This window comes from Chionomys nivalis, chromosome 8 (assembly GCF_950005125.1).
Source record: "Chionomys nivalis chromosome 8, mChiNiv1.1, whole genome shotgun sequence".
NCBI classification, from domain to species: domain Eukaryota; kingdom Metazoa; phylum Chordata; class Mammalia; order Rodentia; family Cricetidae; genus Chionomys; species Chionomys nivalis.
In genome coordinates, this window is record NC_080093.1 from 78,704,169 (window position 1) to 78,992,526 (window position 288,358).

Consider the following 288,358-nt stretch of genomic DNA (forward strand, 5'->3'; position numbering starts at 1 on the left):
GATTTACACTTCCATATCACTGTTTATCACTGAAGGACAGAAACTCAAATAAGGGCAGGAACCTGGAAGCAGAAGCTGATGCAGAGGCCTTAGAGAAGGGTGCTGCTCACTGTCTTGCTCATCATGGCTTGCTCAGACTGTTTTCTTACTTTCTTCTGTTTTTGTTTGTTGTTATTGTTGTTTGAGACAGGGTTTCTCTGTGTAGCCCTGGCTGTACTGGAACTTGCTCTGTAGATCAATCTGGACTCAAACTCAGAGATCTGCCTGCCTCTGACTCCTGAGTGCTGGAATTAAAGGACTGTACCACCACCGCCCAGCTCCAGTCTGCTTTCTTATAGAACTCAGGACCACAGCCCAGGGGTGGCACCACCCACAAATGGACTGGACCCTCCCCCATCGATTACTAATTAAGAAAATGCTCTTCAGGCTTGCCCACAGCCTGATCTTATGGAGGCATTTTCTCAATAGAGGTTTCCTCCTCTCAGATGACTATACTTTGTGTTAAATTGACATACATCTGGCCAACACAGGAGTGGTGATACCTCTAGCATTGTCTTTATTATGTTAAAATATGCCCTTTGTATCCCAATCCCTCCAGGACTTTTACCATGAAAAGGTGCTGGATTTTGTTAAAGACATTTTCTGCTTCTTTATTATTCAGGATTGTTTCAGCTATTCTGCTTTGTGTGTGTGTGTGTGTGTGTGTGTGTGTGTGTGTGTGTTATATGTGTGTGTATGGGTGGGTGTATTTCCATATGAAGATGAAAATTGTCCTACTTGTTCATGGTGGATGATCTTTTATTGTATTCTTTGATTTGGATTGCAAATATTTTATTGAAAATTTTTACATCCATGTTCATGAGGATAATTGATCTGTAATTCTCATTCTTTGTTGGGTCTTTATGTGATTTAGGTAGTAGGGTATCTGAGTCCTCATAAAAAGAATTAGGCAATCCTCCTTCTGTTTCTATTTTGTGAAATAATTTGAGGAGTATTGGTTTTAATTTTTCTTTGAAAGTCTGGTAGAGGCCAGGTGGTGGTGGCGCACGCCTTTAATCCCAGCACTCAGGAGGCAGAGGCAGGCGGATCTCTTTGAGTTCGAGGCCAGCCTGGTCTACAAGAGCTAGCTTCAGGACAGGCTTCAAAGCTATAGAGAAACCCCGTCTCGACCCCCCCCCCCAAAAAAAAAAGTCTGGTAGAATTCTGAGAGCTTAAAATTCTGGCTCTGGGCTCTTTTTGGTTGGAGATTTTTAATTACTGTTTTTTTTGAAGAGGGGGATTGAGACAGGGTTTCTTTGTGTAACAGCTCTAGCTGTCCCAGAACTTGCTTTGTAGACCAGGCTGGCCTTGAACTCACAGAGATCTGCCTGTCTTTGCCTCCCAAATGCTGGGAGTCAATATGTGATTTATATTATAAACTTGGGTGCCTTTGTGCATAGATATTTAGAATTGCAATATCCTCTTCGTGGATTTTTCTTTTGATGATTAATAGTGTCGTTTCTAATTAGTTTTGAAGTCTATTTTATCATATATTAAAATGGCTACCCTGGTTTACTTCTTGTGTCTGCTTGCTTTTTTCATCCTTTTACTCTGGGGGATGTCTACCCTTGATGTCATGTTGTATTTCTTAGATGCAGCAGAAGGATAGATCCTGCTTTCAAATCCAGCCTATTAGTGTCTTTTTATTGGGGGATTAATATCATTGATATTGAGAATTATCTATGAGCTGTGTTTGTTGTTGATTCTTGTTATTTCATTATGATGTGGGGTTTTCACCCTCTTTAGATTTGCTGATCTGAGCTCATTCTTTGTGTTTTGGGGTGTGGTTAAACTCTCCAGGTTGAAGTTCTTTCTAGCACCTTCTATAGAGCTGGGCTTGCAGACAGATCCTGCATAAGTTTGGTTTTATAGTGGAAAATTTTTCTTTCACCATCTATTGTGACTGGAAGTTTTGCTGGGTATAATAGTCTGGGTTAGCATTTGTGGTCTCTTAGAGTTTGTAGAACATCCATCTAGCCCTTCTGGTTTTCAGAGTATCCATTGAGAAGTAAGGGGTAATTCTAATAGGTCTGCCTTTACACGTTACTTGGTCTTTTCCTCTTGCAGCTTTTAATAGTCTTTGCTTATATATGCTTAGTGTTTTCATTATTCTTTGTTATGGGGAATTTATTTTCTGGTTTCTCTGTGTAACAGCCCTGGCCATCCTGGAACTTACTCTGTAGACCAAGCTGGCCTTGAACTGACAGAGCTCTCCCTGCCTCTGCCTCCTGAGTTCTGGGATTACAGGCGTGCACCACCACTGCCTGGCCAACAAATAATCTCTTTTAAAGAATCTTGTATTTATGTGTTTTATGTATGAGTGCCCTATTTGCATGTATACCTGCATGCCAGCAGAGGGTGTCAGATCCCACTATAGATGGTTGTGAGCACCATGTGGGTGCTGGGAATTGAACTCAGGGATTCTGGAAGAACAGCCAGTTCTCTTAACAGCTGAGCCTTCTCTCCAGCCTACAAATCTTTTTTTTTTTTTTTGAAGTTGAAATAAAGTTTATTTTTAGTATGACCTCATAGAGAAGATAATTCTGCCTAGAGACCTCCTAGGTAAACTGCCTAGGTGATACTGAGAATAGCACAGGTAGTGGGGGTCAGAGATGTGCACATTTGATTGATTTGGTCAGTGTGAGAATGTTGGATCATTATCTCAGATCTGGATACCTGAGGAAGATGACTGCAGGCAAGGGTGCTGTATCTGAACTAAATAAAATGGAAAGGAAAAGCTGACCAACGTGGCTGGGCTTTGACACTATTCCTGTGGTCTAGATCAGGACACTGACAGTAGTAGTGGTTGATAAATTAGTGATTACAATGTTCATCCACATTTCAAAAATTTCTTATCCTTATTTTAATGGTAGGAGAAGGACAAGGTAGGTTTATTATAAATTGTCATTTTTCTTCCTGTTTTTATTTTTATTATTATTATTATTATTATTTTTTAATTAAAATTTCCACCTGCTCCTGTTTCCCATTTCCCTCCCCCTCCTCCCACATATTGTCCCCTCCCCCCACTCCCCTCCCCCTATCCCCACTTCTCTTCTCCTCCCCCCACTCCATTCCCCCTTCCTCTCGATACTGAAGAGCAGTCCAAATTCCCTGCCCTGCGTGAAGACCAAAGTCCTCCCACTTCTATCTAGGTCCAGGAAGGTGAGCATCCAAACAGGCTAAGCTCCCACAAAGCCAGTTCATGTATTAGGATCGAAACCTAGTGCCATTGTCCTTGGCTTCTCATCAGCCTTCATTGTCCGCCATGTTCAGAGAGTCCAGTTTCAACCCATGTTTATTCAGTCCCAGTCCAGCTGGCCTTGGTGGGCTCCCAATAGATCAGTTCCACTGTCACAGTGGGTGGGTGCACCCCTCGTGGTCCTGACTTCCTTGCTCATGTTCTCCCTCCTTCTGCTCCTCATTTGGACCTTAAGAGCTCAGACCGTTGCTCCAAATTGAGTCTCTGTCTCTATCTCGATCCATCGCCAGATGAAGGTTCTAAGGTGATAAGCAAGATATTCATCAGTATAGGATAGGGTCATTTCAGGTTCCCTCTCCTCAGTTGCCCAAGGTACCAGCTGGGGACATCTCCCTGGACACCTGCGAGCCCCTCTAGAGTCAAGTCTGGGAATTGAACTCGGGGATTCTGGAAGCCAGTTCTCTTAACAGCTGAGCCTTCTCTCTAGCCTACAAATCTAAAAAAAAAAAAAACCAAAAAAAACTTAGTGTAGAAAATCCCTTGTCAATACTCCCCAGGTGATTGTAGCTGGCATCAAACTGACAATTAAAACTAACAATCACATTGACCTTTCCAGAAAAAGAACCCCTGTACTCTACCCAGAGTACCAGAAATTGCCAGATTGTGTGTGCAGTCTCAAACCCAGGGTACCTGACTGCCAGGTTCTCCCACCATCCCTGAGTCCCAACCTATTAGAAGGTGTGACTGGCATATTCCACTCCCTACTTCAAATCTCTTCAGCCCAGCCATTGGGCTGCCCTTCCCACTGCTGCCTTTTCCTAAGGAATTCAGTCATTTTAGTTACCCAGTCCTTCTTTTTGTCTGTGCTTTACTCTCTGGGCTCCTGGCTCTCCCCTTTCCCCTCCCCCATCTCCTCACAGGGCCAGGCTCAGGGGCCTGTCCACCCTGGACTCTCTCAGAAGTCCCTGCCTCCGGCTATGCTCTCCCTCACATCTACAATAAACTTTCTCCTCCTCCCTACCTAGGAGCAGTCATGTCCTCCCTCCCTCCCTCCCTCCCTTCTCTCTCCTCTCTCTCTCTCTCTCCCTCCCTCCCTCCCTCCCTCCCTCCCTCCCTCCCTCCCTCCCTCCCTCCCTCCCTCTCTCTCTCTCTCTCTCTCTCTCTCTCTCTCTTCATCCAGTGTGTAGTCAGTAGGTCTGAATGCAAAGGGAAATGTGGATCTCATGTTTCAGTTGTAAATAAGTTTTTCAAGATGGAGTTAGCAGCACAGCACACCAGAGTTCAGGTCCTTTTAAAGGATCAAATGGGATCACACAGGCCACTCCCCTGGCGACAGACACAAGTGCGCTGATCAACTGCACATTGAGTGAACACAGATGCTTTGGGTGCTGTGGCTGCAGTTACTGATTTAGTGGTCCGTGTTCACCCCAGTGACTGCTCATCTATTTTATATATCTTACCGCCTCCACTTCCAACAGTCTTCTCTTTCTTTCTCTCTTTCTCCCCACCCCCCTTCTTTCCTTTTGGTGCTGCCGAGCAAAGAGGGCCTCATGGAGGGGAGCATGTAAGCACTCTTCCAGGGCCACCCAGTCCCTCTTCTGTTTTGTAGCAGTGTTTATTATCTTTGCCATCTGCTACACAGCAGGTGTGCAGTCTGATTCTTGGCGGCTGCTCTCCTTTGCTCTCCTATTGCTGTGATAAAACACCAAGACCAAACAAAACTTGGGGAGGAAAGGGTTTATTTGGCTTTAGGTTATAGTTCATCCTGGATGAAAGTCAGGGCAGGAACTAAAGCCAGAGACTGTGAAGGAATGCTGCTCACTGGCTGGCTTTCCATGGCTTGCCCAGTCTGCTTTGATATACACCGCAGACCACCTGCCGCAGGGTGGACTGGCTGACAGTGGACTGAAACCACCCATACCAATCATCAGTAATGCCCCATGCCTTTAATCCCAGCACTGGGGGGCAGGATTGGGGGAGGCAAAGGCAGGCAGATCTCTGTGAGTTAGAGGCCAGCCTAGTCTACAGAGTGAGTTTGTGAGTTCCAGGACAGCCAGGGCTACACAGTGAGATCCTGTATTGAAAAACCAAAGAAAAGAAAATGCCCCATAGGCTTGCCCACAGGCCTTTGAATAAAGGCAATTCCTCAACTGAGGTTCTCTCTTCCAAGATGACCCTGGTTTGTGACAAGGTGACAAAGCACAAGCTAATACAATTTTCTTTAGAGTTTTGTTATTATGTTATATTCTTTTTCTTAATTTTTGTTTTGTTTAAAAAAATTTTGTGGGTTTTTATTTTGGGGGCAGTTGGGGTTTTCAAGACACGGTTTCTTTGTGTAGTCCTGGCTGTCCTGGAACTCACTCTGTAGACCAAGCTGGCCTCAAACTCAGAGATCCACCCGCCTCTGCCTCCTGTGTGCTTGAATTAAAGACCTGCGTCATCACTGTCTGGCTCAATTATTTTTTTCTCTTTTCTTTCTTTTTTTTCTTTTTTGACACAGGGTTTCTCTGTGTAACATCCTTGACTGTCCTGGAACTCCCTCTATAGAACATGCTGGCCTCAAACTCACAGGGATTCGCCTGCCTCTGCCTCCCAAATGCTGGGATTAAAGGTCTGTGCCACCACCACCCGGCTCGATTTTTTTTCTAACTATGTGTAATGTGGGAGGGGAGGGGCAAGTTGTATGCTTGTGGAGATCAGAAGGCGTTGGATCCCCTGGAGTTGGAGGTGGTTGTAAGTCACCTCACTTGGGTTCTGGAGACTGACTGAACCCAAGTCCTCTTTGTGAGCAGCAAGTATTCTTAACCTCTGAGCCATCTCCCTAGCCCCTTTGTTTGTGCATTTGTCTGGGTCTTCCTATGCAGTTCAGACAGCTTTGAACACTGACCATCCTGTCTTAGTCTCCTAAGTGCTGAGTGGATTTGTGTACTTTGCCCCCATGCGTGTATACTGCACATATATGGACCCACACACACACACACACACACACACACATCTATGTTTACTTTACCTCCACCCTCTGTGCAGACACAGAGAGTTAACACTTTCTTTCTGTGGTGACTAAGGCCAGGTCCTGATATTACCTTGACAACACCGTGAAGTACAAAGGGAATCCCTTGGCACTCCAAAACTCCAGTTCCCCAGGGTAAGAATAGGAGTTTCCACTGCAGGATGTTCTCAGTTCTGCAAAGCCGCCAGCTCCAACAATCACAGAGCAGAGCAGATGGGAGAAACAGGGCCAGGGCTGACTAGTCAAAGTCTTTGCTCTGTGACCAGAGAGCCAATGAGAAGGACAGTTCAGGGCTGGGAGTTCACCTTAGTCTGTGAAAGGCCCTGTGTTTAATCCCAAGCACCAAATAAGTATGTAAATATAAATATGAGGTTAACGATTCATACCTCTTGAGACCAGCAGTTCTGGTAGCCTGTGGTTAGGAGCTGTCGTTGGAACATTAAAAATGCAGACAAATAGTTTGTGAAAATGTTGGTCCAAGGGCCTGAGACATCGCAGAAGTGAAGCCTTGAGCACAGAGACAAACTTACCCTACCAGAAACTCATGGCATCTAAGCAATAGTGGAGAGGGTACCTAAAAATACCATTCCCCAGTAATCAAATTGATGACGACCTTAATTGTCATCATAGAATCTTCATCCAGTAACTTATGGAAGCAGATGCAGAGATCCACAGCTAAGCACTGGGCCTAACTCCTAGAGTCCAGTAATAAAGAGGGAGGAGTGATATTATGAGCAAAGGGGCCAAGACCATGATGTGAAAACCCACAGAAATAGCTTACTCGAGCTAGTGGGACTGACAGCTGGGGAACCTGTATAAGACTGAACTAGGTCATCTGAATGTGGGTGACAGTTGTGTGGCTTGGGCGGTTTGTGGGGCCACTAGCCCAGGAACCAGTATTTATCCCTAGTGAATGAACTGACTCTTTGGAGCTCATTCCCTATAGAGGGATTCCTTGTTCAACCTAGATACAGAGGGAGAGCTTTGGTCCTGCCTCAAATGATGTACAGACTTTGTTGACTCCCCATGGGAGGCCTTGCCCTGGGATGGGGGGAGAAGATGGGGGGGGGAATACCATGACACGACAGACTGGGATTGGTATATAAAAGAAGATTGTTTTAAAAATGAAATAAAATCAGAACAAAAAAATAGAAACATGAAAAAAAAACTTAAAACAAATGACTAACTGTGAAGCCTAAAATCATGCCATTGCAAGTGGTTCTCAACCTGTGGGTCGTGACCCCTTTTGGATTGCACCTGACAATAGTGAAATTACAGTTATGAAGTAGCAACAAAATAATTTTATGGGCCGGGCGGGGGTGGCGCACGCCTTTAATCCCAGCACTTGGGAGGCAGAGGCAGGCGGATCTCTGTGAGTTCAAGGCCAGCCTGGTCTACAAGAGCTAGTTCCAGGAGAGGCTCCAAAGCTACAGAGAAACCCTGTCTTGAAAAACCAAAATAATAATAATGATGATGATAATGTTATGGTTGGGGGTCACCAAAAATGAGAAACTATATTAAACTATATTAAAGGGTCACAGCATTAGGAAGGCTCAGAAGCACTGCCCTAGCACATGCTGGTCTCCAGGATCACTCAGTACCTATGGCTCCTCTGCGCTCTAAGGGGTTCTGTGAACTACAGAGGCTCCTCCAGGTTGGGCAGGGCAATCGACTTTACTCAGCTTACTATTCAAATGTTAGTTTCACCCAGAACTACCCACAGATCCGCTAAAATCCTGTTTTACCAAATATCCGGGTCTCCTGTGGCCTAGTAAAGTTGACCCATGGAACCAACAGTGGTGGTACTGTCCTCAGCCTCTCCTCCAGCTGTGTAAGTACAGAAGCACACCCAGGTGCTGACTTTGGCAGCACGTACAGGAGACTAGAGACACAGCTGTGCAGCTGTTTGTTTTGCAGAAATGTCATGCTGCAGCTAAGTGTTCTGCACCCCAAAACAATTTCCCTGCCCCATTCTTATGTCTTTTATTGGGAGGGTTAGCACACGTACCATTTGGCTTGTGTAAAAGTCAGAGGACAGCTCACAGATTGTTTCCTTTCACTGTGCGGGTCCCCAGGATGGAACTCAGGTCATCAGGCTTGGTGACAAACTCCTTTACCCTTGGAACCATCTCACCAGCTCCAAATTACCTTTCTTTTATTTATTGCTTATTTATTTTTGGTTTTTCAGGATAGGGTTTCTCTGTCTAACAGTCTTGGCTGTCCTGAAACTCACTCTGTAGACCAGGCTGGCCTTTTCTCCTGAGTGTTGGGATTAAAGGCATGTACCACCACTGCCTGGTCTTTCTTTTATTTTTTTAACTAAAAAAATTGTTCATATTTATTTTATGTGTATGAATGTTTTGCCTACATCTATATATGTGCACCGCATGTCTGTCTGGTGTTCACAGAGGTCAGAGGAAAGGTCAAATCTCCTGGAACTGGAGTTATAGATGGTTATGAGCTACCATGTGTGTGCTGAGAATTGAACCTGGGTCCTTTGCAATAGCAGCAGCCATTCTGAATCCGAACCTCTCAGCCACCTCTCCAGTCCCCTATATACCTTAAGCAAGACTATTTTTCCAACTATCAGGCATAGATCTTTTCCAAACTTTGACCCCTCAAAGGTAATTATAATCTCCCATTCCCCATCCTCCTTTTGAGATAGGGTCTCACTCTGTAGCCCTAGCTGGCCTGGAGCTCACTATGTCTATAGAGAGATCTGCCCACCTTTGCCTCCCAAGTGCTGGGATTAAAGGTGTATGCCATTATTATACTATTTTTTTTCTTCTTTCCCCCTCCTCTTCCTCTTTCCTCTTCTCCTTCTTTTTGTTTTTTTTGTTTGTTTTGTTTTGTTTTTTTTTTTTTTTTTTCGAGACAGGGTTTCTCTGTGGTTTTGGAGCCTGTCCTGGAACTAGCTCTTGTAGACCAGGCTGGTCTCGAACTCACAGAGATCCGCCTGCCTCTGCCTCCCGAGTGCTGGGATTAAAGGCGTGCGCCACCGCCGCCCGGCTTCCTCTTCTCCTTCTTGCAGTGCTCGGGCAGCGCCCATAATTTCACACATGCCACAAGGACTTTACCACTGTATGACACCCCAGCTTACCACTGATTCTTTCGTTCAGCGATTAGAGTAGGTGACTGTGATACAGTCAGTGGAAGAGCACATACCTAACATGCAGCCAAGTGCTTTCCCTCCCAACAGAGAAAGAATTATTCTTCATATACCCTTTAGAAGGTTTTTAAGCAAGGTGTTTAAGTACAGTAACTCAGGATTCCCTCACTCACTAGCTGTGTGACTGGACCAAGCTACTCAAGTTTCTGAGGGCAATTTATTCCTATATAAAAATGGGAAATTGATAATATTTAACTCCAGTGAGAAATCAATGATAACAGTTTGCAGTAGGTGGCCCTTGTTGTTTTAATAAAATGTCACGAAACAAAATCTTCTGAGTAAATTGGGAGCATGGGGACCTTAGGGAAGGGTTGGATGGGGGAGGAGAGAGTCAGGGAGGGGAGCAGAGAAAAATGTAGAGCTCAATAAAAATCAATAAAAAAAAGAATAAATAAATAAAATGTCACAAAGGGTAGTGCCTGTTTTCAAAGCAGTAGCAGAGGGTCAGCCTGTCACTAGCGTACCTGCTGTCCTGGCGTTTGCCAGGAGCCAATGCTTCCCTAGTGCTTGCTCTCCTCAGAGACTGGATCGTCCTTTCTCTACAATTCTATTATTTTCATATTCCTACTTCTCTTCCCCAAGGTGATGTAATACCCGGCCATCTGCTGCTCCCTCATCTAAAAGCCACTGCAAACCAGGCTTTTCTGCAAATCTCTTCCAGGACCCTGCAGGAAGCATCCCCTGAGAGGCAGCATGCTGGGCACAGTCCAAATGCCATGCTCAGCAATCTGACCTTCAAATCATTCCACACAAAAGACTTTACAGGACAAGCTCTCATTTGACTCGGGAATCATTTTAGTTATGGCACACATAGCCATCCAATAGAGAGGCTAACTGGTTCCAGTCCAGCAAGAAGCCTTCAGGAGATGTATTTACTCTTTCCTGACTTAAGTGAGCTTGATTGACAAAGATTGGTAAAGAGTTCGGCTCTGACATCTGATTTCTGTTAAGAACACAGGCTACTCAGACAATAGATTGATTCTGGGGTAAAATAAACAATGCGGAGGCAGCTCACTGGGAAGAGTGCTTGCCTAGCATGCACCAAGATTTGGGTTTGATCTCCTACACTGAATAAAAGCTGGCATGGAGGTTCACAAGCAGGCACGGGGGCTCACACTTGCAGTCCAAGGACCCAGGAGGTAGAAGCAGGGGGGGGGGGCGTAGTTCAAGGTCATCCTTAGCTACCCAGCCAGTTGAGCACAGCCTGGGCTAAGCGAGAAACTATCTCAATTTTTAAATTGATTTTATTTATTTATTTGTTTGTTTGTTTATGAGTCAGGGTTTTACTCTGTAGCCTTGACTATACTGGAACTTGATTTGTAGACTAGGCTGGCGTTGGATTCACAGAGATCCACCTGCCTCTGCCTCCCTAGCGTTGGGATTAAAGGCATGGGTCATTATGCCCGGCTCAATTTTAAAAAATAAACAAAATTAAATAAATTAAAGAAAGAATAAATAACAGGGAAGATATTTGATTTAGATCTAGCTATCACCCAGGGGAGTCTTGCCCTCTGTAAGCTTCTACCCAGTCAGAAGTAGGAATAAAAAGAGCAACTGACTTTCTGTGGTCACTTTGAGGAGTCGGCAGACAATCAACTGTGTACAAAGCTCATGATAGCCGGGCAGTAGTGGCGCACGCCTTTAATCCCAGCACTCGGGAGGCAGAGGCAGGTGGATCTCTGTGAGTTCGAGACCAGCCTGGTCTACAAGAGCTAGTTCCAGGACAGGCTCCAAAACCACAGAGAAACCCTGTCTCAAAAAACGAAAAAAAAAAAAAACAAAAAACAAAGCTCATGATAACTCACCGGTACGTAGCTAATTCTGGTAAATGTTAACAGTGTCATTGTCTCCTCTACCACCCTCTACTTCCTTTTTTTTTTTTTTAACTTCTCACTACTTCTACACTTTCTTTCTCTTCTGTATACTCTGACCTTAGCAAGTTGCTTTCGAGGGCTGCAGCCGGCGAGGACAAGGCACCTGGAGACAGACAGGTCAGACAACCTGAGTTCAGACCCACGTGTGGAAGGAGAAAAGTGACTGCCTCAAGTTGTCCTCTGACCTCTCCCACACCCTCGTCAGAAACAAAAGTTCCATGACTTGTACAGCCTTGGGTTCAAGCTGGGGAAGAAACTGAACACACTTGCAACATATGAGATAAAGAGGAACGCAGCAGGGTACCTTCTAAAATCTTTGTGTAAGTGCTGAGCAGTGGTGGCGCATGCCTTTAATCCCCATGCTCAGGGAGGCAGAGGCAGGCAGATTTTTCTGAGTTTGCTGCCAGTCTGGTCTACAGAGTGAGTTCCAGGAGAGGCTCCTGTCTTGAAAAACCGACCAAGCAAACAAACAAGGAAAACATTGTGTGATGGCTGTATGAACAGTAAATGGGAGCGACTTGCCTAAAGAACTTAGTTATATAATTTACATTTCCAAGTATGTATACACACACACACACACACATTTTTTTTTTTTTTGAGACAGGGTTTCTTTGTAGCTTTGGGGTCTGTCCTGGAACTTGTTCTATATACTAGGCTGGCCTTGAACTCACAGAGAGCCACCTGCCTCTGCCTCCCGAGTGCTGGGATAAAGGCTTGTGCCACCATCGCCTGACTTATACATATTGGTTTTACAAGTCAGGGCTTCTCTGTGTAACAGCTCTGGCTGTCCTGGAACTTGTTTTGTAGACCAGGATGGCCTTGAACTCACAGAGATCTGTCTACCTCTGCCTCCTGAGTGCTGGGATTAAAGGCATTCACCACCACTGCCCTGCTACATAGATCTTGATACTGGTTTAACAATGGGAAGACAGGAGCTAATTCATTAGTGTTTAAACCTGGGTATAGTAGTGTATGCCTATGAAGTCTAGCACTTGGGAGGCTGAGATGAGATGGCCAGATTCAAGGTCAGCTTGGGCTATGTAGGAAGAACTCTCTCAGAAAGGAGAGGTGGGAGGAGGAAGAGGAGAGGAGGAGGATCTTCGGGTAACTAAGAGCAGCCAGGGGAAATCTCCACCTCTCCTCCACAGCTTGTGTTCTCCGCTTTATAAGTTGCACACAGTGTCACATGAGTGAGTGTCCTCTTGTGTCTTACTGTTTGGAGAGCACAAAGGTGACCAGCCACGGCACGTCTTGTGCTCTGATTCACGGGAACTTGGCCCCCACCGCATGCTGAGGAGGCCTGGGTGGAGGTTTCAAATGTGCCATGAGGTTTCCCAGCCAAATTCCTCGTGTGGCAACTTGAAAACTCACTATAAAAATAGCCCCGACTGAGGCAGCCTGACCTGTGACAAAGGCTGCCTAGCTCGGACCAGGGAAAAGAAAGCTGCTGCTGTGTTTCCATCCCCCCCCACCCCCCCCCCACCCCCGCTTACCTTCACACTTCCTTGGATGACATGGGTTTGTTTTAATATCGTGTTTTAAAATCACCCTTTAAAATTCAAGTCATCACCCTTAGGATTGAGTCTCCTCTTTGGGAATGAATTTTCTCAGTTCTTGGTGTGTAGTAGGGGCTCATCTTGGGCCAGGAGTAAGGTTTAAAACAGCAAAAGTGGGGGGGGGGAGGCTTTATGTTTTGCTCACACAGCAGCTGGATTTGGGTTTCCTGGTCAGGTGGTTGGCAGACCTCCAGCAAAGTCATGATGCTTAAGGGAGTTGGGGTTGGTTTGTGTTCAAGTCCTGACTTGGGGCTTTCCAAGAGTTAAGGAAAGATCTGGAAACTGTTTTTAAGGTTCCAAGTATCTTAAATTTTAAGGAATTTTTGTAGGTTTTTAAAAAGGATTAAAAAAATAAAGGGCTAGGTTTTATCTTAGTGTTAGAGTCTTAATATTCATGAGTCCTTGGATTCCATCCCCAGCTCAATCAACCAACCAATAGATTTAAGAAAGAGTAAATAGGCCAGCAAGATGGCTTCTCAGGTAAAGGTGCTCGCTGCCAAGCCTGAAGACCTGAATTCCATCCCTAAGTTCTACGTGTCAGAAGAGAAGAGCCAACTCCAGAAAGTTGCTCCTCAACCTTCACACGTGTGCCCCCGACACATACACAATATAATAAATGAATGTAATTTAAAAACTAAAAAAAATAGCTAATAGCATAGATTTTTTGCAAACTATATATTTATGTCATATATATTATATCTGTAGGATTTGTGTGTGTGTGTGTGTGTATGTGTGTGTGTGTGTGTGTTAGGGCTGGAACCCAGGGTTTCATACATGAAAGGCAAGCTCTCTGCTGTTGAGTTACATTCCTGGTTCCTTTGCTGTATTTTAAGTCTCTGTTCATTGGACAGTTTTAACTTAAGTTTAACTATAACACAATGGACTTATCTATTTGCCAGGCAGTGATTTACTTTATTATGAGGTGTGACTAGATGTCCCTCACAGGTGTGTGGGCGGACCAGCGATGGGATACAACTTTAAACTCCAGACTTTCTTCTTGTTCTGTGCCTTTAGGGCTCAGTGTATACACTCATTTTGCAATGCCAATCTGAGGCTGGGACCAAATGTGCCCGCTGTCTCTGTCTCTGCCCTTGTCTGCCTGGCTCTGTCTGCTCCGGTTGGGTGAGCTTGAGCAAGCAGTTAGGTTTCTCGTGGTACCACAGTCCTCATTGGTACCCACCTCACAGTGTGGTTTAGACAACTCCCATAGTATTATTCATTTGGCTCAGGGAGAGGCATAGTAAGTGTTCAATAAATATTAGTGTATGCCAGTTGCTATTATTAGAGCTAAGGCTCATCGCCTTGGCCAAGGTCCACTCAATTGGTCTGTGTGGCTTACTGCCCCACCCTAAGAGTGTTCATTCTTTGTTTAGTTAACACACACAGAGTTTCTCTGTTGGCTGTCCAGGGCCTCAAAATCACTGAGATCCACCTGCCTCTACCTTCTGAGTGCTGGGATAAAAGGTGTGCGCTACCACTTCCTGTCGGCTCATTCATATAGAAGAATTAGTTGGTTCTCTCCTGTCATGTAGATTCTAGGAATGGTACTTAGGTCATCGGGCTTTGTGGCAAACATCTTTACCCTCTGATTTTACTAGACTTTTTTCCTACTTCTGTAACTAGCAAGAGCCAATGGAAAAATAAGGCATACATAACCTACCTAACTTTAGCACTTTAGTATTGGGTAAATATATCATCATATTTGCTATTTGCTATTAAATACTGAGCTGAGTAGTGGTGGTGCAGGCCTTTGATCCCACCACTCAGGAGGCAGAGGCAGGTGAGTCTCTGATTGCCAGCCTGGTCTACATAGTGAGTTTTAGAACAACCGGGACTATACAGAGATTGTGTCTTGAAAAACAAAAACAAAAAGCAAAGCAAAGCAAAACAAAAACAAAAAATAGAGAAAAAAGAAGAAATACTGATTAATCCAGCACTCGAGAGACAGAGGCATGTTGATCTCTGTGAGTTTGAGGTCAGCTTGGTTTATATAATGACAGGATAGCCAGAGCTAATAGAGAAACCCCATCACAAAACAAAATAAACAAAAACAAAAGAGGTCAGGGATGGTAGTACATGCCTGTAACCACAGCATCTGTGAAGTGGTAGCTGGAGGATCAGAAATTCAAGGCCATCCTTGCATCTTTGACACAAATGGTAAGTTTAAGATCAGGCCTGCCTGGGCTAAATGAGACTCTTTTTCAAAGACAGAGGAAGGGAGAGAGAGAAAGAGAATCAAGCTGAAGTTTTCCTTAACTTATATTATTTATTTATTTATTTATTTATTTATTTATTTATTTATTTATTTGGATTTTCGAGACAGGGTTTCTCCGTAGCTTTTTGGTTCCTGTCCTGGAACTAGCTCTTGTAGACCAGGCTAGCCTCGAACTCACAGAGATCCGCCTGCCTCTGCCTCCCGAGTGCTGGGATTAAAGACATGAGCCACCACCGCCCGGCTCTTAACTTATATTATTCTGTCTATCTTTTGCTTCTGGTTTTTCCTGTTCTCTTCTGTAAATTTTACTCTTACTCTGTGGATTGCTGTGTGGTGGCTGATCCCTGACACTCTCCTCTTCCTCCTTCTCTTTATATTTTCTTTCTGCCTGCTCCATCTATCCTTGCTCCTGCCTTGCTATTGGCCATTCAGTGCTTTATTAAACCATCAGGTGTTTTAGATAGGCCAAATAAATAAATAAATAAATAAATAAATCACAGCTTCACAGAGTTAAACAAATACAGCATAAACAAAAGTCACACACATTAAAATAATATTCCCCAACAAGAGAGTTCCAGGCCAGGGACCCCAAATATCAAATAACAAGAAACAAAAAATTTAAAGTGACATTTATACTTTCCTTTTTTTCTTTTGAGATTACTTAGGTAGCTCAAGCTGGCCTGGAGTAGCCTGTGTAGCTAAGGCTGGCCTCCAATCTGCAGTTCTTGCCTCAACCTGCTGAGTCTTTAGGTTAGAGACATGTATCACCTCATCCTACTGCAAATGAATATTTAATTATGAATTGTAGTTATTGTCAGTGTGTATATATATGCTGTGTGTGTGCAGTCATTGGGCAAAGGACATGATGTTCATGTTTGTTCGCGCAAACCTCTGTGGATCTGGTTTTCTCCACCAATCTTTATGTGGTTTATGTGGGTTCCAGGTTCAAACCCTGTCATCTGGCTTATATGGCTTTGACCTGTTGAGCCGTGGTGCCTGCCCTTCAGATGAGTATCTGTGAACCATCTTGCTCCACATCTTAGATAATTTCCATTTCCCTCCCCATTTCTTGAGTGTTTTTGCTGGGGGCCAGAGACAGATGGGGTCGTGGCTTTACAAAGCAGCATCCTAGGGGGTAAGCGGATGATGCATGTGCCAAGAAAACGAACACTTGCAGATGGGGACAAGGACTACCAGGGAAGGAAGCAGGGAGATGACAGCACCGCTAAGCTTTTTGGAGGGGCACAGAGATCAGAATAAAACTCTGCTCCCTGAAGAAATAGCATGGGCTTTCTAGGGCAGGGGCCAGACAAAAGCAAAGGAAGTGTTTAGGGCCTCAAGTGGAAGAATGATTCCACTCCTGAGCTTGTGCAACATGCAAGGCTTTCCCTAGTTACATTTCTCACCTTAAGCTCCGTAGTCACTTGACTACTGGTTCTGTTCCCAAAAGGCACTGAGTGCAGGGAGGGCATTCCAGGCAGAGGGAGCATCAGGTTTTATGCCTGGAGGCTGTGTGGCACGTTAAAATCCTAGCCCGTAGGGAGGCAGAAGCAGTAGGATCACAATTTCAGGAAAGGCTTGACTGAACTGCAATGTGAGTTTGAGGCCAGCTTGGGCAATTTAGTGATGAAAGCCTCAAGTGTTCTTCTTTAAAGATTCACTTTTCTTTTTTAATGATATATATATATGTGTGTGTGTGTGTGTGTGTGTGCGCGCGTGCGCGTGTGTGTCTATATGGAGGTTTGTTCATGGGAGAGGGCACATGTTCTTGGAGTCCAGAAGAAATGTCTTGCATCTCCTTGAACTTAAGTTATAGGCTCCTGGAGCCATCTGACATGGACTCTAAGAACAGAACATGAGTCCACTAGAAGAGCAGGAAGCTCTTAACCACGGAGCCATTTCTCTAGCCCCTGCCTCAACATTAAAAACATAAAAATAAAGCTGGTGGCACACACTTTTAGTCTCAGTACTTGGGAGGCAGAGGCAGGCTGATCTTTGATCTTTGAGTTTGACACCAGCCTTGTCTACTAGGACAGCCAGGGCTAGCTACCCAGAGAAATCCTATCTCAGGAAGAAAAAATGAAAGAAAGAAAGAAAGAAAGAAAGAAAGAAAGAAAGAAAGAAAGAAAGAAAGAAAGAAAGAAAGAAAGAAAGAAAGGAAGAAAATTAAGGAAGAAAGAGAGAGAGAAGCTTGGGGATTTAGATCAGTGGTGGTAGAGTGCCTGCTTAGCATGTGAGAAACTTTGGGTTCAGTCCTCAGTACTGGAAAAAAACAAACAAGACCAACTGATGACAGTCAGTGTTTGAGGATCAGAAATCCCATCCTTAAAACAAGAATGGACTATAAAAATGCTAGTAGAGCCAGGGATGGAGAACTACCAAAAGAAATGAAAGTGAACCCTTGATAGCCTTATGTACATTCATATTTGACATAGATTGATGATAATATCCAACCAGTAGTCAGAGCAAGGCTCCTAGGGCTGGAGTGCTCAGAGGTGTGCTGGTTGGTTTTGGTCAACTTGACACAAACCTAGACATATCTGGGAAGAAGGAATCTTAGTTGAGAAATTACCTTCATAATATTGACCTGTAGGGAAGCCTGTAGAACATTTTCTTGATGAATCATTGATGTGGAAGGGCCCAGTTTATGGTGGGCAGTGCTATTCCTAGGCAGGTAGTCCTGGATGATAGAAGAAACTTGACGACCAAGGCATGTGAAGTAAGCCAGTAAGCACAACTCCTCCGTGACTTCTGCTTCTTTCCCATCTCCATGTTCTTGGCTTGACTTTTTTCCATGATGGATTGTGATGTTTAAGTGAAATAAAACTTTTTCTTCCCAAGTTGCTGGGTTTTTTTTTTGTTTGTTTGTTTGTTTTGTTTTCTGAGACAGGCTATTCGAACTGTAGTAACAGTTCTGGCTGTCCTGGACTCTGTAGACCAGGCTGGCCTTGAACTCACCAAGATCTGCCTGCCTCTGTCTCTCCAGCCCTGTCCCAAGTTTCTTTTGATCTTGGTATTTTATTACAGCATTAGAAAGCAACTAAGACCAGAGGTTGCGAGCTTATACTGCTGCTGCAGAGGACCAAAGTTTGGTTCCTTTCATCCCCCGTTGGGAGGCGTACAAGGTTCCATAATTGTAGCTCCATGGGAATCCAATGCCTCTGGTTTCAGAGAGCACCCGAACTCATGTACACATACTTGGCCTCCAGCACATACACATAAATAAAACAAAATAAACCTTAAAAAAAACCCCAAAGAACAAGACTCTCAGTCTCCATTCTCCTATCCCCTAGTGGTTTATATTTGTCTTTATAATTCACAATGTTGGGAGGGAGGTGGGGTTGAGAGGAACTGAGAACTGCTTCACCACTCAGGGACCTCTCAAGAGATGGTCCTCAATGCTGGGTACCCACGAGAATGCCCTGGGGGAGGGGGCCCCAAGGAGATGGCTCAGTGGGTAAGAGCACTTGCTCTGAAAAGCTTGATCTGAGTTCAAACACCTGGCACTCACATTAAAAGCTAGGCATGGCTTTGCAGTGCCTGTGACCTCAGCATGGGGGCATGTAAAACAGGTGGGTCCTGAGAGCTTGCTGATTAGCTAGCCCGGCCAGCCAAAGCAAAAGGCAATAAAGCAGAGAGTGAGTCTGGGCTCTGATTGCATGCGTGAGCATCCACACTTGAATACTTCCATGCATACACCATGTGCTAGCACATGTCTGCACGCAAAGAATTCCCTGGGGAAGTGTAATGACTGAATTCTGGGGCTTACATTCAGGACTTCTGATCAATGAGTTGAAAATGAGGCTATTTAAAAAAAAAAAAACCACCATAATTTAGTGTGTAGAGGTCAGAGAACAGCTTATGGGAGTTCGTTCTCTCCTTCTGCCTTTATGTGGATCATGGGCACTGAACTCAGGTTGTCAGGTTTTCACAATGAGTGCCAGCCCAGCAAGTTCCTTTACTGTAGGTTCCCACAGTGGCGTTAATGGGGAAAGAACATTAACTGTTTTGGAAGCAAACAGTTAAAAGTGTTTTCTAGGAAAGTTCTGCCAAGTGATACTCTCACACATGCCCTAGACTCACACTGCCCTTTGCTGCACTGTTTCTGAGGGTTAATTATTTCTATGGAAAAGCATCATGCATGCTCAGGGACTCTCACACACAAGACAGATAAATAAGAATTGATCAACAGGATACAATTTCTGAATGCCATCTTTTTAAAGACCCCTTCCAATTGTCAAATAGCTATATATTTCAGGAAAACTGTAGATTTAATTTTTGTTTGTTTGTTTTTGTTTTTCGAGACAGGGTTTCTCTGTGGCTTTGGAGCCTGTCCTAGAACTAGATCTTGTAGACCAGGCTGGCCTCGAACTCACAGAGATCTACCTACCTCTGCCTCCCGAGTGCTGGGATTAAAGGTGTGCTATACCACCACCCAGCTAGATTTAATTTTTGAAAATATATTTCCTTTATTTATTTACGGTGTGTGTTCACACATCCCATGGCACATGTGGAGGTCAGAGGACAACTTGCAGGTATTGGTGTTCTCCTACCACCAAGTGGGTCCCAGGGATCAAACTCAGCTCTTCAGTCTTGACAGGAAGTATTGTTCCTTGCTGAGTCATCTCAGTGGTCCACATATCTGATTTTTACTCAAGGGTTTCTGATTTTAGTTCTATGGATTCTCTTAAAGTCCCCAAGAAGCCAGTACAATTAATGTCTCCATTTTACAGTAAAAGTCAAAAGTTTGTCAATACTCCCTCCTCTTATTTGAGTCAAAATTTGAACTTGGAGCCTTTCTTTGAATTGCTTTGATGACATTTTGTGACTTGGAGAGGTTAAAAAAGGATATTTGTGAAATTTTTCTCAAAAATCTAAGGTCCTGGTTATTCTACTGCTAATCGATTTGGGAGTCTACTAATTGGCATTGGGTAAAAGGCATCTGCAGCCAGACTGAGAGCCAGGTTAAGCAGGGTGGGAGAGGAGGCATGATCAAATATAAGTATTTCAGCCAATTCTTGGAAAGGTCCAGCCACTTAGTGCCTTCTCCCTAAGCTTCTCAAAGGCTGGGTTTTGAAGGTTGTTCTGTTGTCAAATTCTTGGTTAGTAGGTGCTCCATCAATTTTGCTGAATGTTGAATAAAAGAACAAATCGTTATTTGATAATATATGAGAATGTACTGGGGCTGGAGAGATGACTTAGCAGTTAAGAAAATGTACTGTTCTTTCTTTCTTTCTTTATTTGATTTTTCAAGATAGGATTTCTCTGTGTAACAGTCCTAGCTATCCTGGAACTCACTTTGAAGACCAGACCAGGCTGGCCTCAAACTCACAGAGTTATGACTGCCTCTGCCTCCCAAGTGCTGGGACTAAAGACATGTGCCAACACCGCCTGGCCTTCTCTTTCTACTTTTCATATTTTTTGATATATATGGTCTTATATGTAGTCCTGGCTGGCCTGGAACTCTCTGCATAGGTTAGGTTGGCTTTGAACTCACAGAGATCTCCCTGCATCTGCCTCTAAATGTTAGACTTAAAGGCAGGGCTCAAGAACATGTACTGTTCTTACAGAGGACCTGAGTTCAGTTCCCAGCATCCATACCAGGTGGCTCAGCACTGCCTGTATCTCCAGCTCCAGGAGATCTGCTATCCCAGCTCTCCCGAGGCTGATGTAGGAGAAGTGCGAGTTGGAACCTAGCTGTGCTCTTTAATTTAAGCACCTGGCCGAACCCTTCTTTGTACTCCTTCTTCAATGAGAAGGAAATGGGCATTTGTGAAGGTTTCCAGAGCAATTTCAGTACGAAATGTGTGTACGTGGGATGCATCTGTTCTGATGAAACCATCTTATTGAAGTAATTATCATTATTATTTTGCAGTGCTGGGGATTGAACCCTGGGCCTCAGACATGGCAGCTGTGTAAAATGCTCTAACACTGAATATCTCAGCTCCACTAAATTGTTTTTTTTCAGTAGGTTGGTGACCAGGCTTGGGGCTTGCCAATTCCTTGTGGGGATTTCTGTGTTGAGTCAAAGATCATCTTTTCAGAAGACTCCCCCACCTTTTGCAATGATAGGCCACGTGGTTGGCAGAGGAAGGAAGAGGGAGGGGAAGAAAATTCTGTTGGAAGGATCCTCCTCTAGTGAGGGGTTTATAGGCATGCTGGAGAACCAGAAGGTGGGAAGATGGAAGGGACATACACAAAGGGAGCTATATCCTCATAATTAAGTACTTTTAGTAATAATTTTCTTTTGGGGGGCGTGGGAGTGGTTAGGGTCTCGTGTAGCTCGGGTTGGCCTGGAACTTGTTATGTAGCCGAGGGTGATCCCGAACAACTTCTGGTTTCCTTTCCTGCGTGCTGGGGTTACAGACAGGTCATCACGCAGCGTTCATGGGGTGCTGGCGACAGGGCTTCGTGCATGGTGCTTCGTGAATTTTACCTACTGTACCACTGGTAACAAATTTCAATTACATAAATAATGTATACCTCTCCTTGTAATGCAAATGATGGCCTAAAACTTCATGCGGAAAAAGGTTTAAATACTTGCTTGATGCGCATCTTGATCACTTTTTAAAATGGGCCTGGGGCTGGGGATATAACTCCATCATTGACGTGCTTGCCTTGCAAACAGGAAACCCACCAGAAAAAGCCAGATATGGTGCCACCGCTTGCTTGTAATACTAGCGTAGAGGAAGCCAACAGGCAGCTCCTCGGGGCTCTCTGCCAGTCAAGGCGAGATCCTGTCGCAAAATACGAGGTAGCTGGAGGCTTGGGAGCAACACCTGAGGTTGTCCTCTGAACTCCACGTGTTTAGACACGTACACAAAGAAGTACACTGTGTTCATACAATGTGCCCAATACTTCAGCGAATTCTTTCTGGAGTGTGTAGGTAACTAGTCTCTTTCCATTGGAAGGAACCAGAGGATTACAAAGCAGTTCATGTGGCAGGAAGCAGGGGTTGGTGGTCTTGGTTTTCACATTTGGAAAAAGGAAGAAGATATCAGGACACCATGACATTTCAGGTGAGGGCTGAAAAGGTGTCGATTTGGCTTCCTCTTCCTCTATTTTACGATTCTCATTTTTATTCTCTAGGAGGATGGTAGGCAAGTGGGCGCATGTGAGCGCCAAGGGCATGACTGTGGGGGCGGCGAGCGCGCGGCGCACAAGGGCACGCCCCACTTCCAGTCCTCCATTGGACGTCTTTTCACACCTGACTGTCGGTCCTCCGAGTGTACGGCCGAGGGAGTGTGGACCGGGGATGAAGAGTCCTCTCTCCCGTGATGCCCCGCGGCGGAGCCACACAACTCTCCACTAGCCGCAGTCCTAGCCGCAGCCCAAGACGCCCAGGGAGGTCGCTTACGTCCCGCCCCGCACGCAGTCCTCTCCCAGTCTCCAAAGCCCCACCCCTTTCGGCTACGGGAGCAAAGCCTCGCCCTGACTTCGAGGTTCCCATAGCTCTGGCACCTCTCTATCAAGTCCCGCCTTCCGTCTTCGCCCCTCCCCTCTCTTGGTTTATCACAGACTCCGCCCCCAGAAGCTCCGCCCTTTCCCCCAGGCTATGGGCGCGCCGGCACCGCCCCTCGTAGGTGACCCTGCTCTCGTCTCAAGCCCCGCCCCCTCCATAGTTGGCGAGCAATGGCCACGCCCCTCACCCCCGTGCCCCGCCCCAAGTCCAGACTCCAAGGGCGTCGGCACCGCCCCTCGATCCCAGCATGCCGTGCGGCAGCGGCGGCGCGGCGGGCGGAGCCGGGAGGCGGGGAAGCCGTGGCCGTGTGAGCGTGAGGAGCCGCCGCCACCGCCTCCTCGCTGTCCTCGTCCTCCTGGGCCCCAGCGTCGCGGGTCGCGCGCTGCCCTGGAAGAGACGTCGCCTCGCCTGCCTCCGCCTCCCTTTCGCCGCTCCGCTCCCGCCTCCTGCTCCTGCGTTGCGGGCTCCAGCGGAACCCGGAACGGCCGTCCGCCTCCCCCGCCCTCCGCCGCCCCCTCCGCGGCTTCCTCCTCAGCCCCGGGCCAGAGCGCAGTGTCGGCTGCGGCCGGTTCAGGCGGCGACTCGCGCTTCTTCGGGCGGCGGCGCTTGGCCATGTCGTGTCGGGGAAGGTAATGAGCCGCAGAGCCCCGGGGTCTCGGCTGAGCAGCGGCGGCGGCGGCGGCACCAAGTACCCGCGGAGCTGGAATGACTGGCAACCCAGGTGGGTGACCGCGTCGAGCCTCGCCTGGAGCTGGCCGAGGCCTAGGCCCGTGGGACTGGGAGGCGCGGCCTAGGCCCGCCGCCCCTGGAGCCGGGCGCGGCTTCCTGGGTGTCCTCCGGGCCTGGCCGGGCAGGAATGCCGCGGCTAGCCCGGGCCTCTGTGCCCGGCTGCCTGCCTCGCTCAACCCGAGGGCTGGGCAGTGGCTCCGAGCTTGGGTCGGGGAGGGTGGAGGAGGACGTCCCGCTGCCATCTCTCCGTTTTGAGGTTTGAGGTCCAGGAACTCTCCCTGTTACCCATTAACTTCCTCGGCTTCTCCTCGTCCAGTCCCCGCGCGAAAAGACCACCTTAGCTCCCTTCTGCACTCGCACGTGTTAATTAATGTCTTTTAAAAGCCCTGAACTCCAGCCGAGGCCTTCCTCTGAATTTAGGAAGGACGTTAGTCAGCCAAAAGATGTGATTGTGGGACTTGTGAATGGAATCGACCCAACCTGGCATTAGGGAATTTTAAGTTTTCCCTAACTGCAGAAACAGTTATTTTGGCGAACAGCAATATGCCTAGACACTTGGGAGTGAGTTTGGACACGGGAGTAGGGAAATATTCTGTTGCATGGAAGAGTTGGGGTCTGGCTGGATTTGAAAATATTAGAAGCATTAACTCGAAAGAAAAGTTATATCCAGTCAGGTTTTTCTGATTATGGACCGGTTGTGCTTAATTTAGCTTTCTATTCTTTGCTGAGTAAATGCTTCAAGTATTCAGTGACTACTTGAGCTTTAAAACAGTACTTGGGACTAACTCAGTGTTTAAGCCTCTATTTCAGTGGTAGCTGATGTATTCTTTGAAGTACACTCCATTGTAATTGTTCAGAAATTGACCACGTGAATGGAGAGCACACAAATTTTGGGGTTTGGTCTTGCTTTTTAGAACGATTTGGACGTAAAGGATTTTATGAGGGGTTAGACTGTAGTATTTTAAGAATTGGTAGAGAAATTAAAAAGATCTGTTAATAGGAGTACACTTAGTTTTGACTGATGTTATTTCCTAAACATTATGTCTGTTGAGAACTGATGTTTGTGACCAAATACGATTTAAAAAATGAATGCTTGAGGCCGGGCGGTGGTGGCGCACGCCTTTAATCCCAGCACTTGGGAGGCAGAGGCAGGCGGATCTCTGTGAGTTCGAGACCAGCCTGGTCTACAAAAGCTAGTTCCAGGACAGGCTCCAAAACCACAGAGAAACCCTGTCTCGAAAAACCAAAAAAAAAAAAAAAAAAAAAAAGAATGCTTGAGTCTAGAATTGAGATATTAAGCAATTAAAGTGTTTGCAGAATCGTAACTTTGTCTTGCCCTGTATGAGGATTTGTGTAGTGTTAAACAAAACAAGTTGACTGATTATTTACATTAACGTTCTTTGTTATTTTTACTTTTATTGACATGTTTGAGATTTGATTTTAAGCAGCTAACATATTAAATGATAAATTAACTTTAATTTGACTTTTGATAGAGCTCTCATTTAAAAATGGATTCTACAGCCAGACTAGGTGCCACACACTTTTAATCTCTGCTACTGGGAGATAGAAACAGGTGAATCTCTTGAGTTTTGAGGCTGGTCTGGTCTACAAGAGTTCAGGACAGCCAAGGCTGTTCCACAGAGAAACCCTGTCTAGGAAAAACAAAGAAACAAAAAATGGGTTCTACTACTTTTCTGCATTATGATTTGTATATTTAAGAGAACTTAATAATCTTTAGAAGACTAAAATACCCTTCTCAAGTATAGCTTTTGGAAAATAATAGCTTATAGTTCTAAAGAAATAAGTAGGAGAGTTGTAGCCACATGCTGGGGTCACCTGACTTCTTAGCTTGACAGATACAGGGCAGAATCGTTTATACAGCTAAAATATGTACATAGGTTGTTAATAAATGTTGACAGTGTTTTAGGTGCTTTTTTTTTTTTTTGGCTGAGTAAGAGTGTATGGGGAAAGGATGAAAATTTCTTATGAGCTCTGATTGCGTAGGGGGTACTTTGAGATACATGCTTGATTCTATGGAATAACAGTTTACAAGGCTGGAAATACTTGCTTTTTTATTTTATTTATTTATTTTCTTTTTGAAGACGGTTTCTCTGTGTAGCCCTGACTTTACTAGAACTTTCTCTGTGGACCAGGCTGGCCTTGAACTCACAGATCTGCTTGCTTCCCCGAGTACTAGGATTAAAAGTGTGCTGTCGCCTTGCCCAGATGGGTTTTTTTTTTTTTTTTTTTTGGCTGTTGTTATGGAGGAAACAGGAATATAGGCATACTCCCTAACAGAACTTGATTTCTTAGTAAGGTGGCCATGATTGATTTGCTAAATAACCAGTGAAAAACTCATGTTTGTAGTTCATATTTTTTGTAGTAAAATTAGAAACCATCCCCTTTCCTTTACTCAGATTATGCAGCTGCTAATGGCACAGCGGAGGTTATCTTCCCACATGGCCAAGTGGGAGATACTTAACTTTTACTATATATTTTCAAGTGCGGAAAGACTGTATAGTTCATTTAAATCTTTTTTTTTTTAATGTTTATTTGTGTGGGCATTTCGGTGAGCAACGAGTAGTAGATCAGAAGGCTATTCTTTCTATCTTATGGATTCTATCTATTTAACTCAGGTCATCAGGGTTGGCAGCAAGTGCCTTTATTTGGGGAGCCATCTTGCTGGCTCTCAAATCGTAAAAAAATTATTTATTTTATGTATTTATGTATGTCTGTAGTATATGTATGTGCACCTTGAGATCCAGGAGAAGTCAGATTAGATCCTCTGGACTGAAGTTACAGGCAAGTTATGAATCATCATGTGGGTGCTGGGAACCAAACTCTGGTGCTTAGAAAGATCAGCAAATGCTCATAGCTGCTGAGTTCTGTCCCACCCCCCATTAAAAAGGGTCTTGATTGTGCTTCCACTTTCTAGGTTCCCATATATATAAGAGTGTTATTGCCAGGTGTATTTTCATTCAAATAATTTTTATTTTTCTGTTAAGCCCCCCCCCCCCCCGTATTTATGGAGGGGCAGGTGAGGAGGGTTCAGGCAGTTGAAAAATCAATTCTTGGATGAGAATGTGGGAAGCAACCCTGGGTTTGATCCCCAGCTCCGGAACCAGGATGTAATAGCGCACACCAGTAATTCCAGCAGTTGGAAATTCAAGGTCAGCCAGGTAGTGGTGACACAGCCTTTAATCCCAGCACTGGGGAGGCAGAGGCAGGCTAGTCTGTAAGAGCTAGTTCCAGTTCCAGGGCAGGCTCCAAAGCTACAGAGAAACCCTGTCTCAAAAAACAAGGAAATTTAAGGTCATCCTCTGGTACATAGTGAGTTCCAGGCCAGTCTGAGCTACACATACCCTGCCTCAAAACAGCAGAAAAAGAGCAATTTTTGTCAGCTTCTTTTAGAATTAGTTTGCCAGTTTGTTGTGTCAGTCATAGTAAAAGAAATCCCTCACACATATCCACAGGAAATGTCTCTGGTGGCTGAATAGACTACTATGGTAAGGCAATAGAGCAAGTTTACCAACCACTAGAAAGAACTTTAAGATAAGTGTTTAAGGAGCATTGACCTTGTAGTCCTTCCATGGTCCCCCACACCATGTAGTTTTAGCTGTCCTGGAACTTGCTCTGTAGACCAGGGTGGACTTGAAATCAGAGATTTGCCTGCCTCTGCCTCCCTGGAGACTCACAGCTATCTGTGTGAATCTGTCTCCACAGGATCTGAACATATATATAGAAACACACACAGAGAGTAAATAAATATAAATATTGGGAGAAAAGAATGCATCCAATAGATTTTATTCTTGTACTTAGGAGTCTTAATTTATTTAACACATGTATATTGTTGTACATTAGGTATATGTGGTGCCCAAGCTTTTCCTGCCCAGGACCCCCCCCCTTTTTTTTTCTGTTTTGAGATGGGGTGGTATTACCTCTATATAGCTCAAGCTGATCTCAAATTTCAGGTTCTCCTCCCTCAGCCTTGAGTGGTTGGAGTTACTGGTATGTGTCATAGGGCTTTTTTTTTTTTTTTTTTTGGCTGCTTCTGTTTTTGTTTTTTTCGAGGCAGGGTTTTTCTGTAGCTTTGGAGCCGGTCCTGGAACTAGCTCTTGTAGACCAGGCTGGCCTCCAACTCACAGAGATACCCCTGCCTCTGCCTCCCAAGTGCTGGGATTAAAGGCATGCGCCACCACCGCCTGGCTATTTTTAGGCTTCTAAATGGATGATACAGTATTAGGATTAGTAACCATTTTCAGTAGGCAGATCAAAATTCTCAGGGGTACAAAGCGCCATGTGAAAGATCAAAAGATAGTGTTGTGAAATTAGAGTTAGATATTTATGTCTGATAACGAAAAGTTGGGTTTTAAGATGGGCAGTGGTGGCACATGCCTTTAATCTCAGCACTTGGGAATCAGAGACAGGCAGATCTCTGTGAATTTGAGGCCAGTTTGTTCTACAGAGCTACTTCTAGGACAGCCAGGGCTATACAAAAACTATCAAAAAAAAGGGGGTGGTGGTGGTTTACTTTGGAGACAGGGGTCTCACTATTATTGCCCAGGGTGGCCTTTTTTTTTTTTTCTTTTCCTCCTTCTCCCAAGACAGGTTTCTTTGTGTAGGTAGCCCTGGCTATCCTGTAACTCACTCTGTAGACTAGGTTGGCCTTGGACTCACTCTGCCTTCTGTGCTGGGATTAAAGATGTGCTCCACTACTGCCACCACCACCACCTGGCCATCCAGGCTGGTTTTAATGCTTTTGGAGTGCTAGGATTACAATATAGGCTGTATAGATCCTGCTGGCTTGGAAATGCATTTGTAGAATATACTAACTTGGAATTATGCCTGCCTCTGCCTCCTGAGTGCTGGGATTAAAGGCATGTGACTGACATTGGAATTTTGAGATCAGAGTTGTTTTTTCTATTTTTTATGAATATGTACTAAGTCTGGTGTTCACAGATATATAATAATATACTGAAAAAAATGATAAAATTGAACAGAGCTAAATATCTCATTGCTGTGAATGGGACTTTAAGTAGAATTTAATGAATATGTATGAACTTTTGTCTGTATTGTTCACTGGGCTCAAGTTTTTGTTTTGTCTGTATTGTCTGCTGGACTTAAGTGATTCTTCTGCCTTGGTCTCACAGTATTAGGAAACACAGCTGCAGGCCACTATACCCCACTGATGATCATTTTTACCTGTTCTGTATTACAGATTGTTTAGTACATTGGGAGTTTTCAACTAACGGTATATGAGTGCTTTTTCAACGGAAGTTAATTTTTTATTATCAAAACCTTTATAAAAAAAACCTTGACAGTTATAACAACTGTATAAGAGTGCTTTTTCAATGAAGGTTAATATTTTTGTTATCAAATAAAACCTTTATAAAAAACACTTGTCAGGCAGTGTGGTGCGTGCCATTAATCCCAGCAGTGGTAGTTGGATCTCTAAGTTCAAGGTCAGCCTGGTCTAAGGAGTGAGTTCCGGGACAAATTACACAGAGAAACCCTGTCTCTTACCCAAAAAACCAAAAAACAACAATAACAACAAAAAAACAAAAACCAAACACTTGACAATTAGAACTCCAGTCATCAGGCTTGTAGGTAGCAAATACCTTAACTCATTGAGCGTCTTGCTGGTCCTTTGTTTCTTTTTTAAAATTGGAACATGATTGAACATTAGTATTACATAGGGTTTCTCTATGTAGCCTTGGCAGTCCTCAAACTTCCATAGACCAGGCTGGCCTTGAACTCAGAGACCTGCCTGCTTTTACCTACCAAGTGCTGGGGTTAAAGGTGTGCACCACCACCACTGCCTGGCTTAGTATTCAAACTTTTTAAATTTTTGTTAAAAAATGTGTATGGGTGTTTTGCATGTCTAGGATACATGTGCAGGCATTGTCCTCACAGGCCAGAAGAGGATATTGGATCCCCTGGGACCAGAGTCAGATACCCACATATTGGAGGGGGCTGCTTGTTTGTCCTGGCCTCCCAGAACTGAAATAATCACACAGAAACTGTATTAATTAAATCACCTCTTGGCCCATTAATTCTAACTTCTTATTGGCTAACTCTTACATATTAATTTAACCCATTTCTATTAATTTATAAACCATGTGGCTGCTGCTTACCGGCTTTATAAAGTTCCACCATTCGTTTCTGGCCGGGCTATAGAGCTTTTCCCTGACTCCGCCTCCCTTCTCCCAGCATTCAGTTTAGTTTTCCCCGCCTAGCTTTGTTTCCTTATAGCTCTGCTATAGGCACAAAGCAGTTTTTTATTCATTAACTAATAAAGGTAACACACAGAAGGACCTTCCACACCACCCATACATAGATAATTGTGGGCACTAGGAATTGAATGTGAGCCCTCTGCAAGAGCAGTCTTAATTGTTGAACCATCTCTCTAATTCCTATTTTAAATTTAAGAGATAATAAAATAGTTTTAACTATGAAAATATTATTACCAGTACATATTGATGCTTTTTGGGGATATTTTTGATTTGTAAGTGAGAAATCAGACTTTAAAATGGCAGCGCATACTGTATCATAGGCCTTATCTACATGGGTTTGGTCATAGAAAGTACTGAATTGTTCTCTAATAAAAAAATGGCAGAGCATATGGATTGTGTATTATAGTATTGATGTATCTATTTTTGTATTTGATTAGTGGAGTTTCAGATTTGGGAACTTAAAGAGAGGAGGAAAGGCTATATAGTTGAGTGGAACATTCTGGTCTCTGACACTGCATGCACGAGTAGTGTGATGAAATTGGTCTATACAGTTTTCGTGGTAAGCTTGGAGAAAATCTGAATCCGTCAGAATGGCTGCTGTAATATAAGCTCTTCCTGATAAATTCTCTCAGTTTAGTTAGAAGCAGGATGCTTGTGAAGAATAAGTAAATGATGAAGCTAAAGAGCTGGACTGGAGCTGTACTGTTGACTTTTGTCATAGTTCAAGTGTAATTAGAATGGGTTGAGCCATTGAAATTTAAAACACCAGAGTGCCTTCGTTTAGGAAGATTCAATCTGTTGTTTCTTGAAGGGTGTGTATCTGTAAGCCCAGTTGGAAAGGCCAGACAAAAGGCTGCTGAGGACCTAAATCATGTATTCCTTCTGTGTTTTGTTTATAGTGCATGATTGAAGCTCAGACAAAAACTTCCCAATATGTGGGAACTTGGGCTAGCAGAAGCCTTTCACTTACTTGTTTGTTAGTTAAGGGTGATCACTTAGGTAAGTGAGTCTTTCCCCTTGTTCATACTTGTTACCTTAGTAAACAAGACATGCTACTCTTCTAAAACAGATGTGACCACAGTACCTTTTAAGGAACATTGAATTCTCACATCAGTAGGGTTTCCTGCTTTCCCTATCCTAATTACCAAAACCAGATCTGTTGGAGTTCCTGTCATTGAACTGTCCTTGGAGGAGTCACACAAGCTGTCTATTTCAGGTCATTTCATAGTATCATTATTTTGATTACCTGAAATTGGTGTCACTTTCTCAGAGCTTGTATTTTTGGAACTACAGAGAAAAATAGACTTTCTCTGTATAAAGACCTAAAAGCAGAGTTTGTAGAAAATTTGTGATTTAATTCCTATACACAATAGGCCATCATACTATATTTTGTTTTCTGTTTCTTTAGAGTGTTACCAACTTGCTTACTCAGAACTGTTTTGTCTTAGAAAGTTAGTTCTCCCTCTTCTCTTTGTTTATTGAGTGAACTCCATTGTGTATGTGTGGTTCTCTTCTGTTGTTGTTGTTGTTATTTTTCAAGACAGGGCTTCTCTGTGTAATAGTCCTGACTGTCCTGGATCTTGCTTAGCAGACCAGGCTGGGCTTGAACTCAGAGATCCACCTGCCTCTGCCTCCTAAGTGCTAGGATTATAAACATGTGTCACCATACCCAACTATGGTTCATTCTTCAGTAATTTTTTTTTTAACCTGGATGTGTATACCTCTGTAGCCCCGATTCCCAACAACAGACTTTTTTTTCAGTTGAGTTACCACCTTCACTACCACCCCACCCTGCCAGCAGCAGCATATTATTGAGAGCATGCATTGACTTTTTTTTAAACATTTTTTTTATTTGTGTGTATGTGGTGGCGGGGCGGGGGTGCACAGGTCATCCTATTTGTGGAAGTCAATAAACCATCTTACAGGCAGTCAGATGTGGCATTAAGTATCTTTACCAAATGAGTATCTTGCTGGCCCTACTTTGAAATCTTTTGTAGAGGGACGTCTTTATATATTGTCAGGATTTATTATCAGTTTAGTCTCATTAGATTTTTGAATCTTACTGTCTTCAATGTATTTCTATTAACTATCGCTATTTACCTTGCTTGCTAACTTGGAGTATCTGAAGTATTGAAAAGTTTCAGATGGTAGACCCATTTTTTGGTATCTGGAGTGCTGGAATGTATAGGAGGTCCTCATCTGGCTAGACTAATTCTAGGAGCTACGGATTCTTGGCCTTCTATCCACACTCTTCTTTTTTTACTTTTTTTTTTTTTTCTGCTTTGATTCCTAACCCAGATCCTTCTGCCTTTCCAAAGTTTGTAGCTAATATTGATGAATGCTTATCACATCACTTACCCATTTTGTTACCCCAACTAGTGTTTAGGTTGAAGAGAACAGATCCAGTCATTTTCTCTCCCTTTGTGTGTGTCTGTCTGTCTTGTTCGCTCTGAGGCACTTCCTCATCACAGCTTCTTGCTGCTGTGTGCTATTTGCAGTTCTTGCTACAAAGTGATAGCTGCAACTGTTGTGAAGTTTTTCCTTCTCAGAGTGTTCAGCCTGGCTGTTCTTACACTGTTAAGAGGGACACAGACTTTTAAATACCATATCCTGGGTTTTCTTCATACTACTTAACCATCACCCTCAAATCTTCATGTTTGCATTTCTCTATTAAGCACAGTGTGTGTGGATCTTCTTCTCTTCTTCTTCTTCTTTTTTTTTTTTTTTGGCTTTTTGAGACAGGGGGGTTTCGATGTAGTTTTAAAGCCTGTCCTGGAACTAGTTGATAGAGGTATTTGGAGTCTGCACGTTTCTGATTTTACATAGTACCTGAGTTTATAAACCTGTTAGCCTAGGCAGCATTTGGAGAGGACTTGTTCTGCTTACAGCAGGCCCAGTTAGCCTGAGGCCCCAAATTATACAGCTATTCAAGAAGCTTTAAGGAATCATTGTTTTAATGATCTTTGGTAGCCAGCTCTTAAATAGAAGGAAGGATAAGGTAATTAAGATTAATAGGTCTTATTAATCTTGAAAAACACTGCTTATATTTTGAAATTCTTTAACACATTGGCCTCTTACCCCACATCTGTTGTATCTACACGTATTAGTTATGTAAACTAGTCCATTCACTAAAATATTAAGTACTGGATTGAAGTTGCTGATGTCCCTTTAGAATGCCTGGGGCAGTTAGTTCTGCACTTGATTGGAGGAATGAAACCCTGCTTTTCCAGAGCCAACAGTTTCTGAAACAGTGTATGGCTGCATTTATTTTAATGTTTGTTTCCTTTCAAAAAGTGAAATTGTATTCTGGTTAAAAATGACTTCTAGTATCACAGAATCAATATCAATATTTAGTTTAAAAGAAAGCATCTTAAAATTTGTTGTAAAAAAATCAATTGCGTTTCTTGCTTGTCTTTACTGTTTTTAGGGTACCTGAGGAAAAATGGAAACTGAATAGGTTCTCAGTGTCATAAGGGCCATGGAACTTGAGACAGAGTCGTTATTCAGAAGCTGAGTTTAAAAGGACCCACAGATGTATTCTACTAAAAATGATTATGTCATTGTTTGGAATATTAGCAGCACTCTAAATGCAGTATTGTGTTCCATTTTGAGGATAACCAAAGTTATGAATGAACTTACGGGTAATAATTAAGGTTATGTGTAGTATTCTCACTGGCTGTAAAACCAAGTTTTTTTTAAAAAAACTTGTACTTGTATGTGCATTCAAGTGCATATATTGCAAACATGAGTCAGACCAATTTTGTGGAATTTGTTCTTCCACTTTTTACAAGGATCTCAGGATCAAATTCAGGTCATCAGGTTTATATGGCAAGTGCCTTTATTTATTGAGACAGCTTGCCAGCCCTAAAAACAAGTTTTCTAAGAGAAATACAGTATTTAAGTGGCTTTACATAGTTATTATATTGCATGTTACCTTTATTTTATTGTAAGTTATTGAGGACACAAAATTGCACTATAACTATCGTTCTTGTGTTTTGAAAGGTTTTTGTGTGTGTGCGTGTGTCTGTCTGAGGATTGAATGCAGGGCCAAGGACTTGCTAGGCAAGTGTTCACTATTGAGCTATATGCCACCCAGCCCCTTGTTTTTTTCTTTGAGACAGGTCTATGTAACCCTGGTTGGCCTCGAACTTGTTAGGTAGACCAGAATGGCCTTGTTGAACTCACAGAGACACACCAGCCTTTGCTCTTCCCCAAGCTGCTGCTTCTCCTTACTTACTTATTTATTTATTTTGAAATAATGTTTCATTATGTAGCACTGGCTGACCTGGAACTCAGTTTGTAGATCATACTGGCCTTAGATTCACCTGCCTCTGCCTCCCAGGTTCTGGGATTAAAGACGTGTGCCACCACTGACAGTTGTCTGCTTTATTTTTAACAGACACAGTTGTGCATCTGTATTGGGTACAAACTGAAGTTTAGGTAAATGTACATAGTGCATATAATGTTGATGGATTAAATCAAGCCGATTTTCTTAACTTTTTTTTTTTGGATGGTAGGAGAGCTATTTAAAATGTACTTTGTTTTGTTTTTATATTTTTCATGATTTTATTATTTTTGGATGTAGGGCTCTCACTCTGTAGCTTTTGGCTGACTTCAAATCTGAAATCTTCCAGCCTTAGCTTCCTACTTGATGGTATTACAGGTTTGCATCCACATACCTATTTTTGAAATGCACTCTTTGGAGTAATTCGAAGTACAAAGCACATTGTTTCTGTCAATAGTCATTCTGTTATGGCAGATTATCTGGAAACATTTTTCCATTTGAGAGTTTGTATTCTTTGACCAGAAACTTCCCTTTCTTCCCCATTCTTCTGGTCCATTTAAAAATCCACTGTAGTTGACTGCCATTTCAGGTACACTGGAGGCTGAGGTAGAAGGATGGTTAAAGGCCGGGCGGTGGTGGCGCACGCCTTTAATCCCAGCACTCCGGAGGCAGAGGCAGGCGGACCTCTGGGAGTTCGAGGCCAGCCTGGTCTACAAGAGCTAGTTCCGGGACGGGCACCAAAGCTACAGAGAAACCCTGTGTCGAAAAACAAAAAAAAAAAAAGGAAGGATGGTTAAAGGCTTGTCTGGGCAACTTAGTGAGACCCTCTCTCAGAATAAGAGAGTAGAAGGATGGGAGATGAGTGGTGGCATATTGGCTTACTATGCATGATTCCTCAGGTTTGATCCACAGGCAACTCTAAGACCTTGCTATCGAGTACTGGGCATGGTGGCACAAGCTTTTAGTCTTAATACTCAGGATACAGAGGAGGTCAAATCTGTATGATTTCTAACCTGTCCTATTCTACATAGGGAGTTTAGGCCAGCCAAGGGCTACATGGTGAGACGCTATCTCAGAAATAACAATAAGCAAAACAAAACGAAAGAACTGACTACTAGTTGAAAATATAAGCCAGGGAGAATAATCTATTTCTTTCTTTCTTTTTGGTTTTTCGAGACAGGGTTTCTCTGTAGCTTTGGAGTCTGTCCTGGAACTAGCTCTTGTAGACCAGGCTGGATTTGAACTCACAGAGATCCACCTGCCTCTGCCTCCCGAATGCTGAGATTAAAGGCGTGCACCACCACTGCCTGGCTATTTTTAACTAAATGTGATTAAATGTGTTAGGTATAAAATATAATAAAAATGGAGTTTGTAGACTTTGTAGGTTTGAAATAACTTAGGTGGTTTTAGGTTGTTTTCTACCTTTCTTAAATTCATGCTAAATATATGTCAGTAATTCTGACGCCAGCTGAGCAGAGCTGGGGCCATGCCTTGGCTCTGCTGCTGCTGCCTGGGTTTTAGTAAAGTGCTGGGCAAACTCTATAGTTAATGAGTATTTCTGTGGTAGAATAGTGTGATTATTTTGTGTCTTTCCTTTATAATTGATTTATGACATTATGCCTTCTGAGATTCACGAGACATTTTTTAATTAAAAAGGAGTTTTAAAAATGTTTGTTTTGTTTGTGTACTACAGTAAGTATATGAGGATCAGTGAGAGGTGCTGCTTTTCCTTTACCAAGTGTGTCCTGAGAGGGGCATTGAACTTAGTTCATCAGGTTTTCTTTCTCTCTCTCTCTCTCTCTCTCTCTCTCTCTCTCTCTCTCTCTCTCTCTCTCTCTTTCTTTTCTTTCATGGTTATTTTTTAGAAATTATTTTATGTGTATGGGTGTTTTGCTTGCGTGTGTGTGTGTACCACATTCATGCAATGCCTTCAGAAACCAGAAGAAGGCATTGGATCCCCTGGAACTGGAGTTACAAATGGTATGAGCTATTGTAGGAGGGGGGTGTTGGAAATTGAAGCCAGGTCCTCTGGAAGAACACAGAGCCCATCTCTCCAGTCTTGGCATCAGATTTTTTTTTTTTTTTTTTTTTTTTTTTTAACCAGCACTGGTCCTGTGGGTGTTACTAGAGATGCTGAATCAGTCTGTTTAAAGATTCACTTACTGAGCTGGGCAGTGGTGTAAGCCTGTAATCCCAACACTTTGGGGAGGCAGAAGCAGGTAGATCTCAGTGAATTTGAGGCCAGCCTGGTCAAAAAAGCGAGTTTCAGGACAGCCAGGAGTGTTATACAGAGAAACCTTGTCTTGAAAACCAGAAAACAAGAAATACTGTCTTTCTTTATTGGTAAAGTTAGAAAGAACATTAAGATGTATTTATGTATAAATTGAAAACTGCCTCTCTAGATGTTTTTGGCAGGCTTTCTCTGTAGAGAACCACTAGTGTGGATTTTAAACTTAATGCCTTTTCTTGTTTGTGTTAACATTTATATATGTTGCAAGTTAAGCTGTATCAGGTAGTTGCTTAGAAGGGTAGGTGCTCTTGACTTGTGGACTCTCATGGACATACTACTTTGAGTTCTTAATAGAGTTCTCTTGGGACTGGAGAAATGGCTTAGAGATTAAGAGCACTGGCTGCTTTTCCAGAGATTCTGTCTCTTATAATAAGGAAAATTACTATCTTTTACATAGTATTTATTTTTTTGTTTGTTAAAAAGACAGAAACTCACCATGTAAATCTGGTGTTGCTTTATTTATCACTGCTTAAATTTTTAATTCTGCATTACCTTTTATTGGTTTGTTAATGAGAATTTAGTGAGAATTTTCAGTTGTCAAAATAGACAATAGATTAGAAACTTATTATGTAATTATTATAATAAATATTTTAAATTAAGTGCCCTGTGGACTATTCAGAAATTTCTCAGGCATTGGCAACGGCAAGGCTGCTGTTGTACTAGAAGTTTAGAACTGTTGATTGTTGGTGTCAGTGGCAGCTGCCTGTTACTAGTCCAAGTTGGGTGTCTTGGCCAGATGGAGTTTTTAGCTCCAGTTCTTCCTATGGATTATTTTCCAGGTCAGCAACTTGTTTAACTGAAGTGTAGTGACATTAAGCCAGTGGTATAGCTCTATTTTTTCTTGTAAAATGGCTAACCATGGTGGGTGGTAAAAGACATGGTATGTTGAGTTATTCAAAACAAGTCCTGCCTTCTACTTTGATGCCCTTACCATAAGAAAGTTGTTGAACCTGGGGCTTTATGTGTGTCAAGAGAGTGCTCTACCATTGAGCTTCTGCCCTAGTCTAAGTGTAAATATTGGGGAAAAAATTGAAGTGCCCTTTATGGAAATGATGCTGTGTAGTTCTTTCAGTTTTGACAAATGAATGAAGTAGTGTAACTACCACAACCAGGTTCTAATCATTCCTCCCAGAAGCCCCTGTGTTCTTTTATAGTTTCTGAACCTAGCCAGTGTCTCTTCATGGTTTAGAATGTCAGAAACAAGGATATGGTTGGTTTTAAAAGGGTGATAAAATGCACATAAAATGTACCGTTCGTTGGCATCAAGGATGTTATGTAGTCATTGAACATTTCTATTTAGTTTTGGAATTTTCTCCATTATTGCAAGAAGGAAAGCCCTATATCCATCCAACAGTCACTGCACATTCTTTCATCCAGCCCCTGGCAACCACAGTCCTGCCATGTCAATCTGTCCAGTCATATGAATAGAATTGTGTGTTTCCTTTTCTGTCTAGCTCACGTTACTTAGTTTGATTTTCACATTCACCCAAGGTTTTAATATGTCAGTGCTTCATTCCTTCTTACTGCTGGATTATACTCTGTTGTGTAGATGCCTGCATCTCTAGTCCTTTGTCTACCAGTAGACATGTAGATGTCTACCTCTAGACCAGTGCAACTTTGTGTAATACGTTATTGCCACATAGAGTTTCAATTTTGGGCATATACCTTAAGAGTGATTTCTGAAGTGGCTGAAACATTTTCATTCCCACGGCAATGCAGAAAAGGGCTCTAATTCCTCCACACCCTCATAAAACCCTGTTTTCTGTTTCTATTTTCAGATTGTAAATTCTGATTATTATAGTTATAATAAATTTTCCTTGTGGTCTTGATTTGCTTTTCCCAGTTACTGATGCTATTGAACGTTGTTTTCATGTGCTCCCTGACCCTTTGTCTTTGTTCTCTTTCTTCCCTCTATTTATTTTTTTGCTCTTGAGTGAGGTTTGAGCATAGCCTGGGCTTCCTGCATCTTGAGATCTTCCTGGTTCTCCTGCTGCAGCCTCCTGAGCACATGCTCCATACCTAGCGTAGTTAGGTCTTTAAAGGACAAAACTTAGTCATGTTAGATTTCTAGTCACCACTATCTTCTAAACTTCTCCCATTCTTTCTTCTGCCCTCTTTTTTCCATGTAGCAACTACTGCATTTACTCTCCTTTCTGGAAGAATGTGTGGTTTAAGATAGTGCCTCCTTCCTTCAGTGGTAACATCTCAAGTGAACAACTGAAACCAGCCTATAGCTAACTACTTCTTTGAGTGTGTGAGACTTTGAAGAAGGAGCTAATGTTGGGATTTCTTCTGAAATTACAGAGCACTTTTATATTCTGTCTTAGTTACTGTTCTATTGCTATGAAGAGACATCATGACCAAGGCAACTCCTATTAGAAAATATTTAATGGAAGACTTGATTACACTTTCAGAACTTTATTCTATTATCATCGTGGTGAGGAATATGATGGCATGTAGGCAGGCATAGTACTAACTAGAAAAATAGTTGAGCGCTACATCCTGATCCATAGTCAAGAGAGTGAACTTGGTATGGGCTTTTGAAACTTCATAGGCCACATCCAGAGATTCGCTTCTTCCAACAAGGCCACACCCACTCCAACTAGGCCATCCTTCCTAATCTTTCTAATCCTTTTAACAGTTTCACTCCCTGGTGTGAGGTGACTAAGCATTCAAATATAAGCGTATGGGGCCTTTCTTATTTAAACCACCACAACATTCAGATTATGCAAACAATTTAAGTAGGCTTTTTTTTTTAGGTTTTATTTTATTCATTTTTTAAAACACGGTCTTTCTAGGTAGCTCTAGCAGGCCTGGAAATTAGACACCTTCTGCTTCCTGAGTGCTAGAACTAAAGGCAGTGTGCCACCATGCCTATCTAGATTGCGAATTCTTAGGTGAGTTGGAATTGTCTTTTGTTTTAAAGATGTGTGTGAGTTCTTGAGTGCTGTTGGGGTATGCACCTGGAGGTTAGAAGACAATTTGTAGGAATTGGTTTTCTCCTTCTGTCAAGTGCTTCTGAGGTCAGTTATTGAACTCAGGTCTTCAGGCTTGACTACAAGTGACTGTATCCACTGAGTCATCTCCCAGCCCTCTTTTATAATCTTTAGTCTCAGCGAGCGCTTTTTGTAGTAAATGGTCCAAGAAAATGTTGCTATTCTTTTTTCCCCATTTTGTTTGGAACTTGGGGACTGAACCCAGGTTCTTATGCATTCTGTGAAGTGCTTTATTACTGAGTTATATCCTCAGGCCAGAAATGTTGATGATTTTACTGGAAGGGCTTCCGGAGGAAGTTTAGGTTGCAGCTGAATTGCAAAGTTGAATAAAGCACTTCAATGACATAATTTAATCAACAGGATTTTTTTATGCCAACCAGGCAAAGTGATAACCTAATAGGCCTCTGCCTTTTTGGTGTTTATGTTCTCTTTGTAGAGTATAGTTAGTAAGAGCAGAGGGAAGAACCATTAGGCCTTCAGAAGTGTACAAATAGTGGTGGCTCCTGATGAGACTTGGTTATCTGAAATTTGACAAAGGAAAGTTGAGCGAGGCTTGGGAAGATAAAGGGAAAGACTGAGTGAGGGAGCAAGGGCTAAGGCCAAAGCTGTTTAGGCAGGGACTGAATTCTCTCTAGACACTGAAGAAAAGTTAAAACTTGAGATACCAAAAGATTTAATTTGAAAGGAATGTGTAGTGGATGAGAAGGACTGAGGGTGTGACATTAGGGTTATTTTTGTTTTTTATTTTTATTTTTATGAGACAGGATTTCTCTGTGTAATAGTCCTGACTGGGAACTCACTTTGTAGACCATGCTGGCCTTGAACTCAGAGATCTGCCTACTTTTGCCTTCCAAGTGCTGGGATTAAAGGCGTGTGCTACCACAGTTAGGCTTTTTTTGTTTTGTTTTGTTTTGTTTTGTTTTGTTTTTTTCTCCTAGAGTTCTGCCTGCCTCTGTCTCTCAAGTCCTGGGATTAATTAAAGGTGTGAGCCACCACTGCCCGGTGGGAGCAACATTAGTTTTGTGACTTCAAATTATTTTTGAAGGGGCTGGAGAGATGGCTCAGTGGTTAAGAGCATCGCCTGCTCTTCCAAAGGTCCTGAGTTCAATTCCCAGCAACCACATGGTGGCTCACAACCATCTGTAATGAGGTCTGGTGCCCTCTTCTGACCTGCAGACATACACACAGATAGAATATTGTATACATAATAAATAAATAAATAAATAAATAAATAAATAATTATTTTTGAAGATGGGGGTGAAAATGAGTTTTGGAGGTGAGATATATAATCTCATAGATCAAATAGTGCCTTTGGTCATAAAACACCTAAAAAATATGATCCTTATTCTATGAGGATACTGGTAAGAGGAGTCAGTCAGTTGTGTTTGAGATGTTAGAACATTGAGGGTTTTTTGTTTGTAGGGAGCAGAATATGTGGTAGAGGGGCATGTAGGCTTGATGGAAATTTTTCCTTTGTGTTTACTTTTTTTTTTTTAAATAAAAAGACTGTTTACTTGTGTTTACTATATTTTAGCAAGAGATGTTAAATTAGAAAACTTCACACTTAAGAAAATTTAGCTGTATTGGAAAGAGATTCTATTTGAGCAAGTATCTGTGAAAAGCTCAGAAGAGATGAAGGATTGAGTGCAGATACGGTACTCTATCAAGGAGGCCACTAGTTAGTTCCGGCCCCCCAGAACCAAAATAATCACACAGAAACTATATTATTTAAAACACTGCTTGGCCCATTAGCTTTAGCTTCTTATTGGCTAAATCTTACATATTAATTTAACCCAATTCTATTAATCTGTATTTTGCCATGTTGCAGTGGCTTACCGGGTAAAAGTTCTGTCCGGCTCTGGCAGGGCTTACATGGCTTCTCTCTGACTCTGCCTCCTGTCTCCCAGCATTCAGCTCGTTTTCCCCACCTACCTCTATTCCCTGCACAGGCCCAAGACAGTTTCTTTATTAATTAATCAGTTGTATTCACAGCATATAGAGGGAAATCCCACATCACGTTACTGTCTTTGTTTTCTTGTCAAAGGTTAGAATCTGTGGGCTTGGTGTTAAGATGTTTTGGAATCAGAAGAGAATGGGGAGGTCTGGGTAGTTGGTTGTCAGTGTTATGCTTCCAAGTGAGTAGTTGATCATTGAATTTATTTGGGGTTGGGGTTTTGGCAACTTGGTGTGAAGAAAATCTAAGCAAGATTAAGGGCTTGGCAAGGCTGTTACTGTCACAGTCTAAGCTGGTTTTGGGAGGAAGTGAGTAAAGGGGTTATGTGGAAGTACAGAGCCATTGCAACACTTTGAAGAATTCAAACCAGACACCAGATAGAGCAGCAATGAGAATGAACATTTGGAAACTGAAAAATGAATGTGGGGCTTTAGCTGTAAGAGTGGAGTGAAGCCACGTGGTGGTGGCACACACCTTAAGTCCCAGCATTTGGGAGGCAAAGGCAGGCGAATCTTTGAGTTTGAGGCCAGCCTGGTCTACAGAGTGAGTTCCAGGACAGCCAGGGGTATACAAAGTGTCCAATAGTGGAGGAGTTAAGTCAGGCATGGTGGTACATGTCTTTAATTTTAGCACTTGGGAGGCAGTGGCATGCGATCTCTGAGCCAGGCTGGTCTACATAGTAAGTTCCAGAACAGCATGGGCTGCAGAAGGATCCTGTCTTTATGGGTGAGAGGAAGGGTGAAGGGTGTAGGGAAAAAAGGAAAAGAAAAGAAAAAAGTGCATTAAAAGGCACTCTTACTGGGCAGAAATAGGTGGGTGATGTGCTGAAGGTCGGGTGAAGGTTTCCATGGAAAAGTAAGTGGAGCTAAAGGTGGAGTTTTGAGGGACTTGTCTGTGAAGATTCTGGACAACTTATTGGGATGGGGTGTACAAGACGGGGTGTCATGTGGCTCAGTCTGGTCTCCAAATTGCTGTGTAGCTGAGACTGTCCTTCAGTTCTTGATCCTCTTATCTCTACCTCTTGAGAGCCAGGATTTTATGTGTGTGCCTGACTAGATTTTTAAAAGGAAAGGAATTCAATTATTTGTACAGGAGTGTTGTTGGAGTGCTTTTGCAGGTGATGTAATGAACAGTGGTGAAGTGGGAGAGTTCGTGTGTGGTCTACAGAAGGTAAAGGTGCTTGGGAGACAGGTGAAACTCGGGGTCCAGATGACTTCTCTAGGGAGGAGCTTTACTTGTTGTCTAATGACGATGGAAAAAGGCTATATGTGCAGATGGAGGTGAATTTGGATTTATGGGGAGAAAGTTTGTAGTCATTAGTAAAACTGAGAAGTTTTGGGTCAGTTAGGGAATCTCAGTTATCCTACCTATATAATGGAATTAATGAGGTTATGGTAAAGATGCAGTGAGATGGTAGATGTTTTTTTACTTGCTGCTGTGATAAAGTACTTGACAAAAGCAGCTCAAGGGAAGAAGGATTTACTTTTGTCCGTGGTTTCAGAATGTCTCAGCCCATCATAGTAGGACAGGCATGGTGGCCAAAGTAGAGAGTGTGACAGGAAGGAGCCAGGGATAATATATTCCCTGCCTTAGTGACCACTTCCTCTAGTGAGGTTCCACCTTGTGAAGCAGTGATTTTTCAACCTCCCTAATACTGAGACCCTTAATACAGTTCTTCTTGTTGTGACCCCCACCATAAAATTATTTCATTGCTACTTCATAACTGTGATTTTGCTACTGTTAGGATCTGGAATGTAAATATCGGTGTTTCCCAATGGTTTTAGATAACCCTGGCAAAAGGGCTGTTTGACCCCCAAAGGGGTCGTGGCCCACATGCCGAGAACCATTGTTCTAAAGGCTCTGTAATCTCCCAGATTTGGTCTACAAGTTGGGGACAATGCATGATCGTGTGGGGGCATTTCGGATTTGAACCTTTAGGTTTGCTGTTCTTCGTAGGAGCTCATGGTGTTAACTCATAGAATGTACTGTAAACCTGAGTAGTGTCGAAGGTCTTGTTATATATTACAGCAGCTTAAAGGAGTCTGAACTGTTGGGAGGGAGTTCACTAGGCTTTTCTCTGAAGAAGTTATTCTCATGAAACAAAGGTTGAAATCTAAAATAATTTCCTCTGAAGTGATTACCTTTGTTTGCACCTTCTGTTTAATAGGACTAGAGGTCAATAGGCAGGGTATTTGAAGTTCCTTGAAAGTCACACTACATTTGGTAAAGATGCTACTAAAATTATACTTTTACCAAGAAATTGTATTAACTACATTTTTAATACTGCAAAATTGATGCGGATTTATTTATAATTTTGAAATTAAATGATAACATTGTGTTTTAGTAAAAATAAAAGTTTTTAGAAGAGTTTTGTGAATTTTTGGGTGAGAGTATATTTAGTGATTTTTTTTTTAATGTAGGTACAGATAGAGGGAGTATAGTCCCTAATACCAACCTTAGTTCTAATGCTAATTGCAAATGAAGTCCTTATATCAGGCTCGTAGTATATTGCCACCGAAGTGTTCATATTAACAATAGCAAAGGACATGTAGGACAGAGGGAGTCCAGAAAGGTTCTAGGCATGGAGCTTGCAATTGTTCTTTTCTTGAAGAATTACAGATGGTATGACTTCCTGTTGGTATCTATTTTAACAGTGCCCAACCAGGATGCTTGCTCCTGTCTATGTGAGAGTTTTTATTGAGGCTCTGTAGCTAATTGCTTACATAACTATTTTAGTCTCCGGCCCTTTGGAGTTTGATTTATGTATCTCAAAGGTTCTACTGTATGTCACACTGTTCCACAGAGTCCCCAGGTGAACAAAAAGAGCCTTCCTAGGCATGACATTCTAGGATTTTAGAGATTACTGTCTAGAATCCACAGCTAACGGCCACAGCTTCTTTTGGGTAAGGTAAAAATCTTTGTAGTTTCACATTTGTTAAATATATTTTGTTTTTCATAAGTCTACAGTTTGATTTATAATAAAATAGGTAACAGAACTTTAAATAATTAAAATTTGGTATAATAGTCACTTAGTCCTTAGATAGCTAAGGAACACTTACCAAGAAATTGTATTAACCACATTTTTAATATTGCAAAATTGATGCAAAATTGTATAAATAAGTCTCCGAAGGGGCGGTTGAGATGGCTAAGCGATGAAGAGTACTGGTTACTCTTGCAGAGGACCCGGGTTCGATTCCCAGCACTTACATGGCGGCTCCCAGTCGTCTGTATAGCTCCCTTTCCAGGGAATCTTACACCCTCTTCTGGCTTCTGCAGGCACCAGGTATGCACGGGGTGTATATTCATATATGCAGGCTAAACGTTCATACACATAGAATAAAAATAAAAAGTATCTGAGCCTCCCAAATAAATCTTTCATTCCTAGACTTGCTCTTAGGACCATTATTTCTATTGTGAAAGTGATATTCTTGAAGCCCCAGACTTTTTGTCCTTTCTTCTGCATGAAAGCATGTTTGAATCCAGGTGAGTAAGACTGCCCTGGTTAGTATTTGGTCAACTTAATACAAACTAGAGTCATTCGGGAAAAGGGAATCTCAATTGAGAAAATGCTCACATCAGATTGACCTGTAGGACATTTTCTTTAAGGACTCAGGTCGCTGTGGGCAGTGCCACCCCTGGGCAGGTGGTCCTGATTGTCTAAGCTGCTAAATTGGAGGTTGAGGAAGCCATGGGAAACAGTCAAGGTCTCTCTTTCAGTTCTTGCCTTGGGTTCTTATCCTGACTTCTCTCAGTGATGGAATGTGATCTGAGAGTTGTAAGATGAAATAACCCCTTTCTTACTCAGATTGTTTGGATCACAGCAATAAAAAGAAACTGTAAGACAGAAACATTATGGGAATAGTACTGGGTTTAAGTTTAAAAGGTACATCATTTTTAAGCAACATGAGAGCTCTGTCATCTTATGTAGCTGCTTTTTGAGTACCAGTGTTGCATTGTTCCTACCTCATTGCCTTAAGGGCAAATCTCATTTCCTGGTTTATACCCGTTATGAATGTTACGAATTAGGTCTAACTATGGGGGTGAAATCTCCAGTCCAGGTTTAAAACAGCTTAAAGTGATGATGTTTTTCCAGCGGCACCATTAGGTGTGTTGTTTGCATCAAGTCATTTTAGGGTCCTTTATGGAAATGCTTCTTCATAGGAAATTTTCGTAACTTTATACTTTCTAGAGGTGGATTTTTGGGGAAAGGGGAGTTGTTCTATGTAGTGCTTATAGGTGCCGGACCACAAGACTATCCATCCAGGAGATACTGCCCTTTAACTAGTGATAGATGTATGAGGGCTGAAGATTTGAGTCACCTGAAGTGAATAAATAACCTCCTAGATTTATTACATTTTCTCGATTTTGAATATAGGTAAATAAAATAACTGTATTCACATGGGATCTGTATGTTACGGTTAACATTTAAATTCTCTTATGTACTCACTTTTTTTTTTTTTTGATTGCCACTTAAAGACTCTTTGTCCTCAAAGGCAGAGTGGCTTTCCATTCGTGATTTTTGCTTCAGTATTTGAAACTACAGTGGCCATAGTTAAAGAAAAAGCACCTAACTCATGAGTGAGATTTGTTTCATGTTTGAACAAATGTTTTAACCCGCTGTCTTCACTAATACTGTAACTGCTGTCTTACAGATTGACTTGATGCAAAACACCACAAAGGCTCCATATTACACAGTATGCGATTTTTGAGGTATGAGCTTTAGAAACTTACCTCTCATGTGGCATGTACATCAGGCTTAACTTCAGTTGGATCATTTTGGGGAAACTTATGCATTTCTTCTTTTTTTCTTCTCCACATTTTTAGAGTATTAAAGGGACTGTGGAAGTATTTTTGAATCCTTACTAGGATTCTTAGTTTAACAGATAAATTTTCTTTTTCCACTAAATTGAAACACTAATTTTAGTAGATAACTTTTTCAGCCTTTCTAACTAGCTTGCTTAACACTGATGCCTGCCTCCTGGAGTTGAAATCTGTAGTTTCTGTTTTGTGCTTTGCTTCATCTATAGTGCTTACTTCTGTTCTTAACAGTTTATTTTCTGGACTGGGGTGGTCTTATCTTGTTGGTGCTAACAACCTAATATAGTTTCTGAGACATAAGCAGTTTAGATATTGTAAAAGTAGCTGTTTCATATAAATGCTCAGCTTTTTTGTGCATTTTGCTTCAAAGTACATGTATTTAATGCTGGCTGGAAATACAAGTTTGCATTCCAAGTGCCTAACTCGGAGAACATTTGATACGGCTCTGATGCAGTGGTTCTGGCCTACTGAATTGTTACTACATTTTTTTCAAACCTAATTTTGTGATGAAAAAATTTCAGTGTTCATAACTCTTGGGAGTTAAAAACCTGTGTTTCTAATGAATTAGGAAATCACTCGTGGTTTTGTAAACATAATGTGAAATCAGATGAACCTAGTTAGTTAGAAATTTGTTGATAGCAATAAACTGCTTAATTTCTTTGTTGATGAACGTAAACTGCTTTATAGTTAGTGTAAAAACTTTTGATTGCGTTTATATGCTCATGGACTGCTTATATGCTTTTAGCTTGGAAAACTGGAATTCATTTTGAGTTATGGCCATAATAACTCTTAAGTACCATGCAAGCTATGTATTTAAGTATTTTTTTCCTTACGTGAGCCTCACAACAGCCTTGTATGTTAGATAGGTATCAATCTGTATTTTATACAAGAGAAACAAAGGCCTGGAAATCAAAGAACTGTGTGTCTTTACTGCACTGGGGCTATGGTTGCTGGGAATTGAACTCAGAACCTTTAGACAAGCAAGCAGTGCTCTTAACCACTGAGCCATCTCTCCAGCCCAGCTCAGATGCTTTTAACTTGCATGATCTGAGTCTCATGTTACTGCTTTTTCACCAGAAAGTGCTACAGTTAGTATAGTTTGGGCAACATGTGAGCTTAATAATTGGAAATGCCAGCATGTGTAAACATCATCAGTAGGTGAGTTTTGCATATCAGACTTAGTCATGTGTTTATCTGATTTGTGCATTTACTAAGTTATTTTTTTTTCCAGGTTGAATTAGGTGAACGCTCTCCTCTCCTACTCCTATTCCCCCCCGCCCCCCTCCCGCATGGAAGCCCATAAACTCCTTTCCTTCAGTATTTTCTTGAAACCATTATAATGCATTTATAATGCATTTGTTGATTATAGGTGCACATTTAATAGTACTATTCCCCCCAAGGTATTTTAGTGCATGGTTTTTATTTCTCTGCATTAGAAGAATTGTCTTTGTCTGTAAGGACACAAACTGCATGCTTTAAGAAGACATTTCACCCTTAGCAGTTTTAGGATGTTAGGTTATGGCATTGACTCAGATTTTCTAGTTACGGTTTCAAGTTTAATTGGACCTTTTCTGCTTTCTGTATCATCAGGAATTGCAGAAAATAAAGACCAAGATGTCCAGTTGGTGGGGGCAAGAACAGTATTAATAAAGTATAAAAAAGGAGCATATGTGCAAAAATCCTGCTGCCTTTTCTCATATAAGAGAGGAACATAGGCTCATTCTATTTTTGTCAATGCCCTAAGGCTTTCTGAAATGATCATGAGTTTGGGTAGTTTGTTTGTTCTGTGTTACTGATTACTAAACCTAGAACTTTGTTTGTAGTACGCAAGGAGCTCTAAACTGCCCTTCCCTATCCATCAGATTTTTATGAGGCAGGATGTCACTAAATTGTCTAGGGTTGACTTTGACTTGTGATTTCAACCTCTGAGTAGCTGAGATTGAAGGCCTTCATCACCGGTCTAGCTCAGAAGACATTTGTAATGAATATAGAAATTGCTGCTATTCATTCATTACTGCTGTTATTTTTTTAATGAATTTCTTTTTTTCTTAGGGGAAAATCAAGAAAACAACAGTTACTTTTATTTTTCATATGCTATGATATTTGATTTCCTTAACAGTTTATGATTGATAACTAGAAGAATAAGATTCATAAAAATCTTGTAGCTTGCTTTGGTTTTTTTTATTTCACTGAGGACATTGAGGCATAGTGCTAATTGGAGCTGATAGTTGGATAAGATACTGCTTTTGTCTTGTGCTTCACTACTTGTTTGTTAATACCCAAGTGTCAGGTATTATTCTGACAGTATTTACATTACTGGCCCCAGCCTTCAGATTCAGCATGACTGGAATTCCGAGACTTTGCCTTTTCTCTTAATTTTGTTTGCTGGGCTGGTGAGTTGACTTATTGTGTAAGTGCTCTTGTTGCCAAGCCTGATACCTCAGTTCTGTCCTTAGGAACTGCATGGTGGAAGGTGAGAGCTGACTGCCATAAATGGTCATTTTTAACTTTTATATGTTTGCTGTGGTACTTGTGGACATATACACACACCCCTACTGAGAGATACACTTACAATAAATAGTTAAATGTAATATTTAACTTTAATCCTTCCTTTTCAACTAAGTTTAATTGGCATTCTTTTCAGTGAAGGCATTAAAATATAGCCAAGCATAAACATGATCTTCCTTTTAGTTGGTATGTTCTTATAACCTACTTGCTTTTCAAATACCAGTGTGTATTTTCTTGCCAGATATTAGAGGACTAAGTTGAGAGAGTTCAGTAGACATTGCCATGAGGTACTAAGTTTACAAGGAATTTTGGAATTCCAGTCTCTTTGATATGCTGACAGTAAAGTCCTAGGACTGGGGAGATGGCTCAGTCCATAAAATGCTTGAATTGAACCCCCAGCACCCATATAAAAACAAACAAACAAACAAAAAACTAGGAGTAGTAGCTGTGTTTGTAATACCAGCTGAGGAAAAACAGGGATAGGCAGATTCATGGAGCGTCCTCCCCTATCCAGCCAGCTTGATTGATTGATGTACCTGAGGTCCCAGCAAAGCAGAGCTTGACCTAGACCTGTTAGTCTCCATACATGCGCACATATCTTGCATGCATACTCTCTTCTCCAAAAAAGTAAATTAACTAAATGAGCAAATTAACATGAGTTGTTCACTGTAATACAAGTGGCTCTTCAGTAGGAGAGCATGAACAGCAGGGAGCTCATCTCTTAGCAGTTTCTTCGTAGTTGAAAGACTTACTAGACAGTGGAGTGCTTGATAGAGTTGTGACTGAACATAAAGGTTAGAGGAGAGAGACGCTGTGTAGCTTTGGCTATTAAGACATTTGCTTAAACCTCTAATATTTTTCTTTTTTTTCTTCTCTTTTTTTCCCCCCAGAACTGATAGTGCATCAGCCGACCCAGATACTTTAAAATACTCCTCTTCCAGAGATAGGGGTGTTTCTTCCTCTTATGGACTGCAACCTTCAAATTCAGCTGTGGTGTCTCGGCAAAGGCACGATGATACCAGAGGCCATGTCGACATACAGAATGACGAAAAGGGTATACATGCTACATACATACATACAGATAGATAGATAGATAGATAGATAGATAGATAGATAGATAGATAGATAGATAGATTGATTTATTTTCTATTGCTGGAGCATGTTATTGTTTTCGATGGGCTTCTCTGTTTTTGTTGGTCTCTGTCACTTTTCTCTCCCTCTCTCTCTTTCTCTCTTCCCCCTTCCTTCTCTCTATTCATTTTCTAATGTATTGAAAAGATAGGTATCAGATACAGTATTTTTGAAAACTTCAAAAGTTTGTCCATTTTACATTTATTTATTTATTTAGGTTTTTCAAGACAGGGTATCTCTGTGTATGTTTGGTTGTCCTGGAACTCACTCTGTAGACCAGACTGGCTTCAAAACTCCCAGAGATCCACCTGCCTCTGCCTCCCCAGTGCTGAGATCAAAGATGTACGTCACCATATAGTTTAAATGCATTGTCCACTTGTAACACTTGAGGTTCCCCAGGCTACTATCTCTTGTTTACTCATCCAAAATGTGTGTAAGCAGAGTGTAAAATTTGCCTGAATTTAACTTTTGTTTCTCTTTTTAACTTCCAATGAAAGAATCAAAATGATTTGGAGTCGAGTAGCATAGGGAAGATAGGGGAGAAGCCTAGGCTGTATGTAAATGGGTAAGATCCTGAACTGTTAGTTGAGGGAGTGAAAAAAGGACCCTGTTAAGATAATGTAAACATTTACTTTTTTTCAGGTGGCTACAGTGTCAATGGAGGATCTGGGGAAAATACTTATGGTCGGAAGTCGTTGGGGCAAGAGCTGAGGGTTAACAATGTGACCAGCCCTGAGTTTACCAGTGTTCAGCATGGCAGTCGTGCGTTAGCCACCAAAGACATGAGGAAATCACAGGGTAAGAAAGACTTGAAACCAATGTTGACCACATTCACTTCTCGTGGTCATGAGCAGATAAGTGCAGTTGTAAAGCATACAGGTGGCTGCATTTTATACTATTTCCCCTGAATTGCTAGCTTATAAAAAATGTTACAAGTTTGAGTAAGATGTTAAAGGGTTTCTGAATGTATAGTAGATATGCTAAGTCCTGTATACATATTGGACCTTTTCTTAAAGTTAAATATAACTGCACTTTGTCTTCTGTTGCAGATTTTCCAGTGTACAAGTGGAAAATCATTCAGGGTAGTAAAGATAATGTGTATTCCAGCCAGGTGTAGTGGTACATCCCTTTAATCCCAGCACTCAGGAGGTATAGAGGCAGGTGTAGCTCTGAGTTCAAGTCCAGTCTGGTCTACATAGTGAATTCCAGGACAACCAGAGCTATATATAATAGAGAAACCCTGCCTCAAAACAGACTAAACAAAACAAATCCAAAAACCTAAAAAATAATGTGTATTTCTTTTATTAAAGGGAAGTAAAATTTTATTGATAAAGCTGTGTACAAAGTTGAGGTTTCTAATATAAATGGTTTATATAATTGCTTTTTGCACAGTGTAGTTTGTTTTATATGTACCTTGGTGAACATTTTGTGTGTATCATAAACATACCAAACTTTTAGAAAATGCATTTAACAGACTGGGTGGTTGTGGTGCGTGCCTTACTTAATCCCAGCATATGGGAGGCAGAGGTAGGCAGAACTCTTAGTTCCAAGCCAGCTTGGTCTAAAGAGCTATTTCCAGGACAGCCAAGGTTACACAGTAAAACCCTGTCTCGAAAAACAAAACAGCAACAACATAAACTTAACTTTTAACTTTTCAAAAACTGCTTTCTTGGTCTGGAGGATGATGCAATAAAATTAGGAGCACTTGTTGCTTTTATATCTGGGTTTGATTTCTAATATCTGCAGGGTGGTTCACAATCATCCATAATTCCATCACCAGGAGATTTGGGGTCTCTTCTGACTTCTGTGGGCACCAAGAACATATATAACGCACATGTATACATGCAGATAAAATAAATAAATCTCTCTTTCTCTCTCTCACACACAAACTGATTATTTTTTTTTTGATGAAATTTCAGAGTTAGAATGGCTAAGTTAAAGGTTCTGCTACTGCCTCAAAGTGTTTGCAGTTTCAAGACTTAAGATTATAGAAGATAGGAGGTGACTCTAACATTTATTTCATCTAGTTCCCTTCTTCATATACTCTTGAGTTGTGAGAATTTTTGCTTTTGGTTGAAGAAATTAGAGCACAGGTGATATAATGGTATTTTCCCTTTCCGTCTTTATTGACCTACCTTGTGGGTTATGGGTTTGTTAAAAAAAAAATCTTTTCCCTTCTTCCAGACATAGTAGTTTCTTAAATGTTCATTTTGAGACTTGAGAAATGAAACTCACTGTTATATAGTGAGAATTCTAATTGATCTTTTTTTTTTAATATTTATTTATTATATATACAATATTCTGTCTGTGTGTATGTATGCAGGCCAGAAGAGGGCACCAGAGCTCATTACAGATGGTTGTGAGCCACCATGTGGTTGCCGGGAATTGAACTCAGGACCTTTGGAAGAGCAGGCAATGCTCTTAACCACTGAGCCATCTCTCCAGCCCTCTAATTGATCTTAATAATAAAAACCCAGAGTCAGATATCGAGGTAAATGCTGAAAGATCAGAGAAGTAAAGGAGCCAGCCACTTTTTACTTCTACCAAATCCTCAGACCGAAGGGGACAAGATCCTGTCTCCATGAATCCTCAGCCTGAGCTCCTGTCTCCTCCTGCCTTCTTCTTTCCGCCCAGCCATATCCCTTTCTGTCTCCACCTGAGTGCTGGGATTAAAGGCATGTGACTCCCAAGTACTGGAATTAAAGGTGTGAGTCACCACTGCCTGACTTGGTTTCACTTTTAGACTGGACTCTTGTAGCCCAGGGTGGCCTTGAACTCACAGAGATCTGCCTCTGCTGGGATTAAAGGTGTGTGCCGTCACTGCCTGGTTCGTCTCTATGGCTAGCTAGTAACTTAGCTCTGCACTCTGATCTTAAAGCAAGTTTTATTTACTAGATCACAAACAAATATAACCACACTGTTAAGTGTGGTTTGTTGTTTACACACTCAATGGCTAGCTAAAATCACTTTGTTTATATTTACGGTCCTGGGGGCTAGAGTGGTGGCTCAGTAGTTAAGATCACTTGCTGTTTTTGCAGAGGACCCAGTTTTAATTCCCAGCACCCACTTGATGCCTCGTAACCACTTATAAGTCCAGTTTGAGGGAATCTGGCGCCCTATTTGGGCTCCTGTGGGTACCAGGGATATACACAGTGTACTTGCATACACATAGGTAAAATACCTTTATTCTAAAATAAATATAGAATGCAGCCTTCATATTTAGAATGTCAGAAGTGTTAAGCACTGATGGTGTGTTTGTGCTCTGCTTGCAACTAGAAAAAGAAGAAAGGTCTGGGACTACTTTAATGGTGATGCCATGGTGTTCACACTGCAAGTGGTAGTTAGATGTTGATCAAATTGAATGTGTAATTTCAGTTTGCCTGAACTTTGTGCTAGAGAAATGGTAATACTATGAAGAAGAGGTTTCCTGCAGGGGCCTCTCTTCAGTTAGAAATAGAAGCATGACCCTTTCTTACTATAGAGACATCACCCTGGGCTTGTCGTTATTGCCTATTCCCACTTTCTTTCTTGGTTTTTGTGTTTTGTTTTTCTTGGGATGACTTCTTTGTTTTGCTCAGGTTAATCTAAAAAACTTGTAGACTCAGAATTGTTAGGAGTGGTTGGGACTGCAAGTATTTGCCATCCTCCCCCCGCTTTTTTTTAACCTAGATACTGAAAACAGCTCAGAATGGAACTGAAAAAAAAGTTCTATGCCTTTCTTTTTTTCTTCCTCATCTGTCTTCTTCAATGGGGTGCTTACTTTGCTGAGTGTTTTTCATTCATTTTATTTTTGATAAGGGTTTTTTGGAGTTTGTGGAACTGTGTCCAGGCATTCTTCTATAGATACAAAGAGAGCTTAACAGAAGAGAAATCAGTACACTGGGTTTTGATAATACTTCAGAATGCCTGAACTATATGCTTCATATTTTTAGTCTATTAGGCGGCCATGAAATGTTTATCTTCACAGAGCGATCGATGTCGTACTCGGATGAGTCTCGACTGTCGAATCTTCTTCGGAGGATCACCCGGGAAGATGACAGAGACCGAAGACTGGCTACTGTAAAGCAGCTGAAGGAGTTTATTCAGCAGCCAGAAAATAAACTGGTGAGTAAACATGCTTGGAGTTGCTGAGGATCTTAGTGTTCTTAGAGTACATAAGGTGATTCTGTGTTGGGAGGTTTCGACAAGAAATGGTTTGCTTCTAGGAAAAAAAAGTTTCCTTAGCTCTGTACTTGACTTATGTTAGGGTGCTAATGTTTTGCTCCTAATGTATCATTTATCTATGATGGCTATTGTTGGAGTCACTTTGGCATCTTTTTTCATAAAGTGCATTTTAAAAAACATAATTTAGCTTGTGGATAACCCTGTTGTCCGTAGACGTTTTCTTTGACAGGACAACATATTTCTATGTTTTTATACATAAAATAGAAGTATGGGGTACATGTTTTATGCATGTAAGTCTGGTCTAGTGATCAGGGCTAAAGAAATGGAAAAACTGGGGCTGTAGAGACGGCACTGAGATTAAGGGTGTCTACTGCTCTTACAGAGGTATTGAGTTGGTTCCCAGCTCACAATTGCCTATAACATCAGCTCCAGGTGATTGGACACTTCTGGTCTCTAAGAGTACTTGTGCATAGTACACATATCATTTTAATAATGGAAAAATGGAAAAGCTCTTTAAAAGACATTTTTTAGAGGCAGTTAGAAAATATTTCTTTCTGGGTGGTGATGGCGCCTGCCTTTTATCCCGGCACTTGGGAGGCAGAAGTAGGTGGATCTCTGTGAGTTTGAGACCAACCTTGTCTACAAAGTGAGTTCCAGAACAGCCAGAGCTATACAGAGAAACCCTGTCTCACTAAGAGGAAAAAAACTATTACTTTACTCATAAGTAATTTTTTTGATGTTAAAAGCTTGATACAGGAGAAAATTAGTAAGAATGGCATGTAGTAAGGCAGAAAGCAAGCTCATCCCCTCAAAATTTATTATAAAAGACTTTGATATACAGCAAGTAGAAAGATGTACCGTGAAGCTCGTGCTTCCACCCCTAGATTCTGTCATTGGTATGTCACTGTATTCTTTTAATACCTCTCCATCCCCTTATCATTCCATTTTAATTTTCATTTAAAATGAGCTTGACTATACTTTGCTGATGATTACAACTCTTGTTTCCTGTGAGTTTCTTTTATAGCTTGAAGGGACATATGCCCTCCTCATGTGATTGATGACTGGCAATAACAGCAGACTGAGATGCTGAATAATCATATCTAAATAGAAAAATAAAGTATACAGTGCTGCTTTTAAATAGGAATCTGAAGTTTTTATAATTTTTTTAAGGTACTAGTTAAACAGTTGGATAATATCTTGGCTGCTGTCCATGATGTGCTTAATGAAAGGTAAGTAACTAATAATGGTCACATATAGGTGACCTTGAAAGTAATTGTAGAAATTATTAAAATATGCATGATGTACCCTGGGCCTTATTTATGAATATCATTAAGTCTTCATACTATTCTTAACCTGTTATTTATTCATTAATTTTTGTTGAGTACAAATGGAATCTACTTGGAAGAGAATTCTTCTTTCTTAAGCATTGGCCTGAAAAAAGACATGAACTGATGCCAGCTAGCGTGCATGAAAGTTACTGTTTCAGGGAGTTTAAAATGCTTAAGAGAGGAGAGGAAAAGGTGAACTTCATATTTTAAATCATCTTTAGGCTTCTTAAAGATGTTCAGTGATTCCAAAGAACAGCAGTATTGGAAGCAGGTCACTGATGGTTTTACTTAATTTCTTGATGCTATACTTAGTACTGGCTGTTATCCCTTTAAGTTTGTGTGGTTTATCTACTAAACATTTCCTACTTCACAGTCATTACATGTTGGGTGTTATTACAAATGTAGTGCATTTTCTAATATTTTCTTGCTACCTCTTTCTGTGAATCAGAAGTGGAACTTAGCCTGAATTTTAGCACTTCATAGCCTTAAAAAAAAAGAGATTTATTTATTTATTTATTTATTTATTTATTTATTTATTTATTTATTATGTATACAGCATTCTGCCTCCATGTCTGCTGCAGGCCAGAAGAGGGCACCAGATCTCTTTACAGGTGGCTGTGAGCCACCATGTGGTTGCTGGGAATTGAACTCAGGACCTCTGGAAGAGTAGTCAGTGCTCTTAACCCTTAAGCCATCTCTCCAGCCCACTTTATAGCTTTTTTAGTGTTTCTTTGTAAATGATTTTGTAAAGAAATCTAATGTCTGACAGAGGGGCTTTTGAACATTAGAGAATACAGAGGATACGTATGCAGAATGGGTTAAATTCTACCTTTTTATTTAGTTTGAGCTTTGAAAAGTCATTTAGGAATTCTTTAATACATAGGAGACATTCTTTTGTAAAAAGTGTCATACTTAAAAAAAAAAAAAGGTGGGAGGTTGTTGAGCACACCTTTAATCCCAGCACTCGGGATGCAGAGGCAGGCGGATCTTTGTGAGTTTGAGTCCAGCCTGGTCTACAGAGCTAGTGCCAGGACAGCCAAGGCTACACAGAGAAACCCTGCCTGGAGGGGGAAAAGGTGTCCTATTTTCATCCTTGAAAACTAATGCCTTTTGTGTGTGTTTTGTTTGTATTAAAATAAACACAGTAGCAAGTTGCTTCAGGAGTTGAGGCAGGAGGGAGCTTGCTGTCTTGGACTTCTCTGTGCTTCTCTGAGCTATGAGGCTGAGAAGATCTTCAAATGGATTTTTAGCAAATTTAGCTCTTCTGCTAAAGATGAAGTGAAGCTGCTCTACCTGTGCGCCACTTACAGAGCGTTGGAGACTGTTGGGGAGAAGAAAGCCTTTTCTTCCGTGATGCAGGTGAGAGCCAGGGACCCATAATGGAGTGGAGTGAGGTGGGGGACAAAGTGGAAGATGGGGCTTACCTGTCTACTGTTGGACACAACACTGGGCAAATGAAATGCAGTTTGAGTAAAGTTAGGTTTAAAGTAATTTAATTTTAAGCATTTTTGTCTGTTTGTGTTTTAGAAGCTTTTCTTTGCAGTTAGTTACTTAATACTAGAGTGACTTGCAAATTTAAAGTAGGAACTAGGCTCAAAGAGTTGGGCTGGAGGGGCCCTCACAGTTTTTGAAAGAGAAAAAAGCTAAACATCACAACTAATTTCTAGATCTTTTTTCCTCTCCTCCCCGTCACACTTCCCTAAGTTTTAGGTTTGCTAAGTCAAAAATTATTTATCTAAATAATGCAAACACTAATTTATGAATGTATTCCATTCTGTTTCACTTCTGAATGTCTGGGTATATGGAAAAGCTCATTCCCAAGTTAGGGTTTTGTTTTGTTAGGGCTTTTTTTAAAAAAAAATATTTATTATTATGTATACAATATTCTGTCATGTATACAATATTCTGTCTGTGTATGTCTGCAAGGCCAGAAGAGGGCACCAGACCTCATTACAGATGGTTGTAAGCCACCATGTGGTTGCTGGGAATTGAACTCAGGACCTTTGAAAGAGCAGGCATTGCTCTTAACCACTGAGCCATCTCTCCATGTTAGGGCTTTTTGAGATAGGCTCTTACTGTGTTGCATAAACTGTCCTCCAGTGTCTCACCTTTCTGAATGCCAGGACTATATGTACTGTATCTGATTTTCCAGTTTAATAAGAGTAACATTTATGTCATATTTTTGTCGTGGAAATGTAAACTAAACAGCATAGCAGCAAATTGGTCTGATTTTACACATTTTTATATAATTGATTCCTGACTGTAGTTCAAAGATTTCAAATCCACGGGAAGATGTATAGATGCAGTTTGATAAGATCCCTGCTTAATCACATTTTGCTGACAGCTGTTTTATTTATTTTTTACAAATGTTCACTTCTCCTAGTTTTTTTTTTTAAAGATTTATATATTTATTATGTATCCTGTGTTCTGCTTGCATGCATGACTGCACACCAAAAGATGGCACCAGGTTTCATTATAGATGGTTGTGAGCCACTATATGGTTGCTGGGAATTAATTCAGGACTTCTGGAAGAGCAACCAGTGCTTTTAACCTCTGAGCCGTCTCTCCAGCCCCACTTTTTGTTTTGTAAGTCAGGATCTCACTCTGTTGTCCAAATTGGCATGAAACTCATGATGATCCTTTTGAGTCAGCTTTCCAAATGCGGGAAGAACAAGGGTGTACTTACTATATCCAGCTTATAGGTTTCTTTATCATTTTTGGTAGTCAAAGTATGTGTGGTATGCACATGTGGAGACTAGAGGTAAGTATTGGGTGTTTTCTTCTATTGCTTTCCATTTTAGTTTTTTGAGACAGAGTTTCTCACTGCCTGGTCAGCAAACTCCAGAAACCTGTCTGTCTCAGTTTTTCTCCCCTCATAGTGCTTGAGTTACAGACATGTGTCAACACATCTGGCCTTTATTGGGTGCTGGTGATTGAACCCAGGTCTTCATGCTGTATGACAGGCACTTCACCAACTGAACCATCTCCCCGTCCCTTACAGTTGTTTTATTTTCACATGAACACTTTTGTGGAAGTATTTGAAGATAAATACATAGACAGTTCACTCTGTTAGTGTATCAGTATATATCACTGAAGAATAAGCCTGTTCCCTTCTGTAGCAGCAATATTACACACTTAACAAAGCATTTTATGGCCCATACAATGTTTAAGTGTCTGTAATTGCGCTTAAGGTGCCATGTGCATCTATGGTTACCCTACCCAGGATCCCTTGGCTTTTTAAATTTTTCTTACACTAATAGTTTTCCATACCCAGTCCTTATTTTATTATACATGCTACTTTCTTCCTCGTTCCCCCCCCCCCCATTTTTTAAAAATGGCTGAACCTTCCTGATTAGAGTCAGCTGAAACATTTTTTTTTTAAGTCAGGAATGCATGATGGGTTCATTACAGGCACCTGATAGCAGCTTGTCCCTCCGTTGGACTTGAAGAGTGATCCCTGGTTGAGGGAATGATCATCAGATTTTACTATAAAGCTTCTTTTCCCTTTCAAATGAGCAGTCTGGGTCTGCTCATCTTTGGATGTATTGATATTTTAGTAATGTTTCATTCAGTGATTTCTAAGAGTCCAGATTGTAACATTGGCTACTACAAAATGGTGACTTTAAAATTCTAGCTTTACCTTTTAAGAAGATTAATTTATGTTATGTTTTCTGAGTGTTGTATGTGCAACAATTTGCTTGTGTGGGGCCAGCACAGGATATAAAAAGGTATCAGATCCCTTGGAACTCAATTTACAGATAGTTGTGAGCTCTTCTGTGGGTGTTGAACCCAGGTACTCTTGAAGAACATCAAGTATTCTTAGGTGCAGCCCTGCATTATAACCCTTTATTACACACCTGTGTATGTACATGTACACGTGTATGTATGTAATACATGTATGTATGTAAAGAACTTTTCTATTTGAGGAAAGTGGTTTTTAGCAGCTGCGTAAGTGATAGGTCTATTTTCATTATATATAGTCAGTGGAAAGAAGCCAGAATGTCACCTGTAGGAATCCATTCTAATTAACTCTCTGAGATCATTTTGATAAAAACAAAATGAATAAAATAAATTTTGCTTTAAAGCATATTAATTATTTAAGATTTACTCTGAAAAAAATTCCTTTTTATTCTTTGATGTTTTAAAAAAAGACCTTAGTTTGTAACCCACGCTTTTTTTGTCTATTTATTTTTCCCCAGTCTCCCAAATGTTGGGGCTATAGGCCCCGTGCCAAGGTTCCTAGCTTTACCCTACATGATGAATTGTTTAGTAATTGAGATGTTTAAGGAAATCAGTTTCCAAAGTACATCTTACCTTTCTGGGGGGTGCTGGTGGATAGAATTATTTATCTCCGGCTGGCTTTCTGTGTGGACCAGACTAGCCTTGAACTCTCAGAGATCTACTTTCCTCTGCCTCTTGAGTACTGGGATTAAAGGCATGTGCCATCGTGTCTGGTTACATCTTATGTTTGTACTTTAAATTCAGTCACAGCCACAGAGTTAGTATGAATAATGGACATAGGTGTTTTTCACCCCTAAAGTTAATTGATCAGAAAGGAAAAGTCTTAATAGATATTAAAATAGATATTAAAATAGAGAGCAGTATTGATTTTTATCCTAATATATTGAATGAACACTTTTAAAAAAAATTAAAGCAATAGAATTTTTCTTTTGAAAGTACTGAACATGAAATATTTACATAATGTAGTAATTTGTGCTTTCTAGTTTTATATTTTATGCATTATTGAAAAAGTTTATTTTCTTTGGTCTCATAATCAGTTGTGAAGTGAAACTGTTTGTTTTCTCCCTACATTGTCAAATGTTTAGGATTGTAATTTTGCTTTTCAGCTCGTGATGACCAGCCTACAATCCATTCTTGAAAATGTGGATACACCAGAATTACTTTGCAAATGTGTTAAATGCATTCTTTTGGTGGCTCGATGCTACCCTCATATTTTCAGCACCAATTTTAGGGTGAGTTTCTTATTCCCACTGTTCTCTCATGGTGGTATGATTCTATGAAGAAGTGGGTCATCAGATAGGAAAGAAGCTTCTGACTTTTTGGATATAATCAGTGATGTTTTGGAGGAAAGGGGTTTATTGGCGCAGTAATATCACAACAGTGGTGATAATGACAATGGTGATAATATTTTATAAAAAGTAACAGCTGCATTTTTCCCCCTGATATTAATACCTCTTGTATAGAAGAGAAAATATGACTGTAGTTTCTTTTTCTCCTGCCTCTCTAACTCCCATGTCAGGTAGATTGAACAGCTTTTTCTAGGGTCTTTTAATGTGATGTGATCTCACTGATGAAACCTTAAAATGACTGGCCTCATCTTTTTGTCTCCATCAAGGATACAGTTGATATATTAGTTGGATGGCACATAGATCATACTCAGAAACCCTCCCTCACACAGCAGGTGTCTGGTAAGTCCTAACTTGTGTCAGTCCTGTAAGTCTGTGCAAAGAAGTGTTGATCTGATCTAGCAAAAAGGGTTGATTCAGGAAGACAAATTAGCTTTTATCAATGAGCATCATTGGGTAGCTCTGTTGATCTTTACAAAGCAAAATTATGTAGTAAATAGTGGGTTAGGAGAAATCCATATTATAGTGTTACACTCTATGGAAATTTAAAGACTATATCTGAAGTTGTCTGTAACCTAGAATGGAAGATTCTGCTTTTTTTTTTTTTTTTTTTTTTTTATGTGCCTTAATAGTTTACCATGGGTGTTGGGTCCCCTGAAACTGGAGTTACAGACAATTGTGAACTGCCATGTGGGTGCTGGAATTGAACCCAGATCCTCTGGAAGAACAGTCAGTGCTCTTAACGGCTGAGCCATCTCTTTAGACCCCATTTGTTGTTTTTATTGTTGCTTTTATGGTCATTTTAATTAAATGAGCCACAAATAATTGGAAGTTCATCATCTGTGATAGAGAACAAACGATAATTCTTAACTTTTGAAAGAGTATGCCAGTTAGAATGGATGGTGTCATTTCTGCTGTGAAACCAAATGTACATCCTTGGTGACTAGTCATGACCCTGGGATAGAAAGCTAGGTTGATAGTACATGGTGGCATTTAAAATTTTTTTTGTGTGTGTGTTAGGGTGGGGGTGGTGTTTGTGGGTATGGTGACATAGATATTAAATCAGATATAAAAAGATACATGATTTACACACTGATTTCTGTAGAATGTCAATTTTTATAACATTAAGAGGGTTGATTAATCACCAGCATGCCTTTTGTGGCAACTCTAATGTTTTTGATACGGGGTATATTTTAAGAGTAGATAGCTTGAAAGCAGGGTTCATTTTTACTTTTGGTAATCCCTCCCATGCCTTTTTTGCCCCCCCTTTTGATTTCAAAATTTCTTCCGTGATGTCAAGGGTGGTTGCAGAGTTTGGAGCCATTTTGGGTAGCTGACCTTGCATTTTCTACCACTCTTCTTGGTCAATTCCTTGAAGATATGGAGGCATATGCTGAGGTAAGTTGTAGAAAGCCAAATTATTCTCAAAGATAATAAACAGAATTAGGTTTATTTTAAAAATAATTAAGACTGACATTTAAGCAGAAATTAATAAGATCATTGAGATTGTTTTTAAAATTTATTTTATATATATATATATATATGTACACATGTCTGATATTATGCAAAGTTTAAATGTTTTTGATAGCAGGTATTTTTTTTTTTTTTTGAAGGCAAATCTCATAATTAATTCTTTTCTGTTGTTGTTGCCAAAGGGCAGATAAATGCAGTTTAGAAATGAAAAACACCCCTAAAGATGCTGCCCTAGGGTAGCCTGAGGCTCTCATATGCTGTGGAGGACAAGTATTCACTTGCTCCACTGGTGCAGCTGTGTATGAATGTGGTGACTTTGAAGGTGCTTCGTGCATGCAGCCTTTGCCCTTGCTCCTGGCCTCACTGCTGCAGCTCTTTTGTCTACATGTCTTTTGTACCATGGTTCTTGTTTGGCTGGCCCACACACTGAGTTTGCTTTAGTTCTTTGCTAGTATGAGGCAGTAAGAGTTTGTTCATTATTCTACCACTTTCATCACTGATATATTTGTTTGCTTTCTTCAGGAAGAAAGAATAGAATATTATATTTCCGCATTTTTCTTTTGTCCCCCGTGACGTGTAGAATATAGGCCTCCCCATAGAGATTAATCTTTCAAAAACTACCCATTTCCATAGGTAGAAACACTTCCCTTAGGCATTTTAATACTACTTCTCTTTCTCCTTTTTTGGGGGGTACTTAATTATGTATAGAAATATGTTAGTTCTAATACCCAATCTTAATTCTCTTTGGGTATAGCTTAAACTTTCAATTAACTTTTAAGTCTGTATAGTAGGTCTTCAAATTTCTAACCCCTTTCCTTTGGAGTGCAAACTATTACTATATTATTAATTTTTTGGTCAGAAATTATATGGAATTATTTTTTAGTAGAAAACAAATTCTGGAATGCCAAAAATTTGTGCATTTTGTATTTATGCAACAGTATATTATATGTGCATAAGAGTGTTTTGTTTTAACACCTACTGTGTTGATGTAGATCGTTTCCATAATTACCTGGGTTTGTGTGGAATGGTTTAGTTAGAGAACTTTAGGCATATGGAGTCTTATATTTCCTCCTTTAGGCTAAAATTTCTCTTAATTGGTAATCTTTTCTAGGGCTATGTGTGGTTGAACACACCTTTAACTCCAGGATCTGCGAGGCAGAATTAGGCACATCTGTGTGTTGGAGACCATCCTGGTCTACATACTGAGTTCCAGACCCGCAGGGCTACTTAGTGAGACCCTATTTTAAAAGGGGGAGGGGAAAAGAAAACTGCTAATGTTAAGCATCTTTAAGAATTGGGAGACTTATTGGATAAGTCTCTGCTACTCCAGAGGCTGAGTGAGATATGAGGATCGATGGAGCCCAGAAGCCTTGTCAACATAGTAGACTCTATCTGAAAATAAAGTGTTGGGGAATGGGGAGGGGTAGATTGTAAGAAATAGGGACTAGAATTTAGCTCACTACAGACCCCTTGCCTAGTATGTGCTAGGGCTTGGTCTTGATTGCTGGTTACTAGCTTATAGCAATAAAGCCAAAACAAATCCTTCAGTGTACTACTGTTTCAATAGGAATGTTGTATATTTACATCTAGGACCTCAGCCATGTGGCCTCTGGGGAGTCAGTGGATGAAGATGTTCCTCCTCCATCAGTGTCATTGCCAAAGCTGGCAGCACTTCTCCGAGTGTTCAGTACTGTGGTGAGGAGCATTGGGGAGCGCTTCAGCCCAATTCGGGGTCCACCGATTACCGAGGCATATGTCACAGATGTAAGTGTCTTTTTAAAAACCAGGTTGTATTATGAGGGCCTCCTGTACCCAGTAAACTATATTAACCATTTTTGTAAATGTGTTTGTGTCTGGTTACTTTCTTACTCAGAAAAGTAGGGAAGACTGCTTATCAACCACCATCCTCAACATTCTCACCCCACCTAGAAAGGGCTATTCTAAATTTTTACACACCCTTGACATTTCTCTAAGGAGTTCCTTCACAGATGCATGTATTTTTATTTTCTTTGGTACTGGAGGTTGGACCCAGTGCCTTGCATAGACTCTATTCTCATCTGCACCTCATAAAGCACTGAACTTTTTACTCAACTTACACCTACTATTTTCAATATATAATTTAAAATTTTAAAAATAATATTAATTTTTTAAAAAAATCGAGTCTTTTAGTTTTCAACACAATAAGAATAACAGACTATAAAGCATCAGAAGTTATTGTCTTGAGTTGATTGTAAAGAGTATAGTGGAGCCTTTGCCTTGCATGAAAACCCTGAATGCAGTAAAAACAAAAACTGGTCGTTTCTTTTGAGCATGACAACATGAAACTCAGGAGTCAGCCTTTGATGTAAAAAAATTGCTATTTTAAAATATCAGCCTGAAGCTAGGTATGAGAAATGACCAAATTCCTGCACTTGAATGGTCATTGCATGGCGTAGTTTAGCAGAGAGAAATGATCCTTGAGCCTTGCTCTGGAATGAGGAAAGACAGTCTTCACTACTGAAGTGTGCTACTGCTCAGGTACAGTGCTGGCTTTTTAGGGGCCTAACTTTATAGACACATTTCTAGATGAATAAAGTACTGTGTGATTCTTGGTAAGGTCTATGTGTATTAGAGTAGAAGTATTAGACATATATATCTAAGCCTGTGTGTTGATAATTGAAATCTTCAAAATGGCTTAATTTCTGTCTTTTTATTGCTTAAAAAGTTTCTGCTTGAAGAGTGAAGTAGAGACAGTTAACTCAAATAAAAAACAAAAGGAATGGAACGTAAGCTTTTCCAGAATAGGTATATTTTAAATATGTTATGAAGGCCTTTAATTTTGGTTTTTGTGAATAGCATTAATGAAACTTACATACAGATCTTAAAGACAATCCACTGGGTATTATTGATTGATAAAAGATTTGTGACACTTTTTGGCTTGAACTTTTCCATTTTTTAAAAAAGGTCTTATTTGAAATTTAGTAAGTAAATATTGTTACAGCTTAATGATTTCTCTCTCTGTGTGTATGTTGGAAATTATTTGGTTTTTATGATTCTTAATAGAATTGTTCACACCAGGAATTCTTATCTTGAGAAACAACTTCCAGAACTCAGTGGTGGAATGTCTGGCTACAATGGTCGTTGATACACAAACTTTAATATTAGCTTAAAGCAACTTTAGTATTTATTTTGAAAAGATTATTAAAAATCCAAGATCTAGCTGAGTGGTGCCTTTAATCCCAGTGCTCAGAAGGAGGAAGCAGGCAGATATCTGAGTTTGAGACCATCCTGGCCTACAAAGTGAGTTCTAGGACAGCCAGAACTGTTTTACAAAGAAATCCTGACTTGAAAAACAAAAACTAAAACTAAACAAACACACAAAAAACTCCAAAAAACAGAACAACCAAATTAACAACAACAAAAAGTCAAAGATCTGTGTTTAAGCAAATGTGAGCAGGACATTCCTAAGTGTGCTAACTTGTGTATCATAACTATAAAGACACTAAGCTTTAGCCATCTGATAATTTCTAGGAATAAAGGAAGAGTATAAGTGAACTCAAGGGGGGCAAATTCCATTTCTTGTCAAGACAGTAATTTGGAGTACTTTTTAGCCAAAATCTTTTTGTATATAGTATTAAAAGTATTGGCTACCAAGAATTAGAGAACCAACTGTGAACTCTGTGGAGGTGCACATCTGTAAACCAATCTGGGTTAACCTTTGCCCCCATTTCAGTCAAACGGGGAAAACAATCCCCCAAACAATAAAACTGTTAACTGGACAGATAATTTTGAGTTGAAGCTGCATTAAATAGCAAATAGTGGTGTAGAGAAGCTTGTGTTTAAAAAGGTGCTTGTTTTCCCCATTTGCAGGTTCTATACAGAGTAATGAGATGCGTGACGGCTGCAAACCAAGTGTTTTTTTCTGAGGCTGTGTTGACAGCTGCTAATGAGTGTGTTGGTGTTTTGCTCGGCAGCTTGGATCCTAGCATGACTATACATTGTGACATGGTCATTACATATGGATTAGATCAACTGGAGAATTGCCAGACTTGTGGTACCGATTATATCATCTCAGTCTTGAATTTGCTCACATTGGTATGTGAATTATTCCTTTTGTTTTAAATTGTTGTTTATGTAGGTCTGTAAGTTGATGTGGAAGAATCTAAAGAATTTTGCTTCATGTGTTTTAAGAAAGGCTCTGCTTTTATCTTTTTAAGATCCCATTGATAATTCTTAGTTTTCTAGTCCAGTATGCTTTTTTTCTAATAACAAATTGCCTTTAGTGTTTGAGCTCACTTTACTCTTCATTCTCTGACCCTGTGTTGATTACTGGAGAATCACTTGTATGGGAGAAGGTACTTGACTGCTTTCAAAAACCTGCTAAAATTTTATTTCTTAGAAAAAACTTGTATGATTCTTTTTAAATTTATTTTTTTCTTTTCCCTTAATATATTAACTGTACATAACCGCTCCCTTTAAAATATAATGAAATAGTGAATTTTTATACTTAATACTTAGCTCCTGTAGTTAGAAATGCATGTCCTGTCTGGTTTGTGTAGGCTGTTGATTGCCACCTCCTGGCAGTTTATCCAATTTTAGTATTTTAAAGAACTCCTGGTCCTTTTACTGTCCTCATTGTTTTGCCTTTTTTTTTTTAAAAAAAAAAAAAGAATTCCCAACTATGTAATCCTTTTATATTGACATTTTTTTCACTTTGTAATGTGCATTTAAGGTTCTTCCTTGCCTTTTTGTAACTTAAGTAAGCTTATTTTAAAATTTTGTTCTTTTAGATTGTTGAGCAGATAAATACAAAACTACCATCATCGTTTGTAGAAAAGCTTTTTATACCATCATCTAAACTGCTATTTTTACGATACCATAAAGAAAAAGAGGTAAGTAATATATGGATAACAAGTGAATTACTTCTGACATTGAAAAGTAGGGCTTACTTACTGGACTATGTCAGTATGAAATGATGCTTGATATTAAATATAAAGGAATTACAGTGAATGCTTTAGGTTAATACTTGTTATCATACTAGCACCTTCTTGATTGAGGTACCTCATAACTTTTTTAAAGTATCCATAATTTACTTTTATTAACTCGATTTTGGTAATTTTTTATAAAGGCAGATAGGCAGATTTATTTCTAAAATTATAAATTCAGAAGTATTACATGTATTAAAAATAAAAATTACTAGTTATTAATCAGCAGACACTCCAAATTGACTGTAGACTTAGCTAGATGGGGGGAATCAAGCTTAAACTGCTGTTGTATATGTGTTGGTATTGATTTAAAAATACAGCAACAACAACAACAAAATACCCTGCAGTGCTTCTTGTGAAGTTTCACATTAGCAGCTTTTAGAGCATTCTTTATAATAAGTCCATAGAGCTTTGTAAAAAGCTCACCAATATATATGTTCCCTAAGGTTGGTCTTGTAAAATGAACCTTTTGGGTGTTAACGGACTGTGAGTATCTAAATCTTGCATGGTGATCTCCCTAGCATGCTATATAGAGTGATTTTTTTAACCACTTTACTGAAATTTTCTTTTTTAGGTTGTTGCTGTGGCCCATGCTGTTTATCAAGCAGTGCTCAGCTTGAAGAATATTCCTGTTCTGGAGACTGCCTATAAATTAATTTTGGGAGAAATGACTTGTGCACTAAACAATCTGCTACACAGTCTCCAGCTCCCTGACGCCTGTTCTGAGATTAAACATGAGGCTTTTCAGAATCATGTGTTCAATGTTGACAATGCCAACTTTGTAGTTATATTTGATCTCAGTGCCCTGACAACAATTGGAAATGCCAAAAACTCATTAATTGGGGTGAGTCTTTAATTGTAAAGGTTCGTTATTTATGCATTTAGCATTATTTCTGGTTTTGAGGCAGGGATCTACTGTGTGGCATAGGTCGGTCTTGAACTCATTGTGTTCTTGATTTAGCCTCCTGAGTACTGACTGGGATTATTGGAATATGCCACCACTCCTAGTCATAAAGACTATCCATAGTTAAGCCCTCTTCACCCTTTGCTATCTTGTTTTCTTTTTGTTTCTCTTCTTTTTTTGTAATAGAGTCTATATAGGCCAGATTAACTTTAGGTGCTGAGGTTATAGGCATGTATCACCATGTCCATTCATAACCTCATATTTTATTTGTGGGTTGGGGACAGAGTTCAACATTTAGTACTTTCTTTAATTGCTTCCCATCTTATTTTTTGAGATATGGTCTTTCATTGAATTTGTCCATCACTAATTCAGCTAGTTAGTCCAGTGAGTTCCAGGTTTCTGTTTGTCTCTTGAGGGCTGGGATTACAGATTTGTGCCTACTTTTTTTTTTTTTGATTTATTTATTATGTACACAGTGTTCAGCCTCCATGTATGCCCTCAGGCCAGAAGAGGGCACCGGATCTCATTACAGATGGTTGTGAGCCACCATATGGTTTCTGGGAATCGAACTCAGGACCTCCGGAAGAGCAGACAGTGCCCTTAACCTCTGAGCCATCTCTCCAGCCCCGAGATTTGTGCCTACTTTATGTGGCTGTTGGTAGTTTGAACTCATGTCCTTGTGCTTGCATGGCAAGTGCTTTACCCACTGAGCCAGCTTCTCAGCCCAGACTCACATTTTTTTTCTTTGTCTTTTTTTGAAAGAAGAAATAGCACTTTTTCCCCCCAACTTCAAAACAGGACCTGGAACTCTTGTCAGGCTGCTCACAATAGCTTGTAACTTGAAATCTAGCATGTGTGTACACACACCACCACCACCACCACCACCATCATAAAAATAATAATAAAAACTAAATGGGAAAAATTTTCAGCCAGATATAGTAGTACATGCTTATAGTCTGAGCACCTAGGGGGTGGAGACAGAAGAACTGCCAGTTCTAGACCAGCCTGCAATTAGGTAGTAGTCCACACAGTGAGACTCTGTCAAAAAATGAAAAATTCTTTATCCCTTTTAGGAATTCTTATTACAAAATTAATAGTTAGTGATGGGGAGAAAGACTTTTGTGTGTGTGTGTGTGTGTGTGTGTGTGTGTATCCTCAGATAAGGTGCTCATGTCCCTATAAACAATACTAATAAATTTGTTGGATCTTAAACAGACACACAGTTGAAGTAGAGAGTTTAAGAAAGTGTTTAGTGGGAATGCGTGGGATCATAGGGTAATTGGATAGGTGCAGATGTGACCAAAATACATTATGTACATGAATGGAAATGTCTTAATGAAAACATCTATATATACAGAAGTATACTGGGTGTGTGAGGGAGGGAAAGGATTGGGTATGTAACTAAGTGGCAGAGTGTTTGGATTCAATCCCAGTATCACAAAAAATCAAATGGTGTAATAATAAATTTGAAGTGGCATCACTAACACCCCCCCTTTTTTTGATTTAGCTCTGACTTGTCTACACACTTCTGCATTTGCCTCTCAAGTATTGGAATTATAGACTTGTACTAATAAATCTGTGTACATCCTTTTGATTTTATAATTACTGTACTAGTTTATATATTCTTTCTATTGAGCCATACAGAAACAATAATTTAAGGAGAGAGGAATGTTCTGTATTAAACGATAATGTTTTCTAAGACTCGATGTTCATGCTTACTTTCATTAGCTTGTATGTTCGGCGTATCCATGCTGTCCCGTAGATGCCCCTTCCTCTATGATACTTACTCCTTACATATGAAGCTTGTGGGAAACTCTCTTCTTAATACACCTAAGTTTTATTTTTGAGAAATTCATGTCCTGTATAGATTGGATAAGGTTTATGATCAGTGATTTGGCATTCTAAAAAAGCGATGAGTGAGGCAGATAGTTAGATGGAGCATTGTGTCTTAGAGGAAAAGGAATAGGTGGAAAAGGCTTAGAGAGGCAGGATTGCTGGCTTTGTTATTGAACAAGATACCTTGCCATTTGTAATATGCTAAAAGTTGAGCAAATGTAGGCTTTGTATCAAAGAGTACAAAGAGTAGTGTATCAAGGACTTGGCTTAAACTAGATAAGCATCAGCAAACTGGCCATTTGCCCCAGATTTAGTTGTACATCTGTTTAGTTGCTTTTGTTTTAAATAGCTTGATTGAGCTATACTTTATTATATTCTCACTTTGTAAAGAAAGTTATATCAGAGACCGCCAGCTACTCCTTGTTTTGACTGGCTTATGACGGACGATGCCACTCAGCCGAACTTGAGGGACTGTTAGCTGAAGACCTCAGCTTTGTGTACTAGATAATTTCCAAGTTTTAGACCTTTGCTTTAGGTTTTAAGTGTCTAAGCACCCTTGATTCCGAAGGTAGATTGCTTTTGTATGCTTGTGTGTGTCTCGGGGGAGCCATAAATATACTTTGTCTGTTTTTACCTTGGCAGATGTGGGCACTGTCTCCAACTGTGTTTGCACTGCTGAGTAAGAATCTGATGATTGTGCATAGTGACCTAGCTGTTCACTTCCCTGCAATTCAGTATGCAGTGTTGTACACCCTGTATTCCCATTGTACCAGGTACTGTGCTCACAGGTCCTCAGAAGAAAAAAAACAAGAAATGTTTCTTCAGTTTGTTGTCTTCATTTAATGACAGCTGAAAAGAAGCTCTTCACTTTGTCTTTCAGGCATGATCACTTCATATCCAGTAGTCTTAGCTCTTCATCACCTTCCTTATTTGATGGTGCCGTGATTAGTACTGTAACTACAGCCACAAAGAAACATTTCTCAATTATATTAAATCTTTTGGGAATATTGCTAAAGAAAGAAAATCTTAACCAGGACACCAGGTACATAAATAATTTTTTAAAATAATACTGAGTTCCTAAGTTTATTAATTCTTTGTGATTTGAGGCTAAGAAATTTAGATTGAGCCGGGCGGTGGTGGCGCACGCCTTTAATCCCAGCACTCGGGAGGCAGAGGCAGGCGGATCTCTGTGAGTTCGAGACCAGCCTGGTCTACAAGAGCTAGCTCCAGGACAGGCTCCAAAACCACAGAGAAACCCTGTCTCGAAAAAACAAAAAACAAAAAAAAAAAAGAAATTTAGATTGCAGCTTCATTGTGAAGCACCTGATTGGATTCTGTTTCTTGATTTTTATGTACCCTGCTGGGCTCTACTTTGGGGCCGTTTTCTAATGGCATCATGCTGCTTTTCAGAAACAGAATACCATGATGCAAAACCAAATTTCTCTAGACTTAGCTTTTTATTTGTAGGTTTATTTTACTTTTAAATATGTATATTTTTGTGTATCTCTGTGAGGGCAGCACTCTTGGAGGCTTGTGGTATTAGATTTCCCTGGCGGGGGAGTAACAGATTGTTATGAGCTGGCTGATGTGGGTGTTGGAAACTGAACATCAGTCCTCTGCAAGGACACTATGCACTCAGCCACTGCTGATTCTCCAGCTCCACCTTTCTTTCTTTCTTTCTTTCTTTCTTTCTTTCTTTCTTTCTTTCTTTCTTTCTTTCTTTCTTTTATTTTATTTTTACTTGTGTTGTTTGAAAAATAAAATGAAAAGTGGTAGAAGAAAGTGGGTTTTTTTTTTTTTTAAATGTAAAGCCAACTGTTTATTTTATGTTTCAGGAAATTATTAATGACATGGGCTTTGGAAGTGGCTGTATTAATGAAGAAGTCTGAAACATATGCACCTTTATTTTCCCTTCCATCTTTTCATAAATTTTCCAAAGGCCTTTTAGCCAACAGTAAGAGACTTATTATGTTTTCATTTTGTTTACCCTTTAAAAGGTAATATTGATTAATGGGAGAAGGTAGTTACAGCAGCACTCTTTCTGCCATGAAGTGAGTAGTTCCTATTTTAATTCCATATATAGTAGTCTTGATTAATTTTTATTCTATTTGAAAAATAATTGAATTGTCAAATTTTCAACCTTAACTTTATTCCATGAACTTGAATTTTGTTGAATATTAATTTCCTAGGTGTTTCTCCCAGTGAGGTTTCCAGGCAAGAGTAGGGTATAATCCATACTAGGTGCATCTTGTTTGATGAGTGAGGGAGTAAATGAAGAATGAATGGGTTCAGAATGTTATGTTGACTGAAATGTACTTTTAAGGGGTGCAAACTGAAAGTAACTTTTCCTTTTTAATAATAGCTCTCGTTGAAGATGTGAATATCTGTTTGCAAGCATGCAGCAGTCTCCATGCTCTGTCCTCTTCCTTGCCAGATGATCTGCTGCAGAGGTATGGACTAGATAGAGACTGAATCTTTGGCTCTGGCTATAATGGCATGGGAATGCTACCACACCTGCTTTATCTGTTATTTTTCATAGGTGTGTTGATGTCTGCCGTGTTCAGCTTGTCCATAGTGGAACTCGTATTCGACAGGCCTTTGGAAAGCTACTGAAGTCAATTCCTTTAGATGTTGTACTAAGGTATAACTGTTTTGGCTTGCTATGTTTTTACTGCTTTGTACTTGTCTACCATAGTAAAAGATTAACCATCATGTTTAGTGCATTAATTTAACATATTCCATGATACTTCCTAATGAACAAAGACATGTCAGAGGAAATTTTTGGAGACCTAGAAGCAGAAAACTTTTTTTTTTCGGTAATCTTTGTCATCTTATAATAATTAGGGTAGAATAATTCATGTAGTACCCCAAATCCATTACTTAGTAATTAAAATTTTTTGTTTTGTTTTGTTTCTTTAAGGGAGGGTTTCTCTGTGTAGCTTTGGCTGTCTTGGAACTTGCTCTGTAGATCAGGCTGGCCTCAAATTCAAGGGAGTTAGATGTTTATTAAAGGATTTATTTTCTTTAATTTTGTGTCTGAGTGTTTTGCCTGTATGTATGTTTCTCTCTGTACCACCATGTGTATGCCGGGTGCCTGCTGAGGTCAGGCAGGACAAAGATGTTGAATAAACTTTTATGACTTTTGATTAAGTTGATTTTGGAGCATTTGTTTTGTTTCTGAGATAGGGTTTCACTTATCCCAAGCTAGCCTCCAACTTTTTATACAGCCAAGGAAAATCCTAAACTCTAGATTCTCTGGCCTTCCTCCAAAGTTGTAGGGATTGTAGGTGTGCATCACTGTGTTTAGTTTATTCTGTCTGTGAACAAACCTAGGACTTTATTTGTGCTGGACAAGCGTTCCACTGACTGAACTATATCCCCAGTACGTACCCTTTCTCTTTTCCCTTCATTTTAACATCATCATCATCATGATTGTTGTTATTATTGGCAAGGTCTCATGTTGTAGTGCACGATAGTCCCAAACTGGTCTTAAACTCAGGATCTTCCTGCCTCCCAAATCCTGGAATTACAGGTATACACTAACAGTCTTTTTTAAGATTTTATTTTTACTTTTTGTGTTTGTTTGTGAGTGTGTCTGTCCCCTGTAGGTGAGTCACCTGTGTGGGTGCTGGGAATTGAATTCAGGTCATCTGGAAGAGCGACAAGAGCACTGAGTACTCTTAACATTGAACCATCTCTCCAGCCTTCTGCATTAACAATTTGGGAACCTTTAAGATTCTAAAATTGTGAAATTATAACATACACTCACACTCTTATTTTTTGTTTTGTTTTGGTTTTGATACAAGATTTTTTTTTTGTAGCCCTGGTTTTAGAACTTACTCAGTAAATCATGCCTGCTTCTGCCTTCTGAGTGCTGGAATTAAAGGCATTTAGCACTAACACCCAGCTTTTTTTTTTTTTTTTTTTTAAAGGTAGGTTCTCATTATATAACCATAGGCATATCTAGAATTTGCTATGTAGACCAAGCTGGCCTTACACTCAGGGATCTGCCTGCTTCTGCTTCCTTAATACTGTGAGTAAAGGGATGGACCACCACTCCTGGCATCCTCTATCCATTTTTAAACCTTGGTTTTATTTTTGCTTCCATGAAGTTCCAGTACTCCATTTATAGAATCTGCTAACCTTCCTTCTAAAATATCTTTCATGACGATGACTTTTTTGTTTACAGCAATAACAATCACACAGAGATCCAGGAAATTTCTCTAGCATTGAGAAGCCACATGAGTAAAGCACCAAGTAACACGTTCCACCCTCAGGACTTTTCTGATGTCATCAGTTTCATTTTGTATGGGAACTCTCACCGAACAGGGTAAGTAAGGCTCTGGTGATTTCATTAGAGAGCAGTACTTCTAAGACTCTTCTGATGATTACATCCACATTTGAGAAAACATTCATCTAATGGGCTCCATTGGAAGGTAACATTGTTTGGTGGCTCATATGATTTTTATCAGCTTTGGAGATAGATACTGCGTTGAAGGTAGCGTTTGTGGGAACAGAAATGGGCTGTGACTTTCACTGTTGAAATGTGATTGACAGTTGAGTGATCTGATTGCCATGAATGCTTTGGAGGGAGATGATATTGTTAAGATGTTTAGTTGTAGTGAATGAAATGTAACCTGAAGGCCAAATAGTTATGAGCAATGTAGCCAGTAATTCAGTTTCATTACACTCCAGCCTGTTCTTAAAGTGTAGAGGCTTCTTTTGGTATGAAAAATTGGTTCCTATTCCCATTCCCCTTGTGCTTGTTTTTATTATTAAGATGAAGTTGTCATTGTCTGTTACATATGAAACTACTTTTCCTAGGAAGGACAATTGGTTAGAAAGATTGTTCTATAGCTGCCAGAGGCTGGATAAGCGTGACCAATCTACAATTCCCCGCAATCTTCTAAAGACAGATGCTGTCCTTTGGCAGTGGGCTATTTGGGAAGCTGCGCAGTTCACTGTTCTTTCAAAGTTACGAACCCCACTGGGCAGAGCTCAGGACACATTCCAGACAATTGAAGGTAACCAGCAATTTAATTTGGCATTCTTCAAACTTTGTGATGTAGATAAATTTCTAGGCCTTTTAACTTCAGAAATCCTGGCTTTATAATTGGTAGAGTTCAGATTTTTTTTTCTGTACTATTCACTAAATTAGTTCTAGATATGACTTTAAAAGAAGGTTTTATTAAGTAATTGTATTGCCATGTGCATGTCTGTTTTTTGTTCAAAAGCTTAAGGTTATATGGAACAAACATTTTCCCCCCAAAATGAAAGATATTTAATATTTGGTTTTTGTTTTATTTTAAATTGATGCTTATATAAACAGGATAATTTGTAAATTGATTTATTAAGAGTTTTCTCTGACTCATAGTGTTGCTGCCTTTGTTTTTAGGTATCATTAGAAGTCTTGCAGCCCACACACTAAACCCTGACCAGGATGTTAGTCAGTGGACCACTGCAGATAATGACGAAGGCCATGGAAGCAATCAGCTTAGACTTGTTCTTCTGCTTCAGTATCTGGAGAACCTGGAGAAATTAATGTATAATGCCTATGAGGGATGTGCAAATGCGTTAACATCACCCCCCAAGGTTGGTGTTCATAGAATTATAGTGGTGCTTTGTAACAGAGTCATTGTGAAACAGTAACCATGTGTATTTAGTTTATATGTATTCAAGGTATCTTCACAATAATTTGAACCAGTACTTAGTTCTTCTTTCCCTTTTTTTTTTTTTTAAAGGTCATTAGGACTTTTTTTTATACCAATCGACAGACTTGTCAAGACTGGCTTACTCGGATCCGCCTCTCCATCATGAGGGTAGGGTTGTTGGCAGGTCAGCCTGCTGTGACAGTGAGACATGGCTTTGACTTACTGACTGAAATGAAAGCAAATAGTCTTTCTCAGGTAAGGTTATTGGGAATACATTTTAGCTGTAGAAATTTGAGTTTTATCTCTGATGAAATTCAGTCTACAGATAAGTTAACTTCAGTTCTTTCTCAAGGCTCTTCATCCAATATCTTATAAAACTAATGATTCCCCCAGTCATTTATGTTTTCTACATAGAAAATGTTAAAAATATGAACTTTTTATTCTTAAAGACTGGGACTTTAGGAATAATTGTAAGAAATTTGTATGTGGATCACATTCTTAGAGTGTTTGGGAAGTTCTTAATTAGACTCAGAATAAATAAATGGAATCTAAAAAAACAGAATACTTACTCCTTAATAAATGTTTAAGTTAATTAAGCTAAATAGCGTGAAAGGAATTGTTAAATATATGTAAGCTGTGGCCAGTAGTTTATAAGTTCAGTAGAAATTTTTCAGTGGTGTCGGGTCTGTGACTAATCTGCCTGCTGTTTCCAGGGGAATGAATTAGAAGTAACTATCATGATGGTGGTAGAAGCACTGTGTGAGCTCCATTGTCCTGAAGCTATACAAGGAATTGCTGTCTGGTCATCTTCAGCTGTTGGTAAAAACCTTCTCTGGATTAACTCAGTGGCTCAGCAGGCTGAAGGGAGGTAAGTTAGAAGGAAAGAAATGAATGATAGAATTTTTATGTTCAAATCCTTTGTATTATATAATCATGAAAATAGCTTTATCTATTTTTGAGTATGAAGCCTGCTATAATCACTTCAGTAGGGGGCATCTTTCATTTGTTCTTTTATTAGCAGCCATACATGAGGTATGGAGGAGGAGGTCATGAGAAATCATACTGGAAAACAAGGTCTTTCAGTTTCATGAATGGTTTTAAATAGGATTTTTGATTGCAAACCTTCCACATTTGATTCAGGTGTAACTCTGTCAATGGCATGTACACCTCATTTAAGTTTAAGTAGTTTTTAGGAATTTGTAAAGAGGTAACCACTTAAATTTGGAAAGATAAATAACCTGGTGTCTGTAGATTTTGGTATGTCTAAAGCTACATTTTCTTAGTGTGGTAGTTTTTATCTCTGCTGTAGAAACAACAGTATCTACAGAGCTTCATGGCTTTTCTACTCACCAATATTCTAAAAAAAACTTCTACAATCTCATTTTTCTTTTGCTGTGTAGTTTTGGAGCCTGCCCTGGAATTCATTCTGTAGACCAGGCTGGCCTTGAACTCACATAGATCCAGATCTATAGATCTGCCTGCCTCTGCCTCCTGAGTGTTGGGATTAAAGGTGTACTCCACCACCACCTGACCTGAGTTTTCTTAATGGACACCATTGCTTATTTGTGAGTGCATACTAATTTGGCATACTTTTGAAATATTGTTGTATATCAAAGTAGTCATCAGTAGTTTATGCTAGTGTTTTTTTTTGTTGTTTTTTGTTTTTTTGGTTTTTTTTGCTTGTTTGTCTGTTTTGGTTTGGGGTTTTCAGGATAGGGTTTCTCTGTGTAACAGTCTTGGTTGTCCTGGAACTCACTCTGTAGACCAGGCTAGCCTTGAACTCACTGAGATCTGCCTGTCTCTGCCTCCCAAGTGCTGAGATTAAAGGCTTGAGCCACCACTGCCGGGCCCACTAGTTTTATACTGTCTTGGTATGAGGCAGAGATCTAATTTACCTCTCCAAATAGCTGACTCTTTGTCCAGGTGCAGTTCGTCAAGTAATTCATGCTCTCACCATTAATTCTTTTTTTAGAAGGAGTTTCATTTGAGTGATTAAAAAAAATAAGACTGCTTTAATTTGTATTTAAGGTTTGAAAAGGCCTCTGTGGAGTATCAGGAGCACCTTTGTGCCATGACAGGTGTTGATTGCTGCATCTCCAGCTTTGACAAATCTGTTCTCACATTGGCTAATGCTGGACGTAACAGTGCCAGCCCCAAACACTCTCTAAATGGTGAGCATTTAGCGTTTATATTAACAATGTCAAAGTTACAGTGCATTTATTTGTCCAGGTAAACTTACCGTATGTTTCCAGGTGTTTATGGTCTAAGAAATATTTACAGTTCTCAATTTCTGTCTTCTTTCTTAATCAAATACCTTTCAGGCGAATCCAGGAAAACTGTGCTGTCCAAGCCAAGTGATTCTTCCCCTGAAGTTATCAATTACCTAGGGAATAAGGCCTGCGAGTGCTACATCTCTATTGCGGATTGGGCTGCTGTGCAGGAGTGGCAGAATGCTGTCCATGATCTGAAGAAGAACACCAGCAGCACTTCACTCAATCTGAAAGCTGATTTCAATTATATCAAGTAATGGCTGTATCTAGTCAGCGTCCTCTGCTCTGTTGATAAGTAGTCTTCCTCTGTGGTGGCAAATACTAAAATTGGTCATATTTATAAGAGGAAACCAACAGTGGGGTAAGGAAGGAATCTTCTTAGTTGGAAGATAGAATTATATATAAAGAGGCACTGCTTTACAGAGGCTCACACAGGACAGCTGTTTCTGAAGTACTGTTAAATATTTAAAGAAAATTTGTTTTAATGGTGAGAGTTTGTGAATATCTCTAAGTTATATTCTTTGTTTTTCTTTAATTATGCATCTCAAAATTGCAGATTTACTGCATTCCAGACACGTGACTGAAAGGGCAAAGCTCATCAGAGTTGGTTCACTGTCCTTGCTTTCCTGGTAACTGAACACATAATCTATGGGAAGCATCGGGTATAGTATAGCAGGACAAAACACACTGCTTCTAACTCTTGAAAATAGAAAGAGAAGAAATGGCAGGAAAAAAAACCTGACAAAGGATTGTCTTTTCTGTGCCTCAAGGAAAACAGTTAAAGTTAGGCATAGACAGTTTAGGATAGCTGTGGCAGAATGGGTGAGGTCAGAAGAAATTAAAGTCTAAGTTTGTTTTTTTTTTTTGGGGGGGGGTGGTATCTTATCAGCAGTTGAAAGCGTAGTACGAACTGTAGTGTACAGTGGGGACATGGGGGGGGGGCTGCTGCCTAAAAGCCTAAGGTCTTGTAGTAGGATAGATAATAGTGTTTAACTAACCTGAGAATCAACCGTTGATACTGTTGTAGTTGTAGTAGGAATGGGGTAAGCCAACTGATGAATATTTCCATTGCTGCTTTCAGACTCAGTGATAAGAGAAGGGCCCCAGTGAATGGTGGTGGTATAGTCAGTAATCCCAGCACTAGAAAGGTGGAGGAGACAGGAGGACAATCATCCTTAGTTACATAAGTGAATTCCAAACCAGCTTGTCTGAAAAAGATAGAAAAGAGAGGTTGAGAACATAAATCTTCCTCCTGGTTGGGGGATAGCTTTAGTAGAGATGGGACAGAGAAGAGGTGTGGAGCTTGTATGAGTGGGGCCTCTCATCTTGGCACTGGAGTGTCAGAGCTATAGGAAATGATTACAGAAAAGGAAATAGTTGGAATTCTTTCAGGGATGGTAAATGATTTAACAAAACAAAACCCCCACAAAGGTTTGGGAGATGTCTCAGTGAAAGAGTCAGGACTAAGGTATAAAACTGAGACATTAGGACGCTTTTCATGGGGAGAGAGGCCAGCAGGTGGCTTGGAGAAAGCAAGTGTTGAAGACTTACTTGATGTAGAATCTACTGCCAGTGTATTAACAGGTTCACAGAAAGAGGAAGGAGAGTCAGAGGTGAGAAGGCTCAACTGGTGGTCATGGCTAGGACTTTACTGAAATGGGAGCCCCATCAAGATGAAATGGTATTTCTAAATCCATTTCTTTGAAAAGTTGCTCCCTTCTACTGCTTGTTCTTCCCATTGTTCCCAGGTTACACAGGGCTGGTGAGGCTTAACACAAGCTGATGGGTATTTTAATTACAGGTCACTAAGCAGCTTTGAGTCTGGAGAGTTTGTTGAATGCACTGAGCAATTGGAATTGTTACCAGGAGAAAATATTAATCTACTTGCTGGAGGATCAAAAGAAAAAATAGGTATTTGAGAACAGTTATTTTTTTCATGGCAAGTTTCTTAAAAGTTTGGATAGTTTTTGTTTTACTAGGAAACCTATAAGTTCTTGTATATTTATTTGGAGTCCTACACTATATGAAGCAACATATTTCACTATTAATAGTTGACGAGGCAAATGAAAAAGTGACTCAGTTAAAATTAAACTGGCAATGGTGGCGCACACCTTTAATCCCAGGTTTCCAAAGGCAGAGGCAGGTGGACCTCTGAGTTCTCGCCATTATCCAGTGAAATCCTGTCTCAAAACAAACAAGCAAACAACAACAAAAAATTAAAACTGGGAAAAGGTGACATTGAGACTTTTAGATTGATGTAGACATTTAATTGAAAAAGCACAAAGCAGTGTTTGGGCTGCAGTTTCCTTAATTTTCATCTGTTTGAGCGTACTGTATATTACTGCTGTTGAGGCATTCAGAGATCTGCTGTGCAGATTGAGGTTTGCCTCATGGAGAGTAGGATGCATCATGTAGGCTCTCAAGTACTTCTGTGGAGAGCTGTAAAAACAAACCAGGTGCATCCTTGGTGGGTATTTGACTATAAAGGCTTTCACCGTTGGCTCACCGTTGGCCAAGATGTGTAGTATTGTTTCCATGTAATTAGCCTTTTCATTTACATTTTGGAAAAATTGTGCAATTTTTTTAAAAGAGAGGTGAGTCATTTATTTTAAAACTAATTTTCTTATCTGTAACTTTGATTTTGTTTTTTTTGTGTTCTTTTGGAACTCAGTATGTAGACTTGGCCTGAATTCATAGGTCCTGCTATGTTTGCTTTCTGAGTGCTGGGGTTAAAGACAGATTCCACTATACCTGGCAGTTTTGGTTTCTTATATAAGGTGCTCACTGTTGAAGTGTACTTATCTCTGAACTTAATTTTAAGTCTTAAAAAATCATACTTGTCTTAGAATTAGTTTGGTTTTTTTTTCTAGTATAAATGAATTTGGCTATAGTTATTAGTTGGCATGGTATATAGTTATTATATGGTATATAATTAATTAGTTAAATATATACCAGTAATCTTAGGATTGAGGAGCTATCTCAGTCACTAAACTATTTGCCATACAAACATGAAGAGCTGAGTTCAGTCCATAGCATCTGTCAAAAAGTATCGTATGCTGGCATATGCTTGTAATCCTAGTGCTAGAGCAGCAGGGTAGGCTGGCCATTGAGAGACTGATAAAAAAGATGGATGGGACTAGAGGAATGATACTGGAGGTTGACTTCTGGTCTCCAGGTGCAAACACAGTGCACACCATTAAATAAATAAAAATGTGAGATTAAATTTCATGAAGTGAAGTGGAGGAAAACCTCACTGAAATGGTTATATCCTTTATAGAATCAAGTTTTGAGTGTAAAAAGAAGGGGTAAAAGATTTCTTACCAATATTTGCACCTTTAATGGCAGATGATTGTTAGAGACATGAGGTATAATTTTATGTTAAATAATGCAGTTTATGTTATTAAATTTACACTATCTGACATGTCTAGCTACCTGACCTTAAGGAAAGAAAGGAGGTATTCACTGATGATAATTACTTTATTAAATATTGCCAAAATATTTTAATACCTTTGTACATTAAGAACAAATTAACTTAATACAATGTAACTTGTTTAGATATGAAAAAGCTGCTTCCTAACATGCTCAGCCCAGACCCACGGGAGCTTCAGAAATCCATTGAAGTCCAGCTGTTGAGAAGCTCGGTCTTTTTGGCAACTGCTTTAAACCATGTGGAACAAGATCAGAAATGGCAGTCCTTAACTGAGTGAGTCACAAGTGTACACGTTGGCAGGCAGCAGCAAAAAATTGAAACCACAGATGTGTAGAAACCTCTGAAAGCAGACCTCTTGTTTTGCTCATAATCTACTATAGAGCAGACTGCTTTCCTTACTGTGACCCCTGATTTTTTTTTTTTTTTTTTTTTTTGATGCCAAATGGTAGTGCCTTAGCCACTTCATTCTAGTGGTTACAAGATGAAGAATCTTGTTAATTAATTGACAGCAAAATATGTTCTTTCAGAAACGTGGTAAAGTACTTGAAGCAAACCTCACGCATAGCTATTGGACCACTAAGACTGTCTACGCTAACAGTGTCACAATCCTTGCCAGTACTGAGTACCCTGCAGTTGTACTGCTCATCTGCTCTCGAGAACACGGTTTCTAATAGACTGTCAACAGAGGTGTGTAGATGTATGTGTGTGTGTGTTCTTTAACATTTTTTAGTTTAGTATATGTGTACGGTTGGTTGTTTTGCCTGTATGTGTCTGCACCACTTGCATGTCTGGTGCCCCTAGAAGCCAGAAGAAGGCATTAGATCTTCTAGGGCTGGAGTTACAAATGAATGTGAGCCACCATTTGGGACTTGCGATTGAACCTTGGTCCTTTGAAAGAGTAACAAGTGCTCTTAACAACAGAGCCATCTCTCTAGTCCTGAAGTATATTTTTTTGTAAGTATTCTCTATGAGTGTTAATATATTAGTATAGATCAAAGACCTCATTTTCTCAGTTTTTAAAGTAGAATTTGCAATTGGGTAAGCTGGTGAACTCAAATCTAAAATGTATTCCTAGACAGATTTTCATTTGAGGTGGTATAGGACAGATGGAAGAATCTAAGGTTTTGACTAATTGATGAATCTTGGTTTTTCGTTTACGTAAATTTTGGATTTCACTTACACCCTTTCTCTTTTTTTTTTTTTTTTAATATTTATTTACTTATCTATTATGTATACAGTATTCTGTCTGTGTGTATGCCTGCATGCCAGAAGAGGGCACCAGACCCCATTACAGATGGTTGTGAGCCACCATGTGGTTGTTGGGAATTGAACTCAGAACCTTTGGAAGAGCAGGCAATGCTCTTAACCTCTGAGCCATCTCTCCAGCCCATACCCTTTCTCTTTCTTAATAGAGTAAACTTCAACCAGAAAGAGAACCTTTGCAAAGAACTTGCAACCTTTAAAAATTATAGAATCAATAGTTTAATGCTTTTCTGCAATTTTTGGTTTAGAGTAAATACATATTTTCACAGATGCACTTTATTAGTAAATATATTGACAAATTATACTTAATATTCTGAGTTTATTTATTAAAACAAAGGTTTTCTGTTTAGGTGTGTCTTAGTTTCTTTTTTATTGCTCTGATGACATACTCTTGCCAAGGCAGCTCATAAAAGAAAGTGTTTGATTTGGGGATACAGTTTCAAAGGGTTAAGTTCAGGGTATCAGACCAAAGGCATGGCAGCTGAGACCTTACATTTTGATCTCGAAATTGAAAGCAGAGAGAAAGTAAGAAACACTGAATGTCTTTTGAAACCTCAAAATCTGTCCTTCAACAAGACCACATCTACTAATCCTTCCTAAATAGTTCTACCAACTGGGGATCAAGTATTCAAATACACGTGCCTTTGGGGGCCATTCTCATTTACACCAGCACAGGTTGGAAGGTTATAGAGAAGTTAGACTATTTTGAGCTTATTAGAAGAGACTGTTTTACACAAGTCTTTGTCTCTCTGCTGCCAGGACTGTCTTATCCCACTCTTCAGTGATGCTCTTCGCTCATGTAAACAACATGATGTGCGGCCTTGGATGCAGGCATTGAGATATACCATGTACCAGAATCAGCTGTTAGAGAAAATTAAAGGTAACTATCTCTTTCTCTCTCTCATTCTTTAAATAACCGTGGCTGCCCTAAAACTTACTGTGTAGACCAGGCTGACCTCAGACTCACAGAGACCCACCTACCCCTTTCTTTCAAATGCTGGGATTAAAAGCATGTGCCACCTCTTGGGCCCATTTTCTTTTCCTGTTTTTGAGACAGGGTTTCTCTAGTGTTGGAGCCTGTCCTGGAACTAGCTCTTGTAGACTAGGCTGGCCTTGAACTCACAAATCTACCTGCCTCTGCCTTCTAAGTGCAGGGATTAAAGGCGTGCACCACCATCACCCGCCTCCATTTTCTTTTTCTTAAAGTTTACTGAGATATAAATTATATATTTAAGTATGCAGTTTGGTTTGTTTTTTCCTATCTACCTCTATGTACCCACCAGTATAGACAGGATGGAGAATATTTCTCTTAACACTAGAAAGTCCCATGTCTCTTTTTTCAGGTTACTAACATTGTCCCTGTCTCAGGATGATTTGCTTCCTATTCCTGTAAATTAAACTTATGTTTGCTGATGTTTTCACATAAATGAAATTGGGCTACATCCTCATATCTGGCATCACTAGCTTACATGAAATTTTCAAGGTTCTCTCATGTTAACTTGTCAGTGAAGTGGTCTTTTTTATTGTTAGTAATACTGTAGGGATGTGCCACCATTTGTTCTTGGTTCTTCTAATTGGGTAGCTAAGTATGAAGCTGCTATAAACATTGGTGTTACTTATTTCCCTTGTTGCTTCAACCAAATTTATTTCCATTTTGTGCATAAGAATTTGCCTGCGTTTGTGTATATGTACTTCATTTGTGCCTAGAGGCCAGAAGAGGGTGCTGTATCCTCTTGAACTGGTGTTAGAGACAGTTGTGAGCCATCTAGTGGGTGCTGGAAACCCTCCTCTGCAAGAGCAGGAGCTCTAAACTCACAGTCTCTCCAGCCTCTGACCTAGGCTCTTCTAACAATTCAGATGTTACAATGTTAATTTCTTTTAGAGAATGATTTTCACTCTGCTCTTCTTGGTTGTGTCCCTTCATTCTAATACTATATTAAGTCATGAACTGTGCTACTTGTTGGGTTTTGAAGATTAGCTCTCTTTGGAAAGGTGGTGAGGAAGGGTATGCTTAGGGAACAGAGTCTGGAGTTAGTGACTTGGGAATTAATGAAACAGTTTTTTTTTTCTTTCCAGAACAAACAGTACCAATTAGAAGTCATCTCATGGAATTAGGTCTGACGGCAGCAAAATTTGCTAGAAAACGGGGGAATGTGTCCTTGGCAACAAGACTGCTGGCACAGTGCAGCGAGGTTCAGCTGGGAAAGACAACCACTGCCCAGGACTTAGTCCAGCATTTTAAAAAACTGTCCACTCAAGGTCAAGTAGATGAAAAATGGGGGCCTGAGCTTGATATTGAAAAAACCAAGTTGTTATATACAGCAGGTTAGTAAAAGCATATAAGGAAAACTGAATGCATGTTTCTGTGTGTGATGTAAGAAGTATTTTAGAAAAAATTATTTTTAGCTTTTATAAATCAGTGTCCTTCAGTAAGACATGTTTTCACAGATCATTGATTATCCCTGGATTCGTTTATTTTCCTTTTTGCAAGTGTCGTGTGCCTGCTTATTTGTATATATGGGAACACACATGTGAGTGCAAGTTCACATCTGTGTTCATGTATGTTTGTAGATTAGAGGTTGACAATGGGTGTCCTTAATTTATACCCATCTCATATACTGAGGCAAGGTTTTTCATTTGAACCCAGAACTCACTTGGTTAGGGTAGCCTTACTAGCCAACTTGTTCTTTGTATCTCCGCTAGCCCTTCTCTGAGTGCTGGATTTTTAGTCTTTCATGTCTACTCAGCATTTCCGTGGATTCTGGGGACTCAAGCTATTGTCCTTAATGCCACTTACATTACAAGCATTTAACTCAGTGATCCATCTTCCCAGCCCCTGAGTTTTTTTATTGTTATTATGACAAGATCTAACTCTCTTAGCCTATCTGAAACTTACTAAGTCAGCCAGGCTGGCCTCTACCTCATAAGGCATGTGTCATCATGCCTGGCTAACTTATCATATTTTATTTATTTCAATGTTAATTCTGTTATTTTATTTTAAAGTGTGAATACCTGCATGTGCATACATATGTGTCACATATGTGGCTGGTACCCAGAAAAACCAGAATGGGGTGTTTGGATCCCCTGGAACTAGAGTTGCATGAGGTTGTAAGCTACCACCTACCTGATCTGGGTGCTGGGAACTGAACCTGGGTTTCTGCAAGAGCAGCGGCTACTCTTAACCTCTGGACCCATGTCTCTAGTCCCTAATTCATGTTTTTAAAAATAAAAACAAATTAAATAGCTAAATAAATAATTGCTTAATCTTGAAATAATTTATTCTACTATTAAGAGTAAATAAATCAGTGGTTTTGTATGTATATGTCTTTTTTTCTATAGGCCAATCAACACACGCAATGGAAATGTTGAGTTCTTGTGCCATATCCTTTTGCAAGTCTGCGAAAGCTGAGTATGCTGTGGCCAAGTCAATTCTGACTCTTGCTAAATGGATCCAAGCAGAATGGAAAGAGATTTCAGGACAGCTGAGACAGGTGTACAGAGCTCAGCAGCAGCAGAACTTTCCAGGCCTTTCTACTTTGTCTAGAAATATACTTGCTCTAATAGAGCTGCCGTCCGCTAATACAGTGGGAGAAGAACACCCTCGAATTGAGAGTGAATCTACAGGTACAATTTTATTCTTTTTTTTTAAGCTTTAAAAATAATAATTTTATAAGTTATAATCAATGTTATGTTAGCTGTATTTTGCCACAAAAACTTCAATTACAAAAATATAGCACATTGGCAGTAACTAGTACTTAATGTTGTATATCCAGCTTTTCAGATGTAAGTTCCTTTCCTGACTTAGAGGGGTATTTTTGCCTTGATTCATGAAAGAGTAAATGTCAGGTGCAATAGGTACATGTTGATTGTTGGAGCACAGAAAGACTCAAGTTTCTTACTATGTCTGATACTAGCAAAGTTACTTGGCCACAAAGGATGACTGGTTAAACAAAATTTATTGCTTTTGTTTTTTCTTCTTTCCTTTTTTTTTCCCCTGGAGCTGAGGACTGAACCCAGGGCCTTGCGCTTGCTTGGCAAGCACTCTACCACTGAGCTAAATCCCCAGCCCTTCTTCTTTCCTTCTTGTTTTGTTCGAAGAGGGGAGGGTGCTGGAAATTGTATCCAGGGTCTTTGGCATGCTAGGCAGGAGTTAATAGCACTGAACTACATCCTTACTTTCTGTTTGTTTGTTTTTCCTTTCTTTTTCTTTTTTTTTCTTATTTTTTTTCTTTTTGAGATAGTCTAGCTGGCCAGGAAGTTGCTGTGTACTAGCAGGCTGGCTTCAGACTCACAGAGATCTTCCTGCCTCTGATGCCGAACTGCTGGAATTAAAAGAATATGTCACCACACCTACCTGTTTCTTTTTTGAGATAGTATCTTTCTTTCTACATATTGTAACTGACCTCACATCAAAACTTTCCGTTTTCAATGTCTTAAATGTTGAGTTATAGGCAGTTGGCACCGTGTCCACTTGTGTGGTTTTTTTTTTTTTATAATTTTTTTTTTACTGGGTATAGACTCCATGCCTCATACACACTATCTACGTATGTGTGTGTGTGTGTGTGTGTGTGTGTGCGCGTGCGTGAGTGTGTGTATGCATGCATGTGTTTTGCTAGGTATAGACTCCATACCTCCTGCATGCTGTGCAAACACTATTTTACTGATCTACATCCTAATCAGTTCTGGAGAAAACTGATTTCTTATACACCTACATTTTTGTTGTGAAGAAGCTTAGGGTTTAAATTACTTAAATTGTATTTTGTTGGTTTGCACTAGTTTTTAAAAAAATATTTCTAGTGTATCTATTAAACAGTTCTTTATATTCATAAGGGGTATGTCTTAAAACCATGGCATATGAACTCAATAAACCAAGCAGTTTTCTTTCTGTAGAAAGGAAATAAAGATCTGTTTACCCTGTTGGTCTCTATGGTATGCTTATCACCCATGCATTGTTTTTACCAAATGCTTAAAATTGTTCTAGTCATGCGAGACTCAACACTCAAGAGCAGGATGTAAGACATTTCTACAGTACATCCAACACCTAAGCTTTTGCTAAAGATAGTGTCATTATAGGCATGGGTGTGTCCACAGATTACATAAGCTGATGCCTTTTAATATAGTCACACTGCAAAACAAATACCCAAATTTGGGTCGTCAACAATTTATGTACTGTGATATATTGGACTTATTACTTGCTTACAATTAATAAAGATTTAACAGGTCATAACTAGAGGTTATGAATGTAACACTGAACTCTTGTTATTTTCCTATCCTGGCAGTGCACATTGGAGTTGGAGAACCTGACTTCATTTTGGGACAGTTGTATCATCTGTCTTCAGTGCAGGCACCAGAAGTAGCCAAATCTTGGGCAGCATTGGCTAGTTGGGCTTATAGGTGGGGCAGAAAGGTGGTTGACAATGCCAGGTACGTATGTTTCAATGTGCAGTTAATGTAAAACCCTGCAAAACAGATATATAATGCTGATTTTGGAGAGTTTTGGTACCTGAAATACTTGATGACTTGTTTATTTTTATAGTCAGGGAGAAGGTGTTCGTCTGTTGCCTAGAGAAAAATCTGAAGTTCAAAATCTGCTTCCAGATACTATAACTGAAGAAGAGAAAGAGAGAATATATGGTATTCTTGGACAAGCAGTATGTCGGCCAGCAGGAATTCAGGCAAGGAAAACATGATACAGTGATTTTGGGGAGAGTAGTGCCAACATTCCTGTTGTAACTTTTTTTTTTTTTTAAGGAAATTGGCCACATTTATTTGTTTGTTTTAGTTTTTTTTGAGAGAGGATTTCTCTATATGGTGCCTGTTCTGGACCTAACTCTGTAGACCAGGCTGGCCTCAAACTCACAGAGATCTGCCTGCCTCTGCTGGGATCAAAGGAGTGGGTCACCACCACTGGGATCAGTAATTGGCTACTTTATTAAATAGTGAATGAGGTTTAAGTTGTTTGTGTTGCAAATAAAAATCTCTTAAATTTTAAGATGATATGTAGTTATCTTTTTCCTAAGATCAGAATTTCTTGAGAAATCAAGTAATTTCTTTATGGTTCTGATGAAAATAGGTGAAGTTCCTTTTGTGTAAATTTACTTTCTCTTAATTACTCTTCTGAAGTTAGGTTCTTGGGCTGGTGGTATACTTAGGGTAAAAGCACACTTATAGTGTACGTGAGTGAGACTGTGGGTTTAATCCCCCAGAACTCGGAAAATGTCTCTTTACAAGACTACCTGGGAACTTTTAAAGTATGACATTGCATGGGGGGCATCTCCCTCCCCAAATTCTTCTTTATGTGTGTTTAACATCAATTAAATGACCTGGGGTGTGGGAATTGGACAGACCTAGGGCTTTGCATGTGCTCGTAGGCAAGAGTTCTAATATTCTCTGCCACTGGTGATTGCCATAAATTAGCTAATATGGGAAACAGTGGACTGGGTGAACTGCACAGTGTTGCCCCTCCTCAAAGTATCCTGTAAGTCCTGTAGTTCTGTAGCTTTGAATATGTAGATGCAGCATTCAAAGAAGGTGTGGGTTTTATTTGCAAGACTAAATTCTGTTGACTGAGTTCTGCTCTAAAATTGTACCCATGAATCTCTGTTAAAGCTGTTGTGATGTATATTTACAATATTGTAAATAGAGTTGTGTTTATTCTGTTTTTTTACATCCTTTGAACAAATTTTTCTACAGACAGAATATTGTAGTTTAGAAGCATTTAAAATACAGAAAATGAGAAGTCTTTTAAATTTTGCCTAAACACTTAAAACCTTATTGGCTGCGTTAGTAAGTATATCATAGAGACACTTACTAATGGATTCAGTATATCATATATGAGAACAATCTTTCCATGTGGTAATCTGATTGTGTATCTTTCTTCCATTTCACCTGAAGTATTCTATGTTCACATTTCTTTAGGATGAAGATATAACACTTCAGATTACAGAAAGTGAAGATAATGAGGAAGATGACATGGTTGATGTTATCTGGCGACAGTTAATATCAAGCTGCCCGTGGCTTTCTGAACTTGATGAAAATGCAACTGAAGGTGTTATTAAAGTGTGGAGGAAAGTTGTAGATAGAATCTTCAGCCTGTACAAACTATCTTGCAGTGCATATTTTACTTTCCTTAAGCTCAACGCTGGGCAAGTAGGTGGCACAGTCTTCTAAAGAAAATTATTTGGAATTTCCTTTAGACAGAAGGAGTAGTAACAGAAATGATTTCCTTATCCCTTAATTGTTCACTTAGATTCTGTTAGATGAGGATGACCCCAGACTCCACTTAAGTCGCAGAGCAGAGCAGAGCACTGATGATGTGATTGTGATGGCTACCCTGCGACTGCTCAGACTGCTGGTGAAGCATGCTGGTGAGCTCCGGCAGTATCTGGAACATGGCTTGGAGACAACCCCTACTGCTCCATGGAGAGGTAATGACCAAATTAAAATGCTCTCTTTAATTAATCTGTTTCTGAGTGGGATTGAAATAGTTTCTCTATGTTCCTTATTTGAAGATGTTAGAGAATAGCCAGGCTAGTTCTTAGGGTATACTGGACCGTTTGATGTCTCATGAACATCTCTTCTCCTACCTTGAAGAGAACTGAGAAGCTAAAAGGCTGAAGCTTTTTATTATCAGAAATCAGTTTTGGAGAGGGTGGTGAAAATAAGTGGAGAATAGTCACAGTCACCTCATCTACCTTCTTTGAGACATATGTTGAGCATATCATTCAATATTTAAATTGCTCTGGACTGTGATTACAATTCTACCCTAAGCAGACTTGCAATCAAAAATGATTTTGTATGGGTCTTGTTACCATGGGGAGAACTTTGGCTTCCTTAATATCTGTGCTGATGCTGACATACATCAGGTTTTATCCTTTTGCATTCCTAAAGTTCATAGGTTTTAATCACTTTATCATCTTCTCCTGAAGGAATTATTCCACAGCTTTTCTCACGCTTAAACCACCCTGAAGTGTATGTGCGCCAGAGTATTTGTAACCTCCTTTGCCGTGTGGCCCAAGATTCCCCACATCTCATACTGTATCCTGCAATAGTAGGAACCATATCACTTAGCAGTGAATCCCAGGCTTCAGGTATGCAACATTAAAATACTTTTATTTATTTAAGATAGAGTCTCACTGTTTCACCCTAGTGGCCTGGTTCTCAATGTAGAGCAGACTGGTGTTGGACCACAGAGTGCTCGTGTTAAAGATGTGCACTCCCTTGCCTAGCTAAAATATTGCTTCTTAATTTTACTAGAAAATTTTAAGTCTCTTTGGGTGATGTCTTCCTAAGTTGAGAGCATTTTTTTTTTCTTGGTAGTGGTTCTGACTTACTGAAGAAGTAACTAATGTGTGTCTTTAATACATGTTTTCATGTTATTGTTACTCTTTACAATATACCAGGAACTTGGCATAGAGCTGTTTAAGGTAAACATTAGACCCCACTCTACACTCTGCCTGGGGAGGGCTTCTTGTTTGTTTTCCATCTTCCTCCAGCTTTCCCCTATTAGTTTTTAGTATTTATAAACATACGTGAAAAGCTCAGCTTGTGAAAGTGCAGAACACCATAATCTTTAGCATCATGCACAGCACTGTGACTGTGAATTACGTTATTCTTGTTTTCCATACCAAGTGTGTGCATGTATCCCTGTTGCATCCCACTGTAGGAAATAAGTTTTCCTCTGCGATCCCTACTTTACTTGGAAATATTCAAGGAGAAGAACTGCTGGTTTCTGAATGTGAAGGAGGAAGTCCTCCTGCATCTCAGGATAGCAACAAAGATGAACCTAAAAGTGGTTTAAATGAAGACCAGGCCATGATGCAGGATTGCTACAGCAAAATTGTAGATAAACTGTCCTCTGCCAACCCAACGATGGTTTTACAGGTACAAAAAACTAATTTGTTTTAAAGTAGTATTCATTGCAACCTCCTCCCCAAACCCTAAAGTTAATATCTCAGGGGAATCAGAGAACCAAAGCTTTACGAATAATCAGAATTTGTCTCACTAATCTATGTTCATACGTTTCCGAGGAGTTTTCTATGAGATATGCATTACCCGTGTCTGATTTGATGCTGCCTTGTGAGCCATGTGGATGTGTTGTGTCTGCAGGTTCAGATGCTTGTGGCAGAGCTACGTAGGGTCACTGTGCTCTGGGATGAGCTCTGGCTGGGAGTTTTGTTACAGCAGCACATGTATGTCCTGAGACGCATTCAGCAGCTGGAGGATGAGGTGAAGAGAGTCCAGAACAACAACACCTTGCGCAAGTATGTCTTCACTCCTTCACTACTTCTGTCTTTTAGCCTCACTCGTTTTATGTGTGTGAGTGTTTGCCTGCAGATATATATGTGTACCATGCGTTTGCCTGGTGCCTACCCAAGTCAGGAGAGAGCATTAGATCCCCTGAAACTAGAGTTAAGGATGGTTGTGAGCTGCCGTGTAGGTGCTGGGAACTGAATCTGGATTCTCTATAAGAGCAGACAGTGCTCTTAACTGCTAAGCCATCTTTCAATTGCTTTCTTTACTTTTTTTCTTTATAATGTGCTAATCAGCACAATAGAATTCATAGTCTTAACCATTTTTAACTGTACAGTTAAGTGGCATTACAGTATGCATTCATAGTACCGTGCTTTCATCACCACTACCTTCTGCTAGAATCATTCCCAATTCCAGATAGGCTCTGTACTCAGTAATAAACTCTGTTTGCCCCAACTTTCCTCCTCATTACCTCTAGTTCTTATTTCTTGCTTTGTGAACTCTCCTGCTTTAGGTGTCTCATGAGTGGAATCGGTGTATTTGTCCTTTTTTAACTTTCATTTAGCGCCATGTTTTCAGGGTTTACCTTGCCATGACATGCATGGGTCTGTTACATGGTTAGTGAATAATACTACATTGTATAGATAGATTCTCCAGATTAGAACATTTTATCATTTATGTATATGTGTATGCTGTGCATGTATAGGAAAGAAGCCAATTTATGGGAGTTGGGTATTTTTTTTTACCAGTAGGTCTCGAAGATCAAACTTTGGGTTTTCAAGTTTAGCAGCAAATACCCATAACTACTGAGCCATTGTGTTAGCCCTCATGAACCAGGTTTTACTGTTTGCTGTTTGATTCATCTTTTAGTAGAGACTTGGGTTTGGTTTTAGCTGTGTGAGTAATGTGCAGTATCTGTCTGTGCCCTCGCTTTGGATTATTTTGTATGTAATGCTGTCGATTTGATGTCCAATGTGATTATCTTGTTAAGCCTAGAAGTCTTTTCTGCAATGATTGTGCCATTTTATGTTCTAACTTTCATGAGGATCCTGGTTTTTTCCTATTGTTGCCAACATTTAATTTTATGTATGTATAATGCATGGTGTGTGCATGCATGTCATGGCCTTTCTGTAGAGGTCAGAGGACAACCTTGGGTGTTAGGCCTCCTTTGCACCTTATTTAAGGCAGAATCTCTACTTCTCTGCTTTTTGGTTTATCTTCTGCTGTATGTACGAGACTACTTGACTCATGAGCTTCTGGGGATTCTCTTTTCTTTACCTTGCATATCCCTGTCATTTGTTATGATTACAGCACTCCCATCACTTCATCTGGCTTTTACATGACTTCTGAGGATTCTAATTCAACTCCGCATGCTTGTGTGGCAAATTTTTACCTGCTGAGCCATTCACTCAGTTAACATTTGGCACTTTCCTGGGAGTTTGTTCATAATCCTCATGTAGTTTCAATTTTTATTTTTTTAACGACAAATAATGTGTAGCTTCTGTTTCTGTCATTGATCAGTGGATATCCTTCAGAATGTTGAATTAAGTTGTTCTGTTGTTGAGATGTGGGAGTTTTTAGAAAAACATTCTGGTTGTTGAAGCTTTTTTTTTTTTTGGAATCAGGGTTTCTTTGTAGATTTGGAGTCTATCCTGGAACTCGCTCTGTAGACCAGTCTGGCCTCGAACTCACAGAGATCCAGCTGCCTCTGCCTCCTGAGTACTGGGATTAAAGGTGTGCACCACCACCGTGTGGCTAGAAAAACTTTCTGGGACTTCCTTGTTAGATACTTGATTTGCAAGCGTTGTGTCATCACTTTGAATTGTCAGTTTAGTCTAAGTGGTGCCATATTTAAGGAATCACCGTTAAATCTAGTGCAAGAAACCCTTTTCCCGTCAGGAGTTTGATAGTCTTCACGTCTGCATCGGGTGTCTTGTCGATTTTGCATATTTTCTTTTTTAAAAATGATTGAGATTAGGGTCTAGATCCCATTCTCCAACACAATTGAAAAACAAAGCTTATTTTTTTCTATTTTTGTTTTTTTACAGTGTTACATGAAAGTTATTTGTCTGTTTTTTTTGATACTATTTACTCAATACTAGATGCATTTAAATGTCTCATGTGTATACAAAACTTTAATAAATAAAGTTTTTGAATGTGAATGTCTTTGGTTAGAGAAGAGAAAATTGCCATCATGCGAGAGAAGCATACAGCGTTGATGAAGCCTATTGTGTTTGCTTTGGAGCATGTTCGGAGCATCACTGCTGCTCCAGCAGAGACACCTCATGAAAAGTGGTTTCAGGATAACTATGGTGATGCCATTGACAACGCCCTTGAAAAACTGAAGACCCCATCAAATCCTGCCAAGCCTGGAAGCAGCTGGATTCCATTTAAAGAGGTACAGAGTAGTTGCAAAAGCACTGTTAATGTGGAATGTTTTCCATGAGACACACCATAGAACATGAGAAAAGGTTTTATAAGCCTACTGAAGGTATCTTGTGATTATTTGCTGGTAAGTACAGTAGAGAAAATTACTCATTTCGAGAATTTAGTGACTGGACGGCAGGGAGGGTGGCAAATACTATGCCTGTATACTAGGTATTTACTGTAAGTCTAGCTGTTTCTAACCCTAGGAGATTAGAAATTTGAATTTTTATGACTAGTTTTTAAGGGGAGAAGTAGGTATTTCTAATAGTTTTTAGGTTCAGCATCGTTAATCTGAAATGCTCCAAAATCCAAAGCTTTTGGAGTAGTGCTCATATTTTTCATTTAGTGAGGTACAGTAAGTAAAATTAATATTGATATCCTAAAATCTGAAGAACTCAGAAGCCTGAAACACCCTGAGTGATAAAATGGATTTAATATTTATTTGACCTCTTTTCTAACCAATATAACAATGCAATTTGCCGATTGGAATTATTTGTGGATTTAGATATTTGAGAATCCTTGTTTTACTCTACTTAATTCTGTTTTATTTATGATCTTTCCCTTCATAGCAGTGACACTGGCAGTCACGAGAGCTCCTTTTTTTTAAAAAAAATATTTATTTATTTATTTATTTATTTATTTATTATGTATACAATATTCTGTCTGTGTGTATGCCTGAAGGCCAGAAGAGGGTGCCAGACCTCTTTACAGATGGTTGTGAGCCATCATGTGGTTGCTGGGAATTGAACTCAGGACCTTTGGAAGAACCGGTAATGCTCTTAACCACTGAGCCATTTCTCCAGCCCGAGAGCTCCTTTTTTATCGATCATACTTTTCTTGCTTTTCCTTGTTCCTCATTTCTCTGACACTTTTGGTTTTAATTGGTTTCTTTGTTGAGCTTTACTGCCATGAGAAACACAAGACACAAATACACAGCTTCAGTAAATGAAAACTGCTAACTCACTAGGAGTGGTGGTGCATACTTTTGATCTCAGCCCTTGGGGGGCAAAGGCAGGTGGATCTCTTAAATTTGAGACCAGCCTGCTTTACATAGTAAGTTCCAAGATAGCCAGAAGTAGGTAGAAAGAGCCTGTCTCAAAAAGCATACATAAGGGCTAGAGATTGCTCAGCAGTTAAGAGCATTGCCTGCTCTTCCAAAGGTCCTGAGTTCAATTCCCAGCAACCACATGGTGGCTCACAACCTTCTGTAAAGAGGTTTGGTGCCCTCTTCTGGCCTTCAGGCATACATGCAGACAGAATATTGTATACATAATAAATAAATTTTTTTTTTTTTTTTTTGGTTTTTCGAGACAGGGTTTCTTCTGTAGCTATGGAGCCTGTCCTGGAACTAGCTCTTATAGACCAGGCTGGCCTCGAATTCACAAAGATCTGCCTGTCTCTGCCTCCCGAGTGCTGGGATTAAAGGCGTGCGCCACCACCGCCCGGCTATAAATAAATATTTTTAAAAAATACATAAAAAGAAAACTTCTAAGTCTTGAGGAAACCTCCCAAAGTACTGGACAAGAAAACTAGCACAGACTATGCTGTTTCTGAGGTATATTCAGCTTGTCTATTAGGTAGGACCAGATGTCCATGGTCCAATGCCAGTTTCTTTCTTTTTAAAATTTTTAAAATTGATTTTATTGAGCTATACATTTTTCTCTGCTTTCCTAATAAATCTTGATTTATACACACATACACATATACATATGTATATATAAAATCAGTCTTCTGCCTGCATTATGCTAGCTGTTGTTTTTGTTAGAAAAGCTAAAAACCTGGAGGAGATACAGTACCTTTAAAGTTGATGTGTATGAGATAAATTACTGAGAAAGAAATTTTTAAGGTGGTAGGGTTTTTTTTTGTTTTTTGTTTTTGGCTATCAAATCCCAGGGCCCTTGTATGCTAGGTGAGCACTCGACATTTCTCATCCATGTTCCATATTTAACTAAACAATAGTCTGTTTATGTGCCAGTTTATCTGTTATTGTCTGGATTAAGGGGAGATTGTCATTTCTATAATTTTATAACCAAGATTTATTGAAGATTGCTCTTTAAGTTTATATGTTATTAGTTTGTTGATTCAGGTATACATTAGCTACAAACAGGAGTAGGGGTAGAGTTATGTTTGATACTTTATTCCCTGGGGATAGATCTGTGCATGATACATTCATTTCTCCCTTTGGTTATTTGCAATACTTTTCCTGGGTCTTTTTTGTATTTCAAAGGGTCAGAGCTCTAAACTATTACTTCTGTTAAATTGTCTGTTTGGTTTGGTAGAGTGTCTTAGAAATTGGCTTCATGATTGAGCAGTATTTGTTCTTATAACTCTGTGTCAGTAACTTTGCAGGTGGTGTCCCAAGGCCATATCTGCCTTTGTGCTATAACAAGAACTTACTGATTTCTTTTGATGTTGCTGAGGCATAACTCATAGCACCATAGTGACCCTCTGTGGGAATTTCTTTCCATCTCCCTGAGGTCTCTTTACTTGGCAGAAAGGGGACGGTATCTTAAAGTAGTGCTCACATACAACATATTAGCACAGTACTCCCTGCTTCGAGTGTGGTCCACATTTCTAGGGTCAAACATATGAACTAGACACCAGGTATTTATGGGGTGTTTTATTTTGCTTTTATGCCAATTGCAATGTGTTGTACCAGAATGCAGACTTGTTTTTCCACCTTATGAACATAGATAATGCTGAGTTTGCAGCAGAGAGCACAGAAACGTGCAAGCTACATCCTGCGTCTTGATGAGATCAGCCCTTGGTTGGCTGCCATGACTAACACTGAAATTGCACTTCCTGGCGAAGTCTCAGCCAGAGACACTGTGACAATTCACAGTGTGGGAGGAACCATCACCATCTTACCAACTAAAACCAAGCCCAAGAAACTCCTCTTTCTCGGCTCAGATGGGAAGAGCTATCCTTACCTTTTCAAAGGTAGAGTTAGAACTAAGTCATGTTTTTAAGAAAAACATATGATTGTTAATGGTGTATGTATGTGTATGCCTGTGTGTCCATGTGAGTTGGCATGCACATTAAGATAAGCCTGTTGTAGATGAAATTCTGTATTATGTCTTGTGTGATTTTGAATGGCATTTAGCTGCATGTCACAATATTTCACCCTCTGCACCTTGTTTATGAATTTATATAAGCAGACCAACTATGTACAACTTAGTGTGAATAACTAATGCTAATACCGCTGAATAGAGTTTGTTGATGCTTATAGGTCTGCCTTACTTGTTTATTATTCTTAACTGAAAATGCAGGCAGTGGTATATTCCCAGACCTGTTTGTTACCCATCCTGGTAATTTTGGTTTTGTTTTTTATAGGATTGGAGGATTTACATCTGGATGAGAGAATCATGCAGTTCTTATCTATTGTAAATACCATGTTTGCTACAATTAATCGACAGGAAACACCCCGTTTCCATGCACGACACTATTCTGTAACACCACTGGGAACAAGATCAGGACTGATCCAGTGGGTGGATGGAGCCACGCCATTGTTCGGTCTTTACAAACGATGGCAACAGCGGGAAGCTGCCTTACAAGCACAAAAGGTTGGGTAAATTTCAAGTGCACCTGTATTCTTACTGGACTATGTATGAACAAGTGTGTGTTAGGGCATTCTCAGGTGACTGTGTAAAGTCAAGCGTATTTGCATGCTTTTAATGGCTTATCAAGTTGTGGTGAGATATTCCTTATTGGGCAGTAAAGTTTAAAGATATGTAGTTGCTAATTGCTCAGAAATTTGATGTTTCAGATTTTAAACGCTCTTATGAGCTTTTAAATTAAATTAATAGATAATAGAAAACTTTGAAACCCCTAACACTTCCAGTATTTAAATAAGAAAGTTTTGACATGGACCTACTTGATCACTACAGTGTCCTATTTTGTACCTGTGAATTTTATCATTTGATTCAGACTGTGTATCTGGGCAGTTTATATGATGCTAAACAGCGAAACTGAATGGGGTCCCAGGTTAGCCAAAGCCACTGTGCAGGCAGCCAATAAGAGCTGTTGGAGCTGGAAGGGGTCATGCTTGCCTTTTTTCATTTTTGTTGTTGTGTTTGGGCATCTAATTCCATGGCCCCAAGATTGCCAGACCCACTTGTATCTTTAGCCTGGGAAGTTGAGTTTTAAAGTAAACACAGACCTGTAATACAGTTAATGAAGAGTAAGATAAAGTTAGTGGCTAGAGGGACTGTTTTTAAACTTTGGAACTTATTTCTTAATAGCTATGTTTATTTCATACTGAGTTTATCATCAGTGAAGACTGAAAATATGTGCTAGTGGATTATGCCTTTATAAATGAATTGTTATTAAAAAATAGATTGAATTTTAAAATGAACTTTCAAAAAATGCTTTATAATATTTGTATTTCCTCAAGTAAAATTAATCTTTTCTTTAAAAAAAAATTTTAAGGCCCAAGATTCCTACCAAACTCCTCAGAATCCCAGCATTGTACCTCGTCCTAGTGAACTTTACTATAGTAAAATTGGCCCTGCTTTGAAAATAGTTGGCCTTAGCCTGGATGTATCAAGGAGGGATTGGCCCCTGCATGTGATGAAGGCAGTGTTGGAGGAGTTAATGGAGGCCACACCCCCAAACCTCCTGGCCAAAGAGCTCTGGTCATCTTGTACCACTCCTGATGAGTGGTGGAGAGTCACACAGGTACGCGGCACTTGGGGTTAGGTGCACCATTGTTACTCTGGCTGTGTGTGATCTGATCCTCTTTGTCAGCCTTTCTGGTTTTTTCTCTTTCTTCCAGACTTTATAGTCGAGTCCTGTATTTGAATGTTACTTGAGAGTTATAAAAGTGTGGCTATGACTGTGAGGGAAGGGTGGAAGGGATGATGGATGAAATTAAAAGGTGAATATTGAAAGCTGAAGTTCTTTATTTTAAAAGAAATGGGGGTTGGGATGAGCATGAACTCCACCTCTTAGGGCCAGAGGCAGGCAGATAATCTGTGTGTTCATGATCAGCCTGGTCTGCATAGAGAGTTTCAGGCTAACCAGGGCTACGTAGTGAGACCCTGTCTCAAGAAAACAAAGACAAAAAACTGCCACAGCATTCTTGAGGATGGCGATGGAGCTTAGTGGCTAGGAGTGTGTACTGCTTTCAGGGGACCCAAGTTTGGTTCCCATTACCCATGTCAAGAGGTTCACAACTGTCTGTTACTCTGGCTCTGGGGGATTTGATGTCTTTGTATTGGCTTCTCTGGACTGCACTAATGTGCACTTCCACACACATAGATGTAATTAAAAATTGAACTAAATCCTTAAAAACAGGAACTTCTCTCCTGAGCATGCCTCTGAAGTGCTTTGTGGTTATTGTCTTATTTTAGAACAGGGGAGTAGGGTTATGGCATTATATTGATTTTTAGATTGTCTAGTGCCTGTTGGAGGAAGATTGGCTCATGATGTTTACCTGCTCCCTTCCCATCTTTAGTCCTATGCAAGATCTACTGCTGTCATGTCTATGGTTGGCTACATAATTGGCCTTGGAGACAGACATCTGGATAATGTCCTCATAGATATGACAACTGGAGAAGTAGTTCATATAGATTACAATGTTTGCTTTGAAAAAGGTAAGATAAAATAGGCTTTTGCATTTATTTGAAGGCCAGTTTTTTTTTTTTTATGTTAAGGGCAAAAATATAATTTATCTTTTCAAGGTAAAAGCCTTAGAGTTCCTGAGAAAGTGCCTTTTCGAATGACACAAAACATTGAAACAGCACTGGGTGTAACTGGAGTAGAAGGTGTTTTTAGGCTTTCCTGTGAGCAGGTATGCCTTTCCTCTTTTGCCCTGTAGCATAACTGTTTAATGAGCAAAATCCATGGGATGAAGTTTTAAAACATTTTTATGTGGAAGCTTATATTGAGTTTACTGAAAATACATCTAAAAATAGGTTCTCCACATCATGCGGAGAGGCCGAGAGACTCTGCTGACGCTCTTGGAGGCTTTTGTGTATGATCCCCTCGTGGACTGGACAGCTGGTGGTGAAGCTGGGTTTGCAGGTGCTGTCTATGGTGGAGGTGGCCAACAGGCTGAGAGCAAGCAGAGCAAGCGAGAGATGGAACGTGAGATTACCCGCAGCCTCTTTTCTTCCAGAGTTGCTGAGATTAAGGTGAAGCCCAGGGATATAATATCACTGTCATTTTTTTTTTTTTTAAAGCAGTGCAAATGGACATAAGGGTTGAATATGTTAGGGCTTCTCTGGGTATAAGGAGTCCACATCATCTCTGTTAGGCTGTCCTCCCACACAAACACACTTAAACTCTTTGGAATTAATGGTATGTTTAACCATCAAACACTTCGTTTTTATTTGAATAATTGAATAGCTTTTCTTCCCTTTCAATAGTTACAGATCTCAGGTTTATTTTCTGTGGCCTGTGAATCTGTTTACTTATTGCTAGGTAATGTACATGTATTGATTATCTTTGTAAAATGGGGGCATTACCACAAACCTAGTTCTTAGGACTTTAGCTAAAACAAACACACAGGTGTAACAACCTTTACAGTTTATCTAACAGGTGTCACAGTGGAACCTCTGACAGTTCCTAAGTCTTCCTGATCACACCCCTTTTTCCAGGTGAACTGGTTTAAGAATCGGGATGAAATGCTGGTTGTGCTTCCGAAACTAGACAGCAGTTTAGATGAATACCTGAGCCTACAGGAGCAGCTGACAGATGTTGAAAAACTGCAGGGCAAACTGCTGGAGGAAATAGAATTTCTAGAAGGAGCTGAAGGAGTGGACCATCCATCTCGTACTCTGCAACACAGGTTTAAAATAATAATTGATTTGTACTTCTCAGTATGTGCTAATAGAATTTTTGTATTCGTTTAAACCCTTGTGCAGTGGCAGTTACTGCATTTGCTTTTTTGAGTTTAACAAAAGCATACCGGAACTAGAGAGATGGCTCAGCAGTTAAGAGCATTGGCTGATTTTACCTAGTACCAGGGTTTGGTTCTCACAAGTCTATAAATTGAGTTCTAGATGATCCAGTCCTCTTCTTACTTCCCTGGGCTCTTACACATAAACTTTATGGAGACATACTCACATGAAAATAATAAGTAAATAAATCTTTAAAAAGCATACAACTAGAGGGATCCCGGTGAATGACCCTCACGTAGCAGATACCCCCAATAGTTGAATATGCAAGTACCTAGCATTGCTACAAGCTTTCAGACTACAAAGATCCAGCAATTTTCTTTCAAGGATTCACAAACTCAGCATATGTATTAGAGTTTATTTAAAATGTTGTGATCGTAGTTTAGGAAATTGCAGTGTTGGAGCAAACTGGAAGAGGAAGGGGACTTTGAACAGGGCCCTTGAGATTCAGAAGGTGCTAGCCTGGCAGCAGTGGCGCACATCTTTAATCCCAACACTTGGGAGGCAGAGACAAGTGGATCTGTTTGAGTTCAAGGTCAGCCTGGTGTATAGAGCAAGTTCAGGACAGCCAGGGCTACACAGAGTAACCCTGTCTCGGAAACATTCCCTCCCCACAAAGACACTAACTAGACTTAAGTTTTCGAAAAGTCCAGTTTTTACTAGATAGAAGAAAGAGCTACAAGTTATCTTTGGCTTTGGTTTCCTGATCAGATATTCTGAGCATACTCAACTACAGACCCAGCAAAGAGCTGTTCAGGAAGCAATCCAGGTGAAGCTGAATGAGTTTGAACAATGGATAACACATTATCAGGCCGCATTCAATAATTTAGAAGCAACCCAGCTTGCAAGTTTGCTACAGGAGATAAGCACACAAATGGACCTTGGTATGTGAGCATGTGGGTTCTGGCATTGTATATATTTGAAAGGATGGGATTCTGATCTGTGCTCTCAATGGCTACTGACTTGAAATGGTTTCTTTGTGACTATCTTTACTACAAGGGCCCCCAAGCTATGTACCAGCAACAGCCTTTCTACAGAATGCTGGCCAAGCCCACCTCATCAGCCAGTGCGAGCAGCTGGAAGGGGAAGTTGGCGCTCTTCTGCAGCAGAGGCGTTCTGTGCTCCGTGGCTGTCTGGAACAGCTGCATCACTATGCAACTGTCGCTCTGCAGTATCCAAAAGCCATATTTCAGAAACACCGAATTGAACAGTGGAAGGCCTGGATGGAAGAGCTCATCTGCAACACCACAGTAGAGCGTTGCCAAGAACTCTATAGGAAGTAAGTTGAAGGCATCTTTTTCTCTTCTTTGCACACTGAGGGAAGCAAGGTTGTGTTATAGGTTGGTATCTTAGTTAGGGCATCTTTCTTTTGCTATGATAAAGAATATAACTGGGCTGGAGAGATGGCTCAGAGGTTAATAGCACTCAGTATTCTTCCAGAGGTCCTGAGTTCAATTCCCAGCAACCACATGGTGGCTCACAACCATCTGTAATGAGATCTGGTGCCTTCTTCTGGCTTGCAGCATACATGCAGGGAAAAGTCTGTATATATAATTAATAAATAAATTTAAAAAAAAAAGAATATAATCAACAGCAACTTGAGAAGGAAGTAGTGTATCTTACATCTTATTAGGCCAAAGCAGCTTCTTTTTTAACCAATGGTAATAAAACAAATTCACAGTGTATAGAGGGGAGTCCCACAATAGCCCAGCATCAAAGGAAGAAAGGGTAGGAATCCAAGGCAGTAAACCTGGAGGTAGGGACTGATGCAGAGACTATGGAAGAAGATTGCTTACTGCTTTTTTTGCTCAGCCTGCGTCGATGGGTTGGCACCATCTTTTGTAGGCTGTGCTCTCCCACATTAATCATTTAGCGGGAAAATGCTCTAAAGACTTTCTTACAGGCTATATAGTAGAGTCATTTTCTCCTGAGGTTGTTCTTCCCAAATAAGTCTAGGTTTATATCAAGCTGACAGAAACCAACCAGCACAGTTGCATTTTTTTTCCTAAAAAATGATTTAATAGAAGTTGATTTGTTTTTGTTTCCTTTTTTTTTTTTTTTTCGAGACAGGGTTTCTCTGTGGTTTTGGAGCCTGTCCTGGAACCAGCTCTTGTAGACCAGGCTGGTCTCGAACTCACAGAGATCCGCCTGCCTCTGCCTCCCAAGTGCTGGGATTAAAGGCGTGCGCCACCACCGCCCGGCCTTTTGTTTCCTTTTTTTTTCTTTAAACCCTGCTCTTTGAAACAGTTTGTCCTATGTCAGCCTTCCAAGTAGCTGAGGTTACAGGTTCATGCTAGCACCCCCATCGATCGATCTATCTATCTATCTATCTATCTATCTATCTATCTATCTATCTATCTATCCATCCATCTATCCATCTAATCTATCTAATCTATCTAATCTATCTATCTATCTTTGGTTTTTCGAGACAGGGTTTCCCTGTAGGTTTAGAGCCTATCCTGTAGACCAGGCTGGCCTCGAACTCACAGAGACCCATCTGCCTCTGCCTCTCGAGTGCTGGGATTAAAGGCGTGCGCCACCACCACCCGGCTTATTTATTTATTTTTCTTAAGAGGATGCTTATCCATAAAGGCAGACTGACTCGAACTACTAAAGACTTGGATATGATTCAGTGTTGTAAATATGGCACGTGTAAGGCTATAGGTTCTATTCCTACAGTACTGCAGAGAGAGATAGAGGGTATTAATGTGAGTTCATTCAGGGTTTCTCTTGCAAGCCGCAAACGCTGTTTTTCTTAATTAGTATATACAAATGTTAGCATGGCAGGATTATTTAAGGAAGTTACGCATCATTGATTGTATTACCCCATAAGCCATCTTACAAAATAGCTTATGTTCTTGAGAGTTTATATGAAATACAATTAATAATTTGTAATTTTTGAGGATAGAATGCAATTTTTCTGTATATTTTACAGTGTGAATATTATTTACAAATAGGGGAATATTAATATAAGCAAGCACCTGCTTTGTTTTTATAGGTATGAAATACAGTATGCTCCTCAACCACCTCCAACAGTGTGTCAGTTTATCACTGCCACTGAAATGACCCTTCAGCGGTATGCAGCAGACATAAACAGCAGACTGATTAGACAAGTGGAACGCTTGAAACAAGAAGCTGTCACTGTGCCAGTTTGTGAAGATCAGTTAAAAGAAATTGAGCGTTGCATTAAAGTTTTCCTTCATGAGAATGGAGAAGAAGGGTCTCTGAGTCTAGCAAGTGTCATCATTTCTGCCCTTTGTACTCTTACAAGGTGAGCTAGCATGCTTCATACTAGATCATTGTTTTGTTTTAATCCCAAATTGAGAATACTATTAGTTTTGGCTTGTGTTAGAGTTACTTTGTTTCAGATTTTTAACTCTTCTCTAGTCTATATAACACCTAATCAAATCTGTTTTCATTGCCCACATAGGCGCAACCTTATGATGGAAGGTGCAGCTTCAAGTGCTGGGGAGCAACTGGTTGATCTGACATCGCGGGATGGAGCCTGGTTCCTGGAGGAACTGTGTAGTATGAGTGGAAATGTCACCTGTTTGGTGCAGTTACTGAAACAGTGCCATCTGGTTCCACAGGACTTGGATATTCCCAACCCAGTAGAAGCATCTGAAGCTGTTCATTTAGCCAACGGAGTATACACATCCCTGCAGGTGAGCATGTATACATTTTATAAGTTGGGTTAGGAACATAGTTCGGTTGGTAGAGTGCTTGCTTAACCTGCAAGGAACTCTGGGTTTGATCCCTAGAACCACATAACCAAGAGTGGTTGCAAATGCCTATAATCCCAGTATTCAGGAATTAGAGGCAGGAAGATCAGAAAGTTAAGGTCATCCTCAGTTTTGAAATTAGGTCTTAAAATAACAACTTCAACAAACAACCCAGCAGCAGAACAGATCATCAGGAAAGACGAGGCCCCGAGTTTTTTACGTTGAGGTCTTGCTTAAAATTGTGCGTACATAAAGCAGTGATGGGATGAGGTTTGCAGTTAATTCAACTGTTGAATATTGCTTAAGCACACATTTAAAATAAGGATTGGAGCATAGGTCTTTTGTTTTTGTTTTGCTTTTTAATTTTTTGAAACAAGGTTTCTCTGTGTTAACAACCCTGGCTGTCCTGGAACTCACTCTGTAGACTAGGCTGGCCTTGAACTCAGAGATCTGCCTCCTCAGTGCTGGTATTAAAGACTTGTGCCACCACTGTCCGACCAGAGTGTGGCTTTGTATAATTTTTTTGGTTTGTTTTTTGAGTTGGGATCTCATTTCCCTTTTTTTATATATTTTTTAATTTTTTGAGGTAGGGTTTTCTCTGTGTTAACAACTCTGGCTGTCCTGGGACTCACTTTGTGACTAGACTAGCCTCAAACTCACAGAGATCCACCTGTTTCTGCCTCCTGAGTGCTGGGATTAAAGACAGGAGCCACTCTAGTTTGGCCAGAGTGTAGGTTTGTGTGTGTGTGTGTGTATATTTTTTTTTTTTTTTTAAGGCGGGATCTCATGCAGCTTTGGCTGGCCTGTAGCCCATGCCTCTGCCTCCTAATCCCAAGAGCTAAGATTAAAGGTGTGTACCACCACACCCAACCTAACAGTTTTTAGTTTTTGGAGGCAGGGTCTCTCTTTGTAGCCTTGGCTGGTCTGGAACTTACCATGTAGTCTATCTCAGATTTATGGCAACCCTCAAACTTGCAGTAGTCCCTCTGACTCTGCTTCCTGAACGCTAGGATTACAGGTGTGTGCCACAGTGCCCTGTATGAGTTGTTTTTAATTTATGGGAGTGCATTATCAAATGTATAATTTATCTAAAATTTAGAGAAACATTAATATATATATATATTCTCTTTATAGGAATTAAATTCAAATTTCCGGCAAATCATATTCCCAGAAGCACTTAGATGTTTAATGAAGGGGGAATGCACTTTAGAAAGTATGCTACATGAGCTAGACAGTCTCATTGAGCAGACGACTGATGGAGTTCCTCTGCAGACTCTAGTTGAGTCGCTTCAAGCCTACTTACGAAACACAGCCATGGGACTTGAAGAAGAAACACATGCTCATTATATTGATGTTGCCAGGTAAGCGTGCTAGCCAGCTGGCAGATCAGCGGTGGTGACCCATGCCTGTAATACCAGGGCCTTGAAGACTAAGGCAAGGACGTGGCCAGTTTGAGTCATCCTGTCAGAGAAAAAGAGAGGTGGTAGGAATTAGGAGGCAGCCAGGTAATGAGATTCTGAGCTCTAACCTAATTAAATTTACTTTCAATTTTTAGGACAAATCTGATTACTGATACATGCTCATGCCTTTAAAAAAACAAGTTCATTACTTCATAATAATTACAGATTAATTAGAGATTGTCTGCAGTCATGTGCAAGTTCATCTCTTGTCTGACCTTACTTGCATGTTTATTGCTTATAGTACAATAGCAGTGTCATGAAATGGGCAATGGGAAAGTCACGGAACATGCTTGTATTTTGCTAATAACACATACTCATTTCAGTGTCTGTTCCCTTTAGTAGCTTTATACAGGTCTTTGTTGTGCACACCACTACCCTTTTGTTGCTATAGCTACATGTATATGCATAAAGTTCAGTGCGTGTATTGGGTTGTTTTATTTTTTGCTATTTGTGTGTTTGGGGGGGGGTGAGGTGCTCTGGTGCACATGCGAAAGTCAGAGGTCATATTTATAGAGTCAGTTCTCTGCTTCCACTTTTACATGGGTTCTGGAGCCTAACTTAGGTTGTTGGGCTTGTATGACAAGTACCTTTAGCCCGTGAGCTCTTTTGCCAGCTCTCAGTGTGAGTTTTTTTTTTAAGCCATTGAAGCATCTGAGGTGAACTTGACTGATGAAATGGGTACCCCACATCAGACAAAGTTTTAATTTAGTTCATATTTATGTTTGGGAGATTAAACATTCTTTGCTTTTATATAATCCAGAAAGGCAGTTGGACTTTGGAACCCATTAAGGTTACAGAGCTCTCCAGATCTACATTGTTGTTGTGACTGAGCCCTATGCCCCCTTGTTAGTCTAGAGATTTAGGATCTCTTTCTTTGGCATTCTGACATTGAATTCACGGCAGAAAATATAAGTGGGTAAGGGGCATGGAGGGACAGAAATAATGCCCACTTGATTTCCTTACATGGGAATTGAAAATTCCTTACATGGGAGAGGAAGGAGTGAAGATTTTTTATTTTCCTCACATGTGATGTCTGCATCTGCTCATTCTGGTTTACATTCTTTCCCTTGTTTAATTTTTATTATGTATGGGGAGGTTCTCTTGCCACTGTGCACATATACAGATCAGAGGAGCTACTTTGTCATTTGCATGTCTCTACCTTTTTTGGGTTCTGTGGAATGTACTCAGGTCGTTGGACTTTGATAACCTGATAGGATCTGCCTTTATCTAGCCATTCTAACAGCCTCCCCTTTAGTTATTTTGAAGTATTTTTCCCCTATAATTTTTTCTTAAGTAATACAGGAAATACAAAATATGAACATATCTTTCAACAAAAATGTAGGAACAATTCCTTCATGTCAGTGCTGTATTTAGAAATTCTCTTTTTTCCCCTGTTACTTTTTAGCTGTAGCTTCATAAGAGTATAATAACGTAGACAGGTACCAACTAAAAGTTGTTTAAAATATTCACATAACAGCAGTATCATCATTTCAAGCAATGGTTAAAAATTTGACTTAAGCTGGATAGTGGTGGCGCGCGTCTTTAATCGCAGCATTCTGGAAGCAGGCAGACCTCTGAGTTCAAGGCCAACCTGGTCTATAAAGTGATTTCTAGGACAGGCTCCAAAACTACAGAGGAACCCTGTCCCTGCCTCGCTTTCCCTCTGCCTCCTCCCCCCCCGCCCAAAGTTGGCTTAAATCAGCGTATCTTTTTTTTTTTTTTTTTTTAATATTTATTTATTATGTACACAGTGTTCAACCTCCATGCCTGCAGGCCAGAAGAGGGCACCAGATCTCATTACAGATGGTTGTGAGCCACCATGTGGTTGCTAGGCATTGAACTCAGGACCTCCGAAAGAGCAGTCAGTACTCTCAACCTCTGAGCCATCTCTCCAGCCCCTCGGCATATCTTTTACTGAATTTCAGATCTCACTTTATTTGCTGTGTGTTTGGGTGTGTGAATGCAAGTACATGTGCCCGTGTCTGTACATGTAGAAGCTAGAGGTTGATATCAAGTGTCTTGCTGTATTGTTCTGCTTTTCTTTTCTTTATTTTTGTTATTTTTGGTTTTTTTTTTTTTTTAAATTGTAAGAGTCATTATGTCACTGATTGGCTGTTCTTGCAGGATCCCCCTGTCTTGGCCTCCCATTGGTGGGTTCATAGTCATGTAACACCATGCCTTGCTGTTTATGAAAGTTGTCATCTGCCATGCTCAAAATTTTTTTTGAAGTTTTTAAATGTGCATAATTCAAAACTGCATATTCCAAGTGGCAGGTACTTCCATTACTGTCTAAAGTTAGTTCCAATTGCCTGGCTATGACACCACTGCACCTAGAATTAGGTTATTCTTGACAGTCTTATATATTAATGTAGTATTTTTTAAGGTATCATTCACTTTCGTAAAATTTAGGTCACATAAGTAGTTATTACATATTATTAAAAATGAATTGAAGTCATGGATTTTATAATGCAGTTGGCACTAAATACTATTTTCTCATAGCAGTTCCCATAATGCTAGCCTCTGTAGGCTTTGCACAGCAGCTCTGAGACTTACAGGCTTTTGTGTTGCCCCAAACAAATTCTCCTTCAGGTGAGGTTTTTAATGCCCTTTTCTTTTTCTCTAGAATGCTGCATGCTCAGTATGGTGAATTAATTCAACCAAGAAATGGTTCAGTTGATGAAACACCAAAAATGTCAGCTGGCCAGATGCTTTTGGTAGCATTTGATGGCATGTTTGCTCAAGTTGAAACTGCTTTTGGCTTATTAGTTGAAAAGGTAAACATTAACTTGGTTTCATGAAAGGTGTTAAGTGCAGTAGTCATTCACAGAGAAAGTGAACATTCCTTCTTTCTTCTTACATAGTTAAACAAGATGGAAATTCCTGTAGCTTGGAGGAAGATTGATATTATCCGGGAAGCCAGGAGTACCCAAGTCAATTTTTTTGATGATGATAATCACCGTCAGGTGCTAGAAGAGATTTTCTTTTTAAAAAGACTACAGACGATAAAGGAGTTCTTCAGGCTCTGCGGTACCTTTTCTAAAACGTTGTCAGGTAATAATGGCATACTGGGTTAGGCTGTGTTAGCACTTTCGAAGGGATAGTGATGGAGCAGGCTTGTTTTATTTGCACACATGTGAATTCTCAGTGCTTCAGATAAGCTGTTTAATCTTAACATTCAGGACCTGTTTTAAGATGATTTTTGTTTTTTTAGGATCAAGTTCACTTGAAGATCAAAATACAGTTAATGGACCTGTGCAGATTGTCAATGTGAAAACCCTCTTTAGAAACTCTTGCTTCAGTGAAGACCAAATGGCCAAGCCTATCAAGGCCTTTACAGCTGACTTTGTAAGGCAGCTCTTGATAGGACTTCCAAACCAAGCCCTTGGGCTCACACTGTGTAGCTTTATCAGTGCCCTAGGTGTAGACATCATCGCTCAGGTGGAGGCAAAGGACTTTGGTGCTGAAAGCAAAGTTTCTGTAGATGATCTGTGTAAGAAAGCTGTAGAGCACAACATCCAGGTAGGGAAGTTCTCACAGTTGGTTATGAACAGGGCTACTGTGTTAGCTAGCTCCTATGACACAGCCTGGAAGAAGCATGACCTGGTGCGCAGACTGGAAACCAGCATTTCTTCCTGTAAAACAAGCCTACAGCGGGTGCAGCTGCACATCGCCATGTTCCAGGTGAGCAGTTTGCTGTTTAGTGTGGTTTTCCTTATACACATGTATGCCAGTGTAAAAAAACATATAAACTGCCTCAACTGTGCCAAACCAAAGTGAATACTTATAGGATTATTTTTGTGTTTGCAGTTAATGTGTTGAGTAACAATGAGTATTGATCATGAATATAATTTGTAACAGTTGTATTTATTCATGATATAGGTTGATCTTCATCCTGTATTATTGGATTTATGATTAAATTTATCTTTAAATAGGTTTTACGATGCTCTCAAATACAATATATAGCTTTGGATCTAAGTAAATCTGCCTTTATTTTGAAAACTGCTTATAGATGCCTATTTTCTCATGTTAGCACAGGCCTTGGGATAACAGATTAGGTTCTAACCAAACCTAGTTCTGATATCCTATCTATAGATAGAGGGGTGCTATCCCTTGTGGAAGATGACTTGTGAGGGTTAGGCAGCTATCTCTGAAGATGGTATGCACAGTGTGACTCAGGGATGGCTTCCTTATTTATTCTTTGATAAATATAGGCTTCGACATTATCAGTAGCATCAAAAAAGTTAAAGGCATTGGAGAATGTTAGTTTTTGGAATCAGTTTTGGCATAAGCAGTGGTTATTTTGGTTTTATTTTCACTAGCTATTACTTCATATTAGTTGGGTATTAATAGTCCTGCTTCTCACACATTGTCTGGGGTGGGTGGGGTAATGCTTTATGAATTACAAAAATGTTTTATGCTTTGAAATAATGTACATTTTGGATGTTATTACCTTAAAACTTATCAGTGCTGAGGTTGGGAATGTTAGTTGGCAATTCATGTACAAAGTCCAGTACTGCATAAACTGGATTTGGTGGTACACACTTGTTTGGGCAGGAGGATCAGAAGTTGAAGTTCATCCTTGGCTATGTAGCAAGTTTGAGGCCAGCCTTATCTATATGAGACCCTGTCTAAAATCATAGTAATAATAATAAAAAACAAATGCCAGAAATTTAAAATTGACAGTTAACGTTAAGGGAAACTTGTTAGGAATCCTCTCCATTTTTAAATTTGGGCACACTTAAACTGTAAGCATAATGTATAACTATTAGATTATCATTTGCTGTTTGGTGCTAGGAATCAAATCCAAGGCCTTACACATTATGTTAGATGCATCACTAAACTATACCCCCAGCTCCTGTATTAGTTGTAGCCCAAATGACTGTCAGAACATTAAAAAAGAAAAATGGTTTGATAGTGTGAAGAGTTCTTTTTCTGTCTAGTCTCCTTGCTAGACAATCCTATCAAACCCCAAACTAATTTCACTGCATCCTCTTACCTAGAGATTTGACACACACATCATAAAGACAGAGTATACTTTTTTTGTTTGTTTGTTTGTTTGTTTGTTTTTCGAGACAGGGTTTCTCTGTAGCTTTTGGTTCCTGTCCTGGAACTAGCTCTTGTAGACCAGGCTGGCCTCGAACTCACAGAGATCCGCCTGCCTCTGCCCCCCCCCCGAGTGCTGGGATTAAAGGCGTGTGCCACCACTGCCCGGCCAGAGTATACTTTTTTAAAGTTATTTTGTTTTTAAATGTAGCTCAAGCTGACCTGAAACTTGTTGTTATCCTCCTGTCTCAGTCTTGGCAAGTGCTGGGATTACAGGTTTATGCCACTAGATCTGGAAAGGTCAGTTGTCTTTGGGTATGCCTACCTAATATAAGACTTATCAGCTGTCTTAAGAATTCCTGTTGGAATGTGTCAGTGATCTCTGAGGTTTACTAGCCATCCCCATGTCAGGGGACTTTTCAGTTGGATGTGGTACTTCTTTCACCAATTGTCCCTTCACTGCCACTCAATTTTCTGTCTTCTCCCAGTCTTACCTCGTGCTACCCTTCGCTTATTTATCTGAAGTTTTGTTCTGCTAGTACTACATTCCTTTTCTCTTTAAATAGTGGCAACACGAAGACCTCCTTATCAATAGACCACAAGCCATGTCAGTCACTCCACCTCGGTCTGCAATCCTGACCAGCATGAAGAAGAAACTGCATGCTCTCAGTCAGATTGAGACTTCGATTGGGACTGTTCAGGTGAGTTTGACTGTCTTGCTATTAGCACATTCTGATTTGCCAAGTAACTAACTAGTGATGTTCATTGTATTTGTGTCTGTCTTTGACTTCTAAGCCAAGGGAGTATAACATAATCCCTTTTCACTTTCATTTTAATTTTTTAAATTTTTTTTGTTTTTAGTGAAAATGAAGAGCTTTTCATAGAATATATTTTGGCCAGTTTCCCCTCCCTCATCTCCTCCAGAGCTTCCACCTCCCACTCTTTTAACACCATACCTTCTTTCTCTCATAAGAGAACAAATAGATAAATTTTTTTTCCCTCTTACTCTCCAAGGCCAGGGACTCTTACAGTAATGATTTCCCTGTTTACTTTGAAACTTGGTTGCTTTTGTAGATAAAGGGTTTAATATGTTCAAGGCAGCAGGCATGTTTCTAAATGATTGTTATTGGTTATATGCTTTCAGCTGTGTTGAAAGAAAACGAATTTTTTTTTAAATAAATCTGGTCTTGAAGACATGTATATAACTCAGATAGTTGGTGACATTTCTGATTATATAATTTAATAGTATAATATGAAATGCAATACTAATATAGTATTTTTAATTTTTTTTTTTTTGTATGTTTGTTTTTTTGAGATAGGGTTTCTGTATAGCCCTGACTGTTCTGCAACTCTTTCTGTAGACTAGACTGGCCTCAAACTCAGAGGTCTAGCCGGGCGGTGGTGGCGCATGCCTTTAATCCCAGCACTCGGGAGGCAGAGGCAGGCGGATCTTTGGGAGTTTGAGGCCAGCTTGGTCTACAAGAGCTAGTTCCGGGACAGGCACCAAAGCTACAAAGAAACCCTGTCTTGAAAAACCAAAAAAAAAAAAAAAAACTCAGAGGTCTGGTGCTGGGATTAGAGGTGTGTGCCACCACCGACTGACTGGCTGTATTTTAAATTTTTGAAGTGAAACTTTTTGATCTTAGTTCTTTGAAGTTGGCCAGCAGTCTGCCAGTTGAGCTTTGAACTATGTCCCCAACCATTTTTTCTTTTTTCCTCCCTCCCTCCCTCCTTCTTTTAATTTTTAAACTTATTTTTCTTATGCTAAGAATTGAACATATGGTCTCATACTTGCTAGACAACAGAGGCTACCCCTCAGTTTCATACATCTCCAGTAATGTTTGGACTTTTTTTCTCTCCTCATTTTGGCATAGAGGAGACAGGTTCTTACCCTGTAGCCCAGGCTATCCTGAAACTGTTCGTATTTAATTTTTTAAAAACTACTTAAAAAAACGACAATAACAAACACTGAAAAAAAATCCTAAAAACATGAAAGTGCTATAGATGTCAAGAAAATAAATTGCTGGGTGGTGGTGGTGTACACCTTTAATCCCAGCACTCAGGAGACAGAGGCAGGCAGATCTGAGTTCAAGGGCAGCCTGGTCTACAAGAGCTAATTCCAGGACAGGCTCCAAAGCTACACAGAAACCTTGTCTTGGATCCCCCCCAAAAAAGAGGGGGGGGAATTAAAAATCTCTTCTTCCCGATAGCTTTGACCCTTAAATATGCAAATAAAATCAGGGTGAATGGGCTGGAGAAATTGTGCAGGGGTTGAGAGCACTGACTGCTCTTCCAGAAGACCCAGGTTCAATTCTCAGCACCACATGGCAGCTCACAACTATTACTCCAAGATCTGACACTCTTACATAGACATACATGCAGGCAAAACATAATGTACATAAAATAAAAATAAATAAAGTAAAAAAAAATCAAGATTAACTTCAAAACAGAGGTGGTTGAGGTGTTTTCTAAATTAAGCATGCCCGCCCTTGCTTCTTTTGACTCTGACTAATCATAAAATGCTTAACATAAAGTGGAGAGTGTGATAAGGGCTCAGGGATTCTGCTGACTTTTACAGGAGAAACTAGCAGCCCTCGAAGCAAGTATTGAGCAGCGGCTGAAGTGGGCAGGTGGTGCCAATCCTGCACTGGCACCAGTACTACAAGATTTTGAAGCAACAATAGCTGAAAGAAGAAATCTTGTTCTTAAAGAGAGCCAGCGAGCAAACCAGGTACTGCATCCTGAACCTACCGTGATTGTTTTAAGATTATGAAAGCATTAGAATTTTGTGTTTGGGTGCGCTTTTGCTATTTCAGATCTAGGAATACTGATGTGCACTACTTAACAGCCTTTGTAAACAATTGGTGTGTTTTCATAAGAGTCTTATGTTCTCAGAACCAGTTCTCATTCAGATTCTAAAATGCATAGGTAGTGTTGTTTTTCACATCATCAGTCTTCTTCCCCACCCTGTGTGGGTTCTCTCTTCACAGGTCACTTTTCTCTGCAGCAACATCATTCATTTTGAAAGTCTACGAACAAGAACTGCAGAAGCCTTAAGCCTGGATGCCACCTTATTTGAACTAATCAAAAGATGTCAGCAGATGTGTTCATTTGCGTCACAGTTCAACAGTTCAGTCTCTGAGTTAGAGCTTCGTTTGTTACAGAGAGTGGTAAGTCCTGTGGGAGTAACTAACTAGAAGTATTAAAAATAATAAGGCCAGCAACACAAATTAAAGTTGTGATTATTTAAGACTAAGTAATATAACAAATTGTTCCAATTAATGCTTATTCTATTTAGGACACAACTCTTGAACATCCCATTGGCAGTTCTGAGTGGCTTCTCTCAGCACACAAACAGTTGACCCAGGATATGTCCACCCAGAGGGCTGTTCAGACAGAGAAGGAGCAACAGATAGAGACCGTCTGTGAGACCATCCAGAGCTTAGTGGACAGTGTAAAGACTGTGCTCACAGGTCATAACCGGCAGCTTGGGGATGTCAAGCATCTCCTGAAAGCCATGGCTAAGGTAATGCATCTCACTGACATAGTTTCCTGACTCAAGACCTTATATATAGGTCATATCTTGGTGGAAAGTTGTGACACTTTGTAATAAAAAATAACTTCTCAATTTACATCTTGCAACTTGTTTGTAACTAGGTCACAATGTGTTTTCAGCAACTGTTTTTTTTTTTTTTTCTAAAGCAGACATGATTTTTGTACAAAGAGAATCTGAGGCTTAAATAGATGAACTTAGTGTCCGGTGGAACAGCTATTTTGGTTTTTAGTTTCTTCTTCCCCACTTGTGTCTCCAAACAAATAAAGCTTTTCTCCGAAGTGAATTAACTACTGTCTCCTCTTCCACTACCCTATTTAGTATGATTAATAAGAAAATCCATTCCCCCAGAAGACTAAAGTACTTCATCATTTTGATATTTCTTTTTATTTGGTACTAGAAATAAAGATCCTGTAAATAAAAGAAACTGACATATAATAGGCAGATCAAACACAGTGACGTTTAGATCATTTATTACCTCTTGATCACAAGGTGACTGTCTTGAGAGGAATTGCTTGAACAAACAAGTCTGTTACTAATGTATTGTGTATTGGTGGCAGGATGAAGAGGCTGCTCTGGCAGATGCTGAAGATATCCCCTATGAGAGCAGTGTCAGGCAGTTCCTGGCTGAATACAAATCATGGCAAGACAACATTCAGACAGTTTTGTTCACGTTAGTCCAGGCCATGGGTCAAGTTCGAAGTCAAGAACATGTTGAAATGCTGCAGGAAATCACTCCAACCTTGAAAGAACTGAAGACACAAAGCCAGAGGTAACGGTCAACTCTCATGACGTAGAAGCAAAGCCTAAGTATTTACTGATGTATTTGTAAATAGTTACCTGATAAAAACATTTCATAAATAAATGTTTCATAAATTTTGTATTTCAGTATCTATAATAATTTAGTGAGTTTTGCATCACCGTTAGTCACCGACGCAGCAAACGAATGTTCAAGTCCAACATCATCTGCTACTTACCAGCCATCCTTTGCTGCAGGTATGAAAGAGGCCAATCTTCATGTGTTGACAGTTTATACATACAGGTTTAGGTGCTTAGGGATGGGTGAAGGTCTATTGTGTTTATAGTCACTACCTTTTCAAGGAGTCTTTAACACTGTCATATAACCAGGCTCAATAATTATCATTAAAAGAACTTAAATAGCAGAAATACATGTATTGTAAAATACTCTTTAAGCATGGTGGTGGTTTAAAAGTTTATTTTAGCTGGGTGGTGTTGGTGGCACATGCCTAATCCCAGAACTCTGGAGGCAGAGGTAGGATCTCTGAATTCAAGGCCAGCCAGGTCTATACAGAGAAACCTTGTCTTGAAAAAAAGAAAAATTTTACCTTAAGAGCTAGGCCTGGTTGTACATGCTTCTAATGTCTTTACATTAGAGGATGAGGCAAAAGATTGTGAGTTTAAGATCAGCCTGACCTAATAATAAGACTGTCTCAAAACAAACAAACAAACAAACAAAAAAAACAAAAAATAAGACAAAAGACCGATGAGTGCTTACCATTCTTGCAGAAGATGGGAGCAGTTCCTAACTCAAAATTTCCTGTAACTCCAGTTCCAAGAGATCCAATGCCCACTCTGCCCTCTTTGGGTGCACGCGCACATGCACGCCCACACTTGCGCGCGTGCGCACACACAAAATCGAATAAAATCTTTACAAACCAAACTGAAAAAGAAAACAATCAGCAAATGTAATAGAATTTAATATTGTTCTATATTTAAAATAAGAATTTTATATTCTGAATTTAAAATAAATGGATTGATTTTCCTTATAAAGAATAGCTAAGGTCAAGTATGGTGGTGCATGCTTATAATCCCAGTCCTTGGGAGGCCAAGGCAGGAGGCTTGCAAATCTGGGACTTAAGTGATCTCAGACTTTCTTCTTTCTACTTACTTACTTCTTCACTTTTTATTTATTTTGATACATCTCTGCATTGCTGTGACTGTCCTGGAACTTGGTATGTGGATTAGACTGCCCTTGAACTCTTGGAGATCCCTCTGCTTCCCGAGTGTCTGTAGTTGAAGGTGTCTTCTACATGCTTCTGAAGTCGGCTTCAGACTTTTAATTTTAAGATCTAACTTTTTTTTCTTGTTGGTACTTTAGAATAGTAGAATTAGATTAGAAAAATCTGTTTGGAATCTTTCATTTCAAAGTAAGCCGTGAAAACTACTGTGTGCATCTGTAGGGTTTCCCCCCTCCTTTCTTTTCTTTTATTTATTTGTTGTTTTTGAGACAAGGTTTTTCTGTGGGAGAGAACTGGCTGTCCGGGAACTCATTCTGTATACCAGGCTGGCCTCAAACTCAGAGATCGACCTGACTCTGCCTCCCGAGTGCTGGGATTATAGGCGTGCACCACCACCACCTGGCTTTTTTTCTACGTTTTTTAAATAATAATATATTCACAATAGATCATTTTGTGAGTGTGGTTTTCTGTTGGGTTTTACCAGTTACTGTTAAATTGGTAATGGCTTTATGTAAAATTAATTAATGTCCTAAAAGTATATCAAGCTATGCTGACATCTTCATCCATCCATCTATCCATCCATGCATCCATCCATCCTTTTTATGTGCATTGGTTTCTTGGCTGCATGTATGTCTACATGACGGTATCAGGTCCCCTGGAACTGTAGTTACAAACAGTTGTGAGTTGCCATGTGGGTTCTGGGAATTGAACCTGGGTTCTCTGGAAGAGCAGTCAGTGCTCTTAACTGCTAAATCATCTCTTCAACCCAACACTTAGGATACTTTTTATTTTTAAAAGAGCATCTCACTGCTAAGCCTGGTTGGCCTAGAACACACACAGAGATTTGCCTGCATCTGCCTCCTGGGAACTGGATTTAAGGTGTAGCCATCAGCCTTGCTGCTGCTGCTTCTACTCCAGTATGTTTTGGCCATGGTCTTTCTCCTACTTCAACTTCCCCCAGATTTATTTATTTATTCCCCTCTCTCCCTTTCTTCCTTCCTTCCCAATGTCTTATATATATATTTTTTTCTTTTTTAAAAACAAAATTCCAACACTCAGGAGGCAGAGGTAGGCAGATCTCTGAGTTCAAGGCCAGACGGGTGTACAAAGTTCCAGGATGACCTGGGCTACATGAATAAACCCTGTCTTAGAAGCACAAACAAAACACACACAGAAAAAAAAAACACACACACACACATGAAATAATCTGTTTTATCAGCCTTGTTGTGTCTGGAAAATGCTGTTGACCTGGAGTCATCCACCACCTCTGGCTTTTAAAATCTTTCTGCTTCTGCATAGATTGTTGAGTCTTGAAGGGAAAAGTGTGTTACAGATATCCCATTTAGGGTTGAATGTTCTAAAGTTTCTCTCTAATGTTAAGTTGTGGGTCTCTGTGTTAATTAACCATCTACTGCAAGAAGAAATTTTGACCATGAGGTTGAGTGATGTGCTGACATGGGTCCCAGTTATGTGTAGTGACTATAATGTCTCTGGTAGAGAGCCATTCTGTAGTTGACAGAGAGTTGCAGAGGGATTGAGATTGGTTGGGAAAAGTGGTTTAGGAGGGTGATGAGGAAGCTTTTTTTCTACCTTTATGATTTTTAAATTTAATGTATGAATGGTTTGCCTGCATTGTGCACCATATAGGTGCCTTGTGCCCTCAATAGTTCAGAAGAGAGTGTCAGTCAACTAACTATCCTGGAGCTCAATTTACCAATAGTTTTAAGTCACCGTGTGGATGGATGTTGGGAGTTGAACAAGAACCTATAAGAGCAGCAAGTACTCTAAACTACTCAACTGTGTTTCCCAGCCCCAATCATTAAGGAACACTTTTTGTGGGGTGTGTGTGTGTGTGTGTGCGCGCGCGCATGCACATGGGTGGGTGGGTGTGGTTTTCTTTTTTCTTTTTTGGGAGGGGAGAGTGTTTTTTTGAGACATGGTTTCTCTGTGTAACAGCCCTATGCATCTTGGAACTAAATCTTGTAGACCAGACTAGCCTTGAAGTCCTTGAGATCTGCCTGCCTCTGCCTCCCGAGTGCTGGGATTAAAGGTGTTCTCTACCACTGCCCGACTTTTTTTTAAAAGGTTTTAATTTTTAGTGTTTGTCTGCCTACATTGCCAAGGAAGGCAGGAAGAGGGCCTTGGATCCTCTGGAACTAGATAGTTACAGACATTTATGAGATGCCATGTGGGTGCTGGGATTTGAGCCTAGGACCTCTGGAAAATTAGCCAGTGTTTTTAATTGGTGAGCCATCTCTCCAGCCCTGTACCTTGTTTTTTGAGGCAAGGTCTCTCACTGCACCTTACCTGGGTTCACAGATTGGCTGACCAATGAGCCCTAGAGATCCACTGTCTCTGCCTTCCTTGCACTGGAATTACAATTGCACTCTGGCTCTTAATGCCCTAATTGCTCGAAGTATTGACTGCCACTGTTTATCATTGCGTAGTGAAGATCGTTATGTTTTTTTTTTTTTTTTTGGTTTTTCGAGACAGGGTTTCTCTGTGGCTTTGGAGCCTGTCCTGGAACTAGCTCTTGTAGACCAGGCTGGTCTCGAACTCACAGAGATCCGCCTGCCTCTGCCTCCCGAGTGCTGGGATTAAAGGCGTGCGCCACCACCGCCCGGCTAAGATCGTTATGTTGTACAGATTCATCTATTGAGAATCCCACTGTTGAGAAATTGTATTTTTAAGAACATAATTGTTATGTCAAGGGATAAGGACTTTTACCATCATAAACTTTTCAAGGTTGAGTACTGTGGAGTACTTGCTATCAGCCATGGCCATCTCCTTGTTTGTGTGCTGCTGCCACCCCCACCCCTGTTTCTGTTTGCATGCAAATTGAGCCACCAATTCTTTCTCTGTAGCTGTCCGGAGTAACACTGGCCAGAAGACTCAGCCTGATGTCATGTCTCAGAATGCTAAAAAACTGATTCAGAAAAATCTGGCTACATCAGCAGATACTCCACCAAGCACCATCCCAGGAACTGGCAAGAGCATTGCTTGTAGTCCCAAAAAGGCTGTCAGAGATCCTAAAACAGGGAAAGGTAATCAGCTAGAATATGGATGCCTTATATAATTCTATATTAAATAAAGATTGGCTTGACTAATATGTGTTTTTGCTTTATAGCTGTACAAGAGAGAAACTCCTATGCAGTGAGTGTGTGGAAGAGAGTGAAAGCCAAGCTAGAGGGTCGAGATGTTGATCCAAACAGGAGGATGTCAGTTGCTGAGCAGGTGACTATTTTTTAAGCTTAAACTGTTATAATGCTGCTGGTAGGTTCAAGAATCTCATTTACCCATTTCCTTATTTAATCAAGAAATAAGGCCCTCGGGCTAGCAGAACGGCTCAGTGGGTAAGGGTACTTGCCACAAAAGCTTGATAACCTAACTTCAATCCTTGGTTTCACATGGTGGAATAAAGAAAGCCAATTCACTCAAGTTGCCCTCCGACCCTTTCTCTTGTTTTTCTGTAACAAAAAGAGGAATCAGCCCCTAATTCAGGAGTCAGAAGGTTATTAGTAACATTGTTCTCGAGTTGTCAAATGCTCATGACTTGACTCTTTACTACTTAGGACTTTACTTTCAGGCAACTTCTTCCATAGAAATTTAAGGTGTGCCAGACAGTGGTGGTGCACACCTTTAATCTGAGCACTCGGGAGGCAGAGGCAGGCATATCTCTGAGGTCAAGGCCAGCCTGGTCTACAAGAACTAGATTCAGGACAGACTCCAAAGCCACAGAGAACCCGCTCCCCCCCCCCCAAAAAAAAAAGAAATTTAAGGTGTATGACTGCTCTAATCATCCACCAAACTCAAGTTAATTCTTACTTTAAAGATTCTGAAAGTTTCAGATAGAGGAGGATGACAGTTTTTGGAGGTGTAGACTCTTTAATCCCACGAATATGTCACACGAATGTGTGTTCTTGTCCATATTTTTTCCCTATTATTAGTTGTGTGTGTCTATGGCATCCTCCCACTCCTAGGTGCTGGGAATTGAACATAGATCCTTACAGGCACTAGGCAGGTACTTTACCACTGAGCTGTTCAAAGTTACAGGAAAATGTAGCTAGTCATACTCTTACCTAGACTATTTCTTGCACTCACTTTTGTCATTGTTTTGTTCTACACCTAACATTTCATGCTAAAACCCTGAGAACAAATAATGGTGGGGGATGGGTAGGCTGCTTATGAGCGCTATGCTTCTCTAAGGCTTCTGACTTTTCTAAGACATTCAGCCTATGGATCCTCTGTGGTCATGGAGAACATCACCTTTGTACCATATTTCAGCCAATTCTTCCTTTGAGTGATTGGGTTGACTAGCGCTTACTTGGAGACAAATTACACAATTTGAATATAAACTGACCTTGCAAGTTCACAGTGGTTTTCACTTCTCTCCTACCTATGTTCACAGGTTGACTATGTCATTAAGGAAGCAACTAATCTAGATAACTTGGCTCAGCTGTATGAAGGTTGGACAGCCTGGGTGTGAATGGCAACACAGTAGATGAGTCTGGTTAAGCGAGGTCAGACATCCACCAGAATCAACTCAGCCTCAGGCATCCAAAGCCACATCACAGTCGGTGGTGATGCAACTGGGGGCTTACTCTGAGGAAACCTAGGAAATCTCGGTGTACTAGGAAGTGAATCCTGCAGGACAGCTGCACTCAGGGATACGCCCAACACCATGGCCAGGGTCAAAGGTGAAGAAAGCAAGCTCACTGCCTGCACACGGAGATTGTCTTTCTGCCACAGAACAGCTGCAAACGTGTCAGGAGGTTAGCTGAGAAAGAAATCGGGATGCTGCGGAGCACAGAGTGACTTGGAACTCCATTCCACCTGACCCTGTGTGTACAATCCAGGAAAACAAACCCCGCTCAGAAACAAGAGAAAACGGGGAGCCGCGAAGAACTCACAGCCACGGAAGAGTTGATGCATTCAGATTCTCGAGAAATACTTGTTGCTTGGCAACAGTACTGGTTGGGTTGACCAGTAAGTACCAAAAGGCTATGCTGTCATGAATTTCAGAAATGGACTGAAAAAAAAAAAAAAGAGAGAGCAATGTAACAGACACTACATTGAAAGAACTGACTTCTGAAATGAAGGGAAAAGCACCCATGGATCCCACTCCTCCCCATCAGTTTCCCTGTTCCCCAGCTCCTCATTGACCCACTCTGGTAGATTAGCCAGCTGTCAGACTCACTTTTATTTCAATCCTTACACTTCATAAACTTTCGTTACTACATTTGGAGACCAAAACAGGAGCTTCTCCAAATACAATGAAAACATGGAAAATTCAAGGATTGTTTAAAGGTCCGATCATCACATACAAGATGTAACTCTGGTTATTTCAGGCATATCTGTGACTCTTATCATGTACAGTTTCCAGAATTGTCACTGTGCATCCAAATGTAATGAGTCTAACAGACACTGATTTCATGTGCACTCCCCTCTGCTTACAGTGTGCATTTTTTGGAGGTCATTCAAATTTTCCCTCTTCTGTGATTGCTGTAGTTTCTTTCATAGAAAGTAGCTGATCTGATGTAATCTTTTACCTTTTAAACAACCAGGATAGAGAACCTATTGGAGTTTGCATTGTTGATGACAGGTTCACAATAAAGTGATGTTCTGGTGGAGGTAGAGTGAAATGTTTTTTAATTCAGTTTTCTCATTTGATACTTTTAATTTACAAAGTGTAATTTTTTAATTTTACGTTTAAGATGTAAATTAAAAGTGCTTTAGTTTACCTGGCATTTGGGAGCATGAGAAGTGATACCCACCAGTATCTCTTAGTTCAGCTGGTGGTCTGTGAGGGTTCTGTTTACTTTTCAGTATCATTTGTTTATAGCTTACTGTTAAGTAGCTAGTGTAGTGAGTCATGATCAAGACATCTTTCAGTTTAGCATGTTCAGTACTCACTGCTGATCCTTGATAGAAGTCGAGACCATAATAGAGCTAAAAATCACATATCAACACAGAACAACACACAGTATTTTGAGTCTGTTTTTCCAGCATTTTAGCAACTAGTGCAGTGGTCACTTAATTTGCCAGCCTCTGTGCACAAGCCTGAAAGGGCCTATGGAAACACTCCATGTGGCTCTGGGCTCTTCTCTGCTTGCTACGAGTTTAATCCTCACAAGATGGATGCCAGTGTCAGCACTTTCTTAATTATGAGTATTGGAAGATGTTTTGAATTTCCATGTGTCCAATGACAAGGAACTTAGCACATTGCATTTGATTTTGTTGATTTTGAGCCTTATTTTCACAAAACAGCCTAGCTGGAATATTGATGCCATACTGTATTTTACATGCTGCTTTCTTCCCTAGAGGCATTGAGAGCAACGGTACTTTAGTAACTTTTGTTCTCTCAAGACTTGTCATTTTCAGTGATGCTTCATGCCAGGAAGAGCTTTTATCATAATGATAAAACCAGTTCATACTCACATACCCTGTAGTTTGTGGTCAGAAATGTCTTCCACTTTGGTAGTAGGTGGATTTTATTTCTCATGATTTTGGGCATCAGAAGTACCTGGCAACTTAATCCAAGCAAAAATATGACAGCTTAAAAAAACAACCAAAAAAATGTGCCTCTGATGGATTATCCGACCTTTCTATTTTAAACTGATCCTGAGAGAAGAGTAGTTCTTGGTTATAGGACAGATAAGAGCAACCAAGGACTTCAAAGCTTGCTGCTCACTGTGCTCTGGACAGAACCCTCATCTGTATGGTTTGGCTTCCTGCGCAGATAGCCTTGCCAGGTTGAACTTTTGTAAGAAGTCTCAAGTGGAGAAAATAGGGCCATTGGGGGAATATCTTAAATCATGTAGAGTGCTGTAGTTTTGAAGTCACATGTCTTTTGATGACAAAATACCTGTGGAAAACCAGGGTTCTCTTTCTCCCCAACCTTTTTCTCCTTACTCCTTACCCTTCTACTCCCTATTGCCTATCTTCCTTCTCCCCATCCTTTTAAGATTCAGGGGGTACCGAACAACCTCTTCTAATTCAGAGTACCCTTGAAATGTATTTTGTCTTTAATTAGCTAGTCTGGTTTTAGTTGATTTCGCTACCAAACTGTGGAGGCCTAACTTAGTACTTACGAAACTGTTTCTTCCTTTACCAAAGTGTCTTTTAGTTTCTGTTTCTGGTCATGGAGCTGATCACACAGATGGCTAGATACTTTTTGATGGTGGTGGTGAGGGTTTTTTTTTTTTTAATAGGTATGAGATTTCTGTGTGAAAGTGATAAGTCTTGATCTACTTTCTTAGATCACTGATTCAGCGTTCAAATTCCAAGTTCAGGGTGAGAGTTTGTAATACAAAGAAAAAAATCCCTTCACTTTGCCCTTAACACTTGCCTCTGTTACCTAAGCTTAGTTAATAGTTTTCTATTAATAGTTCAGTGTTTGGTGTTATCTGCATTGTTTTTTGTTTAATTGTGGTTGTTCCGATGTGTGAAATTTAAGGAAAGAGCCATTTAATAAAATGCCAAGCAGGGCAATGCAAGTACAGCCAAATATTAAAGTTGATGTTCAGTCTTAGGTCCTTTTTAATCTGGGGTATTATAGGCAGTACTTTAAATCAGAGTCTTCCTGGCCTATTTCCCTCCACCTTTTTGTAGATACTCGGGGGCTTACTTGTGCAGTACTAAATTCAAAGGAGCTGGTTCTTCTTTTCTCCCAATTCTTTTCTTAGTAATGAATACACCTATAACTAGCCTGTGACTCCTGTTCATACAGCAGGTGTCAGTGCTGTGCTGCTGTTAGCTGGATTACCTGCAGTGCAGGGATGGAACCTTGCACATGCTAGGCAAGCGCTCTTCCTGAGCTACATACATCCTCGCCCTTACAACTAGCATACTGAAGCATTTTTTCACGTGTTCAGATGAGTATGAAAACATTGTTTTATATCTCGTTAAATTTATAAAATGCCAGTAATTTAGAACCCTCCCCCACAAATCAAGGAGGCAAAAAGCACTAGTCACTGAAGTCTTCATCTTCAATGAGCTGGGTAGGATAGGAAGATTTCTTTTAAGAGGTATTAGAATCACATCGCTCTGCTAAGATTCAAGAGAAGGCAGTTCACTGTACTTTGCCTGCTTTTGGGCCTGGATAACATTATTATTTAAAAAGAACAGATTGAGCTTGGGTTAAAAAGGGCAACCATGTAGAGAACCCTTGAGAAATGGGGGCACTGAGAAATTCTAGTGCTAATGTTAAAAGTTCAAAATCAGCTGAGTATTTGAAGAAGGTAAAGAACTGGATATTGTTCTGAAACAGATCCCTCCCCAAACAGGCCGATTAACAGTGCTTGTTTTCCCTTTTCCTCATGTTTGATTCGGCTCCTATTTCAGATTACTGTGTTGCTAATTTTTCTAGTTTTACAAGTCCCTTGGTGGCAGCAACATCACATTTCATGTTTGGTTTTTTTGTTGTTTATAAATACCCTTATTGCAAGTTGAGTTGAGCTGAATCTTCCGTGTCCTGGTAACATTGTACAAAATAGTGTTTTCTTTTTTCTTTTCTTTCTTTCTTTTTTTTTTTTTTTTTTAAGTTGTAATGCCTCCTGATGGATATAATTTCGTGCTTGTATTTAAGATTTAAAAGTTGAATAAATCACACCAGCTTCCTGAAAATGTCCATGATGCATCTTTTGGAAAATAAAAAACACATGCCTACTTTGCATTAACATGGTAAAGATTGTATGAAATACCTGTTTTTCAAAAAATAAAGGTTCAAGTCTTAAAAGATACAGTAGTTAAGTTCTGAATTTATTGAAGTGGATCCCAGAAAGTTTGTTTTGGTACAGTTTTTTTCTGTTCTCTCTCAAAATTAAAAAATGTTTAATTCTAAAAATACTTTACTTGCTTTTGAACAGAGAAAATTTTATTTCATTAGGAAAGTTTTTAGATAATCCGTGCCTTGCGGGTGTGTGTGTGTGGGGGGGTGGCGGGGTGGCGCATGGCTTTAATTCCAGCAATCTGGAGGCAGCGCCCGTGGATCTCTGAGTTCGAGGCCAGCCTGGTCTACAGAGTGAATTCCTAGACAGCTAGGGCTACACAGAGAAGAAACCATGTCTTGGAGGGGGAAAAAATAATGCCTTTAACCTAGGGGAGGCGAAGGTAGTGGATCCCTTGAGTTTGAGGCTAGCCCGGTCTTACAGAGCAAGTTCCAGGATAGCTGGGGCTACAAAGAAACCGTGTCTTGAAAGACAAAAGGCAATGTATGTAGCTTAGTTTTGGCAACCATTATTGGGAGTGAAAGCTCTGAAGGAAGAGAGTATGTGGCAAGTTCTCTTGTGCCAGAGTTCTGAGGAAGATTTGCGGTAAGGGCTTCATTATCTGGTACAGAAATCTCTTGTGCAAAAAAGAGATTGGATCAGGGCTGGGAACAGCACACAAAGCGCTCTGGAGAAACTGCTGTTGGACTTCAGCTACCTCAGCCTCAGCAGCTGGCCTTGCAGCGTTTGGAAACAACGACCAAACTCTGAAGCTTTCTGAAGCAACAGCCAAGTTCCCAGGGTAGAAATGGTGGGTTTTAAAGCCCGTTTGTACTCCGGCCTCTCTTATGGGCCCCTCACTGCTTAGCCTGTGGAGCAGCTGTTCGGGTCCTTTTGTTCCTATTCAATACTGAGGTGGAGGGAATTCTCTAGGCTCCAAGTTTTCTCCAATTAAGGTTTCTGTATCGACCTAGTCATATCACCCGCCCCCTCACCCCCAATTCCTCGAAGCAGCACTTCACCCGAGCTTCTTAGCCATAACTATGTTGTGCTAGTTAGTACCTTATCCAAGTACTTTCCACAAGATCTGTGACAAATTGTATGCCCCTTTTATAGAACCATCATGCTCCAGGTAGGGCCGGGCTTATTTCAAGTTCTTTACAAAACTTCCCAGGAATTGAAGAACCTGGTAATTAAAGAACGAAATGTTTTTAAAAAATAACCTAAATGTAAAATATTTGAGGTCAGTATTTTACATAGCTTCCTCCCACACACATTAGCCCGTTATCAATGTGAAGTGCTCCATCTGAATTACTCATCCACCTATACATCTCTCCATCTTAAGCGCTCGCCTAGCTACCTGAAGTGCGCCACAACTATTATTTCCCCAAAAAACTGACTGCAAAAGAAGGTCTTTAAGCGTTGGTGCATCTTCCGTGTTCTCATAGGGCCTGCTACTGCTGGCGAGATGGCAGCAGCAGTTCTCACATGGGGGCCGCCAGCCTTCCAGTCATAAATCTTAGCAGGGGCCACCGGAACCTAAAGGTCCTCCGCCCTTGCAGCCTCCGACGCAGGGCACGGCGCAGCCTCCACTCCCTCCGTCAAGCAGTAGGAGCCTCAGCGGCCTTGATCTAGCAGCAGGACGAGCGCCTAGAGAGGGCGGTTGAACCGCTTCCTTCCGTTCCGCCCCCAGCGGGCCACACCCCTGAGCTCTGATTGGTCGGAGTCTTTCGGCTCCGCGCAGCTTCTCTCTCCTTTGACCTGGATTTCAAGTCATGCGCTGGCTGCCGGTTGGCCTGGCCGCCCAGAAGCCGGAGTGCCTTCTGCCCAATGAGGAGCGAGTTTCGCGAGGGCTGTCGGGGAAAGGCAGCCGGCCTATATAAGCAGGCTGCGGGGCGTTCCCTCGCGCTTCGGTCGCCTTGCGGGTGTCGGCGCTGAGTGTCTTCTGGTCGTTGAGACCGCGCGTCCAGAACGATGGCGGAAGGGGATAACCGCAGCAGCAACATGCTGGTGAGTCGCAGTCGTTGGCTTGTCCCGGCGCTTCCGGTTAGGCCTCTTGGCCTCGGTGCCTCCAGGGAGCTGCCAGGCCTGATCCTGCGGCTCCCTGGCTATCTCTACTGTGGCGGTCTTTACTGCCGATCCCCAACGTCCTTCCTGGACCGTGCACGATGAGGCAAGGACCGCAAGTGAGGAAGTGTGAGAATGGGGCCGTGACCAGAAGGAACCTGGGTGGCAGGTTAGGGCACTCGGCCGCCAGGGGCCTTGTCTAACGCTCGGGGCTCAGGCCGGAGACCTACCTGTTGTTCCGCCCTCTTGGGTTTTAATCTCATGTTCGGTAGATTGTTTGTATGAGGACTTCTTTTCCGCCCAAAACTTAGCGAGGGTGGAGGGTCAAAGGGCTGCTACAGAGTTAGTTATCGCTGACACAGAATTTGTTGTAGCTCGCTGCGAGTTCACCGCAGGAAGCCGAAAGTGGGTTCAGCGGAAAGGACAGTGGGAGGTCCTGGCACTTATCTGGGAACTGGCGAGGGGACTCACTTTAGAATGATAGCACGGATCTCAACTTAGGAATGATGAGCACGGATCTGAAGGAGCTGTACGAGGTGGTATTAGAGGAGGCACATTTACTTCGTTACAGATTTTTGGTGGTTTTTTTTTTTTTTTTTTTTTTTTTTTTTTTGAGACCAAGGTTTCATGTAGCCAAGCTGGCCCTGACCTATGTATTGAGTTTTGCCTTGCATTTGTTATTCCCGTTTCCCCTCTCAAGTGCTGGGACCACAGCTGTGCATCACCAGGTCCTGCTAGTTTTACAAATATAACTGCATCACCTAGGCAAAAATGAGAGATCCTTTTGTTTTCTCTGTTGTCATTCGCCAGAGAAAGACGGAACATATCAGAAATGAAAAGAGCAACTACCAGCTTGTAACTTCTGCTTTTGCATGTCTAAGAGCCTAAATGCCAACAAGCTAAAAGTGTCTACAGGACAGTAGAGGATTGGTTGGGATTTTCACTTTGCATTGCTGTTTAGAGACGCTTTTTCCTGTCCCCTTAAATTTCCCCTACGCACACACACACCAACAAACAATCCAATAGAGATGCTTGCCCTGAACTCAAAAATTCCCCCTACATAACACACACACCAGCAAACAATCCAGTAAGAGGATTAATTGATACTAAAGGAAATTGCCACGGGAGAGGGCCTGATTACGAACAACTGTTTCCAACAAAGCAATATCACTTTAAGGAGAGCAAGGCCATTAATCTTATATTTCCTGGATTTAGATATGTTATCTTTACCTTTTTGTCTCAGTTTCCTCATCCTAAATAGAGGTTGTAAAAATATCTTCCAGTTTTGAGGCGCATGAATTGAAGTATAGCATGTGAAATGTTTAGAATTTCTAGTTTGGGCCGGGCGGTGGTGGCGCACGCCTTTAATCCCAGCACTCGGGAGGCAGAGGCAGGCGGATCTCTGTGAGTTCGAGACCAGCCTGGTCTACAAGAGCTAGTTCCAGGACAGGCTCCAAAACCACAGAGAAACCCTGTCTCGAAAAACAAAACAAAACAAAACAAAAAAAAAAAAAGAAGAAGAATTTCTAGTTTGGGTTGCTATCAGTATTAAGCATGTAATATAGTCAGAAGTACTTATGACACAGATTTTATATTAACAAAAATTAGTCCAAGTCCACATTGTGCTCTATCATTTTCATATTCCTTTGTGAAAAGTTTATATTGTCACTTGGGCTGTGTGTGTTCCTGGGGGTTGAATCTAGGGCCCTACACAGACTGAGCAACTTCTTGTTCTAATTTCCTTCTTTATCAAAATCCTTGAAGGGTTTAGGTCACAATAACTCACCCTAAAGGTGTGCTTTTGACTAGCTGTCAAATATGCAGAGAAATTTGAAACCTAGCCATGATTCCACCATCAGCGATGAGGAACCATTGTGGAGGACTTTAAGTGCCTCACATAACTGAGTGGAGGAGTTTTCTTTAATTCCACAGTGACTGCCATGCCAACATTGGAGTAATTCCAGCATACAAAGAGCTATTTTAGAAATTGTCCGGACTGACTGTTTTCTTGATGGATTTAGAAAGGCCTAAATCAATAAAATGACCAATCAACAGACAGTGCCAGCCACCTGAAATGAGCGAACGATAGAGGATCCAATTTAGTAGTGTTCTGAGCACTGCCGCGTGACACTGTGGGTGAATTGGGAATATTAGTTAACCATAGTAAGCTCACTTTCATTAATATTGAAATGTTTATCCCCACATTGTGAAGCCTTGGGAGTATTATGTTACTTCATAGACACAGCCCAGTGCTAAAGTGACCATTAAAGGTTGGACTTCTCCCACCCACAGATTTTCTTTTTTTTTTTTTTTTTTTTTTCTTCAAGACAGGGTTTCTTTGTGTAGTCTGGAGCTTTCCTGGAACTTGCTCTGTAGACCAGGCTGGCCTTGAACTCACAAGAGATCTGCCTGCTGAGATTAAAGGTGTGTGCCACTGCCACCTGACGATTTTCTTGTTTGTTGCCAGAATTGCAGTTTTTCATGACTTGGCTTGTTTAAGATAGCGGGCTGATGCCTTGGAAGGCTTTTGTTCTTTTAGCAGCCTAAGTGCTGAGATTGGTAAAGTAACTCTGCACTGTTGACCGCATGTAGGCTGTGGAGACAGCAGGTCTGGAAGAGCAGCTGCAAGGATGGGGAGAAGTGATGCTGATGGCTGACAGAGTCCTTCGCTGGGAAAGAGCCTGGTTTCCACCTGCCATCGCGGGCGTGGTTTCCCTGCTGTTCCTGTAAGTGAGGGCTGCTATTGCTAAGTGCTCAGATGGCTCCTAACCTATGCTTAGAGACGCTTTTGTAATACATAATCCAAAAGGAACGCCTTTTTTGCAAACAGCTTACCCAGTTTCTAGAATTTGTAGTCCTTTTGTAAAGTTGTAATTTGATACAGTTGAGCAAATCCTGTGCATTCAATCTTCTGTGTTTCAACACCCTTCCTTTGTATTCGTTCCTAATAAATATTGAGGACTCCTGAGTTTTGACGGTTGCTGGTGACATTAACTGCTATAACTGTGACGACATGCATGCCTCCTGAAATCCACTTGTGAGGAAATTAGAAAGGAAATAGCCCCCTCTTTGAGAAGCTGTGGACTAGGGAGAAAATACCTTTGGTTAGGACAATGACTACTAGTTTTCTAACTGGTTAATTTTCTTTGTTTTTAACAGGATTATCTATTATCTCGATCCATCTGTGCTGTCTGGTGTTTCCTGCTTTGTTATGTTTTTGTGCCTGGCTGACTACCTTGTTCCCATTCTAGCACCAAGGATTTTTGGCTCTAATAAATGGTAGGTGGCTATGTATGATTAGTGTACTGTGATTAAATGAAGACTTTTTTTATAACCATCAGACACCGGCTGGGAGTTAGTCCTTGCTCTTATGTGAAGAGTTTCTTAGCTGAATTCAAATGAGTGAATTTTCAGTACTATTGTCCTTGTATGTCACTTTGGTCAAAAACTTGCTTTCTTTGTTATCTGTTGATGTTTATTCAATTTTACTTCTACACTTAGAGTGAGGTTTTTTCTTTTTGGGTTGGTTTTTTCTCTTTATGGTTTTTCAAGACAGGGTTTTTCTGTGTAGCACTGCTGTCCTGGAACTCATTCTGTAGACCAGGCTGGCCTTGAACTCAGAGATCTACCTGCTTCTGTCTTCTGAGTACTGGAATTAAAGGTGTGCACTACCACTATCCCCTTAAAGAAAGTGTTGTTATTTTTATTATTGTTCCTGTTAATATGTTTTTGTTTGTTTGGTTTTGGTTTTTGGAGACAGCGTTTCTTTGTGTAGCCCTGCCTGTTCTGGAACTAGTTCTGTAGACCAGACTGGTCTCAAACTCAGAGATCTGCTTGCCTCTACCTCTCGAGCACTGAGATTAAAGGTGTGCGCCACCACTGTCCAGCAAACGAGGGTATCTTTTAAAGGTGCTGTTTTAAATAAGAATTGCAGAACTTTTTTTAAATTACATTTACTTATTTGGGGATGGGTACATGTGCTAACATGCATGTGTAGCTCAGAGCGCAGCTTCCCAGTTTGTTCTCTCCTACTGCATATGGACCTTGGGGACGGAACTCCAGTCACCAGTCTCTGCAGCATGTTCCTTTGCCAGCAAAGCCAGCTTCTTCAATGGACCTTGAACTCAAGTTTGTTTAAATGTGTCTCTTTGAGTGTGAGTCCTCATTTGTACACAGGAGGACAACTGCTTGTCAAGGTCAGTGACTGGTTCTCTTGTTACACTGTCTGCTCACAAGCTTTCCTCCAACACAGAAAAGCCTCTAATTGTTAGACATTATTAGACCTTTAAGCTGTGTGGGTTGGCGCACACCGCTAATCTCAGTACTCTGGATGACAGACATTGTGATAATGAGCCCAGAGTGGGCTATACACATAACAAGCTATGGACCTGTCTTGGCTACACTGAGAGATCCTGTCACAGCCACAACCAGTGTTCCCTTACATTCCCCAAAACAAACCGAGAGGGATGTTGTGTTGAAGGCTGAGAGAGCTAGTGCATTGAGGCAGTGCAGGGGTAGTTGACCAAGTCCATTGTGAGTAGGTAAGAAGAGATTCTACTGTTGGCTACACATGAGCTGTTGCTCTCATTTTTACCGTTATTTGAATGCTTAACCAGGACTTCCTAAGATTATAGTTAAGCGGTTAAGGATTACAGTAACTATTTGAAATTCCAGTGGAATGTTGGATATCTCAGAGCTCAGTATTAAGAGTGCTTTTCCAGAACACATGGTACCCTGAGTTCTGTTCTTTGCTGGAGGAAGGAAAAACCATACATAATGAAAAGAACCAGATATCAGAATAGATTTTTCTCTGTTAGTTATTTTCAATTGATTGGTGTTCTGCCTGTGCCCTTAATTTTTTTTTTTTTTTTTGTGTTTCCAAATGACAGCAAGTTATATAATCTGTAAAGATGAGAGCCTTTGTTATGTACCTTCTAAATCTGTAAGAACAAGCTCACATAATTTGGGGAGTTAGCTTAAAATATGGTTTAAGTAAGCATGTTTCTTTAAAAAATAATGGGTCAGTGTTAGGATTTGTTATTCAAATTGCTTTTCCCTCACCGTGAAGTATTTAATGCTGTTATGTTTGGGGAAGTTTATGGCCTTGACATTAGACCAGACAGCAGTTCACTAACTCATAATTCTGGAGGAAAGTCTTCAGAGAGATAAACAGTAATTTGGTAGGAATAGCATCCATGGGGGTTGGAGAAATGGCTCAGTGGTTTAGAACACTGACTGCTCTTTTAGAAGATCCAGGTTTGATTCCCAGCACCCACATGGCAGCTCACAACTGCCTATAATTCCAAGATCTAACACACATAGACATACATGCGGACAAAACACCAATGCACATAAAATAAAAATAAATCATAAAAAAATAGCATTCATGTGGTGAGGTTTATGTTTTGATTATGGATGATGTGGGAAAGAAGGAATGTTATAACCACAGTGTAGCCTTGACCATGAGCAGCTTGGATATTCTGTGAAATTCTCCGACTGTTCCTGCATTTTACCGGCTAGCACTACAGGAGGAGAGGGCAGTATGGTTCTTAGCATTGATCCTTTTTAGTACTGGACCTTTGTAGTGCCACAAAAATAGCGGAGGGACAGATTAGAAATGAGAAACATGACTTTCTTCTAGAGGCCTATCAGTTCTGATTGGTGTTTGCATTTTCTCTCACTGGAGCTGAGTTTATAAGGAATTTGGATTGGGCTCTTCATTTTTGTCTCTGTGTGTGTGCATGCGCATGTGCTCAAGTGTGTGTGTTTGCCACCCACATGCACTTACCCATGTGCACATGTGGAAGTCAGAGGGCAACTTTCCAGAGTTTGTTTCTCTCCTTCCATGTGGGTGCTGGGGATTGAACTTGGGTCACCAGGCATGACAGTAGCATCTTTATCTTCTGAGCATCTTGCTTACCTGGTATAGGAATTATTCTACTCAGATACTCTGATGCAGCTGCTTAGAGCACTGATGGGCACAATGCAAAATTCACTTGGAGCTAAAAAATAAACTAAGGGGACTGAAGAGATGGCTCAGCAGTTAAGAACATTGCCTGTACTTCCAAAGATCCTGAGTTAAATTCCCAGCAACCACTTGGTGGCTCACAACCATCTGTAATTAGATCTGGTTCCCTCTTCTGGCATACATGTAGACACAATATTGTATACATAATAAATAAATATTAAAAAAAGAAAGATAGGCACATTCTTTAAAAAAAAAAAATGGAGCCGGGCGATGGTGGCGCACGCCTTTAATCCCAGCACTCGGGAGGCAGAGGCAGGCGGATCTCTGTGAGTTCAAGACCAGCCTGGTCTACAGAGTTAGTTCCAGGACAGGCTCCAAAGCCGCAGAGAAACCCTGTCTCAAAAAACCAAAAAAAAAAAAAAAAAAAAAAGGAAATAGAAAAACCAAATTTGTATTGTGGTATAAAAGGTGTTCTTTTCTGTGAAAACTGTCTTAAGATAGGGGCTGGAAAGGTCTCAAAGGTTAAGAACACTTGTCCCCCTTTAGAGGACCTGCGTTCGATTCCCAGTACCCACAACTGTCTATAACTCTAGTTCTAGGGGATCCAACACCCTCTAGATCTGGCCTCTATAGGCACCAGGCACTTTTCTATGTGTATAGGCATGTAGTGAGGAGGCGAGCAGGCCTGCTTTCCTGCCACCCGGCTTTCGGCTGTCTGGCTAGCTTATGCCCTGAAATAACAACACACAAATTGTATTCTTTTAAACACTGCTTGGCCCATTAGCTCTAGCCTCTTACTGGCTAATTCTCACATCTTGGTTAACCCATTTCTAGTAATGTGTGTAGCACCACAAGGTGGTGGCTTACCGGGAAAGATTCAGCATGTCTGACCTGGCGGCTGGCTCCATGGCGGCTGCCTCACTGCCTTCTACCCAGCATTTTGTTGTTTACTCTGCCTGCCTAATTTTCTGTCCTATCAAAGGGCCAAGGCAGTTTCTTTATTAACCAATGAAAGTAACACATAGACAGATGACCCTCCTCCATCATAGACAAATATGTAGGCAAAACTCTTACACACACAAAGTAAAAGTAACATAATTTTTAAAAAGTTGCAATCAGCAGTGACTCATTGTTTTTCCTTTCCTGAGAAGATGTGTGGAGGCCCCACCTGTGTTCTGAGCACTTAGGAGCAGACACAGAATGATCAGGAGTTTTAACTCTTCCAGTCATTGGCTCATATATAGCTATAATCTTAGCACCTTACAGTGCTAAGGCAGGAGGATCATGAGTTCAGGGGCAGCCAGAGCAAGATTTCTTTCTCAGGAAAATTAATAACTAAATAAACTGTACGATCACCATTTACTTATAACAATTAGAAAACTCTCTTTTCTAGGACCACCGAACAACAGCAAAGATTTCATGAAATCTGCAGTAATCTCGTAAAAACACGACGCAGAGCTGTGGGCTGGTGGAAACGCCTCTTTTCGCTGAAGGAAGAAAAGCCTAAAATGGTATTTTGTTTTTGTTTTTTTCTTTTTTTTAACTTACTGTGAACCAAAATACTGAGTTTACTGTGATTTCAGTCTAGTGACAGCCTTTTTAGGGATGAAATTCAATACCTACTACCCTTTGTTGTAATGCCTACATATATTCATAAGTGTTATATGTGGTAGACTAAACCATTGAAAGGTAACATTTATCTTTGCATATAACTTTAGTAGAGAGAAGTTTTTTTTCTCATGCTGAAGTAAAAGACAATACATAAAGACATGTTCTCGTCTCTTAGCTTTAGTGTTGGTGGAAAGTTGTGAACTGAAAAGGTAACATAGTTTATATTTCAAAGCATTAATCTGTATAGACAGTAATGCCAAGAGGGAATGTATCTACATTCTATAAAAGAAAAGTAATAAAAATGATCTTATTTTTCCATCTTCTAAAGGAAAGCTGTCTAAGCCCACAGTGGCTGTGTGTATGGAGTGGAGCATGGTGCTTTGGTCCTGTAGAGTGGGGAGAAAAGCCTTCGTGCTTACTCACTGTGCACAGTGTGGAGCGGTGCAGCAAACCGCAGAGTTGCCCTTGGTGATCTGCTGCTTAGAGCTGACGAGTTCTCGTTCTTTTCTTTAACAGTACTTCATGACCATGATCATTTCTCTTGCTGCCGTCGCTTGGGTGGGACAGCAAGTTCACAACCTACTTCTCACCTACCTGATTGGTAAGTCATTGAGGAAATGTCACGTGTGCATCTTAGCAGGGAAGTCTAACTGTAGTGTAGTCAGCAGGTAGAGAAGTGGGTATTCCCAGGACCTGTGGAACTGTAGCACAGTGACGACTGAAGACTCCTTGCCCTGTGTGTGCCAAGCCCTTAGGTTTGATACCCAGTACTAGACAAAACTAATCCAACACGTAGGACCTAGATGAAGGTGCAGAAGTCTGAAGTCATTCCCAGGTATGTGCTGTATGTCACATTCAAAACCAGCCTGAGCTACATGAGATCCTTTCTCAAGAACAAAGAGATTAATCCAAGTCAGGACTTAAGGTAGGGCTCCATGGTTAAAAGCACTGGTTTGGTTCAGTTTCCAGCACTCATGCTGGCGCACAATGGCCTATAACTCCAGGCTCAGAGAATCTCATAGTCAGCATTAAGCAAATCACTTGGATTTAAGCAAATCATAAGGATCTTAAAGAAGTCTGGCCCTTGTTCTGAGGGGGTTTATTAACGCCCTGTGGGAGGTGAAGAGTAGTGGGATAGGAAGCGCAGTGCTGGGCACGAATGCACAGGACATGGGAAGGCGTGCTGGCATGGGATCCTGTGGGCCAGAGTGTACTTGCTTTCAACTGTGAGTTAAATTCTGTTTCCTCAACTTCATTTCTTTATTTCAAGTGACTTTTGTGCTGTTGCTTCCTGGACTAAATCAACACGGAATCATCTTGAAGTATATTGGAATGGCCAAAAGGGAGATAAACAAGCTTCTCAAGCAAAAAGAAAAGAAAAATGAATAATGCAGCTTCAGTGGAGTGCGCCCTGCCCCTGGGAACAGTTGTGCCGCGCTGTCTGGATACTAAAATGTTACAGTGGCCCATTGCTCCCCTCCCTCTGCCCTTGTTAATAGATTCACACAGGCCAAGCTTTGTGCTGTGTTTAGCCAGGTGTAGCTGGGTGCATTCCCATCAGTAGAACTCGTTTTACTGAATTTTTATTTTTTTGACAACTTCCTTTAAAATCCTAAGGTGGTGAACTTTGCTCTTTTGTCCAGTGAACTGTGATTTTGGGTAACTGTTGATGTTCGCTTTAGCTGTGTTCAAGGTAGTGGTCTGTGGCTACAGGAAGCTGGTTCTACTGTCTGCTTCCACAGTCTGCTTAACAAGCTGTCTTGTCTTTGTGAGTAAAGTGACCACTTTCGATGAAGAGACCACTTAAGATTCATTCCTGATTTTCCACAGTGGGAGAATGCCCATGGAATAGGATAAAATTGCACACCCTAGTGTATGAAATGTAGCAGATTTAGGAGGCATTGCCCCTTTGTTCAGATGAGGAATCTGCCAACTTAGACCGACCTCATTCCCTTCATGCTGCTTCAGGTTAGTCCATGAACAGCTTTTGAACAATAATCTTCCAGAACATCGTATTTGAAAATCTTACCACTCTCTTTGTTCTGGATTTTCAGCTGACTTAAAATGTCTGTGACTTTACTCCAAGGCTAGCGAGGGATATAAAAGTCTCTTTTGTTCTCTCAGTAGAAAACTAGAACATCTATTAATTTTTAAGATCAGATAAAAAGTCTTTAAAAATAAGTCCGGAATCCCACCGCCCCCCAGCCCCTCGCCATAATGCTGGCTGTTATTTCAGTGGCTCCAGGTTTACACTTGGAAGCGGTGTCTACACTGGTGTTTGACTTTCCCCTTGCAGGGTTGTAGCTGAGACAGACTGCTGATGGGTGACTTTGTGCTGGGTAGTGTTTGTAACTCCTTAAGCTTTATAGGTAGGCTTTTAGATAGACTTTTCGAGCAGTTGAAATCTTCAGGACTGAACCTCTGAGGGCCAAAATAGGACACATTTGGGAGCAACTCTTTAACCCATGAACTAGCTGTGTCATAGTTTGTGGATCCATTGCACTGATCTGTGAAGCCTGAACCTTGTGCATCTGCCTCTGTTTTCTCACCTCCCCAGCACTGTAAACAGTGGCACCTGTTGTAGCATGTGTTTGTTCGTTTGTTTTTAATGTTTCATGACACCCACCTTAATTTTACATGTTTTCTTGTAAATAAGCCTGCCTTCCTACCTGGAATTTTTTTTTTGTGTGTGTGAATAATACATGTTCTACCAAATAACTACTTTGGCAGTTTTAATCATTTCTTCTACTTTGTTTTGTGTAAAAGCGGGATAATTAAAAAAAATCTGGAACCTCTTTGTCTCACTTTTGTTAACTGTTCAGGTTTAGGAATCTGATTAATAACCTCCCTGTTATTATAGACCTGCCCTCCAAGGTATTCACTCTTAAAAGGAACACCCAGGCACTGTGCTAGATAGGGAAACACTTGAGGGGAGGGACCAATAGGGGGCAGAAAGAGGCTCAGAAGAACACATACTTTTGCGTCCAACCCAGCGGGTTGATAATCGGTAGATGACTTGTCTGCTTTTTAAAATTACACCTCAAGTTGGATGCTTTAACTTGGGGTCTCATCAGGAACAGGCTGGAGGTCTCAAGCCAAGGTTATCACAACTCCTGTGGTTGTCTGAGGCTTTGAAATTTCTAGCTTGTAATCTCAAGGCCAGCCTTGACTGCGTAGGAGGAATTGATTCAAAATCAAAAAGAAGCACTGGTCTCCAACCATGCATCTGTGGCAACTGCACAGGTCAGCTATGTGTGGTTTCAACCATAGCTGAAACCACTTTTGCTACCTCTGGCCATAGCCCAAGTTCCCTTTTGAAGGCTGGTCTGAGTGCCCTCATGAGCTTGTGTTATTCCAAGGCCCATGTGGAGACATTTGAAATGAGCAGGGTCAAAAAGAAAAGTGTGTGGGTCCTGAAAGCTTCCTCATGCCCTGTAGGGTGCAGAAGCTTTGGTGTTTTTAGGCAGTCTCAAGCCCAGGCTGGCTTTGGCCTCCTGATCTTCCTGCCTTCACCTCTCAAGTGTTAGGTTTCCAGCCTAGTATTTAAAAGGGGTTTTACAGTGTAGTTAAATGCCAGCCACTCATTTTTCTCCAGGTTCTATAGTTTGTCTCTAGCAAATCACAGATGTGAGTCAGTTTCGACAGGGTTCTTTGTTCCACTTCCCTTCTGCCCAGCATCCTGAGTTTCTTACCCATTTCTACACAGGTTCCCTCCCGTAGGAGCTCCACATCCAGATGCTGTGGCTCACCAAGCCTACATAGCAGGATCCTGTGGGATCAGCTAGGGAAGTCCCCACCAAGGAGCCTAGTTTCTTAGACTTTTAACTACCATCCTCCCCCACCTTGCTTTGAGTTCCTGAAGTTTTCATATCGGGTCCATTTAAGATGAAGTTTTCTTTTTCCTTTTTTTTGGTTTTTTGAGACAGGGTTTCTCTGTGGTTTCAGAGTCTGTCCTGGAACTAGCTCTTGTAGACCAGGCTGGTCTCGAACTCACAGAGATCCGCCTGTCTCTGCCTCCCGAGTGCTGGGATTAAAGGCGTGCGTCACCACCGCCCGGCTTTTTTGTTTTGTTTTTGTTTTTCGAGACAGGGTTTCTCTGTAGTTTTAGAGCCTGTCCTGGAACTAGCTCTTGTAGACCAGGCTGGCCTCGAACTCACAGAGATCTGCCTGCCTCTGCCTCCTGAGTGCGTGCACCACCACTGCCCGGCAAGATGACAGTTTTCTTGCCTGTGAAATGGAGGCTATATCACAGACCTCAGCATTTGTTAGGAGCTAAGCTATGAAAATAGTTCCTTTAGGGGAGCTGTGGCAACTTCCCAGGTAACAGACATCCTCAGAGCACTTCACATTGCCACCCTGGCTGACTGTGGCCCTATCTTGATTAGCTGTCTGTCTCTGCCTACAACTGGAATTTCCTAAGGATTGGAGCTGTTGCTTTTACACCATCACTCCAAGTACCTGGTGCAACAGTTGAGTAAGGGAGGCGTGCAGTTTACTGAAAAGGTGTACATTTTATGTCCTTCCTATGGAAACCCTTGTAAACAGGTGTTGGGACTGGAGAGGTGGCGCAGCTGTTAACACTGGTGGTGGCGCACGCCTTTAATCCCAGCACTCTGGAGGAAAAGACAGGCTTATCTCTGAGTTCAAGGCCAGCCTGATCTACAAGAAAGAGCTAGAGCCAGGACAGGCTCCAAAACTACAGAGAAACCCTGTCTCGAAAAACAAAAACAAAACAACACTGGCTGCTCTTCTAGAGGTCCCCAGTTCAATTCTGTGCAACCACATGGTAGCTTCAACACATCTATAATGTGATCTGATGCCCTCTTCTGGCATGCAGGTATACATGCAGATAGAGTACTCTGTACTCATAAAAATAAATCTTTGCTGGTAGTCGGTGGTGGTGGTGGTGGTGGTGGCAGGGCACACCTTTTATCCCAGATTCTGCCCAGGAAGCAGAGGTAAATCTCCATGACTTTGGAACCAGCCTGGTCTCCAGAGTGAGTTCCAAGACAATGGGGGTGGGAGGTGGGAGTACACAGAGAAACTAAGAAAAAAAACCCTGAAAATAAGAGATGTTCTTCTAACTCTAGCCTACCAAGACATTAAAAGAAAGCAAACTGCACATTTTTAGCAAACAAAACAAGGTAAGTGTACAAAGGAGCTAGCACATCAAGGGCATTGGGGAGAATGGTGAGTTTGAGGCCAGTCGGAACTAAATAGCTAGACCTGTGCTCAAAATCCTAATAAACTTTGGAAAAAACAAATGGTCCTTGGACGGTGTGAAGGGATGGCCGGGACACTGAGGCAACACTCTACATTGAATACCTTTGCCAGGTAGGCAGGTAATCAGTCCCAGAAGGATCACTAATCTGAGGCCAACACCCCCCCGCCCCCCCCCCCCCCCCGCTACATAATAAAAAATTGAAGAGAAGAAAAAGGGACCATGCTTGAGATGTTGAGTTAGGATTATTATTAATCTGTGGGCAGCATGGGCCATTATTGATGAGATATTATCTCCAAAAGGCAAACCCAAATCAAACCAAATTAAAAAAAAAAATCAGGTGTTGTGGTGCATTCATTTAATTCCAGCACTAGGAGGCAGAGGCTGTCAACCAGGCAGAAGTCACCCTGGTCTACACACTTCCAGCACAGTCGCAGCTACTTAGTGAGGTTCATTAACTCAAACAAAACAAAAACCCAAGAAAAGTCGACTGTGGTGTTAATGCCAGGACCCTAGAGGAGGCAGGAGGATTGCGGCGAGTTCCGGACTACCGTGAACTACACCGCAAGACCTAAAGAGTTAAGAGTTCAGCCTTCCACTCTCAACCGCCCCGCCCTTGCATTGATCTTCCTATCAGAAATCACCCTTTTTTTCCCTTGGGCGTGTGACGATGAAGTCTCGCGATAGCACTTCCGCTTCCCATAACTCCGTGCGTTCGGCCCTCCCACCCTCTTTCGGCCATCTTCCCGCGCCGGTGAGTGACTTTCTGGGAAGCTCCGTGCTCATCCTCCGGCATCTGCGCCATCCCTCTGCCCCGGAGCCCGACTTCGGGGTCCTGCGGGCTCATCGAGCCCTTCCGTGGTCGCAGTCTCCGTCTGTGCGGGTCGGGGCCGCCATGGGCGACTCATTGCGGGAGCTGACCCACGGCCGCAGGCTGGGCTCCGCTCGGCCCGGCGGGAACGGTGGCCGGCGTGGGCCCTGCGGCTTCTCGTGTTTGCGAGCGCTCCAGAGTCCCGAGCGCCCCAAGCAGCCGTGGCCGCTGTTGCCACTGGGGTCTCCGCCCAGCCTCTCACTGCTAAGTTGGGGAAAAGCAAGTCGGGGTTTGCCCTTTGCACGTGAAATGCGCCTTGGCTGCGTCCCCACGCCCTGTGCGAGCAGCCCTGCCGTGTAAGAAGCCGCGGGGGCCATGTCGCCTAATGCTTTGCCCCTGGGAGGCTTGTTGTCGGCACCTGAAAGTGAGTTACCCTAAGTCGCGTTAACCGCCGGCACTGCTGACTCGGAGAACCTTGGCAGATGTTTGCCAGAACTTTCAAACTTGGGCTGTATTGACAGCCTCTCCGTACCTTCCGTTTGGCCAACCGATAAGCCCCGCCGTTTCTAAGGTTATCTTCTCCGTCATGAGTCTGGGCTTGGGTCACTTTTCTCGGGCTATTTGTGTGTTGGGTGGCATGAGCGTGAATGTCTTGAGCGAATAGATACCGAGTGCAAGAGAACAGGCAGTTGTCGGGAACTTTGCTGGGTGTTTCCAATGTTGCTGTAGACCTATGGTGGGAGTAGGAAGACGAGTTTCACAGGCCTGGTGCACGGTTGGATGTTGATGCATGCATATCCTGTGTTTTCTTTCCTCAGCCACCATGGTGCGCATGAACGTCCTGGCCGACGCTCTCAAAAGCATCAACAATGCAGAGAAGAGAGGCAAACGCCAGGTCCTCATCAGGCCCTGCTCCAAAGTCATCGTCCGGTTCCTAACCGTGATGATGAAGCACGGTGAGTGTTGACGGATAAGGAGATAGTCCTAAAGGAAGCCAAGGCGGCGGCGGGTCTGAGGGAGGAGTGCAAATGGAACGCTGACTTGGGAGAAGCAAGCTTGTGTCTGGGCTTAAATGACCCAGGTCACTGCAAGCCAGGGTTCCTGATCCTCCAAGACTGAGTTATGAGGAAAGGTTCCTGGCCTTGGGAGTGTACAGCTGTGAATACGGGGATTGGGGGTGATCGTGCTAAAATGTTTTTGGGTGATGCCGAGTTTTAAGAATTCTGATAGAGTCAGGCACGGGGGAGAAAATAGGTAAAAAGCAGTGCTGGGGGCATTAAAGGTTTAGGTCTCGAACTGGTGTCTTTGGTTTCATACTAGTCACTTGGTTTACAGGTTACATCGGTGAATTTGAAATCATTGATGACCACAGAGCTGGGAAGATCGTCGTGAACCTCACAGGCAGGTTGAACAAGGTAAGACCCTTCATTCTCATTTTGTATTTGCTTGCAAGTTATGCCCATTGCTGTCAGCCTTGCTCCACTTCCCTAATTTAAGGAATTGGCTAAGGGGACGCTTTTTAAACTAAATGTCAGTTGTTATCTTTGGTTGCTTGTTCAAGTTTTTGGTCAGTTTGTGTGAGACAGAGCTAGGCCTTGGTAACCTGGTTGACTTAGCAATTTCAGAAGCTTCAGGTGATGACTTAGGATATAAACAATTCAATTTCTTGGTACTAGTGGAGTGCTGGATTCGTTTTGTTTTCAAGTTGGAGTCTCTGTAGACAGACAGGTTATACTTTAAGTCAGATCTCTATCTCCAGTGCATTGCTGGATTAAAGGGATGCGTTGCACATGTCCTGCAGTGTGCTGGATTTTAATGGAATGTTCTTGAGTAAATGGTCAAGCGCCAGGGTTGATGGGCCACTCTTGAGTTCTTGTCAGTGTAGGTCATAGTTGTGTCTGAGGTCTAGACTGCCTGTCAGTTTTAGCCATCATCAGCATAACCAAATAGACTATTTGAATCCTGTCTTTGACTAAATGGTTTAATAGATAGCTGGTGTTTGGGGCAGTGACAGCCACTGGTGTGTGGCCCTGGTCCATAGGTTTCTGATGTGTAAGGAGTTTGAGAACCTCTAGTACAACGATTCTCAGTCTGGGTCTCAACTCCATTGGGGATCAAGTGACCCTTTTGCAGTTTTCATTGGATAACTGATTCTTTTGCGGAGGGGCGGGGGAAGGTTTGAGATGCTTTCTCTATAACAGCTCTGGCTGTCCTGGAACTCTTTGTTGTAGACCAGGCTAGGCTTGAACTCAGAGATCACCTGCCTCTCCCTCCCCAGTGCTGGGATTAAAGGTGTGTGTGTGTGTCACCACGCCCAGTTGGTGAATGTATTTACAGCAAAATTACAGTTATGAAGTAGAATGAAAATGATTTGATGGCTGGGGGTCACTACAAGTGGGGAACTGTATTAAACCATCACAGCATTAGGAAGGTCTAGTCCCATGGCCGGTGGCAGTTGAGTTGAAGTTCTTTTCTGTGAAGGTTTTTGTTTTACAAAGTTGGTTCTCAATATTCATACTCTAGCACTATTGCTTACGAGGTCTTCGAAAGATGGTGAAGAGTTGGCAGTGCTAGTTTTGAGTCATTGTTTGTTGCAGTGCAGACCATCCCACGTGTGCTTTTTTTGTTTTTTGAGGGGGTTTCTCTGTAGCTTTGGAGCCTGTCCTATCCTGGAACTCACTCTAACTCTGTAGACCAGGCTGGCCTTGAACTCAAAGAGATTCACCTGCCACTGCCTCCCGAGTGTTGATATTAAGTAGCCCTAGCTGTCCTGGAACTCACTCTGAGCCAGGCTGGTCACCATGTGCTTTTGAAGCGGGAGAATATCTCTCCTGTTTTGTTTTTCCTGATTTTAGGTAACTTGAGTCGTGCTCATGTCTCTGGTCAGTTAATTAACCTGGTGCAGGTAGAACAGCATGTGGTGCAGTGCTAATGGCTATTGTGTAGGTCGTCTCCCCTGTGAGAGAATGCCCATTGCCCTCAAGAAAGGTTGGGGCTGGAGAGATGGCTCAGTGGTTAAGAGCACTGACTGTTCTTACAGAGGACCCGGGTTCAATTCCCAGCACCCACATGGCAGCTCATAACTGTGAAGATGCATTTGCAGGGGATCTGACACTTTCACACCAATGCACATAAAATAAAGTTAAACAATAAAATATTTTTAAAAGAAAAGAAAGAGGTTTACCCTTACTATGGGTTAGGTGTTAGCGATTGTAAGATGTTAGAGTCTGGCCTTCATCTCATCCCTGCTTGTGCTTGGTTAAGAGAGAGCTGTTTTGTCTGTTACTTTTGAGGAGCTTTTCCATAGCTGGAATAAAGATCTAGGGTCCATGGCAGCCAGCAGTCAGTCAGAATGGCAGTCTTTGGGGGTGGGGGGAATACAATCTGAAGCTTTTGGATGGCCTTTGCCAAGTTCCATCTTTCAGTTACTTTGGTGTGTGACCTCAATTCTTACATGGATGTCCTGGGTGGGCATTCTGGGTTCTTAGAGGAAGGGGTAATCTGAACTGCACAGGGATGTTGAGTATAAACAGTGGGGGCCTTTCTTTCTGCAGCTTTATTACTCAGTCCTGCTTGAGGATTTGCAGTTAGTGATAAAGGTAGAGCTCTTTTTTCTGGGGAAGTAGCAGAGATGATGACCTAGAATTACTTGTGAGAACACTGTTGCCTGCCTGCTACCACCCTCAGGGTGACAATGTGGAGAGGCAGGCCGGGCTGGGCATTTGTTACTTAGGTGTTCTGTATTGCAGCCCTACTAAAAGATGGCTTTTGTTTGCTTAGCTAGCTACTACTAAGCTTGGAACCCTCTTGAACTGTAAAAATGAAATTTTGATTGCAATTTTACTTGGTCTCTGTATAATGAGATATGTTCTGGGGGAAGTTCTCCATGTACTACCATTTGACCCAAAGTCATTTGCTTACTTGACATGGCTCTTTCCTGTAGGCAGGGGTGTACAGTCTTGTTTGGGTGTAGATGTACATGCATGTGTGCATGACGATTCCAAGGAAGGATCAGCCCTGGCTGTTCTAGAACTCAGTCTTTCAGTCTCAACCTCTTGAGTACCCTGCTCAGTGTTTGAATGGTATTTATAGAAAAAGGTATGCACAGGGTAGGTGCCTGTAGTGTGGGTATTAGTTTTTGAACCATTGACTCAAGCAGGTATGAAAGCCATCTTGTTTTAGATTTTTGGTAAGGTTTAAAGAATTTATTTTGTTTTCTTTTACAGTGTGGAGTGATAAGCCCTAGATTTGATGTGCAACTCAAAGACCTAGAAAAATGGCAGAACAACCTGCTCCCGTCCCGCCAGTTTGGGTGAGTTGACTTTCTACAATTAAAGATTAACGATGATAAAGATTAATGCTTTGAAATGTTGGGATATGGCTGGACTTGAGCTGAAGTTTGTTTATATAGCAGTGACTGTCTTCCTAACTAGTTGACTTTAGTTTAAGTTCTCTAACATGTGGGTCCAGGGAAGAACCTCAGATTATCAGGCATGACAGAAGCACCTTTACCCTCCAAGTCATTTCACTGATCCAGTGACTTCTGTTTAGTGTCTCACCGATCTAGAACTCAGATTGCCTCTTTCTTCCTCCAAAGTGTTGGGATTTAGGGGCCTGTGCAACCATGCCCAGGTTCGTCTTTGTTTTCTGTCAGGGCAGAGTGTAGCTAGGGTCTCTAGATTTCCTCCTTTGTTCTAGGATTCATTCCTATGCTCTGCCCCCTGGTCGCGCACCAGCTTTCCTAAGCAGCATCGATCTCTGTCTCCTCCCAGGAAGGCAGGCTTGAGCAGAGAGAGGGAGGGAGGCATGGTTAGAATGTTTACACTCAACTTGCTATTTCTTTCCTCCATAGCTTCATTGTACTGACCACCTCAGCTGGCATCATGGACCATGAAGAGGCAAGACGAAAGCACACAGGAGGGAAAATCCTGGGATTCTTTTTCTAGAGATGTAAAACATAAATAAAGAGCCTTTATGGACTGTGCTCAGGGTCAGTCCTTTTGAACCTTTCCAGCAGAATAGCAGATGGCTGTCTGTGCTGACTGGCGACACTTTCGAAGCTACTAAGAAAGTCTGTGATCATGCCCTTACTTGAGTCCCGCTTGGTGTTCCAGCCACTATGGTTGCAGTCCAGTGGTGTCCAGCTGTGAGACTTGACATAAATAATGAAAGCGTGACCATTGTCTTCTGTGTGTGGCCTTAAGGAGGTCCCTTTTGCACCATTCCTACAGCAAACCACGAGTTTGTGTGACAGTAACATCTGCATACAATGGTAAATGACAGTAAGGTGCTTTGAGAGTCCAGGGTGGGTCCTGTCTGGTTTCTTTGCCTACATCCCCCCTTTCATCACCCAGATTTGGAAGCACTATCTCTGTTATCTCAGAGTTGAGCCCTTAAAAATGTCTTTTGATATTAAGTGGTGACACAGACCCTTAATCCCGGCAGAGACAGGCAGATCTCTGAGTTTGAGGCCAGCCTGGTCTACAGAGCAAGTTCCAGGACAGGCTCCAAAGCTACACAGAAACCCTGTCTTAAAAAAACAAGACTCAGTCTAAAAAAGACTCAGTTTGAAAGATAATGTGTGTGTTTTTTTAAAAAGCCAGTTGAAGGTGTTACTTACATTGCATACCCTGGGTTGTCAAGTGCCATCATGCCCTGCCAGAGTGATTTGTTAGGGCAGTTACTATGGAAAATATGAACGGTTAGCTTGGCTCCCGTTTTCACTGGGACCATGGTTTGTGTCTGGTGGGTGTGCGCCTTCAGGTGGGGATTGTGTGGTGGAACAAAGCTGCCTATCAGAAAAGGGAGGGGGGTTGATGGTCCCAGTGTCCCAGGGTAGTGCCCCAGTGACCTGCTGTCTAACCACTAAGTTTGACCCCTGCAGCTTCCATCACCTCAACCCCAGAGGCTGTGAACTGTGGGCTTAGAGGACATTGATACCCAAGTGGTACCATTTAAAGTAGATGTGTGGTTCTGGTCCTTTGGGACACCTGCCTAGTAGAGCGTGCTAGTTCTGAGCAACAGGAGCCCCTTGATTTGGAGAGCTTCCTGACTGCTTAAATTGAGAAAGTGATGCTGGGTCTCTGCTATTCTGGTAAACTCTGCTCTGGCTCCTGCCTGAGTGCACTGTTGGCCTCACCAGGATCAGATCTCCCCTGGGGGAAAAATCTCTCACTTTTATTTATTAACTGATAATTTGTCTATTCAAGGAGAGTTTAAGATCTGTGTGCTGCACTGGTTACTACTTGTTAATTGACCAAAAACATGTTTATTATGGTACACAGTTGTAGAGATGCAGAGTCAGGGGAGATGCCTTCCCTCTTGGCAACTCCTGACTTGCTTGGCTCTCCAACCAGATGCCAGGTGCTGGTGGTGCACACCTTTAATCCCAGCAGTGAGTTAGAGGCCAGCCTGGTCTACAGAGTGAGTTCCTGGACAGGCTCCAAAGCTACACAGAAAAACCAAAAAAGTTCCCTGGAGGCTATCCAAAGGGGAGGAGGAGCTTGGTAAAGGTGGACCCCCAAGTCCTCCAGCTCATTCTGGCAAGAAAAATCCAGGGTCAGTATTTGGTGTGGTGAGGAACCTGCTTCGGGTTTGGCTTCTTGGCTCTGGGTAAATGGCAGCTTCCTATTCAATTGTTAAGCAAATTTATAGTCAGATAATCCTTTTATCTATACAAGTGGGGTTTTCCTTGGTGTCCTTGATCCCTCTCCTGTTTTCTGTCTCTACTGTCCTAGTAGGAAAGTTAAACTCAGTCATTTCTCATCTGTAGATTACCAGTCTACAGGGTCCTTGACCTTGTCAGCTACAGACATCCGATTCCATCCCTTTCATGTTCTTCCTCTCCATGTACGGGCATATGCCCCTCCTCCCCACCACACACAATGTTTGAGTCTTCCCAGTATTAGATCAAGCTGAGGCTGGTCTTAAACTAATGGTTTCTCCAGACAGGGTTTCTCTATGTAGCCCTGGCTGCGCAGTAACTTGCTATGTAGACCCGACTGGCTTTGCCTCTCGAGTGTAAAGTGTGGCTTTCAACTAGTTTTTATTTCCTTCTCAGTCTGATGTTGCCTATCCATCTACCCATGTATCTACCCATTCCATTAAGCATGTGTTACATGCTCATCTGGACTTGAATATTCTGTTTCCCAAGGGTCCCAGCATAGTGCCTGTCCATATCCCTAGGAACACCTAATGCAAACTATTGGATGCACTATTCTGGGTTCCTAGTCAAAGGGTAGAAGTCAGTAGTCAGTGGAAATTTAAGACTCTCAGTCTCTTTGTTTCCTTCCCCTAAGGATGGAACCTCTCCCAGCAACACCCAACATTCCATCTTGGTTTATCTCCAAAACTATGACTTAATTGAAGAAGAGGTAGCTAAAGCTACGTTGGATTATGCAGTTTATGCCTCCACTGTTGGTGCTGGATGTCCCAGAGACTGACACCTTGTGAGATATCCCTGGTGTCAAACCTAGTCTGACTAGTTTTTTTTTTTTTCTTTTTTTCTTTCTTTTTTTTTTTTTTTTGGTTTTTCGAGACAGGGTTTCTCTGTGGCTTTGGAGCCTGTCCTGGAACTAGCTCTGTAGACCAGACTAGTTTTTCTTTTTTTTTCCTTCCTTCTTTTTTCCCTCCCTTCCCTTCCTCTGGTCCTCAGGATTGCATAGCACGCACTCTGACCCTCTGAGCCATCTCCCCAGTCCCACGTAGAAAAAAAATCTTTTTGAGATCTATTTTACATGTGTGTGCACCACATGTATGCAGTGCTCAAGGAGGTCAGACGAGGGTGTTGAGCCCCTTGAACTGGAACTATAGTTTTTTAGCCCCATGTGGGCACTGGGAAATCAAACTCCCATTCTTTGTGCCTTTGTCTCTCCAGCCCTATCACACTTTTTTTAAAGTTGAGTCTTGGAATGTGGCCTAGTCTGGCCTTAAACACATAATTCCATGGTCCCAGCTTCCTGAGGTGCGGCATTGTATAGTTTTCACTGCTGGTGCAGGGGAGTCTCACCACTTTAATATAAGACAAACTTTGCTTTAGATCGGTTTTGCCCACAGTAGGCTAACCTAATAACAGAACAACTAAAGTAGGCCAGGGTGAGCTATGGCTAGCCTTTATTTATGTTAATAAACTTCACTAATTGTGTGCATGCACAAGTATTTGAATAGTGATAGAGAGCAGCTGGTGGGAACTGACTCACTATGTGGATCCCAGGGATCACGACATCTACAAAACCATGATCTTAGCGGGCGGTGGTGGTGCACACCTGTAATCCCAGCACTCGGGAGGCAGAAGAGTGGATCTCTGGGTTCGAGGCCAGGTTCGTCTACAGAGTGAGTTCCAGGACTGGTTCCATAGCTACCGAGAAACCCTGTCTCGAAAACCAAAAAAGAGATGTGGATTTTTCAGTTGTTCCCTCATAGCCCCGGTTGTTGGGTTTGCACATGGCAGCCTCACTGCCGCGCCCCCGCCCCCGTCTGTTCGTGCTCTTAGTTTGGGCCTCCATTCCTATCCAATAGGACATGAGGACAGGACAAGAGCAACAGTCAGTATTTGGGGCTTGAAGCGGAGAGATGCCTTGAGTCAGCAGTGACTGATTGATGACATGAATCATGAGTCAGCAGAAACGATAAGAGAGGAGATAGGGTGATGTCACCGTCGGGGCGCTGGGTTCTTAGTCTCATTAATACAGTAATTTAGGGATTGGAGCAATGACCAGGCAGTTAAGAACACTTGTTGCACTTTCAGAGGATCCATGTTCAGTTTCCACAACCTACATTAGGTGGCTTACAACCTCCTGCTGTTCAGCTCCAGGGAGCCTGTCACCCTCTTCTGGCCTTGTATGCACACACATACACACACAGACACACACAGAGAAACCAAATTTCTAAATAATTTTTAAGTTTTGAAAGTAAAATATTACGTCCCCTTCTCCTTTCGTCCATGGGAGACCAGGTGCTCTCCCCTTGTGCTTTTTCTCTTAAATTCATGGATGGAAAGTTTCTGCACCCCAATAAGAGCCTCTGCCCACACAAATATCCAAATCAGACCAAATCAAACCAAACTAGAAAGCCAAGGTTTAATGGATACAAATGCTCCCGAATGGCCGCCTAGTCCCCCAGAGAGGAGACTGGAAAGGTCTCCACCTGTTTGTTCTCTGGGGGGCAGTTTAAATACCCTGTGGGAGTGGTCTTGAGCAGCTCTGGGGAGAAGTCATTGGTTGGCAGGCTTTTGGGGGGTGGAATCTGGACTGAGGCAACTGGGGGTGGGGTGGGGTGGAGCCTCCACCCGAACATTCCAGATTCTGGATATATGGATGCCAGGGGCTGGGGTGGCACTTCCATCCAAACAATGGTCTCTTTTTGTTGGTTGTTAATAGATTTATTTAATGTATATGGGTGCTTTGTCTGCTTGCACACCAGGAGAGGGCATTGGATCCCATTATATTGTGAGTTGCATGTGGGTGCTGGGAATTGAACTGAGGAACCCTGGAAGAACAGCCAGTGCTCTTAACCTCTGAACCATCTTTCCAGCCCCCATTTCTTTAATTGGCATGTGTACATTCCTAAATATATAAATACAACCCGCTCAATCTGCATAATGTTACTTGTATGTTAATGATTTCAGGGACTTCACATGTGTGTAAAATAAAACATCTTAAAAAAAAAACCTTTAGAAACAGACTTCAAAGGAAGCTTGAGGACAGTTTTATTAGAGTTTAAGAGAAAAACACTGCTGTAAACTCAGCAGCTGCCAGGCAAGGGAAAAGAAGAGGAGAGAAAGCCAGGGCCTTTGAGTTAGTTAGGTCAGCATGTTAGGCAAACAGTCACGTGGGGCGGGGGGCCTTCACAGAAAGACGGAGAGAGCCTGGAAAAGCATGCTTAGCCTTTGTATTTGAAAAATATTTGAAAAAGGGATAAAGAGAAGAAAAAGTTGGGCTTTTCTACCTCCTAACACAGAGAAATGGGCAGGCTGCATGACAAAGGCTCAGAGTGCAGGTTCATCTACTCCAAGGAGAGGCTTTTGGAAAGAAAAGCATGTTAACTCATGAAGGGGATAATTATTCCTCCTATTAGGTGAATCAGCCTTCCTGAAAGGTGGTTGACAAGCCCAACTGCATTGGCTCATCTGTTCTGGGGAGCTCGGAATGCATGCTATGTCATTTAGATTCCAAGCAATGGTGTAGCCAGTGTTAACATTTGTGTTCCCAGCTGAATGGGAGTTGAGATCCAAAGTTTCAGTAGCCCTGTGGTGGCACCTTGCGGGACAGGGTCATCTGAAGGTGTCCCCACTGGGTTACAAAGCTTCCCTCGTATGGGAGCCCTGATTGGGTGATTATGAGGCTTAGCATTAAGGATTTTTTTTTCCCATCGATTACTTAGAGTTCGGCCTCTAGCAAGAGGACCTGACAAGGATACCTACCCTCAAGCCTGCTCAACCGTGTGATGTGCGTCTGAGCAGTGACAGGAATAGCTAGAGGAAATGATTTGAGGACTGAAAAATCATCTCATGATGTTTTCAGAGTTACAAACTAGAGTCTGTGACCCTGTGAGTCTCAGCAAGCCATGTTTGGCTACTGCTCTTCAGTAAGCTAGTTCAAAGAGTCAAATTACGAATGAAAAACAGCAAGAGAGATTTATTCAACATGGCCATTGGAAAAGGAACACCTTCAGTATCCTAGCTAAGCAGTCCTGGCCATACCTCGGGTCACTGATCACTATCCAGCTCTGGTCTCCTACAGGAGGCCTGACAGGTTATTGGCACAACATGGAATCTCTCTGGAGACAGCTCCCTGGGTGGGTTGGCTGGTATCACGCTTAAGTCTTTTCTCCCTATGAGATTCCTGTGGGAGATTCTGGTTCCTGGGGTACCTCCTTTAAGAGTCCAGATAGCTAGAGCGAGGACACTCTTCGGAAGGCCTTATTCCTTCTAGGTGCTAGTAGCAGGACAAAGACAGATACCTGTGTCCTGCAGCCCAGCTACAACAGAAAGCATTCAACAGTTTGGGAACACCTACCAGAACCACCCCCTCCCAATTAACTTCCTAGCTAGAGTAAGACACCCCCCTCCCCGCGCACGCCAAAGAAGTTCACTATCTTATTTAGGTGGCTCTTCAAATGAAGTCACCATCCTTTTGAATAAACTCCTTCCTTGCCTGGTCTCTCTACTTAGATGGCTGTGTGGTGAGCAGCTGGACTTGTAACAGTAAGATGTGGGGTTTCCCAGCCCTAAGATAGAAGCTGACTCTCTTGCTGCTTTGAGAATGTGCTGTGTTCTAGCCATGTCTCACTCTGCTGCACACACATCCCCATCCCTAGGGAGTCACTCAGTCCACAGGAGACCCACCATCGGACCCTCTGATGCAGCAATTTACTCTTGGGGCAGGTTGCTAGAGACCTTGAGAGAGCCTCCAAGTTTCTCCGCCTGGGTTCTTCTATTTCTCCAAGGTTAATTTCTTCATTCTAAAAGTTTCCTAATAGCTTCCTACAGATGTCTTTTTCTTGCTTAAGCAATAATCTTAACTGTGTGATGAAATAACTTAGAAGGTAGTGAGAAAGACTTGTGTATGGCTGAACCTTCTGGCATGGGCCATAGTTGCAGTGTGAAATCTAGAGAGGGAAGGGGAAGCTATGAATGGGTGGTGAGAATTCAAACTCCCAAATGGAGGCTCCTGGTGGCTCCTTTCTCCCTCCTTGGCTTAACTGGATAAGTATGTATTGCTCACTTACTCCAAGGTCTGAATATCTGAATTATCCCACTACTTTCATCCTTTCAAAAAATATTTCAAACCAGGTTATCAATCCATCGCGGGCCTTGCTAAATTCTCTCCAGACGCCTATGAGGGCTGTGAGCATCATCACTGCAGTTTCACAAAAAGTCCACTAGGTGACAGCACAGGACCACAAGTATGGTGGAACAGCACGCTCCCCTTAACCCAGGTCTGAACTGGAGACCTTGTGAGATAAGGTAGATTATTTCCGGCCACAGGGAGAAGGTACAGGAGGAAGGAGAATGAGAGTAGCTGTGTCATTGGTCTTGAGGTTAAAGAGAGTTTGTCTTAGTTACTTTTCTACAACCGTGACAAAGCTCCAAGACCACTTATAAAACAAAGCATTTAATTCGAGCTTGCTTATCATTTTCAGAGGGTGGGTCCTTGACTATCAAAGCGGGGAATATGCCAGCAAGCAAGTATGGTGCCTGAGCAGCTTGAGACAACAACAGAGAGAGAGAGAGAAGGAGAGAGGAGAGCACTAACTGGCCTTTTGAAACCCTCCAAGCCTAGTGTGTGTGTGGGGGTGACACATTTCTTTCACAAGGCCACACCTCCCAATCCTTCCCAAATAGTTCCACCAACTGGGGACCAAGCATTCAAATATACGATTCTCTAGGGACTATTCTCACTAACCCTGCCCCCCGGGCTGTTCTGAGGGTTGGAAGATAGGGTGTGTCCAATCATGCATTCCTTCATTCATCTAGTTACCTGTTAGACTGTTTATCCGCCTACTCACCTGTCCATCCTTTTGTCTACATATGTGCTCACCTTTATCCTAGCCACCCGCTCACCCATTCATCCACCCACCCACTCCTTCTCACCCACCCACCTCTCTACTCTCCAGTAAATGTTTCTGAGTGCACATGTATACATTTATAAGCATATTATATGTATATAAGCCTATATACAAAGTACATGCTAATGTATATCATACTAGATACTCAGAGCCTCACCCATCTCCTTCCCTCTTTTCCTTCCTTTCTTATGAGAGTCTTGCTATATAGTACAGGCTATTTGTGATTCTCCTTCAGCCAACCAAGTGCTGGCATTACTGATGTGTGCCACCATGTCCAGCTATGATACTACCTTATTTATATTTATTTATTTATTTATTTTGAGACAGGGTTTCTCTTTGCATTTCTGGCTGTCCTGAAACTAGCTCTTGTAGACCAGGCTGGCCTCGAACTCATAGAGATCTGCCTGCCTCTGCCTCCCTGAGTGCTGGGATTAAAAGTGTTCGCCACCACTGCCTGGCTTGATACTACTACCTTTTGTTAAAGGTACAAGTTTCTCTGATTCATTTGTGTTTTTGAGACAGGGCCTCACTCACTCTGTTGCCAAGGCTGACATGGAACTTGCCATGCTTCTGCCTCAGTCTCTGAGTGCTGGTCTACAGGTGTGCTTCACTGTGCTGGGCAGTCAGGGCCGCTTGCCCCCTAGTCGATGGCTAGACTGTTGAACCTGTCTGTGCTGTTCATTCTTTGCCTCCCAGTTTTAATATTACTTCCTCTGCTGCTGCACTTTTTAATATAAACCAGATAATCGTCTGGAGGCATTTTTGCCCCTTGTGATCCCAATAAAGTTTCCCCAAATGCCTCTTCCCGCCCACCCCTACTCTCCTTCCTAAGAGAGAGCCAAGGCTACTCTGGTTTCTGCTAACTCCTAGCTTTTCCAGCTCCGGGGCTTGTTTCCTTAGAGGGACACTGTGACCTGTAGCATACCACAAGCTTTTTTTTTTTTTTTTAATTTAAAATTAAAAAATTGTGGTGTCAGGTAAATAAATTAATATTTTAATAGCAATAAGAAGCAGAGCACAGTCTGAGCATGTGTGAACTTAGCAGCCTCTCAGAAGGCTCTGGAGAGGGGGCTGGAGAGATGCCTCAGAGGTTAGGAGCACTGACTGCTCTTCCAGAGGTCCTGAGTTCAAATCCCAGCAACCACATGGTGGCTCACAACATCTGTAATGAGATCTGGTGCCCTCTTCTGGCCTGTAGGCATACATGGAGACTGAACACTGTGTATATAATAAATAAATAAATAAATAAATAAATAAATAAATAAATCTTTAAAAAAGGGCTCATCCTCAGCTATGCAAGAGGAGTTTGTAGTTCAGCTTCCAACTGAATACCCACACAGGGCCAGTCAGCACACGGAAGTGAAGACTGAATGTCTGAGGTGAGGAAAAAGTATAGTTGGGGTCACACTGAGGTTGTGGTGTCCAGTTAGACATGGCCAGGTAGAAGCTAGCTTTGTGGGACCCCCAGGCCCTACGTGGCATACTTGGCTCTGAGCAGAATATGGGAGCCACACCTAGCAGGCTGGGGCCCTGAATCTCAAGGTAGCTCCATCCTGTGGCAATCAAGTGTGATTCACCACCAATGGGCGATCGACCTTTGTTCCTCACTCACTGATGAAAATAGCTTGGTCCCTTTAAATAAACAGCTCACAATTTATTCAGTGGGAAGAAGGAAATATCTGTGAGGAAAAGGTGGCGACTTCACGGAAGGGGGATGCTAAGGTGTGAAAGCTGAGTTAGGCAGAGGACCCAGTCGGGACGTCTCATGCGTGGGTCTGCATCCCATAGCTGTACACGTTCCCTCTCGCTGGCGCTGGAGACTGAGTCTCAAGATGCAGGCAGTGTGGATGGTGAGGGCTGGGGACGTTGTTTTGACCTCGGTTTGAGAATATGATGAATTTCACGGTGAGCAGGAAGTTGCCACCACCATTGCCACCTTCTTCCCACGCCGTAGCACGATTAATACAAACCCAGAGACAGATATTGGGGTTCAACCTGAAGGTTAGAAAAGCAAAACAGCCAGCCACTGGTTCTTACCTCTACCTCAGTCTGAAATGGTGATCATGACTCGAGGGATCTCAGAATGAGACTGAGTGAGAGCTGTCTCTCCTATCTTATATTTTTCTCTAGGGCTGGAATTAAAGGCGTGTACCACTACGGCCCGGTTACTATGGCAAACTAGTATGGTTACTGGTATTAAAGGTGTGTGTCACCACTGCCTGGTCTGTAAAGCTGACCAGTGGGGTTGTTTTACTCTCTGATCTCCAGGTAAGCTTTATTTATTGAAATACAAATGAAATATCACCACGCCCCTCAACTCTTCCTCCCCTCCCTCCCCCTTCCTCCTTCCCTCTTCCTCCTTGTCTTTTGAGACTGGGTCTTAGGTAGCTTAGGGTGACTTTGAACTCACCTATAAACCCAAGGATGACTTTGAACAGGATTCTCCTGCCTCTGCTTCCAAAGTGCTGGAATTACTGGAATGTGACACCATGCCCTACTGAACCCATGTTCTGTATCCAGAATCCCAAGGATCCTGAAGCTTCTGGACCAGGAAGAGTCTGAAAGGATGCAGGCCTGGGCTGAGGTCAGCAGGGTGTGCATACCTGGTGCTAATAACTGGATCTGATTATCAGAAGTGCTTAAACATGGGTGGGCATGTTGGCATGTGCCTTTAATCTCAGTACTTGGGAGGTGGAAACAGGGGAGCTATGACTTTGAGGCCAGCTTGGTCTATGTAGTGAGACCCTGTCTAAAGAGATGGGAGAGGAATGTAGCCAAAGCCTGCTTGTTCATTTCCCGGATGCCCAGACCTGAAGTAATTACACAGAAAGTATATTAATTGCAATACTCTTTGACCAATAGCTCAAGCGTTTTTTTGTTTGTTTGTTTTGTTTTGTCTAGCTCTTAGATCTTAAATTAGTCCATTTCTATTATTTATATTTTACCATGAGGCTCGTGGTTTACAGGGAAGGTTCTGACTAGCGGCTCATATCTTTCTCCTCCAGTGGCTACATGGCATCTCCCTGACTCCACCTACTCTCTCCTCCTCTATCTGCTTGGAATTCCCACCTTGCCCTGCTAAGCCACTGGTGGAAACAGCTTTATTCATTAACCAATAAAAGCAACACATAGACAAAAGAACTTCCCACACCAGAAGAAGGGATAAGGAAAGGAATGGGGGATGGAGAGATGGCTTATTGGTTAAGGGGATGGATTACTTTTTTTTTTTTTTTTTTGAAGATGGGAATTTAATTCCTAGCACCCACACTATGCTGGGTAGCTTGTAATTACCTGTAACTCCAGCTCCAGGGGAACCCAACAGGAGCGCATATGTGCACAGACACACCCAAATGCAGATGAATAAAAACAAAGGCAAATCTAAAGGGAGAGACAAGCCTGGATGAAGGGATGGTCCTCAGAGTCCCCCATCCCTTACCTTGAGTTTACACCAAATTGGGTCTGATCTTATTCTCTCTCCCTACACTTCATTTTCAGGTGTCATTTGGTGACCACTAAAACTATATCATTGTCTTCTCTGCTTAGTTCCATGGTTCTTCATCAGAGAAGGTCACTCAATGTACTTCAGTGACACCAAGACCAAGGCCTAACATGCTCTGGTCCTTGCCTGTTTCTCAGCACCACCTTCTCTATCTCCTCATCTCTTTCTTCTCCCCCACCTCCTCCATCTCCTCCACCTGCTCCACCTGCTCCACCTCCTCCGCCTGATCCACCTGCTCCACCTCCTCCGCCTGCTCCATCTGTTCCACCTCCTCTACCTGCTCCACCTCTTCTACCTGCTCCACCTCCTCCACCTGCTCCACCTCTCCACCTGTTCCACCTGCCCCACCTGCTCCATCTGTTCCACCTCTTCTACCTGCTCCACCTGCTCCACCTGCCCCACCTGATCCATCTGTTCCACCTCTTCTACCTGCTCCACCTCCTCCACCTGCTCCACCTCTCCACCTGTTCCACCTGCCCCACCTGATCCATCTGTTCCACCTCTTCTACCTGCTCCACCTCCTCTACCTGCTCCACCTTCTCCACCTCCTCCACCTCCTCCATCTCCTCTGCCTGTTCCACCTCCTCCACCTGCTCCACCTGCTCCACCTGCTCCACCTCCTCCACCTCCTCCGCCTGCTCCACCTCCTCCATCTCCTCTGCCTGCTCCACCTTCTCCACCTCCTCCACCTCCTCCATCTCCTCCGCCTGCTCCACCTCCTCCACCTGCTCCACCTGCTCCACCTCCTCCACCTCCTCCACCTCCTCCTCCTGCTCCACCTCCTCCACCTCCTCCACCTCCTCCATCTCCTCCTCCTGCTCCACCTCCTTCACCTCCTCCGCCTCCTCCATTTCCTCTGCCTGCTCCACCTCCTCCACCTCCTCCACCTGCTCCACCTGCTCCACGATAATGTCTCACTGTGTACCTAAGCCTGGCCTGGACCTCATTATGTAGGATGTCTTTGGACTTGTGTTCTTCCCATCTTTACCTCCCAAGTACTGGGATTTCAGGCCCATACCATCACATCTATCTGGTGCATCCTTAGGCACACTAAATTGCTTTCTCGTACATCTGCACACACCATTGGTATGATTCTAAGCCTTGAAGTGTGACATGCTAGACACGGATTTTACAACTTATCTTCTTCGCTCATGAGTGTGCTTCTGAGACTGGTCCGTGAAGAAGCTCTTGGGGCTCCTGTGTGGCCCCTCCTTGTGCTGGCTATTGCCTTTCGCTGTCCAGTCAGCTCTGTGTTGAGGGGTGTTCACGCTATGCCTGTGGTCTGTTGTTTACAGCACCTCTGGGACCATGTGACTTTAGGTATCCTCCTACTATGTGGCATGTTTCGTTGGGCTAGCCATTCTCAAGTTGACTGTAGATAGAATCTTCTGGAAGCTTTAACAATAATCTGTGCCTGTCCCTAGAGTGCTCAGTAGTTTCAGAAGCTCCCTGGTGACTTGAGTGTGCTTCTGAGTTTGAGCCCACTATGTTGTAGTAGGAGCGGTGGGCTGTGTTCCCGCCCAGCTCCGCCTGCACGGCTAGCTTTACCCAAAATAATTACATGGAAACTGTATTCTTTTAAACACTGCTTGGCCCATTAGTTTTAACCTTTTATTGGCTAGCTCTTACATATTGATCTAACCCATTTCTAATATTCTGTGTAGTACCACGAGCTGGCTTGAAGATCTTAACCTGCGACTGTCTGGAGTGGGAGAATCATGGCGACTGCCTGACTCAGCTTCTTTCTCCCAGCATTCTGTTCTGTTTACTCCGCCTACCTAATTTTCTGTCTTATCAAAGGCCAAGCAGTTTCTTTATTAATTAACCAATGAAATTAATACAAAACAGAAGACTCTCCCCCATCACCACTATCCTGGGATGTATGCTGGGTATTTTGGTGGCTGGGTGGCTGGACCAAACAGGTACACAACCTTGTTTTTACCTGTTCTGACCTGACCTGAACCCTCTCTGGCAGTGTGCAAGTGAATAACTGTTCTGTGTGAATGAGATTGCTGAGCCAGAACCCTTGTCCAAAGCACAAACCATCTCCAGTGCCCTGTCACTGAGCCACACCCACAAAATGCGCTGTGTAATGCCTTGTGTCTTTACGTAGTAGCACAGTACCGCTGAAAAAGTGCCCAGCTGCTAACATGACAGCCTAGATCCCAGTTCAGTCCAGACTACCTTGCTATGTGTCCTAGCAGATCGTGTCCCCTGGCAGGGCTCCTTACAACTGGAACGGAGAAAAGCTGGAGTCCTGACCAGGTTTGTCTTGAGTGCCTGCCTTCAGTGTGAATTGTCAGCTGCTGGCAGCCATCTGGGCTTAGCCAGGAGGCTCTGGAGCTCAGAGAGCTCAGATGCCTTTCTGCACGGTAGCCCCCTTTGCCATGTGTGGAGTGGCTTTGAACATGAGCTTCATAGAATCCCAAAGACAATGATATAGAAATAGAATTATCCATTCAAATATTTCAATGCCTGAGACCTTGTTGTAATAAGAGCGGCAGGGCTGCGTCCCCGGCACCCAGCCGCCCGCATGGCTAGCTTATGCCCCGAAATAATTACACGGAAACTGTATTCTTTTAAACACTGCCTGGCCCATTAGTTCCAGTATCTTATTGGCTAGCTCTTACATATTGATCTAACCCATTTCTAATATTCTGTGTAGCACAACGAGCTGGCTTACCAGGGAGGATCTTAACCTGCATCTGTCTGGAGTGGGAGAATCATGGCGACTCCTGACTCGGCTTCTTTCTCCCAGCATTCTGTCTGTCTACTCCGCCTACCTAATTTTCTGTCCTATTAAAGGGGCCAAGGCAGTTTCTTTATTACTTAACCAATGAAACAACAGATAGAAAAATGACCCACCTCCATCAAGACCTGTCTCAAAAAGCCCAAAGTTAAATGAAAAATATTGCTTAGGGGCTGGTATTGTAGCTTAGTTGGTAGAGTGCTTGCCTTGCATGGACGAGACCTTGCTTTTGAGCCCCATGCTGCATAAACAGGTGTGGCAGCCCATGCCTGTAATCATAAATGCACAGACTATGGGATATAGCATTCATATAGAGAATGCACAAGACATGAAATGTTAGGAATGAATAGTTTTTCAAGCCAGCACCTACACAGCTACCTCTGTCACCGGGTCACTGCCAGTCCCTGACCCCTGCGAGAGGTCCCTCTCCACAGTAGCCCCCTCTGGTTACTTCTCAACTCCAGCCTCTGTGGGGTAACCTGAGGAAACTTTATAAAGTGCTACTGCTGTTGAGTTCGCTACAGGTGAAGACAGGGACCCTGGGCGTGGGCACAGATGGCTCCAAAATACAGTCTTACCTGGGGAGCAACGAACATTCCCCTCTTTTTAGATTATGTCTCTCTGCACTTGAATTTCTCAATGAACTCACCACTCAACAGCCCCCCCCCCGCCCTTTTTGGTGTATGGTTTTTCAAGTTAGTGTTTGTCTGTGTAACAGCCTTGGCTACCCGGGAATTCACTTTGTAGATCAGGCTGGCCTCAAACTCACAGAGATCCTCCTGCCTCTGCCTCCTGTACGCTGGGATTAAAGGTGTGTGCCACCATGACCGGCATCAGGTTAGTTTGTTACTGGGAGTTGATATTTGGAGCAGGTGTCTGTGGGTTCCTGATGTCCTCATGGAAGGTCTGAAATAAAGGTACACACAGATTTTAAGGCAGGGGACACTATTCATAAGCAAAGAGCCAGTGCAGAGCAGACCTGCCCACAAGATGGTGGTCGGCTTCAGCGGGAGAGAAGACCAAGGACTGCTTCCTGTCTGGGGCTCCCTTTTATAGGGTCTAGGTGAAGGAGGGGCTGGTGGCTGAGGGTGCATAATTTGGGTGGGTCTCTATTTTGATTGACAGATTTGGGTTACATAATCTTCTTTCTTCTGATCGTATTCCTTCCCGAGAAGCATCTGATTTTAATCATGTGTATGCCAAATTATACATACGTATAAGATGGTAAGTAGGGGTTTCTGCCTAAATGTTTACTTAGAGAATACAGTTTGTCATTGGTGTGCATGCACTGAAAACCAGTCTAGGCCAGACTGGCGTCCCGCCTTCCATGCCTGTGGGATATATTTGAAAACAAACTGTCGGCAGAAGGGGAGTTCTTGACAGTTATTCTAGGAGGAGAATCGTATTCCTCTGTTTGGGGTGAGGTGTGTGCAGCTTAATGCCAGAGGTCCTAGGCTTCTAGGAGCATTGTTAGGGGTATGTGTGTGCACTGCATGCAGGCGAGGTTCCTAGGCTGCCAAGTGCATTGTTAGGAGGGAGGTGTGTGCAGAACCTGAACCAAGTGGAGTTCCACGATGCTAGGCTTTCCCCAGTGCTCCTCTGCCTCAACTTCCTTTTCCTTGCGGAGGGACAGAGCTGCTGGTTTGTTCTGCAGGCACATTAGCAGGAAGGAGATGTTGCGAGATACTCACCAGACAGAGCAGGATTGTCCCTACTCCCTGAGCTCTTTCCATGTTTGGTCTTTCTCATTTTATCATGTGGGGATTGGACCCAGGGTCTCACGCATGCTGGGCAAGTGCTCCACTGCCGAGCTCCACCGCTGGCTGTAAACATCATTTTATTCAATAGCCACAGTGGTTTTAGGTTGGGATCATTGATGGTTAGCTTTTTTAGTTTCTGAGATAGGGTCACACTGTGTAGCTCAGGCTTGCCTGGAACTCATCATGTCTGTAGCCCAAGTTGGCATAGCCTCCCACACATTGGAATTATAGGGATGAGCCACTATACCCAGTTCACGGTGGTTTATTAACAATGCTGGTTTACCTCTCTCTCTCTCTCTCTCTCTCTCTCTCTCTCTCTCTCTCTCTCTCTCTCTCTCTCTCTCTCTCTCTCTGTGTGTGTGTGTGTGTGTGTAAAACTTGGTTCTTCCCTTCCACCTTGTGGATTCTGGGACTTGAACTCATGCTAGGTAGCAAGCATCTTTACAAGCTGAGCCCTTTTGCTGGCCCGATGGCTAATCTTGATTGTCAATGTGCTGGATTGAGAAGCACATACCTTTGGGTGTGTTTATGAGGAGGTTTCTAGCTAAGGGAATGGGGAGAAACACCCTGAATGAGAGCACCCCACCCTGTGGCTGTGAGTCTGGAAAGGATGGAAGGGGGAAGATGGAGGAAGCCCTTCGGCCCGGGTTTGCGCTCTGCTCCTCTTCTGCTATGAGGTGAGCCATGTCCTCTGCCCCACTTCCCATCACTGAACGTTCTGCCTCATCTCAGCTCTGAGCAATGGAGCCAGCTGAGCACAGACTGAGAGTTCTGAACCGTGAGCCAAACTCATCCTTCATTTTGTCAAATTGTCTCCCTCAGATATGTGTCAGCGATGAGAAACTGCCTAACACAGCTGTTCTCTTAGCAGAGAAGTCGAGACTCGAAGACCCAGTGGCCCAGTGAGGAAAGCACAGAGTGGGGAAGCGGGGCCATATCTGTCACTCAGCCTGAGTGACAGCTCACACCACTCAGGAGAAGCAGGCAGTAAACACAGGGGCCGCTACCGCTTAGCAGAGAGCCTTCGGTGCTATCACTTCAAGTCAAGTTTCTGTGCGTCTCAACTGGGAACAAAGCTGGTGTGTCTTTTTCAGCTGACAGTCTCTTACTCATCTCTCCAAGGTGCATCAACTGTCACAGCCTGGGGAGGCAGAGAAATCCCTCTGCATTACAGGTGACCTTCAAGCTAAATTTAGGTTAGTCACACACACCTTCAGTCTCAAGAGGAACCTGGATTGCCAGGCCTGTCTTAGCGCCTTGAGCTCAGGGCTCTTCACTGTGGTGGGAGATACCGTGCTTTGGGAGACATGTTCTCACTGCAGTTTTTTTCCTGCCTGAAGAACCCAACTCTGGGCTTGGTGCACATTCAGGGCCCCCAACTGCAATTTGAGTGAGAGGATATGGTTTCATGCAGTCCCTAAGGTTTTGTTCATAGTGTTACCTAATACATTGATGGGAAGAGGTGGGTCACAGACAGACAGATGTGGTTAGGAACTCTGGTCTAAATCCTGATTACCTCAGGTCAAGTTCCAGCTCTGACACTTAGGAGCTCAATGGCCTTGGGCAAAGATATCTCACTTGATGTAGGATTCCCCTCTGTATGCTATGACTATGTTTTATTACCATTGCTTAATAAAAAAGCTATTTGGCCTATGGCAAGGGCAGAATATAACCAGGTGGGAAGAGATATATAGAGAGAGTAGGCAGTCAGAGAGATGCCATGTAGCTATTGAAGGAGAAAAACTCGATAGGAACCTTATCAGTAAGCCACAACCTTGTGGTGTTACACAGATTAATAGAAATGGGTTAATTTAAGATGGAAGAGCTAGGTAGAAATACACCTGAGTCATCAGTCAGACAGTGTTCTAATTAATATAGTTTTTTTTTTTTGTGATTATTGGGGTCTGGGCAGCCGAAAAATTTTCTGTTTACAAATGGCGCCCACTGTCTGGCATGGATCCACATAATACCTACAAAAGCTTTTTTTTTTTTTTTAAAAAGGGCTTCTAAGCTGGGCGGTGGTGGCGCATGCCTTTAATCCCAGCACTCAGGAGGCAGAGGCAGGCGGATCTCTGTGAGTTTGAGACCAGCCTGGTCTACAAGAGCTAGTTCCAGGACAGGCTCCAAAACCACAGAGAAACCCTGTCTCGAAAAAGCAAAAAAAAAAAAAAAAAAAAAAAAAAAAAAAAAAAAAGAGCTAGTTCCAGGACAGGCTCCAAAACCACAGAGAAACCCTGTCTCGAAAAACCAAAAAAAAAAAAAAAAAAAAAAAAAAAAAAAAAGGCTTCCAGACCCACAAAAAATGGGCATCAATTGGAGCTTCTTGTAATTGCATATTTTCAGATAGGCTCTGCTTGTTGGTGGTGATCAGAGGCCCCTTTAAGTGGAGGCTTCCTGACTCAGCATTAGCAGCAAAAACTGCATGACTTCTTTCAGAGACAGCTTCCTGGTTCATGCTGGTAACATAAATAGCTTTGGCTTTTTTTGGGAGGTTCTGCATTTAAATGGGGTTTGTGAGCAGCATCCTTCTAGTTGCTCATTGGCGACATAGACCCACTACATCCCAGGAGCTGGGGCAGTGAGCATGGCTCTCAGAGGTGGTGAATATACTTCTGCCATGTTGGATGGGGCAGAGCCAACAGGCAAAGCTGCAACAGTTAGTCCTAGCCACTCTGCTTAACATTTTAAGAAGTGCTCCATGTCAGAAAAGGATTACAGATATGCAATAAAGACAGATTCAGAAAAAAATAAAGACCTCTAAGTGGGTCAAAGTGTTGAATAAATGCACATGGGCTTAAGAGAGACAGAGAAGAAAGAGTACAGACAGTCATAGATTATTAAAAAGTAATACAATAAAAAGAAACCATGTAAAGATGAAAAATACACAAAGAGTCTGTATTATGTATATTACTATGTTTTCTTTGAATTTTTTGACTGTGAATGAGCTAAATACAGAGAGACATTTCACTGTGTGGGCTGCTAAGCTAAACCAACATATATACTTTAAAGGTATCTTGACTTCAAAATTTGAGTCTAAGGATATGTTACTTTGGAAAAGAGGTTATGCTTTTCTTTTCACAGAAGATGAGAACCTGTGGATTACTTCTAGGCTAATGTAGTTTGATAAAACAAGACCCCCGAAAGGTCTCTGTGAACCCTAAAAATGCTTTACACAACAAATAGCAGGAAGCAGTTTGGAGAAAACAATGCCCAAATTCCCAAAATGATTGTTTATAAATGTTGATTTTCACTTTAAAACAGTTGGTTATAAATGTTTAATGGTCACAATCAATTTCTAATTAAATAAATAAACAAATAAGGGGGATAAGATAGAGATGAATACTTTGCATTTGTATGGATCTTGGTCTATTGATACAAATTTAAGGTCAATTTTGTTACACTGTGTATATGTATTTCTGCTCTTGTTTAAGGTATTGTCTTTATGAAACTCATTTAAAAATGAAATATTTAGAATTTATTTAGAAATATTTAGAAATACAGATTAATGTTATCTATAATAATCAAACTTTTAGTCATGTTAGTTAGGTTTTTCTAGATATACAAAGATATGTTTCAGTTAGATAACTTCAACACTTCAAAAACCTACAGTATGTGGCATTAAAAATGTTTTAAGAACTTAGACTTTCTTGACAGTGAGACATGTCTGCTTGCTTCTAGAAGTAGCAATTACTTCAGAGAGGCTAATAGACATTTAAGAAACTTGTTATGGAATTTGCCTTCAATATGACAAGGTTAGCCATTTCAGCAAGAAAATATTCTTGCCTGAACTGCCTGATGATATGCTGTATGAACTGGACATGCAGTACTCACAGAGGAATGACAGCTGAACTTTCCAAAAGATGGGATGGTCCTTCAGGTTTCCTGCTTCGTGGAAGAAACTGCCAGACATTCTGCAGGACACAGAAGAAAGCAACTGATGAACTTTGCTAGTACAAGGCAGAACAGATCTTCAAATTTCCTTCTTCACTGAAAAGTCTGCTGGATATTATTGGCCTATAGGCTGAATATGGATACCCCAACATTACAGAAGAACTTTGGGTTACTGTCCAGGCAGTGAGATTCTGCCAATTCTAGAGTTTTGGAAGTTGCTTACAACGCACTTCCCGTATACTTAGGTAATAGTATATCCTTCTGGGGTCTTTGAGGGAGTTGAAGAATAGATAGTTATAATTATAGTTTTCCTTAGTTATGATAAAAGATAAAGTAGATATAAATATTGTAACTATAATTCTTGCTTGATACCTGTTTTGTTATATGCAATTTTTCTATGTTAAAGTTAAAGCCTTCCTTTTTATTTAGACAGAAAATGAAAGATTATGTAAAATTCCCCTCTGTGTGCTATGGATATGTTTTATTACCATTGGTTAATAAAGAATCTGCTTTGGGCTATGGCAGGGCAGAATATAGCCAGGTGGGAAGAGATATATAGAGAGAGTAGGCAGAGTCAGAGAGATGCCATGTAGCCGCCGAAGTAGAAGGACACTGCCGGAACCTTATTGGTGAGCCACAGCCTTGTGGTGATATACAGATTAGTAGAAATGGTTTGATTTAGGATGTAAGAGCTAGGTAGAAATATGCCTGAGTCATTGGCTAAACAGTGTTGAAATTAATAAAGTTTTTGTGTGGTTCTTCAGGTCTGGGCAGCTGGGAAATGAATGAGTGGCCTCTGTTTTTACACTTACTTCTCTTGGTCTCCTTTTGTCATCTCAAAGAGGCTCATAACAGCAATCATCTTACAACCATCTTATAAAGACATAATATGTTTGTATTTGTAAAGACTTTGACCCTGCATGCAAATGCCATGGGATATGGGAGCAAGGAAGAATTAGTCATACTGTCTTTATCTCATTTACCCCCAACTCCCATCTTTCCATGCTGGAGTGGAACTCAGGGTTGAATGCTGGCAAGTACCCTACTGCTGAATTACACCTCCAGTCCTATTTTGTATTTGTACATCTGTATTTTGTTGTCCAGGACTTTTTGTGTTAATTATGCATAATATACTATATTCCGTTTGGTTTTTCACATTATTATGTTAACAATATTATTTTTAAAAATTATTTTTAAAGATTTATTTATTTATTATATATACAATGTTCTATTAACATGTACACACCATCATCAATGGTTGTGATCCACCATGTGGTTGCTGGGAATTAAACTCAAGACCTCTGGAAGAGCAGCTGGTGCTCTTAACCTCTGAGCCATCTCTCCAGTCCAACAATTTTACTTGTATTTATATAAAAATAACTTTTATTTATTTTTTGACAATTCCATACATGTACCCAATGTATCTTAATCACATCCACCCGCAGTTCTCTCTTCACACAGACACTCCCCTCACATGTCTTTAAATTTTTTTTTTTTTTAAAGTAGAGTCTCACTATGGCATTATGTAGTCCTGACTGTCCTGGAATTCAATATGTAGACCAGGGTGGTCTTGAACCCACAGAGACCCATCTGCTTCTACCTCCCAAGTGCTGGATCAAAGGTGTGTGCCACCACCACCTGGCTCTACTCTTTTGGTATTCAACCTGCCAAGCCCAGCTGGTGTGGGATGCTGACTGATCCTGTTGGCTTGTCTTGTGCAGACCATGTGCAAGTGGCCACAGTGGCAGTGAGTTAATCAGTGGAGCAGCTGTGCCATGCTCAGGAAATAGATTTATACAGTAGTTCTTTCATCCGATGCCTCTTAAGTTCTTTTCGTCCCCTCTTCTTCCATGGCCCCTGAGACTTAGGGGATGGAGCTTGATGAGGACATCTTGTCTAGGGCTGAACACTCAACACTTTCTTATTATTGTCAAGAAGCTGAGCTTTCAGTGTTACCTTAAATTCTGTTGCCAAGGAGAATGCCTTGCCCCTACCTCACAACTGGCTGGCATCTGGGAAATGGATGTGGAAGCGAGGTCCTTGTGTTTAGTGGATGATCTACCATTGAGCCACACTCCCAACCCTTTAACGCCCCACTTCACAGTGGTATAAAGAACATGGTCAGTCCCAGGCTCTGGGTGTTAGGGTGCAAACATTTTCTTTTTCTTTTCTTTTCTTTTTTTTAAAAGATTTATTTATTTATTTATTTATTTATTTATTATGTATATAGTGTTCTGTTTGTCTGTATTCTTGCTGGCCAGAAGATCTCATTACAGATGGCTGTGAGCCACCATGTGATTGCTGGGTATTGAACTCAGGATCTCTGGAAGAGCAGTCAGTGCTCTTAACCTCTGAGCCATCTCTCCAGCCCCGGGTGCAAACATTTTCGATACGGCTAAGAGTTTATTTTATTTATTCAATGTTATGTTCCAACCTGTGGTTTCATGTATCCTATGCCATTTCTCTACCACTGAACCACACCACCCCCCGAAAGACTGAGATGTTAGAGGTTGTGGCCTGTGAATGACATTGGGGTGGCACTGGAATAAAGATTAGAAAAAAGCAAGGGAGGGAACAGCATATGTTGTAGAAATATCCCTCTTCCAGGTGGAGGGACATTATGCACAAAGGTCCTGTGGTGAGAGAAGTCAGGATGGCTGGCAGAGAGAGGTAGGGGAGAGTGCTAGGAGCTTAGGAAGTGCTGTGGCTGGGAGTGGGGGAGGAAGTCAGGATGACTTTGAGGAAAGTATGATGGAAATGGGAAGCTGAGAGACAGGTTGATCCAAGGTTTTCTCAGAGGCTCCATGAAAGGAAAAAGGGAACACCAATGTCTTAGAGTTATGGTTTTATTGCTGTGAAGAGACACCATGACTATGGCAACTCTTATAAAGAAAACATTTAATTGTGGTGGCTTGCTTACAGTTTCAGAGGTTCAGTCCATTATCATAATGGCACGGCAGTGTGCGGGCAGACATGGTGTGGGAGGAATAGCTGAGAGTCCTATGCCTTGCAGGCAACAGGAAATTGACTGTCACACTGAGGGAAGCTTGAGCAAGTGAGACCACAAAGCCCGCCCCCACAGTGACTCACTTCTTCTAACAAGGCCATACCTCCTAATAGTGCCACTCCCTTTGGGGACCATTTTCTTTTAAATCACCATGACCAATTCAGTTTTGTTTTGTTTTTTTTTTCCCCAGGAGCAGATTTGGCAAGGTCCTATTTGGTGTTTAGGCCAAGGCCTTGAAGGAGTTACAGTTTTGGTTCCTGGAGACTCTTGAAGAGACTGAAGTTATCAGTCCCAAGGCCACTGAGCACTCAGCCTCTGATGCCCTTGAGATACTTGTGTTCCCTTGGTGTGGCTTTGTTGGATTAGCTTCCTGCTGTATTCCCGCTGGAAACTGTATAGAAGATGCTGTATTTCTTACTAAGTTTTCTTGGCACAAGACATAGTTTGTATAAGACCTCTGCTTTCTTCCCTTCTTTTTTTTTTTTTTTTTTTTTTTACTACAGATTCATCCTTTTATTAGCCATGGTATCAAAACGCCTAGTCAAAAAGACCAAAGCCCATGTCGTCATCAGACTCCTCGGATTCTTCCTTCTTGGCTTCCACTTTCTTCTCCTCAGCTGGGGCAGCAGCGGTGGAGGGGGCAGGACCGCCTGCTGGTGCGGCTCCGGCTGCAGGAGCAGGCCCACCAGCCCCTACATTGCAGATGAGGCTCCCAATGTTGACATTGGCCAGGGCCTTTGCAAACAAGCCAGGCCAGAAAGGTTCAACATTGACACCAGCTGCTTTAATGAGGGCATTGATCTTATCCTCCGTGACCGTCACCTCGTCGTCGTGGAGGATGAGGGCGGAGTAGATGCAGGCGAGCTCAGAGACGGAGGCCATGTTGCGGACTGCCGGCACGGTGCTAGTCGCCGGATGAAGTGAGGGCCTCACCCCAACGCGGCCTTAGCTTCCTCGGAAGGACCGAGCACCTTGGCGGCAGCAGAGGAAAAGGTCCTCTTCCCTTCTTTGTTGTTTCTCATTGCTTGGTCCTCCCTCTCAGGAACCTGTCATGGAAGAACAACCTTTTGGTCCAGGTCAGAAAGCCAATGGAGGGATTTTTGAAGCATAGAAAAAAAAAACAACCCTCAAACCGTTACATTGTAGTTATTTCTCTTGTTACTGGGACATAACACTCAGAGACAACTAAAAGTAGAATGGCTTGGTTATGGCTTGTGGTGGAGAAGACACGTGTCCTGGTCAGCTTGTTGTTGCTGTGATAAAACACTGACCAAAAGCAACGGGGGAGGAAAGGGGTTTATTTGGCTTGCAAGTCACAGTCTGTCTCCAGGCAGCAACCTGGAGGCAGGAACTGACCGTGCAGGATGCTGCATACTGGCTAATGTCCCATGGCTTACTCAGCCTGTTTTCTTATTACATTCCAGGCCCACCAGCCCAGGACTGGCATTGTGGACAGTGAGCTGGGTCCTCCTCTGTCAGTCAGCATCAAGCAAATGCTCCACAGAAATGCCCACAGGCCAATATGATGGAGGTAATTTCTCAGTTGAGGTTCCCCCTTCCTGGGATGTTTCAAGTTGACACCTATGATCAGCTAGTACCACAGTCAGCTCCTGCAGCCTTGTTTGTGTTCGTGGAAGAGTGAGCCCAGGCTTGTTTACATCTTTGTGGATCAGGAAGCAGGGAACCCTAGGGTCAGGACCAAAGTTGGCTATAACCTTCCAATACTCCCCTGGTCAATGTCCACCAGTCAGGTCCCAGGTCCCAAAGGTCTTACAATCTCCCAAGGTAGAACCTCCAGCTGGGGACCAAGTGTTGGAATACACACACAGAAGGGAGGCATTTCACACTTTAACCATGAGACAAGCAAGAAGAGAAATGCAAATTGGGGTATGACCATATCAAAAAAGGAATAAGAAAAGTGAGATGTAATTTAATTCAAGAATCGGAACATGCCTAGAATGAAATCTTCCACAGATGAAGGGAAGGGACTAGCATCTTTATTTTTCAAAGAACTTGAGCAAATCATTCAGACAAACCCGGAAATCTGGGTAGAAGAAAAATAATAAGCAAAGGGGGAGGGGCTGACAGCTCACCAAAAAAAAAAAAAAAAAGGAATGCCATTAGCTCAGCACACAGGGAGACTCTTAGTCAAGTAGCAATAGCAAGTATGAAAACTAAAGCAACAAATGGCTACATTTTCACCTATTGAGGTTTTTAAAGCCGAGAATCTTGGCCCTGGAGGGCAGAGCCGGGCAGGCAGTGGAGCTTTGGCTGACAGCGTAAGAGGTCTCATGCTTGGAAAGCAAAACCCTAGCTGCTGGTGCTTTCCTTGGCTCAAGAAATCCATTTCTGGCAAACTTGCCCAAGGAGGCAATTCTGAACCTGGAGGAAGCTGCCTGCATTGCAGTCAAACAGTGCAAATGGCTAAGCTGCCAGCAGGAGGCTAAGCAGACCATGGGGATCATGCTTTTGATTTTTTTGTCAATAATGTGGATGAAGTGCCCATTAAGGACCAGTCACTGTCCTAGGTGCCGGGAATACAGCAGCGAACCAGTCATCCTCAAGGCTCTACCCCAGGGCAGGGGCCTCGCGAGCTTCTGAGCAAATGAAGACATCATGTGATAAAGAAGAAATAAGTAGAGTTGTAGGGTGGTGTGTGGCAGGGACTGAGGGACGGTAAACAGCCGTGACAGTTTCCTGGGGAGTCCAATGCAAAATCCAGCGCAATATCCTTTGCGTGGTGGAGTAATGGTGGCTAATGCAATATGCTGCATATTTCTGTTGTACTCGGAGTGTGAAATGCCCCTCATAGACTCCTGTGTTTGAACCTCGTTCCTCAGTTAGTGGCTGTCATTTAGGAGGTGGAGCCTCATTGGAGGTCAGAGGGGTGGATCCTTGGGGCTATGTTATCCCTGGTTCCTTCCTATCATGCCCTTTGCTTCTCGCATAGTGGGACAGGTGAACAGCTGCTTCATGCTTCTGCTGCTTTGGGCAGACTTTGCCTCCCACGCCTGCCATGCCTGCTTGCCGTGAGAGACTGAAATCTGAGACTGCAACCCAAGCAAACCTCTCCTACCTCTAGCTTCAGTCAAGTATTGCAACTGATGCAACTTGGATCACCTAGGAGGCAAGATTTTTCAGTGTTTACCATAAAGCAAGGCCACGTAGGACGGTGACTGTGCTTAACTTAACCTCGACATTCCACAGTGCGCCTGGTTTCAAAGCTTTCTGTTGTGCTCAGAACTATGTATAACTACTGTACTTTTAATGTTGTCAGTTAAAAATGCAAAGAGGGGGAAGCTGGGGAGATGGCTCAGAGGTTAAAAGCACAGGCTGCCATTCCAGAGGTTCCAGGTTGGCTTCCCACCACCCACATGGTGGTTCGTAACTGTGCAGAACTCCAGTTTCAGGAGACTGGGCGCCCTCTTCTGGCTTCCAAGTCACTGCATGCATTTGATTCACATTCAGGCAAGCACCCATATACATGAAAAAAAATGTAAAGGGGAGGGGTTGTAGAAGCATTGGGTAATTCTGAACGAGCCGGAATGACTTGGTCACGTAGAGGGACAGCTTCTGGAGAGGAGTTTGAGATGTCTGTCGAAGGTGGCATTTATTAGGGACCGATACATGAGGGCTAAACTATAGGATTGTGGATTAGCTTTTCAGGCAGAGAGAATGGAGCAAAAAGACCCAGGGACAAGGATGTTCTTGGGGTAATTTGAGAGACTCCCGGGGTGAGAGTGCTGGGAACATCGCACCCTGACTCCAGACTCCCACAGGAAAAGGAAGCTTGGATTTTATCTGAACCCAATGGAAGCTGGTGGGGGAATTAAGCTTGGAGGTAAGAAGAGTAATTGCTGTTTATTGAATTTCTACCCTGGGTAGGGGTGTGACTCAGTGGCGGAGTGCTTGTCTAGTTTAATACCCAGAACTACAAGAAAAAAGAAAGGCCATGTTGGCAGTTGTGTGGAGGGGGATGGGGTAGTTCAGGTTAGACCATGTTGGCAGTTGTGTGAATGGGGATGTGGTAGTTCAGGTTAGACCATGTTGGCAGTTGTGTGAATGGGGATATGGTAGTATAGGTTAGACCATGTTGGCAGTTGTGTGGAGGGGGAATGTGGTAGTTCAGGTTAGACCATGTTGGCAGTTATGTGGAGGGGAAATGTGGTAGTTTAGGTTAAGGACAGAATGGAACCCGACAACCTTGTAGGAAGCTGCTCTGGTCTAGAGTACCAATTGTCACATTGGAGACAGCGTTAGGAGCTCATTTATTTATTTATTTATTTGTTTGTTTATTTATTTATTTAATTATTAAAGATTTCTGCCTCCTCCCCGCCACTGCCTCCCATTTCCCTCCCCCTCCCCCAATCAAGTCCCCCTCCCTTATCAGCCCGAAGAGCAGTCAGGGTTCCCTGCCCTGTGCGAAGTCCAAGGACCTCCCACCTCCATCCAGGTCTAGTAAGGTGAGCATCCAAACTGCCTAGGCTCCCACAAAGCCAGTACGTGCAGTAGGATCAAAACCCAGTGCCATTGTTCTTGACTTCTCAGCAGTCCTCATTGTCCGTTATGTTCAGCAAGTCCAGTTTTATCCCATGCTTTTTCAGATCCCTTTAGGAGCTCTTGCAGAGATGGCTGACCACGGTCCCTGGCTGAGCCTTGGATCTGTGTTTGACAAGTTTCCATGTGTTATGATGCCGCTGGTGGCAGATCACAACGAGCAGCCAAGAACTTGGAAACAGACGATTGGGATTTGCAGTGAGACCAGTTGTCCAGCTAGGAATGGGTTGCTGTGGTTCGAATGTGAGATGTCCCCCACTGTCACGGTCACCTGTGCTGGAGAGGACGGCAACCTTTAGGAGATGAAGTCTTGCTGGAGGAAATGTCATTGAGGTGAGCCTTGAGGCTTCTGGCTTCACTTCCTGTGTCCTCTCAGCTTCCTCCTGTAGGCACAATGAGGCCAGGTACCTCGCCCTCTTGCAACCATGTCTTCCTTCGATGACGGACTGTGTTCCTTCTTTAAGTCTGAGCCCAAATAAAGCCGTTCTCTCCTTAATTGTTTCTTTTTTTATATTTATTTATTTATTTATTTATTTATTTATTTATTTATTATGTATACAATATTCTGTCTGTGTTTATGCCTGCAGGCCAGAAGAGGGCACCAGACCCCAGTACAGATGATTGTGAGCCACCATGTGGTTGCTGGGAATTGAACTCAGGACCTTTGGTAGAGCAGGCAGTGCTCTTAACCTCTGAACCAACTCTCCAGCCCCTCCTTAAATGTTTCTGGTCAGGCAGATGTACATGGTGGTGAGAAAAGTAACGGACACAGGGGCCTTGGGTTGGAGTGGGCGCAGGAGCACAACACTCGCCTAGCATGCAGCTAGACCCTGGACTCCAGCCTCCGATTGGCCACAAAACAGAAGTCTTGCTGGGATGCCTTTAAAACGTCACACACACGCACACATACAGACACACACATACGCACTCATGCATGCACGCACTCACACGGACGCACACACATGTGCACACATACACGTATGCATGCACACACATGTGCACACTAAATAAATAAGTAAACATAACACTTAAGTTATAATATTTATTATATATACGTGTGTGTGTGTGTAGGTCAGAGGGCAGCTTGCCTGGTCTGTACTCTCCTTCCTCCATGTGAGCCCTGAGATCCTCAACACACTGAGTCCTCACACTGGCTCAGGCTTTATTTGAATGGGAATTAGCGATTTCATTTTGACCTCATCACATTAGAAAAACATCAGAGTTTGACCGGAGAACATCCCTAACACCTTCCTTCCTCACTCCCCTTTTATTTGAGCAAACACAGAACAGGCCTGGAGGCCCAGAGTGCTTCCTGGAGAACTCTAGCTAAAGCTTAATTTTTAAGGAAGTCTTCATTATGTTTTATATTTATGACACGACATTGGTTTTCCATTCACAGGAATCTTACAAAGCTTCCATTGTCATAAAAGCATTTCATTTTTTTTTTTTTGAAGTGAGTTGCTTGCAGATAGACTTGTTGAGTACCAACCAGTAGAGGAGAAGCCCAGCTAAGTCAAAACTGCAGCTGGTGGCTCTTGAGAGGCTGTGGCATGAAAGGTGCTATCCTGAGCCTTGCATGTCTTGGGTCTGGTGAATGCACTGCTTGATGTCATTGGCCTTTTATTACCCCAAGAATCCCTCAATCATCTCCCAGGGCCAGCCGGATAGCCTAGCACACGCCGCCATCTCCTTTTGGTATTCATGCCTTCAGTCTTCCTCCATTCACCTGCATTTACAGTGCAGCACGTACTAGGTTTGGGGTCAGGGTTTTAACCTCCGTTCCCAGCATCCCTTTGGGAAGCATTTTACAAGGCATAAAGAAACATCCCATCAGTTTACTTAGCAAAAATCAAGCATTGATGCATAGGGCCGCCCATGATAATGTCGCTCATGCATTATTTATAAATATGCTTCTTGGAGCTGGAGAGGAAGAAAGAGATGGGTGTGCTGGGACTCGGAACAACTCTTCTGTCCTTGGTTTCTCATGTGCCTGCTGCTGGGGGAGACGGCTGAGTTGGTGGGGGCTTCTTCGGATGGCGTTAGAGGCTGCGAGGTAGGATGTGGAGCGCTCTGGGAGGTGCGAGAAGAGGAGGAGGGAAAGAATCAGGGCAGGCGATTACGAGGTATTTGGGGGACAGTTGTAAACATTGTTTGGATCTGTGTATCCGTTGGTTCAAGAGGGCAGACAGTGTTTTCTCTTAACATACAATAGTTCACAATAAAGCAACACTGGCTTGCAGGATCATTGCTGGACCGTGCTGTACCAAATATGGAGGGTGTGCCTGAACCCACTGAATAAATTTAGTAGCAAGCAGGGTGGTGGTTTTCAGTGCTTGGTGTGTGTGTGTATGTGTGTGTGTGTGTGTGTGTGTAAGAGAGAGAGAGAGAGAGGTGTGTGTGTGTTTGGTGGAGCAAAGAGAAGATGCCGTAATTCACTTGCTGGGATTTACTCTGACTGGAGAAGACAATCCATGGTGCGAAACGCACAGCAGGAGTTGAAAGGTCACTTCCACCAGCATGACATGCCACTGCCCAGCGGCTTGCAGGGGTACCCCCACATAGCCTGTGCCAGAGGAGTCACTGTAGGGTTTTCTTTAGTGGCGATTAATTTGGGTGATTCTCCCTTCTGGGTACAAAGGTGACATTCGACATGGAAACTCCTTTACAAAATAAAAAGCCCTTCCATATATAATTGTTGTATCTGAGATCTCATGAGGCAATGTGGACGCAGCCCCTGAGCCACTTCTTTTGTTCACTGTGGCATCCCGGGGGCTAGTCCAGGTTTCCTCTGGACTCTCAGTCAAGTGTGCCTTGTCCCTACTCAGGGTTCTATGACTCCTTGTAGCCTTGGCAGAGTGGCTGACTCTCCTGGTGGCTATGGGAAAGGAGCACCGTGTTTCTCTAATGCTCCATTTTTTGTTACTATAACGAACAAGCTGGCTGCTTCCAGATTCAGGAACAACTGTAACCCCTGGGTCAAAGAGAGGACAGAAGATTGAGTGCAAAGATCCATGCTACGCAGCTCAAAAAGGTCAGAGTATACCAGGTCTGCAGTTCTGAGTCCCAGGAACCAGGCCCCCTTAGTTCTCAATTTTGCTGCCATGGCGTGAGACCTGTCAAGCCATTTCACCCACTGCTCATGGGACCGTACTGTGCAGATGACACGGTCATGTGAAGTGCTTTGATGGATATCTGGCAGACAGCAAACCCTCAGCACACTTTTGTTATGGTCTTGACAGCAACAAGATGCTTTCCTCGTTGTCTGTTAGCGAGCATGCTTTATGATTAGACTGTTCACTCCAAGTCCCTCTGCAAGAACATCTCCAGTCTTTGGAAGGCTTTAAAAGTGAAGGAGACTATGGCAAGAAAAGGGTGTGTACCCCATCTACAATGCAAAATAAAAACCAGGTCCAGTCAAAGAAAACACATCTGTGGATTTGAGCCCTTTGCCCTTGTGCTCCCTTAGGGCCTGACTCTCAAGGGTCTCTCACAAGCTCACGGTTTTGAGTGCATGACCACCCAGCTGGTGCTACTGTTGGACGGCTGCAGAGTCTTTAGGAACAGGGCCTACTTAGCAGAAGCAGGCTTTGAAAATTACACCTGCTTCTGGCTGCTGCCTGTTCTGTCTGTACTTGTCTGTTGCCAGGACTTCCAGCTGCCCTGGACTAAACAGCTCCTGCCATCACGCCTTCCCTGCTGTGATGGTCTGCTACCCTTTCCTGGTAGCAGGGAAAACAGTTGTGCTGGGTACTTTTTGTCAGTGGCACAAACTGGAGTCACCCAAGAAGAAGCCTCAGGTGAGCAGTTGCTTCCATCGTATTGGCTTGGGGGCAATTTCTATAGGGACGTCTTATTGATTAATGGTTCATGTAGAACTCAGTTCATAGTGGGCAGTGCCACCCCTGGGCAGGTAGTTCTGGGTTGTATAAGAAAGTAGGCTGAGGGGGCTGGAGAGATGGCTCAGAGGTTAAGAGCACTGACTGCTCTTCCAGAGGTCCTGAGTTCAATTCCCAGCAACACATGATGGCTCACAACCATCTGTAATGAGATCTGGCGCCCTCTTCTGGTGTGTGGGAAGCAGAATGTTGTACACATAATAAATAAATAAATTAAAAAAAAAAAAGAAAGTAGGCTGAGCAAGCCATGGGAAGCAAGTCAGTAGGCAGAGTTCCTCCATGGTTCCTGCTTCTGCTTTTGCGTGGGTTCCTTCCCTGATTGTCAGTGATGTCATCAGTGATGTTGTGTGATTGGAATGTATGAGCCAAATTAAACCCTTTCCTACCCAAATTGTTTTTGGTCATGGTGTTTGTTACAGTGACAGAAATCAAACTGGTACATCAGTTAATACATGCACACTGTTGGGACGTATAGTCATTCTGATATTTAGGGTTTCAGAAAGTTGAGAAGGCACTTTAACTAAAGAAAAACAGCAAAACCAAACCAGAAATAATCGAGTTCACTTTCCCCCTTATCAATTAATTCGTGGTGTATTTGATCAAGCAGAGGATCTGGTTGGTGGTTTTCAGGGTTGTACAACTGTGTTGACTTACCACAGGTGTTTAGTGGGCAGGAGTGGAGCATTGGACAGCGTGGCTTGCAAAGTGGAGCTGAAAACAGCATATCCTATATGGGGATTCTCTGACCATTGAATGCATATGTCCAGTATACAGTTGAGTAAGTGTTGATGCTATTCTAGGTAAGGAAGAGAACAATTCCGGGCTGAAAAAGGCCCACCACGCCTTTCTCTACTATTTAATTTTATATACACTTAAGCTTGATGATCAACATAACACCCAAACAGGAGCGAGTTCGCCTTACCCTGGTGATACAGTCACATAGAATAATGCTACTTGCATCAGCTCCCATGTCCTTGTTAAATCCATCCACGCTCTGCCTCCCTTCCTGCTGTAAAGAGTTTTTTCTCCCAGAGGGAAAAAGACACCCAACTTTATATTAATTACCGCTTTAAAGCAGAGATCCTGGGCAGGAGGTAGGGGGAAGCGGCTGAAGGCGCTGGGAAAAGTGATCTTGGCTGTGAGTTTGGTTGGCAGGACCAAAGCCTGCAGTCTAGAGTCAGCCTGACCAGGGACTTTCAGGGGACTAGAGGACCCCAGGTAAACCATGTCCTCCCTCAGATGGACAGGCCGAGCCTGTCCCTTTGAGGAGCTGGCAGTGAGCTTCCCTGCCTCATAGGAGAATGTAGATCTATGCTCCCACCAGAGAAAGGGGCTGAGAGCAGCGAAGAGCTCCACGGTATTCTGAGCCAAGGTGTAGCCGTATCTGACCTGCGGCTGGCACACCTTGTTAATGGCCAGATAAGGGTCTGGGGAATGGCACAGTCAGTAAGGAGCCTGCTACCTCTGTCTGAAGATCCAAGTTTGGAGCCCCAGCACCCAAGTAAAAGGCAGGCATGGTCAAATGCAGCTGTAACCTCAGAAGGGGGTGGGTTCAGGGACAAGTGGATGCAGCAATGAACTTGGGTCAGTAAGGGACCCTGTCTCAGAAGAGGAGGTGGTGACGATGGAAGACACCTGATGTCAGCGCTTGGCTTCCACGTGCACGTGCATACTTGTGATCTAGGGAATCTGACATCCTCTTCTGGCCTTCATATGTGCATGTATACACACACACACACACACACACACACACACACACACACACACATACGGCCAATCCTTTCCTGTAAGTCACTTTTATCCATTCAATGCTGGTTTCTAAGACTAATGACCTCTGACCTTCATGCTCCCATTTTGTTCATCTGGTGCTCTACAAGGTCAGTGTGTGTTACACATTAAGCATACCACAGGTTAGTAGGGGAGGGGTGCAAAAGAGCCATCTAAGTTGACTCCCTTTCTTTTTGATTTTTAACTTTAATTTATTGGTGTGGGGGTATGGTTTATTGAGCTCTCATTTCCAACCTTTGTAATCTTTTCCAAATCTCAATTTCCCTGCTGACTTTTTCTTCCACGTTGCTGCCATTTTCTGCAGCGTTTTGATTTCCTACCCATTTTAATGCCTGCTGTTTCCTTTATGTTGCTGACTTTTCAGGGCATGTCTCTACTTCCTCCTTTCCTTATCTTTTTCCTTTGCTATTTCTGGTTTTATCCTAAAGATGTTTTAGCTTTCTAAAGCATTCTGTGTTAGTTTGCCCCGTTTTCTGGCCCATGGTCACTGCTGGTGCATTGACATCTTTAATCAGTTTGCAGTGTGCATCTTTTTGTGCAGTGCTGTGTTGTTGCTGTTATGGTTTTTCTTCTCACTATTTGGATGAAGTCTGGAAGAGGAAATTACTTCGTGAGATTCTCCAGAAAGTCGGAAGCATTATCCAAGCTGGCAGATGCATGGCTCTCATGACAGGAACATAAGAGACACAAACAAAGGCGGAGAGATCACTCAGTGGTTAAGAGCATGGCTGCTCTTCTCGAGGTCCTGAGTTCAATTCCCAGCAACCACATGGTGGCTCACAACCATCTGTAATGAGATCTGGTGCCCTCTTCTGGCCTGCAAGCACACATACAATCTGACCTATATATATATATATATATTATATATATAATAAATAATCTAAAAATAGAGAGAAACACAAACAGGCCATGGGTACAATCAGTCTCACCACACTTGAATGGGTTTCAGGGATTTCCAGGGCTGAGCGGGTCCCTGAGGGGGGAGTTGCCAGTCCTACTTCACCAGGGTCACGTGGAGGTGACTCTGTCCCCCTACCTGTGCTGAGCAGCCATGTGGCTGCAGCTGTGTTCTGTTTGTTTTTCTCTGTGTTTCCAGGTGTTCTGTCCCTACCTTATTTGTGACACCCTTTCTTTTCTTGGAATGCTGTATAGTTTTCCTTACTCTGACTTTTTCCCTTCTTAGCTCATAAGGAGCAGCTCCTAGCCTGTCATCTCACTTAGAAATGTCCTCCTAATTGTTTTATTGAGCTATGTACTTTTCTCTGCTCCCCTCCCTGATCTTGGTCATTCTGACAGGTATAAGATAGAATCTCAGAGTTGTTTTGATTTGCATTTCTCTGATGACTAAAGATGTTGAGTATTTCATTAAGTGTCTTTCAGACATTTTAGATTCATCTGTTGAGAGTTCTCTGTTTAGGTATGTACCCCATTTTAAATTGGATTATTTGTTCTTTTGATGACCAGTTTCTCAAGGTCTTTGTATGTTTCGGAGATCAGCCCTCTGTTTTTTAAAGACAGAGCCATATAGCTCTGCTTTATTTAGCTATAAAGCTCTTGTTGGCCTAAAACTTGTTTTATAGACAAGGCTGACTTAAGAATTGTGGATGTTCTTCTGAATGCAAGAATTAGAGGTGTGTCACCATGGCCAGCATGGACATTCACTATGGAGACTGGCCTGGTCACTTCCTTCTTTCCCTCTTCCTCCTCTGTTGTTGTCAACTGTTAACTTAATTCAAATGTAGATCAGACCATGTCAGGCATTATTATAAAGAAGAGCTGCCATTTGTGGAAGGTATGGCTACCAACTGCTTTGAAGAGTTTCATCTCACTTAATCCCCTACAAACTCTAGGAGACAAGTCCGACATGGGGTGTTTAAAGATCATGATGTATAAGACTAGGTCAAACCAAAGTCTCTTCAACACCAATGCCATTTTTACACTCTATACTATATTGGTATGATTCTTAGCTTTTTATTTAAAAATTTGTTTTTATTTCTAAATTATGTATATTCATGTGTGGGTTTAAGTGCGGGGTTGACACACGTGCAGTGCCAAAGAGGCCATTAGGGGAAATCAGATTCCCTAGAGCTTGATTTGGGAGCTGGGAATTGTACTCTGGTCCTCTGTAAGAGGGTGTGCTTTTAACTGCTGAGCCATCTCTCCATACTGAGTCTTAGTTTTTTTTTATTCATTTATTGGTTCATTCGTCAGATATTTAAGGAGCCCCTACTAGGTGCTAGGTGCTCTGCTACTGATGTGGACTAGTAAGATACAGTCCCACTTCCGTGACGTTTATAATCCCTTATGTTGATTTGTGAGAGGAGATGATTTCCAAGTCCAAGGCAGGAAAATGTGTGTCTAGTAGGAGATCAATACCATTGGCTCCTGGTTTTTCTCCTTAGAAACTAGTGGTCCTTCCTAACCTAGAAGGTAGCAAAGAATGGTTGGAGCCAATGGAAAGAGGCTGACTATGTTCTTACGATGCCCACAGCCCACACTTTACTCCCCACCTGAACAGGTGTTCCTTTTCATGGCCTTGGGGCAAGACTTGGATTCTCCCTTTCTTTCTTTGACACCGTCTTCCTCTCCATTCTAGCTGTTCTAGTGTCCTTCTATGCAGTGATAAAACCATTTTGATCCAAAACAAGCTGAGGAGGAAAGGGTTCATCTGGCTTATAATTCCAGATCCGGGGAATTCAGGGCAGGAACTCAAACAGGACCAGAGGACAGGAACCGTGCAGGGTGGGTGCTGCTTCTACGCTCTCTCTCTCTGGATCCCTCAGCAGCTCTCGCAGAGCAGAGCTAGCCTCCTTCTACAGTGCAGGAACACCTTGCCTAGGGACAGCCGCCCTCACAGTGGGCTGGACTCTTCTTCCACATCGAGTAGCAAGCAAGACATTCCCTCTCAGGCATGTCCCCAAGACCAACCCGATTTGGCAATTCCTCTACTGAGGTTTCCGCTCTCAGATGACTCTAGACTGTATCAGGCTGACAGTCAAGGCTAACCACGTCTCTATGTACGTATCTATGTATCACAGAATGGGCGTAAACCAAAGCTGCCCCACAATGCACTAAGAAGCTCTTGGTGAACCTTTGAGAGATGGAAAATATGGAAACAGATTCTGGGTGATCTGTGTGATGGAGAATAGATGTTGTGAGTCTCGGCTTGCCTGGGCAATGCGGGAAGAAGGGAGAGCAAATGGCTATGGGGGAATTTCCTTCGAGGGCCTGGAGCTTTAAGAGAGTCAGATTAGGAGAAGCCTGCATTCTAGGCATCTGGGTTGCTGTTTACATAATCCCCATCTCTGAAGGCTTCCGCTCTGTTTCGCTGAGAATCTTTGTTCTTTTTCATGCTCAGTTTTAACGACTTCATTTATTCCTCTCAGGAAGAGGGTTTAACCTTCAATGTTCAATGTAGGGAAATCTCTTTCCCTACAGACAGACAATAGGAACCACCTCTGAAACACTGTGGGTCTCTGTCCATAGACTGTGAAACAACGCTGGATTCCAGGAGAGAACCCAGGAGCCGGCATTTTGCAGCCTCATGGAAAATGACCCTAACTCTTACACTTTATACTTTTCACACGCTCCCTGGTAGCCTCAAATGTTTGTCTTTGCTGCTGCACTAACAGGGTGTCCTCAGGGTGCCCTCTTCTCAGGGTGCCCACTTAAAGCCAGGGCCATCACTAATTCTCACCCCTTCTCTCTGACCACTCACAATCTCCAGCTGAAGTTCCTGCCTCCAGAGGGGGCCCAGGTCTGTTCCTTCTTCTGTAACTCCCTCAGACACCTACTCCACGGTCACTTGCTCCCATTGCTGGTGACTGTTTCTCCTGTTTCCTCCCTGTCCTTTAAACACCGTTCTTCACACAGAACCACGGTGATCTTTAAAAGAAGTGAATCAGGCCATGCGATTTAGTTGTAAATCTCTCATGAGCTTTTCTGACATGTTTGGCCCGTCACTCACCAGACTGGCTCCACCCCCTCTGTTCTTGCACACTGCAGACTGTTCCATTCTCAGCTGTGCTCTGTTCCACCCCAGGGCCTTCTGCACTTGTCACACCCTTGGGCCACTTCCTCACTCCGTTCCTGACTGCTCAAGCATCATTTTATCAGGGTGGCGCTTCTTGACCCCCCAGCAAAGCATTCGCCTTTGCTCTCCCGTCTGTCTCCTTATCATATGCCACCCTGCTCCGTATTTTAAAAGATGTACTTTTAGCATTTGTGTTCCTTAAGTGAAAAAGAGGTCCCAAAGCATCCAAAGCAGAGTTATTGACAATGATAACAGGCATGGTGGTATTTGCCTATAATCCCAGCACTTGAGAGACTGAGGCAGGAAGATTATAAATTCCAGACTAGCCTGGGCTGTGGAATGAGACTCCATCTTGAAAAGAAAATAGTAATAATTATGAGTGATTTTGTTGCTGTGATTACTGCTGTGTGAATTTTAAATCCTCCCAAGAGACGAGAATTAGACACCGAGGGCTCATAGAGCCCAAATTCAAGACAATGTCTGTGCCAGGCTTGTGTCGAGGTTTTTCTGTGTTTTTGACAGGGTTTCATTCTATAACCCAGCATGCCCTTGGACTCATGATCCCTGCCTAAACCTCTCAAGTGTTGGGGTGTAGTTACTTTTTTTTTTATCACTTTTTGGGGCTCTACCACCCAGCTCCTAAATAAATACATGGAGGCTTATTCTTACTTATGAATGCCCAGCCTTAGTTTGGCTTATTTTTGGACAGCTTTTTTTTTTAAACTTAAATTATCCCATCCATCTTTTGCCTCTGGGCTTTTATGTTTCTCTGTCCTACACACTTTTCTTTCCTTCCTACTCTGTGGCTGGTTGTGTGACTGGGTGGCAGCCCCTGGAATCATCTTTTCCTTCTCCATCTTTTGCTCCTCCCTCTACCTCGAGCCTAGATTTCTTTTCTTAGCCAACGCTACCTATTCTTCCTCCTGCCTAGCTATTAGCTGTTCAGTTCTTTACTAGACCAGTCAGGTGTTTTAGACAGGCAAAGTAACACAGCTTCACAGAGTTAAACAAATGCAACAGAAAAGAATGCAACGCATCTTTATCTCATTAAACAAATGTTCCACAACGTAAACAAATGTAACACATCTTCAACTAATATTCCATGACATTGGGGTGACAGGTATGCATCATTGTTGTGCTTTGAATGAAGATGTTAGACACTTGGTCCCCAGCTGGTGAAACTGTTTGGGAAAAATTAGGAGGTGTGGTCTTTTTGGGGAAAGTGTGTCACTGGGGTGGAGGGAGTTTGAGGTTTCAAAAGTCCATACTATTTCCAGCTCACTCTGTCTCTGTCTCATGCTTGTGGATCAAGATGTGAGCTCTCAGCTGCTGCTCCAACCTGTTACCATTGTGCCATCATGGACTCTAACCCTCTGAAGCCGAAAGTATAATTAAAAACTTTCTTTTCTAAGTATCTAAGTAAGTGGCGTTCTGTCACAGTGACTGAAAAGAGACACCTACCATACCTGGCTTTGTTTTTCTAATTCTTTGTCACTTAATCTCCATCACAAAACACCTTGAGGTTTGTATTATCCCAGGAGAGGGCTCAATCTCAGAATAAACTTTATGAGTACTGGTAACATTAACAATCATGAATGAATGAATGAAAGTATGAGATGTGGCCGTTCCAGACCTGTTTCCTGCTGAACTGGAGCACAAGGCACTGGGTTCTAGGATGCGCTGAATGGAGAAGGCGAGGCACCCAGATGTTTTGTTCTGGAAGAGATGCCACCTAGGGCTAACTTTGGAGGCATCAGGATCAATTTTGTTATGCTAGGCAGCGTTTCCTCATTTCATGGACCCACAGGTCCCACACCTGAGGAGCCTGAGAAGTGGCTCCTGGGCTCTCAAGCTCCATCTTTTCCTCGGGGCAACAAGCATGTGGACTGTCTTCCACTGTGTGATGATGAAGCTTGGTCCAAAGGAGTTCTTTACTGTGTAGCTTATCTCTTGGGACCTGATGCAGTGTAAGGTACTTACACTCATGTCTTTTTCCTTGTAACTTTTATCGAGTCTTCTGTGAAATCCTAAATTGGCCAACCCTGTAGCTGGCTGGAGCTCTCATCAGGAAGTAAGTCACCTCTCCTGGCCACCTGGTCCCGGAGCCCCGTTGCATAGCTGGGGCATTTGCTGTGACTTCCTTAGTCTCGGTCACCTCTATACAACTCAGGTCTGCTGAGCCAACTGTTTTTGTTTTAATTATAAAAGGAAAAACAAACAACCTTCCCCAAGCCAGCATAAACTAGAAAGTGAGAAGGAATGTGTGCTCAGCCAGGGCTTCTGCTTCTCAGCATAGCAGGTCGAAATGCCTATTTCTAGATCCTTAATCTGTGTCAGGAGTATTTTGAGTGGTTGTCATACCAGGGATTCTAGGGACGAGGCCAAGATGGACATCTTCCCCAGTGCATATGGAACCAGTAATGGTCCATAAAATTGAAAATTATTTTTCAATAAAAATTAGGTTGGGGCTTGGACTTGGGTGATATGATTTATTTATCTGAATGCTCGGATACTAGAGGGTTCCTGACAGCCCCTCAGACACCTGTGAGGCCCTGGCTGGGCCAGCATTTCCTGAACTTTTGCAGATGGGTAAAACTGAGGCTCAGAAAAGTTATGACATATGTAGGGTGAATGGAGCAGTCCCCAGTCTAGCTCACAGCCCTCAGCTAGACACAGGCTCTCTCAAATGTGAAGCAGAGATGCCCATCTGGTCCCAACCTCCACTGGCTGAACTGTGGTCATTGTACTGACATGGGAGTGTCTTCATCAATGTGAGTTGTTGGAAGCAACTGGAATACTGAGATGGCTTGTAACACAGCTGTAGCTGACCAATGCCAGCATTACAGCGGTGAGCCCCCACACCCAGCAGCATTGTGTTTTCTGGTTTGTTTTCTCCTTGTTTCTCCTGCTAGATTTGTTGAGCTTTCTTTTTTTCCCTTTTTGTTTATTCTTCTCTCATCCTGACTGCATCCTCCCCTCCCTCCACTCCTTCCTTTCTCTCAGATCCGCTGCTCCTCTGTTTCCCTTCAGAAAAGAGCAGGCCTCCTGGAGATATCACCTGAACATAGCATAACAAGAGACACTAAGACTAAGCACAGACTCTCATATCAAGGCTGGATGAAGCAGTCTGGAAGGAGGGAAAGGGTCCCCAGAACAGGCAATAACTTTCTTGCATTCTTTTTCCTCCAATAGTTTGGAAATGATACATGCTACTTAGACTCTTCAGTAATTAGAATTTTAGACACATTCTTAACTCTTTCCAGTGTTACTCAGGACCTTTACCGAGAGGACAGAAAGCCAGCTTGCCTCCCTGCCCCTCTTTACTCCTCTATTTCTTCACAGATCAAAATGATATGAAATGTTAGGTTTAGAATGTTATTAGGAAAAAACTGGTGCCCTGGTTTCTTTTCTGTTGCTGTTATAAAACACCCTCTAACCAAAACAACTTAAGGGAAAAGTGCATTGTTTAGCTCACAGTTCAGGCGGGGCAGACACAGAAGAAGGAGTTCCAGGCAGCTGGTCACAGGGCATCCATAGCCAGGAAGCAGAGAGCAAGGAAACATTGGTATAGTTGGAATTTTCTTTGAGCCACCAACAAGCTCCTAAATAAAGACACAGAGCTTATTATTAATTATGAATGCCCAGCCTTAGCTTAGGCTCGTCCCACTAGTTATTTTAAATTTTAACCTGTTTCTATTCATCTCTGTTTTACCTCAGGGCTTTTATTTTTATTTATTTATTATTATTTTTTTAACCTTTCTTTCATTCTGTATGTCCTACTTTCCCGCTTCCTCCACGTCTGTTTGGTTCCCAGTGTCTCTCTGTTGTTTCTTTTCTTTCTTTCTCCAGCCTAAATTCCTCCTTCTACTTACCCTCCCTGGCCGGAAGTTCTGCTTATACCCCACCCTTCACTATTGGTCGTTCATCTTTTTATTAACCCGATCAGGTGCCTTAGGCAGGGAAGGTAAAACATCTTTACATAGTTAAACAAATGCAACACATCTTTACGCAGTTAAACAAATATTCCACAACATGTTTGAGCTGTCCTTTTTCCATTTTCATTCAGTCCAGATCCCAGCCCAAGTGGTGGCACTGTTTACATTCAGGGTGGGTCTCCCCACCTCAGTTAACTTAATCATGAACAATCCCTCACAGACAGCCCACAGGCATTGTGGGAGTGTCCTTGTTAGACTCCTTTCCCAGGTGATTCTAGGTTTTGTTAAGTTGAAAATTAACCAAGACTGGTCCTCTAACCCCAGGTGTCCTCCTGTCTCTGCCTGCCCACCTCTGGGATTACAGGAGAGTGCTGCTGTATCTAGCTTTGTGTCTCTGGGATTACAGGAGAGCGCTGCTGTATCTAGCTTTGTGAAAGAAATGTCAGTGCTGGGGATCAAACCTACAAGCTCATGTTTCTGAATGTCCTCCCAGGCCCTTGCTTTAGTTATTTGATTTTTTTTCGAAACAGGGTTTCTCTCTGTAACAGCCCTAGCTGTCCTGGAACTTGCTCTGTAGACCAGGCTGACCTCGCATTCAGAGATCTGTCTACTTCTGACTCCTGAGTGCTGGGATTAAAGGCATACACCACCACCACCCAGCTCCTTTGGTTATTTAACGTGAATGTTGTACACACATCAAGGCCTCTTGTTTGCCACATCATTGTGACTAGGGTTGGTGAGTTCTGGGTTCCAGAGGATTTCCAGCTACTCTCCTACACCTGACCTCCAGATGGACACTACTGAGTGTTGCTTGTGCCTGTTTTTTTTAAGTCTAAAATCTGAGGACTAAGCATGTCACACAGTCCCTGAACCATTTGGTGGCTGTGGACAAACACTGCACAGCACTTAACCTCTCTGAGCTCTTTCATGTGCTAGGTTTGGGGTCTAGTGTGTGTGTGTGTGTGTGTGTGTGTGTGTGAGAGAGAGAGAGAGAGAGAGAGAGAGAGAGAGAGAGAGAGAGAGAGAGAGAGAGAGAGGGTAGATGAGAAGACAGACATGAGGTGAATGTGTGAGTCTGTCTTGTTTGCTGACAAGATCCTGGAAACATAGATGAATGTTGGATTTGATGACCCAAAGAATCCTGTGAATGCTTGGTGGGATAAAGCATGGGAGCTAATAACAGCAGAGAAAGCTACGAAGACTGACTACAAGCGCTTCATACTTTCTGTGTCACTTTAGAAAAGATTTGTGTGTGTGTGTGTGTGTGTGTGTGTGTGCGTGTGTGCAGTGCCTGGAGAGTTCAGAAGAGGGTGTTATATCCCCCAGAGCTAGAGTTACAGGTGGTTGTGAGCCGCTTGATGTGTGTTCTGGGAACTGAGCTCCAGTCCTTTGAAGTAGCAGCAAGCGCATTTAACCACTGAGCCTCCTCCCCAGCCCTGGCGGTGAGCGCTTTATCTGAAACATCCCATACAGCCATGATCATAATCCTTAGATGGTAGGACTCCCCATTTCCTTATTTCTCTGGTTAGGAAACTGAAGTTCAGAATAGTTTACCCAAGCGCAGGATGTTGGTAAGCGACAAGTACCAAATTGAAAATGTTTAATGAGGTAGAAGTCAGATGAAAAGTCGGGGGTTAGGGATAGTACAATAGGTATGTTGTTCCAGTGTAGGCCACCAGGTGGCAGTGTCAACCTAGGACAGCTGGGTTGTCCTGCTAGTTCCTAGTCCACTGTGCCATACTGGGGCTGGAAGTTTGCAAACCCTGCTTTCTCTGTTTCTCTGTTAGCTGGCTTAGGGTGCTCAATCTGGACATCATAAGGTGAGAAAGGAGGGGAGCAGAGCTGGTGTGAGTCCCCTTGATAAAGCAGAGATTGACTTCAGTGTAGTGATGAACGGAGCCCCATGGGTTCCAGTCCAGGGGCACTGGCTGCTTCTGCTAGTTTCTCTTCTCCGTGTTCCCTAGACTTCCTTTTCTAATCAATGGTGTCCCTACCTCCAAATTCTTATGACTACTACCTTTATTTGACATACCTTGAGTGGTCTGTACACTACCAATGCTACTGATTCTGCCAGACGAGCTTAGGATGCCATCATCCTGCCTGGAATGGGGGTGGGGAGTGATTGTAGACTGAATCTGAAATGCATCCCCAGGCTCCTGTTTGAACGCTTGGTCCCCAGCTGGTGGCTTTACCTTGGGATGTTTAAGAAGCAGGAGACAATGCTGAGTTGCAGGAAGTGGGTTTCTGGAGGGAGGCCCTTAGGGGTTTATATCCCTGGCTGCTTCTCATTTCGCTCTCAGCTTCCTGACCTGCTGGGATGTGAAATGAACCACCCTGCTATTCCTTCCCAGATGAGCCCACTAAAGCCATGAGGCCAAACAAACAGTCCCTCCTTTACGTTGTTCTGCTAGGTCTTTTGTCACAGCGGCGACAGGCTAACTGATACAACAGAAACTACCCACTTGTATGTGGGAGAGACGCTGGTCAACCTGGATTCATTCTACAGACCCAGGAGGACCCTCAGATTACGTCTGTGAATTGTTATTTATGTCATGATGTGTTCAGCGTAGCAAGTCAATGATTGGATGCCTGGCAGCTGATGCTAAGATTTCCTTTGGGATTTTTTTTTTCTTTTTGCTAATATATCTCCATGGTGGCCGGAAATGAAAAAGTGAGGAATTAATGTCATTGGGCTTTAGCGGGAGTTCCGCCTCCTCCTCCTTGCCTCTGGCTTCTACATGAAACCTTTGCCCTGGGTTGTCAGGCAAAGGAAGGTGGACAGTGCTACCTGAAATAACAGGCTTCCAGCATGGTGCCCTTATCCCAGCCTTATCCCAGCTTTCAGAACCGGTGTGTACTGGAGTTTTATAGGAGACACCAGCAGGGTGAATAGGACTAGAGGAAAAGGAATCTGGGCCCAGGGGCTAGGATGTCTCTTGAGTCTGCAACAGCCCCCAGGCCTCTGCTGATTACTTTAAGCAAAACCCTTCACAGTCTCTGTGGGGGACTTCTCTCTAAGTGACACAATCAAGGTAGCCTACAGTTCAGGAGACAAAGCTGAACAATGGGTTTTCCGCTCAGGTTAGTTCATATTAGCGAGAAGACCTACATCTGTTTTTTTCCAACTTAGGTTTGCAGGTGGAGGAGAGAGTTGAGTCACCCTGCTGAGGGGAAAAATAGGCCATTATCTTCCCGAGGAGGCACCTGTCCTAGATTTGAGGGATGAGCATTGTCTAGGTTGGTTTCTGGGTCTCAGAGGAATGGCCGACTGGCATCATCCCACCCAGGGGGACCTGGAAAGATGATGTGATGACAGGTTCTTCAGGGAACTGGACACCCGGGTTTTGGTACCCAAATTCCTAGTGTTCTCTAGCAGAGAGTGACTACTTCTCTACTGGCATCTATCACTTTCATTTCTTCTCTGTCAAGCATATGGACAGGTTGAGGTTCAGCTGTACAAGAACCCTGCTATGGTTTGGATGGGCTTCTCCCCCAAAAGTTCATGTTTTGGGAGCTTGGTCCTTGATGTGAGGTGGTGCGAACTTTAAGAGTTGGGGCCTAGTGTGTGTGGGTTAGTTCGGTCATGGAGGCACCAACTGTCATGAATGAGCCTTGAGGGTTAGACATAGAGAAGATTATAGTCCTTTCTTCTCACCTCTGCTTCCTGACGTTTCCTGCTACCCCAGACCAAATTACTGTAGCTGAAATGACTTGCGGTGACAGTCTATACTCTGTGGTCCATAAATCAAAACAAGCCCTCAAGTTGATTGTGCCAGGTATTTGGTCACAACAATGAGAAATGCCTACTGACCCAATGCTGGTGTCACAATCCTATTTTGAGTAGCAGAGTCTTGAACTCTGATACCTTTGCTGGATATTCTAAACTTCACTTCTCCTTTCTCAAGTTGCCCTCCACCTTCTGCAGTCTCAAGGGGTCCACTTGACTCCCCAGAAACCACATAGTGCTCACATAGCAAGTAAAGCATCCCAGATCAAAGGGGGTGGTGCATTCAACCCCGAGGTATGTGCCCACCTTGGCTGTAAACATCTCGGAGTACAGGTGTAAGCTGGGTGTCGACTAGGGTGTCAATGGTCATTTTTGCTTGCTTGTGAACAAAAACCTTAGAGATTCTGCTCATTTTTACCTCATCAAATAGCACCGACCCCCAGGACATGTTCGAAGGGCGAAAGATGACATGGAGGAACAGGAAACTAAGCCCTTCCCAGCTCCTGGCTGGGTGCTCAGCAACGCCAAACTTCAGAAAAACCAAGCAGAGCCTCTGCAGGCATCCCAGCATGGTTTGGTTTGTCTCCTTTCCAGTCCAGCCAAGCTCACCACCCAAAGAGGACCCTCATTCTGTCTTCTTCTGTAACCTCACACTCAAAAAGGCAGGGCAGAACCATGGGTCACACTCAGTTCGTACCATGGTAAAATAGAAATAACCACAGTTATCCTAGCCTGGTATTGAGTTCAGATCTCCTGCTAGATGCAGAGGAGCAGTGTGACCTGTCAGCTCAGCATCCTCTCATCTCTGCTCTCCTTGCCCTCTGGAGCTGTGCTCCCACAGGCTGACCATGCTTTCTGACAGGAACAAGTCCAATGTCAGAGCTTTGAGAAACTTAAAAAACACAGCCAAACAGCTGTGCCTCAGAAGACCTAAAATATTTTATTGTACTTCTGCACTAAGAATCATTCAGGAGGGAAAGCCCTTCCCTCCCCCCTCCTCCCTCCCTCCCCACCCTTCCACCCCCATCTCTCATTTTTTTCCCCTCCCCACTCCTTCCTCACCCCCTACTCTCTTGTTTCTTCAGCCTCCTTCTTCCCCATTTCCACCTTTCTTCCTGGACTCCGACAGCTTCAGGAAAATAGGTATGAGGGTAAAATGGAGTCATAAAAGAAGAAAGCAATTGAAAAAAAATTTATAATTTTTGAAGATGTGAGCTTAGGGGTTCTAGGCTTTTCTTTTCCTCTTCAAAACACAGGTAAACAGGCAAATGCAGAACCGTGAAGGGATTGGTACCAGGTGAACAATATTTTAGAAGGTTTTACTCCCTGGGGCAGAGGGGTGGAGAAGCCCACTCTGACTTCCACGAAGGGTACATGTTGTGAGAATGTAAGAGGTGGCATCGCATCACCAGAATCTAGACATTCGTCAGAACAATGGATTCTGTGAAGCAGAAAGGATGAATGAACCCATTTAGGGAAAGAGCTCAAAATGGGCTTGATTGTGTCAGGATTTCTCTGACAAGACAGAGAAGGTTTTCGGCACGTGAGATAAAACCTCCTGATAAATGAGAAGCCAGTGGACCTTGGAGATGGCGTTTAGCTTTTCCTTGAAGGGTGTGAGGTGTTGCCAGTTCTGGATGTGTGGCTGACCTGAGTGTTACCCCCCCCCCCCCCCCCCCCCCCCGTCTGTCCCTCCTCAGCTCTTTCCGGGTCCTGGTGACCATCTTGCGCAGAGGTTTGGCGCCTACCCCAGGCTATGGGGGTGCAGGACAATTGCACTGTCATTTCTCACAGGGTGGAGACTATGCCTCAAAAGGAAGTGAGTGTTGTTCCCAGAATGAGCTTCAGAAACCAATGAAAATCAGTGGGACACCTTTGCCCTTGGTTCCAGCTCTGAGCTCAGTGCCCATGGCCATCACAGCTGCCTGGTGACCTTGGCTCTGACTTTCCATGCCTCGGCCTACATGACTTTTCCTGGGGAGACATAGAGAAATGTCTGTTCAGACAGGAGAGATGGCTCAGTTGATACAGGTATCTGTCGCTCTTTCAGGGGACCAGGATCAGTTCCCAGCACCCACATGGTTCTCAGCCATCCACAATTCCAGTTCCAGGGGCTCTGACATCCTCTTTCGACTTCTGCAGGTACAAGGCATACATGTAGAACACATACATACATGCAGACAAAACATTCTTATAAAGTAATTAAATGAATAAAATCTAAAAACTAAATTAAAATTAATGTCTATTTACCCAGAAAGACAAAGTACCTGACAGACAGAAAGAAGAACTCTGCCCAAGTCCAGCCTCATGAACCAGTGAGTTTTTTGGGGTGACCACCAGGAATTCCCACCACAAGCTTTCATGTGCTTTCTGTAATCTTGAGGTAGGGAGGGGCCTCATGGACATCACAAACCTCTTCCCTACTTGTTAGCAATGTCTTTGTGTTCCAAGCTTGACATCCCAGCAGGCTTGGGCACTCCTGAGCATCAGGTCTTGTTTGTACGTGCCAGCCGTCATTGGGGGTTTGAAGGAATGACTGGTCATAGGGATGGGGTGGGAAAGGAATGGGTATATCCGAAGCATCTTCTTATCTGTGCACAAGCCATTCACAAGCATACACACAGGCAGGATTGTGTCACAGGGATCCAGGCATCACTTTTGTGCTGGAGAGTTTTACGTCAACTTGACACAAGCTAAAATGATCTGAAACGAGAGAACCTCAATTGCGGAAATGCCTCCATAAGATCTGGCTTAGGGCACTTTCTAAATTAACAATTGATGTGGGAAGGACCAGCCCATTGTGGGTGGTGCCATCTCTGGGTTCTATAAGAAAGCAGGTTGGGCAAGCCAGGGGAAGCAAGCAAGTAAGCAGCACTCCTCCATGGCCTCTGCATCAGCTCCTGCCTCCAGCTTCCTGCCCTGCTTGAGTTCTTGCCCTGTCTTCCTCCATTGATGAGCTACAACATGGAAGTTTTGGGGAAACTTTCCTCCCCAACTTGCTTTTTGGTCATGGTGCTTTATCACAGCAATAGAAACCCTAAATATGACTGTAGTAATATGAGCGGCGGGCTGCATTCCTGGAGCCCGGCCGCCCGCACGGCTTATGCCCCAAAATAATTACACGGAAACTGTATTCTTTTAATCACTGCCTGGCCCATTAGTTCCAGCCTCTTATTGGCTAGCTCTTACATATTGATCTAACCCATTTCTAATATTCTGTGTAGTACCACGAGCTGGCTTACCAGGAAAGATCTTAACCTGCGTCTGTCTGGAGTGGGAGAATCATGGCGACTCACTGACTCGGCTTCTTTCTCCAACATTCTGTTCTGTTTACTCCACCCACCTAAGGGTTGGCCTATCAAATGGGCCTAGGCAGTTTCTTTATTAATTAACCAATGAAAGCAACAGATTAATACAAGACCCACCTCCATCATTTCCCCTTTTTCTGTTTAAACAAAAAAGAAAGGCTTTTACTTTAACATAGTAAGATTACATATAGCAAAACAGTTATTAAGCAAGAATTATAGTTACAATATTTATATCTATTTTATCTTTTATCATAACTAAGGAAAACTATAACTATAACTAACCATTTTTTAACTCCATCAAAGACTCCAGAAGAACATAATATTACCTAAGTAAACAAGAAATAAGAAAACTGTAGAAATGACAGAGACATCTCACTGCCTGGACAGTCACCCAAAGTTCCTCTGTACCGTTGGGGCATCCATCTTTGGCCTACAGGCCCATAGTTTTCAGCAGACATTTTTATGAAGCAGGAAATTTTAAAGACAGTTTAGTCATTTTTTGCTGTACCTTGTAGAATGTCTCGTAGACTCTTTTATAGGTCAGGAACCCCAAAAGACCATCTCACCTTTAGGCAAGTTCAGCAGTCCTCTTTTTGCAGTTTTTTTTGTGCCCAGTTTATGCAACAGTCCAGGCAAGAGCAGTTTCTTGCCCAAATGGCTATCAGACTTCATAAGGAGCCTCTTCAATGCCCATCTTCCTCTTGAAGTAGCTTGGTGCTGTCAGGAGCAGACATGTCTCATTGTCATGAAAAGCCCTAAGTTACTAAAATATTTTAAATGCCATATTCTGCAGTCTTTGAAAGATATGAAGAATGCCTATCTAACTGAAATATATCTATGTACATCTAGAAAATTTAACTAACATGACTAAAAGCTTGACAATTATTGATGATTATCCATTAACCTATATACATTACATTTTTAAATGAACTATACAATCACAATACCTTAATCAAGATTAGAAATATGTATATACATATAACAAAATTGACCTTTAAATCCACACCAATGTAAATTATTCATATCTATATCAATATGACAACCTTTATTTCAAAATCTGGGCCGAGATCTCTAAATGTGATTCCTTAACTCTCAGGTACACTATCAATTCATAACGGTAGAATGGAGTCTCCGTGTAGACTCCCCAGTGCATACTGCTGTTAGGAAGGAAAAGAGGGTGGACATGGATGAGATAGCTCAGCAGGGAAAGTGTTCACCACCCAACCTGAGGATCTGAGTTCAATCCCCAAGGCCCACCTGGCGGGAGGAGAGCGCTCACTTCTGGAAGTTGTCCTTCAACCTCCGCACATACCATGACATGTGCAAATAAATGCAAAAAAAAAGAGAAAAACCTAAAAAGAAAAGAAAGAAGAAGGAAGGTAAATGTAGCAAGGAAGGCGTTTACACACTGAGGGCTTCCAACCAGCGTGAGGAAAAACTGGGATTCCCATCCTGCAGCTTCTGTGGAAATAACTCAGGAATATAGCACAGGCAGAAATGGTTCGCACAGAGTAGTTACTAGGATAGTCTATGGTCAGCTCCCTTAGGAGAGCAGATGTCTGCACACAGCACCTTAGCAGAGTGATCTCACAGACCTTAAAGAGCCTCCTCTTGGGGAACTGAGAGCATCCCAGCACACTTGTGAGGAGATCCATGGATCCAAGTTGAATGGTATATGGTATAACTTGTCTTTCTCTGTCCCTCTAGCCAGCTCTCAAATAATGAGACAGAGACCTATTATCAATTATGAAAGCTTGGCCTATAGCTTAGGCTTGTTCCTAACTCGCTCTTATAACATTCTATCATGTGGTGTTACCTCTCTTCCATCTTGCATCTCCTGCTTCCTCTCTGTGTCTCCCAGCATCTCTTTTGCTCCTAGATTCTCCTCCTCTTCCTTTCTCTCCCCAGAAATCCTGCCTGTACCTCCTGCTTAGCTATTGGCTGTTGAGTTTTTTATTACACCAATCATAGCAATACACCTTCACACAGTGCACAAATATCCCACAACAGAAGGATGGTGTGCAAAATACCACCTTGGCCTTCTCAAAGGTGTCAAAGCTATAAAAGAATACAGTTTGGCTTCAATTCCTGGCAACCACATGGTGGCTCACAACCATCTGTAATGAAGTCTGGTGCCCTCTTCTGGCCTGTAGACATACACACAGACAGAATATTGTATACATAATAAATAAATATTAAAAAAAAAGACCTCATGACAAGAATACAGTTTGGGACCTGTTTGACGTAACAGGAAAGTAAAAAGACAAGAATACTGTTGAGGTTTGAGTGACATGTCTCCCAGAGGTGCGTGTGTTTGAACACTTGGTCGCAGCTGGTGCTACTGTTTGGGAAGGTTGTGGAATCATTAGGGGGTGGATTCTTAATGAAGGAAGTGGGTGGTGGGTGGGCTTTGAGGTTTGACAGCCTGGCCCCAGCTTCTGTTTCCTGAATGCTGATGTACTGTGACCAGCAGCATGCCCTCCTTACCACAGTGGACTGGATTGGATTGTTTCTAAAATTGTGAACCAAAATAACCATTTCTTAAGTTACTTCCTACCAGGTATTTGGTTACAGCATCAAGGGAGGAAACACAAATGAAACATTCAATGAGGTCTGTGATCTTAAATCGGGTCTTTGGCTTTTCCAAAATCAGTCCCAAGGATAATTGGGGAAATTTAACTATGGATTGATAATTAGCTAACAATATTGCATTTCGTTTTTCTTAGTTTTAATTTTTGTTTGTATGTGTGTGTCTTTGTGTATATGTGTGTGCACACACATTCACTTGTGGGTGTTGGTGTTCACAATGGTCAGAAGAGGGCATTGGATCCCCTGGAGCTGGAATTATAAGCAGTTATGAGCTGTCTGATGTGGGCATTGGTAACCGTATTCCCATACGTTGTAAGAGTAGTAAGCACTCTTAACCACCGAGGCACATCTCTGACCCCAATAGTATCGAGTTTCTATCAAAACTCCAGAGAGTGAGCTATGGGAGATGACTGAGCAGTTAAAGCAGGTCTGTGCAGACCTGCGGACTAGAGTCCAGATCCCCAGAACCCATGCAAAGCTGCATGTGGAAGTATGTACCTGTAACCTCAGTGCTCCTGGACCGAGATGAGAGATGGAGACAGGAGACTCCCTGGGGGCTTGAGGACCAGCTAGCCTGGGGTACACAGAAGCAACGAGGCCCTATCTCAAGGTAACAGTGAGAACGGACATCTGAGGCTGTTCTCTGATCTTCACATGCATGCCATGGCACGCACACGTCTGTACTCACACGGGGCACACACATACACATCTTACACACAAGATACTCACATGAACACACACACATAAAACCCTCTAGAATGTGAGGCTTGTGATTTGGTTTAGATATCTGTCCTACTTCTTACCATACGTGGGTCTCTAGGACTGACAGACCTGCAAATCACTTGAGATATTTCGATGAGACAGGCATTTCTATCTGCTCATATAGACAGCAATTGGCAAGCATGACATGTTGATAGTCAGATGTAATGACACAACCAGACACGGTGATGCATGCCTGTAATCCCAACACTTGGGAGGCTGAGGCCAGAGGATGAAGAGTTCAAAGCCAGTCTGGAGTTGATGAGACCCTGTATGGTATTTTGTTTTACTCTATGTAACCACTTTTCTATTCTTGTTAGACTCTTAAGTATCAGCCTTGGGGAAAAGTGTGTCTCTCTCTTCCCGTCTTTGACCCATGGTTCACTCTTAACAGCAGCTGTTTGTAGTGCGATCTGCTCCTGTGGTCACTCTGCCAAGAGTCAGTCAGCCATGGACCAGCCTGTGTCTAAAGGTTGTGTTTGCCAGACCAGCCAAAAAGAAATCGACGGACATTGAAGATGGATTTGAAAAGTTTGATGATGATGAATCTCTGAAGGCTACTCCAAGGACTCCCTGCAGGACTTGCCTGGTGAGCTTCAAGAAGTCAGAGTCTGCCCTGAAGGTCACTTAAACATCATCAAGATAGGAGCCCCCAAAGCTGCTATTGGTGCTGGAGAGATTGCTCAGTGGTTAAGAGTGCTTGTGGCTCTTCAAAGGACCCAAGTTCTGTTTCCAGGACCCACATGGTGGCTCCCAGCACCTGTGACTCCAGTCCATGGATAGACACACACACACACACACACACACACACACACACACACACACACACACACACACGTCTCAAAAAAATACTCATTCATGTTGACATGAAAGCTCTGTTTTGGGAGTGCATAGTATAAGGACACACGCCAGTGGGCGAGGACAGTGTGCGAAGGATGTTTGTTATTAATAGCCCCAGGAGCAAAGCCAGTCTTGGGACAGTCTGCATGTCTCAGAGGCAATGACAGGACTGTATGTCTGGTTCCACAGGGCTTTGATTCATTCACTTGCTGGTTGTAAATCTGTTAGCATCTCTCATAGTTAGGAACTGTTGTGAATACTCGGTATGTATTTGCTCATGTGTGTGTGTGTGTAGCAAGCGAGAAAGAAATCAGCTTTAAGAAAATAATGTAGCCGCTTTCAAGTGGTGATAGATGTTAGAATATAGATCTTAGATGATAGATGATAGAAAACAGGAGGGAAACAGCAAACGGGTTTGGGAGGAGCTGGATCGTACTCATACTGGATAAATGGTCAGGAGAGACTCCTCTGAGGAGATTTCATGATGGCAAGGGACTGATTAAGACAAGATGTCGGTGGACCGTGTTCTAGGTGGATTTGTCAACAGGTGCCGAGGCCCTGGGATAGGAGTGAGTCCTGGGGGAGTAGGCAGGACAATGTGATTCACCTGAGAGACCGCACCCTGAGTCTTTCTGAGTCTGCGTACTTCACTTATCACGGCAGGTCTCTGGTTGCAGCTTCTTTTTGGCTCCTCTGAATAACAGAGTCTGTGCTCATGCACACATGTTATTGCAGGAACTTTGCACAAGCGAACTTTTGACTTCAGGAAACCAACTAAGAACCAAATTTTCACGATCAATTTTCTTTAAAAACTTTAATCATGGTTGCTAGAAAATAGAAGTCATATCTGTGGCGTGCACCAGGATTCTGAAGCAGAGAGAACCATCCAAGCAGACATCCTGCGTTGTGGCGCTCACATTAGATGTTTAAGTTGCTTCCAGTGTTGAGCATTTTCTTTTTTTCCCCTTCCTGATATGAAAAAAATCTTTTCCAGGCAACTCTTTAGGTGGATTCAAAGCTCAGCTCCCTTTGGGACCATCCCTCCCTCTTCACCAGCTTCCAAGGTGGCGGCAACCACAGAGGCACGGCTTGGGAGAGGCTTGCGTTCACTCTTTCTTCCTGGAATCTTCCGTCATACCAGACTTTATGGTCCTGAGCCATGTTCCCACCATGCTTGTCTCCTGGGTCGGGCAGGCTTGTTCACGGAGGGGTGGTGAAGGACCCTCTGGAGGGTGGAGCGATGGGCTCTGTTTACAGAGAGCACAGCCTGTTGCTGTTTCTCCTCAGTTCCAGGTGCTGCCACTTTCCTGTGGGAATCCCAGATGGCTTCCCCAGCTGTCTATGGCTTCCCTTGTACTTCTTCCACTCTCATAGCTCTATCATGCCAGATGTAGAGACTTGTGCCAGGGGACCAGGATGGTCTTAAGAAACGCAGCTGAGAAGAGCAAGTCTTTCTATCGTAGCTCATCTGCTGCTGCTGTAAGGAAATACCCAGGGTTGGAGAAAAGAGAAAAGAGAAAAGAGCTTCATGTCTCACAGTCTTAGAGACTGAATGTCCAAGACCAGTTAGCACCGTTGACCTGGTCTTTGGGTTTTGAGAGGGTCTCTTGGCAGCAGAGATCAGAATAGGGGGCACATGTGGAAGAGCACACTTTGAGGGGCAAGAAGCTAGAGAGACTCAGGAACCGTATGAGGTATGGAATTGAACCCAGGGCCTTCCTTGTACACGCTATCCAAGTCTTCTACTACTGAGGTGTGCTTCCAGCATCTTGCCATTTACAGCAGCCCTTTCTCATAGGAAAAGAAATGCAGAAAGACCTGTATTAATCCCTTCCAAGAATAATGGTCCGCCGTGACTCCGTCACCTCCTACTGGGTCCCAACTTCTAAAGGTGTCACTTTTGGGACCCTGCCTACAGCACCTGCACCTTGAAGGGTACATTCAACAGCTTTGCCCTGATCAGCTGTTTTAGGGTTTCTATTGCTATAAATTATGTGGGAAGTCCTTCTGTATACGTATTGCTTTTATTGGTTAATAAATAAAGCTGTTTTGGCCAATGGCTTAGTAAAGCCCATTATGTAATCTGAGACTATGCTTTCGTTTCCCGGCTTCCCAGACACAAATAATCACATAGAAACTTTATTAATTACAACACCGTTTAGCCAATGTCTTAGGCTTCTTACTGGCTAACTGTTAAATTAACTCATTTTTATTAATCTGTGTGTCGCCATGAGGCTGTGGCTTACAGGTGTGGCATGTTTCTCCTTTGGCAGCTACATGGCATCCCCTTTTGACTCTGCCTTCTCTCTCTCTCTCTCTCTCTCTCTCTCTCTCTCTCTCTCTTTCTCTCTCTCTCTCTCTGTTGGATTTCCCACCTGCCTTTACTCTGCTAAGCCATTGGCCAAAACAGCTTTATTCATTAACCAATAAAAGCAACACATATACAGGAGGACATCCCATATCATGTGAAGAGGCATGAAAACCATAGCAACTCTTATAAAGGAAAACATTTAATTGGGTGTCTTACAGTTCCGAGGTTCAGTCTATTTTCATTATGGTGGGACATAGCAGCATGCAGGCAGACATGGTGCTGGTGAAGGAGCTAAGAGTCCCATGTCTTGACTTGCAGACATCAGGAAGTGGTCTGAGACACTGGGAGTGTCTTGAACTTATATGAGCCCTCAAAGCCCGCCTCCACAGTGACACACTTACCCAGGGGGGAGCTGCCTGAGAATGGAGTGAGCAAGAAAGTAGGTTTCTCTTTGTATTGTCTATGCTGTTGACAAGTCCTAATGAGCATCCTGGACAAAGACCTTTTTTTTTTTTTTTTAAAGTTATTAAAAACACAATAAAGAGGAAAAGAATCACAATGTAAAGATCAAAAAAGAAATTCATCAACCTTGATCACAGTGGCCTAGATCTAGACGTTGACCCTGTAGGATTCTTAATTTAAAAAAAATTACACCCAGGTTTTTACTCTGCCCTGAAATCTGCATTTCAATTAGTTGCTCCTGGTGATTGCCCTCCTTGTGTCCTATAATTCATTCCATACCATATCATACCATACCATACCATACCATACCATACCATACCATACCATACCATGTATCCATCCTTATCCCTAGGTTTTAAATTATTTTCTGTGGTGTTAGTGATATTACATGCCACTGAGCTGGTGGTCCTCCAGTGGCCTACACCTTTTAAATTTATTTTTATTTTATTGATTTTCTTAGACAGGATCACACAGGTGTAGGCTGGCCTTGAACTTGTGATCCCTCTGTTTAGGTTTCCAGATGCTGGGTTTATAGGGCAGGCCGCTATGCCCAGCTTCTATTTATTTATTTATTTTAAATAAATTTTGCTTTAATACAAAGTGTCATAGATGGCTTAAAACTTGACACGTAGGCTGGGCGGTGGTGGCCCACGCCTTTAATCCCAGCACTCGGGAGGCAGAGGCAGGCGGATCTCTGGGTGTTCGAGGCCAGCCTGGTCTACAAGAGGTAGTTCCAGGACAGGAACCAAAAGCTACAGAGAAACCCTGTCTTGAAAAACAAAAACAAAAAAAAAAAAAAAAAGAAAAAAAACTTGACACGTAGCCTAGGAAGACTTTGAACTCCATGTTCTCCTGCCCCTGCTTCCTGGGCTCTGGGGATAAGGTACTGGGCACTGAACCAGGACTTCATGCAAGCCAGGCAAGCCTTGTACACCTGTTACACCCCAGCCTGCTTTCTGTGACATTTATTTATTTATTTATTTATTTATTTATTATTTATTTATTTATTTATTTATTTATTGAGAAAGGGTTTCTCTGTGGTTTTGGAGCCTGTCCTGGAACTAGCTCTTGTAGACCAGGCTGGTCTCGAACTCACAGAGATCCGCCTGCCTCTGCCTCCCGAGTGCTGGGATTAAAGGCGTGCGCCACCACCGCCTGGCTTTAAATGAAGCTTCTAACATTAATTGGGTTGGTCCCAGGTCCCCTGTGTGCTAAATCCTCAGTCCTTAGTTTCCTCTTCCCCGTGACAGATTCTTGGAGCAGAACTTTCTCGTCAGGACCACCAGCTGCAAATAATGACGTGGATGCTTAGTATTAATTATGAAAGCCTGTCTATTGACCTAAGCTTTTCCCATTAGCTCTTACAGCTTAAGGTAACCTGCTTTTGTTAATCTGTGTTCTTCTATAGGGCTTGGTTACCTCTCCTCTGTATCTTATGTTCAACCTTCTCAGTGTCTCCCTGGCATCTAGCTGGCCTAATCTGAATGCCTAGATTGCTCTGCTTCCTTTCTCTCCCCGGAAATCCCGCCTATCCTCTCCTGCCTATTGGCCGTTCAGCTTTTCATTACCCCAATCACAGCAACTCATCTTCACACAGTGTACAAATATTCCACAACAGTTTCTCTAACCTTTTGTGTTTTCTTTTTTCTTTTTCTTTTTGTGAACAAGGCATTTGAGTTTTTGTTGAATGTCCTTAAATATGAATGGCAGAAACGCTTTTCTCATGACCCATGAGGTGATGGGTTTAGTGGGGGACAGCAAAATCACATGGCATGTGGCTGGTGACATTGGCCTTAGTGGGGTTTAAAGCATTGTGGACTATGGAAGATGGTTTCCCTGCTATCCTGAGCTGTGATGTGCACTTGTTAGAAGTCACTTACTGGGGTCAGCTCAGGGAGTGGGGTTACTGGCAGGGTGCCTGACATGGTCTGAGTCCTGGAATGTCCCCAACAGGCTCACCTGCTGGTTAGCTCTTGGGGAATGGGATTGTCATGTGATGGTCCAGAAACTGTAGGAGGCAGAGCCTCGCTGGAGGAAGTCAACCTCTAGAGGGCACACCTTCAGACTGTGACGGTTCCATCTGACCCCACTTCTCCCCTCAGTTTCTCCTTCCTGTTTGCCTTGAAATGACTAGACCTCTCCACACTCTCCTGCCACTATGACATCCTCTCTCTCGTGGGCCCAGAATCCATGGAGTCAAGGACTGTAGATGGAACATCTGAGCCCAGAGCAAACATAAATTCTTCCTCAGCCTGTTTATGCCGGGTATCTCAGCACAGTGCCAAGAGCAGTAACCGATGCAGGCCTGCTCCATTCTGTGTGTATGTGCTCACCCATGTCACCCTGATAATCCACGCTGTTATCTATTACATTGCTCAAATTGTTTCAGCTTTGCGCACCGGGAAACCTTTTAGCAATACTGTTCCTTTGCTTATGTTTCAACCGTTTCATAATTTCATAAAGTCCTACACTGTTTTTTTTTTTTTTTATCAAATCTGTCTTTCTGCTTCCCCTTTCCCATTTGGATCAACACTTCCCATCTTACGTTCATATTCTTGTTTTCTTCTCCTCCTTTCTAAGTAGTCAAGCCAACCCAATAGGGCCATCCTTGGGCAATCTAACGGAGACCATGCCCCCACAAAGAACACCGACTCTCTCCCCCAGCAGCCGTCATCTACCAATAGCTCTTCAGCCGGGGGTGGGGCTTCCAGAGCTCCGCCCCTTGCCCCCCATGCTAGTTTGGTCTGTGCAGGTCTTATGCAGGCGCCTGCAGCAGTTGTGAGGTCATGAGTGCCGTGTCCACTTCGTGTCCAGAATACAGGGCTCTGCCGTGGTCGTCTCCACCCTCTGTGCTTGTGTTCTTACTGCTCCCTCTTCCTCAGTGCTCCCGGGCCTTTAGGGGGTGGAGACAGGGCTGAACTGTCACTGGTCATTTATATTCAATATTTAAAAATAAAGATTTCCCTTTTTCTTTTTATTTGTGTGTGTGTGTGTGTGTGTTTGTGTGTGTGTGTAGGTTTTCACAGATGGGTACAGTGCCCGGGAAAGCCAGAAGAGGACATCAGATTCCTTGGAACTGGATTTACAGGCTGTTGCGAGCTGCCTGATGTGGGTTCTGAAAACCAAACTCTGTTCCTCTGGAAGAGCAGTGTGCACTCAGTCGCCAGCCTTTGAGTCTCTTCATTGCCTCATGCCCGCTACACAGAGAGGCTTCTCCGATGCAGGCGCACAGCGTCACTGAAGCCATGAGAGTAAACACAGATTTGGAAGGTGCTTTGTCAGCAAAACAACCATAGTGTGCTCTCCCCTCCTAGGGTGTATGATCACCTGGCCGCCAAGTTTACAGAAGCAGGGGTAGATTCCCTCCTGCGTGGGCCTCAGAACCAATCCGGAAGTGGTTGGTTACTCCCGTAACAGCTCCACCCATTTTACACTGACTCGGGTTGCTTCCTGTGTCCATTTGCTAGACTCCATCTCCTTTTCTGAATACTTCAAACACCCTCCACCACTGCACCATGATCCAAGTTTGTCTTGTCTTTCTGACTCAGAGTTAGACACAGCCATTTTCCCAAGGAGCCTTGGTTCTGGAGACAAAGGCCGAGACATGGGTGACAATTTCTATTTTACTTATTTATTTATTTATTGGTTTTTTGAGACAGGATTTCTCTGTCCCTAGCTGTCCTGGAACTATCTCTTGTAGACCAGGCTGGTCTCCCTCAAACACACAGAGATCTGCCTGCCTCTGCCTCCCAAGTGCTGGGATTAAAGGTGTGCACCACCACTGCCCAGCTGACAGCTTCTATTTTAAATGCCTTTAGAATGTTCCCATGTGTCCTGTTTGGCTATGAATCCCAGCTTGAGTGGTGGCCTTGTTGTCTCTCCCACTCTATTATCTCTTGGACCTAAAATACCTGTTATTTGTTGAACAACTGGAATTTACTGGGACGCACCTTAGCTTTGTTCTTGCTCTGTTAATAGTGGCACCGAGTTTACCTTTATGTGCAATTTTGTCCACAACTATGTTGTGTGACGTTTTACTCTTTTGGTTTTTTGGGGGACCCACCACCCAGCTCCTAAATAAATCAAACACGAAGGCTTATTCTTAGTTATAAATGCCCGGCCATAGCTCGGCTTGTTTCTAGCCAGCTTTTCTTATCTTAAATTATCCCATCTACCTTTTGCCTCTGGGCTTTTATCTTTATTACTTCTGCGTGTATGTCTTATTGCCTTCTTACTCCATGGCTGGGTGGGTGGCTGGGTGGGTGGCTGGGTGGGTGGCTGGCTGGGTGGCTGGCTAGGTAACTGGCTGGGTGGCTGACTGGGTGGCTGGCTGGGTGGCTGGCTGGGTGGCTGGCTGGGTAGCTGGGTGGGTGGCTGGGTGGCTGGGTGGGTGGGTGGCTGGGTGGGTGGCTGGGTGGGTGGCTGGGTGGGTGGCTGGCTGGGTGGCTGGCTGGGTAGCTGGCCCCTAGTTTCCTCCTCTCCTTGTTCTCTTGTTCCTCTTTCTTCCCTCCTTCCAGATTTCTCTATTTATCTTCTTTGCCTGCCAGCCCTACCTATCCTTGCTCCTGCCTTGCTATTGGCCATTCACCTCTTTATCAGGATCATCAGGCACAGTAATACAGCTTCACAGAGTTAAACAAATGTAGTGTAAACAAAAGTTACGCACCTGAAAATAATATTCCCCAACACAGCTAGATCAAGTAAATCACTTGGAATTTTATGTAGTAGTGTATACCTGTAATCCCAGCACGTGGGAGGCTGAGGCAGGAGGATGAGTTCAAGGCCAGTTTGGACTACATAGAAAAACCCTGTGCCAGTGGGAAAACCGTCTAAGATAACGAAACCTCTAGGCCTGTCTCAACTTCTTGTGAATTCACTAACTCCTCCCATGACGAAGATACCTGTGATACTCCCTGAGCATACGCCATCAGCAGTCACCCACAATCCACAAATGTTTGCAATCCTGGATTACTTTTTATAAAAAGAATTCTGCCCATTGATATATGAAGAAAAATGCATAATAGAAAAAAAACCCTAAACAAATGTACTGTTTTCTCCTCTATACTCCACACCACATGTTCCCAAGCCAGATGCGTGTCCCCCCCGATCAGTTTTCTAGCAGACACCAGCTGGGTATCATAATTTAGTTCAGCTGAATTACAGCTAGGTTTCACAACTGAAGGCCATCAATGGTCAGGGCTTCTGAAACTTCTGTTTTCCTTAATTCCTTTCCTCTGACTTGACCGTTGGCTAAAGTGGCTCCCAGAACCCAGGACAACACCATACTCAATGTTTAACTACTTGTTAAAAAGGGTGTTCCAAGCCAGGCAGTGGTGGTGCACACCTTTAATCCCAGAGAAGGCTGGTGGATCTCTGTGAGTTCAAGGCCAGCCTGGTCTACAGAACGAGTTCTAGGACAGGCTCCAAAGTTACACAGAGAAACCCTGTCTCAAAAAATAAAACAACAACAAAGGGTGTTCCAAAGAATACAGGCAAACACCCTTGTGGGAGATGACAGAGGAGGGCACACGATGTCCCACCTTCTCTGGGGCAGTGCCCTGTGGGTGCTGGAAGTTTCCTTAATTCCACCATAATTCAGGAGCTTTCACAGATGATCTGTCACTCAGGTACGACGGACAGAGCCTTGAGCCTCTTCGCAGGAAGATGGGGCAAGGGTGAGTCTGATTGTCCCAAGTTTCTCACCATGGCTTGTTCTTTCGGGGACAAGACTCCACTAAGTCTCCTCACTAGGGTAGAGGAAGCCTTCATTGCCCAGGGAATTCCGAGCCACTGGGAACTCTGTCAGGCAACCAGGCTGGATGAGTGAGCATTTGAACAACAGATTCTCCCATCAGCCCTACTGCTCAGGAAATTGACAGATTTTAAAGTGGCAGAGTGTTAGAGTCTGAGGTAAGAACCAAAATATATTTAACTATTAGAAAGCACAATTGTGTAGAAAGCTACAGTGGTGTTGTGTTCTCTTTTTCCCCCACACTTTCCTATGCAAAAATCAGACCAATCACTCCAAGCTCTCTTCCAAAACCGGATCCTCTAAACTGCTCTCTGAGCCTCAAGTCTTAAAAAAAATTTACTTTTTAAATTTAGTGTGTGCGTATGTGTGTATGTGTGTATGTGTGAGTGACGAATGCATGTGTATATTGTATATGTGTGAGTGTGTATGGGGTAGGAGTGTGCCATGGCACACATATCAGAAAACAGTTTCTAAGAGTTGGTTCTCTCTCTCTACCATGTGGGTTCCAGGGATTGAACCCAGGGATTCAGGGTTGTTGGCAAGCTCACTCCCCGACCTACTCAGCCTTCTCAGTGCCTTCCAGATTCCTGTCTGAAACCAGATCTTCTCGGCTCTGAACTTCAGGGCTTCTGAGCCAACATCTATGCTATGGCATTTACGTTCCCCTGACTGTCTTGCCCACAGATGTGTATCTTATCTCCCACAACACTGTGCTAACCTCAGCCAGGGTCATCTGCTGTCAGCAACAACAAGATGCCAGCTGTTTAAAGGGAACTGGAAATTACCAAAATTAAATTCTCATTTTAAAGTAAAGGAAGAGAGAGAGAAGAAACAACAACCCAGCAAATAAATTAAATTAGTTGATCAGAAGGAACGGAAATGATGAAAATTAAATTTGTTAGTAACATTCTATGCAGAAGGGAGCTTAAAACCCTAATACTAAAGGATATTTCCATTTTATTCTCAGTGTTTTTTTATGTTTATTTATTTAATGTGTGTGTGTGTGTGTGTGTGTGTGCCCGCCTTGACAGAGTGTGCAGTTAGAGGAAAGCTTGTAGGAACTGTTTTCCTTTTTCCACTTTGTGTATTATCTTAGGGATCGAACTTGGGTTCTTGGGCTTTGTGGCAAGCCCCTTTACCCACCATGCCATCTCATGGGCCCCTTTTTTCATCTCAAGCTCTTAGGTTTTGTTCTCCACGATCCCCAAGTAACCAACAAGCGAATGAACGAATGAATCAACCAACCAACAAACCAACCAAACAACAATTATCACCAGCAAAGAGTACTTGTGTTGAAGACAGTGCGGTGGAAATATTAAATATAAAGAATTTGAGGGATAGAAATATGATGTAGAATGATAAAAGATGCACAGAGAAGAAAATCTATGATAGTGCTTTGCTATAATGGACAATACATATTGGAGACAGTGTGAAAGTCCACCTATGGGGAATGGCTGAGTGACTTTTGGCTATGAAAACCAAATTAGGAGCTGGGAGTGGTGGTGTACACATTTAATTCCAGGACTGGGAGGCAGAGGCAGGAGGAGGATCTTTGAGTTTGAGGCCAGCCTGGTCTCCAAAGTGAGTTTTAGGACAGCCAGGGCTACACAGAAATGCCGTCTTGAAAAACCTGAAACAGCAATTAAGGCTACATGTGCTTTTCTGGAGAGGCAGCCACGAGGAGGAAAGGATGAAAAGATGGGAGCGGGTGATGGGTAGAGCTTGATTCTCTGCAATGCAGCACTAGGAGGGGGAGATAGGAGGACACTGGCCAGACTGTGGCTGGGGGCTTCCACAGAGCACTACACCCCTCTTCCACTCGGCCTCCTCTCATCCAGGAAAAGATCTCACAAGGGAAATCTTACCCTCTGATAGTGTCCTTATGTCCCCTTATGGAAGTTTCTGTCCTACCTGGTTCTGCAGCCGTTCAGTCCCAAATAAATACAAAGAAGCTTATATTAATTATAAACTGTTTGGCCTATTAGCTCAGGCTTATTATCAACTAGCTCTTAAACTTAAATTAACTCATAATTCTTGTCTATTTTTAGTCGCATGGCATGGTACCTTTTCTCAGTGAGGCATTCTCATTTTGCGTCCCCTGTGTCTTGCTGGTGATGGCCTCTCTCTGTCCTTCCTCTTCTCAGAATTCTCTTAGTCTGGTTGCCCCACCTATACTTCCTGCCTGGCTATTGGCCAATCAGCATTTTATTAAACCAATATAAGTGACAAATATTCACAATGTACAAGAGCATTCTCCCACAGCAATGGGGGCATCTCGGCACTGTTTCAGAGGACTTGCATTTGAGGCTTCGTGTCAGGGCCTCTTTAACATCAGAAATCAAAAGCAGCTCATATTGATCATTTCTGTTTGTGGCATTTAGAATCTCTGAGCTCTGCATTACAGAGGGTGACATTAAAAAGGCTCTCAGTCTCTCCTTAATAAGAAATAATTTGTAGGCATTGAAAATGCCACTTATATTCTTTTACAGGGAAGACAAATGTGTAAACAATACAAAAACTAGCTATGTGGGAAAGATGAAAGGCAGCAGTAAGCTCTCTCAGGCAGGGTAAGGTGAAGACCCAAAGTGTCTCAGCAGTCTAGCTTCACTTAGAAATATTCAAATATGCAGGTAATTTCAAGATCTTTCTGTAACATCGGATGCCGTTGTAGTAGATATTGGTCTCATCCCTGTGATGGGAATTCCTGACAAAAGCAAGTAAAGGGGAAAGGGTTTATCTTGACTCTTGGTGTCTTTTTTTTTTGTTGTTGTTCAAAAATGGTTTATTATGCAAAATGTTAACTTTTATAAAAAGTTTCCTCTTGGTGTCTTTTAAAAACTAAAGTTAGCCTGGCATGGTAGCACAAACTTTTAGTCCTAGTCCTTGGGAGGAAGAGGCCGGCAGATGGATCTCTGAGTTTGAGGCCAACCTAACTAATCTACAGAGCAAGTTCCAGGATAGCCAGGGCTGCACAGCACCCCTTTCTCACAAAAGACCCCCAAAACTAAAGTTAGCATGCAAAGTAACAATTACAATGTGTTCCTGCATGTGTGTCATTCTCGTTTGTCCTCCTTTGGTCCCTGCTACCCTCTCTCAGCCATCCCTTGAAGGTTTATGTCTCCCTCCCCAGAGGCTCCCCTCCTGATGTCTCTCCCTTAGAATCCCTTCCTCTTTAGAACTAAGAACCCCCTTATAAACAAACATATGTCTATACACTCATATATATATATATACATATTGCACATGCATATATAATTTTAGATCTGTCTATGAGAGAAAACAGATTCAGTATCTCTTTGCGTCTGGCTTATTTTGCCTACATAATGATCTCCAGCTCCACCCAATGATTTTATCTCCATGAGTAAATGAAATTCCAGTGTGTGTATGCACCAACGGTTCATTATCCTCTCATCTGTTGATGGACAGCTAAGCTGCTTCCATCTCATGTGCAGTGACTAGCAAAACCGTGAGCGTGACTGTGCCAGTATCTCTGTCGTGCACAGACCGTGAGTCCTTTAGGCTCGAATGCAGCAATGATGTAGTGAGGTCATACGGTAGCTTTGGTCTGTCCCTTTGAAGACCTCCACACTTATCTTCATAGCAGCTGCAGCTGCTCACATCCCAGCTAGTAGCGATTAAGGGTTTCTCTTTCCCTGAATCCTTCCAAGAATCTGTCTTCATTTACTTTGTTGTTGTCACTGGCTCACGGTCTCGGAGGGTTTTGTCTGTGATACCTAGATCCATGCATTTTAGCGGATCTCCATGGTGGTGAGATTCTTTGGTGGAAGAGGCTGTTGCATAGGAAGCAGAGAGAAGGACAAAGGAAGGGGTCGTACAAGGTGTAGCCCCTAAGGACATGTCCTCAATGGTCTATTTTTTTGCCAAGGAGGGTCCACCTCTTCCCTTCACCACTTCCCAATAATGTCCGCACATTGTGAAGTCATCAAGGCATCAATCCACTCATTGGAGCCTGCAGGAGCAGATGTCTGATGTGGGAGTGATTTCTTTTTAATCTGTTGCTTTCATTGGTTAATTAATAAAGAAACTGCCTAGGCCCATTTGATAGGCCAACCCTTAGGTGGGTGGAGTAAACAAAACAGAATGCTGGGAGAAAGAAGCTGAGTCAGGAGTCGCCATGATTCTCCCACTCCAGACAGACGCAGGTTAAGATCTTTCCTGGTAAGCCAGCTCATGGTGCTACACAGAATATTAGAAATGGGTTAGATCAATATGTAAGAGCTAACCAATAAGAGGCTGGAACTAATGGGCTAGGCAGTGTTCAAAAGAATACAGTTTCTGTGTAATTATTTTGGGGCATAAGTCATGCCGGCAGCCGGGTGCCGGGGACGCAGCCCCGCTGTCCTTATTACTACAGATGTCTGGACTCACTATCAATCACAGTCACGCCCAGAGGTATGCTTTACTAACTACTTAGGCATCTTTCAATCTGCTCAATTTGACAATCGGAATGATGCCATCTATGTAAGTCATAAAGAATATGACCAAGTGAACCACTTGTAGTTTGAGAACTTTGTATCTCAGAGACTGACAGCCACCAACAGACTTCTTTTGGGTCCATTTGCTCTCCTTCCTCTGCCCTTCCAGAAGTCACCTCAGCCATGTTCTCTTGCTTTATTTTCTAAAGAACACTTAAAAAGAACCGTATGACTCTTTGGGCCAGCAATCCTGCCCTTGGCACCCATCTCCCAGAAATAAGAGCCGCAGCCTATGAGGATGTTTGTGGTAAGATTTTCACACCCATCTCCCAGAAATAAGAGCCGCAGCCTATAAGGATGTTTGTGGTAAGATTTTCACTGAGGCGTTGTTTGTAGCTAAAGGGAGGGAAAAAGGGAAGGCTCATGGTTGCAGGACAACCACACCATGAGGGTCTCTTCAGCCATTGATTATGCCTCAGAACAATCGAGAGACTTGGGAAGGCTTCTATGACATACTTCAGGAAGAGAAGACGGGGCAAGAAAGCTGCATATCAAGTGACTAATGCATGCAGTGTTTGAGGTGTGAAAGTCCATAGATTTGCATGTGGTAGGCGAGTGTGTTTAGAAGATTATATTGTACATCGTCAATGGGAATTATGGAAATCAGTGGCTCAGAGGAGAGGGCATCGAGGAATCAACAAACAAGAAGATCCAGTTGTTTCATCAGGGAAACAGGGTTACAGCTCTTACATTAACCAGGTTTGGTGTGGCCTACCTGTGATCCCAGTCCTTGGGAGGCTAAGGCAGGAGGAACTCAGGGTCTGGGCCAGTTAGGTCCTGGGCTACACTGCAAGTTTCAGGGCTTGGGGTACGCAGTGAGATCCTGCTGTTATTATTATTTTTAATCCTATATTGTTTTTTGTTCCAGGGTCTCTGTGTATAATATTTCATGAGCATGAAAGCTATTTTGAAAATGTTCAAAGGTCTGCTCAAATATGTGCTGGTGGGATTTGGTATGATGTTCAAGTGATACTTCTAACAACAGTATGGTTTAGAACAGATACTCTCATTCTTTGAGGCCTAACAAGGTGTTGTCTACAGCACAGAGTAAATGATAACTGATGTAATTAACAGCTTGAATCCTTCTCCATGAACAACTGAGCTTGCTCTGCCTAGATTAAATGTATAGCCTTCAAGAATGGTAGTATTGCTGGGTAGTGGTGGCGCATACCTTTAATCCCAGCACTTGGGAGGCAGATCTCTGTGAGTTCGAGGCCAGCCTGGTCTACAAGAGCTAGTTCCAGGACAGTCAGGGCTGTTACACAGAGAAATCCTGTTTTGAAAAACAAAAACAAAATAAAACAATCAAACAAACAAAATGGTGGTGTCCTCAGAATGATCTGTTGGCCCAGCTGCCAACTTATGCCTACTCTTAGCTTTCACTTACACCACCGTTGAGAGAGCACAGTTGGAGCTGGGTGTGGTGGTGCAGGCCTACAATCCAACACATGGAAAATGTTCATATTACAGGGTGTGGTGCGATGTTCCCACATGTGTGTGCCTCATGCCATATTTAAAGCAGGTTAAATGTCTATCTCTGTTAAATGTTTATCACTTGTGTTGAAGACTGTCCCTTCATTTATTTCCGCTTCTTGAAGCCTACAGTACATGCTTGTGATCTGCGGTCATTTCCGCCGAGAGACCGCACCCTGGAAGCCTCGCACCTGTTCAGCTCCAACTTCGTCCCTGTAGATCAGCGCTTTCCCACGCTCCTGACCCTCCCCGCATGAGCCTCTGCTCACCACTGACCCATTTTCAGATCCTGCGCATCCAAGCTCTCTAAATTCTTTAAAAATGTGCATGTGTGCATGTATTTAATGCACATGCATGTGCTTGTTTGCATGTGTGCCACGTGATACAGGTACCCATGGAGGCCAGAAGAGGGCACAGGATCCCCTAGAACTGGAATTACATGTAGTTTTGAGTTGCCACATGTGGGAGAGAGATCACATGGTGTTTGTGTTTCTGTGCTCAGCTTATTTCATTAAACACAATGACCTGCAGCTCTACCCATGTTTTCACTAATGATCACAAACTTTCCCACGGCTGACTATCGTTTCATGGCGTCTGTGTTCCACCCTTTCTTATCTGTTCAGCAGTAGCTGGACACTTACCCTGTCTCTACATATCTCTGACTTACAAGAATGCCAGCTGGGTTTGAGGTATGATCTTGTATGACCTTGTATGTCACAATGACATCTGCAAGATCCCGTGTTCCAAAGAGGGTCACATTCTCAGATTCTGGATGGGAGTGAATTTGGGGGTACACTATGTAACCCAGCTGGGACACATGGGAGTTTGCAGTTTCAGCTGGAGTGTGTCAGCTGACCAGTATTGATTGTCGCAGAAAAGCAAAGGTTTCTCTTTAGTGCTTCTGGTCCTTTTGTTAATCACAGCCAATTCTTCAGCTCCAGCTGACCAGAACCACAGATTCATAATTCAAAATATCACATAAATAGCCCGGAGAGAGTTTTTACTTCCCTCTTAAAAAGCCAGGCCCCGCCGTCTACGCCGCTCCTAGCATCCGTGTCTCCCAAGCTGCCACAGAACAGCTCATTAAGTTCTGAGGACTCCAGCGTTCCAAACAGTTCCTCAGTCCTCCCTCAGCCTCATCAGGCCTGTCACAGCAGCATTCCACGACCCTGGTATCAATTTCTGTCTTAGTTAGGGTTTCTATTGTGTAATAAAATACCATGGTCAAAAGCAACTTGGGGAGGAAAGGGTTTATTTCAGTTTTCTTTTTATTATTTTTATTTTATTATTTAAAAAAATACCAGTCCAAATTCCCACTTCCTCCCCTCCTCCCACTTCCCTCCCACTCCCTCCACACACTCTCCCCCGACACCCCCTCCAATCTGAAGAGAAGGCAAGGCACCCTGCCCTGTGGGAAGTTCAAGGTCCTCCCCAGAACATCCAGGTTGAGTAAGGTATACATCCAAAGAGAAGAGGATCCTAAAAAGCCAGATATGAGAGCAAGGAAAGAGATATCTTGATTGAGGGAGCCATTTTGGGGTTAGCAAGAAACCTGGCACTAGAGAAATTCCCAGGAATTCACAAGGCTGACCCCAGCTAAGATCCTAAGCAGTAGAGGAGAGGGTGCCCGAACTGGCCTTGCCCTGTAGTCAGACTGATGATTATCTTAAATATCTCCGTAGAACCTTGGTCTAACAACAGATGGAAACAGAGGCAGAGACCCACATCGGAGCACTGGACTGAGCTCCCGAGGTCCAGTTGAAGAGTGGAAGGAGTGAGAGTATGAGCAAGGAGGTCAAGACCACGAGGGGGTCACCCTGTTTTCAATTTTCAAGTCACACTCCCTTGCTGAGGGAACACATGGCAGGAACTCAAGGCAGGAATCTGGAGGCAGGGACTGAAGAATCATGAAGGAGGGCTGTTTGATTTTCATTCTTGCTTAGACTGCTTTTCCTCTCTTCCTCTTCTTCCTTCCCCCTCTTCTTTTAAAGATTTTATTTTTATGTACACTGGCATTTTGTGTGCACGTATGTGAGAGTTCCAGATTCACTGGAATTAGAGTTACTGACAGTTGTGAGCCACCATGTGGGTGTTGGGAATCGAACCCAGGTCCTCTGAAAGAGCAGTCAGTGCTCTTAATTGCTGAGTTATCTCTCGCCCCCCTTAGCCTGCTTTCTTATACAACTCAGGACTACCTGTACAGGAATAGCACTGCCCACAATGGCCTGGACACTCCCAATTCAATCATCATTCTAGAAAATGTCCCACAACAAAGTTTCTTGATTAACACTGTCTCTTCCAGATGTGACTGGGTTGTGTCAAGTGACAGAGGAACCAGCACACTCTGTGAGGTGACAGGCCAATTGCCCTGACATTACATCATCACACCACACCCAATAATATACATAGTTTTTGGTTTCTTTCTTTCTTTCTTTTTTTTTTTTTAAAGATTTATTTATTAATCATGTATACAGCATTTTCCCTACATATATGGTGCAGACCAGTAGAGGGCACCAGATCTCATTACAGATGGTTGTGAGCCACCATGTGGTTGCTGGGAATTGAACTCAGGACCTCTGGAAGAGCAGTCAGGGCTCTTAACCTCTGAGCCATCTCTCCAGCCCTAGTTTTTGGTTTCTTGAGAGAGGGTCTTGGTATGTAGCCCTGACCTAGAACTTGCTATATAGACTAGATTGGCCACAAAATCACAGGGATCCACCTGCTTCTGCCTCTCAAGTGCTCCCACGCCTGTCTATTTTAAAGAAAAAGATTTCTTGTTTTCTGGCCTCTAAGTGGTTGTTAATCCCCTGGAGCTGGTGTTACAGGGAGCTGTGTGCTGTGCCCCAAGGGTGTGGGGACCTCTGCCAAGGAGTGAGTGATCTTAACCACTGAGCCTCTCTAACCCCCGGAAGGCTATTTTATATTAACAATAATTACAGTCCTAGGGAAAAGCAGACAGGACTCCAGAGTCGTTTAAGGGAGCATTCGCTTTTGTTTTCCTTCTTTATTTAATTTTGGATGTCCAGCAGTCACGCTGCTTCCCACACTTCCTGCTGAACTCTGCAGGGGTGAGGTACCTCTCCTGCAGATGAGCCAGCAGGCTCCCTGTGAATGATAGAGTGGAAATTCCAACCCTGATGTCAACACACGTCCTGTCTATGACTCCACCCCAATGGGGTCTGTTCACGAACTGGCTTCTCCAAAGCACATTCAACATTACCCTTAGCTCCGCTTCAGAGGCATTTCAAAATCACCTAATTAGGTAGTGTGGTAACTGGGCAGCCATTACTTATAATAGACATAGAGTTGTAAATTATTCTATTTAATTAAGAACTGCACATTTCCTATTAAAGAAAAGCTTATCATAGGTTAGTAAATTTATTGGGAACACTTAGCTTTCACTAATTAAGCTGTTTGAACTCAAGGCAAGGGCATTCATTAATAATCAGGTCCGAGCAGTTAAGGGCAATTAGTGAAACAGCTGGTCTTTATCTCACCGATAAAGGCTGGTTAATAGAGATCTTTACAGCTGTTATAAACTTCCCCAAAGCAGAATCTTCTTCAAAAGTTTGCATTGGCGAAGAACACGAGACAGGGAACAAAGGGAGCTAAATTTAAAAGAAAGGAAGCAAGCTGGGCTTCTCAGCCCTGAGACAAGATGAGGGTCAGAAGAAAATCAAAGGCCCCCCTGAAGATCTCTTTTGCACTGGTCTCCTCCGTACACGGGAAGGAGCCCGACCTCAAAGCCTGCAGCAGAATCCGAGGCACCCTGGCTGCTGTGGGAGCGGCTGGTGAGGATTAGTCGCCTGTGTGTGTGTGTGTGTGTGTTTGTGCACGTGCGTGTGTCCCCTTGTACCTGTGCCCTTCTCTGCAGGAGGTCTGCACTATCACTCTTTACCTTAGTCATCTGTGACAAGGGCTCTCCCCGAACCTACAGCTTGCTGTTTTTCAGGCAGGTGGCTGGCCAGCAAGTTCCAGAGCCTCCTCTCCTCCTCCTGCCTCCGGCCTGAGGTAACAAGTGTGCACAACCGTGCCTAGCTTTTGTGTGAGGTCTGAACTCAGGTCCAGCAAGGACCCACACCTACCAAGTGTTATGCGAAGTCCCCCCAAAACCAACAAGGAGACTGAGTTCTGTATGGAAAAGCACAGATCATTTTGATTGGCTGACATTTGTCTAGGGGTGTCCTGGTGAGTATGCTGGCAGGTGATCCTATCTACAGCGATTGGAACAGTTGGAACGTTAGGCATTTCCTTGGGATGGTCTGTTCTTGGGTGGTGCTCCAGTAATCTCAGTTTGTGGTTCTTCCTGCAACCAGGTATTGCTTCAGGGTAAACTACTGAGACTCAGGCCTCCATTAAACTTCTCGATGGCTGAGTCCTACTCTGGCAGGCACTAATGGTTGGAAGTAAAGAACTTCCTTTGGGTAGTCTGTGTCTATTTAGCTTATCATGGCTGACTCCTACATTGGCTGGCTCCTACACCGAGCAATCTCCCCAGACCCCACTGGCCATCTTTCCATGGGGAGAGGACATTTCCCGAGGGAAGCTTTGCACTAAGGGAACCTTCAGAGACCTGCCTCCAACAACCCACTTCCATTACCAGCAGGGGAACGAGCATTCAAATCATGATCTTGTGGAGTCCTTTCAGATTCAAATGTAACAAACAGGCAGGGATGTGCCTGGCAAAAATGCCCCCCCCAACACCCTAAGTTCTCATTTGAGGACATCTGCAGGTAGGTCCCCAGGTCCCCAGAGGGCTGTCACATATTTTAACCCAGCAGGTGCATTTCAGTTCAGAAAGTTTAACATGAGCTTAATTGTTAGACATTTAAGACACAAGGTTGTATGAAGGTTTAAGGGACTTGATGCTCCTGCCAGCTGCCGCGGTCTGTCCCCTGGCCAATGGCAGATATCCTGGTGTGTGGGGGGTTACACGTCTGTCATCCGCTCTCTCTAACAGTTATTGGCTGCCTGTTGAGTGCTGGATGTTGTGTTGTGTGTGACAGCAAACAGGACAGATGAGGGCCTGGCTTCCTGGAGCGTGTAGCCACAGTCAAGGATGCTGTCCTGCATCTTTCTGCAGGTGCCTGCCTGGGAGTCTCCATGGTGTGTAGCGGGCTAGCTGGGAGTGCATGAAGCTGGAAACCGTTGAGGCTACTGGGCTCTAGAGAGTTAATTCACAGAGGGAAAAGAGCCTGTTGGTTGGGCAAAGAGAAGGGAGGTCGAAAGGAGACAGAGGGGGGGACAGTCAACCCGGGAAGTCAGTTGAGAAAGACTTTTAAGAACTAGCTCATCTATTTAAAACACACTTTGATTGGCGGTAGTTAAATAATAGCTCTGAGAACAGTAACGCTGAAAGCGAGGCGCACTTATTAAACACCCGCTGTCTAATAAGTGCTACCCAGAGGCTGATCACCTGCTGGATTTCTCGGAACCATCACCCCCGTTCTTTGAAGGAGCCACTATTATTGTTCCTAGAGAAGCCAAGTGATTTGCCCAAAGCCACATAGATAGGACCCAGTCCAATCCAGATCCCCACACACCTACAATCCTTTCTTAAAATAGATCAGCACTAAATAAATGCACAAAAATATTCTTAGGAGGCTGGAGAGATGGCTTAGTCATTTAGGGCAGGTACCTGCTCTTACAGAGGACCCGAGTTTGGTCCCCAGCTCCCACATCAGATGGTTCACAATGGCCTATAAATCCAACCTCAAGGGATCTGATGTTATTCTGTCCCTTGCACTCCTCTGGCAGGTGCATATGAGTATAGGCAGTGTGCACACACACAGTGTGTGTATTTCTGTGCCTTGCTTCAGAAAGAGATGCAGGCAGGGCAAATTTTGTTGAGTGTCTCAGTCCTCCCACCTCCAAAATGAGGGTAATCAAGAAATCACCACATCAGGTTTTCAAGGGGACTAAATGCACCAGTGCACATGGATTGCTGAGGGCAGGACCTAGCCTGTGGGTTCCATGCTGACCTTACTGGACACTTACTTTCCATCGATAACATGGGGTGATATGGACCCCAGTTCATACCGTTATTTAGAAGGATCGATAAGGCATTAGATATTAAGTTATTACAGTGGCCGGTATCAAATTCTCCCCTGGGTTCTAGCCATTATCACAGTGCTTGGGTTTGGTAGGGGTACCGACAGATGGCTCACCATCAGTAAAGAAAGATATTCCTATCTGGAAGAAAGCAGGCCAAGTAAACAAAAACCCAGCTGGATTTCCACGTGGTGGTTCGGTGACAGGCAGCTAGGATTAAGAACCTGAGAGGCCACAGTGGGAAGAGCTATCGAGTTCCCAGTGGGAAGAAGCACAAAGCCTAGGAAGGGGGCTGTGTGGCCCTGGGACAGAGATGAACACTGTGACCTGATGTCCCCTAGGCCAATCCCAGAGTCCTCTGCTGGGCTTTAATCATCCTTTCTAGCCTCTCTGTGAGCCCTGCTTCCTTTGGCCTCTGGCTGGCTCTGCCGGAGCCTAATCACATTTGAAAGTAGTTTTTATCTGTGATTGTTCACCCGCATGTGAGGGACTTATGCATCTAAGCCGCCACTTCCATCAAATCCGAGCCCGTGGCCTTGTTAATACACACAAGCCTGGATTTGGCAGGGAACCGAGCCTCAGCCTCATCCAAGAGGGGGATTTTGGAGAATTAGAAGTGACCAGTTTGGGGGAAGGGGAGGTGGAGGGAGACAGGGAGTCAGTCGAGCTGCAGGAGAGAACTAACAGGAACGTTCAGCCAGGCTGGCCAGGCTGTTCCTAGAGAGGCATGCTTAGCCTCAGGGCTCGGCTTTGCAAACTTTAATAAGATGGTGTCTGTGAAGATTACCTGTTAGCTAAGAGACAATATTTTATTTTTGCTGCCTCTTTCGGGGATGGTGTGGAGAGCCTCGTTTAATGCTCACACTGCTCAGGCTGGTTCTGTGTTAAAAGGCAGTGAGTGTTAGAGTGGAAAGCTCCCCAGCCTTTCTAGGGTGATGGGGTACTGACATGAAGACCCCAGCTGAAGGGCAGGCCAAGGTCAGATTGGGAGGCGTTCGCCCACAGCTGAGAACAAGATACCCAGGGTTGGGAGATGCTTGCTATGTTAGCAGGAGGACATGACTTCAAATCTCCAATATCAAATAGGCGTGGCTATGCAAGGGCCTGTGTCCCAAGCACTGTGGGGCTGGAGACGGGATAACTAGAGCTTGCCAGGTGTCAGCCTAGCTCCAGGTTCAGTGGGAGACCCTGCTTCAAGAGAATAAAGGCAGAGAGTGATAGAGTAGGACCCACTGATGTCCTCTTCTGGCCTCTGTAGAGGCATAGGGCACACATACACACACACCACACAAGGAAAAAAGAGAGAGAAAGAGAGAGAGATCTGATTGCTTTCATTTTTTTCCCTGTGGGTGTTTATCTTTATTATTTTTATTGCAGCTTAGAGGGGTAATTCACAAACTATACAATCTATCCATTTAAAGTGTGCAATTGAACGATTTCTGATGTATTCACAGGGTTGTACTGGCACCAGCATCATCAATTTTAGAACATTTCATCAACCAAAAAAGAAACACCCTGTGTATTGTTGTCAGCCATTCCCTGTTTCTTTACAGCCTTGCAGACCCAGGCAAACACTGAGGCCTTCCGCTTGGCTTCTGTGTTCCTGAATTCTGCTATCTGCACATCAAAAAGGTTGCATCTCAAAAGTCTGCTGCTGGGGAAGCCACAGCCCCCCAGGGAGGACCTCCTCTTCTTATTTTACTAGATGGACACAGGTCAAACTGTCCTCTCCTTATTCACTTCTATGCAGACAGATTAGCATAGTTCTCAGTTCTCACCAGGAGGTTTCTCTTTGCAGTAGATAGGGCTCAGTGCAGCCACAACACACCAGAACGCAAAAGTGCCTGGTGGTGGAGTGCTCAGTTCTAAATTCAACATTTATACCACACACCTCCTCCCTAGGCTTAGGGAACATCTAGGAGTAAGTTGAAGAGGAGGCAAAAGAAAGACTGGAACCCGCAGTTGGTGAGGACTGGGGTGGAGCAGTCCTTCTGCGCCTGAGGTGATCATTGCACTCACGGACAGGTGAGCTGCCTGCACAGGCCCTGCACAGATCCAGCCAAGCAACATTTTAGCATATGCGGTGTCCTAGTTCGCTGTCTATCGTTGTGGCAAAACATTGGCTAAAAGCGACTTGAAGAGGAGAGGGTTTATTTTACCCTACCACTCTCAGATAACACTCCTTCTCTGAGGGATGTCTGGCAGGAATTCATGGCGCAATGCTGCTTACTTGCTTGCTCTTCATGGCACTCTCAGCCTGCTTTTTTAAACTTATTTCCCAGGGATAGCACTGCCTACAATGATCTGGGTCCTCCCACATCAACCGTTAGTCAAGAAAACCTCTCACAGACTTGCCTACAGGCAATCCGATGGAGGCATTTTCTGAATTGAGTTCCCCTCTCCCCAGATGACTAGTTTGTAAAGCAAAGGGGAGTTGAGGAGCTCTTGACAGTTGGAGGCTGCTGGGGGAGGGAGAATTGCTTGTTGTCATGAGTGTGGCCCTGGTAGGTTGCCCATGCTCCACGGGATGGCCCCACACCCAAGCATATACTGACAACACTGAATGAACGCAGTGGGTTATTAAAAAAAGAAGCCATGAGATCAGGAGGAGGATATCAGGGTGTAGAAAGAGTTGAAAGGAGAGTAGGGAGTCGATGTGCTAAAAACACATTGTGTGCATGTGCAGAATTCTCAAAGAATAAAAAATATTAAAGAAGAAAAAGAATACTGTGTTATTTTATAAAGGGGACATTAGCACCCATGATATTGCTATATTGGCTCCATCCCCTTTGGCTATAAGTCATGATTTTAATCCACATTCAGTCTCTATAGACTTACCTGTTCTGGATATTTCATATACATGATATAGCGAATGTAGCCTTGGTGCTGGAGAGAGGGCTCAGCCCTTAAGAACACTTAGCTGCTCTTCCAGTAGACCAAGATTGGGTTCCCAGCACCCACATGGTGCCTTACAGCTGCCTGTATGATCTGGCATCTTCTTCTGACTTCTGCAAGCGTCCGCACGCATATGGTACACATTCACAGAAAAAAAGACAGACACAGACAGACAGACACAGACAGACAGACAGACACACACACACACATACACATTATTTTCTTTTTTTAAAGAAAGAAAATATGGCCTACAGAGTATAGATTGTATGGTACCTACTCCCTGATCCTCACGGTTCCCTGTTTGGCTTCATTTCTTATTACCTTCCTCTCACAAAGAGCTTCAGGCACACAGCATTTCGCCTTAGTCAGAGTCAGACTTGGCCTGCCCTGCCTCTGGGCTCTTGCACTTACTAGTTTCTCTGCTGTGGAATCTCATCACAGTCTTAGAGAAATTCATCCTTCCTTCCTTCCTTCCTTCCTTCCTTCCTTCCTTCCTTCCTTCCTTCCTTCCTTCCTTCCTTCCTTCCTTCCTTCCTTCCCTCCCTCCCTCCCTCCCTCCCTTCCTTTTATCTTTACTTTCTTCTTGCCTGCCTTCCTTTCTCCCTCCTTCCCTCCCTCCTGCCCCCTTCCTCCCTTCCTTCCCTCCCTCCCCCTTCCTCCCTTCTTTCTTTCCTCCTGCTCCCTTCCTCCCTTCCTTCCAGCTCTTACTGCATGGTAGTGTTAGCCATGTACTGTTCTTGCATGCAGTGTCTCCATTGCCTTTCTCTGTCTGTCCGTTTCTTTCTCTAAATGGCTTTTACCATCCAACATAATATGTACTGTGCTTACTCATCTTTTGTCTCCCTAACTCAATGAAACCCCCACGAGGGCAACTTTGTGCTTCTTTCACTACATTCCTATATTTATGTGTGTGTATCTGTGCGCAGGCTTGTGCACGTGTGGGTGGGTGCATGTGTGTGGATGTGTGTGAGTGTGTATGTATGAGTATGTAGAGGCCACAGGTTAGCTTGTAATGTCATTCTCAGAAACACACTGAGCAGGCAAGTCTAGCTGGTCAGTAAGCCCCAGGGGCCTTCCCCACGTGGCTTTATTTAATGATGGGTTCTGGGGGTTATGCTCAGGTCCTGATGCTTCACTGACGGAACTATCGCCCCTTCCTTCAGTAGTCTATACCCGGATTCTACAAGAGGGGCAGCACACAGTAAATGCCCAATCAATAGGGACTGAATAAAACAGGCAGCCTAGAGATCTGCCCTTCTTCTGGCCTCATCCTCCCTCACCTTCTCAGACATCCTCCCTGGGCATTTTCCTCCTGTTTCCCAATACAACGTTATTTATTTATTTATTTTTGATGTGTTTTTGATGTATAGCCCATGGCCTGAAATTCAGAAGGTAGTCTTAAGTGGCCTCAAACTCATGGCTGTCCTTCTGTTTCAGTATCCCCGAGTGCTGAGATATGGACATGAGCTGCTGCACTTAGATTCCTGTGAGTTTTCATCTTAGTCTTAGCGACATTGTAGTAAGGGTTACCCAACAGTCACTGAGCTGGAGGTTTCTCTGACAATCTGCTCAGGGCTGCACCCTGCCCCACTTCTCCCAGGTATGCCTCAGATCTCATTGTGATAAGTGACATTTACGCAGTGTTTCATGAGAGCTCACATGGAAGCTGCCTGTGTAGGCAGGCGTATACCTGTGCAGTCATAGGGCAGTATCCGCAAGCGCCTCCTTCAGAGAATGGCGAGTAAACTCTTAGGATGATAGAATTAAAAAACAATAGCAACTAAAGCTAAGCTTTAATGTAACTGAACATTGGCACAATATCAAAGACCACAGTTGTTAGAGAAGCCTTTCTGAGCATTCTGACGGTGGTTTGGCTGGCAGTGTTCAGATAATTTAGAAAACTATATACACGATTCAGAAATTATATATGCTATGACATTCTTCCCCTTGCCCTTATTTTAGTGAAATCAGTTTTTACAAATAACATTTTTTATTGATCGACTTCAATTGCCAGTAATGATTTTGTTATTTATAAATAAAATGCAGAGGGGCTGAAGAAGGGGCTCGGGAACTTGCAAGTACCTGTTCTTTGTGGAAACATAAGTTCAGCCTAATGTGATCCTTGACACCGAAACCCAGAGGGAAGAGGGAGCTAGAATTATGACTTGTTATTTTGGGGTGTGGGGCTCAGTTTGGTTGGTTGATTGTTTTTCATTGTTTTTTGAGTGGTTTGTTTTATTTTTTTGAGAGGGATCAGCACAGACTACTGAAAATTCACGATCCTGCCTCACCCTCCTGAGAGCTGAGATCATAGAAATTCACTACTATACCCAGGTGAAATATGTGACAAAATCTAATTAGAATTTCAAAAAATATATTTCAACTTTATTTTAATACTTTCATTATTAACATTTACTCATAATTTGTATGTCACCTCTCAGTTTAATAAGTACCTGTGAATAGCTTAGAAGGAAATGTCATAATGAATAATGATTTTCCATTTTTACCTGTGCTATAATATACTTTTAGACTGACACATTTTTATATCTGATTATATTTTTAAGACTTTAAAAGAATTTGTGTGTGTGTGTGTGTGTGTGTGTGTGTGACATATACGTAGATCCCCTGGAGCTGGAGTTTCAAGTGGTTGTGAGTCACCTGATACAGCTTCTGGGACTAGAACTCAAGTCCTCTTCAGGGGAGTGTCCTGGTTAGGTTTTTGCCAACTTGATACAAGCTAGAGTTATCTGGAAAGAGGAACCTCAGTGGAGAAAATGCCTCTGTAAGATTGTTTGTGGGCAAGTCTGTGGGGGCGTTTTCTTGACCAATGATTGATGTAGGAGGACCCAGCCCACTGTGGGTGATGCCACTCATGATCAAGTGGTCCTTGGTTGTGTAAGAAAGCAGACTGAATGAGCCATGGGGAACAGGCCAATAAGCAGCCTGTTTTCATGCCTGCTTCAGTTCCTGCCTCAGGTTCCTCCCCTTCATGATAGATTGTAAATTGTAAGATGAAATAAGCCCATTCCTCCCCAGGTTGCCTTTGGTTATGATGGTGTTTATTAAGACAGGGTCTTTCTATGTCTCTATGTGGATCACTATGTGGATCAGGCTGGCCTTGAACTCACAGAGATCCTCCTGCCTCTGCTCCTGAGTGCTAAAGCTATTCTGGTGTTTTATCATAGCAGTAGAAAGTAAACTAGAACACGTAGCCCCTCCCAAGTGTGAGGAGGGAGGGGCAGGGCACTCAGGTGAGGGTCTGTGGTCTTTCCTGACGCCCCCTTCTCAGAAGGAACATCTGCAGCCATCATGCCCAGCTGTGGTGAACTCTGCAGAGCAGGAATCGCTGGGCCTGTGAAGATGGCAGTTGTGTTGCTCAGAGGACAGTTCTTTGGAGGAAGAGCTCCTAGACCTGAAGGTCTGATGGAGTCTCAGGCTTGGAAACCAGCTCTTGACGCCAGTGGGGTGTCCTCTTCCTATTTCTCAACTTCTGGTCTGACATCTAACAGGGCCGAGGCGATGGCTCCGTTGGGGAAGTGCAAGCATGAGAACCTGAGTCTGGATCTCCACCATTCACACAGAAAGTCTTCCTGGTGTCACACACCTGCAATCTCCGTGCCAGGGAGGCAGAGACCAGAGGATCCTGGGACTTCCTGGCCAGTTAGTACAGCTGGTTCAGTGAGCTTCAGGTTCAGTGAGAGTCCCTGTCTTGAAAAATAAAGTGGCGAGAGATTGATGAAGATACTTGCTGTCAACCTTTGACCTACACCCCCCAATCTATGCACACACACACACACACACACACACCCTCCAATCCACACACACACACACACACGCACCGATCTATGCACACACACACACACACACACACCCTCCAATCCACACACACACACACACACACACACACGCACCGATCTATGCACACATACACACACACCAATCCATATATACATACGCACACACACGCACATACATACACACTAATCCATATACACACACATACACACGCACACACACATACACACTCCAATCCATACACACACACCAAAACAAAAATAAAATAAAATAAATGAGAGCTGAGAGCTGAGTTCCCCAAGGGCCATGCAGTGGAAGGTTTTTCTATTTTGTTTAAGGATGCCAGTATTGTTTTCTAACGAGACAGTTTCCATCTGTGGGACAGGAGCACCCTCCCAGACACTTATTCTGAAATATTCTCATGTACAGCTAAAGAGCTCAACACATGCTGTGGAGTTTGGTGAAAAAAAAATAAAAGCAACAGTCAACCAGCGAACATCACTTGATCAGTTTTATTTGGGTTATTAGCAGAGAATATTTTGCACTGGAGACTTCTTATATCAAGCAATAACTGAACGTTAAGCAAACAGATCATCAATTATTAACAGGAAGCTGCTATTACCGCAGCCCTTCACACGTCAGTGGCACACGCCTTTGCCCAGGGATGCGGGAGCATCTGATGTGCAAAGTTGGATGAAGCAGCGCTCCCTCTGCTGAGAAGTTTTGGAACCTGGATCTACATCTAATTTTCCATTTGGGAGTAGATGTCGTGATTGGGAGAGAAGTTTCAAATACGGCACAGAAATATAGAGATGCTGGCAGAGCAGTGTTGCGAGGGCCCAGGGCTTTGCAAACTAGAGTTTACTTTTAGCACAGAATCTGGATGTCTTCTTTGACTGGCCAGTCTCAGGATGAGTTCTTTGTTTTGCTATTTGTTTTGTGTGTGTGTGTGTGTGTGTGTGTGCATGCTTATGTGTGTGTTTATATGTGTGTGTGTATGCGCACACGTGTGTGCATGCTTGTGTGTATGTGTGTGCATGTGAGTATGTGCATGTGAGTGCTGGTGCCACAGAGCCCAGTGGCATCAGAGTCTCAGGAATGGGAGTTTTAGGTAGTTGTGAGCTGCCTGATGTGGGTGCTGGGAACCAGACATGGGTCCTCTGAAAGAGCAGTTCTCTTAGCCCCTGAAGCATCTCCACCTTCACTTTTTTTCTTTTTTTGAGTTAGGGTCTCTAGTACTCTCCTAGTGGGCTAGACTGAAGTCCAAATGCCAGGGCAGGGCTGTTTTTCTCTGCATCCCCAGAAGCTCAGCTCAGTCACCCCAACCTTTTTTTTTTTTTTTAACATGGGCGTTAGGGGCTGGCGAAGTTCCTCCTGCTCACGAGGCAAGCACTGTACCAGCGGAGTCATTGCTCTAGCCCTGATTTCTATTTTGTGAATATATTTTCTTTGACTTGTTTTAAATTGAGATAATACACTCATGTGGTACAGAGAATTGAAAAAGAAAACTTACAGTGAAATTCTTCCACTTACATCTCTCTCTTTCTATATCCTTTCCCCAGAGGGATCAGCTCCAGACTTTCTATGCGTTTGCCAAAGATGCCTTTTCATATTCTCATAAAATAGTCATATCAGCTCTTATCTGTTCTACACAGGGGTTTAAATTAAACAATTTAATTGCTGGGTGGAGGTGGTGCACGACTTTAATCCTAGCACTTGGAAGGCAGAGGCAGGTGGATCTCTACGAGTTCAAGGTCAACCTGGTCAACAAAGGGACTTTCAGAACAACCAGGGTTGTTATACAGAAAAAAAAATCCTGTCTTGAAAAACCAAAAATCGAAACAAAACAAAAACAAAAAAATCCAAAACAAAATTAATGATGTTGTGTCTATGCATGTGAGTAATCAGTCTGCAGAAGTCAGAAGAGGGCTTTGGATCTCCTGGAGCAGGAGCTGTAGGTGGTTATGAGCTGACTAACGTGGGCACTGGGAACTGAATTCCTTGGATCCTCTGCAGCATCAATTTATACTCTTAACCATTGAGACATCTCTCTAGTCTCTCTGTACGTGTGGGTTCCCCCCCTTATTTGCTTGATGTACTTCAGACATCCCTCCCTCCCTCCCTCCCTCCCTCCCTCCCTCCCTCCCTCCCTCCCTCCCTCCCTCCCTCCCTCCCTCCCTCCCTCTTCCCCTCCGTATAAATGGAAAAGAGTCCTTATTTTTTTGTTTCTACTCACATAAATAGCAGCACACATTAATTAAACAGTGTATCATAGGTGGGTACTCACTACATTGTTTCCGTGTGTGTGTGTGTGTGTGTGTGTGGTCCTAGGGATTGAACCCTGGGATTCACACATGCCAGGCCAGTGATCTACAACTGAGCTACATTCCCAGAGTGTTTCCAACCCTGTTAGGCCAAACTCCTTGTGTTTGCATGTATGACGTACACACACGATCTTTGACAGACATTCAGGATGTGTTTTAGAAGTGGAATTATCAGTCAAACTGTACATATATGTGTAATTCTGAGAAAAACCACGAGATCATCGCCTACGAACAGGCCTGTTTCTACAAAGCTGGCTCACGTTTGGAAGAACCACTCACGTTGAGGCTGCTGCACTGAGCACTGCCCTCCAGACGACAAGAGCTTTGCTTTATTCTTATTTTTTAATTGATTTCTAAAATGAATTTCATGCATTCACACAATATGTGTGATCATATTTACCCCTCTCCAATTCCTCCACTTTACCTCTCACAGATTACCCATCATTTCCTTGTCCTTCCAACTCTGTACCCTCTCTTATTTTAAGTTACTAGTCAACCAACTTCAGGTTGTGCTGTCTGGAGCATGGCTGACCTACCAGGAGCCACACCCTTAAAGAAAATGGACACCCCCCACCCCCCGCCCGAGAAGTCATCAACTGGTCCTCAGAAGCCATCAACCGTTCATAGCTCCTCAGTTAGGATCGGGACTCATGAGTCCCTTGCCACCCATGCTAGAGTGTTGACTGGCTTGGGCTTGTACCGGCCACCACAGCTGCAGTGAGCTCGTGAACGCAGTGCCCTGTCATGGTCAGGGACCACTGTTTTACTCTGGTTACCTCTGACCTTTGTCTCTACAACCTTTTTGCCCACCCCTTTCCATGATTGCCTCTGAACCCTTTGCAGGGGTTGGATACAGGCTTCTCACTTGTGACTGGGCATTTATTCTCTACACTCTGTCCAGTTGGGAGTCTATGCATTGATAATCCAGCATCCACCACAGGAAGAAACTTCTCTGATGAGATCTGAGAGCTGCACCTAACTGTGGGTAGTGAAGTAGGAATTGAGAAATCAGTTGGATATCATGTCTATTTAGCAATAATAATAGTAGTAGGTTCGTTGCTGGGACCCATGAGCTACCCAATCATGGGTTCTTGTCAACATTTGTGGCACCATGCATGCCCTTCTCCCTTGGAGCAGGCCTTAAACAGAAGGCTATTGGTTACCACCATAACCTTTGTACCACCCTGCTTCTTCCCATCATTCTCAGTTTTTGGCTCTTCCACCCAACTTTATCCTATTCAGCTATTGGCCAGTTAGCTTCTTCATTGAATCAATCACAGCGACATATATTCACACAACGTAAAGGAATATTCCACAGATGACTCCCCATGCCTCCAAACAGCCAGTGTAGCACATTCCAGCATTTTGAAAACTACACAGCAGGGATGAAGCTTCCTGGTCACCACCAGCTTGATTCCTCCGCGTCCTGTGACCAAAGCCTGTGATGTCTTCAGCAAAACAATACAGAGCATTCCCATTGCTCTTGGTTGTCCATGTTTGCTTTGTTTACTGCCTTAGTCTCTGTGTCCAGTACTTGGCTCCCTTTCAGAGCCTCTGACTCTTGCTTGCTGCAGGACGTAGTTAGTTAAACCATCATGCATTTGTTTCTTCATCTGCAAAGTGGGCTGTAAGAGGACTTGTGTCCTGCAGTGTTTGGAGAATTCACCAGTACAGGAAGCACTGCACACAGTGCAGGTTTAGTGTACAATTAAAGATGCTGTCTGCTCCTGCAGGCGTGGCTCAGTGGTCGAGCCTGGAATGTAGCAAGGCTCTACCTCCAAATGCATACCGCCTCAAAATCATCCCATCCTGCTTATTATGGACCACCACTGAGGTGGCGCTCCATGTCACAAATCACAGAGGCATTGAACATTTTCTTGGGTCTAGATAGATAAACGTGAGCCCTCTTATCTGGGTGTTGTTAGGGAAGAGGAAACTGGGGGCCATGAGTGGCAAATGGAGGTGAAGATGAGGATGGTGTAGAAGCCACAGCTCTTCAGAGAACCTTGGGAAAGGAAAAGACACTGATATTTCCTGGAGTGTTTGCTTGGAAACCCCATGGACTGGGAGGTTCCCAAGATGTGTGTTCAGGTGTCTGTGGGAGGAGGTTCCATGTGTCTGTCTTTTAATCGGTTCCATTGGACCTCCTGTCTGTTCTTACACCAATACCAGGCTGTTTTCAGTACTGTAGCTCTGTAGTAGAGTTTGAAGTCAGGGATTGTGATGCCTCCAGAAGTTATTTTACTGTACAGGATTGTTTTGACTATCCTGGGTTTTTTGCTTTTCCAAATGAAGTTGAATACCGTTCTTTCGAGGCCTTTGAAGAATTTTGCTGGGATTTTGATGGGCATTGCATGGAATCTGTCATGTGTGTGTTTTAAGGTTATCAACTGGACATACAAAGTTTTAGCCCTTAGTACTGAAGGGGGAGTAAGCAGTGGGATTGGCACAGCTTTCTAGGTGAGTCATCTTTTTCTAGAATCAAAGAGCTCTGAATTCAAATCCCATTGTGCCACCTGTTAGTAGGCTGACCTAGGATAAAGTCACAGTTTTGTTTTTTCTTTTTTTCTTGTGGGAATGAGGATGGAATCTAGGTCCTCATGTATGCGAGGCAAATGTTTTCCTACTGAGCCTCAACCCCAAGGTCCAAGAAGAGGCTGTCAGATTCCTTGGAGCTGGGGTTTCAGGTGACTTTGAGCCACCCAATGTGTGGCAGGTGCTTTGCTGGTTGAGCTATCTCCCTAACTCTGTCCCAAGTGCATGCTTATTTTTTTGTTTTTATGTTTGAGATTGCAATATATTGCAACATTTCTCCCTTCCCTTTCCTTCTTTCAATTTTCTCAAATACTTTTTCCTGTTCTTCTTCAAACTCATGGCCTCCTTGTTCATTAATTGTTGCATACACACACACACACACACACACACTATGTTCCACCCATATATATATACATATACACACATACATATGTATGCATACATACATATACTATATATATATTTCTAAATATAACCTTCTCAGTATATAATGTTACTTGTATGTGTGTTTTCAGGGATGACCGTTTGTTTCTGGACCACCAATTCATGTGCTCTTTCTGGGGAAGACCCTCTCACCTCTCCCACCCCAGCTTTCCTCAGATGCTTGTAGTTCTTTGTGTAGGATTGGGGCCTTGTAGGCAAACATATTGCCTTCAATTTTTAAAAAAAATTACATTTACTTATAGTGTGTGTGTCTGTGGAGTATGCTTGAATGTCAGAGTAAGACAGAGGCAGCTTGCAGGAGAGAGTTCTGGGGACTGAACTTAAGTCTTTAGGGTTGGCAGTCAGTGCTGTAGCTGTCTTCCAGCCCCCAAGGGCCTATCTCTGATTCTCCCCTTTCTCCCCTGTTGGAGGGCAAACAATCAGCTTCCTGGCTGTTCACTTTCTCCCAGGGGAGCTCTGAGAAACACCCACTGTCATCACCAGAAGAGTTCCGCACCACGCTGGCCAATATTAAGCACTTAGCAATGTCTGTCTAGATTGAAGGCATCCAACGAATCTGGTTTTACTAGCTCGGTGTCTTTGGGATGCAAGTGGGACCCTGAGGGAGTGCACGCTAATAAATCCAAGAAATGGAATCAGAAATTAAAATGCTTCTTAGCACATGTATTATTCACAGCAAAGCAAGGCAAATCTGTGAACTTTGCTTTACCAACAAAGGGGAGGAGCACTAGACTGATGGATTCTCTGCTGACTTCAGGCAGTAAACAGAGGGTACATTGGATGGTCCTAGTCTGCTCATTTAAAGGGCATCAAAATCACGGATGGTCCCTTTTCGTGCCCATCCTTTGCTATGCTACTTTCCAAAGGCAAAGGAGTCATGTGGTCTATACATGGGTTTTACCCCCCACGCTCTCCTATTGTCCTGTTCTCTTATTTGTTTTCAACCCTCCATTCCCCAAGAGACCTGAGTCCTTGTGCCTGAGAATCATGTCATTTCTTTGCCCGAAGTACTTTAATCTGTCTGCTGCTGTGCTTCGAGCTCCGACTCCTCAGCCAGCCATTGCTTTCATCAACTATTCCCCAGCATCTCCAGCATCAGCGGCCCTTTCTTCCTCGAGACCCAGTTTAATGCTTCTTTTATAGTGTTTTCCATATTAAGTTCTGGGATGTATCAGTTTCTGGCTTTGCACTGAGAAATCTTGGAGTCAAAGACAGCATCCCCCGGCCCCCTCCCCTGTGGTGCATGCTTAAGTGTCAGACCCTGTGACGTGATTCATGGACACAGAAGTGAATTAAACTGTCCCTGGCATGGAGAGGAAATCTTGGGGTGGGAGCAATGAAAGAATGGGGGCACCAAGCTGTACCCCTTGCCCAGTACCTTCATTTCATCTCCCAAATGACATTAGATGTGCTCCTCACAGTGCCTAGTTTATTATTGAGAATCTTGAGCCAGGGCCAAAGTGCAACCCACAAGGGAACTGGGGGTGAAGAGTGACTTTAGGGGGAGGGTCAGGAGATTCCCTGAACTGGAGAAGGCCAAGTCCACCAGTCTGATGGTTGAGAGATTTGCCTAGATGAAAGACCAGAGGAGAGGAATTCAAAACAGAGGGAATGTGCAGCAGGGAGAAGGGTGTCACTCTTTGGGAACGGCCACACATCCTCTTTATCCAGAGAGCTCAGTGTGGAGTAGGTGACACTGAATTGTACGTGCATGTGTGTGTGCCTGGTGCATGTGTGCATGGTACATGTGTGCATGGTGCATGTGTGCATAGTGCTTGTGCTCATGGTGCACGTGTGTATGGTGCATGAGCTCATGGTGCATGGGTACGTGGTACATGTGTGCATGGTGCATGTGCTCATGGTGCATGAGCTCATGGTGCATGTGTGCATAGTGCTTGTGCTCATGGTGCACATGTGCATGATGCATGAGCTCATGGTGCATGGGTATGTGGTACATATGTACATGGTGCATGTACTCATGGTGCATGGTGCATGTGTGCATGGTGTATGTGCTCATGGTGCACGTGTGTATAGTGCATGTGTGTATGGTGCATGAGCTCATGGTGCATGTGCTCACGGTGCATGTGTGCATGGTGCGTGTGTGGCAGTCAGAGGACAGTTCGAGGGAGTCAGTTCTCTTCTACTCTGTGGGGATTGGTGGCAGAACTTGGGTCATCAGGCTTGGCAGCAAGCACCTGTACCTGCTGAGCTGTCTTGTTGACCTTGTTTAGCACCGATAAGGCTGCCTTCCTGCAGCAGAAGCCCTAGAACTTCTGTCATTCAGCTCTGTACTGGGGTTCATCATTTCTCAGACTCTTTCAGTATTAAATCCCTCAATTTTGGCTGAGACTCTGGTGGTACAGGAGTCAGATTCCCAGTTGGGAAGAATGTGTCTTCATATTGTCTCCATTTGATCTCCAGAAATAGTACAAGGGTGCCTCCTCCTCCTCTGCCCTCTAAGTGTTCAGGAAGCGTGCCTTTCCGCATTTGGGCCAATCTGGTGAGAGGTTTGGGATGACTAAGCACTTGCTGGATGGCCAGCTGATGAGGTTCCTTAACTGGAGCCATCTACAGCCCACATGCCTTTGGGGTGCCCCATGCAGATGAGGGGTAGGGCTGGTTTGAGCGTGAAATGTTCCCAACACTTGGACTCAGCAGCTGGCCACACTGCTTATAAAGGCTGTAGAATCTAGGAAGTGGAGCCTCTCTGGAGAAAGTCACAGGAGCCAAGCCTTGATGTTGTATAGCCGGTCCACTTCCTGTCTGCTCTCTGCTTCCTGACTGTGAAGCAGTGTGACCAGCCTGCCTCTGACCCCTGCATTCACGCTTTCTCTTCCTGCCATCCCATCTCCACCGTGGTGGACAGAGTCCCTTGAGCTGGGAGCCAGATTAAACCCCTCCTCCCTTTAATTGTTTCTTGTCAGGTATTCGGTCACAGCAAGGAAAAAGGGCTGAACTAGATAGGCAAACTCAGGAGACACGAATCTTAGTGCAGCTGCTGTGGTCTGGCCCACAATCTTTCCTCTTCCATCTTGTTAGCAGCGTTCTTCCTCATGGCTCTGGGATCACCTTCGTGGTCTGGACAGCCTGGAACAAACAGGCAGGAAAGCTCTCCTCCTCCTCCTTCTTGTGTTCAAAATGCTTTGTCAAGGCCAGGTGTGTTCTTTCTTTTAGAACCCTGCAGTTAATAAAAGGGATTCTAGAGCCAGTCTCTTGGGGTTCAAATTCTGGCTCTGCTAATCACCAGCTCTGTGACCTTGGGTTGTTGTTAAGCATGTTTGCCTTGTAATTTCTCCATCTGCAAATTGGAATTATGAAAGTATATATTTAAGAGGCTTATGAAAGAATTTAAGGGAATTAAAATATTTAAAGCACTCTCTATAGTTCCAGGAAGATTGTAGCTAGAATGTGTGTGGTGGATGGTGATGATGGTGATGATAATGGTTGTGGTGGTTTGAATGACAAAAGTCAGGAAAGAGACTGAGAATAAATACTTAGGAGTTTTTTTGACTAAGAATTTGCTTTTGAAGAAAAAGAAAAGTGACAGTTTGCAAACGAGTGGCCATGTTTCAATAAAACTTTATTTATAAACAAAGTGATGGGTCAGATTTGGCCTGTGGGCCATGGTTGTAAATCCCTGCCATGTGCTGTAACCAGTTGGCACATTAGAGGGAATACAGGACCAATAATCACAGCTCCACATGCAACAGGGTCTGCTGGCCAGATACACAACATAAAGAAGTGAGTAGAATAAAAATTAACACAGTTGGCCAAGAACAATCTTGGTTTTTTCCATTTTGGCTACCTTTGTTTCTTTTCACTTATAATGTGCTTAGAAAGGTAAAACAGATGGAAATCGTCTCCATTAACAATGAGATCAAATAAAGATCCTGTGAAGTGGTGTTGGTTACCATGGCATTTCTGGAACAACTTTCCAGAAACTCCAAATGGAAGGACAAGCTTTTATCTCCCTGTGTGACTCAATTAATTCTAATCTAGCGTGTGGAAATCACCCGTGCACCTCACAGACATTAGTGCACTTTACTGGGGTCTTGGAAGTAGGAAGAGAAAAGGAAACTTCACTTTTGTCCGAGGAAAGCAGGGCACATTAGTTAGGAAAAAAACACACAGACTGTAGGTAGGTAGGTAGGTAGGTAGGGTGAGGTCATCTGGGAGTGAATGGCTAAGAAAATGTCACAAAGCCTTCCGTCCGTGAGATGTATAGCGATCTATGGTCTTTGAAACACACCGTGATGGAGTAGGCGATCAAGTACCTGCAATATTTACAGCCAGGGTTATCAGTGTAAAACACAGCATGTTTGTGACGTCACCGTTTCTATTGCTTTTCCTTTTGGGTTGTGAAGCATGCGATGTGTTTGTGGTATGTACAAGTGTGTGTCTATTCATGGACTCATATGCACGTATGGAAGTCAAAGAAGGATGTCATGCATCCTGTTCTGTCATTCTCTGCCTTGTTTCCTTGAGACTGTGTCTCTCACTAGGCCTGTAGCCAGTAAGTCCCAGTGGCCCTCCTGTCTATGCCCCACCACGACACTGGGATTACAGGTGTGTGTAACCATGCTTTCTACAGGATTCTGGCATTTAAACCATGTGCCCATGCTTGCCCAGCTTTCTCCCCAGGTCCTAACTCATAGCTTCTGTGATCGGGAATCTTGGCACATCTTAGTTGTAGGCTATGCCTCAGAGTGTATCAGAGTTGCCGTCATAGCACCGAGGCGCTGGGCTTTGAGTTGAAGGTTCAAACAAGCCCTTCCAAGCTCCCGGGTTGGTGGCAGATCCACTTCCTCCAGGGGTGCGGCTTTGACTGTTCCTTGCCGTGTGGTATTATCTAAGATGGTAGTGCATCACAGGCTACAGAAAGTTGTGAAGTGACAGGGTTCGATCACAAGATGAAAGTCACAGCTCGTGTGACTTTATCAGGAGGCCACATCCCCTTACTCTTGTCTGGTGGTGCTGGTTAAACCCAAGTAAGAGGTCCTGCCCATGCCAAAAGAGAGGGGACTGCACAATGATGTGACAGCTACGTGGAGGCGAGGATTGAGTGATGCCCGAGACTGCTTGCCCCAGGGAGGGAAAAGTCAGGATGCTCAGCTGCAGCGAGAGCAGGAGGCCTAGGTTTGTGATGCTGCGTGGACTCTGATGGCGGGCAAGGGTTCTACTTCTCACCAGCAAGGTTTATAAGGGACACAGCACAGTGCTTCAGTACGTACCTACATTATACAATACGTAGATGAGGGGGCTTGGTGTGTCCACTGTCTCAAACATTTCAAAGAGTTGTGATGGCATGCATGGTCATCCTGCATTCAGAGCTAAGGCTTTGGAGGAGTTGCATGAGGCAGTGTGGATGATTGTTACCAGAAGTACCTTGGACCCATCATGGGTTCAATTTAGAATTAGTTTTGGTCATTGCAATTCAGAAGCCTTTCACTTGGCCAAATTTTCCCAGTTCTCACATTCATTCACATGACTAGTATGGGTACATTTATGAAGCTTTGATGAATAACTAGAAATTCTAGCTGTATCTTGTGTGTCTGACTACAGATATGGCTGTGTCTAGGACTACAATGATCATCTTTTGTGTAGGATTTTGAGCTGTAATTTGTGTATGATTACCCATGTTGTATACAGTTCATGGATTTTGACACCTATAGTAACATAGCCATTATTGTCTACATACAACATTTTCCTGTTTTCCTCCAGTTACTTCACATCCCTTGTCATCAATCCCTCCTGCTATCCTTAGATCATGACAAGCTCTATTCCCTTACTAGTCCCTAGAGTTTTGCTTTCTTTCTTTCTTTCTTTCTTTCTTTCTTTCTTTCTTTCTTTCTTTCTTTCTTTCTTTCTTTCTTTCTTTCTTTCTTTCTCCTTCCTTCCTTCCTTCCTTCCTTCCTTCCTTCCTTCCTTCCTTCCTTCCTTCCTTCCTTCCTTTCTTATGCATACAGTGTTCTGTCTGCATGTGTGCCTACAGACCAGAAGAGGGCACCAGATCTCATTATAGATGGTTGTCAGCCACCATGTGATTGCTGGGAATTGAACTCAGGACCTCTGGAAGAATAGTCAGTGCTCTTAACCTCTGAGCCATCTCTCCAGCCCCGAGTTTTGCCCTTTCTAACTCTCATGTAGTCCAGGCTAGCCTCTAACTCACTATGTGATCCACACGGATCTTACACTTTTCATTAAAATATGTGTGTGTGTCTGTGTGTGTATGTGTGTGTGTCTGTGTGTACCACATATAAGCTGGTACTGAAGGGACAAAGCCAACTCTATCTTGTACTGGGCCCTCAGGTGGCTGTCAGAAGAGCAGGAAGTTCAAGCTTGCCTTGAAGTACCTGCTTTGACTTCCCACAGTGATGGGCTGGGATCAAGACCTACAAACAATTTCCCCCCACAAATTGCTTTTGGCTATGGCCTTTATCACAGCAACAGAAAATGAATACATTGGCCTTGAGCAATTGATCTTCCCTTCCTCTCTGGAGTGTTGGATTACAGAGTGTGCCGGCACTTCTGATTTTTGTGGTACTGGGTTCAGACCTAGGGCCTTCTGCATGCCAGACAAGCATCCTGCCAACTGGGCTGTAGCCTGAGTCCTTCCATCCTTTTAATGCAACCATATAGCATGCAGCCTTTTGAGTCTGGAACTCGGCCCTATGTCTTTGGGACTCACACACATCCTTTCATGAGTTAGTAAACCGTTCCTTTGAACTGTCAAGTACTAGATAGAAGGCAGTTTGTTTATCCAAAAAACAAACCAAACATTGTTTGGAAAATTATATGGAAATGAATTTGTAGATCAGTTTTCAGGTGATGGACATGACTGCCCCATTGAACCTTCTAATTCATGATTGTGGCTTCTCTTGCATTTATTTAGATGGTTTTAAATTCCTACCAAGGATGTTTTGGCTTCATTGTGGCAGGCACACACAGATTGTTGAATTTATTCCTGGGCATTTGATTTTAAAGCACATTATTGTAAGTGGTATTTCTGTTATCTAAGTGTTTGCTGGCACATAAAATTACACTTGATGATTCCATATTTATCTTGCTGGGCTGAGTTTTGAAGTTTTGTTTTTCTCTTGGAAGGTGCATTGAGGCATGTGCCCTGGTTTTTTTTTTTTTTTTCTGGGCTTCCCAGGGACACTGCATGAGACATTCAGGGTGCTGTTGACGTAGGAGTTCACACAGCCAGAGAAAGTGCCCTTACATAAGTACAGTAGAATGTGACTGGTGTCTGACCTTGCCTGCAGGGCTGGGGAGTGGCTCATTGGGTAAAGTACTTCTTGCGTAAGTGTGAGCCCCATGAGTATGGTGTTCTGTGAGTGTAACCTCAGTACTGGGGGTGGGGTGAAGACAGATAAATCTTGGGGTCTCACTTGCCAGCAAGCAGACTTCAAAAGAAAAGCTGTAGGTTCGGTGAGAGACTCGGTCACGTAGGAACTGAGGAAGAAATTCCCACATCAGTGTCTGACTTTCACACACATGCGCCCCACCCTCAAACCTTGCCTACCACGCCTGAAGTGTCTGCAAGGTGACAGATATTGACAGACTCCTCTAAATTGGAATGTCTCTGCAATGACTGATCTGTTCCTCAGGAGAAGTGAGTTCCCCACCCTTGTGAGGCTGCTTTGAGTTTCCTATGTAACCTAGGATGATCTTGAACTTCTGGTTTTTCTGCCTCTACCTCCCATACCCACACCGAGTTTATATGGTTTGGGGATGGATCCAGGGGCTACACACACACACACACACACACACACACACACGTCAAATACTCCCCCTGTGAGGTATGTCCCTAATCCCAGTTTACTGTATTTGGGCACAAATAGCACCAGCAATGTGATAGCCCTGCTCTCAGCTGTTCCCACAGCCCCCTTGACTTCTCATGTTAATTTTTACACATACTAATTCTTTTATTGATTAAATTAGCCCTTTGTCTTAATCCCCATTTACTGCTGCTGAGGTCCAAAGCTAACGTGCTGACTCACCAGGAGACTGATGGATCTCCCGGGTCTGTGAGATCAGCCAGTGTTGTGACAGGGATGGGGAGTGGGAGGCGGTCTGCACAGGGCTGTCACACGCAGTTACATGATTTGTGCACTGCTCAAAGATCCTGAGCATTTGGAGGAAGAAAGCTTGCTTACACTGTTGGCTAACCAAGCTGTGTACCCAGCTGCATGGTGGGTGTGTGCCCATCAGCAGGCAGCGTTTTTCTCCTGGTTGCCTGCCCAGACTGGGTACCCTTTTCCATTTCACAGCGTCATCGACCGCTGCAGTGCCCGGGACCTCCAAGTCTGACCTACTAACTTGACCAACAGCAGTTGCCTTTATCAGCTGCTCCTGGCACAGCTGAGCAGGGCTGCCAGGATGCTGACAAAATGCTTCTGGAGATCTCCGTGCCCTCTTCTTGCCTTCCTGCTTGCCTCTTATTGATTCCTCTGCCCGGCTTGGCTAAGCCGGAACCAGGAGCCCTCCCATTATTAAAAGCAGCCCCAGCTGTCCACACCTTTCATTTTCTTTGAATTACATTAATTGCCTGACAGCTAAAATTGAGCTGGTATTTTCAGATTTCAGCTGCCTGGCCGGCAAGAAATATTTACCAGCTCCTGTAGATTTATAAAGATGCCATGGAGATGCCTGGAGACTAACAATCAGGAAATACAGCAGCAAAACAACACTATTTTTCAAGGTTAAATGCTTGGAATGCTAAAGAGAAATTGTCCATAAAGCAAAATAAGGATTGGGGAAGCAGGCAGCCTCTGCCCTGGACAAAAGAAAGAAGACAGAGGTTGGAAATAAGATTTCATAGCTTCACAATAATTATGAATTTAATAAGGGAGCTTTATTTTTAATTTCATTTCGGTCTGGCAGCCACTTGCTCTCCTCCCACCCTTCTCTAATATGCTCCTCAGGCTGGGTCATGGAGAGAAGTGGGAAAAGCCCCCAGTCACAAGACACGGTGACAAAGAAGCATTTAGACAGCTAATGCTCCCGTTCCTTTGCAGGCAGATGGGGCCGGTTCCTGCTGACTTTACTGCCCCCTGGCATTTAGATGGACAGTGAGCTCTAAAAAAGACCAAGACAAGGAGATGTGCACCCAACACTCCCATTCTACGGGACCATGGGTTTAAACTCCTGTTTATATGAACAAAATAATAAATCTTAGACAGGGCCACCAAGAATTGCCCCAGACTCCCAGGCTAGTGCCACCACGAATGCCCACTTACCCCACAACATGGTGATTTAAATGGGTTTGGGAGAGAGCAATGGGATCCCCCAAATGGAAAGATATCAGGAACATGGGGCCATGCCAGAAAGAATTTGAGCTCTTTTCCTGGGTAGTAAATATTCATTTTTTGGTTGTTCATTCATCTACCAAACGTTAATTAGCTGCCAAGTTTTCTGGGGTGGAGAGGTTTGAGGCAAGGTCTGGCTTTGTGCACACTCTGCCCTCAGACTCAAGATCCTCCTGCCTCAGCCTCCGAAGTGCTGGGATTACAGGTGTGTGCCACTACTCCCATTGATGGTCCAGTCTTCTGAGATGTTCTTCTTGTGGTGTATGTGTGTAAAGGTTAAATTTATATGATAAAAGCAGTCATTTAAAAATAATCATATCAGTCATATTTAAGACATAATATTTTCCAACCAATCCCTCTAGCTAGTTACAAAACACCACCATCAGCTCTAGGTGAAAATGACCCCTATTTGTCACCTGCTATCCACCCTTCTCACCTGTTGTTATCCACCCTTCTCCCTGTTATCCACCCTTCTCACCTGTTATCCACCCTTCTCACCTGTTGTTATCCATCCTTCTCACCTGTTATCCATCCTTCTCACCTGTTATCCATCCTTCTCACCTGTTATCCATCCTTCTCACCTGTTATCCACTCTTCTCACCTGTTATCCATCCTTCTCACCTGTTATCCACCCTTCTCACCTGTTATCCATCCTTCTCACCTGTTATCCACTCTTCTCACCTGTTATCCATCCTTCTCACCTGTTATCCACCCTTCTCACCTGTTATCCACCCTTCTCACCTGTTATCCACCCTTCTCACCTGTTATCCACCCTTCTCACCTGTTGTTATCCACCCTTCTCACCTTGTATCCACCCTTCTCACCTGTTGTTATCCATTCTTCTCACCTGTTATCCATTCTTCTCACCTGTTATCCACCCTTCTCACCTGTTATCCACCCTTCTCACCTGTTGTTATCCATCTTTCTCACCTGTTATCCACCCTTCTCACCTGTTATCCACCCTTCTCACCTGTTGTTATCCATCCTTCTCACCTGTTATCTATTCTTCTCACCTGTTATCTACCCTTCTCACCTGTTGTTATCCATTCTTCTCACCTGTTATCCATCCTTCTCACCTGTTATCCACTCTTCTCACCTGATATCTACCCTTCTCACCTGTTATCCACCCTTCTCACCTGTTGTTATCCATCCTTCTCACCTGTTATCCACGCTTCTCATCTGTTATCCATCCTTCTCACCTGTTATCTACCCTTCTCACCTGCTATCCATTCTGCTCCCCTCCCTCCCTCCCTTCCTTCTCCTCTCATTATTTTGCTCCCCTCCTCCTCCTCTCATCATTCTGGTCCCTTTCCTCCTCCTCTTCCTCCTCCTCTTCCTCTTTACCCTTTTATTCCTCCTCCTATTTCTTCTCTTTCTCCTCTTTCTTCTGTTTTTCTTTCTCCTCTCCCTCATCCTTACCCTCTTTTTTCCCCTCCTTTTCTCCTATTTCTCATCCTCTTCTTTCTTTTTCTCTTTTTCCTCTTGCTTCTCTTCCATTTTGCTCAATGCTGTGTAGCTCAGGCTGGTTTTGAACTCCAGATCCTCATGCCTCAGGCATTCCCTTGTCACCCCTGACATTCCTTTGGTATCTCCCTACCTTCCTGGAATTTGCTTACAGAGGTGTGAACGAATTACTCCACTTGGGATCCCTGGATCTATGAAGTCCTTCTCCACTCCCACCTCAGATGGTTGTTTTCAGCACCAGGGACAGTGCCCACTTACGCCAGTCTCTCTGGTTAGAAGCCTCAGAACAAGGAACAAAGACATGCTGTCCACTGCTGTCCGGTACTAGACAAAGAGCTGGGCATTCATATCATGTTATTTATCAGGCAGGGGCCTGTGTAAAATATCCTGAGTCTTGGAAAAGCAGAAAGTTTGTTTTGGCCTTTAATCTTAGACTCTCATTCCCTCATGGGCCTCGAGACTGGTCCATCTCAAGGAATAATAATAATATAAAAAAGCAGTGATCAGATTTCAGTTTGCTCATAAATCTGCCTCTTGAATTGCCTTTTTTTTTATCTGCCTACTTCTGTTTCCCTTGGGTTCAAAGGGAGTGCTTTACCTTAGCAATGATTCAGTATTCCTAGGACACCTTGGGCTTTGAAAGCCACACAGTAGAAGTTCCATTCCAAATCTCCCCATTTATAACCATAGGGGACAGCTGTTTGCTGTCTTGGGGGTTATCAATGATTCCACAAAGCTCAACCTTTGTTTCTTGTGCCTCCATTTTTCAAAAATGTGCTCCTTCAAATCTGTGGAAGCTGTTGCCTCTGAGGAAACATTTATCTCCAGCTTGACATCTTTTGTACTGTATTCCTTTTCAATTCTCCTTTCTCATGGAGGATAAATGGCTCTTTGGGGCTTGGAATGAAGAGTTACATCTCTAAGATGCAACTTGGTGTGTGCAGAACTGCTTCCCTTCCTCAAGCCCACCCTGTGCCTCGGGGCTGGATGATGGAACCATAGTCAGTTGTTATAAAGGACATTGTGGGTTAAATTGTATCTGCCCAGAGCTCATAAACTGAGATCCCAATCCAAATGCCCATACATGTGACCCTGTTGGAACCTAGAGTTATTGCAGATATACCAGGGAGATTCGGCCACCCTGCAATGGGGGGGGGGGCTTATTTAGGACACCACAGGGTTTCTGACCTCTTCACTAGTGAGTGGAATTTGGATATGTACTAGAGAGATACAATGCAAATGTTAGGCAAAATCTACTGTCAATGAATTCCAAGGACGGCCAGAGACTACCTGAAGTCATGAGAAAGGCAGGAACAGATAGCTTTGAATAGTTCTCTGAAAAACCCACATAGGGTTTGGACTAAGAGCATTCATTTGATCCTGTGATACAACACGTTCCTGTTTTGTTATTTTTTTTTTATGGGTTTTTGTTTTGTTTTAGGGTTTTCAAGACAGGGTTTCTCTGTAGCCTTTGGAGCCTGTCTTGGAATTCACTCTGTAGATCAGGCTGGCCTCAAACTCACAGAGATCCACTTGCCTCTGCCTCCCGAGTGCTGGGATTAAAGGCACATGCCACCACTGCCCAGCACATTCTTGTTTTCTAAACCATTTGGTTTATGGTGTCCTGTTTAAGTAGCCCTGGCCAGGTCATAGGGTCACCCGAGGTTGGTCTCAGTGCCAGCATTTACTCAGGAGGTGTCAGACTTGGCTGAAGAACTTGGGTTTCTAGAACCAGGTATCTAGAGTTTGGATTTTCAGGTGGGTTTTTGCGAGAATCACTTATCTCTGGGGTTTCAGTTTCCTTAAAATACAATGGGAAATATACGTAAGTTTAGGTCTGATACTACTGCCACGGGGTTGAGAAGAGATATGGATTGAAGGTGTTAGTCCATGTATCGGGTACCACAGTAAGGGATACGTATTGAGTTGTTAGTCCACATGTCTGGTATCATGGTAAGAGATACGTATTGAAGGTTTTAGTCCATGTGTCTGCTATCACAGTGAGAGATACAAACCGAAGGTGTTAGTCCAAGTGTCTGGTACCACAGTGAGCATTTGACAGGTGGGAGCACAAGAGTGATTATCAGTTACAAAGGGCAATATTTTCTGAGGCCAAGAGATACAGGTGGATTTTTTTGTCCTGCCTGCAAGCTCCCAAATAACCACAACCTCTTATTAGTTATGAAAGTTTGACTGATAGCTTAGGCTTGTTCCTAATGAGCTCTTATAGCTTAAACTGACATATTTTTATTAATCTATGTTCCCCCACATGGCTTTACCTCTATCCCATTTTGTGTGTGCAACTTTTTCCATGTCTGTCTGGCATCTCTGTCCTTCTTCTTCCCAGTGTCCTCTGGGCCTGGAAATCCTGCCTAGCTATTGGCTGGTCATCTTTTTATTAAACCAATCACAGTGGCATATCTTCACACAGTGTAAAGGAATATTCCACAACAAGGAGCGACATCTACAACCTTTAGTTTTGAAATTCCCTTCTGGACCACGTGGAGCCGATGGCTGAAATTTCCCCTTCTGACCTCTGCTCTCCAGTCTGGTGTTCTGGAGTTCGAATCTACTCCTCTAACCTCTCCCTATAAACTGCAGCCTGATTTATAACTGAACAAGACAACCCACTTACTGTACCCACCTGTGGAGAGTAAGAGGGCAATGGAAGAGCTATCAGGGTCACAGACTCACTCAGACTCAAATGACACAGTGTTTATTGAAAGCCAAGGCCAAGGGTAAAGGGAAGGACTGGCCCAGTTGGGGCATTTTTGATGTCTTCTGAGCAGGGGAGGGGAGGGGGCTTGATGTGGTGATGTTTCCATGGTAACGTCTTCCAATGTATGCAGCAGTGCTCTCCATCATCCTGGACCAATCAGCCTTTAGCATCCTAATCATATCATGCCCATTTTACAGCAGGGAAACCGAGGTGCTAGGTAACCATCTTGTCCCAGGCCATCACCAGTTAACGGCAGAATTGGGGTTTGAACCTGTGCTATTTTATTTACAGCTCTATGGTCTTAACGGTGCATGTGTGCATATGTGTGAGAAAGCCAATTGCTCTTTACCTTACTTTTGCAGACAAGGAGACAAGACTGTGAGCTCCTGGCCCTGTCTCTGCCTCGCCAATGCTGGGGTAAGCACTCATCCTCTGAGCCACACACAGCCTTTCCTTTACTGCCTATTTTAGACAGTGTCTCGCTAAGTTGCGCAGGCTTACCTTTTAACTGGCAATCCTCCTGCTTCAGCCTTCCAGGTAACTGTGCCTCTGAGCCCAGGTTGCTTTAAGATAACCACCCACAGAAAAGTTTGTCCCTTAGATGCTTTCCACTGCCACAAACTGTTTTTTCAAATGGAAGAACAATTCCAGGAGGTGGCCTCTGGCAGGAGGCCCAGGAGTTCCGGGTTATCTAGACTACTGGAAGAGTCCAAGGGGAACCTGAACTACTCAAGACTCTGTCTCAAGAACCAGAACAAGACACGAAAGCAAAAAGAAAAATGCACATAAAGGGGCCATCATGAGGGTTTAGTTGCTGGGCTCAGAAGAAGCTGAACAAAGCAAAACTGATACAGAAACAAAGATAAAATGAGAATTTACTTTCCACTCCTACACCGAGGCTAATAGACAAAGCAGAACTTGCAGTTTCCATGAATAACCATCAAAGCGGGAAGCTATGATAATTATTATTATTACTTGTGTTAATAATTATGTTCGATTGGACTACTTAAATTGAGGCTGCCTTGGGGGGCAAAGACAGTCTAAAGAACACCATTATCAGGATTTCATTTGCATCCCATAGTCTGCTCAGCATCACCAATTAATATTCTCTCCATAAACAAATAAGCGCGGAGGAGGTTGGCAGACTGCAGAAAAACCACTTATCGGAGGAAACAGTGGAGGATAAACAAGATAAAAGAACTAGGTCGCGCTCGCTATTATTGACATAAAATGCTTCAGAGGACCAATTTGGTAAAAGCCACCTCTCCTGCACGCCTGGAAGATGGACAGCATTGAGACAATGACAATATGGAAGCGAGCCCGAGGTTTAGCTGCTGGCTTTAAACTAGGAAAGAGGCTCCTTTCGCACCCTCGTCAATTCGCAACAGGTTTTTGTATTCGGGAGGGTTTATGTGGGGTTTGTTGTTGCTTGTTTGTTTTATGCATCAACCTTTTATTTTATAACCTGGCTCTCTGCATGTCTCATTCAAGATCTCTTTCAAATATGTGCTGACAGCTACTGGAGCCCTGCTGTTGCTGAGGCGATGGCATTCAAGAGTTAAGACCGTGGGGGCTAGATGGCTCAGTCAGCAAAGTGCTTGCTGTCCAAGCGTGAGGACCTGAGGTCAGATCTTCACACCCACATAAAAACGATGGAAGAGGAGTGGGTGGGAAGGGGGAGGGCTGACAAGGATGGAAGAGGAGTGGGTGGATGGAGAGAAGAGCTAGACTACCTTGCATATAACCATGAAATTGTCAAAGGAGGTCAATAAAATTTATTAAAGATAAAGTGGGAACCAATTGAAGAAGATGACCTGCATCAACTTTGCCTTTGGTACATGGACACACATATGTGCACACATATGCACACAAATAATTTTCTGACCCCTAGCTTAGAGTGTTCTTTTTTCTCTTCATAATTCTTTAACTTCATTAAAAAAATTTATTATTTATAGAATGTTCCATCTGTATGCATTCCTGCCTGCCAAAAGTGGGTACCAGATCTCATTACAGATGGTTGTGAATCACCATGTTGTTGCTGGGAATCGAACTCAGGACCTCTGGAAGAGCAGCCAGTGCTCTTAACCTCTGAGGCATCTCTCTAGTCCTAACTCTTTAAAAAGTTTTATTTGCTTATGCATTTTTTGAGGTATGAATATTCTGTCTGTATGATGATCCCTGAGCCTTTGGAAGAGCGAGCATATAGGTATTCATTTAGGATTGAGCACTTCAGAGTCTCTTGTTCTGGGAAAGTTAATTAGTTGTACACCTTTGTTTATTAATTGCCATATACTGAATGAGGCCTCTCTGATGAGGGTTTAGAGGTACTAATCTATGGGTAAGCAATAAGTAATTAGAAATTGGCTTAATACTATGCCCATTTAAGCAAAGTGATAGTAAGGTGTTCTTACTAAGGGCCTGTGGCCTCTCTAGCCTCAGGTTCTTGGTGTAGATAACAGCCCCAGTTGTGGGTTCTGTCTTGTGTACCTAAATTCAGTCATAAGATGGTTGGTTATTCTCATAACATTTATGCCACTATTGCACCAGAGGCCACGTCTTGTCAGGTCAGTCATGATTGTGGCTCTCAGGGTTCGCAGCTGGTTAAGATTGTATTGATGATTACGGTGTCTCTTCCACTAGTTCGCATAGCACCTTCTAGCACAGTGGAAAGTGGCTAGCAGAGATGAAGCTCCAGATGACCACCAAATTGATTTCTCACATCCCATGACTCAATTATGTGCTGCCTTCAGTTATAGGGTCTTACTGTCAAGTTCTGGAAGATGATAAAGAACAATGGCAATAGCTTGTAATATTTGGGGGGTCTATAGGACCCTACTTACCAACAACTTCAAAAAGCTACCTTATTCTTGACACTGGACTTTTTATTTGATGCCCCACAGCGTCTAACAGTGTCCCTGTCCCTCCACTCTACCCATTATAGGGTCACTCCATTTAAATTCTTTATGATAGTTATGTATTTCAGGAAGCTTATGTAACAGCAGGGTTCTACGTGAGTTTCTCAGAGGTTTTAGTGTTAGTTATCCCTTCCCACTCTCCCTCCTTACCCTGCTGTCTCATTTCTTACACCACCCAATCCTTCCTACCCCAATATTTCCCACTTTCCTCCACATCACCTACTCCACCTCCACTCCCTTAAAAATCTCATTCCTCAAAGCCTCCATGCCAGCTTCTTACTTCCACGGGCACCCCAATAAACACACATACAAAGATCCAAAGTTAACATCCATATGTAAGAGATAGCATTCATTATGTCTTCCTGGGTCTGGGTTACTTCACTCTAGATGGTCGTTTCTAGATACATCACTTTCCTATGAATGTCATTTTTCTTAACAACTGAATAAATATTCAATTGTGTAAGTGCACCATATTTTTATTATCCATCCATCAATTGATGGACATTTAGGGTGTTTTCACTTTCCGTCTACTACTGAACATGGGTCTGCAAGTATCTCTTTAATAGGATGCAGAGTCCTTTGGATATATGCCCAAGAGTGATACAGCTGCATCAGGGGTAGATTTCTTTCTGTGGATGTAGGAGTTTTCTGGTGGAATCTTTAGGGTCTTTTAAGGATACAATCACATCAGCTGCAAACAAAGACACTTTCACTTCTTCCTTTTCCATTTGTGTCCTTCTTGTCTCCTTCACTCATCTTACTGCTCAGGCTACGATTTCTCAAATTGTGTTGAACAGGTGTGGAAAGAGTGGACATCTTTGTCTTGCTCCAAGAACAGTCATGGTAAACAATGCAGCCTTCCAATCTGGAAGACAATCCCAGCCCTTTTAAATCCAAGATGGGCTTAGTGTAGTTTTGTTAAAAAGCCCATTTTCCTTAGCCAGCATATAAACTCCTGGTAATTTGGGGGTATTTGATGCTGAATTAAGGTCCAAGGATGTGCTGTTTAGTTTTTGTTTTCTGTCAATTTGACACAAGTTAGAATTTACCAGGAAGAGGGAACCTCAACTGAGAAAATCCCTCCCTAAGACTGACCTATAGACAAGTTGGTGGGGGCATTTTCTTTTTTCTTTTTTTTTGGTTTTTCGAGACAGGGTTTCTCTGTGGTTTTGGAGCCTGTCCTAGAACTAGCTCTTGTAGACCAGGCTGGTCTCAAACTCACAGAGATCCGCCTGCCTCTGCCTCCCAAGTGCTGGGATTAAAGGCGTGCGCCACCACCGCCCGGCTGGGGGCATTTTCTTAATTAGTGATTTATATAGGAGGGCCCAGACTGCTGTTTGAAGTGCTACCCCCTGGACATGTGGTTCTGGGATATATATATATATATATATATATATATATATATATATATATATAGCATGGCTTTTGCTTGTTTCTTCTATTAGGTACCTTCCTTGAATTTCTTCCTCAACTTCCCCTCAAGACAGACTGTGAGCTGTAACATGAAATAAACCTCTTGCTCTTCAAGTTGCTTTAGGTCATGGTATTTTATGACAGCCAACTAGGACAAAGGGTTTTAATAGAACCTCAGAGAGTGAGGCCACGTCTTGGTGACAAGTGACCCAGTAGATTGGGTAGGAAGTTTCTCCAGAGCCAGACTCAGGATCAAGTCACTAAATCTCACTGGGTTTCCATTGCTCTCCTCTGTTTTATTGTGGGTTGGAGAGACGGTTCACTGGTTAAAGGTGCTTAATGCTCTTGCAGAGGACCTGAGCTTGGTTCTCAGCACCCACACTCGGCAGCTCATAACCATCTCTTCAGCCCCAGGGGATCCAGCACCTTCTTCTGGACTCCATGGGCATGGCTCTCACGTGCTGCACAGACATACATAAAATAAATCTTTAAAAGGAGGGTTTAATGTGATTTCTCTCTTGTGTGATATGGTGAAGCTCAAGTTAAGAAAATGCTCATGGCCTGACAGAGATGCTAATGTCATCATGGGAGGCTCAGAATATTCCTGAACAAAGCAGGAAGATGGGTGACATGCTGTTATGTCAGACCTCAGGGTGACACACTATATCCTTTTCTCTATAACAGGTTAAAAAAAATAGCAGTTGAGGTTCAGCTCAGTGGTAGAGCAGGTGTTTAGCATGTGTTCAACCCTGGGCTTTATCCACATTCCCTCTTGATGTGGGAATCCCCTCTATGCTGTGAATACCATGGATTAATAAAAAATCTGATTTAGGCCCATTGCAGCGCAGAATAGGGCAAAGTGGGAATTCTAAGCAGATAGAGGAGGAGAGAGTAGGCAGAGTCAAAGAGAAGCCATGTAGCCGCTGCAGGAGACAGGCACTGGACTCTAGATGCAACCTTATCGGTAGGCCACAACCATGTGGCAATACACAGATTAATAGAAATGGGTTAGTTTAAGATATAAGAGCCAGCCATTAAGAAGCATGAGCTAATAGGTCAAGCAGTATTGTAATAATACGATTTCTGTGTGATTATTTTGGGTCTGGATACCTGGGACTGAACAGCCTCCGACTACACCCTCTCCTCCAGTCTGTCTCTTTGTCTCTCATAAACACACATATAATCATGAGTCAATAAAAGTTAAAACTATATCATGATTTTTTTAAAACTTGGATAAAATATATATAGAAAATTTACTACTGAAACATTGTATCATTCAGGAACATTAGATGAAGTCCCATCATTTATACCCAGCACCACTATCCATCTCCAAGTCTTTTCATCATCTCAGACAAAGACCTACCCATTAAACATTATGCTGCTATTGAGATAAGGACTTAATCATGTGCACCAGGCTGACCTTGAACTCATGACCCTCCAGCTCAGCCTCCTGAGTAATACTGACCTTTACCATCACCCACTTCACTACCTGCTGTTTCTGAATCGTAGTCATAGTCACTTTCTTTTGCTACGAACATACAGGTTTTCCTGTGGTGTCTGCCTCATTCTACTTAGTGTAGTACCTTCTGGGTTCATCTGTGTTAAAACATGTGTTGAAACTTCCTTCGCTTTAAAATCTTTTTTCTTGTGGTAAGCTATTCATGCTGATCACTGTCTGTTTTCCTTTCATAGTTATGTGTGTGTAGTGTGTACATATGTATGTGTGCATATATATATATATATGTACAGATGCACACAGAGGATTGAGATTGACTTTGTGTTCTTCCTTGATCATTATCTTATTCTTGAGGCAGAGCCTCTCAGCTGAACCAAGAGCTCACAGATACACCAAGAGCAGCTAGCTGGGTTTCTCTGCAGATCCACTACTTCTGCCTTCCCAGGACTCAAATTGCAAGTGGGCTGCTGTGTCTACCCAGTAGTTATGTGCATTCTGAGGATCTGAACTCCTGTCCTCATACTACACGCTTAACTACTAAGCCTTCAGCTCCCTTTTTTTTTTTTTTTTTTTTTTTTTTTTTTTTTTGAGACAGAGTTTCTCTGTAGCTTTGGAGCCTGTCCTGGAACTAGCTCTTGTAGACCAGGCTGACCTCAGACTCAGAGATCCACCTACCTCTGCCTCCCAAGTGCTGGGATTAAAGGTGTGTGCCACCGTCACCTGGCTTTAAACATGTTTTTTTAAAAAAGGTTTTTTAAGTGTATGTACCGCATGTATATTCAGGTGTCTGTGGAGACCAGAAGAAGGTGTTAGATTCCATGGAACTGGATTTACCTGTGATTGTGAGCCACCACACAGGTTCTGGGAACCAAACCTAGGTCCTTTACAAGAGCAGTGAGCATTCTTAATGACTGAGCCACCTCTGCAGTCATATTGTAACTGTTTTTAAATGTTCTATGGGGTTCCACCACCCCACACACACGAAAATAAACAAAGCAAAACAAAACATTTGCTTATGGATGTGTGCCTGTCTTCAGATTGACACTGAATAAAACAGGACCATTTTGGTCTCAGCACAATGCAGAGTGCACATGAGAGTTTCCGGGCAGGGACTCATGTCAAGCTTGCTACGGCCGGTTTACTTGACTCCAAGCCTTGGACTAAAGCAATTGTGTGTAAATCATGGCCTGTGGGTGACGTCCAGCCTGCTTTGGTAAGTGAGGTTTGATAGTAATAAGAGCATGCTTCTTCACCGGCCTATTGTCTCTGGCTAACTGTGTACAGTCAACACCGAGGCATTGGAACCAACACTCCAGTATCTACTCTCTGCACCTCAACAGGACAGTGGGCTGGCTCCTGGTCCAGCAGCCATTCCCAGTGTACGGGTGAGTGTGTGTGTGCGTGCGTGTGTGTACGCGCATGCGTGCGTGTGTGCACCTGTGTGTGTGCGTGTGTATTTGTGTGCGCTTGGACAACTGCACCAGACATTCAAAAACAGTTACAGTAGGGGCTGCAGGCATGGTGCAGCCCTTAAGAGTGCTTATCCAAGGTCTGTGGAGGGCATACAGGTGTGAGCCACTCCGAGTCTCTCTGCCCAGCTCGGAAACCTTTCCTGAGACTCGCAGACTCTTAGGTTGTTCTATGAAGGAGAACTGACAACAGCTGCCCAGTAATGGATGCTGTGTTTCAGGGGCTATAAATGGGACCATGCATCAAAACCACTGACTTTGTGCTTCTGAGACCCCAAGGTGGCAGAACTGCAACCTTCAGCGGCCCACAGGAGGCTGGCTAGACACTGCTGACTGGAGTCACGGGCAAAAGAGCTAGTGTCTAAATGCCTCCAAGCGCTGCTTACGTAGCCTGCCAAGGGCCAACCGCTTCCTCAGCGTTTAGAAGGAAGGCCTGGCTAGGAATAGGGTGCAGTAGGCGCCTCAGTGCCTGCAGCTGGGTCTTGTTTGATTACAAGCAATGCTGGGCTGCAAGGGGCAGTGGACACTCCTGTCTCAGTCGTCACTCAGTTAGAGAAGGAAGGATGAGGAAGGCAGGAAGGAAGAGCTACTGTCTACTGAACTGAGTTTAGAGTGAAGTTCTTCTCATGGTAACTAATTTACCCACCCACTCACCCACCAACCCACTCACTCACTAACCCACTCACCCACTCACTCACTCACCTACCCACTCACCCACCCACTCACTCACCCACCCACCCACTCACCCACCCACCCACTCACCCACTCACTCACTCACTCACTCACCCACCCACTCACCCACCCACTCACTCACCCACCCACCCACTCACTCACTCACCCACTCACTTACCCACTCACCCACCCACTCACTCACCCATCCTCTCATTCACCCACTCACTCACTCACCCACTCACTCACCCACTCACTCACTCACCCACTCACTCACCCACTCATTGACCCACTCACCCACTCACTCACCCACCCACCCACTCACCCACTCACTCACCCACCCACCCACTCACTCACCCACTCACTCACCCACTCACTTACCCACTCACCCACTCACTCACTCACCCACTAAATCACTCACCCACCCACTCATTCACCCACTCACCCACTCAACCACTCACCCACTCACTCACTCACCCACTCACTCACTCACCCACTCACCCACTCACCCACCCACTCACCTACCCACCCACCCACCCACCCACTCACTCACCCACCCACCCACCACCCACCCACTCACCCACCCACTCACCCACCCACTCACCCACCCACTCACCCACCCACTCACTCACCCACCCACCCACTCACTCACCCACTCACTCACTCACTCACTCACCCACCCACTCACCCACCCACTCACTCACCCACCCACCCACTCACTCACCCACCCACTTACCCACTCACCCACTCACTCACTCACCCACTAAATCACTCACCCACTCACTCACTCACTCACTCACTCACTCACTCACCCACCCACCCACTCACCCACTCACTCACTCACTCACCCACCCACTCATTCACCCACTCATTCACCCACTCATTCACCCACCCACTCACTCACTCACCCACTCACTCACTCACCCACTCATTCACCCACTCACCCACTCACTCACCCACCCACCCACTCACCCACCCACTCACTTACCCACTCACCCACTCACTCACTCACCCACCCACTCATTCACCCACTCACCCACCCACCCACCCACCCACCCACTCACCCACCCACCCACTCACTCACCCACCCACCCACCCACTCACCCACCCACTCACTCACCCACCCACCCACTCACCCACCCACTCACCCACCCACCCACTCACCCACCCACTCACCCACTCACTCACCCACCCACCCACTCACCCACCCACTCACTCACCCACCCACCCACTCACTCACTCACCCACCCACTTACCCACTCACCCACTCACTCACTCACCCACTAAATCACTCACCCACCCACTCACTCACCCACTCACTCACTCACTCACCCACCCATTCACCCACCCACTCATTCACCCACTCACCCACTCAATCACTCACCCACTCACTCACTCACCCACCCACCCACCCACTCACCCACTCACTCTTCATTGTCCGGGATGTTTCTGTGGAGAGCCTTTGTTTGGCAGACCCGGCTCTGCACCTTGGGAACAGCAGGACAGGACAGGACCGTGTCCCTCTCTCTGCTGGCTGCCCTGGATAAGAAGGTTCTCTAACAGCTGAGAACAGAGCAGGTGGATCCTGCCTAGAGGGAAAGTGAACTGAGTAAGGGGTTGGAGGAGTGGGGGTGAGCAGGGAAGAAAAGGGAAGGAAGGTGAGGGAACTCAGTAAAACTTTCTTCTTTTTATTTATTTATTTATTTATTTATTTATTTATTTATTTATTTATTTTACATTTTTTTTCTTGCTGATTTTTTTATTAATTAATTAATTTAATTATTAAAGATTTCTGCCTCTTCCCCGCCACCACCTCCCATTCCCTCCCCCTCCCCCAATCAAGTCTTCCTTCCTCCTCAGCCCAAAGAGCAAGCAGGTTTCTCTGCCCTGTGGGAGGTCCAAGGACCACCCACCTCCATCCAGGTCTATTAAGGTGAGCATCCAAACTACCTGGGCTCCCACAAAGCCATTACGTGCAATAGGATCAAGAACCCATTGCCATTGTTCTTCAGTTCTCAGTAGTCCTCATTGTCCATTATGTTCAGCGAGACCGGTTTTGTCCCATGCTTTTTCAGTCCCCGGCCAGCTGGCCTTGGTGAGTTCCCGATAGATCATTCCCATTGCCTCAGTGTGTGGGTGCACCCCTCGCCGTCCTGAGTTCCTTGCTCGTGCTCACTCTCCTTCTGCTCCTCCTTTGGATCGTGAGACTTCAGTCCAGTGCTCCAATGTTGGTCTCTGTCTCTGTCTTCTTTCATCGCCTGATGAAGGTTAATATTCAGGGGGATGCTTATATGTTTTTCTTTGGGTTCACCTTCTTATTTAGCTTCTCTAGAGTCACGAATTATAGTCTCAATGTCCTTTATTTATGGCTAGAAACCAAATATGAGTGAGTACATCCCATGTGCCTCTTTTTGGGTCTGGCTTACCTCACTCAGGATAGTGTTTTCAATTTCCGTCCATTTGTATGCAAAATTCAAGAAGTCATTGTTTTTTACTGCTGAGTAGTACTCTAATATGTATATATTCCATACTTTCTTCATCCATTCTTCCATTGAAGGACATCTAGGTTGTTTCCAGGTTCTGGCTATTACAAACAATGCTGCTATGAACATAGTTGAGCATATACTTTTGTTGTATGTTTGGGCATCTCTTGGGTATATTCCCAATAGTGGTATTGCTGGGTCAAGAGGTAGGTTGAACCCGACTTTCCTGAGAAACCGCCACACTGCTTTCCAAAGTGGTTGCACAAGTTTGCATTCCCACCAGCAATGGATGAGAGTGCCCCTTTCTCCACAACCTCTCCAGCAGAGGCTATCATTGGTGTTTTTGATTTTAGCCATTCTGACCGGTGTAAGATGGTATCTTAATGTTGTCTTGATTTGGATTTCCCTGATTGCTAAGGAAGTTGAGCATGATCTTAAGTGTCTTTTGGCCATTTGAACTTCTTCTGTTGAAAAGTCTCTGTTTAGCTCAGTGCCCCATTTTATAATTGGATTGATTAACCTTTTACGGTCTAATTTCTTGAGTTCTTTGTATATTTTGGATATCAGACCTTTGTCAGTTGCGGGGTTGGTGAAGATCTTCTCCCAGTCAGTGGGTTGCCTTTCTGTCTTAGTGACAGTGTCCTTTGCTTTACAGAAGCTTCTCAGTCTCAGGAGGTCCCATTTATTCAATGATGTCCTTAGTGTTTGTGCTGCTGGGGTTATACGTAGGAAGTGTTCTCCTGTGCCCATGTGTTGTAGAGTACTTCCCACTTTCTCTTCTATCAGGTTCAGTGTGTTTGGACTGATATTGAGGTCTTTAATCCATTTGGACTTGAGTTTTGTGCATGGTGATATATATGGATCTATTTTCATTCTTCTACAGATTGACTTCCAGTTTTGCCAGCACAATTTGTTGAAGATGCTCTCTTTTTTCCATTGTATACTTTTAGCTCCTTTATCGAAAATCAGGTGTTCATAGGTTTGTGGGCTAAAGTCAGGGTCTTCTATTCTATTCCATTGGTCGACTTCTCTGTTTTTATGCCAGTACCAAGCCGTTTTCAGTACTGTAGCTCTGTAATAGAGTTTGAAGTCAGGGATGGTAATGCCTCCAGACAATCCTTTATTGTATAAGATTGTTTTGGCTATCCTGGGTTTTTTGTTTTTCCATATAAAGTTGATTATTGTCTTCTCCAGATCTGTGAAGAATTTTGATGGGATTTTGATGGGGATTGCGTTGAATCTATAGATTGCTTTTGGTAGAATTGCCATTTTTACTATGTTGATCCTCCCAATCCAAGAGCAAGGGAGGTCCTTCCATTTTCTGGTGTCCTCTTCAATTTCTTTCTTCAAAGACTTAAAGTTCTTGCCAAATAGATCTTTCACTTCCTTGGTCAGAGTTACCCCAAGGTATTTTATGCTATTTGTGGCTATCGTGAAAGGTGATGCTTCTCTGATTTCCCTCTCTGCTTCCTTATCCTTAGTGTATAGGAAGGCAACTGATTTTTTGGAGTTGATTTTGTATCCTGCCACATTACCAAAGGTGTTTATCAGCTGTAGGAGTTCTTTGGTAGAGTTTTTGGGGTCGCTTATGTATACTATCATATCATCTGCAAATAATGAAAGCTTAACTTCTTCCTTTCCAATATGGATCCCCTTGATCCCCTTATGTTGTCTTATTGCTATTGCTAGAACTTCAAGCACTATATTGAAGAGGTATGGAGAGAGTGGACATCCTTGTCGTGTTCCTGATTTTAGTGGGATGGCTTTGAGTTTTTCTCCATTTAATTTAATGTTAGCTGTCGGCTTGCTGTAAATAGCTTTTATTATATTTAGGTATGCCCCTTGTATCCCTAATCTCTCCAAGACCTTTATCATAAAGGAGTGTTGAATTTTGTCGAATGCTTTTTCAGCATCTAATGAAATGATCATATGGTTTTTTTCTTTCAGTTTATTTATATGGTTGATTACATTGATAGATTTGCGTATGTTGAACCAGCCCTGCATCTCTGGAATGAAGCCTACTTGATCATAATGGATAACTTTTCTAATGTGTTCTTGAATTCGGTTTGCCAGTATTTTATTGAGAATTTTTGCGTCGATGTTCATGAGTGAGATAGGCCTGTAATTCTCTTTCTTGGTTGGGTCTTTGTGTGGTTTTGGTATCAGGGTAACTGTAGCTTCATAAAAGGAATTTGGCAATGACTCTTCTGTTTCTATATTGTGAAATACATTAAGAAGTATAGGTATTAGCTCTTCTTGGAAGTTCTGGTAGAATTCTGCATTGAAACCATCTGGCCCTGGGCTTTTTTTGGAAGGGAGATTTTTGATAACTGTTTCTAATTCTTCGCGACTAACAGGTCTATTTAGATCGTTCACCTGGTCTTGGTTTAGGTTTGGTATATGGTACTTATCTAAAAAAGTGTCCATTTCTTTTGCATTTTCCAGTTTTGTGGCATACAGGCTTTTTTAGTAAGATCTAATGATTCTCTGAATTTCCTCTGTGTCTGTGGTTATGTCCCCCTTTTCATTTCTGATCTTATTTATTTGCGTGTTCTCTCTCTGTCGTTTAATTAGTTTGGATAGGGGTTTGTCAATCTTGTTGATTTTCTCCAAGAACCAACTTTTTGTTTCATTGATTCTTTGGACTGTTTTCTGTGTTTCTATTTTGTTGATTTCTGCCCTCAGTTTGATTATTTCCAGTCTTCTACTCCTCCTGGGCGCGTCTGCTTCTTTTTTTTCTAGAGCTTTCAGGTGTGCTGTTAAGTCCCCAATGTATGCTTTCTCTGTTTTCTTTAAGTGGGCACTTAGTGCTATGAACTTTCCTCTTAGCACTGCTTTCATCGTGTCCCATAGGTTTGAGTATGTTGTCTCTTTGTTTTCATTAAATTCAAGGAAGACTTTAATTTCTTTCTCAATTTCTTCCTTGACCCAGGTGTGGTTCAGTAGTTGACTGTTCAGTTTCCATGAGTTTGTCAGCTTTCGGGGGGTAGCTTTGTTGGTGGCTTCTAACTTTAATCCGTGGTGATCTGATAAGACACAGGTGGACACTGATATTTTTTTGTATCTGTGGAGGTTTCCTTTGTTTCCAAGTATGTGGTCAATTTTCGAGAAGGTTCCATGAGCTGCAGAGAAGAAGGTGTATTCTTTCCTATTTGGGTGGAGTGTTCTATAGATGTCTGTTAAGTCCATTTGATTCATTACCTCCAACAATTCTCTTAATTCTCTATTAGTTTTCTGTCTGATTGACCTGTCCATTGGTGAGAGAGGTGTGTTGAAGTCTCCTACTACTAGTGTGTGTGATTTGATGTCTGCCTTGAGTTTTAGCAATATTTCTTTTACATAAGTGGGTGCTTTTATATTAGGGGCATAGATATTCAGGATTGAGACTTCATCCTGCTCAATCGTTCCTGTTATGAGTATAAAGTGTCCCTGTCGATCTCTTCTGATTGATTTTAGTTTGAAGTCAGTTTTGTTAGAAATTAGTATGGCCACACCTGCTTTTTTCTTAGGACCATTTGCTTGAAAAACCTTTTCCCAACCCTTTACTCTGAGTAGATGCCTGTCTTTGTGGTTGAGATGAGTTTCTTGCAAACAGCAGACTGTTGGATCCTGTTTTCGTATCCAATCTCTTAGCCTGTGCCTTTTTATTGGTGAATTGAGACCATTAATATTAAGTGATATTAATGACCAGTGGTTGTTAACTCCGGTTATTCTTACTGCTTTTGGTAGAAGAGTTTGTGTGTCTCCCTTCTTTGAGTTGTGCTGTTGAAGGGTCGCTAGATGCCTGGGTTATTGTAGGCAGTGTTGGCAATGTTGGATTCCTTGGGTTGTGATTTTCCTTCTATTACTTTCTGTAGGGCTGGATTTGTGGCAACGTATTGTTTAAATTTGTTCTTATCCTGGAATGTCTTGTTTTCTCCATTGATAGTGAACGATAGCTTGGCTGGGTATAGTAGTTTGGGTTTGCATCCATGGTCTCTTAGTTTCTGTAGTACCTCTATCCAGGACCTTCTGGCTTTCATGGTTTCCATGAAGTCAGGTGTAAGTCTGATCGGTTTACCTTTATAAGTTACTTGGCCTTTTTCCTTTGCAGCTCTTAATATTCTTTCTTTAATCTGTATATTTTGTGTTTTGATTATTATATGGCGAGGGGACATTTTTTTTGATCCAGTCTGTTTGGTGTTCTGTATGCTTCTTGAATATTCAAAGGAATATCTTTCTTTATGTTGGGGAAGTTTTCTTCCATAATTTTGTTAAAAATGTTTTCTGGACCTTTGAGCTGTGCCTCTTCTCCTTCTTCTATCCCTATTATTCTTAGGTTTGGTCTTTTTATTGTGTCCCATATTTCCTGAATGTTTTGTGATGAGAATTTGTTGGTTTTGGTGTTTTCTTTGATCAGTCCGTTTATTTTCTCTATGTTGTCTTCAGAATCTGAGATTCTTTCTTCTATCTCTTGTATTCTATTGATTATGCTTGTTTCTGTAGTCTCTGCTCGTTGACCTATATTTGCCATATCCAGCTGGTCCTCAGTTTGTGTTTTCTTCCTTGCTTCCATTTCAGTTTTCAATTCTTGGACTGTTTCCATTACCTGTTTGATCGTTTTTTCTTGGCTTCCCAGGGTATCATTTACGTATTTACTCATTTCTTCAAACTTTTTGTTATACTTCTCATCCATTTCTATGAGGGCGTTTTTTACATGTTGTTTAAGGGACTCTATTGCTTTCAAAAAGTCAGTTTTTTCCTCTTCTTCTGTGATAGGGTGTTCAAGTCCTTGTGTTGTAAGATCATTGGGTTCTGGTGTTTTCATGTTGTTTTTCAGATTGTTGGGTGAATTCTTGCCTTGGCGTCTGCCCATCTCCTCTTACCGATGCTATCTATTGGGTTTGATTTAATTGTAGTGGGGCAATCTGTTCTCAGTGCAGGCTTCACTGTTTCTTGCCAGCAATAGCCTGCATCCAGTGCCTCCGCCGCCTGGGCCTGCCTGCCGGTGCCTCCGCCGCCCGGAACTGTCTGTGCGCCGGTGCTTCCGCCGCCTAGGCCTGCCTGCCGGGCCTGACTGTCAGTGCCTCCGCCACCCTGGCCTGCCTGCACGCCGGTGCCTCTGCCGCCCGGACTTGCCTGTGTGCTGGTGCCTCCGCTGCCCGGGCCTGCCTGCGCAACTTTCTTCTTTTTAAAAGTGTTTTTAAGCCGCACACAATAGTGGCTTTCTTTATGAAACTTCCATACAGACAGTTGATGTGTTTTTAACTTCCTGTGAAGGGGGGCATCGTTCCTTCTTATAGGAGAGGTCGCTGTGATTGGAGGAGTCAAGACTTCTCACATCAGAAGGGAGCCGGGACATGAAGGGATAGGAAACATGAGTGAATCTTATCAGATGTATATTCTACATCAGGTGATAGAGTCTGCGTGCTATCTATATCATCTTCTTTAATTCTCACAAGTCTACTACCTACTCACCCTGATTTTCTTCACAGATGTTATTAAGGACCAGAGAGGTTGTGTGACTCACCCAACGTCACACAGGTAGTAAGTGGGAAGAGGAGACGCACACCTGGCTTCTGGACACTATGGCCGTTTCTCAGCCATCAGTGAACGAAGCAGAGATTTATCACAACTCTCTCTGAAAACAGCACCATTCTGAGAAAGCACTGTTGCTTTTTTTGGCTGGTTTTAGTTATGATGATGACGATGATGATGTGGTGAGGGGTGTGTCTGTGTCTATGTGCATTTGCGTGTATAAGTGCACAGAAACATGAAGGCCAGAGGTCATGGTTGAATGTCTTCCTCATACTTCCCACTTTACTTCTAGGGAAGGGTGAGCTGCAAGGACCTGCCTGTCCCCGCCTTCCCTGTACCGGGATTACAGATACACACTTGGCTTTTAACTGGTTGGCTCCACAGATCTGAACTCAGGTCTTCATGCTTGTGGAGCAGCACTTTATGAGCCATCTCACAAGGCCTCAGTTTCATATTTTTCGTGAGCATACAAAGTAATGTTTCACTGTGGAAACATTTACGTGCATCAGACGTCCGACTCATATTTGCCCCGGATTACTCTCTCTTTCTTCTCCCTCCTTGTCCCAATAGTCCCCTACATGCACATATCATACATATACATACATGTACATGAATCTAAATTCAGAGTTGTGAGTTTATCTGCGTCTATCTAGTGTTGGGCTTGGTTGTGTGACTGAGTGCCCACTGTCCTGCGCCACACCTCTATGACTTTGTCATCGTGGAGAACCAGAGCTCCACACCCCATTAACCATGAATTCTTCTGAGCATCTGGCAACCACTGTTCTCTTTCTGGGTCTTAGTTTCATTTCTGAGACAGGTCTTGCTGGCTCCCACGCTGGCCTAATATTTCTTGGTACAAACTGTTCTCCTGCCTCAGCATCTCATGCAGCTAGGATGACAGGTGTGTGTGTTTTTTTTTTTTTTTTGAGAGTTTCATCGCTGTTTTAGCCACTTTGCCTGAGAGAGTCATGCTGATATATTCTGCTGTGACTGACTTATTTTATGTAGTATAAAATCCTTGCATTTTGGGCCTGGTGCAATGACTCAGTGGGTAAAGGCACTTGCAGCCAAATCTGAAGTCCCAGAACCCACAAGGGGGAAGGAGAGAATGAACTCCCATGTGTAACACAAATTCTAATTGGTCTTAATAATAAAAACTCAGAGTCAGCTATCGGGGCTGAAAGCTGAAGGGTCAGAGAAGCAGAGTGGCCAGTCACTAGTCCTCACCTCTACCTTAGACCGAAAGTGCAATCCTCTCTCTATGAACCCTCAGACTGAATGCTGTCTCTACCAAACCTCAGACTGCCCTGAGCTCCTATCTCCTCCTGCCTTATGTTACTCTCTCTGCCCAGCCTGTCTCCACCTCCCTAGCGCTGGGATTAAAGGCGTGGGATTCCAAGTGCTGGGATCACCTTTGTGTGAGCTTTGATTCTCTTTCAGACAGATTCAATCTTATGTAGCCCAGGGTGGCCTTAAACTCACAGAGATCTGTCTGTCTCTGTCTCCCGAGTGCTGGGATTAAAAGTGTGTGTAACATTGCCTGGCCTCTATAGTTATCTAGTGACTTAGTTCTGCATCCTGCTCTTCAGGCAAGCATTATTTGTTAGATTACAGACAAAACATCACTATATTCACGAGTAGTCCTCTGACCTCCATACGTGAGCTGTGACCTTTGTGCACATATAAACAAACAAACAAACAAACAAACAAGTATCAACAAAACTTTAAAAAGTCTCTTGTCTCATTTCAGCTTGTGACAGAATTTCCTTTTATTATATAAGACTGGATGATATTTCATTGTTTGTATGTGCCACATTTTCTTTTAAAAATACATATGTGTGTGTATATGTGTGTGTGTATTCTTTTTCTTTCAGTCTTTAAAATACTTATTTGTGTGTGTGTGCACTTGTATGCATGTATGTGTGCGTGTGTGTGTGTGTGCCTTATGTAGCATGCTTGGCCCACCAGGGGGTCATCTTCTTAGAGAAAATTGTCTCTCCCTCCTCCAGAAGCCAGCCATTGTAACAGTGTCCCCAGGGTGTGGGCTCCTGAACACCTTCCCCTCCAACTTCAGCTGGAGGTGCTGGCCCTCTCTGCCTCATGCAGGTTGCAGGTTCATGAGTACAGAGGTCCTGTCGTGTCCACCCCAGCCTCTGGCACTCTTTCTTCTCCCCTTCTGCAGGTTTTTATTTATGCCGTGTTAGTCTGATTTTAGATTCCTGAAGATCTTCCCCCTCGGCTTCCCAGTGGTCTGCACCATGTTACCTTGACCAGCAGGGAAGAGTCCCACCTCTCTACAACCCAACATTTGATGGTTTCTGTTCTCTGGTCAGTGTCCAACTTAACGGCTGTGACATGAGACAGGATATGAATTTTTAATGATAATATCCAGTAAGTAGCAGCAGAGGTGCACCATAGACAATGTACAAAATGAAAACACATCAATGTGTAAAGCTAGGGAAACCCAAAGGAGTGAACCCCAAGAGTTTTTCCTGTCAGCGGTTACTCCTGACCCTGAGAGCGGGTGACACACCCAAGGGCACGGTCACTCCAGGAGCAGCTAATTTCTTCAAATTATATTTTATGGAAATGTGGGCCCACAGTAGATTGGAAGACAAAATCAGAGGCCAGGGAGATGGCTCACAGTCTAAAGGGGTTTGGCGCCAACTTCTCTGTCACACATCTCTGCAGGCTTAGTGGCTTTTAAAGCCACAAACAGTAGCTTCTGTGCGTTAGGGATTCAGGATGAGCTAGAGGCTTTGTCCCAAAAGTTCAGGGGTGTCGTAGTCAAGCTCTTACCTGGGTCTTCCGTCATGCCAAGACTCAACTAGTGGAAAATCTGTTTGTAGGGAGGGTTGGGGAGACAACCATATTCTGTTTGTTATGTTGTGAGTTTGCTGGGGGACACACAGGGATCATCTCGGAAGACTGGTTACTGTAGATGGCCTCACTGTTCCTCCAAATATTCTCCAGCTTTAGTTATGTCCAAGAAGGCAGCTCCATCTTCTGAGTGAAAATCAAGGGGCAAGACATTGATCCGATGAAGCTGGAAAGAGGTAGAACCTGCAGAGATGGAGGGGCCGGAATTTTATTCTGTATCATTTATTGGCACCTCAGTTGAGCGAGGAAGGGCTTTTCTCTTCCCTGCTCCCACAGAGTCCTGTGTATCTATGACTGACAGATTCTCTCATGAAAACATGGGTCCAGGGTACACGGGGATTGGCTGTGTGGGACCTTGGGACTGGTGGGCCCTGAGAGAACTGGATTGCTATTCATAGCTGGCGGTTCTTAATTATGTCAGGTAATGACTGCCTGAGGTGCAGAGGAATGGAAGGAGGCTCGCATGTTTGAGAGAAGGCTCACTGCCCAGAGCCCATGGAAACAACTGGACTCAGGAGTCTCACACTGACTGAACTGGTGTGGGGAGCACGGTGGGCAGCCTCTGGGAATAGCATGCTTCCTTCCGTGCTCCTGGGAAGACCTTCTTGTTGTGAGATATTTGATTGCCACTGACACTCTGAGACTGTTAATAAAGTTGATCTTGAATCAGGGGGTGGAGTCAGCGGCTAGCTGCCGGGAATTAGCAATGGAGAAGCCAAGAATACAGACAGAGAAGCACAGGAAGAGAAGGGAGGGCCTTGGATTTTTCACAACCTTTTTCGATTTGGGAAGTGTTAAGAGCGGGACTTTTCTCTACCGGTTTCTTGATCTCTTAGGTTTTTACCTCAATATCTGACTCCCGAGTTCCTGTTGATAATAGGGTAACCGAGATAAACACATCCTCTTCTGCCATCCAAGTGGTCAGAAGCCCTGGGAAGCCAACTCAAAGCGGCAGTTGTCCTGGGTTTGGGCGAAGTTCCTGAGAGGGATGAGTCAGGAGGGTGACAAGTGGTTATGTACTGGGACACCGTGGGGCTCCCACATGCCACCCTAGACACTGGTAAGTGGGATCCTCCAGCCAGCGCTCAACTAGGCTGCAGCTCCTGTGCGCAGAAGCCTGGTAGCCTCTCCTGGAGATGTCAAGCCATAGTTTGAAGCAATATTGGATTTCATTTTGCTGTCTTCTACCTAGGTGTGTTTTGTTTTTAAAAATCATTCTCTCTGTGTGTATGTGTCCATGTATATGGCCTCAGGCATGTGTGGATCTCAGCACATAATGTGGAGGTCGACAGCATTGGGTCTTTTCTTGCACCTTGTCTGGGACAGGGCCCCCTTGCTCAATGCTGCTTATTTTAGGCTTATGTCAAGTTTGGCTCACAAGCTTCTGTGACGTCTCCAGTCCCTGCATCCCATCTACCTGTAGTAGAGCTACACATGCCGCTACCATGTCTGCCTTTACCTGGGGTCTGGGGAGTCGAACTCAGGTCCTCATGCTTGTGCCGTGTTTTACCCACTGAACCATCTCCACAGCCTGGTGTTCTACAGGTGTGTCTGATGAATGAATGAATGGCAACCTGGTTAGCCTGGTTGTTAGTGATCCACATTGTCCTGTTCTTTCTGCTCACACAGGCTGGGGGTAAGCATCTCACACTCGGCTATGTGGAGAAGGCCATGGAAGCATTCAAATACCAAGAGATGTTGAATATGGGAACAATTTGAAAGCATGTAAAACACATGTACAGATGTAAAGTGTTCAAAGGCAGGGCTGGAGGTGGACAGATGAAGTCTCAGTGCCGACGTTTCCCGAGGAAATTGCTGGAAGGAATTTCTGTTCCATCTCGCTTCTGTAGCTTGTTCCTTTGTTCGGCACACAGGCGGACCACTCTTTGAACCCAGTGTTCAAAGCCACCAGTGTTGTTTTTGAATCCTTAAGCCAAACACTTAGCAGCCAATTCCCCCAAAGGATGGCAAAAAAGGGAACAGGAGAGAAAAAAGGAAAGCACGGTGGCCCGCTGTTCTAAGAGGAGCCCCAATGTGCGTGATTTCCAGCACGTGTTTGTGCTACCACTCAGGGAACAGAATGGCAACAGTGACTGTTTTTATTTACTTATTTATTAAAGATTTCTGCCTCCTCCCCACCACCACCTCCCATTTCCCTCCCCCAATCAAGTCCCCCTCCCTCGTCAGCCCTAAGAGCAATCAGGGTTCCCTGCCCTGTGGGAAGTCCAAAGACAAAATGGGGCAGTGACTGTTTGTTTGATCACTGAGTTTGGATAGAACCTTCAGCACAAGCAACACGTAATTATGCAAGCGTGCATACGCCACACTCTCTGTGCTGCGGTCTATGCTTTGCATTTTTAGGGTGGGAGTTGCTTTAGTTTGGGTTCCTGGATTTTGTTTTTTGCTGTTTTGAAATAGTGTCTCATGTACCCAGGCTGGCCTGGAACTCCTTGTGCATCTGAGGATGTTCCTTGAACTCCTGATCTTTCCGATTCCACCTCTCAAGTTCTGGGATTACAGGAGTGTGGCACCTTGCATGGCTTATTTATTGTGTGTGTGCACTTGTGTGTGTGTGTGTACATTTTTTTTGGTAATGTGAGTGTGTGCAGATACACGTGAAGCACAGAAGACAACCTTTGGTGGTATTCTTCCGAGGCTGTCCACCTTATTTTACCTATTTTTGAGGGAAATTCTCTCTTGTTTATCTTTTGAGACGAAGTTTTATTAAGTTGGTCTGGAATCCCTAGACTTAAAGGATCCTTCTGCCTCCATCTGCAACTTGATGGGACTATAGACACTCCCTACTGCTGCAGGGCTGCTTGTTGGTTCCTGGCCATTTAGCCCCAAAATAATCTCATAAAATCTGTATTAATTAAATCACTGTTTGGCCCATTAACTCTAGCTTCTTATTGGCTAACTCTTACATATTAATATAACACATTTCTATTAATCTGTGTATTGCCATGTGGCTGTGGTTTACTGGCCAAAGTTCCGTCTGAATCCGGCAGGGCTACATGGCTTCTCTCTGACTCTGCCTTCTCTCTTCCAGTATTCAGTTTAGTTTTCCCCACCTAGCTCTGTTCCCCTATAGCTCTGTAATAGGCCCAAAGTAGTTCTTTTATTAACCAATGATATTCACAGCACACAGAGGGGAATCCCACATCACCTCCCCCTTTCTGTTTAAATAAAAAGGAAGATTTTAACCTTAACATAGTAAAATTACATATAACAAAACAGATATCAAACAAGAATTACAGTTACAATATTTATATCTACTTTTTCTTTTATTATAATTAAGGAAAACTGTAACTATCAATACTTCAATTCCATCAAAGACTCCAGAAGGAAAGAAAGTGCATTGTAAGCAACTTCCAAAACTCTAGAATTAACAGAGATGTCTTGCTACCTGGACAGTCACACAAAGTTCTTCTGTACCATTGGGGCATCCATATTCAGCCTACAGACCCATAGTATCTGGCAGACTTTTCCATGTAGCAGGAAATTTCAAAGACAGTTCTGCCTATATTAGCAGTTTGTCAGTCACTTTTTTTCTGTGTCCTGCAGAATGTCTGGCAGACTTTTTCATGAAGCAGGAACCCCAAAGGATTGTCTTGCCTTTAGGCAAGTTTAGCAGTCATTTCTCCATGGGTCCTGTATTTCCAGTTCATCAAACAGCCCAGGCAAGAGCAGTTTCTTGCCCAAATGGCTAACAAACTCCATAAGGAATCTCTTCAACACTCATCATCATCTTGAAGTAGCTTGGTGCCACCAGGAACAGATGTGTCTCACTGTCATGAAAAATCCTAAATTCTTAAACATTTTAAATATTCTGTAGTCTTTGAAAGGTTTAAAGAATGCCTATCTACCTGAAATATATCTCTGTACATTTAGAAAATCTAACTAACATTACTACAAGTTTGACTATTATAGATGATTATCTATTAACCTATATTTTTAATTATACATTGCATTTCTAAATGAGCTGCACAAACACAATACCTTAATCAAGATCAAAAATACATATACACAGTATAACAAAACTGACCTTAAATTTGTATCAATAAACCAAGATCCATACCAATGCAAATCTCTATAGAATATCCCCCTTTAAATGTAAAAAAAGATTTATAAACAATATTTGGGAATATGGGTGTAGTTGGAAAATCCTACATCACCCTACTGTGTCCAGTTTCTTTATTGTTTGGACTTGTCTATGTAGCTCGAGAAATGTAGGCCCATTTTCACATTGTCTGGTGGTCAGAGAGTTTGGAGGTTACTCAAATGATCAACAAGCATAGTTGCACATCCCAACTCAGGATGTGATTGCTTGGTTCTTCTAACATTAAAGTAGTTTATTCTAGTAGGTTCCTGCCATTCTGACAGGTGGTCAGGATATGCAAACATACTTCTGCTCCTTCTTTGTAACTATGAGTTCACCTGGGGAGGGGTGGTCTTCAGGATGTGTGACCTAGAGCAGCTTCGCTACCTAGACGACAGAATGCTAATGGTTGGATGTCTCAGAGTGATAAAGCCATTGACTGTGTGAGTTATCCTTTGTATCACGTTAATAAAGTCTTTTGTTACCTCCCCCCACCATAGTTTATGTTGGGTATAAAAGCTGTGAAAAATAAACGCAGGTGATATTTAGGATTTCAGTAATCACTGGAATACCCTCCTGGCGTTATCCTATGTTTTCTGTCTTCTTATGTTTATATGTCTTCATATTCTTTACTTATATGTCTAAAATTCCCATGCCCCTCCCCTGGTAAGAGGTGATTTGTTGAGGCCAGTCCTCTATACTTACCGTTTAATGTGTCAGTATGATCAAGCTGCTCAACTGTCTGGAAAGATCTTTCTCATCTCCGATGTGTTATAGATAGCAGTAGGCACCTCCCAGAGCAAGGTCCTTTTCACAGAGCTCAGAGGTAGCGTATATTCAGTAAAATGTAACCACAGGAGTGGACTCCAGTCTGTGTTTGGGTCCCAGAACCCACATGGTGGTTCGCGGGCATCTATAATTCCAGTTCCAGGAGTTCCGAGGCCATCTTTCTGCCTAGTCTGCATGCCCCTGCCCCTGCCTGCCACCCCACATGTAGTTTTTGCAGTCAAAATCCTATGTTCATGTTTGACCCCTCTGACCCTTCCCTGCAAGCCATCCCTGAATCCTGTCACCTATTTCTCTTTGCTCTTGTCTCTCTTTCCTGATCTAAGCCGCTCCGTTTGTGTTCAGCACTGTACGGGGAACACCTCTGAGTTCGGCTGTTTCCGTCAACACAGTGCCAGGGTATAGCTCACCCGAGCTCCTGCACTCAGGGTCTCTCGTGGGCTGCTGTAAGAGGGTCTATGATGTGGCTCACCAGAGTTCCTGCACCCGGGGTCTCTTGTGGGCTGCAGTAAGAGGGTCCATGTGCCCATGCGCATTGCAGTCAATTCAGGGCTCACCTTGGGAGGATCTGCTGCCTGCTTCTGTGGTTGTGGGCAGGACTCAGTCCCCTCATGGATACTGGGCTGGGCAACTTAGTCCCTATCTGGCTGTGTCTAGTAGTTACCCTCAGAGCTATGTATGCTAGGTGACTTCCTACTGAGGGCAATTGATTCAGGAGCAGTTTCTTTCTTTTCTTGTCTTGTCTTTTCTTTTCTTCTTCCAAACAGCGTTTCTCTGTATAGCCCTGACTGTCCTGGAACTCGCTTTGTAGACCAGGCTGGCCTTGAATTCAGTGAGATCTGCCTGCCTCTGTCTCCCGAGTACTGTGATTAAAGGCATGTGCCACCACCGCCCGAGGAGCCATTTGTTTCATATGGTAAGAATAAAGGAAGGGAGGGCTATCTGTCTGTCTATCTGTCTGTCTGTCTGTCTAGAATCTATCTATCTACATGGGTTCTGGGAATCAAACTCAGGCTCTCATGTTTATATGACAGGCACTTTACCCACTGAGCCATTCATCTCTCCAGCCACCAAGGGACTTTTTTTTAAGAGTAAGATCTGTCCTTCTGCTGGCTTTCAGGGACCCACATGAATAGGACCCTACCTCTTTGGTGGCTTTGTCCTCTACCTCTTACTGACACTTACATGCTGCAGTCACTTGGCTCCCGAGACTGCTCTTCATATATGCCATTCCCTGCCTCCTACTGATGAAGCTGGACTTTCGGTGAGGGCTTGGGCACTGGAACTTAACAAAAAGTTCCAAGTGATTCTCGCCGCAAGGGCTGAGCCCAGCTTCTTCCTACCACAGAGGCTATTGAACCACAGGTGATTGCCAAGAACAGTCAAGAGACAGTCTACGCAAACCGGAATAGTCAAGAGACAGTCTATGCAAACCTGAGTAGTCAAGAGACAGTCTACGCAAACCTGAATAGTCAAGAGACAGTCTATGCAAACCTGCCTTTTGTTAGTTAGTGTGAGTATACTTCCTTTCTGATTTTGTTTAAAAGTAGTAAAACCTTTTTTGGTGGTGGCCTCTGTTCCTTACACAGGCTAGGTAAGTTACAAAGTCACATTTCCAGCTTCCTTTTCACTTTTTATTTTGAGAAATAGTCTCACTACATTGCCCAGGCTGGCTTTAAACTCACTATGTGCCTCAGGCAAGACTTCGACTTGCAATCCTCTTGTTTTAGCCTCCACAGTGGTTGGGTTTATAAGATATTATCACCTCTGGTTCTTTGTTAGGATTTTAAAAAGTTTTTTAAAAAGACTCCAAGACTCATGTCCTTGAGATTTAAAAAAGTTGTCAGAGAAAACCGTATGTTTTTTTGAGGATTTATTCTGGGGCCATCACTAACTTTGGATCCAAGTTTGTGATCATTAGCTGCTTCCTAATGGTACCGGCAGGGAACTTGGCCTCTTCCTATTTGGTATTCAAATGAATTCTCCTTCACAAAAATGCAACTTTGCAAATGACCGAGTGAGCCTAATGGATTCTCTTGAAGATATGAGGCAAAAATCTTGATTTTTTTCATGAATCAATAATTTTAACCAAATTCCCCAGCTCAGTACACAGAGCGTCAGAGAACGGAGCCAGCCCTGGTGTTTTAGTTTCTTCTGAGGTGACCTGGCTTCTGTAGGACTTCTTATGAATCCTGGCTCATTCATAAAATGCCCCTTTTGGCTTACAGCATTAGAGTTAGGCTAGAATTAGCCATTTTCCTTAAGGGAGGAAGGGTTAATTTTGGCTCACCGTTTGCGGGGGTGTCATGGTGGTGGGAGCTGGAGGAGGCAGCTGGTCACATGTGTGAGCAGCCAGGAAGCAGAGATATGAATGCAGGTGATCAGCTAGCTTCCTCTGTCTTCTTCAACAAGCCCAGGACACCAACTCCAAGTACCATCGCTTCCGAATTCTCGTACACGTCATCATTCCTAAAGGAGCTTTGATCACTGGCTGTGTGCCCTCCTTAGCACTGACTGCCACATTCTACATTCTTTCTTCCGTGGACTGGCATTTTCTGGACATGTCTCACTTGCATTTTCAGTACAGTGCTCAGCATTCTGCATGTGGCTTCCTTAAAAACGGTGTTTTCAGACTCTTGTATGACTTGGGATAAGTCAGTACTTCATTTTATGGTTGACTAGTATTTCACTATGTGGATATATTTTTAACCCATTCACTGGGTGATGGATATTGGGATTTTTTTTTACCTTTTGACTGAGTGTTCTTCGGCTGACCTCCTCCACCAGAAGTGTCTTCTTCCTGGGCATGCTCCTGACGCCTCGCTGATAATCTCTCCCTGCAGTTTCTTAACCCTGGCTAAGTTGCTTCCCTTCTTCGAGCCTCAGTTACTGTACTCAAAACACAAGGACCAGTAGTTGTTCCTACTCCACAGAGCAATCTGGGGCATTCCCTGAACTAGGGCATAAAAAGCGATTTCTCTAATGAGTGCCTATGGCGTGCCCATTCCGCCGGGGAGCACCTACCACACGTTTCCTCACTGAAGCTCAGGGGACACCATGGTGGGGGGGTGCCTGCAGAAGATGTGCACAGGATCACACCATTCAACACCCATGGTGGATGGGGGAAGGGCACATGAGGCCCCGTTCCCAAGTGAGGAGCTGCAAGCAGTTGACAGTTGCTGAGGGAAGGGTGTCAGTTTTCTTCAGGGACACGGCCAGCCTAGTGTAGGCTACCCATTCTTCAGTGGTCAGGCTTGTGCCCATGGGTGACATTACTTGGTCTCTCTCTCTGTGTGTGTGTGTGTGTATGCTCAGGAAGAGGTAGAGGGCAGGAGGTATGAGGGTTGGCAAAAATGCATTGTACTCTTGTATGCCAGTCTGAGCGATGAACATTACTAATCTAGTGTGTTTTAATTTACATTTCTCTTCTGATGAGCAATACAAAGTCCAGTTCCATCTGCCTGTGAACCACTTGTCTTTGTCTCCTGTAGGCTGTCCTTATCTTTTCTTCATTTTTCTGTTGGTCTGATCTTTCTCTCATTGATTTTACACATTAGGGAAATTAGCCACGCTCTCTTTTGGACTTCACAGATTTCATTTCCTGCTTTGTCACTGGTTTTGTGACTTTGGGATGGTTTTGTTTCTGCAACCCTTTAAAAATTATTATCAATCAAGTATGCTTTCGTTAATGTCTCCCGGATGTGTGACATACTCAGAAAAACTTTCAAAACCCTAAGATGATTCTGTGTGTTTAAAAACAAACCTCAGCTCAGTGCTCCCTCTGGCCATTGTCCAATCCCCTGCCCCCCAACAATGTGCTCACCTCTGCTCTGCCATAAATCCTGTCTTCAACCTTATGCTCTATACATCACATGTGATGTTTTGACATAGATCCAGAGGGATCCAGAGAAACTGGGTCATTTCTTATCCAGGCTGAAAACAGTCTGAGATCGCAAACAGGACAACTGCTGGGTCTGTAGAGCCCCTCTTACCTCCGCTGCTTTAGCACTTCCGGGGTGGGGTCTCTTCTGCAGGGGGAAGAATGGAGACAGTTATGTCATGGTAGTCAGAGGAGAGGTAGTGCTTTAGTGCCTCTGTCTCCAGTGATGGCATGACTGTTCCCACCGGCCCTACTTAATTCAACTCAAGTCAAAAGGAGGCTGGGAAGAGGCTTTCACAGAGGGAAACAGATTTGGATGTTTGACCTCCCTTCCCTGTAATCCCCTCATGTGGGGGACAGCAGCAAAATGGCGCAGGGCATTCCAGTGATGTTTGATGTCCAGGATGTGTCTCTGTTGACTTACATTACGTTATTGTCCTTACAATGGTTTACCAAGAATCTACAGGGCAGTTCCCAGCGGCATCCAGTATCTGCATCACTAATGCCTCACCCACATGGTAGATTGGCAGTGGCATTCCAGGATCTCCTGGACCTAAACTGAAAGCTTCAGTTCAGAGGACAGCAAGCTATACTCTTGGGGGTTGTACTTGTTTTTATAAATAAAGCTTTATGGGGACACAGGCACATATACATCCACTTATTTACATACTGTTGGATCACAGCAGGACAGTCCTGTGTTGCTGATGCTGACTGGTTCCTGGCTTCTTAATTTCTGACCTTAAGTTTAGGGATTTGGTTCAAACTTGTAAGTTCTCTCCTGGACATTTAAAGCAAAAGGACCTTCAGAGTCTCACAAATCACGTCAGAGCTAAGAAATAGTAACCATTCTGCTGCTTTTAACTCCCAGGCAGCTTTGGTTTCTGTTACTCACTCAGACCAAACAATACTCATAGCTGCTTCAAAGGGGCCTGAGCACATGGCTCAGCAGGCAAAGCCACTGGACAAGTGAGCTTAATCTCTGGGACCCATGAAATGGAAGGAGAGAACTGACTCCTCCATATTGTCCTATGATCTTAATACATATGTCATGGTGTGTCTGCATTCTCACACATAGTACATAGATGAATTATCTTTTTAATTTAAAAAAACTTGTATTTTACTTTTACTTCATATGCACTGATGTCTTGCCTGCATGTATGTCTGTGTGAGGGTGTCGGATCCCCTGGAGCTGGAGCTACAGACTGTTGTGAACTGCCATGTGGGTGTTGGGAATTAAAGACATGTTCCCTAGAAGAACAGCAGTGCTTAACCTCTGGGCCATCTCGCCAGCTTAGGAAATCATTCAGTTGGCAAAGTGCTTGCATGACAACCCGAGTTCCACCTGCATCACCCAGCTAATGAAAGACAGATGTGGGCACTCTTGTAAGCCTGGTGCTAGCTAGGGGTGGAGACGGGAGGATCCCCAGGGCTCATTGGCCAGCCTAGCTTAACCAACAAGCTCAGACCAGTGGGAAACACTGCCTCAGACAACAGTTATCCAGCACCTGATGAGCAATGACACTCAAGGTTGACCTCTGGCCTCTACTCGTGCGCACACACATGTACACAAACACACATACACACATCATAAAATAAAAGTTAGGGCATCATGCATTGATGGGATCCAGGCGGGCAGGGCTGAACTTTATTTACCCTCACGGTGTGCTAAGTTAATATGTGTAGGGAGTTGGCCTCAATTGTGAGTTTCTCGACATTTGCCCTGCGATGGTCATTGTCTTAATTCTCTGAATATGTGAATATATTACCTAACTTGGCAACAAAGATAAAAAATATCGGAGTGGGAGACTCATGTGGGTGTGAGCTAAGAAGACGAGGGGAAAAGAATGGGAACAGAAGGTGCCGTGACGCCGGGCGATGGTGGTGCACGCCTTTAATCCCAGCACTCGGGAGGCAGAGGCAGGCGGATCTCTGTGAGTTCGAGACCAGCCTGGTCTACAAGAGCTAGTTCCAGGACAGGTTCAAAAAGCCACAGAGAAACCCTGTCTCGAAACCCCCCCCCCAAAAAAAAAAAAAAAAAGAAGGTGCCATGACTATGGCTGAGATGGAGAAAGGGGCCACGAGCCAGGGAATGCAGGCACCCGCCCAGGGCTGGATAGAGAAGAAAACAGGTTTTCTCACAGCACCTGAAAAAGGAAAGTGACTTTTTTGGTATGTATATAGGTATATAGCATCCATGCGTGTGTGCGTGCACATGATCCCGTGTGTGTGTGTGTGTGTGTGTGTGTGTGTGTGTGGGCACAGAATATATGTGACTGCACATGTATATGGAGCGCTAAGGTTGACTATTGGCCCGCCTCCTTTGCTATTCACCTTGTCTTATATGAACCCAGAGCCTGCCATTCAGCTAGACCATCCAGCTGCCATCTGGCTCAGGACTCGGTGCCTCAGGCTCCCACGCGCTGGTCTTACGGGTGAATGACCACGCCCGCCTCGCTTTTACATGGTTGCCGCTGGTCTGAACTCCTGTTGTCCCGGTCACCAAACACTTTACAGAAGAGCCGTCTTCCCAGACTCCAGTCTAGTGTGTGTGCAGGGGGTTTGCACTGGGGCTGTGTGCGCTCCACCATTAAGCTACACCCCCAACTCATTTTAGTCTTCTGATGCCCAGAAATACAGAACAAGAAGGTTGTTATTTCCAGCTGCTGCATTTGGGGTAGTTGTTATAACTACAGCTGTTCTTCACCTTGTACGTGATGGTGATGATCCACACCCAGCTGTGATTCCCAGATATAGTGGGCACCATCAAGTGTCCCTACACCGTCCCCACTGGATGACAGCTGTATTTGGGCAAGTTTAGCGGAAGTAAAAAAAAAAAAAAAAAAAAAACCAAAAAAAACTTGCAGCTGAAAAAGTCCAAAGCCCGGTGTGAGCTGCAGAGACTCTAGGAAGGCAGGGTGGGGCAGCCACTCGTGGGAAGCTGGGGGACAGACTACCCACCATGCTCACTGTCACTCCTTTCTGCTTCCTCGCCTCAGGGGACCTATGCCTGGATGCTCAGCATGTGGCTGGGCTGGCTGAGGGTCCTTACTCAAGTGACAGCTTGCTCTGCTGGGCCCCTGCCTCTTAGCACACAGACGACAGCCGGTCTCTAAGGCGGACTCCCTGTGGGTCAGCCCTGCCTTTGCCTGACTGGCCTTTCCGCCCTGCAGGACTTTCCTCCGTCCCAGTCTCTGCAGCTAAGTCTCACCTGGGTACACGCAGCAGGGTCAGACTCTGGTTCAAATGAGAACCTCCGTCAGGGCTGGAAGGGCCTATCACTGATGGGAAGGACAGTTGGTAGCAGGGTGGTCAGGAGCCACCTCTCCCAGGATGTGTCATGAACTCGTCTTATTATCTTCCTGGCTGCAGATCCCTAGGGAGGATCTTTGCTTGGGCTTCCTAGACCACGAACCGAGAGGGACTCGCCCATGATCACGCAGCCTGACAACCGACTGGGCCTTCCTCTGGACTGGCGGATCTGCCCCGGTCCCAGGATATAAAATAAGAAGGCCACACTATTAGACACTGTATCTGTATGCCAGATGAGGGCAGCTGTGAGTGGGGCCCAACACAAGCATAAATTTATTTAAATCATTATCAGATTTTTTTTGGAGGGGGGAGGTCTGGTTATGAAATTGTGTGGTTCTTTTAAAAAAGGTCAGTTTCTTTTTTTTTTTTTTTTTTTTTTTTTGGTTTTTTCGAGACAGGGTTTCTCTGTGGCTTTGGAGCCTGTCCTGGAACTAGCTCTGTAGACCAGGCTGGTCTCGAACTCACAGAGATCCGCCTGCCTCTGCCTCCCGAGTGCTGGGATTAAAGGCGTGCGCCACCATCGCCTTAAAAATTATTTTAAATATTATTTTATATTTGAGATTTTATGGATTCACAATCATAACATTAAGTTCTATTATGACATTCTCAAACAGAATTTGTTTTTGTTGGTTCTCCTCATCCCCCCCCCCCGCTTCTGCCCCACCCCTAACCCCTCTCGAGCTCTCCACCCACCCCAGGCTTGTTTTCTACTTTCCCTCAGTGTGCTCAGTACCTCTTTTCCTCTTGGGGCCCCCTCTCTAGTTTCACAGCTTCTAGAACTCTCTGCTGGTACTTGACACCTAAGTCAGGATCTGCATATGAGGGTAAGCTTGTGACTCTTGCTTTCCAGAGTCTGGGTCTGAGTTTATATATTTCTCAGGTTCATCCATTTTTCTCCTAATTCCACAATATTTTTTTCTTCCCATTGTGTCTACGTACCACATTTTCATTATCCATTCGCCAGTTGATGGACAGCTAGGCGGGTTCCATTCCTTGTGTATGTAACGAGGGCAGCCGTGAAAACGATGTACAGGTATTTCTGGGAAGACCTTTGGGTGTTTGCCAGGGGTGGTAGAGCTGGGTCACATGGAGGTTCTAATTTTAATTTTGGGGGAAACTTCCCACTGTCTTCCATAACGGACAATCTAGTTTCTTGGATATGTCATATCGTGTGTTGACAGGCTGGGCATGTCTGTGTGAGTTCTTTGGGAGACTGAACCATCCAGGAGTCAGGACACCAAGTCGCCTGCAAAGCCACTGAGATCATCTCTAAAGTGCAGGCAACAGTACGTTTTTCTACTGGAGACCAGGCATTGAAGCATTTTTAGGTGTCTAGAAATAAGAGAGGTTTACTGAGAGACTTAAAAATAGTTATAACAGGTGGAAAGGAGACCCAGCTGTTAAGAGGGCTTGCTGCTCCTGCAAAGAATCTGAATTCAGATCGTGCTGGGTGGCTCACAAGCACCAGGAACTCCGGCTCCGGCAGATCTGACGCCCTGTTCTGGCCTCTGCAGACACCCACACACGAGCAGCATGCACACACACATGCACACAGATAATAAAGTAGATCTTAAAGAGTATATATATCATACTTTGGGGGCTGATTGTGTGAAGCATGGGAGAGGGGACTTTTAAAGATGTCCCCAGCTTGGAAAAAAAAAATCTCTGACCCATGTTTTCTCTCAGAACCTTTAGGAAGTTGCCGCCTGGAGGGTTTTCAGTTTCTGGGGCCTTTCTCTGAGTCTGCTGTGGGCTATGACTAAACTCCTTTCTCTGAACGTCGTGGTCACAGCAGGTTTTACTTAATGTTAGTTCAACAATGGGTCTATATTTATAAGTATAAAAATTTGGTGAGTTTGTGTCAGGAGATACGTGTTCATTAAAAATCACAGGTGTGTCAAATAGAATTTAAAAAAAAAATCACCGCCTTTTCTCAAGTGTTGGTGATTGAATCCAGGGCCTCACATTGGAGAGGCACATTTCCTGCCACCGAGCTACAGCCTGGACCCGCTCCTAATATTATCCTTAAAAAGCTGTTTACTATTTTTTCCTTCCTATTCTATATCCTTCCCACCTATTTTCTCACTTTATGAAACATGGGATTGTGTTGCGCCTTCTGTTTTATGTCTGACGTCATCCATTGTGTTGTCAGAACATCTTTCAAAGACTTTGTGTGCCGACTGTGCTTTTCACAGCATTGTGGGTGTGCAGGGGCTGCTGTGACTTATCCATTACCCGTCATCGAGCCCTGTTTACGTCTAGGCTGGTGAAAAGTTTGTGGTATTTACGTGAATGCAGAATAAACGAGTCCGTGATGTTTCCATGTGTCATGGCCGACGTGTTTTCTGTGTCACGTTGGGTAGCTCCGTGGTTTTCTGGCCCTTTTGATTTCAAGATGTTTTGTTTTGGCATCCCTTTGTGACACAGGGACGCTCAGTGCTTTCTCCTCCTCTCTGCGACTTTGAGCTGTGATTCAGATTCTCTGAAAGAACAGCCCACGAAAGGCAGATCATCTTCTGTGAATCTCCTGGTGCTGACTCACTCTGACCGAACACCATGACCTAGAAAATGAACCAGCTTGGGGCTGGGGCTTCAGTTCAGCTAGCGGAGTGTTTACTCAGAGTCCGGGGCTCACTTTCCAGAATTGTGTTAAAACAAGCATACCAACCTGAAAACAGGCATGGTCGTGTACCCTTGGGGAGATGAAGGCAGGAAGATCATAGGTTCCAGGTCATCCTCTGCTACCTAGTGAGACCGAGGCAACTCTGGGCTACATGCAACTCTGTCTCTGTCTCAAAAAAACAAAACAAAACAAAACAAAAAACAACCCCCTAAAACAAACCCAAATACTACTACCACCACCACCAATAACAAAATAACGCCCCCCCCGCAAAAAAAAAAACCCAAACCAAAAAACAACAAATCAAAAACCAAACCAAAACAAATGAGAAAATAAGAGGCCTTACTGTAAGCACACCATGACACCTTGTCCACAGGGAACTTTACCATCCTGCAGAACAATCCAGAAGGGCTCCTTGTTTTTTGTTTGTTTTGATTTTTTTTTTATTCGTGTTAAAAAACTGCCACGTTCCTTCTTTGGACCGGGTGGTGTAGATCACCCCTGACTGTCCCAGGGGTGACATCATTACTCCTTGGGACCAGTTCCCACCCATTCCACTGTAACCCGTCTTTGACAGACTTCCTCCCTCAGGCTGGCCTCGGACGCTGGGCAGTAGTTCACACGCTGCTCCCGTTTTCCGTTACTCTGATAGGTTTAATGGGATTATCTGCATACAACACACAGCATGTAATTAGTGATTCAACCAGCGGTGACAGTTATTGTCACTTATGCCATTACTATCCTGTTCTGCGCATTATGATCGGAATCTGAATGGTCCCCAACAGGCTCATATTGTAGCATTTGTTCCCTGGCTGGTGGAGATATTTCGGGAAAGTCATGGAGGCTTGTGGAAGTGGGGTCTGGGTGGTTGTCCCGGGGTACAGGTCCACTGTCTCTGCTTCCCTAGGGGAAGGTGTACACACGGAGCTGAAAATATCAAGTCCAGGGCCTTACTTACCCCGGGCGTCAGATAGAGAGAGATACGATTGATTAATTCAAATGTATTCCTAATGGAGCCGGGTGGGACCAGTTCCAGTCCACATTAGCACGGGGAGGGACCTGCTGCCTGTTGCTCTGTCTGGTGCTCATGAGTCACCAGGTGGTGACTTCAGCTCAAATACATTGTGTCTTTTTGCAGCCTCCAGAGGCCACCCTGAGGTGTGTGAATTCTCTGTGTGAATTCTCTGTGCTTGGGGAGTATGCGGCGGTTGAAAGATGTCATGAAGCAGGCCAGACAGAATATGTATGGGTGAGGCAGAAAGATTTATGATATGCTATTTGGGTGGGAGAGCGCGTAATATCCCTTCCCACTGGGGCATGTTTCTGTGTGTCCCAAACAACGCTGACCAAACAGCATAGAAGGAAAACAGCAACAGTTATGGCTTGCAAACAATATAACCTTCCGTAGGTAGAGAGGTAGAGAACTGACCACGAGCTTCCTAAGGCAGGCCTACCACAGGGGACAGTACATCCTAGTGCAGTAGCTGGGTTTTGTCAGTTTGACATAAGCTAGGGTCATCCAGGAAGAGGGGACCTCTATTGAGAAAAAGCCTCCATCAGATTGACTTGTAGACAAGCCTGTGCAGCATTTCTTAGTGACTGATGTGGGAGGGCCCAGCCTACTTTGGATAGGGCTACCCCACTGGACAGGTGGCCCTGGGAGTATGAGAAAGCAGGCTGAGCAAGCCAGTAAGCAGTGCCCCTCCACAGTCTCTGCTTCAGTTCCTGTCTCTGGGTCCTTCCTTGACTTCCCTTCGTGATGGACTAAAAGCTGTGGGGTAAAATAAACCTTCTCCTCCCAAGCCACTTTTGATTATCGTATCTATCACAGCAGTGGAAAGCTAACTAGGATCCCATGAGAAAAAACAAGATGGAGGAGAGTTGGGCCACAGCCGAAGCTTGAAAAGAGGAAGAAAGAAGGAAAAAGGGAGCGGACGCCACCTGCCAGGCCATAAGTCAGTTCCAACGTGACAATGGATAAAGACTCTCCGCTCATCTTGTCGATGAATGTGGAAGGGCCTCCCAGATGGAGGGAGCTTCAGATAGGAACACGGCACCCTGTAACTTAACTGTGAGCTCAGGAGGGATCTGGAACCAGAGGCAGCCAGGGACGCTCTCCCTGCTCAGCATCCTCCGGTACAAACTGCAAGAGAGAATGAACATGCGTTGTGTCAGGCTGCTTGGGTCATTTGTTCCGCAGCAGCGGATAGCTAATACACATGAGTCTAAGCTGTTTCTGTTGCTCTTGTTCTTATCTGTGCCACAGGGTGCATCCTTCCCTTTCCAGCCCTGGGGACGTGTTCCAACACTCACTTTGTGTGCTGAGACTGGGACCTGCCAAAGTATGCCATTTCTCCTTTGACCCACACAACCGTGCTCCACGAGGGAGAGCTGTAAGCAGCTCTTTACTGAGTTGGGAGGTGAGGGGTTTGGAAGGACTGCCACTCAGGGAAACAGGTGCATGTTGAGCGCCTCCTGCTCTGACCACACCTCCCTGATGCCTTGGGGATCTTCCTCAGCCCCTAGAAACCTGCCATAGCTTCGAGCTTCTCCCCACCACTTCCTGTGTGTCTCTCCTGCTGGCCCTTCCCCACCTTCCACCTGCGCAACTCTGTTCAGACACTCCTAGAATTCCCTATCAGAGAGGCTACCATGGGGTCCAGGGAGAAGACTAGGTTGGAAGAGCACTTGCCAAGCAAGCGTGCGCACTGGTGTGGAAAGCCAGGCCTGGTGTGCCTATGACCTCATCTCTAGAAGGTGGAGACAAGAGGACCCCAGGGCTCAATGGTCAGGAAGCCTCGCTATGTCAGTGTGCCCCATGTTCAGTGAGAGACCATGTGCCATGAGCTTCATTTCTGTGGTGATGATAAAACACTCTGACAAAAAGCACATTGCGGAGGGAGGGTTTTTTGATCACAACTCCAGATGGCAGGGAAGTCACAGAGGCAGGCCCATGAGGTGGCGGTCATCCCACGTCCACACTCAAGAGCAGAGAGAAAAGGAACGCCTGCTTGTTCCCCTCATGATTTTGTTCAGTATTATGTAGTTCAGGGCTATGAAGCTGTGCCGCCCACACTGGACTGGGTCTTCCTACATCAATTAACAATGAAGATAGTGAGCCTCAAACACGCCACAGGCCAGCCTGTTCTAGACAGTCCCTTAACTGAGGTTCTCCTCTCAGAGGATTGTAAGTTCAGGGATGTTGACATTTAAAACTATCCACCACAGCTTGTCTCAGAAAAAGTAAGGTGCAGAGCCATAGAGGGACACACTCTGCAGCCTTCTGGTCTCTGCATGCGCATATACTTGTACACGCACACATACACACAACACACACACCATACACAATACACTTACAGTGACACACTCACATGGCACATATACCACACACATGTAAACACATATGTGCATACACAAACATGTACACACAGATACACACAAACTCACACACATACACAGGCACACATGTGTGCAGCCCCCTAACCCCCATGCCTCACCAGACCCTCTCTGTTGAGATCATAGACGTTTCTCATGTTCTCCCTTCTTTCTTCTGTCTCTCTTTTTACTTGCTTGTGAGTTAACGCAACATTAGTCTCCTTATGTCAATCAGAGCATAACAGCCTCCCTTTAGGTAGTGCCCTAGCATCAGAAATCAAAGTTTAGTGAGTATGAATTTGTTCTTAAAGAGAGAACAAGGCTGTGAGTGGTTGACATGCCCGTGTCAGGACAAGGAAGAGGAAAGGGCCCAGCTCTTTCGCTTTGGAGTTGAGTTTGAATTCTGTCTCTGTTGGTTCTTGACTCTGAGGTCCTGACCTAAAGCTTTTCCATTTGTTATCATTCCTTATGCCGCTGCTTCTTGTCTCCCTCCCTCCCTCCCTCCCTCCCTCCCTCCCTCCCTCCCTCCCTCCCTCCCTCCCTCCCTCCCTCTCTCCCTCTCCTTCTGTTCCTCCTCCTTCTCTCTCTTTCTCCTTCCCATCTCTCCTGGCTACCCCACCTCTTGTTTCAGGGCCTTGCACATTCTAGTCCAGTGCTTTTCTGACTGCCTATGTCACCTTTTCTTTTGAGACAAGGTTTCTTTAGGTTGCACAGCATGGCCTTGAACTCTTTCTGCTGCTCAAGACGCCTTGTACTTCCCACCCTCCCACCTCAGCCTGCACCACCACACTGCTATTCCAGTCTCATCTTTAGACCCCAAACATGTTTTTCCAAAATCTGCAGTCTTTCCAGTGAAGGAGCCTGTGATGGTCCAGACTCATTTCTGAGGGACCTTGGAGATGGGACACTCTGTGGTGAACCAGCCACATCTCCTATACTCTGTTGTGGCCTAAGAAGCAAAGACTATGGCAGAGGCATGTCATAGACTCTGTAGTCAGAGAGAGTGGGCTTAATTAACCATTCAACCTTGGAAGAATGATGAGTATCACCAGGCTCATTGTCAAAGTGGAGATCATGGTCCTCCAGCCTGGTGGCCGTGTGGGGAAGGCCTATTGGGATAAGGAACATGTGTACACTGTTTGACATGGTGTCAGCATGTGTGATCGTCGGGCAGATGCAAGCTCTTGTCAATCTTGCAGGAACTGAGGGAGGATGAAGGCCACCCCTTTTCTGACCTTTAAAGTTCAGAAGTGCTGTCTTCTGCATCTTGGAAACCCTGCAGGCTGCTTTATCCTCCTGCTCCCCATGGACCTGCACTGACCCATTTGGATCAGGACCAGGCTGGCCAGTTCCTTCTGCCCTTCCTCCCCGAGGTTTTTCTTTACACACCAGTATTCTATTTGTGGGCCACCCAGCAGGAATTCTTATTCAATACACACTTTCTTCCCTGAGCGGTCCTGCTCTTGTCCTCTGTGCCCTGCTTCTTGTCCCCCATGCCCGGCCTCCATGCCAACTTCCAGCAGCTGGAAGGAAGTGTTTCTTTCTCTTCTTAATGGCCTGGCACCTCCCAAATGAGGAACTTCCTAACCAGAAGGATCGAGGCTTCTGATTCATATTTTAGTCACGCTGTAAAGGGGAAAGAAGATAAAGGGATAAAGAAAATGCCAGCGTATCTGTGGGCTCATTCCAGTACTTCTCCAGTGAGGAGAGTGTGTCCCTCCAAGCCAGGGAAGCTAACCTTAGGATTTGACCTGTTAGCTTTGGGTCATGTGGTCTCAGACCAGTGTGTGCAGTTATGAGACCTGCACAGTTCTGTCACCTAGCAGGATCTGTGTCACTCAAAGAAGAAAGACACTTGTGTCAATGGAAATATTAACATCTCAGTGAGGGTGGGGTCTAAGTTCACGACAGCTTCACGGGAAGGCTCAAGACTCCCTGTCTATAACTCCAAACTCTTAGCGAAGGAGGGCAACCATGGGCAGTTCAACAAAGACCATGGAGCAGACAGGCAGGCAGCTCCATGGTCAGAATTCTGGCTCAGTGTGCCAAGGAGAGAATCCAGGAGAAAGACATCTTATATTTTAAAAAATTATGTATGCATATATGTAGGTATGTATGTGAGTATATATGTACGAATTTTGAGACAAGCTTTTACTACATCACCCTTGTTGGAGTTGATCTCAAACTCAAGTTTCTCTTGCTTTTGTCTCCTAAGTGCTGAGATGACAGGCATGTCACCATGCCTGGCTTAGGCTTAGGAAGTGCAATTTATCTATTTATCTATTTATTTATTTTCTATCTATCTATCTATCTATCTATCTATCTATCTATCTATCTATCTATCCATCCATCCATCCATCCATCCATCCATCCATCCATCCATCCATCTATCTATCTATCTATCTATCTATCTATCTATCTATCTATCTATCTATCTATCTATCTATCTATCTGACAGGTCCTAACTATGAAGACCAGGCTGGCTTTGAACTTATAGACATCTGTCTGCTTCTGCCTTCCAGATATTGGGATTAAAGGGGTACACACTTGCATCCAGCCCGAGGAAGTGCATTTTGAAAATAAATATATTTATTTATACTTAGAAATAGGATCTCATTGTATAGCCCAGGCTGGGGTTGAATTTACAATCCCAAGTGCTGGGGTTATAACTGTTTGCTACGATGCCTGGCTTAGGAAGTATGTTTTAGATAGGCGCCATAGAAAGTGCATGCTGTCTTGCAGTATCGGTTCCCCTGTTCTTCCACAGCAACATCCTAGAACGAAGACTGCAGCTCTGTGGAGTAATGCTTACAGCAATGCCCACACGGGCCCCCTCCCCATGCGCACAGATGCTGGGATGTGACTTTGTAATTTCTATTTTGAGGTAGGAATAACGCACTCAGATCAGCCTTGATGCTTTCTTTGACCAATCTCATAGCATAGTCTGTCTCTTGGAATCCTGCCCACCCTCTGCATGGACAAGAGAGAGCCAGGCTTCTGGGAAATGAAAGCCACAGGAAAAGACAGCAAGGGTCCCACTGGGAGCCTCGAGCCATCACTGTGCCCACCCCTCCCTGAGAGGGACCTGCTGAAGGCTGGGATACACAGAGCTGCTGGACTAAGTCCCGCAGAGGTTGCCAACCTACAAAGCCTCCCACCACATCAAGTGAAGTTGTACTGTGGTTTAAGGTGCTTGTTTGTGACACAGTAAAAATAAGCAATTCCTATGCAGCTAGGCGTGTCTATGTGACTGAGTTTCTGTAAAGAACCAAACAAACACAAAGAATGGTTTCTGGAAGTTTTCTTACTAGAAAGAGGTACAGTTTTCTTTTCATTTTGTCCCTGCTAGAGAGAGCTGTAATGGCTGGAGCTCCAGCGGCCTTCCTGGACCTCGGAGTGAGAGCAGGATGGAAGACGTCCATGGCAAAACAACAAGGGGATCTTTTCCCTCTGGAGTCATGGGTGGCCTTTTCGGGAACATTGCATAATCTTTACAACTAGGCAAAAGGGAGAAATAAAATTTTACCCTGTGTAAGCATTGTTGTTTTGATTCAAAATTATATAGATGCTTAGGAGTTGGAAAACCAGGAATAGTAGATAGAGGCATTTTAAGCAGAGTGACATGTCAGCTGAACTACGTTATGGGACAAGGAAACTTGGGGGCACTGTGTGGACCATTGTGAGTGACTCCCTATGACTGCCTATGAGAAGAAAAGGGCAATCAGACGGAGAAGACTTTGGTAATGTGATTTTCCCACTCTATCAGTCAGATACGGCTAGAGTTAAGCTGTGTGACAAACATACCCCCAGATTCTACTTACAATAATTCTTCCTCTAGCTCACGGGTCAGCAGGTAGGCTGTGGTTCTGCAGAGCTTTGTTGTCTCAAGTTGGCTTCACTCTCGGCCACAGGGTGGTTCAAATCTGCTCTCCACCGTTGCTCAATAAGGGACAGTGGTGTCTAGAATTTGCTGCTCCTGTGATGGCTGGAGAAAGACCATGGAGTTGAGTCAAAGCTCAGAGGCACAGGTGAAGCCTCTGGCCTAATGGTTCCCAATTTCCTGATGGCTGTGACCCTTTAATACACTCTAATACACATGAGGTTGTGGTGACCCCCAACTATGAAATTATTTTTGTTTCTACTTCATGACTGTAAATTGTGCTACTGTTAAGAATCATAATGTAAACATCTGATATGCAGGACAGCTTAAATGCGACCCCAAAGGGGTTGCGGCCCACAGGTTGAGAACCACTGCAAGTCTAGCCCAGTTTATCTGGTAGTGGGACTCATGTGGTGGCCGCTAACATCCTCGGGTCTGAGCGTGTGGCCCATCTTGGTGGGACAATGGCTAAGGTACAGACTATGCAGTTCTACTGAGGGAGGAGGGGTGAGTTGGGCATGATGCTGCGGTCTGCTATGATCCAGGAAGGCAGCGGGTGTCTGAGTAGTTCTTCCATTTTCTCCCTGTTGGAAGCACAGCAAGGCACTGTGTTTCTTTTCTTTGAAACAGGGCCTCACTGTGTAGCACAGGGATCACCTTGAACTCACATCCCTCCTGCCTCTGCCTCTGAACCACACCAAGTCAGTTTTCCTTTTGTTTAAAATTTCATTTAAAAATTCCAAGTGCACACATTTTTTTTAAAAAAAGTTCAAATACAAAAACAAATGATGAACCAGTATAAATATTGTTGGTTTCTGTTTCCTTCCTCAGAGCCAAATGTTACCTTTCCTTTCGGGGGCAGACACAAAACCTAATACTTACATTTCAGTTTAAAATTACAAAATATTGCCTCCTGGGTCCACCTCATTCTGCTTAATGGCTGCATTATTTTGTGTGCTGTTGCTATCAAGGGTTGCATCCGGGCCATGTTGAGAAACACTGGTTTGCTTCTTTTTCTCATGCCTGTAGATGAAGTTAAATTAAGCCTTCTAGAGCCTTCATTGTTATGCTCATGCCTGTGTTCCAGGAGGCTGAATCCCTAAATCAGAAATGGCTACATACAGGTATACACATCACTTAGGTAGTTAGTGGCCTTCTGCTTCAGAAACATTTTATTCATGTATGTGTGTGTGTGTGTGCGTCCATGTGTGTGTATGTGTGTGTGTGTGTGTGTGTGTGTGTATTAGCGCATGTGTACGCGAGTCTTCCGGAACTCTATCCACCATCTTTGAGGCAGAGTTTCCCATTGGCTTAGAGCTCATCCTTGTGGCTAGACTGTCTGGCCATCAAGCCCCAGGAATCCTCTTGTCTTTGCCTCCCCAGCACTGGGAATACAGGTGTGTACGATCATACCTGGCGTTTTTATGTCTGTTCTGGGGCTCAAGTTCAAGTCCTTGTGCTAGTGCAGCAAGCACTTTATCAACTGAACCACCCCTCAGCCCCCCAGGAATCTTTGAGGCTCATCCTTTGAAACTTGACGCCTGGTCCCCACCGGCACTACAGAAGGGCCTTTGCAGCCCAAACCACCCGTTAATGAGACAGGAGGAGGGAGAAGCTGCGGACAGTCGCGGCGTTCACAAACGCTCTTTCTGAACTCTGCAAATCGGATGATTTACCGCTCCAGGAGATGTCAGTAAAAAATGTGCACAATACCCTTTGATTTGATCTGTTTTCGCTGTAGCACCTAAATATTTAGGGCAAATAGAAAATAGTTCTGATTTACAGTCCCTATAAAAATTTTAAACAACCTAATAGGGCATTTGATCATGGAATTGCTTGAAATAATGTTGGCAACAGTTAGCCATATTTCTTCTAAATGGCCTGAAACTTTCCTGCAAACCCCCAAACATGGATTTTTTTTCCCTGCTAATAACACTCTTATTAATAAAAGAATGATTTTCTCCACTGATCCTTGGCAGCTGTGTTCTGGGTGCCTTTGTTCAACAAAGGTAGAGATAATAGCAGTCAGTAGGAAGAAAATGGGCCCGGATTCCCAGGAGAAGCGGTTGGAAACACATCTTTTATTAAATCACATCAGATTGTGTTTTCATGTTTACTTTCCTTTATTTCACAAGCCACAGTTGTATCTACTACTTTGGGAAACCTTGGGTCACAGTTTTGTTCTGCTTTCCAAAGCCCCAGACTAGGGTACCTGGTGCCCTTGAGGTTAAATGCTATGTGTTCCACCAGTGAGAAATTTACCATAATGAGTGGTCACGGTGGGCTTTGCTGAACCTGACTCTTTTCTACCTCTGAGGAGGGTGACTTCTGAATATGCGCAGATAAAGAGATAAAGAACAGTAGGCAACCTCATTGCATTCTGCCTAGATAGATACCTGGACTCATCTATCTATCATCTATATCTATCTATCTATCATCTATATCTATCTATCTATCTCTATCTATCTATCTATCTATCTATCTATCTATCTATCTATCTATCATCTATATCTATCTATCTATCATCTATCATCTATCTATCTATCTATCTATCTATCTATCTATCATCTATCTATCTATCATCTATCTATCTATCTATCTATCTATCTATCTATCTATCTATCTATCTATCTATCATCTATCTATCATCTATCTATCTATCTATCTATCTATCATCTATCTATCTATCTATCTATCATCTATCTATCTATCTATCTATCTATCTATCTATCTATCTATCTATCTATCTCTGTCCTTCCACCCATCTACCTACCTATCTTCTAATCTGTGTATGTACATATCTACCTGTCATGGCTAACCTTGACTGTCAGCCTCACCTATCTGGGTGAAGGAATCTCAACTGAAAGTATTGTCTCCATCAGATTGGCCATGGGCATGTCTGTTGGCCATTTTCTTATTGCTGATTGGTGCAGGAGGCCCCAGACTGTGGGTGGTACCATCCCTATGCAGATGGGCCTGTGTTGTATAAGAAAGTCTGTTGGACACGAGAGCATAAGATAGCAAGTGGTGTTCATGTGTGGTCTCTGCCTCAGTTCCTGCTTGAGTTCCTGCCCCGACTTCCCTCAGCAATGGGCTGTGTGACCCAGATGTGTAAGTTAAAACCCTTGAACCTCCAACCGCTGTACCTGACTCCTTCTTTGAACAACACTCCTGGTTTCCTTTGAGGACCTGTATTTAGGCCTCAAGTGACCCCATGGCTTGATCTGTAGCCAGAATAGGGGAGTGCAAGACCCAGATCTTGCCCATCATCAAACTGGGCGATCAGAGCCTGTGAAAACCCTGGGCCTTCTGTGACAACTATTAGGAAAGCAAATCTGTTTATTTTTATTACCATTCCCAAAAGAACAAAAACTTGCCTTTCCACAAAGAACACCTTTTGAAGGAAGACAAAATGGAGAAACTGCGTTGATATAGAAAATGGCAGATGCCTGCTAATGTCTCTTAAAAACCCGAGTCTGGCCAAGACTGAAGCCGGACCCATCAGCTAGGGGAACTAGTGAGTTTTAATGCTTCTGTACTGCTCGATTTGATATGGGTTCCTGCTACTTTCTCCAAAAAAATGCTGAGCATGCGTGGTTTCCAACTTGTAGCAGTCTCATGGTAAGAGCAGTGTGGTCAGGACCTGTGGTTTAGCACCCAGGGCAATGCCCTGGCTGTGTAAGACTCAGGCATGTGTAAGTGAGGGCTTCTTAGAGGTGCAGCAGAGGAGGGAACACCCAACTGAATGTGGGGGGCATCATCAGGGCCTAACCCTGAGTCAAAGGGAAAGGTGGATAAGTCAGAGGATGTCAGCACTTCTCCACAGACCAAACCACTCTGCCATTGTGCCTTCACACTGGTGGACTGGACCACTCTGGACTGGGAACCAGGATCCACCCTCCTCCCTAAGGTGCTTTTGATCAGATATTTGGCCCCAGCAGTGAGTCACACCATGTCTGGTTCCTTCTGTGTGTGCATAAGTGTTTGTGTGCTCTCTCTCCTCTCTCCCTCACTCTGGTGTGTGAATGTGTGTGTGTATGTGTATGAATGTGTGTGTATGTGTGAATGTGTGTGTGTGCATGTATGTGTGTATTTATGAGTAAATGTG

The 288,358-nt window shown here is 43.2% G+C and overlaps 4 protein-coding genes across 7 annotated transcripts; 3 read left to right on the plus strand and 1 right to left on the minus strand.

The window, feature by feature from the left end:
• The first annotated feature begins 22,831 nt into the window (after positions 1 to 22,831).
• Positions 22,832 to 124,907, plus strand: Smg1 (SMG1 nonsense mediated mRNA decay associated PI3K related kinase). 4 transcript variants are annotated; one of them, XM_057779859.1, is made up of 64 exons: positions 23,159 to 23,245; positions 45,664 to 45,721; positions 49,228 to 49,391; positions 50,111 to 50,266; positions 53,436 to 53,572; positions 54,803 to 54,861; positions 56,106 to 56,319; positions 59,808 to 59,933; positions 60,317 to 60,389; positions 61,348 to 61,445; positions 63,111 to 63,284; positions 65,370 to 65,594; positions 66,290 to 66,391; positions 67,059 to 67,328; positions 69,867 to 69,997; positions 70,105 to 70,266; positions 71,060 to 71,178; positions 71,587 to 71,674; positions 71,764 to 71,865; positions 73,414 to 73,554; positions 74,049 to 74,248; positions 74,620 to 74,816; positions 74,966 to 75,130; positions 75,589 to 75,743; positions 76,904 to 77,046; positions 77,197 to 77,398; positions 78,947 to 79,056; positions 80,701 to 80,848; positions 81,103 to 81,262; positions 82,598 to 82,718; positions 83,915 to 84,163; positions 85,178 to 85,462; positions 87,118 to 87,262; positions 87,375 to 87,513; positions 88,757 to 88,987; positions 89,088 to 89,265; positions 89,767 to 89,928; positions 90,504 to 90,721; positions 90,947 to 91,101; positions 93,266 to 93,488; positions 96,211 to 96,457; positions 96,851 to 97,080; positions 97,946 to 98,194; positions 98,973 to 99,111; positions 99,199 to 99,308; positions 99,433 to 99,651; positions 100,117 to 100,307; positions 101,128 to 101,300; positions 101,416 to 101,695; positions 103,415 to 103,687; positions 103,847 to 104,081; positions 105,273 to 105,499; positions 108,222 to 108,372; positions 108,460 to 108,649; positions 108,810 to 109,279; positions 111,208 to 111,342; positions 113,220 to 113,372; positions 113,632 to 113,811; positions 113,940 to 114,167; positions 114,755 to 114,966; positions 115,084 to 115,190; positions 119,038 to 119,217; positions 119,301 to 119,407; positions 120,582 to 124,907. In XM_057779859.1, exons 2-64 carry the CDS (start codon positions 45,708 to 45,710, stop codon positions 120,657 to 120,659), a joined length of 10,905 nt encoding a protein of 3,634 aa, XP_057635842.1. In that variant the 5' UTR covers positions 23,159 to 23,245; positions 45,664 to 45,707; the 3' UTR covers positions 120,660 to 124,907. The 4 variants fall into 4 exon arrangements, with proteins under 4 accessions (XP_057635840.1, XP_057635841.1, XP_057635842.1 ...); XM_057779857.1 differs by lacking the exon at positions 45,664 to 45,721 and having other exon boundaries at positions 22,832 to 23,245; XM_057779858.1 differs by lacking the exon at positions 45,664 to 45,721 and having other exon boundaries at positions 22,832 to 23,245; positions 56,109 to 56,319.
• Positions 124,908 to 126,711: 1,804 nt separating this feature from the next.
• Positions 126,712 to 137,322, plus strand: Arl6ip1 (ADP ribosylation factor like GTPase 6 interacting protein 1). Its single transcript, XM_057779782.1, has 6 exons — positions 126,712 to 126,891; positions 129,541 to 129,674; positions 130,108 to 130,227; positions 134,310 to 134,427; positions 135,044 to 135,128; positions 135,798 to 137,322. Exons 1-6 carry the CDS (start codon positions 126,856 to 126,858, stop codon positions 135,914 to 135,916), a joined length of 612 nt encoding a protein of 203 aa, XP_057635765.1. The 5' UTR covers positions 126,712 to 126,855; the 3' UTR covers positions 135,917 to 137,322.
• A 3,145-nt stretch (positions 137,323 to 140,467) lies between these two features.
• Positions 140,468 to 145,568, plus strand: Rps15a (ribosomal protein S15a). Its single transcript, XM_057778599.1, has 5 exons — positions 140,468 to 140,502; positions 141,378 to 141,515; positions 141,895 to 141,974; positions 144,786 to 144,871; positions 145,412 to 145,568. Exons 2-5 carry the CDS (start codon positions 141,383 to 141,385, stop codon positions 145,503 to 145,505), a joined length of 393 nt encoding a protein of 130 aa, XP_057634582.1. The 5' UTR covers positions 140,468 to 140,502; positions 141,378 to 141,382; the 3' UTR covers positions 145,506 to 145,568.
• Positions 145,569 to 168,529: 22,961 nt separating this feature from the next.
• On the minus strand, positions 168,530 to 169,020 carry LOC130880328 (60S acidic ribosomal protein P1). The gene has a single exon (XM_057779307.1). It carries the CDS (start codon positions 168,912 to 168,914, stop codon positions 168,570 to 168,572), a length of 345 nt encoding a protein of 114 aa, XP_057635290.1. The 5' UTR covers positions 168,915 to 169,020; the 3' UTR covers positions 168,530 to 168,569.
• Positions 169,021 to 288,358: the final 119,338 nt, after the last annotated feature.

Bases quoted from the DNA above. Each gene is read 5' to 3' on its own strand.
- Smg1 (XM_057779857.1), top strand. From the start codon at position 23,157: ATGAGCCGCAGAGCCCCGGGGTCTCGGCTGAGCAGCGGCGGCGGCGGC. The intron at 82,719-83,914 runs GTAACTATCTCT...TTTTCTTTCCAG, and splicing joins GCTGTTAGAGAAAATTAAAG to AACAAACAGTACCAATTAGA. The intron at 104,082-105,272 runs GTGAGCATGTAT...TTCTCTTTATAG, and splicing joins GAGTATACACATCCCTGCAG to GAATTAAATTCAAATTTCCG.
- Rps15a (XM_057778599.1), top strand. From the start codon at position 141,383: ATGGTGCGCATGAACGTCCTGGCCGACGCTCTCAAAAGCATCAACAAT. The intron at 141,516-141,894 runs GTGAGTGTTGAC...CTTGGTTTACAG, and splicing joins AACCGTGATGATGAAGCACG to GTTACATCGGTGAATTTGAA. The intron at 144,872-145,411 runs GTGAGTTGACTT...TTTCCTCCATAG, and splicing joins CTCCCGTCCCGCCAGTTTGG to CTTCATTGTACTGACCACCT.
- LOC130880328 (XM_057779307.1), bottom strand. From the start codon at position 168,914: ATGGCCTCCGTCTCTGAGCTCGCCTGCATCTACTCCGCCCTCATCCTC.
- Arl6ip1 (XM_057779782.1), top strand. From the start codon at position 126,856: ATGGCGGAAGGGGATAACCGCAGCAGCAACATGCTG. The intron at 134,428-135,043 runs GTATTTTGTTTT...TTTCTTTAACAG, and splicing joins AGGAAGAAAAGCCTAAAATG to TACTTCATGACCATGATCAT. The intron at 135,129-135,797 runs GTAAGTCATTGA...CTTTATTTCAAG, and splicing joins ACTTCTCACCTACCTGATTG to TGACTTTTGTGCTGTTGCTT.